This window comes from Schistocerca piceifrons, chromosome 3 (genome assembly GCF_021461385.2).
Source record: "Schistocerca piceifrons isolate TAMUIC-IGC-003096 chromosome 3, iqSchPice1.1, whole genome shotgun sequence".
Classification (NCBI taxonomy): domain Eukaryota; kingdom Metazoa; phylum Arthropoda; class Insecta; order Orthoptera; family Acrididae; genus Schistocerca; species Schistocerca piceifrons.
In genome coordinates, this window is record NC_060140.1 from 394,509,711 (window position 1) to 394,798,068 (window position 288,358).

The following is a 288,358-nucleotide window of genomic DNA, read 5'->3' on the forward strand; positions in this document are numbered from 1 at the left end:
TTTTGGTTTCCCCACTAGTGCCATCTTTGCCTGTCTTCCATCTGGCATATGGGCTACATGGCTGACCCATTGTATTCTTTTGCTCTTTATCTTCTGTAGGATAGCAGGTTGTCGCATCAGAAGATAGATTTCCTCGTTTCTCCTCCTCCTCCATTCTCCATTATCTAAAACTGGTCCCCATATCTTCCTCATTACTCTTCTTTCAAATATTAATAGTTTTTCCCTTTCTCGCTTAGTCATGCTCCATGTTTCTGAATCATACATTACTGCTGGGCATATCACTGTGTTGTGAATTTTCATCTTCGGGTTGACTGAGATCAATTTAGAGCCAAGCGTCTCTCTGAGGGTATGCATGCATTTCGTTCCCATTGCTGTTCTTTCCTTGTTGTCCATTTTTATGTTGTTGTCCATGGTAAACCACGATCCCAAGTATTTGAACTGGTCTACTGTCTTGAACCTCTTGCCATCTATCTCAAGAAATTCTATCTGCTCTTGTCTTCTTCCTAAGTGCATGAACTCTGTTTTGTCTCAATTCACTTTGAGCTCTACCTTCTGTGCATAATTGTCCATTTGCTGGCACATTTCTTTCAATTCGTGCTTTGATTCACTTAATAGTACTATGTCATCTGTATATGCGAGACAATTGAAGTTACTGTTTATCTCTACTCCAGCCCACTCCTGTTGCTTACAGTCTTTTATTACTTTCTCTAACATGACATTGAACAGAACACAAGAGAGAGCATCCCCTTGTCTGAGTGCTGTCCCAATCTCGAATGTTTCTGATGTGGCTCCTCGGAAACGTACTGCTGCCTTTGACCCTTCCATACAAACTTGAACCATTCTCACTAGCTTCTTAGGGATTCTGAAGTCCCGCATTGCATTGTATTGTATAGGCTATTCCTGTGGGTGCTGTCATATGGACGTTGAAAATCAACAAACAGGCTGCAGCTATATTTATCGTACTCCCAATGTTTTTCAAACAATTGTCTTAGTGTGAATATGTGATCTATTGTTGATTGGTTTGGTCGAAAGCCAACTTGGTACTCCTGTATGTTGTTCTCTATGAATGGTTGCAATTTTCTGAGGATAATGATGGACAGCACCTTATATGTTACATTCAACAAGCTGATTCCTCTGTAGTTACCGCATTCCATTTTGCTTCCCCTCTTGTATATTGGGCATATGATAGCCAATTTCCATTCTTCTGGCAGTGTCTCCTTCTCCCATATCAACTGGATCAGTTTATATATCTCTAAGTGTAAGCTCTCACCTCCCTCCTTCATTAATTCTGATGTTATTGTGTCCTCCCCTGGGGCTTTGTTGTTTCTGAGTCCTTTGATTGCGATTTTCACATCTTCTTCACTAACTTCCCATTCTTCTTCATCTTTCCTCTCCTCCGTAGTGTTTGCAGGTAATATCTCATCTTGGTCTGGGCGATTCAACAGTTCTGAGAAATATTCTTTCCATCTTTCTAAAATTCTTTCCTTGTCATTTATCAAGTTGCCATTCTTATCTCTAATGAAAAAAGTTGGACTCTGAAATCCACGTTTCCAATTTTTTATGTATTGGAAGAATTGCCTTGAGTTCTTGTTTTGGCTCTCTGCCTCAACTTGTTCTAGCAAACTGGTTAGATATATTCTCTTTTCTGCTCTTAGGATTCGCTTTGTCTCTCTTCTGATGTTGATTAAATGTTCCCTTTTCTGCTCATTCTCCCTGTCAGCTAGCCACTTCTGTCTTACCTTCCTCCTCTTTTCTGTAGCCTTCTGGCATGTCTCATTGAACCATTTCCTCTTCTTTATTATCTTCTTTCTTCCCAATATATCCTCCACTACACTTAGTACCATGGACGTTATTTCTTTCCACCTTTCCTCCACGTTCTCTCTTGGTTCAAGGGTCTCTAGGACCTCAAAACGGTTTTTGATTTCTATAGAATATTGTTCTTTAATCGCATTTTCTCATAGTTTCTCATCATTCAAAGCAGGTTCTAGTGTCATCTTCTTCTTATGGACATAGGTGAAAATGAGTTTAAGCTTGTACACAATGAGGAAGTGGTCTGACACACAGTCAACTTCTCTATACGACCTGACGTCCATGACTCTATGGCTATAGTGCTGGTCCACTAAGATGTGATGTATCTGGTTGGTGGTTCTACCATCTGGTGAACGCCATGTTCTCTTATGTATTCTCTTGTGTTTGAAGTAAGTCGAACTTACTCTCAAGTTCTTTGAGATAGCTAAGTTGATCATCCTCAGAGATGCCTCGGATGTGGATGGATACAGGGCTATAAATACAAAATCAAATAGGTGTAATGCAGGAGTAGGTTTAATAATGAATAAAAAGATAGGAGTGCAGGTAAGCTACTACAAACAGCATAGTGAATGCATTATTATGGACAAGATAGACATGAATCCCATGCGTACCACAGTAGTACAAGTTTATATGCCAACTAGCCCCGCAGATGATGAAGATATTGATGAAATGCATGATGAGATAAAAGAAATTATTGAGATGGTGAAGGGAGATGAAAATTTAATAGTCATGGATGACTGGAATTCGATAGTAGGAAAAGGAAGAGAAGGAAACGTAGTAGGTGAATATGGAATGGGAGTAAGGAATGAAAGAGGAAGCCATCTGGTAGAATTTTGCACAGAGCATAACTTAATCACAGCTAACACTTGGTTCAAGAATCATAAAAGAAGGTTGTATACATGGAAGAGGCCTGGAGATACTAGAAGGTTTCAGATAGATTATATAATGACAAGACAGAGATTTAGGAACCAGGTTTTAAATTGTAAGACATTTCTATGGGCAGATATGGACTCTGATCACAATCTATTGGTTATGAAATATGGATTAAAACTGAAAAAACTGCAAAAAGGTGAGAATTTAAGGAGATGGGACCTGGATAAACTGAAAGAACCAGAGGTTGTGCAGAGTTTCAGGGAGAGCATAATGGAACAATTGACAGGAATGGGGGAAAGAAGTACAGTAGAAGAAGAATGGGTAGCTCTGAGGGATGAAGTACTGAAGGCAGCAGAGGACCAAGTAGGTAAAAAGATGAGGGTTGGTAGAAATCCTTGGGTAACAGAAGAAAAATTGAATTTAATTGATGAAAGGAGAAAACATAAAAATGCAGTAAATGAAGCAGGCAAAAAGGAATACAAACGTCTCAAAAATGATATAGACGGTAAGTGCAAAATGGCTAAGCAGGGATGGCTAGAGCACAAATGTAAGGATGTAGAGGCATATATCACGAGGGGTAAGATAGATACTGCCTACAGGAAAATTAAAGCGACCTTTTGAGCAAAGAGAACCACTTATATGAATATCAAGAGCTCAGATGGAAACCCAGTTCTAAGCAAAGAAGGAAAAGCAGAAAGGTGGAAGGAGTATATAAAGGGTCTATAGAAGGGCAATGTACGTGAGGACAATGTTATGGAAATGGAAGAGCATGTAGATGTAAATGAAATGGGAGATAGGATACTGCTTGAAGAGTTTGACAGAGCACTGAAAGATCTAAGTGGAAACAAGGCCCCGGGACAACATTCCATTAGAACTACTGACAGCCTTGGGAGAGCCAGCCCTAACAAAACTCTACCATCTGGTGAGCAAGATGTACAAGACAGGTGGAATACCCTCAGACTTCAAGAAGAATATAATAATTCCAATCCCAAAGAAAGTAGGTGTTGACAGATGTGAAAATTACCAAACTATCAGTTTAATAAGTCACGGCTGCAAAATACTAACATGAATTCTTTACAGATGAATGGAAAAACTGGTAGAATCCAACCTCAGGGATGATCAGTTTGGATTCTGTAGAAATGTTGGAACACATGAGGCAATACTGATCCTATGACTTGTCTTAGAAGCTAGATTAAGGAAACGCAAACCTATGTTTCTAGATTTTATAGACTTAGAAAAAGTTTTTGACAATTTTGACTGGAATACTCTCTTTCAAATTATGAAGCTGGCAAGGGTCAAATACAGGGAGCAAAAGGCTATTTACAAATTGTACAGAAACCAGATGGCAGTTATAAGAGTCGAGGGGCATGAAAGGGAAGCAGTGGTTGGGAAGGGAGTGAGACAGGGTTTTAACCTATCCCCAATGTTATTCAATCTGTATATTTGCCATGATCTATGAAAAACTCTGATTGTTCTAGTGTGAAGTTCAATATGTAACAATGATAGTAACTGTTAGAACCATATAAACAGAGGCGATTTGTACACCACCATACTTCAGTGTTAGGCCAAAGTTTGCATCAACAGCATGTAGTCAGACTCCGTCACAATGTAAACTGTTTTATAACTGGAAGATGTGAGTTCTACAATGTAAAACACATTTGCTGCTGAACATCTAGCATGCAAAATAAAAACCTTTGGAGAGAAGAACTACTAAAACTTATTTTGACTATTTCATAACATCTATGTAATGATGCAGTAACATCAGAATGAGCGTGTGGCAGCATCAAAAAGCAGCTCCTAGTATTACACAAAATATGTATAAAATTGATGGAGAGTTATTTGAATGCTGGTAATGTGTTGCAAAAGGTGGTATAAAATAATCAGATAGTGACTGAACAGTATTTTCCTTGTGTTAAACTATGACACACATCCCAAACTTCACATAAACATTTTTGCCATGTTTTATTACACTACTTAAAACTTAACCTCCCAAAATACTACCCTAAATCCAGACTTCTATGCTCAATAGATGAACTAGTAGCAATGCAAAAAGGGAGAATGACATCTAAACAAATGTTCTGACACCTACATGAATACTGTGATAGATGACGACATAGTATCACAACCATAAGCATGATATCTAACAGTACTGTAGTGGTTTTGATTGTACTTTGTGTAATCTACTTCTCTTTTAAACAAAAATAAGTGCACCACTCAGATTTATCTGTGCACCAGATAGCATTGATTGGTTTGTAAATAAAGCTCTGTTACAGTGTAAAGTGAAGTGTCGGCACATCTGTCGGGAACAATAGAGCAGAGTGGACTGTGACAAAACATCGGCCAATTGCATGCTAATTGACCCCTCTCCAGGACAACAACATGACAGCAGTGGTCTCTATCCAAAGAGGACATAAGCACCGCCCCCGACTGGTCATGGCCCAGTCAAAGAAAAGCATCAAGGCTAAGGACCTGAATAGAAGCGTCAAAGCTCCTTACTTGCTTGTACATTCTATGTAGCTCAATCTTGGAATTGTTATACTGAAGAATCTTGTTTGTTTCATATGTCGCCCTTTGCTCATGACACATCTGTATTTCTCAAAGACAAGTATTGTCATTTATTTTTTGTTGTAACACTCATTAATATGATTTGGTTGAATCGTCTAGTGATCTGAGGAAGCAGGTTGCCTAGACACTCCATCTTTAATGACAAGGCAGGATTCAACATCTGATGATGAGTTATAAGAAGAACCCAGTGCCTGGTGGCCATAGATTTTCTTTTGTGGTTGTTGGTGCCTTAATTCTACTTCTTTTTTTTCTCCTCCCCTTCTTCGTTGCAGGGGTATGTTTACTTGCTGTAATATTGCCTCTTATAGTGTTTTTGCTAATCAGTGTTTTCAGGTGGGCATTGCAAAAATTTTCCTTGCTTGTGTGCTTATTTTTATTGCTTGTCTTGTCTGTTTATTGCATTTGCATAGTCCAAAATGAGCAACCCACCTCTCCCACCCCCTGCTCAGGCGCCTCAGCTGCAAGCGATAAATGCAATGCAGTTAATACAGGTGTTTCAGTTCCAGACCAAGTAAATTGCTTTGCTGCTAAACACAGTACAGCAGCTCCTGATAACTCAAGCGACCAATATGTGCAAAATACAACTACTTTAGCTCTGAATGCTATACCGCTATATCGCCACTTTAACAAAAAACCTAAGGAGTGGCTCGAGAAGCTGCAACAGTTTTCAGCACACGTCATTGCTCACAGCATACCAGGTACTATGAAACTACACTACTTTTTGTCAACAGTAGGAAGTGTGGTGTTTCACCTCATTCAGAAATTGTTCCTTAACACCACTCCGAGTGAACTTTTCTATGATTCGGTTGTAGATTCACAAACTAACTATTATGACCAACAAGTGAATGTGGTGACAGTTAGGTATAAATTCTTTAATTGCAAAAATACATCAGAACAAACTTATTGTGAGTGGGTAACATATTTGCAGGGTATGACAAGGAAATGCAAACTTATATTCATATGTTATGTTGCGTGATGTGATCATGTACAATGTAACTGATGTCAGACTTAGAGAACAGATTTCGAAACAGTCAGATCCATCATTTCAGTATGTAGGTAGTGCAAATACTATATCAGTACGAGTCAGGTGTCGTGTCAGTCAATGAATCTGAGCGGCCACCAATTTGTCGGGTCGAGTCTCCCCTTGCTTACGACCGGCCCAGTTGGCAGCAACAGCATGCACGTGCCACACTGCGTAAACAGTTCCCTATGCAGGCGAACAGAATTAAGTCATGCCTTTGGTGCTATTCATGGCACAAATGCCAAGACTTCCCATCCAGACAAGCACAGTGTTATGCTCATGGTAAGAAAGGTCACGTAAAATCCGTATGTTCGCAATGGAAAAAACTTCAGTATTCTGCCCACTCACAAAAATCTAGGCACAATGCTCATGTAATCAATGCAGTGTATTCAAAGACTGCTGCAGTTATTAGAAAAACTAACAATCAAATGGTTTCTTCAGTGCTACACCAGTCCAACAAACTTTTTGTTCATTTGCATGTTAGTGGAAAATGTGTGAAATTTCAGTTGGACATGGGTGCCTCTATTACATTGCTGAATCATAACACATATGAACTATTAGGCTCCCCATGCCTGTCTAAAATTAGCATGCATCTGATGTCTTATAATGGACAAGACATTCCCATTCTCAGAAAATGTACTTTGCCTGCCATGTATCGCTTGCATAAGGAAACTGTGAGTTTCACTGTGTTGCAATATGTGAGCATGAGAACGTATTTTGACACGATCCATTTGATTTATTTGGCTTTAAAATTCAGGACAATATGTTGTCAGTGACTGCATTTAGTGCAAAAGACAGTGTAGCTAGCTTGCTGAAAGAATTCCCTGACCTTTTTTCTGAAGGTTTAGGTAAGGCTAACAATTTTGTTGGACATATTACTATGAAAGACAATTCTCAGCTGAAATTTTTCTGCGCCGTAACTGTTCCAATTGCATTAAGGGACAAAGTCGCTGCTGAACTTAAAGAACTGCAAGATAGCAGAGCTATTGCACCCATACAAGCTAATCAATGGGCAAGTCCACTGGTTTTGCTTCCCAAACTTTCAAGTCGTGTTCGCCTCTGTATTGACTTTAAGTCTACAGTCAACCCACAAACTGTGATTGATACTTATCAATTGCTGTGCCCAGAGAATCTCGTAGAAGATTAGACACTGGTCATTATTTTTCAAAAATTGATTTGCCTGATGCATATCTTCAAATACCACTAGATGAAGAATCTCAAAAAGTGTGTGTTGTGAACACTCATTTGGGCTTGTTTAAATATTTGCATTTGCTTTCTGGCAGTGCTTCCACACCCACCATTTTCTAGCAGTATTTGAAACAGCTGACTGCTTAAGTACCAAACTGTTCAAACTATTTGAACATGCACCTGAAGAACACATTGACAAATTTGCATGCTTTGTTTTGTGTGTTATCTGATGTGGGACTAAAGCATAGACTGTGATTTTATTTAACCTGAGTTGTAATATCTTGGTCACGGCATAAACAGTCAAGGTGTACATCCTCTTCAGTCGCATTTGTTAGCTGTATGTGACCTGCCAGTTTCTTGCAATGTCACCACATTGCAGTCAGTCTTAGAGAAAATGAACTATTATATTCAGTTCATGCTGAATGCTGCACAAATCACAGCTCCATTGCATCGCTTCCATTGCCAGAATATTCCTTTTGTTTGGACAGATGGGTGCCAAGAAGCTTTTCAAAAACTTAAAGATGCATTGTTCAGTGATCATTTTGATCCTGACAAACCAGTTGTGATCCAAATTGACTCTTCCTCTTACGAAATTGGTGCAGTGCTTTTGCACAGATTTGGTGATAAAGACAGGCCTATTGCTTTCATATCAAAAGTGTTTTCCAAAACTCAGTCTAACTAATCACATATAGAGAAAGAGGCATTGGCTATAGTGTATGGTGTCGCCAAATTCCACCATTAGTAATGGATCACAAGTGATTGCAGTCCTTGTTTCATCTGATGAAGCCAGTTCCTGTATGAACTGCCCAAAAGTTGCAAAGATGGGCTTTGTTGTTGTCTCAATACCAGTATGAGATTATTTATCATCCAACAGCTCAACATGGTAATAGGGATGCCCTTTCACATCTTCTGATTGGCCCTGACACAGACTTTGACATTTCTCCTGCGTCTTGTTATAACATCGATGTTCACAATTCTCAATTGCTTCAATCCTTTCGTCTGAACCATAGAAAATTGCACAGGCCATGGAAGCTGGTTCAGATTTGAACATTTTGGCCTCACTCACTGCAGAGCATAAAGAACTCTGTAGTTGACAGATTCTTTGCATGTCGGCATAGCCTCGCTATACAGTACACTGTGATTTTTGTTCAAAATGACAGTTCACGTCAAATGAATTTGAAACATGCAGTGGCATATAGCATCTAACTAGTGCACCATTCCATCCATGGTCAATCGGCAAAGCAGAACGTTTTGTCAAAACATTCAAGCAGCAGATGACAAAACTTCACACCAGACACACCAGGGATCAAGCATTGCAACTGTTTCTCAACACCTATCGTTTGTGTCCATGAAATGGACCATTACCAGCAGAATTGGTTCATAGCCACTGACATCAGACACTGCTCCACCGGCTCCATCCTCCTCAGCATACAGCTCCAATGAAAGGCTGCAAGAATCGCTTCATGCTGCATGTTATTGTGTTTTACAGGGTTTGTAGTGGCAGCGGATGGTGGGTGTGACACAAGGTCCTTTGTAAACTTGGCGCATGCATATATCTCATTTCAGACCCCAATGGAATGTAGCATCAACATCACATCCAAATTCACCACTGTCAAGTGTACAATGATCCTTCTGTATATCTTCTCCCAGATTCATGGATCCCCAGGACAGTGCAGCCACAGCAGCCACCAGAGGATGTCATCACAACACTGCAGGATGACCCCATGGAGATGGACCCTTTGCCTCCTCCGCCTCTGCTCGTCCTACCACACTGCAGCAGCCGAGGCCTTCTACATCATGTCATGGGCCTCAGAAGGAGGATGCGTACCCTTCTGGTCATTTACTGCAGGACGCTTACACTAGAGCGCAGGCCAGATGGCAGGGTATGACTGGAAGCTTGATGTCCCCTGCAGCCACAGCTTCCAGTCCATCACAGCATTCACACTCCTGCCTCTCCACCCGTTGTCACACTCCCTACACAACGATAGTCTGTTGCTTTGGGAGGAAGGAATGTTACAGCATAAAGTCAGTGTTGGCACACTAGTTGGCAATGATGGAGTGAATTGGGCTGTGTCAAGACGTCGGCCAATTTCACGCTGATCGACCCCTCTTGAGAACAACAATGTGACAGCAGCGTCCTCTATGTGAAGAGGGCATAAGTGCCTTGCCCAACTGATCGCAGTCCAGTCCAAGAAAATCATCAAGACTAGCAACCTGAAAAGAAGCATCAAAACTCATTACTTGCTTGTACATTCTATGTAACTCAATCGTGGAATTGTTAGACTGAAGAAACTTGTTTATTTTGTATATTGCTCTTTGCTCGCAACACATCATTATTTTTCAAAGTTAAGTATTGTCATTTATTTTTGTAATAAAACTCATTAATACAATTTGCTTGAATTGTTGTATAGCTATCCGAGAAAGCAGGTTTCAAAAAAAAATGTGTGAAATCTTTTGGGACTTAACTGCTAAGGTCATCAGTCCCTAAAAAGCAGGTTTCCTAGACACCCTATCTTCAACAACTAGGCAGGATTCAACAAACTCAGACATAGTGAGGGAATTATGTGTAAACTAATAGATGAACTATAAGTATATCAATAACCATGTTAGTGTATAAGAAATAACATCTGCAAAGACTTATGTTATCGTTTTGCTACATCAACCATTGAGACTCATGTAAACTAGCTGTATGAGGGTAATGGTAGAATAACTTAAGTTGTATAATGTGTAACTACTGGTAAAGTTTATTAAGGGTACTCTAAACTGAAAACTGAAGACAAATTTTCCAAAGGAAATGGGAGATGTTACATCCAAGGATAGTATCCCCAATGAACACTAAAAATTCATCCAAGCTCTACCTTGGCAGCTCCTAGAATGTGAAATGCCTATGTCAATGACCAGTAGACTTCCAATTGAAGGGAAATGCTGAGTGAGTTGCGGCAAACACAGACCCCTAAAGGTGGGATGAGCAAGTGCCCAGGCCTGCAGGTGAAGCATAATGACATCATGGAAGCTCAGAGATACCATCATACTTGTGGCAAAGCATGATTTTATAAGGAAGGCTAGGTACAATCCAACTTAAGTATGCAGGTGCTGAGGCAGCAGAAAAGAGCCTCTGAAAGGTAACTAGGAAAACTGACAGCGAGCAAAAATGACACCTGATTCCATATCCATTCCCACCACCTCAGAGTGCATGGAAAGTGCCAACATAAAAACCTCACTCTTCTTAAAAAATGTTTGATCGATTAGTGCTGATTGCTGACTGCCCAGTGCCCCTTGTGTCCGTTGCAGCCATCCAGTGGTAGGGGAGGCTGTGCAGGTCAACCTCCTGTCATCAGTCATCTATGGAACCATAAGTCCGTCTGGAAGGGTGCTGCTGCTGTCAGCTCCACTGCCAACTTTTGAGGCCACACTACTGCGATCCAGTGGCCACCATCACCCTGCAGGTCTGCTGGAAGCTTGACCTGCATGACACTGTCCATCATCTGATTTTGTGTGTGTGTATGCTGCTGCTTCTCATCCTGTTCTTGTGGCAGACACCAATGGTGCTGGCTCCTGTTTTCTAAATGAGGGCCGAGATCCAAGCCCTGTGAGTCAGCCAATATTGGGGTGAGACTCCTGATTGCAAAGTTTTGTCATTATGGGAGCACTTAGGAGACTGATATGCAGAGCTGGAGACCGCCAGATTCTGCGGTAGACGGCCACTGATGATGTAGCAGCTGCCACTCAACACTTTGCTGTGCTGGCAATACTGTGAGACGAGCCACTGAAGAAGTGATATTCTGCCGGCCCAGCTGCGGTGCAGCACTTTGGAAGACAATCCTGTATTACTGCCTAATAGGTGTGCTATTGTCAATGTTTTCTTGGCACTGTTGAGTGTAACTAGGTTCTCACCACCACATTCTGCCCCATTCTCTTCTGATGACTGTAAGAGTCTGGTACCAGACTCCTATCATATGTAGAAGAACCCAGAGGGAACAATAAGACTGGAATACCAAGAACAAAATGCTTAGCTTAAAAAGGATGTGACAGAGGGATGTAGTCTTTCACCCCTATTGTTCAGTCTATCATCAAAGAAGCAATGATGATAATAAAAAAAAGGTTCAAGTGCAGGATTAAAATTCAGGGTGAACTATATCAATGATAAGATTTGCTGGTGACATTGCTATCCTCAGTGAAAGTGAAGGAGAATTATGGAATCTGTTGAATGGAATGAACGGTCTAATGGGTACAGAATATGAATTGAGAGTAAATTGAAAAAAAGATGAAAGTCATGAGAAGCAGCAGAAATGACAACAGCGAGAAACTTACTGAATTGGGGATCATGAGTTAGATGAAGTCAAGCAATAGTGCTCTCTAGGCAGCAAAATAATACATAATGGACAGAGTAAGAACATAAAAAGCAGATGAGCAATGGCAAAAATGGTATTCCTGGCCAAGATAAGTCTACTGGTATCAAACATAGGCCTTAATTTGAGGAAGAAATTTCTGAGAATGTATGTCTGGACCACAACATGTACTGTGGGAAAACTGGAACAGAAGAAAATTGAAGCATTTGAGATGTCGTGTTACAGAAGAATATTGAAAATTAGATAGACTGGTAAGATAAGGAATGAGGAGGTGCTCCACAGAATCATCAAGGAAAGGAATATATATGGAAAACACTGAAAAGAAGAAGAGACAGGATGATAGGTCATATGTTAAGACATCAGAGAGTGACTTCCATGGTACTAAAGGGAGCCATAGAAGGCAAAAACTATGGGTGGAGACAGAGATTGGAATACATCCAACAAATAATTGAGGATGCAGGTTGCCAACAGCTCACAGGATTCTACAATTACTCTACAGTAAAAATTGGTACTTTTGCTCTTTTACAAATTCTTTTAAATAAATCTGTGCCCACCACAGTTACAGCAGAGTTTGTGTTTAACATTATTATAACAGGTAAATTGGCTATTCACACATTAATTGTTGACTGCAAAACAGTTGATTAGTCAGTACTATGGTTACTAATATGAGCATACCTCCTGCCTAATGTCTGTGCTGCCATTGTAAGGTAACATATTTAAATTTCCTTCACAGCCCTACTCCACTCCACAACCGATATCTTTGGGCTCTATGTGGTCATATCTAGTTTTCTTGTCTGGTGCTAGGAGAACAATTGTTATCATCGATGACTGCTGTGGGTACCGGTGGTTGATTTCTCCAGTCCTGATTATTTAGCCTTTCCTACTGGCTATTGTGCCAGTAGCTGTCACTGTTTCTTGACACCTAACCACAGTTATACCTAGTTTTTTGTTGCTTTTGCTCATTCTGATTGTTACCATAACCACTGCCTCATTGCTCATACTGAGCTGTCAGTTGATGCACATGTCAGTCCACATGATAACTGTCTGACATGTTGTATCTGCAACTATTGCTATTGCCAACAACTGTCAGCCAACTTTTTGTTTGACTTGTCCTTGCTTGAGCACCTTCACATACCAGATAAACTGAGTCAAGGACCTAGATAAATTCCTTCAGGTTCAACTCAGTATGTGGATCAACTTTTCTTGCACACCAATAGGCAACTTTGCCTTTAAGGTTCACAAAATGTTATGATGTCTCTTTGGCTCATTCCAGTATTGTGTATTATTAATACATTTCTCAAATTACTGTCTCTCAATCTCATGCCAAAAACTGAAAGTTTCCAGATTAAACACTTCTTTCCTGAGGTATTCTTGAATACTGTTTGACCAATATTTGGCCAGAAATGATCTTTCAAACTCTTCATACATATGATAGTACATTGTTGCATTGGTAGCACAGAGTGAAGCATCTTTGTCTATATATCTAGTACAAAACCTATTTTTGATCATCATTCCACAAGAATGGCAACACACCACAGGATGTCTGAATAAATACAGAGGAATGTAACTCTTGTTATGTGGCAAAAAGGTCTGAAACTGAATTTGGTGCAGCCCCCACTGCTTACTGTGTTTTTGGCAACAATTAAGGGGCCAGCTCATAGTACTCCTGCTGCTCCCAGTCCAACAATGGATCAGACTCTTGCGTCTTTTCGAGTTCCTGTACTGCTGACGGTGTCATTCACAACCTCTCTAACCTTGGCTGATTCTTTACTTACTAGGTTGATTCATTTACTAATGGCTTCATTCAGTTGTGAGAAATCTTTCCCCATTTGTTCTTTTATTTTGCACAGCTTATTTTTCACTGTTTTTGCCAAACCATCTCATTCCTTTGAGGTATGATTAATCACAGCCTGAACTTTACTATCTGTTTGCTTGGCAATTTGTTCATCCTTTACAGCTATCCAAATTGTAAATTAACCTGCAAATTGCTCTTTGCAGTTCAAAATGTTCATTTAAAGTCTCTTTCTAGCTCAAGAAATGAGACACTAGCAGCTCATTCTCACAACTGGTGAACAGTTTCAGATAGGAACTTTCGAGTGGTTTTTTTCTTTCATACCTTGTCAGTTAATTTGAGTATAGCATCAGGTAAGCCATCCTCAGCTTTTCTTGACTTGGTAAACTCATTAGAAATCTAATCCTGTCTTTTGAAAGTTTGTTTAACTCGTTGGCTTGCATTTCAGAAATTTCCTTTGCTAATGCAGCATGGGTTTTGGAAATTTCCTACTCTGTCAGCATAGATTCCTCTTTTTCCTACATAACACCTGTTTGGTTAAGTGTCACAGGCATTGTCACTGCTAAAATTTCCATTTTTCAGAATAATTCCATTAATTGGTCTTTTTTCTGATTGTGTTGAGCAATAAGTTCAGGAAATTGCTTAGGGCAGCTGATGTAGGTGGCCTGTCAGGAGGGAGATAGAGGTTATAGATTGTGATGGCAGAGTCCAATTGTACTAATGTGGTCTGAAGTGGGATCCATGTACTAACAATGGACTAAAGTGCAGATGTCACCGGAAGCCCTCGAAGGTTTGAACTATTTCCCACAGAAAGCACAAAACCCATGAAGGGTTGGTGAGTGAGCATCAGTAAAATGAGATTCCTGGAAAATGACATGAGCTGCCAAGGAAAAGGCAATAAGGGATTGGGACTCAGGAAGGTGGTGATAGTATCCATTACAGTTTCATTGAATAATTGCAGAGTGAGTATCCAAATGGGTGGCAAACATGCTGGAACCAATCATGCTGCCAGATTACCATCTGTCACCAATGATGCTGGAGTGATATCCATAAATATGATATCAGACTCAGTTTGTGAGGGAGGAGATGACACTTCTGGGGCCACTAGGATGGGGAGGGGGAGAATGAGATTGTCCTGGGACTTCTTCTTCTTCTTCTTCTTCTTCTTATTAGTATTATTGTTTCTTTCTTTTCTCAGACGTTATGTCTGGTCAAAAATGGAAAGTGACGTGGACCTTGATCAAGCGTGACTTCCTTTTAACTGTACGATGTACGTTATATTGCATTTAGGAACTTTCGGGTAATTGAACATGTATCAATAATTACGGATTTCTGTAGTTGTATATATAAGTTTGGATGTAGCTGTATTGCATTGATGTACTGGTGGATATTGTGTGGTATGACTCTTGTAGTTGATAGTATAATTGGTATTATGTCAACTTTATCCTGATGCCACATGTCCTTGACTTCCTCAGCCAGTTGGATGTATTTTTCAATTTTTTCTCCGGTTTTCTTTTGTATATTTGTTGTATTGGGTATGGATATTTCGATTAGTTGTGTTAATTTCTTCTTTTTATTGGTGAGTATGATGTCAGGTTTGTTATGTGGTGGTGTTTTATCTGTTATAATGGTTCTGTTCCAGTATAATTTGTATTCATCATTCTCCAGTACATTTTGTGGTGCATAATTGTTTGTGGGAATGTGTTGTTTTATTAGTTTATGTTGTATGGCAAGTTGTTGATGTATTATTTTTGCTACATTGTCATGTCTTCTGGGGTATTCTGTATTTGCTAGTATTGTACATCCACTTGTGATGTGATCTACTGTTTCTATTTGTTGTTTGCAAAGTCTGCATTTATCTGTTGTGGTATTGGGATCTTTAATAATATGCTTGGTGTAATATCTGGTATTTATTGTTTGATCCTGTATAGCAATCATGAATCCTTCCGTCTCACTGTATATATTGCCTTTTCTTAGCCATGTGTTGGATGCGTCTTGATCGATGTGTGGCTGTGTTAGATGATATGGGTGCTTGCCATGTAGTGTTTTCTTTTTCCAATTTACTTTCTCCGTATCTGTTGATGTTATGTGATCTAAAGGGTTGTAGAAGTGGTTATGAAATTGCAGTGGTGTAGCCGACGTATTTATATGAGTGATTGCTTTGTGTATTTTGCTAGTTTCTGCTCGTTCTAGAAAGAATTCCCTTAAATTGTCTACCTGTCCATAATGTAGGTTTTTTATGTCGATAAATCCGCTTCCTCCTTCCTTTCTGCTTAATGTGAATCTTTCTGTTGCTGAATGTATGTAATGTATTCTATATTTGTGGCATTGTGATCATGTAAGTGTATTGAGTGCTTCTAGGTCTGTGTTACTCCATTTCACTACTCCAAATGAGTAGATCAATATTGGTATAGCGTAAGTATTTATAGCTTTTGTCTTGTTTCTTGCTGTCAATTCTGTTTTCAGTATTTTTGTTAGTCTTTGTCTATATTTTTCTTTTAGTTCTTCTTTAATATTTGTATTATCTATTCCTATTTTTTGTCTGTATCCTAGATATTTATAGGCATCTGTTTTTTCCATCACTTCTATGCAGTCGCCGTGGTTATCCAATATGTAATCATCTTGTTTAGTGTGTTTTCCCTTGACTATGCTATTTTTCTTACATTTGTCTGTTCCAAAAGCCATATTTATATCATTGCTGAATACTTCTGTTATCATTAGTAATTGGTTGAGTTGATTCGTTGCTGCCAGTAGTTTTAAATCATCCATGTATAGCAAATGTGTGATTTTGTGTGGGTATGTTCCAGTAATATTGTATCCATAATTTGTATTATTTAGCATGTTGGATAGTGGGTTCAGAGCAAGGCAGAACCAGAAAGGACTTAATGAGTCTCCTTGGTATATTCCACGCTTAATCGGTATTGGCTGTGATGTGATATTATTTGAATTTGTTTGGATATTAAGTGTGGTTTTCCAATTTTTCATTACTATGTTTAGGAACTGTATCAATTTAGGATCTACTTTATATATTTCCAATATTTGTAGTAACCATGAGTGGGGTACACTATCAAAAGCTTTTTGGTAATCAATGTATGCGTAGTGTAGCGACCTTCATTTAGTTTTAGCTTGATATGTCACCTCTGCATCTATTATCAGTTGCTCTTTACATCCTCGTGCTCCTTTGCAACAGCCTTTTTGTTCTTCATTTATAATTTTGTTCTGTGTTGTATTTGTCATTAATTTTTGTGTAATGACTGAAGTTAATATTTTGTATATTGTTGGTAGGCATGTTATGGGGGCGATATATAGCTGGGTTTGCTGTGTCTGCTTGATCTTTAGGTTTCAGATAAGTTATTCCATGTGTAAGTGTATCAGGGAATGTGTATGGGTCTGCAATGTAACTGTTAAATAATGTAGGTTTCTTTCCATTAGTCCCTATACCAGTTCCAAACTGAACAATCCATTGCCCTCACCCACCTAATCCTTCACCTACACATCAACTCAGCCAATGAACACACCCGTCAACTCCTATCCTTAATAAAAGTCCTCAATCTTTCCTCTCCCGCATCCACGCCAGCTGTTCAAAGCATCCTCCCACAGGCCAACCGCAAATTAGAACAGCATGCCACTCTCCACCTCAAAAAATTATCCAATCTCCTGGTTTCCCACCTCCGGAAAGGCAACTCACTCACCCTTCACAAGCTTTCCAGCAAACCTCAACCTCCTCTCACTGCACACAAACCCAGTCTCTCCCATCTACTCAATCTCCCACTTCCAGCTCCACTCCCTCAAAAACCTCAAAATTCCAATCTACGCAATCTGGAACCACAACACCCCAATTCAGTAGTTAACCTTTCCTCCAAACCTCTCTCCCAAACCGAAACCTCTATCCTATCCAAAGGCCTCACCTTCAGCCCCACTCCCAGATTCAACCAAACAGCCCTCGTCAAAGATTTACTGTCCTACACTCATACTCTCTGCTGGAAATATCACTTTGCCATGAAGAAAAATGATCCTAATCCTACTCCTAATGATCCAACTCCCCAAGACACTATCCAAATTGAACCCTGCCTGGAACAGTTCCATCCTCCGTCACAGCAGGACCCACCTCCTCTTCCTCAAAATCACCCTCTCCAAACCTTCCAGGAATTTCTAACTTCCAGCCTTGCTTCTCAATCCTTCTTAAAAAACCTTAATCCTACTCCGAACATCACCACTGCTGAAGCCCAAGCTATCCGTGATCTGAAGGCTGACCGATCCATCGTCATTCTTCCGGCGGACAAGGGTTCCACGACCGTGGTACTTGATCGTCGGGAGTATGTGGCTGAGGGACTGCGTCAGCTTTCAGACAACACCACATACAAAGTTTGCCAAGGTAATCCCATTCCTGATGTCCAGGCGGAGCTTCAAGCAATCCTCAGAACCTTAGGCCCCCTACAAAACCTTTCACCTGACTCCATCAACCTCCTGACCCCAAGGACACCCCGCACCCCTACCTTCTACATCTACATTGATACTCCGCAAGCCACCCAACGGTGTGTGGCGGAGGGCACTTTACGTGCCACTGTCATTACCTCCCTTTCCTGTTCCAGTCGCGTATTGTTCGCGGGAAGAACGACTGTCTGAAAGCCTCCGTGCGTGCTCTAATCTCTCTAATTTTACATTCGTGATCTCCTCGGGAGGTATAAGTAGGGGGAAGCAATATATTCGATACCTCATCCAGAAACGCACCCTCTCGAAACCTGGCGAGCAAGCTACACCGCGATGCAGAGCGCCTCTCTTGCAGAGTCTGCCACGTGAGTTTATTAAACATCTCCGTAACCCTATCACGGTTACCAAATAACCCTGTGACGAAACGCGCCGCTCTTCTTTGGATCTTCTCTATCTCCTCCGTCAGACCGTTCTGGTACGGATCCCACACTGATGAGCAATACTCAAGTATAGGTCGAACGAATGTTTTGTAAGCCACCTCCTTTGTTGATGGACTACATTTTCTAAGCACTCTCCCAATGAGTCTCAACCTGGTACCCGCCTTACCAACAATTAATTTTATATGATCATTCCACTTCAAATCGTTCCGCACGGATACTCCCAGATATTTTACAGAAGTAACTGCTACCAGTGTTTGTTCCGCTATCATATAATCATACAATAAAGGATCCTTCTTTCTATGTATTCGCAATACATTACATTTGTCTATGTTAAGGGTCAGTTGCCACTCCCTGCACCAAGTGCCTATCCGCTGCAGATCTTCCTGCATCTCGCTACAATTTTCTAATGCTGCAACTTCTCTGTATACTACAGCATCATCCGCGAAAAGCTGCATGGAACTTCCGACACTATCTACTAAGTCATTTATATATATTGTGAAAAGCAATAGTCCCATAACACTCCCCTGTGGCATGCCAGAGGTTACTTTAACGTCTGTAGACGTCTCTCCATTGATGACAACATGCTGTGTTCTGTTTGCTAAAAACTCTTCAATCCAGCCACACAGCTGGTCTGATACTCCGTAGGCTCTTACTTTGTTTATCAGGCGACAGTGCGGAACTGTATTGAATGCCTTCCGGAAGTCAAGAAAAATAGCATCTACCTTCTTCCTAAAATTCACAAACCCAATCATCCCGGCCGTCCCATTGTAGCTGGTTACCAAGCCCCCACACAACGTATCTCTGCCTACGTAGATCAACACCTTCAACCCATTACATGCAGTCTCCCATCCTTCATCAAAGACACCAACCACTTTCTCGAACGCCTGGAATCCTTACCCAATCTATTACCCCTGGAAACCATCCTTGTAACCATTGATGCCACTTCCTTTTACACAAATATTCCGCACGTCCATGGCCTCGCTGCGATGGAGCACTTCCTTTCACGCCAACACCTGCCACCCTACCTAAAACCTCTTTCCTCATTACCTTAGCCAGCTTCATCCTGACCCACAACTTCTTCACTTTTGAAGGCCAGACATACCAACAATTAAAGGGAACAGCCATGGGTACCAGGATGGCCCCCTCGTACGCCAACCTATTCATGGGTCGCTTAGAGGAAGCCTTCTTGGTTACCCAGGCCTGCCAGCCCAAAGTTTGGTACAGATTTATTGATGACATCTTCATGATCTGGACTCACAGTGAAGAAGAACTCCAGAATTTCCTCTCCAACCTCAACTCCTTTGGTTCCATCAGATTCACCTGGTCCTACTCCAAATCCCATGACACTTTCCTTGATGTTGACCTCCATCTGTCCAATGGCCAGCTTCACACATCCGTCCACATCAAACCCACCAACAAGCAACAGTACCTCCATTATGACAGCTGCCACCCATTCCACATCAAACGGTCCCTTCCCTATAGCCTAGGTCTTCGTGGCAAATGAATCTGCTCCAGTCCGGAATCCCTGAACCATTACACCAACAACCTGAAAACAGCTTTCACATCCCGCAACTACCCTCCCGACCTGGTACAGAAGCAAATAACCAGAGCCACTTCCTCATCCCCTCAAACCCATAACCTCCCACAGAAGAACCACAAAAGTGCCCCACTTGTGACAGGATACTTTCCAGGACTGGATCAGACTCTGAATGTGGCTCTCCAGCAGGGATATGACTTCCTTAAATCCTGCCCTGAAATGAGATCCATCCTTCATGAAATCCTCCCCACTTCACCAAGAGCGTCTTTCCGCCGTCCACCTAACCTTCGTAACCTCTTAGTTCATCCCTCTGGAATCCCCAAACCACCTTCCTTATCCTCTGGCTCCTACCCTTGTAACTGCCCCCGGTGTAAAACCTGTCCAATGCACCCTCCCACCACCACCTACTCCAGTCCTGTAACCCGGAAGGTGTACACGATCAAAGGCAGAGCCTCGTGTGAAAGTACCCACATGTTTTACCAACTGACCTGCCTACACTGTGAAGCTTTCTATGTGGGAATGACCAGCAACAAACTGTCCATTCGCATGAATGGACACAGGCAGACAGTGTTTATTGGTAATGAGGATCACCCTGTGGCTAAACATGCCTTGGTGCACGGCCAGCACATCTTGGCACAGTGTTACACCGTCCGGGTTATCTGGATACTTCCCACTAACACCAACCTGTCAGAACTCTGGAGATGGGAACTTGCCCTTCAGTATATCCTCTCTTCTCGTTATCTGCCAGGCCTCAACCTCCGCTAATTTCAAGTTGCCGCCGCTCATACCTCACCTGTCTTTCAACAACATCTTTGCCTCTTTACTTCCGCCTCGACTGACATCTCTGCCCAAACTCTTTGCCTTTACAAATGTCTGCTTGTGTCTGTGTATGTGCGGATGGATATGTGTGTGTGTGCGAGTGTATACCTGTCCTTTTTTCCCCCTAAGGTAAGTCTTTCCCCTCCCGGGATTGGAATGACTCCTTACCCTCTCCCTTAAAACCCACATCCTTTCGTCTTTCCCTCTCCTTCCCTCTTTCCTGACGAAGCAACCATTGGTTGTGAAAGCTAGAATTTTGTGTGTATGTATGTGTTTGTTTGTGTTTCTATCGACCTGCCAGCACTTTCGTATGGTGAGTCACATCATCCTTGTTTTTAAATATATTTTTCCCGCGTGGAATGTTTCCCTATTATATTCATGTTAAATAATTTAGTTAGATGTGAATGTGTTGAGGTGAACTTCTTTAGCCAGAAATTTGCTATTTTATCTTTTCCAGGGGCTTTCCAATTGTGAGTAGAATTAATTGCTTGGATGACTTCATGTTGCAAAATTATCACTTCAAACATTTGTGGTATCTTGTATATGTCTGTTTCTACTTGTATCCACTGTGCGTGCCTGTTATGTTGTACCGGGTTTGACCATATGTTGCTCCAGAAGTGTTCCATGTCTGTTATGTTTGGTGGATTGTCTATTTTAATGTGTGTGTTATCTATTGTCTGGTAAAATTTCTTTTGGTTTGTGTTGAATGTTTGGTTTTGTTTCCTTCTATTTTCACTTTTTTTGTATCTTCTAAGTCGTTTGGCCAATGCTTGTAATTTCTGCTTCTTTTCATCTAATTGCTCTATCGCTTCTTGTTGTGAGATTTTACCTAACCTTTTTCATTTTTTTTCTGACATTTCATTTCTTATAAATTGTGTTAGCTGTCCGATGTCTTTTCTCAGTTTTTCTATTCTGATCTGTAGCCTGTGTTGCTATGCTGGTTTTGTGGGTTTCTTCTGTGTGTTGGTTGGTTCTGATCTCTGCCTGGTGTGTATATTTATTGTAGTGAGTGCTCCTATATAAACCAGTAGTTGTAACTCTTCCATAGTTGTGTTTTCATTTATTTTGTTGTGTATGATTGTGTTGATAGTTTTTATTGTTGTTTCGACTTGTGGGTTATTTGGCGGTCTATGCAAGAATGGTCTAATGTCTGTATTTGTGTTGTTGTTTTCTAATTCTGACTGGGGTATCCTGTTATTTTTGATTATTACACGGATCTGATCAGCTAGTCATTGTTCTGTTAAAAATTTTAATTCTGGGTATCTGGTAATAAATGTTGTGTATACTTGTGATCTGTATCCAGTTGAGTTGGTTCCTAGGTTTGTTGCTTGGTAATAACAGAACATGAGGTGTCGATTAATTTCATCTGACCATCTCATCCTCTGTCTTTGTTTTCCTTCTAGGGTGGTTGCAGGAAGCATATCCTGCAAAACACCTCTATTTGGATTTAAATCATTTTCTGTGTGGCTAGCAGTGTCGTTACCATTGTGGCCGGGCCTAGGGTTCAAGCATCATCCCCGACCATGACGGGGGGGTTAGCCCTGTTAGTGGTTTGTTCTTTTCATCGTCTTTTACGACTGGCAGAACATAGCGGAGGCCTATTCTTTTCCTGGGCCTCCACGGGGTTTATTATTATTATTATTATTATTATTATTATTATTCTGTTTCATAGGTCAAGAGGGCAGGGCATAGAGGGAGAGCAGGCTTCTGCATGATCTGGAACTGAAAGAGAGCGGGCGACCTTGGGTGCGTGTCCCACAGCTGAGTTGTGATAACAGGCTTCCACCCTGAGAGACTCTGGGGGGAGGGGTCCCCAGAGGGAGTCCTGTCACTGGTAGGTGCTGATGAAGGGGGGCACTCCTTTGGCTGGGGAAGGGGAGCGGCTCCAGGAGGAAACCACATGGGATATGAGAGGAGAGGGGGACAGGACGGGTAAGGAGGTGGGAGGAGGGGGAAAGGCTGTAACAGAGGTAAAATCAGAAGTCATCAAAACAGGGTGGAGTGAGTCATTCCAGGGATTTATAGTCTTGTATTTTCTTTTCTATCTTGTAACGGGGCAATCTGGTGAGCATGGAGAGTGATGGTCGTGACAATTTACACACACTGGTAGCAGAACATGGGTTCCCTCATGGAGTGTCCACCATACATCAGGGAAATATGCGCCACACTGATAAAACACAACCTTTATCTTCTCTGGGAGGGTATCTCACTTGAAAGACAGAAGAAAGGTGGTGGTTTCAGTGGATTTGTCCTTAAGACCTTCCTGCATACGCCAAACAAAATGAATGCTCCATCATTCCAGATTAGCCCAGAGTTTCTCATCAGTTTGAAGGACGAAAAATTACTCTCTGAACCATATTCAGAGATTAGTGAGGTGTAGCAGACACTGGGACATGGCAAAGTGATCACAAGCACAATGAGCTGCAGATTGGGCAGCATAAGAAGATTTGACCAACAGGGAACCCGACTGCATCTTACTGAGACTCTCCACTTTGCCAAACTTGTCTTCAATATTTTCCACAAAAAACAGTGGCTTTGTGGTGGTGAATGTTTCCCCATCCATCTAGTACAGACCAGGCAGTGGAGAAAGTGTTTTACTCTGAGCTGGTGAGCCTGATCCTCCTTCCAGGGTGTAGCCAGAGAAGGGAAGGCCACAGGGTCATAAGAATCAGTCAATGACCTGTTACCACTTGAAGAGATGGCTGTAGGAGAATAGCCAGATTTTTGGAGCTTGATATGCTTCATGAACAAAACATCCACCCTGATACCACCCACTCCAATTAGGGACTCTCCTTGTTGGCGCCACCTAGGCACAGGCTTCTGGCATGGCAGCCATTGCTGGGAGTTTTGATGCCCCAGAATAACAAGCAATCATTTCTAGGTGTACTTGGTGAGAAGGCAACAGCTCAGGTATCAGAAGTGTGATCTTTATATCGTCTGGGAGCGCAGCCAGGTGAGTACATAATGGTCCCACCACACGGACTGGCTATGTGTGCTTGTCACATTGTGGGGTGGAGGGGTGGGGGCAGGAAGGGGGGGGGGGGGTGAGGAATCTATGTCGTAGACACTAGGGAGGGAGTTCTTCCCCAGAAGGCTTACACTAAAGACAAAAAATTTAGAAGTATAGGTCAAACTTCAAAGGTGACCAAAAATGCCAGAGAGAATTGAAGAGAAAAGGCAAGAGAAACAAGCCAGCAAGGAATATAGGAAACCAGATGTATAGACACGTGAACATAACTAAGAACGCCAAGATAGGGGGCATTGGTAAGGAGTGAGGATGGGGATGGAGAGCCATGGGGGAAGAAATGTGGCCCAGGGAGGAAGAATGGGATGCAACAGCTCGGGGCCTCTTCGGCACCATGCACAAACTTGCAAAAGAACCATGAGCCCCTTGGTGGGCCCAGCTGATGATATTTGTTTGCTTTAATCTGTATCTTTGATTATAACTCTTAAGACTGCAGATCCTGTTTTTGCGTTACCATCAACTGAACAAACAACATCCAAACCACTTCTAGAATACGCAGAACAGAAATGATGATAATGTGAAAAGTTAGTTCACTACCTAGAATACTAAGTATAATGTTCAGACTTCTCACCAATGAAGTAAGATTTATTGGTTTTCAGACAATCTATCACTATATCCAAGTACCAATTCATCATTACAAGATGGTTGTCTCAACCTGTTTTAATAATACATCCTTTCTTCAGTTGTAACAAGACCTAAGTAAAAACTGTATTGGTTCTTTCAAAGAAGCAGCCAAGGAGTAATTGAGGTGCAGCAGAAATAAAAATATGCTTATTTAGTGCCTCTGACTTGTGCCATCTACACAATAACTATATTGATTTGAATACAGTGATTTATTACTTTTAAAAGAAATTACATGGTTTTTCATCAGGGTTAAGGAATGATTATATGCTAGTATGTAACATTACATACCCCCCCCCCTCCCCCCTCGTACACTGAGCGACACGGCGCAGCAGTTAGCATGCTGGACTCACATTCAGGAGAGTGACGATTCAAACCCACGTTCACGCATCCTGATTAATGTTTTCCATAATTTCCCTATATTGCTTCAAGCAAATGCTGTAATTATTCCTAATGACCTCTGTATTTGGTCTCTTTCCCAAATCACCAACCAACCACCCCCCATCTCCCACCACCACCACGAAATACCGACGTATAAAATTTTTCTGCCAGAGTCTGCATGTTACAGACTGACATGGAAAAACCAAAAATAAACTAAACAGGAAACAAATTTTCATCCCATTTAACAGAAATCTCTGTCCGCTCCTTTGTGTCCGCCCTTGCCTCCTGTATGTGATGTACTACAAAGAAAACTGCAAGTCACATCGATGCATTCAGTTTTAACCTTGGTTTTTACCAGCAGATGATGATGATGATGATGATGATGTCTTCTTCACCCATTCTTCTGCAACACTACTCTCTGTCCAAACTACATTTTTGACTGCACTGACTTGTTTTGATAGTTCTGCAGCTGTGCACTACATCATCATAACCACCAGTCTTCCTTCCACCATCCTGGCCACTTCCTGTCCTACCTACTTTTTATTTCACTTTTTCTGCGAAGATGGTCAGGTTGTCCAGAATACAGATTGTAATTCACTTTATTTAATTATCTGTAGAGAAAACAGATATTTACTAATGGAGGGTTTTATTTTCTGTAGATGCCAAGAGAAACATTTGTACAGCTAGTCAAATTACTGCATGATTAGATGGTCAAAACTGTTGGTTATAGTCATCTCAGGAAAGGTTGGCTGGTTCATTTAGCTTCTCTGTGAATGTTTCTGATATTAAAGAATCACTAACAGCATAATGTCTTAATTTATTAATACATATAGATTTACACATACAATTCAAATATAAATAAAATATACATTTACTGATAATATGTACAAAGTTGCATTTGGTATAAAACAAGATAAAATGTTTATCACTCTTTTTGATAAATAGGAAAAAATCACATTTTCTGCAGTAACAAGTAACTGCATACTTAAAATCTTTTTAAAACTGTATTGTGCATTTTCAGATTTGTTAATACTGCAAAATATCATAAGCTCAGTCACCATACCAGAAACTGAACACACTATAGTGAGCAGTTTGAGGAGAATTTAATACCACCACACAGATAAAGTGTTATTTTTCAGGTTCTTGTGTTTTCACAAATAATAATTGGGATGAAGGCCATGAAGCTTAAGTTCTTGCTGCCAAAATTAATATTAATCAATAAACGTTACATCATCACTGTTACTTTCAACAAAGAGCTTCACAAAAATTGTTGTTTATCACAAAATAATGGCACTAATAAATATATACATTGATTCCTACCTAATTCTTAGAATTTTACATGTAGCTTTAAAGAAGTGCAACATTTTAAAAATGACAGCTCTGAAACAGTAAATAAATTATATATAAATATATTTTTCTGTAATTGAAAAGTAAGTAGTAAGTGCAGCTCTAGATTTCGTCTGGTACGTAAGGTTGTCTTCTTCCTTAATTGCTACCAAATTGGTCAAATTCTTTGCTTTTCAAGCGAAAATTTATAAAGCAAAAAATGTAGTTTCATGAAAGTAACATTCCTTGCCCTAGCGATCAGCTTTTCTGTATAGAGTTATAAATATTCTGATGGTCAGAGTCATTATTTTAAAATCTTCCCACATTATTTTTAACTCTCAGAGTCTACAAACAGTGTATAAAAGGCTGCCTGCAACAGCATTTCTTACAAAAGTAATTACTTAGGATGATTAAACAGACAATGAATAAGCACTCTTTATCACAAGTGGAATTCAGCAGTCTTTGAGCTAAAAATTCAAAATAAAAGAAATTGTAGTGTAAGACTTGACACAATAATTGTTTGAGTTCATGTGTCACGCTTTCAGCACTATTAGCTATATAATGCTTCTGAATAAGAAGTGCACACATACACACGCACACATGCACATGTACACATGCAGTCTTGTTCTGCTGCAGCTGTATTTCACTGCTGCAAAGCTGACATACTTTCTTTCTAGTAGTCATGTTATTCACCATACACTATTACTATAGTACAAAAAGGTGAGCTCTGTGGTAAATAATTGTTTGTAATAAAAAATTTAAAATTTTTCTACTGCAGTTGTCTCTTCAACTTCTTGTCTTTTGTCTTCAGTAGCTTCTCCACCAAGTACTCTCTGCACTTCTTCCAAAGACTTTCCCTTGGTTTCTGGTACTATGAAGAAAACAAAGACTGTACCAAGGGTAGAAATGGCAGCAAAGATAAAGAAGGTGACATCAGAACCAAATGCATCTTTCATGTCAGAAAAGAATTTTGTGACAATAAATGCAAGAAACCAATTCAGCAGACATGCAACTGAACTTGCAACACCTTTAATAGTTGGGGCAAAAAGCTCACTCATCATCATCCATGGGATGGGACCAAACCCAAGTGAAAATACAACAATGAAAAGACACATGGAAACGAGTGGGAGCCATCCTATCTGGTCAGCTTGCTTCTGATCTTGCAAGAGAAAAAATATACCGAGCAATAATGAGCACAACGCCATAACACTGTCTGAGACAAGCAACAGAATTCGCCTGCCTAGCTTGTCCACGACTAGAGAAGAGACAAATGTTGCTGCTACTTGCATAACTCCCACAATGACTGTTGATACTGCAGGTTCGATATCGCTCCCAGCGCTCTGTAAAGAGAAATTTGTACAATGTTAATTCAATATATTTGGATACTATAGCTTTTTAACAGTTTAATACAGGAAAATTATTGTATTGCTGTTCACAAATGTTTCCTTTTTCCTCTATTATGTAGAGCAAGCAAGAGAACAAAAAAATAATAAAGTACAGTTACAAATTTTTGTTTTGTTCTTGGATATTCTGCTGAGTAACATCATTCGGGTTTTGCAATAATTTTGGCATCTTTAAGTGGTTCTGATGGTAATCATAAGAAGCCCGAAAAGCAGTTCAAGATGATCATACATGAAGGAAACATAAGATCAGAAGATTATAATTTTTTCCATTTCTCTTTGTGTTTTGTTCAATGCATGGTTTAATCTGAAGGCATACTTACTAACAAAGTGTGTATCATATGGTGGTGGTACAGTTTTTGTATATTTCATGTTGTACAATAGAGTAAGCAACTAAAACACTAAATTTAATCTTAAAAAGAATATGAGGCATGAGAATTTTTGGAGTGACGGTGCTTTTGCCAATCTTCGAAGCACTTTGGGGACTCACTTTTCATTATGATGTTCAGCTCCTTCAGTGATTCCGTTTTTACCTCATCAATGATAGCAAAACAATGTCAGTGAGTTTCTTTTAGAACTTGGGAATATAAAGAAGTTGCCAGGGCCATATCCAGTGAATACATGGCTGAGGCAATATAATGGTTTTGTTTATTGTAAAAAAAAGGACACACAAACAGGAGCATTATCACGATGAAATTTCTACAAGTGGTTTTGCCACAATTCTGGTCATCATCTTCTGACTGCTTCATGCAAACAGCACATAACTTCCAGGTAGTATTCCTTGGTGATCACACAACCATAAGACAGGAACTCATGATGCACTATTCCACTGTAATCAAAGAAAACAGTCAGAAGAACCTTCACATGTGGTCAAGCTTGTCAAGTTTCTTTTCGGTCTTTGTTCTTCAGGCAGGTCCTATTGGGACCACTGGGCCTTGGTTTCAATCTCACATGCCTGTGCCAAAGTTTCATCATCTGTTATAACCTTCTCTAGAAGTCCTGGATCATTTTCAACTTCATTCAGCAAGTCCTGGGTGATGTCTGTGTGTCGTCATTTTTGGTTGAAATTCAACAATTTTGAAGCAAATTTTGCTGCTACATGTTTCATGCCCAAACCATCCAAAAAAATTGCATATCATAAAAAAAACCAAAAGATATGTTGACATCATCAGCAGCCCCTCTGATGGTGATTTGGTGATTTACCAGGACCATTATCTTTACTTCATCCACAGATTTGTCAGCAATTGGTGTGCTAGAGCATCCAGAGCGGTCATCTTCAGTGTGTTCTCAACCCTCTTTGAAACATTTATACCACTTGTAAACTCTTGAGTTACTCATAGCAGATTTGCCAAAAGTTACAGTCAACAATTCAAATGTGATGCTGTACTTGATTCTGTTTTTCAAGCAGAATTTGATGCAAGTTCTTCGGTCCATCTTTTTTGAAAGTAAAGTTTTCTGAGCACTCATAAACACACATCTTTTCATTTGTCAACAATAAATTAAATATTGAAAACAGTGAAAATGCAAATATACATCAGGAACATGTACACAAACAAGATGATTTTTTTTTTGTTTGGAAAATCAGATGTATAGACCTACAAAAGCGAAAAATTCCTGTTACTTTTTGACCATCCCTTGTGTAATGTTGTAAGCTGCTCGTATTGGCAATATGTTGAGAATTCTGAAGTGAAATGAAAGTTCAAAAGGAACAGGTAAAAATACTAAGGCTGGAAGTGAGCACACCTCTTCTGGGCAGGAGACAGGATGACTTGTTGAATGGAATGCACATAATACAAAACACAGAATAGAGATTACAAATCCATTACACTAAAACAAAAAATGATAGGGAGTAATAGGAAGCAAAACAACTATTTGCTAAACTTAAATTTGGTGCAGATAGAACTGTAGGCATAGTGAAAGAACTATCCAGCGTAACAGACAAAATCATACAGGATGACAAAAGAAGGGAAATTTCAGAAGTATATTGCTACACAGGAAGATTTTGTTTGTTTTTTTTTTTGTTCGCTGCTGGGATCAAACAATAACACAGATTTTAAGAAGAAATTTCCAGAAATGTGTATGTGTGTATCACAGCATTATATGGAAGTCAAACAGACTTTTCAGGAAACCAGTGAATGATGTGGAAGCATTTGAAATGTAATGCTATAGGTGGATGTCAAGAATTAAATGGGAAGGTACAGTAGAAAATGAAGAGGAGAGACCGATACATTTAGTTTTTCCATTTATAAACAGAAATAACACATGAAAGTAACAAAATTTGTTTTCAAAGACACAGCTATTTTTCATACTTCCAATTTAATTCAAAATTATAATTGCATTTGAAATTGTTAATGCCACACTACAATTTATTCTGAGTAATAACTTGACAATATTTGTAGCAGAATTAATTATTTGTGTGTTAATTCCTTTGTGTGTAAGAGATCAATACTTCATAAAATCACTGTACTGTGACTTCTTGTATATTTGTTTTTGTAGATCTGTGTAACTGTTTGGCACAAATAAGTAACATTTTTATGGATCACAGTGTTCATGGCATGTGTTAGAGGGAAATCACGTTTCAGATTTTGAACTGCAAAGTTACTGAGACATGGCATTATGATTGTTCTTATTGAGGTCTAATGTTCAATAAATGATGCAAAGAAAGTTATCTGCATCCTCTATATTATTTGTACACACATATTTCAAAATTACAACCTGCTATATCTCATAAGAAGCCAAATCGACTCATTAGACTAACAGCCAAACAACAATTCACTGATCGCAAAGCTAAATAGAAACTATGAGCTTGGTTGATTCTACCTGCACTTGCTCATGTTAATATGCATTTCTTATGCAAACATAGGCAAAGGTAGGATTTTGAAAAGTATGCAAATTTCTTTATTTATACTATTATTGTAGTAAACAGAGCAAGAAGGGCAGTTAGAACTGAGGGCTCTTGTCCATGATGGAAACAGACACACATGTACTAAAATTATATACATGTTGCAGGAACAAAATTAATTATATGGAAACTAGAAAAACATGATTGTAACCAGGATAGATATTGGACAATAAGAGAAACTGGCAGCAGCAGACTGACACATAAAATTTAAGTAAAAACAACTTTTTTTTGTTCTTGTATTTTTGTGTGAAAAACAGGTTTTACAAATGACTATACTCAAGCCAAAGGTCAAATCAGAACCTAACAATCAAGGAGCGGGAGCAAATAATTTAAATCAGTGTAACAAGAGTATTCACAATTGAAAAGAATGATATTAGTGCTTGGTCAATCTTTAAAAGTAATGGAACAATCAGTTATGGTTATTAGACAGTTGAACAGCCTACATTAAAAAATTAATAAAGGTTAAAGCCAATGAAACAAGCAATTGTGGTTAAAAGTGAAAAAAAAAATTACACTTTAAAATATAGTGACACAAAAATCTCAAACATGAATCAGTAAATACATTACATAGTGAAGTTCATAAACTTGTGAATGAAACTGGAATTTTAGCACCAAAAGTCTTATTGGCAGAATTCAGAAAACTGAAATTAGCATTCAAGATAATTTAGTAAACTGACAAACTTTAAATGACAATGTTGTGGAAGGAGGGATGCTGGAAGTACAGTAGACAATCCTGTTGTACAGACAAATTGTTTTCCTATTGTAAATAATGAATAATTTACCTACATCTAAAGTAAGTGGAGTTTCAACATGAGACACTGAAGACCATGTGGAATCCATCACTTGCAAATGATTCATATGCAAAGAAGTATCTGAAATTTTCAACAATATGGCACTTCGGAAAAATTATTGCAACTTTGTAGTTGACTACAGTTTAATAGGTGGTTGATTTACCAAAATGAATTCTGTAGTCAGTTTAGAAACAGTAGCTTACATGTTTGTGGTAATGCTGAAAGTACTGATAAGCACCCAACTTTGATGCAAAATTTTGTAATTTTAACTTGCAGACTGTAATAACTAATCAAAATTATGTAAAAATATTTTAAGGCAACAGCTGTAACAATGCTAAAGATACAAGTAATTTGCACAGAATACCTAATTTTGTCAAAAATTATCACAGTTTTGGGCTGAAAATGAGAGAAAAAGAGTAACAGTATGCAGTAAAAGTAGAGCTATGTTAATTTGTGCAAAAATGTCTTGTGCTCTTTATGTGAAGGCAAATTTAAAGAAAAGATTGAGAGTGGAATACAAAATTAAACTACCTTTATTTTCAGTGTGGACCCTGAATTTTTGTTTATGATGTAGGCAATGCACTTTACTTTGTATTGCAGAGCAATGTTTGACGACGGCAAAGAGTAGATGTTTGTATCAGGAAATATATTGACAATTTATTATATAATCACTGTGTTTCCGGTGGCTAAGAGAAAAGCATCTAATGATTTTTGAGATAAAACATATCTCTGGTTAACAGTAATGATAGAAATAGTAGAAGAGTTAAGATGTGAAAAATATTTGTAATGTCAGGATGTTGCTGACTACAAATTTGTGCCACCATAGAGGTGAAACAAGTGTGACCATTAAAAATAATTTCATTATTATTTATTTATTGTTTCTTCTTCTTTTTCTTCTTCATTATTTATTTATTTATTAAACAATAACTTGACAATCACAAAGCTAAGTAGAAATTGTCAACTTGGTTTATTCTACCTACACCTGCTCATTCTAATAAGCATTTATTATGTAAACCTAGGCAAAGTTAGGAATTTGGAAAGTCTGCAGACTGGTTGGTTTGGGTAAGGAGACCAGACAGCGTGGTCATCGGTCTCATTGGATTAGGGAAGGATGGGGAAGGAAGTCGGCCATGCCCTTTCAGAGGAACCATCCCGGCATTTGCCTGGAGCGATTTAGGGAAATCACGGAAAACCTAAATCAGGATGGCCGGACGCGGGATTGAACTGTCGCCCTCCCGAAAGTCTGCAGATTTCTTTAATTCTGTTATCATCTTAGATACAAGAACAAAGAGGAAGGTTAGGGAACTCCAACTAACAATAGCTGTTCAAAAAAGATTTCTGTGACAATGTCTTACTGCAAATGTTCACCAGCCAATTTCTTTTATTTTTTTTATTTTTTTTTATTTTAGCTATTATGGTCTATTGCTTGATGTTGCACAGAGAAAGCTGCTTCACTGACAAACTCTTAATTTGTAATACAGTTTCTATAAATGTACCTATTAACATTTTAGTGCTTTTGATTGAACCACAGTTCAAATATTGAGACTGTCTAATGAGATATCCTAAATTTCTCATGGAGAAACCTAATTATACTTTTCCTGAGGTTAATGTTCAATACACAATCACAGCTACAGAGCCTCCAATGTACGCAGGTACTTATCATCAGGAAAATTGGCTTAAGTAAAACTTTAATTTCAAGTCATGATCAGGCTTGGTATACGACATCCTTCTAAAAGCTGCTAGTGTAGTCTTCTCCATCTTGTTCCCATGAAAATTTGAAATCTGCATATCTGTAAGGATTACTGAGCTTTGAAAGCTTTACAGTGCCAGACTGATTTCCATTAACTTTTTTATATGATTTCAACTGCCAACTCTCCAGCAGAAAGGTATTATCCAAAATAGACTTTATTCAAGCTTATCACCACATTCCTGCGGCACCAGATGATCCACAAAACTCAGGTGTGATTATAACATTAGGACTTTTCAAATTTTTGAAATGGTTTGTTTTGTTTTAGGGCACAAAAACAACTAGGATCATATGCACCCATGTCAGAACTGCAGAACTCGAAGACAAAGAGAAGAGTTAAAAACGATGACACATTAATCTCTATCAATGGACAAGAAGACAACAAAAATGAGGGATGGGGAGGAAGGTCTATAAAATATGCCATAAAAAATGGAGGTAAAAGATTAAATGTCCTTCACCACATTGATACAATGGATAAAAACAAAAATGCACTCGACAGCCCTCGTGTTGTTTGGTAAAACAGCCAATAACTCAGATCGTAAACACAAATGAAAACTTAAATATAAAAAAAAGGAATTCCATCAGGAAATGGCAGACTGTCAAAGGTTGAGGTCAATGAGCACAAAGTGGTGGGAGAACACTGCTTAACTAATGACAATGGCTAAAACGACAGTGCCTGATACCCAACTTAGCTAAAATGATCTCCTCATGGTGAGATGGCCAAGAGGAGGTCACTTGACTATGTGTCAGAGAGAACAGACCACTAGAGATGATGAAACAGCTAGGCAGTGCAGAAGGATAGATCCAAATGGGAATAGGTGTGCGAGGAGTCTGAAAGGAACACGGATGCTCCTGTGTTAAGGCAGAAGAGGTTAAGTTGATTAAGAAGGTCAGCCAATAGATCACCTCTCAAAAAGATTCTGGGAGAACCCCAAAGGGGATGGTGCACATTAAAATCACTGATCAGTAGAAAGGGTTGAGGTAGCTGCCGAATAAGCTGGAGGAAGTCTATCCTATTGACATTGAATGATGAAGGGATGTAAACGATACAAACGGAAAAGGTCAAGTGAGGAAGGAAAACAGCTTGAAGACGGGTAGTCAGGAAGAGGGGCTGACTATGAATGTCATTCCGTATGAGCAGCATGAGTCTCCCATGAGATGTAATGCCGATCTCAGGGGAGTGGAGGGGGGGGGGGGGGGGGGGGGAAATCAAAATAGACTGGGAAGAAAAGTGGAAGGCTAAAGCACTCATGAGGATGCAATTTTGTTTCCTGAAGGCACAGAACAAGTGGATGATGCTATTCTTTGTTGATCAAATGCCACAAATGTTCCATTGGAGGAGAGTCATGATGAGGGAAAAATGAAGGGGTGTCACCTCGGTGGCTGCCGAGTGCCAGTCTGTGAAGACTCGCTGCTACAGGGAACGGAGGCAGGAGGATCCTGCTCCACAAGTCCTTCAGAAGCACCAGCTTTCTTCTGCTGTCAGCCTGTGGATTCCAGTGCAGAAAAACAGTTGGCGCAGCACACCAGCGACATGGAGGCTGGCTGGGTGAGGGTGTCACATGACGACACCATTGAAGAGAATCTTTGAGTTAGCAAAGGAGAAGACATTTGCCTTTGGTTGACTTCTTCAAGCCTTTCCAGTTGGCAGAGGTAGACAGTGGTGTTGGTTGGCTGGAGGGACATAGGAAATCTTCACAGGAGTATTCCTTCTGTCCTTTCTGACCTGCTGATTGCATAGGTGGTAACTTCGCCCTGTGGGACGAGAGTTTGATGGCTTGTTGCACAGCTAGACAAGGAGATGTTGATACTACAATGAGTGATTTCACAGCCTCAGAGCTGAATTTTAGGTTGAATGTCTGTGTGGCCATGTCCTTCATGGAGCAAGGTGTAGGAAGAACAGTACTGTAAGTGTCAGATGGTAATACACAGGGTTTGCGGCTAGCCAGTAACTTGTGAGTGACCAGGTAAGATACTTCTTCCTTTACCCAGATCTCCTGGACAGCCCACCCATTGAGATACATGGGACAATCTGAAGAGGAGGTGGCATGGTCACCATTACAGTTACAGTGAGGAGGAGGAGGCGGCAGACAATCGCCCTCATGCGCATCCCTACCACAGGTTACACATTTGGTAAGATGTTGACAAGACATTTAAGTCTGGTTGAAATGATGGCAACGGTAGCAGCACATCGGATTCGGAATGTACAGTCAGACTGTGATAACTTCATAGCCTGCTTTGTTCTTGGATTTAAGCACCACTATATTAAAGGTGAGAAAAAGAGTGTGTGTGGGCACTAAGGAGGTATCTGCCTTTTACATCACCCATTGGGCACCAATGGCAACCTGATCAGAGAGGTATGTTTGGATTTTGGCCTCAGTCAGACTGTCAAGCAGCCCAGTGTAAATAACACTGTGGGAAGAATTCAGAGTTCTATGGGGGCTCAACCCAACCAGGATAGCTGTGGAGCAGTGAAACAGCAAGCAGTTGTTGTGCTTGGAAATCAGAAGTAGTCTCCAAAACCAAAGTGCCATTGCATAAACAACAGAAGGATTTCACAGGGCTGGCAATTCCATCAACATCTTTCTGAATTAGAAAGAGATTTACCATTGCAAAGGACTGACCAACTTCAGTACTTGAAACCATGAGAAACTGTGATGCAGCTGGGAGGGTCTTTGAATCAGGAGCGTCATTCCGTTTACGTCTGGTAGATGTAGAGTGCAAAGGTGATGATTGGCTCATTGTGAGAAAATTGCCAGCATCTCTGATGGCGTGCTCCTTCCAAGTGGGGGCCCCCTTCACAAGGGGGCACATCCATCTTAGCTGATTGTTCACACCTCAGGTCGCACCTCCCAAACACCTGACAGAGGGCACTTGGCAATTTGGGAAGGTAGCAGCTCAGGCAGTCACCCCTCCCTAGGCCTGGTGTGCATGAGAGGGTACATGTGAACCCTACCTGTCATCCCAGGGCTGGGAATTACATGTTACCCAGTACCATTATGCATCAGACACATGGGCCAGCCTTCAGGAGAGCACAGGGAGGAAGAAGAAAAGAGGAGCCTCAAACACTGAAGCAGAGGAAGGGTAGGAGAAGGTGAACAAAGAAATGAAAAAGGAATGAAAAACAGTGTTGAGACACTTTGTCTGTAAGCTATGGACAATGCAGAACATTCCCAACAAACCTCAGACATGTTCCCCAAGGGAAGGGAAAAAGAATGGCAAGAGGACAGACATGTATCATGGAAGGTAAAAGAAGCTGAAAAGGATGGGGCCCCATGGTAGCCAAACATGAACCCGTCAAAGAGCGGCCGAGCCCCCTGGGGGATTGGGGGGGGGGGGGGGGGGGTCCATGCCATGCACTATATGACTTGGCTCATCCTGTCATCAAAGGCACAATGGACTGATTCAACAGCACTTCATTCGACCTTCACTGAAACAAGAAATAAAGCTGAGTGGAGAAAAAAACACACATTTTTTGTCGACAAGTGTATGTTTCAAAACAACCAGCACTTACGGACCTTTCAGCAAAGTTGACAGTCATGTTCCACATATTTATATTGATCTTGAGGTGCCATTACCTTGCTATCCAGGCTCCATTTACCTCTTAACAATGATTGACAGACCTACACATTGACCGGTGGCAGTATCACTAACGGACATCTCTGCAGAAAGTGTTCCCAGCACTCTGTTATCGTCATGGATGGCATGTTTTGGATTATACCCACTGATATGTGATGACAGTTTCTTTGCCTGTTGTTCACTCATGTCACAAAGTCTCAAGATACGAGCTACTGCTTATCATCTGGCATCAAAAGACAAAGTTGAACAGTGACACTGCAATGTCAAGGCAGCATTATGAGCCTGACTCTCAGATGACTGGCTGACAACTTACCAACAATTTTAATGAGTCTCTGTGCTTTTGTGACTCCAGAATATAAAATCACTGTTTATAACAAATCAGCACTACAGGGATATCTGTTGAGTGGTAGATTGTGATTCAATCCATTTTTCAACTACTTTTTATAAATGAAAACCCGAAATTCAGTACCGGAACCTTCGAGATAAAGTGTGCTACATAAGGATATTTATTCAATTTTTTTATTTTTCATATTTCCTGTAATATTTTGGACATCCATTTTCATTTTTGACTTTTAAAAATTTTAATTATCCCATAAATTTTAGTTGTTTTGATTGACTGAAACTGGCATGTTATTTCACATTGTGAAATATTTAATTATGGAAAATCCATCATAACATTTCACACACCATAAAAATAAAAACTCTTACAATTTTTCACAAACACCAAGAAACATCATAATGTTAATACTGTAAGCATGCATCTTTGATGCTCTGCACCAACAAGAGGCCAGTCATAAAAAGTCAAGTGCTGAACTTGAGTCTTGTAATATGGAGTGAAGTATTATTTTGTGGAAACCATGTCTAACAAAAACTATCAACTTTTATATGAGTATTTCTACAATGATTAAATGAAATGGAATATTACCAATTACAAAGTCAGTGGCTATTTTAAAGTGAAGTACGGGAAAAAGATACCATTTGTTGCAGACATTGAGTTTGACTAAAAATGATAATGCTTTACTATCAACAAATTAATATCTTCACAAAAACATTTAAAACCTGGTCCCCCCTGAAGAATGATGCCCCAGAATATAATGGACAATGAGCTAAGCTGTGAACATCTTCAAATTACCCAGATGAGGTTTATTACTGTGTTCTTGTTTATGAAACAACCAACACTGTAATATTTATTCTACAGTGCCATTTCCCATCATATACTGATATAAATTTACATGTATGGCAGTACAGACAAAGAAATGTTAATGCTAAAATTAAACCATTTCAATAATTGCTGTTTGATTGGACTGTGGGAACAGGACTGTTAGATACTGCAGAAATTCTTTGAGCCTACACCAATGGAGTGTGGGACATTCCAATTTAATTTTCAACCTGAAGCAGCACATGCAGTCACATAAAACAATAAATGTTCACTATCACCCTACAACATTTGTCTTCATCCATTTTGAACTTATGACTTTTCACATTTGTTCATAAGACATTATACACAGAGAGGAAACTTCCCTAACTATCTGGTAGGTTCATGCTCTGAAAAACACTTTGATGTTGAAACACTTCATGGTCAGAAGACTGTCTCGATCAATAGACTCAAGCCTTCCTGCTGAAGAATATGGAGCATGGACCACTCATGTCAGCTTCACACAATCAACCAACCAACTCCAGCCATAAAACCTTTGGAGTGTCATCAACCAATCTAATGAATTCATATTCTCGCCATACAGAGCATTTCCAAAAAAGTACTTTAATGTTATCACTGAGGAGAGGTTAGTACATGGTTATAACTGGTGTAATGAAATATAAACTCTGTTAAAAGTATCGGTACGCATAGGATTAGACAGTCTTTTGTTTCTGTTTACTATTTCCACTGTAACATCATTTTAAAATATATGTACAATTGAGCATCATAGTTTTGTGTTGTTGTTCTGTAGTTCTGTATTAAAAAAAGAGGAGATAAAGTTATTTTAACTAGAACTGCAATTTGTACTGAATTTTACCTAGAAATAAATGTCAATTGCTGTCTACAAAAACAGAAAAGGTAAAAAAGTTTTTCCTAGCATATTGGATATACCAGGCCTACAGAGGTGAAAAGATTAGCAACAAAACAACAAGTCATGGAGAACAAGATTGAGCCACTGAAAGAATTACAAAAAAGAAATTTGAATGTCTCATGCATGTAACAGATAGGTTAATATTTGTACCTTGACAGCTTCAACCTAATCATTCATTTTATGACATGCCAAAAACCCCAAAAGCATCAATGTGCAAATTTCAGCTCAGTGTGATCTCAACAACAATGTCAGTATAACTTATGTTCCCATATGGAACTGAAACATACACAGCGCTTAGTTTCATTGCTGATGTGTAACCTGTTATTGCATTGACTTTAAATAATGGATATGACTCCTTGGATCACTTTTGAAAAATTATATTCATAATTTGGTTTCCCACTGCTTCTTTAAGTACTTTTAATATGCACATGTAATTCATTAAAAAGAATTCAAACATAAATGTAACGCACCTTAAAAATGTCGGAGGTGTAAAATATCACAGCATTTACTCCACTGAGTTGTTGGAAAATCATGAGGCCAAAAGCAACAAGAACTCCTTTTCGTGCAGCTGGTGTATTGAAGGCCTTCCACAAAGAGACCTTTTCCTTTGCTGAACTCTCTACAGATTCTCTCATTTCAGCCAGCTCAGGTTCGACATCATAGTGTGGGCCTCTGAACCACTGCAGTGCTTTACGTGCCTCATCACCACGTCCTTGCTTCAGGCGATACAATGGAGTCTCAGGCATGAAGATAAAAGCTGCTGCAAATAGGATGGGCATGACACCACATGCAATGGATATCCAAAACAGCTCCACACCTAGTCCCAACAAATACACAAACAGTATTCCCACAGTAAGCATAAGTTGGTAATAGCCTCCTAGTGTTCCCCGAATTTCCTTTTGCGCAATCTCACTTGTGTAGACAGGTGCTGTTAAACTGAATGCACCTCCCATTCCTCCTGTCAGCAAGCGTCCTACACACAGCCAAACAACCTGTGAAACAAATAAAGATAATAATCAATTTAAAAGATCCTGTCAAGTCAGTAACTGGAACAAAGGAAATGTTTCAGTAAAATTATGAAAGGAATAAAACAGATTACTGCTGATTGAAAGAAACATAACTAGCAGATTTAACAGCAACAACATATACTACATATTTTTATTGTTTATGAATGAAATGGTAATTAATATAACACTAAAAAAACAGACTGTTGCACTGAACTCTTTACAATTTCTAGTATAGTCAGATGAAAGGAAAGAACCTTGTTATTACATTGGGCTGCACAACAGCACCCTTGCAAAAGTTGCCAGAGACAAATGTAGTTGAAACTTTAAAACTGAAAAACTGCACAAGATAAAACTTTGCTTAAATTTGCAATCACGCTCTTCTATTTGCACTAGCAATCATTAACTCAAACACTTATAATTTAAAACCAGAAACATAGGTCCAGTCCTAAAACCTGCTAAAAAGTTAACAGGGAAAAGGCTTAAATAGGATATGAGGGCAAGAAGGGGGCTGGGGTGAGGGGGCACATGCAGCCAGCCATCCTGATGACATATTACAATCTCTTTCCTAATAATGCAGGAACAAAATCAGTGATATCACAAATCCTTAAAAGTCTTCTCAAACTTGTCTTCAGTTGCGAAAGAGAAGGCAGATAAACTAGAGGAAGGTTAGCTTTATGCTTGTTAGGATTTACACAAACACTGTTAAAATGCAGTATATATAAATCTTTACACCATAGGCTTGACACACTAATGTGTCCTCTTGCTGAAGAAAGAATCTATGTAGCATAGGACAAACTCCAAGCAGGAGGTATGTTAACAAGACTCTGTTTTACCTCTGTGGCTGGAAAGAGCTATGCTACAGCTGGGTGGCTGGCTTAATCAACCATAGCATGTTATCCTACACTTCCAACCACTCTTCCTCCCATCAATGCATGACCCTGTGCCTCAAAATCAAAGGCTATGCATACAAGGCAACCTGCCACTGTACACGCCATGCTCTGTTCAATGACATTGTCCCCATACATGACAAATATGTTTCTGGCTGCCTCTGCTGCTGTTACCTCTCTGCAGAATTCAAACAAAAGAATATATCATAAATATCCTGATTTCTCCACTTGGCACTCCATTTTTTAGCATACACAGCTCCCCTCGCCATCTCAAAATGACCATATGTAAATTCAGACAGCAACCATGAACTACAAATAAGACATGATAATTGATAAATAAACCCTCAGCAAGTGGAATACCAACACGAAAAACAAAAACACTACTCATTATGCACCAGCATAATGCAAACTCTCTAATCCATATGTCTAGGGCTCCAGATAAAAATTACAATAAAAAGAAAAAAGATGATGTGCTTTCTACTCAGCCATAACCTGCATCTAGCTATGGACAAATTCCCAGTTACTGCTAATGAGGCAGCCACAGCTACAGGGCAAAAAACTCTTGTCGTGTACTGTCATCAACACCACAAATGTGGCCATGGTAATGCCAGAAATGACTGTTTCACCATGCAGGATACTTCTTTCTTTGTGCCATCATCTCAATGTAATGCAGGGGTCATATTATTAGCTACAGATGAAGAGGAATGTAATTCTGTCCTCTCTCCAAGCCCACTTTCCTCAGCAGCTTCATACATCACACTGGATGACACAAGGATGTGACAGCTAGGCTTGTTGCCATGTTTACTGGCTCATAGTCAATGCTGTAGAAGACTGTGTGGTTTCAGCCTGTCACGCTTGCACTCATAACCCGTCAGCCCTGACAGAACACTTCTCCCCAGCTTAAACCCGAATGCCCAAGGGAGAGACTATGTTTATTTTGCAGGTCCACTCCAAGGTGCCATGGGGTTACTACTGGATGATGCTCCCTCTAGCTTTCCATTCATGGTACAAATACCAACCAACTCATGACAGCCACAAGCCAACCTCTGGAAACTTTTTTCACTGTAGAAGGTCCTCCTCCTTTATTGTGTTGGACTACCATCCCCAGTTGGTACCACTGCAATTAAGCAGTTCTGTCTCTGTAACAGCATAGAACATCTAATTACCATCCCTTCATTCTGAGTGGAATGGATGATCAGGAACTTCAAAACACAAACACAGAAGGTCATAGTATCAACGGCCCCACTAGCTTCCTCACTTCTCACTGATCTGTCCACCTCAACGGGTGTGACATGGCCAAAGTTTTTAATGGGTGCAGATCCCAAACATTATTTGACTTTATGTGCCTGATAAGCAAACACAGATTCCAAGCCTGCATTCATCCTATTACTGTGTGGGCTGCAAATCAGAACTTGCACCTCACATAGATCCCGAGGTGCCATGACCAGCAACAGAGGGCACCAAATTTTTGAACTCATATCCACGCAAGAGTGACTGGTTCATCATGGGAATCAGATTTTGCTATGATATACATCGCAGGATGCACCCACAGACCAATTAGTCAGTCAGTCAGGGACAGAGGTAGGCAGGACACCCACTTGAGAACAAATGCCAATCCTGAACCTACCAATTCCCTTCCACTAGCAGCTGTATGATCTGAGACCACACTAGAATCTTCAACAGGTGTTTGAAGTGATCACAAACCAAAAATGGGTGCCAATAGAGAGAGAACACTTACATCCTCCTCTATCTTTCTGAACACAATCTCCATCAGACGTTAGCCCAAATAGCACCTTGCAATCAACAGACCAGCCAGGCCCTTCCATTGTGCAGATGCTGCTACTGCCTGGTCCTACCTCTAACAATACTACACAGAAAGCAATGGATGGCAATATCAGTGTTCATTCATCATCACTGTGCTTGCACTCCCATTGCCACAGCCATTTTCAGCCCTAAATACCAACTAAAGGAGGAGGGGATTTAGTATTGTATCATGCTTATATCAATTTGGACTTGGAAGCAGACACATTAGTAGTGTCTGAATCATCATCTTACAGTCCAGTCCACACAACGCACCAGAAGAGAATATGGTGTCTCTGAACACTAGCAAGCCAGCGTTAGAGGTGTTATGGCCTCCGACCAGTTGCTGTAAATTGCTCTTAGTAACATGATGTCTTGGTAGCTGTTATTCAACCTTGCCATTACTCGGTTTATGCTTGTGGTGTCTGCTCTGGCAAAATGCTGGATTGTTATTGGACTTCAGCTGGTCTGCTGACTCACTCTGGCACTCTCCTTGCCTGCTTGCCTATCGACTTCTATAGCTTCATTGCTGCACACTCTAGTGACACTACAGTTGGCAACAGTAGACTATGCTTCCATTTCAGTTATTGAATGCAAGTAATTCTCTTTTTCTTTATCAGCCAACGAAGTTGGAAGACTTTGTATTTTCTATGGCTTTCTCTACTGCAAAATAGATGGTATACCTGTAGTCTAGCTGGACCAGATGAATGCTTTGTAGAATTATTGTTGATAGGACCAGTCCTGCAGACTCTATCTTTCAACTGACAATGAAACATTTTCAAATGTTTAAGGCTAAACATGATCATACTTTAAGGTTTTACAAACATGGTAGCCATGACAGCCTTTGATCATATGCGAGGCCCGTGGGCTCGACTGACAAACTGAAATGGATAATGATGTCATTAAAATGTAGTGCTGTTACATTAAGACTGGGACAGACATGATTAAAAATACAGTATTGCAGTGCTTTGGTTGTTCTCAAATAAGATGCAAAGTTCCTTTGGACACGCTTTGCATCATTCTTCGCAATATTGCATTTATCCATCAACACCTGGCAAGCAACTTTCAAGTAAACTGTCTCCCCTGTATGGCAATATACATATTGATGACATGAAAGTTTGGGTCTGGCCGTTAGTCATGCTTGGATAGCCAAATGCTAAGGCGACCACTCGCGATAAGCTGGAAATCCAGGTTTGAGTCTCAGTCAGGCATAAATTTTCATTTTCAACATTCCATTATACAGCTCATAGTTATCCATATTTGTAACTGCAAGTACATTTAATGATTAAAAAACAGTATACCCTGTTTTATTGTCTGAAATGTGAAAACTGTCTTTTGTGCCTGATACTTCAGTCTCTGAAGTATCATCGGAAGTGATGAATTATGGACTGAAGAGGAGGACCATTAAATAATAAAATCTCATTCACTTGCATAAAACTGCTTGAAAATGTGTCTTGTGTCTGCCAATGAAATAACTACTCTGCAAGAAATGATTTTAGTGAAATTGGCAATCTTTTACAAAAAGCACAGTAAGCATTTTCAGTGTCAAAGTACATCTCTACGAGGGATTGTCTGCGTAAGAAAGCTTCTGGTTCAGTCACCACCAGGTTATTTAGTGTACAATGATACATCTGAACACACAGTAAGTAGTTAATGAGGTTCTTCTTCTGTAACAGGTACTCTATGTGGCAGTTTACCATCTACTTCCGTACACAAAAAATTATAGTAACACTACAGTAACTGCTTAGGAAAATACTGTCTTTCCTGGTTTAGGAAGGGAACAATAATAGCTTCCATTCATTAAAAGAAACAAAAAAGTAGCAATCCAAATAAAACTGATCCCCCAGGAAATAGATCTGGCAGAAATGGTCACACACTCAAATAATTTGTCACTGAATTCAGTGATTAGTTCTTCACTATGGCAGCAAACATTGCACCCACAAATAAACAACAAAATACATATGCATTTGAATTACTGGTGCAGACACTGCATGCATTTCCAATATACATCAGTTAAAAAAAATACAGCCACTATAGAGATTACATAATTCATCACATTACTAAAAAGTAGTAATTATACTGACTGTGAAGGGGTTTTTGTAAAGAATATTAAAACTTTGTACTGTAATGATATGACTACCCTTAAGCTATCTTTGTAAACAATAAATGACTCAGCATATACTTTCTAATAACCTTAAACAGGCTGTGGCAATACCCATCTCTAAACTGGAGATAAGCAAACCACCTCTCATAATAACCACATTTCACTCTTTCCAGTCATTCCAAAAGCTTTTGAGAAAGTGACCTATGATATATAACTGAGTCATTTATCTGAATTAAACTTGTTAACTCCCTCTCAGCTGGGATTTTGCTGAGTATTCTTCACAGAGAAAGCAGCACAAGGCCTCAAAATTGGAGTCCTGGCACAAATAAACAAAAATTATCCTATTCATATAGATCTACTTTGTGACCTTATCAAAGCCTTTGATTTGCATGAGGATCACAAAATTCTAGAAAACTAAAGTTAATGACATTCCTCTTGCATGGTTGGAATCTTACTTCCATAAAAAAGCAGAGGGCTCAGTAACAGACTGTAAATTGTGCATGAAAATAACCTCAGAACAATGCAACATAACATCTAGTGCCACAGAGCTCAGTTTTAGACCCACTTTTGTTTCTAACTTGTATAAATGATCTTCCAATGAATTCAAAAACTGAAATGTTTGCTAATGACACAGGCACTCTAATAAAGGGTCCAAATTCAACACTAGCAAACACAGGTCAGATGATAGCTGAGCATAACTGTTGAATGAAGAAGACATCTTCATTACAGACTTAAGAGATGTCCAAAACCCAGCTGACAAACAAAAGCTAAACGAAGTGAAAATGCATATTAAGGAGAGCAGTGAGAAAAGTGCTCAATGAATTTGAAAATAAAATTTTGCCAATCAGTCTGACTAAAAACTCTAAGAGGTTTTTGTCTTACATAAAATCAGCAAGTGGAACAAAATCATCTATTCAATCACTGAGTGATGATGCTGGCATGAAAACAGAAGATGACAGAGAGAAGACCAAAATACTAATTTTTGGTCCTTTGAAATTGTTTCATGCCAGAAGATCTTAATACAGTTCCTCCATTCAATCACCATATGGCAAATGGCGGATATTGAGATATGTTGTCATGAAATAGAAAAGCAACTACAATTGCTTGGTAGTGGAAAAGCAGCCAAATGATATACCTGTAAGATTCTACAGAAGTTATGCAAAAAACTTGCTCCCTTTCTAGTAGAAGTTTACCATAGATCACTGGAGCAAGGAAAGGTATCTAGTGAGTCAAAAAAAGTGCAGGTCATTCCTATTATCAAGAAGGGTCATAGGACAGATGCACATAATTATGGGCCTATATCACTGATGTCAGTCAGTTGTAGAATTATGGAATTTGTTTTATGCTCATTTTGGAGAACAAAAATCACCTCATTAAGAAACCAACATGGATTCTGCAAACAGAGATCTTGCAAAACTCACCTTGCTCTGACGAGAGATTCACAATGTTGTAGACATCAGTTGATGCCCTGTTCCATTAATTCAGGAAGGCATTTGGAAAGTCCTGTGCTGCCATATGAACTTACTGAGTGCTGGACGAGAGTAATGATTGGATTCAATGTTTCCTCACAGATAAAACTCAACATGTTGCTATTAACAGGAGAAAAATTGAAAGGTGTAAAAAGTAATTCAGAAACAGTTCAAGGAAATGTGTCACAGTCACTACTGTTCACAATACATGTAAATGATCCAGCAGATAACGTTGGAAGCTGCACAAGGCTATTCACAGATTATGTAGTTGTGTATAAGAAGGTAGCAATGCCAGAAAACTAGCACTTAGCATGAAGACCTGCAGACAATTGATGAATGGTGCAGAGAATGGTAGTTGACCCTGAAATAAATAAATGTAACATATTGCACATACATAGGTGAAGAAATAGGTACTGTACAATTGCGTTATTGATTACAAATTGTTGAGACTGGTAACTATCATGAAACACACAGAAGTAGCCATCTGGAGCAACATTACTTGGAATAATCACATGAAACAAACAGTAAGTAAATCAGACGCCCTACTGAGTTTCATATAAAAAATCCCCAGGAACTGTAATTCATCCATGAATGATCTGACTTACAAAACACTTGTGCCATTTAAGACTTTCCTGTTGTAATAACTGCTCCATTAGTTCATGGGTATCATGTCAGATAGTGTTGTGGAAGCTGCACAATATTTTGACGAGACAACTGCTCATCATCCTGAGGTGCTTACGTGTTTCTGCAATGGCTTGCCAATATATATTCTTACTCACAAGAACAGTGCAGGTGCCAAGGATTGAGACTATAATGTCATTGTAGATGAATCATAGAGCATGGCAACATCCAGTGCCCCCTGCCATACAAATGGGCCTCAGGCTTCTCATTTGCGACGCAGGAAAAGCACGGCTGCAAGTAGTGGCCTAGAGCAATCACGTGCATGCAGAGTGCTGGCACCCAGTTTAAGTGTGCAGACTATGTTTCTCTGTCTGTGTTGACTCAGATTCATTTGTCTGCAGCTGATGATGCCTCAGTATTGCCAGTGCTGGTTCCCATGCCTTGCCGAGTTGAAATCCCATATCCCTATTGATCAGGTCATTACTTACATAAATTTTGAGTGCTTCTTTAATGATGGTGCCCTGGAATGTGGAAGCAAATGAAAGGATCTTTGTCTCTCCACAGTTCATGCTGTGTCCCATGTCAAGACAGTGTTCAGCCACAGAAGACTTTTCTGGCTGGCCCAGTTTGGTCTGATGCCTATATTCAGCACATTTATCCTTAATAGTGCGACGCATCTTGCCAGTGTATGATTTCCCATGCTGGCATGGGATTTTATATATATATCCCTGGTCCTGTTAGACCTAGGCTCTCTCTAACAGAACCCAATATAGTCTGCACTCGTGCTGGAGAGTGGAAGACATTTTATTTGATGTTTTTTGAAGAGCCTGCCAATCTTAAAGGACATGCCACCAACATACACTAGAAAAACCATCCTCGTGGAGTTCTCTGTTTCTTCTGGCTGTTCTTGAGGTTTAGAGGGTGTAGATTTATGTGATTTACAGGTCTGTTTATCAGTGTACCCATTTTGTACAAACAGAGTGTGAAGAGGGCTAATGGTGGTGATGATTGGTTTGTGGGGCTCTCAACTGCGTGGCATGGGATACACCCATACACCCATACAAAGTCCCAATTTTGTCACAGTCCAGTTTTTTTAAATAGTTCAATCTAGCCACTATCATGAATGATGATGAGAAAGATGAAATGATGAGGACAACACAAACACCCAGTTCCTGGGAAGAGAAAATCACCAATCCGGCCAGTAATTGAACCCGGGACCACGTGGTCCAGAGACAGCAATGCTAGCCACTAGGCCACGAGCTGCAGATGCGAAGAGGGCTAAGCCCTGCTGATAAACTCCCTGCATCAGAGATAATTCTGGCCCTATGAACGAGAGTCCACAACGCGGCTCTGCATTGAGATGGGTGATGGCAGCTTGAAGCTCATAGATATGGGTCAGTGTGAGTCAGTTTGTGAAACACACTGCAACCCAAGGAATCATCATCTTTTTTGTGGACCAAGACATCAAGAAACTGGAGGTCTCCATTTTTCTCCACTTCCATGATGAAGCAAATGCTGGGATGGAGGGTGTCAAGGTGTTCCAGAAATGCAGCAAGCTTTGGTGCTCTGTGTGACCAAACTACAAAAGTGTTGTCCACTTATCTCCATAATATTTAGGTTTCAACACCACTGAATGAAGTACTTTTTCCTTGAAGTCTCCCATAAAAAGATTAGCTACAATGGGAGACAAAGGGCTACCCATAGCAACACTGTCAGTCTGGTAAAAACAGTTTTCTTTAAATAAAAGGTATGCCAAAATAAGCAAATGTTTGATTAGAAGTATGATGTCCTCCTCCAACTTAGTTCCTATAAGTTGTAATGAGTCCACCAAAGGTACTCATGTGAACAAAGAGACCACATCAAAACTCACTAATATCTCAGCTGGTTCAAGGCGCAAAGTCTTCAGTCATTGTATAAAATCTTCTGAGTTTCCCACGGCATAGGAACCAGTACTGGCTGTACTAAGGCATTGTCAGCTGCAGATGAACAAAACTGAGTCAACACATACAGAGAAACAGTCCGCACACTTAAATTGGGTGCCAACACTCTGCCCACATGCTCTCTGGGCTGCTATTTGCGGCCGTGCCTTTCCCGCACCACGAATGAGAGACTCAATCCTTGGTTCCTGTGCTTTTCTTGCGAGCCAGTGTATATATTGGTGAGCCATTGCAGCAACACATCAGTAAGCACCTGAGGATGATGAGCAGTTGTCTAGTCGAAATATTGTGTAGCGTTCACAATAAAACACTTGTTTGAATAATTCTTGAGCACTGCTCATTAGTCTGGAACCCTTACCAGGTTCAGTTAATAGAAAAAGTAGACAAGATTCAAGGAAGAGTGGAATATTTAATCACAAGATTGTTTAGTTGGCATAAGAGCATTATGGAGATGCTCAACAAACTCAAGGGCATACATCCCAGCTACCATAAAACAAGAAATTGGGAAATCCTAACAATTCAAAATAAAATTAAAAAAAATTTCCAAGTTAGTAACTCTTTCTACAAATTACCTTAACATCTAAATGCAGAGTGAAAATTTCTATTAGTTACATGGTATGTGGTGTGTTTGTTATAATGCTGTATGACAAGTAATAATTTAATAAACAGGACTCAAAATTTACATTTGTTACAAAATTTTCTCTGAAAAATATCACTGTAATCAAGTAAATATTTAGCTAATAATAGCAGATAAATAACATCTATAATTAGTTTTTTTCACATTCCATGGATCACTTGCATGATAGCATGATACATTGTAATGATGTGGAATGAGTCATTGTATATTGTAACTTTTTTTTTTTTTTTTTTTTTTTTTTTTTTTTTTTTTTTTTTGCATGGAGACACCAACTGGTGTCTTTTGCAAATGTCATAGCATTTTTTTTTCAAGTTTAGTACAGTCATATATACATATGTGATTACATATACATGATACAAATGTACCATTGTATACAATAATTTATTTTAGTTTAATATTAATATTCACTTAAAGAATTTGAACACTTGTCAATCAAGAAATATTTCAGTTTCACTTTGAATAAGCTCCCTTTGTGGCACCTTATAGAGCTCGGTAATCTGTTGTACCATATTTGACCACTAATGTATGCTCATGCAAGTGATCCATGGAATGTGAAAGTAACTGATTATAGATGTCATTTTACATTCACATTACAAATTAATTTGTAAATATGGCTACAGTCTGAAAATAACTTTTTATTTTTTAAATATGCAAATGTGAGTTAGTAATTCCAACTCATCATCTTTCACATATTCCAATAATAGAAATTCTTCTTTGGAATAGAAAGGGTTGTGAAGGAGAAACTTTTTCAATTTGTTTTCAAACTTTACTCTGCTGTCTGACATTTTACACCAGTGGGTAAGTGATCAGACAATTTAGTTGTGGCATTGTACACCCCTTTTTGTTCTAAAGCCAACCTTAATGTCAAGTAATGAATGTCATTATATAACAAAATGGGGAAGGCAGAGTTTTACTCAATGCAACAGCTTCAGTTGGCGTAACTGTAATCTCCACTGAGCAGTATAGTGAAAGTTTATTGTTAACAGACCTACAGTATACAGCTTCAGTTTCTATGATGTGTTTGTCTCATGTTAGTGTATACCTTGACTCATTCCACATCCTCAAAGGTTTGCCTCCTGGATGGAATCTATGGAACATGATGTGTGAGTGGGTGGGTGGGTGGGTTGGGGAGAGGTGGGGGTGGGGTGGGGGGGTGAGACGGTGAATGAATGAACAAATGAAAAAAAAAAATGCAGAAACACTTACTGTATCTCCCCACACAATGCATGCCCATCCAGCAACAAATGGAGGAACAAGACAAAGCATAGTAAGTTTTCTTCCCACCAGATCGAGGAGGTAACCAATTGGTAAGACCATTGCAAAAGCTCCAAGTGGCATACAAGCACCAATCCATGAAAGTTCATTAGCAGTGTAACAATGTCCACTATTTGTAGCACAGTCAAGTTCTGCATTGGCTGGGCTGGTCCAGGCAAGGGTAGTACCAGCTGCCATTGCTCCAAGAGTCACTGAAACATAAAAAAAACTTATTGTCACTTGGGTGTAATTGGTTATGTTCTCTTACTCACAAACCCCATGCAAACTGTTTATCTGCACAACTTGATAAAGATAAAATTTAAAAAATAGTGTCTGTCAAAGCGAAAAGCGTGCAGGATAGGTGAGCACATTCATGTATTCATTACTCTGTTGAATCTGAATTTGATGCAAAATACTGTACATTTACTGGTGTTCCATTATACAGGGTGGTCCATTGATAGTGACTGGGCCAGATACCTCATGAAATAAGCATCAAACGAAAAAACTACAAAGAACAAAACTCGTCTGGCCTGAAGGGGGAAACCAGATGGCGCTATGGTTGGCCCGATAGATGGCGCTGCCATAGGTCAAACAGATATCAACTATGTTTTTTAAATAGGAACACCCATTTTTTTATTAGATATTCGTTTAGTACGTAAAGAAATATGAATGTTTTAGTTGGACCACTTTTTTTGCATTGTGATAGATGGCGCTGTAATAGTCACAAATGTATAAGTACGTGGTATCATGCAACATTCCGCCAATGCAGACGGTATTTGCTTTGTGATACATCACCTGTTTTAAAATAGACTGTTTACCAATTATGGAAAAGGTTGATATCGTGTTGATGTATGGCTATTGTGATCAAAATGCCCAACGGGCGTGTGCTAGGTATGCTGCTCAGTATCCTGGATGACATCAACCAAGCGTCTGGACCATTCGCCAGATAGTTACATTATTTAAGGAAACAGGAAATGTTCAGCCACATGTGAAACATCAACCAAGACCTGCAACAAATGATGATGCTCAAGTAGGTGTTTTAGCTGCTGTCACGGCTAATCCACACACCAGTAGCACACAAATTGCGCGAGAATCGGGAATCCCAAAAACGTTGGTGTTGAGAATGCTACATCAACACTGACTGCACCCATACCATATTTCTATGCATGGTGATGAATCTGAATGTCGTGTACAGTTCTGCCACTGGGCACAAGAGGAATTACAGGATGATGACTGATTTTTTGCACGCATTCTATTAGCGATGAAGTGTCATTCACCAACAATGGTAAGGTAAAATGGCATAATATGCACTATCGAGCAATGGAAAATCCACGGTGGCTGTGACAAGTAGAACATCAGTGACCTTGGCGGGTTAATGAATGGTGCGGCATTATGGGAGGAAGGATAATTGGCCCCAATTTTATCGATGGCAATCTAAATAATGCAATGTATGCTGATTTCCTATGTATTGTTCTACCGATGTTACTACAAGATGTTTCACTGTATGACAGAATGGCGATGTACTTCCAACATGATGGATGTCCGGCACATAGCTTGCGTGTGGTTGAAGCGGTATTGAATAGCATATTTCATGACAGGTGGATTGGTCATCAAAGCACCGTACCATGGCCCGCACGTTCACCGGATCTGACATCCCCAGATTTCTTTCTGTGGGGAAAGTTGAAGGATGTTTGCTATCGTGATCCACAGACAACGCCTGACAACATGTGTCAGCGCATTGTCAATGCATGTGCGAACATTACGGAAGGCCAACTACTCACTGTTGAGAGGAATATCGTTACACATATTGCCAAATGCATTGAAGTTGATGGACATCATTTTGGGCATTTATTGCATTAATGTGGTATTTACAGGTAATCACACTGTAACAGCATGTGTTCTCAGAAATGATAAGTTCACAAAAGGTACATGTATCACATTGGAACAACCGAAATAAAATGTTCAAACGTACTTTCGTTCTGTATATTTTAATTTAAAAAACCTACCTGTTACCAACTGTTCATCTAAAATTGTGAGCCATATGTTTGTGACTATTACAGCGCTACCTATCACAAAGCGTAAAAATGGTCCAATTAAAACATTCATATTTCTTTACATAATACACAAATACATAATAAAAAAATGAGGGTTCCTATTCAAAAAAACGCAGTTGATATCTGTTTGACCTATGGCAGCATCATCTAGTGGGCCAACCATAGTGCCGTCTGGTTTCCCCCTTCAAGCTAGACAAGTTTCGTTCTTTGTAGTTTTTTCGTTTGACGCTTATTTCGTGAGATATTTGGTCCCGTCACGATCAATGGACTACCCTGTAGATATAAAAGAGCAAACAAGATAGGTTTCATGGACAGGACAAGGATTTCAGGTGCAGCATCAGGAGGCTGGGAAGAGAGAGAGAGAGAGAGAGAGAGAGAGAGAGAGAGAGAGAGAGAGAGAGAGGAGGGGGTGGGAGCAAGCATTCGGCCATTCAGCAGAGTAGGAGAGGAGGAGCAGAGAAAGGGAAAAGACTGGTGAGTGTGATAGGACAGGGGGTGCAAACTGTTGAGTGGATGGTGTGGGCACACTGTGTTACTGTAGGCAGAGGCCAGGGCGATTTCAGGAGCAGAGAATGTGTTGTAAAGATAACTCCCATCTGTGCAGTTCAGAAAAGCTGGTGGTGGAGGCAGATGGCTCAGGTTGTGAAGCAGCTATTGAAATCAATCGTGTTATGTTCAGGTGCACATTGTGCCACAGAGTGGTCCACTTTGTTCTTGGTCACAGTTTGGCAGTGGACATTCATGCTGGTGGGCAGTTAGTAGTCTTTTTTTGTCATCTGTCTTCTGACTGGTTTGATGTAGCTGCCACAAATTCCTCCCCTGTGCCAACCTCTTCATCTCAGAGTAGTGCTTGCGACCAACTTCCTCAATTATTTGCTGGATGTATTCATATCTCTGTCTTCCTTTACGGTTCTTTCCGTCTACAGTTCCCTTTAGTACCATGGAAGCCATTCCCCTCATGTCTTCACAGATGTCCTATCATCCTGTTCCTTCTCCTTATGTTTTCTCCATATTCCTTTCCTCTCTGATTCTGTGCAGAACCTTCTCATTCCTTATCAGTTCAACTAATTTTCAACATTTGTCTGTAGCACCATATCTCAAATGCTTCAATTCTCTTCTGTTCTGGTTTTCCCGCAGTCCATGTCTCATCACCATTAAGCACTGTACAGATGTATGTTCTCAGAATAGTCATACCAATATGAAAAGCCATTCAATGATTGCAGCACAGTTGGTACATGTCACAGCTGCTTTCACAGGTGGCACAGTCTCTGACAGAGTAGGATAGTGAGTGATGTGTTGGTGGATTGGGCAGGTCTTACACGTGGGTCTTTCATGGTGATATTCATATCACCACCCTATGGCATAGGGATGGACTAGGATATTGTGGAGGTTGGGCGGGTGACAACACCAGTGCAAGAGGGTTGGGAAGGATCTTTGGTAGGGTGTCCCTCATTTGAGGGCATCAAGATAGACAACCAAACCCCTGGTGAAGGATATGTTTCAGTTGTTTCAGTCCGAGGTGGTACTGGGCCATGAAACGGGTGTACGCTCATTGCTAGTTGTTGAGGGTGGGTGGAGGATCCCAACACATCGCTGCTTGTGGCCCATCCCTATACACCAGTATCCCTCTGCCCATAGTCTTGCAGCAGTTGAATACCACCTCTTCCACGTCCTTCACACTCCAAACTCACTACCTCATTTCTCATACACCGTAATAACCTCATCCTAACACAAAATTACCTCTCCTTCAAAGGGTAACAAATCCATAGGACAGCCAGGGCCACCCTCAGGTAACCTTCCTGAGCCGACGTGATCATAGAGCATCTAGAGGAATCCTTCCCAGCCTCCGGAAACCCCAAACCCCTGCTCTTTTTTAGGTTCACTGAAATATTTCCTGTCCCGTGTCCCCACACACTGCCAATGCTCCCACCATTTTCAAGAACCAGCTACAAATGAGCACCCTCTTCGTCACTCAATAACATCTCAGACTGGAACAGCTGAATCTCATCCATTGACAGGGCTTTGATTATCTATCATCATGAGCTAAAATGAGGGACATCCATCCCGCTCAGGATCCTTTCCACCTGTCCTACAGTGGTGTTCCATCCCTCACCCAACCTCCACAATATCCCAGTCCATCCCCATGAAACTCCCAATCCCAGCCCCTCACCACTTGGATCATATCCCTATGGAAAAACCAGGGGCAAGACCTTCCCAACTCACCCACCAACCATTTGCTATTCTAGTCCTGTCACAGGCTTATCCCATCCCATCAGAGATCAGGCCACCTATGCCAAACTGTGGCCAAAAGCAAAGTGGACCTCCCAGGCCACAACATGCAGCTGAACGTAACATGACTGATTTCAATGGCTGCTTCACAACCTGGGCCATCTCCCCCCACTATTGGCGTTGCTGAACTGTGCATACAGACGTTATCCTTACAACCCATCCTCTGCTCCCAAAATCATCCCAGTTTCAACCTACAGTAACCTAATGCCCTCCCTCTCCTATCACATCCTCCTGATTTGTCCCCCCTCATTGTGTGCCACACTCTGCCATCACACCCATGGGTATTTTCCACTTCTTCTGTTGTTCTCCTTCTTCATTACCCCCTCCCCCCCCCCTTCTGTACCACAGCCTCCTGACACTGCAGCTGGCAGCCTTGTCCTGCCACCATCAGTCCCTGGATGCTCTGCCAGACAGCACTCACCCCCCCCCCCCCTCCCCTCCTACTCATACCATACCCTACTATCGCCCCCCTTCCTCACTCCACTATAGATTGCTGCTTCCATTTGATGGCTTGGCCAAAAACTCAACATGTAACAGTCTCTTGTGCCTTTCTGCAACACAACATGTCATATTTATGTTGAGTTGCAGTCTGTAGTTGGACATTTACCCACTCATCTACATCTAAATCCATACTCTGGAAACCACTTGTGAAGTTTATAATAGAGAGTTACTTCCTACTTTCTTCACATTCCATTTGCACATGAAGTGCAGGATGAATAATTGTTTAAATGGCTATGAGTGCTGTGAATTAGTCTAATATTGTTTTTGTGGTTTCTAAGAAAGTGACAGAGACACATGCAGTATATTCCTAGACTCCTATTACTAGTTCTTCAAATTCTGTTGGTGGGATCTTGTGGAATACTTCATATCTATCTTGAAGCGTCTGTCAATTCAGGTTTTTCAGAATTTCTAGGATTCTCTCCTATGTATGAACCAAACATATGACCCTTTTTGCCGCCCTCCTTTGTAATTATTCAATCATTCAATTACCACCCCCCCCCCCCCCCCCAACCAGATAATAATATTTTATATGAATCACATGCACTTTAGCAATATTCAAGGACACAAATGTTTTATAAGCAGTAACTGTTGTAGACAAACTGCATTTTCCCAGTATCCTATCAATGAACCAATGTCTGCTCCTATCAATGAACCAATGTCTGCCACCTGCTTTACCTACAGGTATAAATCAGCTAATTCCAGTTTTGACTCACAGATACTAGTCACATTTCTGAGTTTTGTGAAGCGTACAGAACTTTACACTTCTGAATATTCCCAACAAATCAACAACTCGGGCTATCTGCCCGAAAATTTGTGCAGCTTTTTCCAGGCAGTAGTTCATTATGGATAAAATCCTCATTTGTAAAAAGTTTGAGGTTAATATCAGTATTATCTGCCACATCAGTAAATTATGTTACAACCAGTAAAGGTTCCAAAACACTTGTCTGAGGCATGCTTGATGTTACTTCTACAATGGTATACGAGTCTTCTCCCACAACATCATGCTGTGTCCTTCCTAAAATGAAATATTCACTCCAGTCACAAATTCCATTTGATACCAAATATGATTGATCATTCTTTCCTTAGGAAGTGTTGCTGTGGTACAGAGGCAAATGGTTTTCGAAAAAAAAAGAAAAAAAAGAGTACTGCATCTACCTGACTGATTTAATTGTTTTGTTGCTGGTAATAAAAATGTTTCAATTGCACTGTGTTGTAGACAGTCAATACAAGACACAAATATTTTTCATGTAGACTTTGCATCCTTACTGTATTTACTTTGGTGGTTAGATACCAACAACCCCCCCCCCCCCCCCATCTAACAAAGTGAGAAGTTGTGAATCTCTGCCCATTTGAAACAATTTGTGTGTCATCCTGCCACCTCATACAAATTATCTGAACATCTAGATTCAGTGTCTGAAAATTTCTGTTAGTTATATAGCAAGTAGCAGTAATTGTTATAAAAATGTATGACAAGTTACCATAAACAAAACTCACATGTCACTCCGTATTATCCTAGTCTTGAATGTGTTACCCAGCTACTTTGACAGAGCTCTGACTTCCTAATATCATTACCTGAAATGAGGTCAATTCTGCCCAAAATTTTGCCCACCACACCTAGAATATTTACCAAGGAATCACCAAACAGCTGTGTGTTTTGAGAAGTTATTTTATTTTGACAACTAGTTTTGACATTTCAATATGCCATCTTCAGGCCCCATATGCACTTCATGTACAGACATTCAGTTGTATTAATATTGGCATACTGGAGCCATCAGTATCTCAGTACTGTGAATTCATTACTCAAGTGCTTCCTTTGAAGACCTGTCAACAACTGCAAATATTGTTGTCAATGAAGTGCACATGGGGCCTGAAGATGGCATATTGAATGCTAAAATTGGTTGTCAAAATAAAATAACTCCTCAAAATGTATGGCTGTTTGGTGATTCCTTGGCCAATATTTGACCAGCTGCTGTCCTGCATTCACAATAGGTCAAGAGAGTTCTAGAATAGCTGTTTGTCACCTTCCCAATCTCCACAACATCCTCGTCAGATCCTACACTACTTCTGCACCCATTTCCCCATCCCATGGCTCCTACCTCTGTGAAAATCCCTGTTGTAAGATCTGCCCTATACCAGACCCATAACTGGCAAAACATATACTGTCAAAGGGAGAGTCTCCTGTGAAACAATACATGTCATGTACCAGCTGTTATGTAAATACTGTTTGACCTTTTATGTCAGCATGACTTCTAACATGTTATCAGTTGGACGACTGGGCATAAGCAGAGGGTATATACCAGCAACACACAATATTCTGTTGCAGAGCACACGCTGCACCATGACTGTTGTGAGCACACCACACCTGCCATCTCGATTTTTCCCTCAGATACCTATTTCTCAGGCTGCAGGTGGGAACAGGTGCTACAATGTGTTCTCAATTCTTGCTAACCACTAGGCCTTAATTTCCATTAATTTCTTCTGCCTGAGAATTTGTTCACAGTAACTATTCATTTCTTCACTCCCTTTTAGTTTTATAGATCTTTCTTTTTCTCCAGTCCCCATCTCCAACACATAAAATGCACTTAGATGTCCACAATTATTAAATCTTGCACAATGTTTTGTAAGTAATCTCTGTCTTACACATTAACCTATTTTCCAGCTTTAAGCTCTCAGGCTTTCAAATTTTGTCTGGTGCAGTCCACAACAATCACTTTCCTTCTATAACTGTTTGGTAAATCTACCCTGACCTGAGTTTTTGGTGACTTTTCTGGACTCTCCCCATTTCCTCAACCTCATAAGCCCTTTTCCTACACCCTTCTTCTTTCCCCTTCAACCCTTTTGCCAGAAGAAGGAGCTACTGACTGAAAGCTTACAGACTTAAATACTTTTATATGTGTGTTCTCCTGCTGCTGCTTGGCTAGTAGGTTTTTTTTTTATTTATCCAATTACATTTTACGTTCAAAAATTGATTACTTTCATTCATAAATAGTATTCAGTATCTATAAACTGAAAAAAATATTTTCTTTGAAAAACATCATTGCAGCAAGTGTATTTTAAGCTATGAACAGTAGCTAAAAAGTATAATTGAGGAGGCAACATTTTCTCTAATTAGTAGTTTTCTTACTACATTAATCAACTAAACTGAGATAGCACAAACATAAACAGCATTAATCAGTACAGTGTTAATTTATTGTTAATAAGGTATACAGATTATATTTCTATGATGCTTCTGTGTTATGATAATATATACCTTGAGCCAGATTCATGGAGCATGACAAATGTTTTTTTGGGATCTATGCCTGATAGTATGGGAGAAAGTCATTCTGTATGAGCTATGGGGATTCTGTATGATGGGGATTCCATCTCATTCTGATGCCGTGGTAAAAATTACCAATGTTTCTCAATGCCACTGAGACTAATGTCACGATCCTGTTATGTTATTTATTTGCACACTGACAGTTGACAGCTGAATGTGTTTCATTCAGTATCTCGTTGTCTACAAGTCTCATAAAAGTCACCATGCCTGTATTTCAGGTACCTTCACTAAGCAACAAGAAATTTTAATGTTAAATGAACATCATCAAATGACACTGAAAAATTGGCAAGAATCTTAGTAATTCTCACAAAGTGGCAGAAATCTACTGATAGCAAGGCTCAAGAATGTCTAATCACCATCACCATCAGAAAATTTCAGGTTATTTATGAAGACTGTTAGCAAATTTTAATCACCTAAATATGTTCATTTATTAACAAACTTGTTGTGGCATTGTACACATACCCAAAATATAGCAGTGTGATTTTTATCATCATTTACAGCATTCAGCTGTGGAGGCATAAAAGATCAAGGCTCTTTCTTTATCTACAGCTGTATCCTTTGTTTTATACTCTCTGTATAGCAGTCACTGTCTGTTTAGAAGGTTTTCTTAACAGTGACGTCAGATACATAGGGTTCCTTCCATCACAAACTCTTTTACTAGCTACCAAACTTACCTATCCAGTGATTAGTCAGCTATTCTAAACTCAAGTCACAGTTTCTCTGCCTGCTACTGCAGAGCTATAGGTTTCAAATCCTATGATGCTGCTGCCTCTTTATCTAGTTTACTGAACATCCAGACCTTTCTACTTGTGTTAAACCTGTTACAAATTTATTCATTACTTCTGCTGCCTTTGGAATAAACGGTGTAACAAAATGTGATTACATGATGAATCATGATGGAAATGATATCAAGTGTAGTATTATAATATTTTTTTTATATTTTGATAGTTGATAACAGTAACTTCACACAGAGAATATGATCTCAAACAGCAAGAAGCAATGTTTTTTTTTTAGATTAATATATATCTAACAGTTGTATTATTTCCTCTAAATACACTCCTGGAAATGGAAAAAAGAACACATTGACACCGGTGTGTCAGACCCCCCATACTTGCTCCGGACACTGCGAGAGGGCTGTACAAGCAATGATCACATGCACGGCACAGCGGACACACCAGGAACCGCGGTGTTGGCCGTCGAATGGCGCTAGCTGCGCAGCATTGTGCACCGCCGCCATCAGTGTCAGCCAGTTTGCCGTGGCATACGGAGCTCCATCGCAGTCTTTAACACTGGTAGCATGCCGCGACAGCGTGGACGTGAACCGTATGTGCAGTTGACGGACTTTGAGCGAGGGCGTATAGTGGGCATGCGGGAGGCCGGGTGGACGTACCGCCGAATTGCTCAACACGTGGGGCGTGAGGTCTCCACAGTACATCGATGTTGTCGCCAGTGGTCGGCGGAAGGTGCACGTGCCCGTCGACCTGGGACCGGACTGCAGCGACGCACGGATGCACGCCAAGACCATAGGATCCTACACAGTGCCATAGGGGACCGCACCGCCACTTCCCAGCAAATTAGGGACACTGTTGCTCCTGGGGTATCGGCGAGGACCATTCGCAACCGTCTCCATGAAGCTGGGCTACGGTCCCGCACACCGTTAGGCCGTCTTCCGCTCACGCCCCAACATCGTGCAGCCCGCCTCCAGTGGCGTCGCGACAGGCGTGAATGGAGGGACGAATGGAGACGTGTCGTCTTCAGCGATGAGAGTCGCTTCTGCCTTGGTGCCAATGATGGTCGTATGCGTGTTTGGTGTCGTGCAGGTGAGCGCCACAATCAGGACTGCATACGACCGAGGCACACAGGGCCAACACCCGGCATCATGGTGTGGGGAGCGATCTCCTACACTGGCCGTACACCACTGGTGATCGTCGAGGGGACACTGAATAGTGCACGGTACATCCAAACCGTCATCGAACCCATCGTTCTACCATTCCTAGACCGGCAAGGGAACTTGCTGTTCCAACAGGACAATGCACGTCCGCATGTATCCCGTGCCACCCAACGTGCTCTAGAAGGTGTAAGTCAACTACCCTGGCCAGCAAGATCTCCGGATCTGTCCCCCATTGAGCATGTTTGGGACTGGATGAAGCGTCGTCTCACGCGGTCTGCACGTCCAGCACGAACGCTGGTCCAACTGAGGCGCCAGGTGGAAATGGCATGGCAAGCCGTTCCACAGGACTACATCCAGCATCTCTACGATCGTCTCCATGGGAGAATAGCAGCCTGCATTGCTGCGAAAGGTGGATATACACTGTACTAGTGCCGACATTGTGCATGCTCTGTTGCCTGTGTCTATGTGCCTGTGGTTCTGTCAGTGTGATCATGTGATGTATCTGACCCCAGGAATGTGTCAATAAAGTTTCCCCTTCCTGGGACAATGAATTCACGGTATTCTTATTTCAATTTCCAGGAGTGTATAATTGATATGAATTAACAGACATGAACTGTTATGAATCAGTATGTAGCTCCTGGCTTCAATACAATCAAATAATTAGAAATGTTGATTATTTTTACCAAATATGGCAGCTATATACTGTGGTAATTTCTTGGCAGGTGCAGAAGAAGTGCTCCCTCCCACAGACACCAATGTCTGTGTACTGACTCCCATCCTTGTGTCATCCATCCTGCGTATACTTGCGTTGGTACTGTTGGGCGGAAACTGCAAACAAAAGAGAAAAGGATGTTTAATACGTTCAAAAGTCCTGTTACATTATACTTAATACTTTCTATAAAACTTTGTGAACAGGACAATAACTGCATGGATGCTGTAATTTTGTCACAGATAATGAGAAGCAGTACCATCACTTTCTTTCAGCTATACACAAAATAATTCTCCTTTTTCTCCTCGCTCTTTGTATATTTGGGAATTATTACCACTGTAATAAGCACAAAATGACAAATGTTATGGTATTAAGCAATTAGATGACTGCTAAACAAAATGCAGAAAGTCATCCTAAGCTGAACAAGTAATACAAAGAAGGATGCCACATCATCTAGATGTAGAGAAATGACAATGGGAGTCCCACAGAGTTTGATCATTGGTGCACTACTGTTCTTGCTTTGAGTTACTGATCTGCCACTTTATTAAACAGGCGGCAGAACTAGTCAGGTTTAAAGATGATACCAGGATTGTTGTGAAACCAGTCAAAGAAGCATCAACAGAGGATACGGTCAGTTACATTTTTGTGAAAGTTACTGGATGGTTGTACACTAATTGGTTACCTGTAAGCTTTGAAAAAATGCAGTTCATCAAGTTTTGGACTGTCCAAAATATCCCATCTCCATTTAATCTAGTATATCAACAAGACAGAATAAACAAGGTAGAAAATTGTAAGTTCTTAGGTGTGAATATTGATGAAAATTGAAATTCGAAAAATCATCTACTAAAACATTTCCACGTCTACTTACATACTCCGCTAGCCACCAAGCGGTGTGTGGCGGAGGGCACAATTCGCGGCAAAGTCATATTCCCCCCCCCCCCCCTTTCACTCGCGGTTTGCGCGGGGGTAAAAACGACTGTCTAAATGCCTCAGTACGAGCTCTTATTTCCCGTATCTTTTGGTTCATAAGAATAAATGCCAACTTTAGGGATGAAGAAGTCAGTAAGTTAATGTATTTTGCACATTTTTATTCACAGAGATCTTATGGGATAATATACTGGAGTAACTCCACACTTAAGACAAAAAAATATTCATCATGCAGAAGAAAGTAATTAGAACTATATGAGTAGTTCACAGACATATAGCCCATCTTGCAGGAATCTCTTTGAGCAGCTGTGAATATTCACTACAGCCTCACAGCACATTTATTAACGTATGAAAGTTGCCATCAACAAGCCAATTACGTTTGAGAGGAACAGAGATATTCACAAGTACAAAACCACCCATTTGAGGGATTTAACTTTGGCACAGAGTTAGGTGAAATATGCAGCTATAAAAGCTTCGATAAACTACTAATGGAAACGAAAGTCTGATAGTGAGAGTGTTTTAAAATATAGATTAAAGATGTTTCTTCATGACAACTCCTTCTATACCACAGAGCAATTCTTGAATGGAGATAATTAGTCACTTATAAATAATAAAAAAAACTTAACGGTCAGCATCTATCCAAGTAATTGGGGACTAGTGTAGCAGGGGATACAACCCGTCGGCTTTGGACATTGACGTCACAAGTCGCCAATCAAGAAGCGATTCTTCTTAGTGTTGTAGCTCCCTTCAGTGGCTGATAAGTGTTTTTTGGCTTTTTTAAAAAAAAATCTCACGAGATAGAATAAACAGATCCACTTTATTAAGCAATCAGTAAAAAAACGAAACAAACATAACAGCAAAAGCGAAAATGGTAAACTGCTATCTGGCGACTTGTGACGGCATTGTCCAAAGCCGACGGGTTGTATCCCCTGCTACACTAGACCCAGTAATTGTTATTTTTTGCTGTAAGTTGTAAACAAGTGTTGTATATTTGTTGTGTTGACGAATTCCACATCACAACGTTTATCATTAATTTGATCTATGGAACAGGAAAGTGACTAAAGTACCATCTCCTTCTGTTTTCTTATTTTATCCTTTCCACTTCTGTTACACATAGGGCCGGCCCGTGTGGCCGTGCGTTTCTAGGCGCTTCAGTCTGGAACCGCGTGACCGCTATGGTCGCAGGTTCGAATCCTGCCTCGGGCATGGATGTGTGTGATGTCCTTAGGTTAGTTAGGTTTAAGTAGTTCTAAGTTCTAGGGGACTGATGACCACAGATGTTAAGTCCCATAGTGCTCAGAGCCATTTGAACCATTTGTTATATATAATTTTAATAGCCCTCCATTGTTAATGAGATTATTCAGAAAGTATTGCAAAACAATTTCGGTTAACTTTTTTAGTTAAGTTTTTATTTAATAAAAAACTAGGGGACAAAACTTACAAACACTGTAATGACAGCATTGCTTCCTTTCTTGAAAAGCCTCTTTAGTTTCATCTTGTTTATTTGTCTTCAGTAGCCATTATATGTGTGCCGGCAGTGACAGCTGTGCGAACTCACATGGAACCATGTTTATTTGATAAATACCAGCTTGTAATCGGCGCGCCCTCTGATGTAAAGTACAGCAGCAAAGTTTGGTCAGATGTCTGAACAACAGGCAGCAACGTACAAACTGATCGACCGACAATCTGGACTCGTGTCGGCATCTCGACCGACCGACGGACTTTCCTTGTCGATATGTCGGGCGGACAGAATCACCCGGACTCCATCACCACTTGACCCAACAAATTGTGCCGTGCCAACTTCCCGAGAAAAGTTCGTCTTTTGTCGCTGTTTCTGGAGAAACTTAAACACTGTATACGTTTGTGGGACACGTCCATTATGGTTTCATGTGGCATCTAGAATAAACGTCCGTGGACATTCGATATTCCTGTTTTTGGATTTTATTTCCTACACTTATCGGAAATGAAATCTAAAAACCGAAATATCGACATTCAGTGGACGTTAATTCGTAAAATATACTTGCTTCATTGTTATATGAGTTAAAAGCTCCAGCCCATATCCAAGCCGTTAAATATCAGTTGTATTTATTAGATTACGTGCGACACCGCCATGTTTAGTCTTTCTTCTTCGAATTTGAAATGAGTTTCTAAAACTTATGGCCATCTTTCATGTTACATACATAAAAAAATTAACAACGTTTAAATTTGCTTTACCATGATGTATTTCATCAGTTCCTTCTCTAAATCCTCGCACAAACGAAAAAATGGCTGACATCGAAATAAGTGTCCAAGGAATAGAAAAGCAACTGGAATCACTCAATAGAGGAAAGTCCACTGGACCTGACGGGATACCAATTCGATTCTACACAGAGTACGCGAAAGAACTAGCCCCCCTTCTAACAGCCGTGTACCGCAAGTCTCTAGAGGAACGGAGGGTTCCAAATGATTGGAAAAGAGCACAGATAGTCCCAGTCTTCAAGAAGGGTCGTCGAGCAGATGCGGAAAACTATAGACCTATATCTCTTACGTCGATCTCTTGTAGAATTTTAGAACATGTTTTTTGCTCGCGTATCATGTCATTTCTGGAAACCCAGAATCTACTATGTAGGAATCAACATGGATTCCGGAAACAGCGATCGTGTGAGACCCAACTCGCCTTGTTTGTTCATGAGACCCAGAAAATATTAGATACAGGCTCCCAGGTAGATGCTATTTTTCTTGATTTCCGGAAGGCGTTCGATACAGTTCCGCACTGTCGCCTGATAAACAAAGTAAGAGCCTACGGAATATCAGACCAGCTGTGTGGCTGGATTGAAGAGTTTTTAGCAAACAGAACACAGCATGTTGTTATCAATGGAGAGACGTCTACAGACGTTAAAGTAACCTCTGGCGTGCCACAGGGGAGTGTTATGGGACCATTGCTTTTCACAATATATATAAATGACTTAGTAGATAGTGTCGGAAGTTCCATGCGGCTTTTCGCGGATGATGCTGTAGTATACAGAGAAGTTGCTGCATTAGAAAATTGTAGCGAAATACAGGAAGATCTGCAGCGGATAGGCACTTGGTGCAGGGAGTGGCAACTGACCCTTAACATAGACAAATGTAATGTATTTCGAATACATAGAAAGAAGGATCCTTTATTGTATGATTATATGATAGCGGAACAAACACTGGTAGCAGTTACTTCTGTAAAATATCTGGGAGTATGCGTACGGAACGATTTGAAGTGGAATGATCATATAAAACTAATTGTTGGTAAGGCGGGTACCAGGTTGAGATTCATTGGGAGAGTGCTTAGAAAATGTAGTCCATCAACAAAGGAGGTGGCTTACAAAACACTCGTTCGACCTATACTTGAGTATTGCTCATCAGTGTGGGATCCGTACCAGGTCGGGTTGACGGAGGAGATAGAGAAGATCCAAAGAAGAGCGGCGCGTTTCGTCACTGGGTTATTTGGTAACCGTGATAGCGTTACGGAGATGTTTAATAAACTCACGTGGCAGACTCTGCAAGAGAGGCGCTCTGCATCGCGGTGTAGCTTGCTCGCCAGGTTTCGAGAGGGTGCGTTTCTGGATGAGGTATCGAATATATTGCTTCCCCCTACTTATACTTCCCGAGGAGATCACGAATGTAAAATTAGAGAGATTAGAGCGCGCACGGAGGCTTTCAGACAGTCGTTCTTCCCGCGAACCATACGCGACTGGAACAGGAAAGGGAGGTAACGACAGTGGCACGTAAAGTGCCCTCCGCCACACACCGTTGGGTGGCTTGCGGAGTATCAATGTAGATGTAGATGTAGATGAAGTATAAATCACGTTCCAGGTTCAGCAAGCATTTTACTTAATAATTGTGGGGATACAACAGCATTGAATATGAGGCCCTCTTAACTTTTTCCAATGGCTAGAAATCGTCATGTAGCGAACAGCCTCTCATCGTAGCTTACAGTCACTCTCATAAATGTATTATTTTTCCTCAAGAATGGCTTGATGATCTTCCGCAACTCCAAACTGCCTGATTCATCCATTCTTAGAAAATTGCGAAAATCATGGCTCTCAGCTGCTTGAGGAACAGAACGTGGGTGAATTTTATTTCCTTGCATTAGCCAGTTCTTTGCCCACAGCTTTGTCTCGGCTTTATTGGTCTTGGTACCTCTACAACAAGACGAACCATTGTTTTAGTTTCTTTATGGAACCAAACATACCGTAAACTCAATTATCTTAAGATAAACAAATCGCAACAGCAGGACGGCGCTGTAATCGCGGCGTGCAGTCTGTCGGGATGTGCGCACACTGCCACGAAATTGGTCAGTCGGTCGGTCGGCCGATAAATTGGTGCATGTGTAGTGGCCTTAAATGTTACCACTTTGTAAACGAGACAGCCGAGCCATAAAATTAATCTAAATCTGTGTCTACATACATACCAAGAAAATTACTTTAAAGTGCATGAAAGATAGATGATGGGATTAATCGCCTGTCTGTTGACGTTCCCAAAGGTTGAAGAACAAAAGCGTCAGATCGCATCAAGGTGTGACCACTCGATGCCTTTACCCTGTTCAACTTCGCGCGTTCCCTAGTATTTACAAAAGTGCAACTGCCAATGCGCATTTGTGCATGCGTAATTAATTGTAAATGGAAGCAGTGTGTAGGAGTGCATTGCGTCCCATGTGCGCTAGGAATCTTTTGCATATTTAGCAGACGACTGCATCTTCGAGCTGACGTTTGTTTCGTTGTATTGTGCGCAATGGTTGTGCCTTAAAGCGAATTGTGTGCAGTAATGTCTGTTGACTGCAAAGAAAGCACGCTGAAATTTATAAATGATTTCACAGACTAAGAGAAGTCGTAGGGAATGTCGCTTCTACAGATTGTCTAAATAAAAATTTGAGATACGATGCCCTGAGCGCCATTAGATAAAAAGTCTCCGAACGTATCACTGTAAAGAATAAGTCTCAACGTAGGAAAACGGAGAAGAAGAATTAAACAAATTGATGAAAAGTGAATGGGGAACTGTGGACGAATGTTCGTGCTATGGCGACTTAATACACAAAAACTGAAGAACTTGACATCTGAGCATAAGGATGGGATAGGTAGAGCTCCTCAATAGACTACTAGAAACTGAACTGAAGGATACTGATGATCCAAAAAAATTAAAAAAAAAAAGAATCGAGCAGCACAACCGCTGTTAAAGTGGATTCTGGGTCCTACGATGCTACCGAATTTGTCGAGTAGAAAGATGTTAATCTATATACCATAGCCTCTTTGCATACAAGTTGTGTAAACAATTTTTTTATAAAATAAAATACAAATAACGTATTGGATGTCAATTAACTTTCGCAGAACGACTAAGAACCTCCCTTAAGTGTTTCTCAATTTTAGGAATAATCACTGAAATGCTTTGTTTTGAAATGTGACATTAATAGCTGCAACTGGTATATAAGTCGCCGGTTTCCAGCTGACGAAATGTTATTGTCAGCCTTATCGTTGCATTTTCCCAGACAGGACGTATCAAATTGTGCTGTGATCCCCTCATGGCATAGGTCTATGCGAACGGAACGTCACTGTCGCTTTGTATTCCCTTGTACCTCTGTTATTTACAGTTTTGCGCTTAGCCGCCTTGTGTTTTCTTTTTCCATCGCTTTTCACCACAATAAAAGAAGCACAAATTGCCTAACAAAGAAAGGGATGGACAGCAGACTGCTTGCTCATCTACATCTACAGCTTGATAAAAAATTCAACTGGGAGGAGCACACCACAGAACTGCTGAAGCGTCTTATCAAATCTCTATTTGCAAAGCGAATTGTGTCAGACATAGGGGATATAAAAATGAAAAAGCTGGCATACTATGCTTACTTTCATTCCTTAATGTCATATGGGATCAAGCCAAGCTACAGTATTCCAGGCACAAAAACGAGCAGTAAGAGTTATATGTGGTGTGAACTCAAGAACATCCTGCAGAAGCCTGCTTAAGGAACTAGGGATATTAACTACTGCTTCCCAATATATTTATTCTTTAATGAAATTTGTCATTAAAAATATATCACTTTTTCAAACCAACAGCTCAATTCATGGAATCAGTACTAGAAATAAGAATAATCTTCACAAGGATTTAAAGTCACTTACTCTTGTACAAAAAGGTGTGCATTATTCAGGAACACACATTTTCAATAACTTGCCAGCAGCCATAAAAAGCTTAATAACCAATGAAATTCAGTTTAAGAGAAACCTAAAGGATGTATTGGTCGCCAGGTCCTTCTACTCCATTGCTGAATTTCTCAGTAGAACCAACTGATTTGTGTGTGTAATATAACTTCTGCACAATTTCAGTGCAGTAATGTGTTCTTTGTAAATAAGTATTACAGTAGTTCTATTACATGTTTATTACCTTATAAATAAATAAAAACTTTTTTTATTTTAAATTCAGTGCATTAGTGTTTGTAAAATGATTCTTTCATATAGTGTTCATTAAAAAAAATGACGATCGTTCCACTTGGGACCTGTGGAAGGTACATTAGCTTATTTGTTTCAGTTGTAAATATTTGTCATGTATTATTGTTTTTCTGAGACGTTCTACATCCTGGAGGACCTCCTCCCTACGGATCAATTGGAATGCAAGTAAAGCTAATCTAATCTAATCTACATCATACTCCGCAAGCCACCTAATAGTGTGGGCCGGAGGGTACCTTCGGTACCACTATCTGATACCTGCAACCCTGCTCCACTCGCGAATAGTGCATGGGAAGAACGATTGTCGGTACACCTCTGTACTGGCTCTAATTTCTCGCATTTTATCCTCGTGGTCAATGCGCGAGATATTTGTGGGGGGAAGTAATATGTTGTCTGACTCCTCCTGAAAAGTGCTGTCCCGAAATTTCAGTAGTAAATCTCTCCGTGACGCACAACATCTCTATTGTAACGTCTGCCAGTGCAGTTTGTTTAGCACCTCCGTTACGCTCTCTCGTCAGCTAAACGATCCCGTGACGAAACGCGTCGCTCTTGCTTGGATTTTCTCTATCTCCTCTATTAGTCCTACCTGATAGGTATCCCAGACGGATGAACAATAGTCAAGAATCGGGCGAACAGTGATGCGCCGTGTGGATATGGGAACACACTTGCTTACATGCGTTCTTTCTACTAATGTTTGAGCATGTGCTTCTGTTCCCGTGCGTCAGCGACTGTGCACGAGGAAAGAGGCATCGTTTTGACAAGAGCACTGCATCTGCATGGCGAAACCGCGTGAGTAGCGCTCGCTGCCCATCACTCGCTTCGCTCGCGTCCACAGGAGCACGCGCCCAGCATTTTCCTCATTCGATATCACGAGGCGCGCACTCGGTGAGAGCAGGGCAGCAGGCGTGTGGCACTGCCACACAAGAAGCATGAACTCTATACAGCTTCAACACAGCATAGCGGCGCTGGTGAGCATGGCAAGTATTGGAGTGCATTTAGAATTAGAATTTCTTAGTGGCTGTTTATTTTATGTTTTTTCAATAGAGAAAGTGAATGCTGTATACGTGAGATTCGTCAAGTATCAGCACAGCGACTGAGTGTGATCGATTATAATGAGACGAAAAGTAGTAATCGAATATTGAATGGTACTGAAGGTAATTGATTTATAGGCCAAAAAATATTGTGATTTGCCTTCCAAAAGTGAGTGTAATTCTGAAAACTGTTTTAATCACTCAATTAGGCCTGTGACATGAACAATCCGAATTTGCCCCTATTTCTGAGAGGGGCTTCAGTCGCAATGAAATGAAAACCGCCGAAATGTTGGAATTTTCAGGTTTTTTAAAAATAATGTTCAAATTCCTTCAAAATTAAGCATTTAATCGAAAAAGCCAAAGTTATTTAAATGTAGGGCATTAAATTCTGCCAAAACTTTGCTATTTGATTAAATTTTCCTATACAAAAACTACTTGAGAAAACGATAATCCTTCACAATTTTCAAAAAATACACTTTTCATCACTGTGAAACATGCAGATTCTGAAAATCGACAAATAGCAGAAAAGTTGCGGAGCACTGAATTGTGTTTTCAAAAAATCAAAAGAACTGACAAAAAATAGAACTGGTAACTACGAGTAAATATCGCAATGACTCAGTTATCTGTAACGGTTAATGACCCTGTGCCGCATTTGCAGTGAATGGCTCCCCACAAAATCGCATTGAAATTCAAATGTGTTTTGGACAGAACAAATTAAAAAATAAATATGTTGATGAGCCTGACAAATGATTACAATTGTTTACTTTGTTTGAAATTAACAAAAAACTTCAATCCAGCTACACTACAAGTCCTTGTGAGTAACTTGAACAAATGAACTAATAGGACTCGTTACAGCTGATAATATTAATTGCAGTAACACAGAGAGGAAGACAGCGCACGGTGTAGTGGCAAACAGAGACAGATCCATACAGAGGTGATCTTGCGACCTTGGTAGAACTGGCAAATCAGTTCCCCCGCCCTCCCCCCTTCTCTACAAAACTACATATCTGCATATTTCTACATATGTTTAGCTACTCTTATAACTAAAAAAAATGGTTTAATTGATATGTATTTATATAAAATACTGCAGAAAACAAGTTAAATGAATCATTGTTGTAAATAAATCACTAGTAATACACACGTTCCAGAACAATCTAAGGAAAGTGGTATTGTATTGTTTATGGAGCTACTTCACATTGGTCTTAGTATGGTGTATAAAAAAGAACTGATGTAAGAATCCTACTACACAGTGTCATCGCATAATTTGGTGGAGACGAGGTGTACTAGAAAAAAAAAAAAAATTCACTACCAGGAATGGGGCCAGATTTATTTCATTATGCTAAGAAAAGAATTTGAAAATCACATCGATATGCCAGAGGAAAAATTTTCGAATGCAAAAAACCCATACAACTGCACTGCTTGATGAGTATCACATACCACTCTCAGAACGAAGTTCACGAGGTATAAATCCGCAGAGGTGGAAACGTAGACTTGATCACTTTTTTTGTCTGCACCAAAGTTAAATTTACCCAAAATGATCACACAGCAAGAGAACACATCTTAGAAAATTGACTCAAAAAGGAGCCAAGAAACTAATACAAAAGAGGATGGAAGAAAGAAAAGGCTGTCACCCGGGAACTGTTCTGAACCAACTTTATAAAGGAAGCTAAGAAGCTAACTCGTAGAAGAGGAAAGCGAAATAACCTTGGTGGAACTAGGTATGCAAAGAAACTTTGGAAGAACGAAAGAGAGCCTTTCAGAAAAGTAACAGCAAAATATCACCTGATACAAAATAGATGGCAACATTAGTGAGACAAATAAACACGACACTTATGCGAAAATGTTATTAAATTATTGAAAATAACTTTAGGGAAAACAACTCACGTGACTTTTACAGGACGTTCAGTGGGAAGATCCGTTGATACACACAGTGAAATGTATGTTTCAGAAAGCTGGACGGTAAACTCGCTCTGACAAATCACGAGAACTGTAGGGAAGAATTTCGATAATTCTCTGAGCTACACACGTGTCCAGCATCACCTTCAAGATTTACCATGGAGATCCCTGTACACATGCGCCCAGAATCTCAACGGACCACCAAAGATGAAGTCTGAAAACATATCCTTAGACTTAAAAACAACTGGGCACCTAGAAAGAGGGCATCGTTGGAGAGTTATTGAAGAACATATGGACAAATACACTCGAGGAACTTGAGGGAGCAAGTGAGCAAGATGAAAGAATCGATTGATGAATCATTATTGTCTTGGGAAGGCGATCACAGCCGGCAGGTTGGGGTAGGGAGTCTACTACCTCTCAGGCGTCGTCTGTAGTTCGACTTTCTTTGGGAATTGGGCGATGATGACGACGATGATGACGTTTGGTTTGTGGGGCGCTCATCGACGCAGTAGTCAGCGCCCCTACAAATCCCCAATTCCATTTTTCCCAATGACGATGAAACGACGAGGACAACACAGACACCCAGCCCCCAGGCAGAGAAAATCCCAGACCCAGCCAGGAATCGAAACCGCGACCCCGTGATTCAGAGGTAGCAATGCTAACCACTAGACCACGAGCTGCAGACGGGAAATGGACGAGACACCTCAACTTGCACAGGATGGCTGCTGCTTCGCAGCCCCTTGCTTCTAGCAAGAGAGACTGAGTTCTTGAACTGTGTTCCTTGATCATCCCTTTGATGTCTTGCAACTCCTTTTCTGTCATAGTGACTATTTGATGAGTCATCTGAGTGGCCACCTGTGAGATCGCCAGCTCAGTCTCCTCAGTTGTCTGCATCACTGCAGAGACTGAAATGGTGGCTGGCTGCTCAGTCTGTGCGGCTGCCTTGGCACGCATTGGCATGGTAGTTGTCTTCTCTTGACTTGTTCTAGTGCACTGTCACTGTGCTGCATTCTAAATACAGTCGCAGCAGATGGATGATGTACAGAATCTCAACAATCCCTCCAAATACACCGCAGTCAGTTAACTTCCTGGTGTTGTCAATGGCTCCTCAAGGTCAGCCCTTCCAAAACGCAGGTAATAATTATTGGATGCACCACTCACAATTTCCATCTCCATGACCTCTGTCTTACCATTCATGACCATCCCATCTAGCTAACTAATACAAGAAAATGTTTTGGGCTGACAATCACCTGACAACTAATGTGGAAACCTCACCTTCTAACCATCCAAAAGAAAGACTACAATATGCTAAAACTACTAAATGACCGTTTTTTAGTATTGCACCCCTCGACTGTCCTATAAACCCTTGATGCATCCCATCCTTTGTTATTCGAATGTTGCACGGATCTCGACCCCACCCAAGTTCAAGCAGTCCCTCCAGATCCTGGAACGACATGTACTCTGACTCCCTTTCTGCATCCGTTTACCTTCACCCACCTCTTTTCACTCACACTGAACACTTTTGAACACTCTACACCATCCACAAACTCGACTCCAATAATCCTAACGTTTCCCCTCTACTTTCCAATCCTCACATGCTGCCGCAACTTTACAACAAATCCCACTAACCCTTCACACCCCACTAACACTCCACCTACAGCCTCCACATACCCTCCCAAAGAAACTTCATCCATCTCCCCCTCGCAGAACATGAACTCTACTCCAACATTTACCCATCCTACCAGTTATAGGTCCAATCTTGTTTTAAATGTGCACTTATTGTGTTTCATTTTACCTTTTATTATTGCTGTTTTCGATTACTTCTGCAAGAAGTCGTCTGTCGTACATCAAAAACTTCCATTTTACTTTTCACCTTTAAAAAGTTTTGGATTCAATGTAAATAGCTCTGTCATCTGCTTCTTCTTTTTGTTGTCTCCTTTAATTTTTTGTTGTCAGTTGGCTGAAGAGTAGGTTGCCTGTACCTTGACAATCCATCCCCCTCCCCGTATGAGGCGTGTATGAATGAAATAACAGTAAAGAAAAGAAAAACATATCGTCCGGACTAAATGGTGCCACGTGACCTCGCTTATGCTATAGTAACCCACCCTAATGGCAATGGGGATGCCGCCTGTTGACGAAGCGAGCGCCTTGGATCGTAGCGACGGCTGTTGTAGTTCCAAGTGACAACAAACGGTTCTTTTTGTCATTCCTCGGAACAGTTTTTTATGGCTTACAATATCGTGACGCCTACAATTTTCACCTAATGGCAAAGAAGTGAGAGTGAGGACGACCCGTGGGAGGAATATCTATCCTACTGAAACCCTGGATGACCCCCACGAAAAAAATCATAAAACAGAAAATAGTATGCTAGTAGAAGCATCAAACATAAATATAATTGCAGCCCATTTCCAGCCGCACACAAATGCAGTAGAAATAATTGACGAAATAGTCACACTCATCAAACAATGCGACTGCGAACCCACTATTAATGCAGGCGATCTCAACTGCAGAATAGACACGGAGAACTATAAAACAAGACTAGTCATTGAAATCCTAGAAGAAGACGGTTTCACCCTACTGAACGATAGACAAATACCTACATATACATCTCATAATGGAAAAGCACCATTGATATCGCATTAACAAGAGGAGAAATAAAAGGAAGTATTCAACCAATATGGTATGACTCCATCACTCCTATATGAAAACACATTCCAATGAAGGTAAAAATAAATAACGTCACCTCACCACCAGCAAGAAAGACCCATCAAATCACACAAAGAAAAATCGATAAGGAAAAAATAACAGACCAACAAGAACAAATAACACAAATAGAAACTTTAGTAGAGAAAAGAGACTTTGAAAAAGTAACAAACAAAATAGAAGAACCCCTAAAAAATTAAGTGATACAAACAAAGCCAAAAAGAAGGACGTCAAAAAGTGGTTCGATGCTGAATACTATAGCAGAAGGAACACTATTCTATGAACGCTCCACAGATTAAGAAACCAGTAGGATGAGGAAACATGCAAATTATACGTAGAAGAGAGAAAAATCTACAAAAAAACTAACAGAAGAGAAAAAAGGATACATAGAAAGAGAGGCAAAAAGAGAAGCAGATGAAGCAGCGAAAGACCTATACATAGCAGTAAGACCAAGAAGACAGACCAAATATAGACTTGAAGGAATGGGAAGACCACTTCTCTAAGGTACTGAATAAACGAGGAATCCAAACATCCCCAGAGAAAGAGAAACAACATCAAACAAAGGAAAAAGACAATGTATGGGAACTTCTAAATGAAGAAGATGTAAACAAAGTAATAAAAGAACTGAAAAACAAGAAAGCAGCAGGACCATATATATATATATATATATATATATAAGATGCGAAGTTGGCTCTGTAACACATATGGATCAAACTATTCAACAAATGCCTGGAACTTGGAAGAATGCCGACTTAATGGAGACACTCGATAATAAAAGTTCCCAACGGACACAAACAAGTACAGAGGCATAGTCCTAGAAAATACTGAGTTCAACATATTTTCAAAGATAATCACACAAAAAATCAAAGCCTGCGTGGACAGTCACCTCCCAGAACCACGAATGGGCTTCCTATCTGGAAGATCAACACTCACAGCAATCAGGCTTCTTCTAAACAACATCGACGAAGTGCTACAAAAGAAACAAATGTTCTGCACAGTGTTCATAGACTTTGAACTACTGGAAAGAGATCTCATAGACCGAAAACTGGAAAACACAATGGGAGGAGATAGCGTATGGGCAAGAATAATCAAGTCAATCCTCGAATACAACTTAATCACAATATCAGACAACCCCTCTTTTTCGAACCTCATTTTGCAATCGAACGGAGTCTTACAGGGTGACCCAATGAGCCGTTTGCTGTACATTCTTGCCACTGAAGAAGTACTGCGAACTGGAGAAAATGAAGAAGATGTATACATATACGCATACACTGACGACATAGCCGAACGGTCAACAGATATACAGAAGCTGCAGAAAGTCTTTGAGAAAACAGGTAAATGGTGCAGTGAACACAAACTACACATAAACATAACAAAGACAGAAATGGTGATTTTCAGAAAAGGAGGCAAAACGCCAAAGAATGCGGAAATCAACATCAAAGGACAAAAAATAAAAATCTCATCAGACTTCAAATAGCCAGGAGTAACATTGCAACCAACAGCCAAATGCTTCACAAAACATACAACAGAACGTGCAGCCCAAGCAATAATAGCAATACAGGACATCATAAACATCCTCCTACTCAGTCTAGAAACGACCATGAAATTATTCAACTCAAAAATCTTGCCAATCCTGACCTAGGGGATGGAGGTTATATGGGACCACCTGACAGAAAAAAATCTAGAAACACTAGAAAAGGTGAAATCGACTTATCTAAAAAGAGCACTAGGTCTCTCAAAGACAACAAGATCTAGACTAGTGTACTTGCTAGCGAGAAAGACATTTCTAATTGAAGACATCACACTCCGATATATGATGCCACACACCAAGGCTTCCGGAAATCAACTGAAGACCATGAAGGATAAACGAGAAAAAGTGTGGTCGGAGTTCTATGGCACCGAAGCAATGACGAACCGCTCATGGACAGCACCAAACTTTGAACTGCGACATGTCGTAACAGGATTATCTATTCATGGCTTTCATGATCTAATTTGCAAAAACAAAACTTATCACGACCCAAACACAACATGTGTGTGTGAACTGTGTAATGAAGCCTGTGAACGATACCACATAGAACTGTGCAGCAAAAGAGTGAAATCTATAAATGAATAAGCAAAAATGTAAAATGTAAATGTAAAATGTAAGCTTTAAGCAAAGTAACTGTATGTGGCTATTTGGCTGCAATTTTATTAGACAAAATATCGTGACGCCTAGAGGCCAACGCTTCGGCCACCCGCCTAACTATCCTGTTATGCAGGTTGACTGCAAGCCCTGACACAGCAATCGAAAAGTATATACTGTAAAGGACCAAGAGTTTACTTTTTTTTTACATCTGTCCCGCTTTCGTTTGATACTTCTTATACTGGACTATAAGGTGAGCGAATGGTATAGATACTGTTATCAAACAAGGGTATAGTGTCCCAGACGAAAATAAAATAGAACCCATTGGCAGAGGCCTCGAAGAACATGACAACGAAATCAAACATCTTTCCCAAGAGACACCGTAGTTCGACTCTGCATTACGAAGATATTGTAGTAAGTTTGACAAACCATTGTAAGAAGCAGGATTTTCTGCATTGCTTTTCGTTGCATCGAGTTAGTGATATACTCGTACGTCGCGAAGAACTGTGTAGAACTCCACTCGAGACTAGAAGCAATTTATTAATCTGTGCTGAGACGATCGCATGCTGTTAGATTAAGAGATGGTCGAACCCCTCATTAAAAAAGAAATAGTTATCATGTTTAACATGACATACTCATTCTGTACGCCCCATAAGATAGGTATGAGGAGTGTGAACGAATCTTGAATGGATCACGATATCTCAGCTGAGTTTTTATGGTTCTTTGTTCAATTTATGATAATTTGTTACACTGTTCTGTTACGGTTGTAATTAGACCCACTGTTATTTCTTTGGTAGTACATTCACAAATACGAACATACCAATCTTGTATAACTAGTGATTAAGAGGAAGAGAAAAAAAGAACAACTTCGAAGTCATGTGCTTTTCAGTATAAACGTTTCTATTTTTCACCAATTAGAAATGAAATTAAATGACTCGCTTATAAGAGTGGCACGAGGATGTAATTTCAATGTTTCTACAGCGCAGAGTAAATTTTTGACAACCAAATGAAGTCAGTTAGTCCAAAGTAGGATAGTTAATAACAAACAGAATAGTTCAACAAATTATGATATCAAGTTGCAACATTAATTCTCATCTATGATGATACTACTAGAAAGCTCCCAACATTTCAATATGTCCTTGGAACAACGAAGAGGAGATTTATAAAAATCAAATGAAGCACTGCTTAAATGTTATGGAGGAAGGTTCGGGTTACACAGAGTTATGGATATAAGTGTACAGAAACAGAGGCATCAAACAAGGAACAAACGATTTAATTTGAACGTTGTAAAAACACAACATAGTAGACACTGAAATCAAAGGTGCATATGAAACCGGTTAACGCGCAGTTGCTGCGATATTATTCATTCATTGCGACACTTTAAATTTTTCGTTCGTCATTGTGAATGATAACTCATAAGTTGAAGTAATACGCGGCTAAAATGATCGGAGCCAGAATACTAAATAGCTAAATTACAGAAAAATGAAGGTTGGTCGATTGAAGAAAAGTTGATTGACTCAAGACTTCTGCGGACATGAAGCCGCAGATGTAATTTAATTCTTAATGTTGTTGTTGATGACGATGACTAAGTCTTAGGTTTTATGTAACAGAAAACAATTTCTGGAAATCTTCTGAGGCTGTTTCTGTGTACGTGTTAATCTCCAAGTCTCTTGTACTGCTTTCGATATGTGGCTTAATGTACTCGAAGCGAATGAGAAAAAAGGGGATGGGCGAGAGACAAGCATCTTTGAAGCTTAGTGACCAGATCTTTGACAAGATAAACATCGAGTGAGTAACACTTTGCAGCTCGTTTCTCGCTGAGCGGTAGTAGGCTTGCCCAAAGAGCCTACTTCGTAGGCAAAACGTGAAGCAGTGTCGTATGAAGGGCGGCATGGTTAATAAGAGTTAGAACTTGGTGCTTTTGCTCTAATACATAGGATGGCTTATACCCCCTCAGTCCAATAAGCTTCTAACCTTGATTAATGAAAAATAGAGAAAAGTTATGTTGTGGTTTTAATGTTCAGGTGTTCTACATGGTCTCCTACGCACTTGAGTATAACGCAATGAGGTCCATATAACCACGTGAATCTGTCAGCACAGACCTTCTTTGGGATTTGTTCAACTTGTGCATCACACTGGCTTGATTGTTGGTTATGTCATCAAAGCGGTGACCCTTCATGCGAATTTCTGCACTTTCTCACTTTCTGGTAGGTTCGTACTGATAATACCAAGTCTCGTAACCTTTCACGATTTTTTCCAGAAATGAATTGTACGCATTTTGCATTTCAATCGAGATGCAGCAGGGGTCCACTAATCGTTGTTTTTATTCGGGAATCAAGGTGTGCGAAAAAAACTTTACACACAATTATCTCTTCTTCAAAACATTCTGGAGAACGTCTTGAACTTTTGATTTAGAGACGTTGTTCCATTGTGATTTGTGACACAACGGCGTTAGCGCATTACGGCTGCACGTCCTCTACGTAACACTGCCTACTCGCAGCTGACTGGTCGAATGCACATCCGCTGTTCACAGTTGTTAGTTCAGGCTGCCACCGTAGCCAGTGCACTGACGCCGCTTATACCCCAGGAATAAAATCCGTCAGCGAACTTTTCGGACGGACGAGGTATTGATAATAGAGTGTATGAATTTAAGAATTACATGTTATATAACATTACGATGATGTTATCCAATTTTACTTTTTTAATAATTGAAAGGCTGGCGAGGATGGAGAATGAAATCACCCACGGAATTATGTATAAACTGTATCGGTATTCGCTTCATTTAATTCGGGAACCAAAAGGAAACATTCAGCATGATCGATCGATAATTTGAAAACCGCATGAGTTCATAATCTATGTCCTCCGCTACTTGTTTTGAGTTTCATTGTATACTAAAATTACTTCAAGCGAATGGCAGGCTGGGCCCTTAAATATTTGACGGATACTTCCTTACTCTAGATTTCTGCAACCCATTGTTTTGAACTCTGATGTTGGGGGAGGCGCTAAATTCTAATCTTTTAACTGAGTATGATCATGATGATTAGCACAATTCAGAAAAGCATCACTGAAGGAGCTCCCGACAAAGCATACACACGTATTAAATCTTCAACTTAAGGTGATTCTTGAAGTTCTCACGGCGTAATTAGTATTCCATTTGGTTTCGGGATTGGAGTCGGATGACGTCGACATCTTGCCGTGATTCTTTGGCAGACAACCATTCAACCATATTCAGATGAATATTTTTCACTGGAGTTTGTTGCCGCAAGCGTTTGAGCAATATCGCCGCACCATCGTATGAGCCATCAAGAGATCGGGAGTGTTTTGTGGAAAAAAACCCTCTCGTCTTATACACAATTCTGCAGACTTTATAAATAGACAAATGTTACTATGGCTTTTCACTGGGATCTATCTCTTGAATTCGTTGCTACTCATCAGCAGTAACACTAAAGCCGATATCACAGCGCTGTTCCAACAAGCCCTTCCTCCAACTCATTTTATATTCAACAGTGAATATTTTGATATTACGGTGTACTACCAGTTGTCCATTCACCTCTCTGGTAGTAAACTTTTACTTTATGAAAGACTTTGGGGAGTGCTCACGCGATTTGGCAGGACTTAAATTAAAAGTCTTCTGGCGATATGTAGATGACACTTTCGTAGTGTGGTCATACGGTGAAGAAAAGCTGTCATGATTGTTTCATCTAAATTTAATCCACAAGAATGTCCAGTTTACAATGGCAGCGGAGAAAAGGCGGATGTCTACCGTTTCTAGATGTCTTAGGCAGTCGGAAAGTGGATGGGTCGTTAGGGATTTCCATTTACCGAAAGCCCACTTATATTTACAGGCGTCTAGCTGCCACCACCCTTCACAGATTACACAGTCCTTCGAACGTTGGTAAACCGGACACAAGTTGTGTCTAAGAGAGACAGCTTTCCAAAGATGCTGGAACATCTATAATCTGTATTCAAAGATAATGGATATCGAAACTTCATCGCCGCTTAAAAATCTACGCAGCACCGAGACCCAAACGTGGCATTTGCCTTTCACGGTGCTGTCCAAGCACGACTGACGGCGACCAGCCCTCACAGCCTTATTTCCGCCAATATCTCATCTCTTATATTCTAAACTTCCACAGAAGAAAGGAAGTTTAGAACGTAGGAGATGAGGTATTGGCGAAAGTAAGGCTGCGAGGGCGGATCGTCGTCAGTCGTGCTTGGACAGCTCTGTCGATAGAGCAATTGCCCACGAAAGCAAAGGTTCCTAGTTCGAGTCCCTGCTTGGCACATCGTTTTAATTTACTAGGAGGTTTTTAAATCAAAGCACACTCTGTTGAAGAGTGAAAATTCATTCCTGAAATAACAGTCATCTTTCCCAACAGATTACCACAGCTTTAACGAGGAAGAAACGTGACCACTCACAGTATCAAGAGCAGAAAGAGCTGTTCAAGTCCAGGGGGTTACTCCTGCAAATCGGCAATATTATGCAGAAATTAGACAGACTCCTAAAGAAACATTACGTGAAAGTAATCTTCTGCCACCTACAAAGACCTGTGTTCTTTTCCGTTCGGTAAAGGATATTTCTCGATTGCGAAATTCTGGGCTCTACAGAATACCTTGCCAGTGTAGCAAACCGTACATTGGCCAGAACACATGCACAGTACGTGGAAGGTGCGTGGAACACGATTGTCACACTCGCCTGGCAAGCAGCCGAGCGCAGTATCTCCACAGGACATTCTACGGATTATTCTGCCACGGAAATCTGGGTCACGACGAGAACCTTCTGAGAAACAATTGTTAAGGCATGTGTGGAAATACACTTTGGTGAAGATGTTATTAATCGTGATGGCAGATTCAACTTGACAAAGGGTGGGATCCTTAGAAAGATAAACGAAACCGGACAAATGCGAGTAGGACTCACACTCGTGAGTTCCGTACAAACTTAATAATGTATACAAATAATTCATCCATTGGATTCAATGAGGGAGTTTGCGATAGTACGTTTATGACAAAAATGCCCATATTTTGATTTAATTGATTTAGAAGCTTAAATTTTTTACACCACCAAGGAAACGTAGGCCTTAGCAGTTGACATAAATTTCGACTTAATACCTCCTCCCGTCCCTAAGAAAAAGGAGTCTTACCAGACTGAGAGACAGACGAACTACAGAGTAATCCTGTAAGGGTTCCGTTTTTACCGCATGAGATACGAAACCATACCGCTAATAACACGTCTAGCGACATTTTTGTGCCACCTGAATTTTAACCCGGAGGCCACAATTCGACTCTGCATACAGTATGACCATTACACCTGAGGTTGCTCTCCTTATTCGTAGCGGCAAACCTTTGCGCATGCGCCTCCGCGCCTACTTTTGATATATGGTTACCCACGTGCACAAGCAAGCTTCAAAGTAAAACACTCACCTGAAGATGGCTTAATGGTTGTCAGCCAAAATATCACGGCAAGATGTCGACGTCATCCAGCTACAATTCGAAACCTCATGGAATAAATGCTTAATTTTGGTTACGAAAATAAATAACGGTTGACACTGAAAGTTGCTAGTCGAGTGCCAGGCCTCATAGACCACGATTAAAAACACTGCCGACATAGTAGAACTCTGCCAATATTAATCGCGTGGGAAGAAAAATATATTCAGCAACGACATAATCGCCAGTACAAGTGCAGGAAGCAAGAGCGACGAGAAGAGAAATCGGGAGAACGGCTAGGCACCTTTTTCATTACGGAAGTTTTATAACTGTGTCATTTTCCCCTCTGGCTTGCAGAGATGTCTCCGCTTCAGAAAGTGGCAGCGAAAGTTGAAGTTATTCGCAAGTAAAACTGCCCGTCATGCAAAAACAGCCCTCAAAGAGTCCGGAACCAACCACTCCGTTTCTGCACAATGTGTTTTCCAGTCTCTGTTGGTCTAGCGCTGTAGTGTCGAACGTTCTTACCAACTGCACAGTCCAGTCATATTAATGTGACCACCGCTTATATTCGACTTCGACGTGCAATAACCACTCTCATACGGCATGTGGCAGCACTAGCATTGGACAATATACGAGTACAAAGCGTTCGAGGAGACGCGGAAAAAAACTGCAGTCGTTGTCGTAATGCGAAAACAGAGCGATTTATCTGACGTCCAGAAGGGCATGAACATTGGCTTTTGGGCCAATTGTGGAAGCATTTCCGTTACGGCTAAGTTTATGAACTCTTCGCTTGCCGTCGTAGTTATACCGTGCACAGCAAAATGGCGCTATCCAAAACCGGAGCCGAGGCAAGTATAATGCTAATCGGGCCATTGATTAAAGGGGCTGCGGAGATGTGCACTGGAGGCTAGATGTGCATCTGTTGAGTAAGTAACCGCCCAGATGAACCAAGGGGCTACCATCAAACTACAGACCGATTTCACTTTCGCCAGCATTCTCAAAAATTTTAGAAAAAGTAATGTAGAGACAGCTTCTCAACAATCTGACCACAAATAACATATTATCAAGAACACAGTTTGGATTTCTGAAGGGTTCTGATATCGAGAAGGCTATTTACACCTACAGTGAAAATGTACTTAATTCATTAAATAACAAATTACAAGCGGCAGGTATTTTCTGTGATTTGTCAAAGGCATTTGATTGTGTGAACCACAACATTCTTTTAAATAAATTAGAATTCTATGGTGTCATGGGCAGTGCTGCAAAATGGCTCAAGTCATACCTTGCTAACAGGAAACAAAGGGTGTCAGTGCAAGGGACTAGTGAATTAAGTCATCAGTCATCATCAGAGTGGGAAGAAATTACATGTGGTGGCCCACAAGGATCCATTTTAGGGCCATTGCTTTTTCTTGTGTACATTAATGATCTCTCATCAATTACACTGCCAGAAGCAGAGTTTGTTTTGTTTGCAGATGACACAAGTATTGCAATAAATAGTATGTCGAGTGTAGTTCTAGAAAGATCCGCTAATGATATTTTCATGGATATTAGTAAATGGTTTAAAGCCAACTCACTGACATTAAACTTGGAAAAGACTCACTATATGCAATTCAGAACCTGTAAGAGGTTTCCACCCAGCATATGCATAAAGTATGAAGAAGAGCAGATAGAAGAGGTTGATAGTCTTAAATTCCTGGGATTACAACTTGATAATAAATTCAGTTGGGAGGAGAACACCACAGAATTGCAGAAACGCTTTAACAAACCTGTATTTGCAATTCGAGTGTTAGCAGACACAGACGACATAAGAATGAAAAATCTTGCATACTTTGCCTACTTTCATTCCATAATGTCATATGGTATAATATTTTGGGGTAACTCTTCAAGTCAAACAAAAGTTTTCAGAGTCCAAAAGCGTGTAATACGTATTATTTGTGGAGTAAATTCACGGACGTCCTGTAGAAACCTCTTCAAAGAACTGGGTATACTAACTACTGCCTCTCAGTATATTTACTCCTTGATGAACTTTGTCCTAAATAATATATCTCTCTTTCCAACAAACAGCTCAGTTCATACATACAATACCAGGAACAAAAATGATCTGTACAAGGACTTAAAAGCATTCACTTTAGTTCAAAAAGGGGTCGACTACTCAGGAACACTCATCTTCAATAATTTGCCAGCAAACATAAAAAATTTAGTTACAAATAAATATCAGTTTAAAAGAAGCCTGAAAGATCTACTAGTGGCCAACTCCTTTTACTCCATTGACGAATTTTTTAATAGAAACAAATGTTGTTGTTGTTGTGGTCTTCAGTCCTAAGACTGGTTTGATGCAGTTCTCCATGCTAATCTATCCTGTGCAAGCTCCTTCATCTCCCAGTACCTACTGCAACCAACATCCTTCTGAATCTGCTTAGTGTATTCATCTCTTGGCCTCCCTCTGCGATTTTTACCCTCCACGCTGCCCTCCAATGCTAAATTTGTGATCCCTTGATGCCTCAGGACATGTCCTACCAACCGATTCCTTCTTCTAGTCAAGTTGTGCCACAAACTTTTCTTCTCCCCAATCCTATTCAATACCTCCTCATTAGTTACGTGATCTACCCACCTAATCTTCAACATTCTTCTGTAGCACCACATTTCAAAAGCTTCTATTCTCTTCTTGTCCAAACTATTTATTGTCCATGTTTCACTTCCATACATGGCTACACTCCATACAAATACTTTCAGAAACGACTTCCTGACACATCTATACTCGATGTTAACAAATTTCTCTTCTTCAGAAACGCTTTCCTTGCCATTGCCAGTCTACATATTATATCCTCTCTACTTCGACCATCATCAGTTATTTTGCTCCCCAAATAGCAAAACTCCTTTAATACTTTAAGTGTCTCATTTCCTAATCTAATTCCCTCAGCATCACCCGACTTAATTCGACTACATTCCATTATCCTCGTTTTGCTTTTCTTCATGTTCATCTTATATCCTCCTCTCAAGACACTGTCCATTCCGTTCAATGCTCTTCCAAGTCCTTTGCTGTCTCTGACAGAATTACAATGCCATCGGCGAACCTCAAAGTTTTTATTTCTTCTCCCTGGATTTTAATACCTACTCCAAATTTTTCTTTTGTTTCCTTTACTGCTTGCTCAATATACAGATTGAATAACATCGGGGAGAGGCTACAACCCTGTCTCACTCCCTTCCCAACCACTGCTTCCTTTTCATGCCCCTCGATTCTTATAACTGCCATCTGGTTTCTGTACAAATTGTAAATAGCCTTTCGCTCCCTGTGTTTTACCCCTGCCACCTTTAGAATTTGAAAGAGAGTATTCCAGTCAACATTGTCAAAAGCTTTCTCTAAGTCTACAAATGCTAGAAACATAGGTTTGCCTTTCCTTAATATTCCTTCTAAGATAAGTCGTAAGGTCAGTATTGCCTCTCGTGTTCCAACATTTCTACGGAATCGAAACTGATCTTCCCCGGGGTCGGCTTCTACCAGTTTTTCCATTCGTCTGTAAATAATTCGCGTTAGTATTTTGCAGCTGTGACTTATTAAATTGGCAGTTCGGTAATTTTCTCATCTGTCAACACTTGCTTTCTTTGGGATTGGAATTATTATATTCTTCTTGAAGTCTGAGGGTATTTCTCCTGTCTCGTACATCTTGCTCACCAGATGGTAGAGTTTTGTCAGGACTGGCTCTCCCAAGGCTGTCAGTAGTTCTAGTGGAATGTTGTCTCCTCCCGGGGCCTTGTTTCGACTCAGGTCTTTCAGTGCTCTGTCAAACTCTTCACGCAGTATCGTATCTCCCATTTCATCTTCATCTACATCCTCTTCCATTTCCATAATATTGTCCTCAAGTACATCGCCCTCGTATAGACCCTCTATATACTCCTTCCACCTTTCTGCTTTCCCCTCTTTGCTTAGAACTGGGTTTCCATCTGAGCTCTTGATATTCATACAAGTGGCTCTCTTTTCTCCAAAGGTCTCGTTAATTTTCCTGTAGGCTGTATCTATCTTAGCCCTAGTGAAACAAGCCTCTACATCCTTACATTTGTCCTTTAGCCATTTTGCACTTCCTGTCGATCTCATTTTTGAGACGTTTGTATTCCTTTTTGCCTGTTTCAGTTACTGCATTTTTATATTTTCTCCTTTCATCAATTAAATTCAATATTTCTTCTGTTACCCAAGGATTTCTACTAGCCTTCGTCTTTGTACCTACTTGATCCTCTGCCGCCTTCACTACTTCATCCCTCAGAGCTACCCATTCGTCTTCGACTGTATTTCTTTCCGCCATTCCTGTCAATTGTTCCCTTATGCTCTCCTTGAAACTCTGTACAACCTCCGGTTCTTTCAGTTTATCCAGGTCCCATCTCCTTAAATTCCCACCTTTTTGTAGTTTCTTCAGTTTTAGTCTACTAGAAAAAAATGATGTATTGTATATACTCACACTATTAGTATTGTTATTTCAGCTTAAAAATGATGTATTGTATATACTCACACTATTAGAATTGTTATTTGAGCTTAAAAAAAAGTGACATCTTCCACATCTACGAGGATCTCCTCAGTACGGATCTATGGAACGAAAAACTAATCTAATCTAATCTACCAACAATGTCTCCTCGACGACAATTCAGCGATTGCTGTTTCGTATGGACCTCCGCAGCAGGTGCGTGGATGATGCACCTATGCTAACTGTTGTTCATTGGTGACTAGGACTGGAATGTTCACGCCAATACCGCAACTGGACCTACACTAAGTGGCGGCGTAAGGCTTTCTCAAATGAATCGCATTTTATACTCAATCGGACATATGGCCGTTGGTGTGTACGCTTTCAAACGTCTACAAAACAAAACAAAACAAAAACAAAACAGAAGACACTTTCCTTGTGTTATGGTTTGGGGAATGCTTTCGTTGCATTTTCATTCTGGAAGGCACAATGGATCATAACAAGGGACTTATCCTAGGCGACCAAGTCCACCCCTACATGCAGTTCGTTTTTCCTCGGCACGATGGCATGTGCCAGCAGGACAATGCAATGTGTCAATCAGCCAGCAGTGAACGTGGGTAGTTCGAAGAGCATCATGATGAGTCTCTCGTTCTCCCCTGACCACCAGACTTCCCAGATTTAAACCCAGTCGAGAATGTGCGGGACTATGTCGATCGGGCTATTTGCGCCAAGGATCCTCAACCGAGAAACCCCGAACAGCTGGCCATGGCAATGGAGTCAGCATGGCTCCACATTCTTCTCGGTACCTACCAGCACCTCACTGAACCTCTTGCTGCACGTCTCGCAACGGTCCACGTCGCGGAAGGTGGTTATTCGGGGTTTTCACGGGTGGTCACATTAATGTGACTGGACAATGTAACTAACGGCCACGTCATCCACGTGAATTGTCATTGAGAGCTGGTGCAGAAGATGGGAGGTGGACTCGGCAGTGATCATAAATTTCCTGTAGAGTTATGGGCGTTGTTATTTGATTTCATATTTATAGTTGATAAGGTTTCAAAAAATGGTTCAAATGGCTCTGAGCACTATGGGACTTAACATCTGAGGTCATCAGTCCCCTAGACTTAGAACTGTAGGGTAGCGCACGAAATGTGTTACCATTTTGTTTTTGAATATAAACTTTACTGTCGATACAATCTGGAAGGAACATATACTACAATGAAGAGCCGTCCGTGGAGATTTGTTGTAACTCAGCACATGCTCAATATGTCCTCCATTTCGTTTCCTAACTTCCTTCAAACGAACACTGAAGTTAGTGATCATCCTACGGCACATGTCTTCCGTAATTTCACTGCAAGCTTGAAGAATATGTCTTCTGAGCTCCATTAAATTCCACAGCTTCTTGCTACTGCCTTGCCCTTCAACACGCAGTGGTTCATGCAAGATGGAGCAAGGCCACATACTGCAAACACTGTTTTGGAGTTTTTACTCGAGCATTTAGACATGCGGATCATTTCACTCAGGTTTCCAGGTCGCATCAATGACGGACAAAATTGCCCCCCAATAGTCCATGCCTCAATCCATGTGACTTTTTGCTTTGCGGGTACCTAATGGAAAAAATTTTCCCGAAACGTCCACGTGATTTAATGGAGTTCAGAAGACTTATTCTTCAAGCTTGCAGTGAAATTACGGAAGACATGTGCCGTAGGGTAATCAGTAATTTCAGTGTTCGTTTGAAGGAAGTTAGGAAACGAGATGATGGATATATTGAGAATGTGCTGAGTTAGAACAAATCTCCATCGACGGCTCTTCATTGTGGTATATGTTCCTTTCAGATTGTATTGACAATAAAGTTTATATTCAAAAACAAAATGGTAACACATTTCGTGCGCCACCCTGTACTTAAACCTAACTAACCTAAGGACAACACACACATCCATGCCCTAGGCAAGATTCGAACCTGCGTCCGTAACAGCAGCGCGGTTCCGGACTGAAGCGCCTAGAATCGCTCGGCCATAACGTCCGGCGATAAGGTTTTTACAGCATGATGTGGTGGGGGCACAATCCCACACGAGAATCACACTAACGAGTAAATGGGACAAAATGGCATAAGCTAAACATATGTACGAATATAAACGCATCAGTAACTGACATATATAAATTTTAGGATGGAACATACAACTTACTTTCCATGGATTTATATTCTAAAAACGAGCAGAACAGTCGCAAATGCCACAAATGCAGTTTGAACACTGATATTATACATCAGAAAAATAGAAAACCCAGATACGAAGGGAGAGAGCACATTATAGATCAGGTTGGAAACAATAACAAAAATGGTTCAAATGGCTCTGAGTACTATGGGACTCAACTTCTGAGGTCATTAGTCCCCTAGAACTTAGAACTAGTTAAACCTAACTAACCTAAGGACATCAGAAACATCCATCCCCGATGCAGGATTCGAACCTGCGACCGTAGCGGTCTTGCGGTTCCAGACTGCAGCGCCTTTAACCGCACGGCCACTTCGGCCGGCGGAAACAATAACAACCACGATTTTGATACATGTCTACCGAAGCAACTGACTGTAGAGAAAATTAAACTGGTAATCAGGGACAGCAAAAATCCATGATTTTTGAAAATGAAACATCTGATGAGAATCTCATAAACAGTGAACAACAAAAAGCTAATACAAAAGGCATGCATCACTAAAGAAGAGAAAGAAAATGCCTTGTTCATAATGTGAGTGTGATAGACTTTTTTGGAGGAACTATTTGAGATATGTGAAAGCACTGACATGTTGTATAAGTCAAAGTTCTGGCTACTCGCAACAGCAGAATCGCATACACCTAGAAACGTTTCATGAAGGTGACGCTTGCGTAGACACTACATTTCAGAAAAAATAAAATTCTTTGAAGAGAACAGTGTAACTGAGCTACCCAGTGACACACAATATATAAACACTAACAAGCAAGCGCACGAACACACGCGCACGCAGACACACACGCATACACACACACACACACACACACACACACACACACACACACACACACAGACACACACACACACACGAGCCAGATAAAAAAAGTCACACACAATAACCATCACAGACTAGTTCTGGTTGTATCATTATGACCGCGTTACAAAGGACCACAGCAAGCAATGGAAACATGTGATTCGCCACTGCGGATAAAGGTGGAGAACTAGCCATCATCTGACAAGGTGATGCTGAGTAGTTTTTGGGGCTGCCACGGTCTGATGCTAAGACATAATGCTCGTAGGGGACAGTCCGTCACAAGGGCATAACACCGAAATCTCCTTAAGAGATTACTGGAGGCTGTTAAGAGTAAGCGTGACGGGAATCTGTCCAAAGTGGTTTTGTTCCAATAACTTAGCTCGTTCTGCACCACACACAGTCACACTTGCTGCTTCTCTGGGCCAGGAGGTTTTGCTTCACAACGACGACGACGATGGTGATGGTGATGGTGATAGTGATGATGATGTTGATGTTGATGATGATGATGATGAGGGGAGGAAGAGAAGGAGGACCGTTCTCAGACGATGGGTGCTCTTAGGACTTTAGTTCATAGGGCACGTACTACTGCTGACAAGCAACAGATTCCATGATGAGTTCTTACGCTTAAAAAGAAATTTTTGAAGCACATGGATACTCTCTACAACAGATACGCAAAGCGTTACGGACGAAATATAAGGTGGATTTCCGGAGATTTAAATTTAAATCCATGGTTTTTCTGGAAATCTGTCACCAAAGTAGGTCGGTCCCCACCAAGCATTATGTGGTCTTTCACTGTTCACGTCCTCCAAGGCTGGGATTTACAAGATCGTTTGCAAGAGTGAATCTCAGAGCCCAGTATATCAGATGTGACAAGCACTGCATCAATACTTACACCGCTATACAAAGTTGCAAGGCAGAAAGCCTAACGTCAACTTCATCATCCTGGGACTCGGGTGGTGAATGAGGGATTGGATATTGGTTTGGAAAAGTATGTAATTCACAAAGACAGCGATCTGTGCCTGATAAAAAAGTAATATGGCTGTTTCTTTGATAGAATTTCAAAGACATCGCTGCAGTGTGTCCCCTGCTGATGCATCGATACCTAAGCATGAATCGAACGTCTCACCACAGATTCAGTTCATACAAAATTCTTTGAAGCCGAACATCTGTGGCCGCTTGCGCAGTGGTGCCCGAGGGCTTAAAACGAATGACGAAAGATACTGTAGCTTCAGGTTCTCGGCTCAATCTTAAAATATGACCGAAATTCCAGTTGTAGACCCAAAGTTCCTGCAGCTTCTCGCCCGAAATCTAATATTCTTGCAATCTTGGTGTGGATCTACATCTACATCTAGACCCCGGAAGCCACCTTACGGTGTGCGGCGGAGGGTACTTTGCCTGTCAGAGTCACTGCCACATTTTCCTTTCCAGTCTCGCATGTTTTCCCGGGAAGGACAACTGCTGTTTAGTTTCCGTGTGAGCTCGAGTCTCTCCAAATATTTATTCATAGTCTTCTCGCGAGCTACACGTAGGAGGAAACAATATATTGATTGACTCTTCTAGGAATGTTCGCTCTCGGAACTGTAACGGTAGACCATAACGTCATGCAAAACATCTCTCTTGCAGTGTCTGTCACTTGAGTTGGCTGAAAATCTTTCGCGCCTGCTAAATAACCCTGTAACGAAAAAACCTGCTCTTCTTTGGATCTCTGCAAGTCCTATCTTGTACAGGTCCCCTCCTGACGAGCAATATTCAAATAAAGTCGACCGAGTGTTTTGTAAGCTACTTCTTTTGTTGATGGACTACATTTCCTGAGGATTCATCCAACGAATCTCAGTCTGGGATCCGCTTCACTCGCCATCTATTTTATGTGGTCGTTCCACGTCAAATCTTTCCGTACGCATCCTCCTAGAAAGGAATCTTCTGCAATTGAAAGACTTTTTCTGTCTATATATTCGCAATACAGTGCATTTGTTTATGATGACAGTCAATTGTCATTCTCTGCACCAAGCGTCGGTTCTCTGCAGGAATTCTTGCATTTCTTTACAATTTTCTACGTCGCAACTTCTTTGTATACAACAACATCATCTGCGAAAAGCCTTATGTAACTTTAGACGTCACCTAATATGCCACTTATATATACTGTTGAGAGTAATGGCCCTATAATACTTCCCTGGGGCACGCCAGAAGTTACTTTTACGACTGACGTCTTTCCTCCGTTTAGAATGACACGAAGTGTTCTATTTGCTAGAACCTCTTCAGTCCACTCACACAGTTGGTCTGATACTCCATACTATCGTATTCTGTTCATTAAGCAGCAGAGCGAAATTGCGTCGAACGCCTTTCGAAAGTCAAGGAACACTGCATCTACCTGTGCGGCTGTTTCTACTGCTTTGTGTGTCGCGTGGACGAAGAGAGCGACCTGTTTTCTGAAACCATGTTGGTTTCTACAAAGGAGATTTTCGGTCTACAGAAATGTTACAATACGTGAGCCTACAAGGATACTCATACGCTAGCATAGAACATGATTTAGTCCAATGTTCGTCTACACCTGGGGTGCCCAGCATTTTATTTACCTAGGCCACACTGAAAGAGGACGAGCATTGTTTTGGCCGCACGTAATGTGCTTAACACTAATAATAACAGCAAAAACAGAGTATTGACCAATGAGAGAATAGCATTTTCAGCGGAAATTTAATGTTGAAAATATTCAGTTTATCATAACTTGCCAAAAAGGGAATTTTGCGGATTTTCTTTTACCGATCGTGTGATAGATGCCCACGTCTTGGGTAGATAGCGGCGTAGTAGTAAGCCTGCTGAGACGGTTGTATAGCACATGATCTAGTCCAACGTTCGTCTACTTAGACAGCGATAACTGAGCTACAGCGCGTGACTTCAGGGCGTGGCCTCTGGGAAACGCGCCCGCTGACAGTTCTCAAAGGAGCGGCAGCCTCCTCCGCTCGGGGTCGGAGTTCAGACCCAGCTGGCGGCGAGACACAACGGCCTCTATATAGGTCGGCGTAGAAAGCTGCAGCGCGCCGCTCTTGCGACACATTCAACAAATTCCCCTCCGGCTGCACGTGTAGCGGGCCGAATCAGCGGCTTGCTCACGGCAAGCCAGCGCGTCGTGTGTGTGTGTGTGTGTGTGTGTGTGTGTGTGTGACATCCTGTGTGCTTTTGTGCGGAGGCGTCCGTGTCTACATCGTCTGTACGTTACACAAGTTGCACATAAACTATCCGATCAAAAGCATCTAGACTGCCCTATGTAATTCAGTATTGAACACCATACGTTCCTAGAGGCCGGTATATCGTAAGGAGTCGCAGAATTTGCTGAAAAAAAAAACCAAAGCAAAATACACTACAGGCCGTTAAAATTGCTACACCAATAAGAAATGCAGATGATAAACGGGTATCCATTGGACAAAAATATTATACTAGAACTGACATGTGATTACGTTTTCACGCAATTTGGGTACATAGATCCCGAGAAATCAGTGCCCAGAACAACCACCTCTGGCCGTAATAACGGACTTGATACGCCTGGGCATTGAGTCAAACAGAGCTTGGATGGCGTGTACAGGTACAGCTGCCCATGAAGCTTCAACACGATACCACAGTTCATTAAGAGTAGTGACTGGCATATTGTGACGAGCCAGTTGCTCGGCCACCATTGACCAGAAGTTTTCAGTTGGTGTGAGATCTGGAAAATGTGCTGGCCAGGGCAGCAGTCGAACATTTTCTGTATCCAGGAAGGCCCGTACAGGACCTGCAACATGCGGTCGTGCATTATCCTGCTGAAATGTAGGCTTTTGCAGGGATCGAATGAAGGGTAGAGCCAAGGGTCGTAACACATCTGAAATGTAACGTCCACAGTTCAAAGTGGCGTCAATGCGAACAAGAGGTGACCGAGACGTCTAACCAATGGCACCCCATACCATCACGCCGGGTGATACGGATGCGGCCATCATGATGCTGTAAACAGAACCTGGATTCATCCGAAAAAATGAGGTTTTGCCATTGGTGCACACAGGTTCGTCATTGAGTCCACCATCGCAGGCGCTCCTGTCTGCGATGCAGCGTAAAGGTTAACCGCAGCCATAGTCTCCGAGCTGATAGTTCATGCTGCTGCAAACGTCGTCGAACTGTTCGTGCAGATGGTTGTTCTCTTGCAAACGTCCCCATCTATAGCCTCAGAGATCGAGATGTGGCTGCACTATCGGTTACAGCCATGCGGATAAGATGACTGTCATCTCTACTGCTAGAGACACGAGGCTGTTGGGATCCAGCACGGCATTCCGTATCACCCTCCTGAACCCACCGATTCCATATTCTGCTTGTCATCGGATCTCGACCAACGCGAGCAACAGTGTCGCGATACGATAAACCGCTATCGCGATAGGCTACAATCCGACCTTTATCAAAGTCGTAAACGTGATGGTACGCATTTATCCTCCTTACACGAGGCATCACAACAACGTTTCACCAGGCAACGCCGATCAAGTGCTGTTTGTATATGAGAAATCGGTTGGAAACTTTCCTCATGTCAGCACGTTGTAGATGTCGCCACCGGCGCTAAACTTGTGTGAATGCTCTGAAAAGCTAATCATTTGCGTATCACAGCATCTTCTTCCTGTCGGTTAAATTTCGCGTCTGTTGCACGTCGTCTTCGTGGTGTAGCAATTTTAATGGCCAGTAGTGCAGATTCTAATACAAAAAAATAAAATTCACATTTACAATGATATAATACGCTTGCAAATAAGACTGTAACAGTACTTCACAATGCATTTAATTATTAACTTTTCAATACTAAATTAAAAACAAGTTTTATAATTATTAGTGCCTTTGTAACTATTAGGTCCAGCGTATCTGGCACCCCGACAGGTCGGCTGCAGGTCCTCCACGGGCATCCTTCTAACCAATACGCGGCCATCACTGGTACCGAGGCAGAAACGGCTTTCACAAGAAAATACAACAGATCTTCACCCTGCCCTCCAATCAGCTTTAGCTTGACACTACTGAAGACGCAAATGGCGGTGGTTGGGGGCAGTGAAAAGCAATCTAGAGAGCGTCTGATTCGGAGCTGTCCCTGAAGTAAGCGATTTGTAACAGTTGGCTGTATCAGTGTAGTGCCAACTGCTGCTCAAATTGTTGACGCAAATGCAGTGCGATGCGCCAGAGCCATACACTGAACGCGAAAGTCTTCCCTCTCGGTAGTGCCACGTGACCGTCCGGAGTCAGATATTGCGACCGTACATTCCCGTGACCACAGCTGCTGGTAATCAGAGGCAGTAGCTACATTCCTGCCAAGGCTTTCTGCAGTATCACAGAAAGAATATCCAGTTTCTCGTAGCCCTATTAAACGATCTCGTTCAAACTCAGTGAGGTGCTGATAGAGGCGTCTTCGTCGCCTTAAAAGGCATTCTTGACAAACGTCAACTCACCACGTCCAAGTCTCAAAGGTAGCTCACGATCGTTACAGGATGTATTTAAAGCAAACCTAATTTGCTTTCTCGTGGTGACGCTACTAGAGAACCATAGCACGCCTCAGTTCTCGTTTTGTCAATGTAGTGGCTCTTTGTTGCGAGATAGCAATAAATTTGCTAATTGTTGATGATTTTTAGGTTTGTAACTTTGGCTACAAATACGTTACATATATCGTGTGACGAAAGGGGGCGGTGGGAACTGAACATTATGACTGAAAATAGGATCGCGAATAGTGAAAGGTTGAAAAACGCTTTTGCAGTCAATGCTAAGGGACACTTGAGGTGGTGTACAGAGCGAACGTGTGGAGTGATGAATCACTTTTTAACCCTGTGGCAATCCGCTGGCCGGGTTTGGGTGAGACGAATGGCTGGAGAACGTTACCTACCATTATGTGTAATGCCAACAGTGAAATATGGACGACATTGTGGAATTCGTGGCGGATAGCATCAGACCAGTCAGAGGACTGATGAGCAAAAAAATGTCCGGACATTTTTGATCATATTATACTCATTCGTCTAGCAGATTCACTCAACGCGAAAGCCATGTACACAGTCTGTTTGTCTACGGAAGAGGGATAAATACAGTGTAATTTTTTCAGCTTTATCCGCCGTTCTGAGTAATCGACAAATTTTCGTCAGGCAGCAAGGCACACTGCAAATAATTGTGTAGGTCTATATTGTGTCGATAATCTTGCAGTAACTGAAGTTAGCGTCAGGTATGCAACATCAATATCAAGTATTTTTTGGTAAAGCCATTCCAGTACCTTGGTCACGTCATTCCGCGCAGCCGCATTTATACCAGAAAAAGCGTGTATTGTCGTTCCGCGGTATGCCGCCTATAAGTAAATGACTCTATCATAAAACTTGTTTTCATGGGCGGGGACGACAATTGCCGCTAATGTTAGGATGCCACAACAGACCATTTACACTGTTGGTTATCAAAAATGAAATACCGGGAAGGATGGTGAATGAAGAAATTTTACTTATTGTGAGTAAATAGTGTAGTAGGGAGAATACGTGATTTACAATTAATTTTTAGGTATTTTAATGATCTTCAGCATGTGGAATTTGGTACACGGAAAGCTTTGCCGTATGAGGGAACACTGTCACTGGCCGGCCTTCGCATCTAGGATATACAGCGTAGAGCCAAAGAAACTGGTACAGCTGCCTAATATCATGTAGAGCGCGCAGAAGTGCCACAACACGAAGTGGCATGGAGTCGTACAATGTCTGAAATAGTGCTGGAGGGAACTGACACCATCCTTCAGAGCTGTCCAGAAATCCGTAAGAATACGAGAGGGTGGAGATCTCTTCTCAACAGCACGCTCCAAACCATCCCAGATATGCTCAATAATGTTCATGTCTGGGGAGTTTGCTGGCGAGCGGAAGTTTTTAAACACACAAGAGGCCACTCTGTAACAGTTTTGGACGTGTGAGGTGTCGCATTGTCCTGCTGGAATTGCTCAAGTGCGCCGGAATGCACACTGGACATGATTGGATGCAGGTGATCAGACAGGACACTTACGTAAATGTCACCTATAAGAGTCGTATCTAGACGTATCAGGGGTCCCATGTCATTCGTGTCAGGGGTCCCATATCACTCGGACTGCTCACGTCCCTCAACAATACAGAGCCTACACCAGCTTGAACAGTCCCCTGTTCACATGCAGGGTCCATGGATTCATGAGGTTGTCTCCATATCCGCTAGATACAATTTGAAACGAGTTATGTCCGACCGGGAACATGTTCCAGTCGTCCTGTGAAATGTCGGTGCTGACGGGTCCAGGTGAGGCATGAAGCTTTATGTCGTGCTGTCATCAAGGGTACACGAGTGGGCCTTCAGGCCCGAAAGCCCATATCGATGATATTTCGTTTAATGGTTAGCACGTTGATACATGTTGGTGGCCCAGCATTGAAATCTGCAACAATTTGCGCAAGGGGTGGACTTCTGTCGCGTTGAACGATTCTCTTCAGTCGTCGTTGGTCCCGTTCTTGCAGGATCTTTTTTCGGCCACAGCGATATCGGAGATCTGATGCTTTTCCGGATTCGTGATATTCACGGTACACTTGTGAAATGGTCGAACGGGAAAATCCCCACTTCATCGCTATCTCGTAGATGCTGTATCCCATCGATCGTGCGCCGACTATAACATCACGTTCAGACTCACTTAAATCTTGATAACCTGCATTGTAGAGCAGTAACAGATCTAACAACTGCGCCAGACACTTCTTCCCTTGTATAGGCGTTGCCGACCGCAGCGACGTATTCTACCTGTTTAGGTATCTCTGTATTTGAATGTGCATATCTATGTCAGTTTGTTCAAATGTGTGTGAACTCTTATGGGACTTAACTGCTAAGGTCATCAGTCTCTAAGGTTACACACTACTTAACCTAAATTATCGTAAGGACAAACACACACACCCATGCCCGAGGGAGGACTCGAACCTCAGCCGGGATCAGCCGCACAGTCCATGACTGCAGCGCCTGAGACCGCTCGGCTAATACCGCGCGGCCATGTCAGTTTCTTTGGCGCCTCAGTGTAAAATACACAGCGTACGAAAAAATTTCTAGGTGAAAATTCAATATTAGTGAACGGGACATCTGTCTGTATTACGGCTGGTCACCTCTTAATAACTCCTACTGGTTGTGTAGGGTCAACTTTGTATTTCCAAATGGTAACCCGCTATTTTATGACCTATTCGGATTCTACCCCAACAAATATGTGCGGTTTACTCAAACCATTAGATGGCGCTGTAATCGCCATATATCAGAAGTCCATTTTTGTGAAATTAAGAACCGATGCATTTGATTACACATTTCATTTACAACGCAAATGTAAACCTTTGTGTTCTGACCGTTGATATTTATGTTCGAAATTTACTTTAGTGTTCCAAATTTGATCTTAAAGTACAATATGGTTAGCCGTTTCAGTGTCTGGTTAGAAACTACGTTTAGCGTGATTCGTGAACAACGGCTTGTATGTAATAGTTTTCTGTTCCTATGGAGATGCTTGATATCGGCGAGTCATCTCACCAGAACATAATGGCTACCTACTTAAAAGCGTGTTGCTCCACCTCTGGAAAGCAATTTAGGAGTGATTCTCAGTGCCATCAATTCGACAAGTACTTGACAGGTTCCCAGCGGATTGTGGCACCAGACGCATACGCACAAGTCATACACTCCCGTAATTCATGGGCAGTTGGTGTGTGAGCGCGGAGCGTCCCAATTGGGTTTCATCGGATTCAGATAAGCCGAATCTGACATCCAGTACTTCAACGCGAGTTCACTGTCGTGGTACTCAAACCATTGAAGGACGATTTCAGCCTTACGACACGCACAGTCGTCCTACTGGAAGATGCCATAGCTGTTGAGGAAGACATCAGGCATAAGGGATTACTGTTGGTTTACAATAATGTTCACGTAGTCCACAGCTGTGAAGGTGCCTTCGATTAGTACCGCAGATCCCCTGGAAGCCCAGGTGAATGTCCCCAAAACACACACATAAAAAAAAAGTTTTGCATCACCATGGTTCCCAGAACTCCTACAGATAGATGTTGACTGTAGATATTGTATCACAGATACAGCCCCTTTGACTGTTCAGAGATGTCACTAAACCTGGTCAAAGATGTAAACAACCATGCATGAGCAGCGCATATTAGACCTAAGGGTTCAAATGGTTCTGAGCACTATGGGACTCAACATCTTAGGTCATAAGTCCCCTAGAACTTAGAACTACTTAAACCTAACTAACCTAAGGACATCACATACACCCATGCCCGAGGCAGGATTCGAAGCTGCGACCGTAGCAGTCCCGCGGTTCCGGACTGCAGCGCCAGAACCGCACGGTCACCGCGGCCGGCAGACCTAAGGGGATCCGACAGCCGATCAGTTCCAGTGGTTCCAGCAGGAAAGAGGTACACGGCTCGTGTTGTCTGTAGCTCAACCATGCCTAGACGGTCAATACCGCGGTTCGATCGCGTCCGCATTGTTACTTTGTGTCAGGAAGGGCTCTCAACATGGGAGGCGTCTCGGAGTGAACCAAAGCGGTGTTGTTCGAACATGGAGGAGATGCAGAGAGACAGGAACTGTCGATGATATGCCTCGCTCAAGCCGCCCAAGGGCTATTACTGCACTGGATGACCGCTACCTACTGATTATGGTTCGGAGGAACCCTGACAATAACGCTTTTCGTGCAGCCACAGGACGTCGTGTTACGACTCAAACTGTGCGCAATAGGCTGCATGATGCGCAACTCCCGACGTCCATGGCGAGGTCCATCTTTGCAACCACGACACCATGCAGCGCGGTAGGATGGGCCGAACAACATGCCGAATGGACCGCTGAGGATTGGCATCACGTTCTCTTCATCGATGACTGTCGCATATGTCTTCAACCAGACAATCGTCTTAGATGTGTTTGGAGGCAACCGTGTCAGGCTGAACGCCTTAGACACACTGTCCAGCGAGTGCAGCAGGTGGAGGTTCCCTGCTGTTTTGGTGTGGCATTATGTGGGGCCGACGTACGCTGTTGGTGGTCATGGAAGCGCCGTAACGGCTGAACGATACGTGGATACCATCCTCCAACCGATAGTGCAACCACATCGGCAACATATTGTCGAGGCATTCGTCTTCATGGATGACAATTCGCGCCCCCATCGTGCACATCTTGTGAATGACTTCATTCAGGATAACGGCATCGCTCGACTAGAGTGGCCAGCATATTCTCCAGAAATGAACCCTATTGAACATGCGTGGGATAGATTAAAAGGGTTGTTTATGGACGACGTGACCCACCAACCACTCTGAGGGATTTACGCCGAATCACCGTCGAGGAGTGGGACAATCTGGACCAACAGTGCTTAGATGAACTTGTGGATAGTATACCACGACGAATACAGGCATACATCAATTCAAGAGGACGCGTTACGGGATATTAGAGGCACCAGTATGTACAGCAATCTGGTCCACCAGCTCTGAAGAATACTCTGTATGGTGGTACAACATGCAACGTGTAGTTTCCATAAGCAATAAAATGGAGGAAATGGTGTTTATGTTGATCTCTACTCCAATTTTCTGTAAAGGTTCCGGAACCCGCGGAGCCGAGGTAATGCTAAACTGTTTTTGACGTGTGTATAATACTGCTCCCACCGACCTGCGTCCGTGGCGCGCTGCATGTTTCGAGCAGCCGCTCCTCTGGATGGCAGCGTATCTGGACTCGACCATCGACGTGGTTTGACAATAAACAGGATTCATCCGGGCAGGTGGCACGATTACATTGATCCGCGGTGCAGTCTCGATGATCCCATGCCCACTGTAATCATAATTGACGATGTTGTTGGGTCAACTTGGGGACACGTACGGATCCTCTGCTGTGGGACAGCGTATTCAACACTTTGCGTTGAACAATGAGCTCCAAAACACTTGTGCCTGGGCCAGCACTGTACTCTGCCGTCAGATTTGTCACAGATCGCCGCCTATCCTGCTTTAGAGAGCGGGCAAGCCTCCGATCCCTATGTTCTGTGAAGAGGTATGGACGTCCAAATTCTTGTCGCCTACTCGTGGTTTCACCATCCTCCAACCAATTTCCACAGATGCTCACGGCAGCAGCACGCGAAAAGCCGACCAGCTTCGCCGTTTCCGAGATGCTCGCTCCCACACACACTGGGCCACAACAATCTGGCTGCTGTCAAAGTCGCTGAAGGCGGCGAAAATCCGCCTCTGCGCCACTTATCGTCGCTAGGATGATTCTGCATTCGAATCTGTTCCGCTCATATACTTCTCTTGCCGCGTCAAGTATCCTCAACGCCACCAGGCACCGTACAATTTCGCGGTGGGCAGTGGTAATTATGTTTTGGCACATTGAAACTTCCTCTTAGAAAAATTATGAATGACAGTGCTGGTAAACCTCTTACGTCATTTGATTTTCAAACAGCTGAGCAAAACTGAACGTACTCAGACATTTCTCTCTTTACTTATTCTGATCAACACTAAACTGACACACAATATTTTTTTAGCCCAACACAATCTGACTTTCAATAATCCCTACGAAAGAATGTCCCTGACTAACAATAACCTATACCTTAAATGAATAACTTACCTCACAAAAATCTTCGTTACTCAAACTACTGCAATACAGTGTGCGCCAATATTGCCTGCTAAATAAAAGATTCTAACTACTGAAGGCACTAACTACTGATAGGCATAGTTAGCAAATGAAAGATTTTGCTAGAGAACAAACAATGTATTTACCTTAATAGTGTTCAAAAGTCATAATATATATATATATATATATATCAGTTCATGACATCCGGTCTTGCAAATTTCGTTTTTCTGGCGGACACACGTCCAGGTAGTCCGCTCTCAAAACTCTTCTATCTCTCTCTCCCCACATCCACCACTACTGGCGGCTCACCTCGAACTGCGCAACGCTACGCGCTGTTCACATCAAACTGCCCAACACTACAATAGCAAATATTCCAACAATGCAAATCAGACACAGACTGCACACAGCACAGTCAGTGATTTTCATACTGAGCGCTACGTGGCATTACCAACATAAAAACCTAAACAGCCTACTTACAACCTCAGTGTGCAGCAGGTACACCGGTCACTATTACTTCATGGACATTTTACATTACTACAACGGTTGTGGCTTGTATTCCACACGTAGTCGCATAGCGGCCAACGCGAGAGTTACGGATGAATGGATGGAAACACATGATGGCGCGGTTCGAGGGCGGCCACCGAAATCAAACGTTCCTATGGTTTAGGGATTCACCACAATCAGACCCGCAGGGAACAGAAAACCACGTTACTATACAAGCAGCTTATTTGCCAGATGTCGATGTCTCGCCATGTTATTTACACTGTACAACTACATTTGCATTACTCAAGTGACGTTTGTACAAGAGTCTCAACCGCTAGAACACAAATGTTTACATTTACATCGTAAATGTAACGTAGAATCAAATGCGACGGTTCTTAATTGCGGAAACAGGCGCACTTGCTATTTCTCGATTACAGCGCCATCTACCACAAACGCGAAACAATGATTTGAGTAAACCGTAAGTATTTTTTGGCGAATAATCAAAATGATTAATGAAATGGGGATTCCCATTTGAAAATACCCACCGTCACAGAAGGTGTGGTTGAGAGGTGTGGTTGTAAGGTGACCAGATGTCCCCTTTACTGATATCAACTTTTCATCTAGAACTTTTTTCGTGCGATGCGTCCTTTTCGAGATATTTTGTCCTATCTTTAAATTCATAACTTCACTCATGTAGCTGATACAATTTTACAACGTTTCATTTTGAAAGAGACGCGTCAATTCGTTAACTGAAACGGGGGACGTTAACGGCTTCATTACTTTGAGCCGTTTCAGTCCGGTGTGCCTGATCGACCGTGAGCACAAATACGTGAAGTAACCGTTAGTGTGACGCAGCAGCGGCCGTGACTCGTTCCCACTGGCTTTAGAACGGCCGCCCTCAGCAGATGCCACGTTTGCTGGGTCACAGACCAGCTGTTGGGCTCTGTAGGTCAAGGTCGTGGAGCGCACCTGTTGCGGCACCTGATGGAGATGACTTGCACGCGAGGTGCATCGAACCTGCAGTCTTTTTGTACAGGCCGAGTGCCGCTACCGCTGCGCAGTCGCGTCGAGTCATCCTGCGGAGCAACCATCTGGAAGAGCGAGCGTAATGAGCGGTCAGTTAGTTGCCTGGAGCCACTCTTCAGAAACAGCCTCGCGCTTCTCGACAGCAGTTACCACTCGCATGCATCTAGGTGGAGGTCGAATGGATAATTTGATGTGCGTGGGTGGAGGCGGGAGATCGTGCACCGTACAGGGACATGTGCAGCACGGTGGCGCCGGATTAGGCCTTGTTTAGAGTGGTGCCGGTAACTTCGGCAGACGCAGTCGCCAGAGGCCGCCCGATATCATCGGCCAACAACTTGGTCACAGAGCGTCCGCTCTCCTTCGTCGGTTTTTGACGGAAACAAGGTTGGTTTAGTTTAAGTTAGGTTAGGATAGAATCTATTTTATTAGGGAGGTTAGAACGTATTTTAACCAGCTTCACCAGGATGGATGCTGTGACACCCGTGTGCGATTCGTACTGACTCTGAAAAGAAAGATTATAAACACTCTGCGTAACAAAACAGACGTATTTCAGTTATCCTACAATGATTGTCATTCAGCATACGTGTAGAAGACAGAAATTTTTTTAGAGCACGACACACTGAACACATCAAGCACTGTAAAGGGGAAACACATACACCACATTTGCAAAACATTTAATATATCAGAATCGCCAACCTACTGGCATAAAAACACCGGTAAGGTGTTCTGAAAATTCGTAGATAGCTAATGTTCACATAACACAACCTAAAAAAGATCAACTACAGTAACATTAAGCGTAAGATATGCCTCCCTTCTCACCACAAAATTATTTTTTGAGGTGATAATTTAGGCCTGTGCCTAAAATTTCAGATAAAGGTTTTTACCACTTCTGGTTTCAAATAAAAATACGATTTCAGTCCGTAGATTCCGAGCTGTACCCAGATTGTGATAATTTCCATTCTCTGGATGCCACAACTCCTTCTTTCTCGGACTTAAATTTTCAGGTTCCTACAGTACATATTTCGTGTGTGAGAACGTCGGCCGATTCAACTGAGGAAAACAAACAAATTTTAATTTCACCGTTTGTCCTACGAAGGCCATGCGTTTGGGCGATGAATCTGCTGCACAGTGACCGCATGCGTAGCGGCGTGGTGATCTGAAAAGATCGGCCGTCTTCGTCTGCTGTCTGTCGCCGACGGAATCCACAGACGTCGGTGCCACCGTGATAACAGTCTTAGAGACTTGTTGCATACGTCATCACTACCTGGTACCTTGTACGTGCAACTATAATCCGTCGTTTGCTTGAGATACAGTGAAAAAGCTATTAATGACGTCTCTCTTCTAAACGATTTACTATAAATCGTGAGAGATACTTCGAAAAATGTCGTAAAGTGGATGAGTTATTGATGTAAATCTGTAGGCTTCTGTGGCCGTTGTCATTCTCATTAAAATCCTCCCTGTGTGAACAAAAAATAATGAAATAAACCGACGTTTCCTCCGAGTTACAGCTGCCTTCCTTAGGGAGTGGGTGATCAATATATCGCTTCCCTATGTTTCACTAGATAACTCACGTCACGAGCGAAGTAGTTCACCTGCAGTAGCTATGACTCGAACAAGGGGCAGTCAAGTGAAAATGAGCCAGATGGAAAAATGAGTGAACTGTTTATTATTTATTTCGTCATGACTGTTAATACGTTTATCTCATTTGTGAAATAAGACAGTCAGTGTCTTCATAGAAAAATGTTTTCGGGCCCGCCCACATGTTGCCAATGTTGTTTCGACTACGCCGCAGAAGTTACGCTGGGAAGTCCTTACACATTCTCGATACAGTCCCGTGGTTTCCCCATGCGATTTCTGTATTTTTGGAACCCTGAAGCAAGACATTCGTGCCGTCGATTTGTTTCGGACGAATAGGTGCACGCCTAGATTCATTCATGTTTCCGTAGGTAATCACGAACTTTTTCCATAAAAGCATTGACCGTCTTGTCTCACAGTAGGATACGTATTAACAGTTATGGCGGTTATTTTAGAAATAATAAACAGTTTACTTACTTTTTTCGGTGCCTCTCGTTTTCATTTGACTGCCCTTTACAGAAACTCTTCACGTTGGCTGGATGTGGGAAATCGGCTACAGATTCTAGCACTTCGTTCAGATCACAATGTCTCCTGTTTATTAGTAAAACTTATAGATCAGACAACGCTCAAGCATAATAGAAAACTGTACCGTAACGTAGTTTATAGGGTATTGAATAAGATCTGACACAATTCACAACAGTGACTGGTAGTGGATCGCATTCTACACTCCATAAAGGGGTGAGTTCAGCAGGATGCATTATGAACAAAATTCACGTAATGTTTCCTGTACCGTCAGTTCACAAGGCGAACTGTTTACAACGTCCACGCTCTTGTCCCGGCGGTTGGCATTTATCCACACTCTGTCGCCGTCTTCGCTTCTGGTTGGTTCTACGCCGTACAGTCCGTACTTCTGTGCTGTGATCTCATAGAATCCTGAGTCAGAGAGTGCGCAACCTATTTACCCAGCAGGCAGAAAACTTTTGCTCTTCGCATTAATGGGTTCATTCATCGCTTCTTGGTAGGCAAGCTTATCTCGATCAATGTAAATAGAAAACTGTGAATGTTCTGTAGTATTTACTTGCTAACCAGTTTTAGGCTTACAAATCATGTCAGGTAATAACTGACTATTATCTTCAAAGATGATAACTTGTTAGTGAAGATCTTTGGACAAGACGTTACAACCGACTGTTGCGTTACAATTCGACGGTTAAAACTCGCGTTTTATAGTGTAGTCGACATAAATGAAAAAATTCAAAATCAATGCATTTACTAAGGGAAATGAAGCGGGAAAGAATGAGTGCAAAATGTGAGCAAGTTATTTTGTGGTTTAAATGCAAGCTATAATGAAATCGAAACTCGTAACTAAGGATTTACTCACTTGTAACAAAATGTGACTGATTTATAAAAATAAAAGAAATAATTACATATAACAGCAGTTAAGATGCAGGTATTGAAGCTATTTAGTAACACAGAATGCGCTGATAATCAGAGAAAAATGAGTCCCAGACAAAATGGATGGATAAATTAGGAAAGGAAATTTACGAGTTGTAGAGTATATGAAAGATTCGTAGAGTTTCTGGAGGGAATAGTACTAAGCTCAGTTGACAGTTAAAAATTAACTGAAACTTCCTGATAGATTAAAGCTGTGTGCCGGACCGAGACTCGAACTGGGGACCTTTGCCTTTCGCGAGCAAGTGCTCTACCATCTGAGCTACCCAAGCACGACTCACGCCCCGTCCTCACAGCTTTACTTCTGGCAGTACCTTGTCTCCTACCTTCCAAACTTTACAGAAGCTCTCCTGCGAACGCAGTCTTGATATGATGATGCGATTCATCGGCCACTATTATAGCCGCAAATTTGCATGATCAACCGAAGAACCTCTATTCATCACTTTTTCGTGATTTACGAAGTCGGATTACGATTACTTGAATGCCTTTATATGCACTCCAGCACTGGCAATCCAAACCTTTATTACTGATACACGGTCTAGCGCCATCCTATTAATGACTGTCCGCGAAAACCATCTACGCCGATTGTTTCAGCTTTTTAATTTAAAAGTTTCGTCGTTATAATAACAATATTCCCTCTCAAAACAGAGGAATTTTTTATTATCAAGAAAATCAGATACAGAGAGAAAATTTTTGTTGTACAGATAAGGACCAGCGTAGCAAGAAAACGGTGAGCACCTTTTGGTACGTGTCACCAAAGTACTGGTAGTGATTCGTGAAAACCTCTATCCTTCGAGCAAGGCTTTGTTACTGAAATTTGATTTGGGTTCTCGCATATAATGCTCTATAGTTTTCTTTAGCGACTGTCATATTGGTCTTAATCCTTTGTGCAGATCAGCATTACGAGTTATCAGAAAATTTCAAATTATTGTTAAGCCCGATTGTAAAAAGCAATAGTTTGCAAACTGAAACTCTTTTACTGTTTGGTACAACCATTGCTAGTTATGAAAAATTATATCATTTTTAAACTGAGTGTTTCCTTTTAAAGACCCATTCATGAAGAGTACTGTGTTAATTGTTTGTTCCCTTTTAAGCACTTACACGTTAATTTGTCACAATTGTTAATGGATCTAACTATAAAACTTATATTGTTCACAGGTAAACCCTGAAAGAGCCTTATGAGATCTCTCGGCGTGCGATCTTTAATTTATTTCTGTTGTTGTCACCTTGTGGCTATGTGGTTTTAATTTATACCCTGTGCATGTTTTGAAGTACTTAATCTGAGCTGAATGAAAGGACTGAGCGATGCCTGGCCTCAACCTGGGTCCTTATGTCAACATCTGATTATTAACCAGATGTATTTTTTCAGCTCTTTGAAGTGTAGTTAAATACTGTTAATCCTTTCATTGTTTACATAATTATCAAATGGGCATTTTATTAAACTATTTGTTGAATAACGGAAAATTGCAGTGAAACTTTTAAATTTTATTAATACTGCTTCTCTGACTGTTTATGGGATTTAAAACTTATATGTTCAAAATATAGGATGTTCCATTTTATCAGATGACCACACGCTCGAATTTGTGTTTGCAGGCCACCGAAGCCGCCCAGGCTGGTTGAGTCTCCTCTCCCTGTTGCTGCCGCACTGCGCGCCTTTTTGGCCAGTGTCATTCGAACATTGAAACAAACATCTCGAGTGTTAACAGTGAAGACTGCCAACGCAACACTGGCAAGACGGTATTATTCATTTCCACAACGAGTGTTTATTTACGATCTGTACGTGCGTACAGAGTCCGCTCGGATTGTCCGGAGACTGAACAGAAGTTTCCAATTGTTCGAATTCCGAGTTTGTGATGCAATTCACAAATTAGTGAGTAAATTTCTCGAAACGAGAAGTGCTCATGACAAGAAGCATAAACACCGACGTGCAGTGCTCACAGAAGCTCATCGCGATGACGTTGCATACCGCCTGGAAAATTTCCATAAAACATCTTTCACAGCAAATGCAAATTTTTTGCACCTGTGTACAAAGAGTTACTAGGGCTAAGGCGCTATAAAGTAACAGTAGTGCAGGAATTTTAACCTGGTGATCCCCCGCACAGTTTTTTCAAACAAGTGCATGATGGTGGAATGAATCCTTCCCTCATCCTGTTTTCATACGAGGCATGGTTCTGTTTACGCAGGTATGTTCATTTTCTTAATTACTGGAAGTGGAGCGCTGATAGACTTATTCTGCGCCATTAGGATTGAGGAACCCCCCCTCCCCCCCCCATGATAAGAAAATAGGAGTGTGCTACGCAGTAGTGGTGACAGAAAAATGGGCCTAATTTTTTAACGATACAGTTAACAGTGAAAGATATGTATAAAACATTATGCAGCAGTTTTTTAATGAATTGAGTGAAAAAGAACGAAGCTACACTTTTTTTATAGGATGCAGCAAGAGCTCATACGGCCAATGTTTGTTTGCACGTAATTAACGATGTGTTCCATGACAGAGTCATTCTCAACAAGATGTGGCCCACTCGAACTCTCGATTTATCCCCGCTGGATTCCTATTTGTGGGGAGCACGAAAGGATAAAGTGTACGTACAAAATCCGCACACGTTATAGGCATTCGAGAATAGTATCCGCGGGTCAATTAACTCAATTTCTCAAAGAGAATTTCATCGTGTGCTGAATAATTCCTTGATTACACGTCAGAAATGCATGGGAAAAAACGGCAGGCAGTTCCAGGGTCTCCTTGCATGACACGGGTGAGTACAACGTTTGTCTGCGTATATTTTAAATTTAGTCATGCGATAGTACAAGGGCGACAAGGCATCTGATTCGCCAGGCAACGGAGCGCTCACTACCCACCATCTACTGCGCCTGGCGTGCGGTCATCAGATAAATGAAACACCCCGTACTTTAAAATTTTCTTAACTGCTTAAGAGAATAACTTGAACCCTCATTCTTATTGTGAGTTTATCTTCTCAGAAATTCAATTGTTAATTATTTTCACTATGGTTTGAACGCTGCTGAGGTAAATAAATATTTAAAATTTCTTCTTCTATCTGGGCATGCTGCGTGGAGCACTTTACCACTCCCAGCTTCGTGCTACCTGCCATTTTACTGTTATTAAAGGAAGGGATAATGTTTTACTGGGGCAAGATCTTCCTGGACTGGCCAGTTGAGGGATCAACTTTAGGGTCCACGTCAGTCGTTCATACAGTGTATGTACACGATCTAAGAGTGCTATCAGATGGTAGTTCTTTGGGATTTCCGGGTCTTTCCCAGAGTTCAGTAGTGCTACTATCTTTGTCTATCTCTACATCTCTGAAATTTTTCAAGTCTTGAGAGAGTGGTTAGTAAGATCCACGATCCATTGTTTGGAATCAGAGTAAAAGTGATCTGTTTCACATAAGTACAATTGAGACTCGTATCTTTTGCGTACGAGTCTCTCAAAACAGCGTAGTGAAGCTGTTGATGAGCCCCCCCCCCCCTCTCTCTCTGGAGAGATCACGCGCAATGCACGTGGTCTGGGAGAACCGAGAACTTGTTCTGCGAGCAGGCCGATCAGCGCACGCAAACGCGCGGCGGTCAGCACCTTGCGGCGTCTTGACCTTCAGGGCGGCATGCAAATAGCGAGTCTCGCTGCGCAATGCGGCAATGCACGTGGAACAGACAACGAGGGTGCGTCTAGCTTCTTTGAGACGCAGGCACGGGTCGTTACAATTTTCAGTTCTGTTTCTTGCCTCCATCTCCCAGATTCGATTCAGTACTTCATCAGTTATCCGATCCATAAATCTAAGCTACGGCATTCTTTTGCAGCACCGCACTTCGAGAATTTCTTTCTCCTCTTGTCTCAAATATTTAGTCTACGTTTCACTTCCGTAAAGCCTACACTCAAGACATTTACCTGCAGAGCAAGTCTTCCTAACACTTAAATTTCATTCGATGTCAGGAAATTTCTCTTTTTCAAGTGATGGGTTATTTTGCTGTCCAGTTAACACCACTACCTTGAAGTGTCTCATTTCCTACTCTGATTCCCCCAGCATCGTATGACTTGATTCGGCTACATTCCTTTACGGTCCTATGACGTTTGCTGACGTTCATTTTATAACCTCTTTTTGAGACACTATCCATTCCGTCCAGCTCCCCTTCAGAGACATTTGCTATCTTTGTCAGAATTTCACTGTCATCGGCAAACCTCGCAGTTTTTATTTCCTTTCCCTGAACTTCAATAAAAATTCCACCACACGAATTTTACTCAAATGGTTCAAATGGCTCTGAACACTATGGGACTTAACATCTGTCACCAGTCCCCTAGAACTTAGAACTACTTAAACCTAATTAACCTAAGGACATCACACACATCCATGCCCGAGGCAGGATTCGAACCTGCGACCGTAGCGGTCGCACGGTTCCAGACTGAAGCGCCTAGAACCGCTCGGCCACACCGGCCGGCATGGGACTTAACATCTGAAGTCATCGGTCCCCTAGACTTAGAACTACTTAAACCTAACTAACCTAAGGACATCACACACATCCATGCCCGAGGCGAATTTTACTCAAATGAGAACATTGTGATCAGATTTTTCATCGCTCTTTGGTGGAATGCTTAGTATCCAGAAAATAGCCACATTTTCGTTGATGCCCTCCGAGATTTTTATTTCACATTAATATGTTCACCTCTAAATCTATCAATCATCTGACTCCAGTATACCACAAACTTAAGGATGGTTCGGTCACCGTCCTTTACTAAGGTTTGCTATATTTTATGAGTTTTGCTTTGGTTACTTATGAAGCAGCTCATCCAGCTACTTGTCTACAGGGTAAAGTAGCCTCTGAACCGATGTGGGTCCTCGCGTTTTTACTTAAGTGTTCCCTAGATGTCATTTTAGTGATAAATGTACCACATAATACCCACCCGGAGACTGGAGATACGGGCTGCACGGAAACCGAGAAATTTGGGCAAAAAAGGATGAAATTTTCGCCCATTATTCCTGGGAACTAACAGCTCAGCCGCGCGGGATTAGCCGAGCGGTCTGGGGCGCTGCAGTCATGGACTGTGTGGCTGGTCCCGGCGGAGGTTCGAGTCCACTCTCGGGCATGAGTGTGTGTGTTTGTCCTTAGTAGTGTGTAAGTTTAGGGACTGATGACCTTAGCAGTTAAGTCCCATAAGATTTCACACACATTTGAACATTTTTTTGAACTAACAGCTCAATAAGCCACGGCCTAACTCCACCCGAGAGGCCTCGCTAACAGGAAACCCTCCGTTCACCCGCAATAAAGGGCTGTGGCAACCTGTCCGGCGCGCAAGTGGCCAGCAACGTAAACATCCTGCTGCCGGAAGAGGAGCAGCACCAATGGTCGACACGACTCTTTGCGATACGGCCTCTTATATATGCATGTTGCACTGGTTCCAGCTGTTTTAACGCTGAAATCATTCAATCCCTTCTTTGATTATGCGTACGCTGTTCTAATATGAAAGATCGGACAAGTGCGAGCAGGACAGGTGCGCTGATGGTTCCGTACAACCTAAATTATGTACCGGTTGTTAGATAGCTTTTGCGTAGTTTTGATGAGTGAGTTTGCGAGTATCAAAATATGTGATATAAATAACTGTGTCTTTTGATTACACTGACTTAGAACCTTAATTTCTTTGCACCACCAACGGAAAGTGGATATTGCGATAAAGCTTGATACTGCATATGTTAATTGTTTTAGCATCTATAATTAAGAAAGCTCAAAATGATTTTTCTTCTTGGCTTCCTGCAGCCATATATTTCAATATATACCCGTTTCCGAGAAAAGGCCATCTTGACAGATGGACAGACAGATGCATAATAAAGTGATCGTACACTAATGGCCATTAAAATTGCTACACCAAGAAGAAATGTAGATGAGAAACGGGTATTCATTGGACAAATATATTATACTAGAACTGACATGTGATTACATTTTCACGCAATTTGGGTGCATAGATCCTGAGAAATCAGTACCCAGAACAACCACCTCTGGCCGTAATAACGGCCTTGATACCCCTGGGCATTGATCAAACAGAGCTTGGATGGAATGTACAGATAGAGCTGCCCATGCAGCTTCACCACGATATCACAGTTCATCAAGAGTAGCGACTGACGTATTGTGAGGCGCCAGTTGCTCGGCCACCCTTGACCAGACGTTTTCAATTGGTGAGAGATCTGGAGAATGTACTGGCTGGGGCTGCAGTCGAACATTTTCTGTATCCAGAAAGGCTATTACAGGACCTGCAACATGCGGTCGTGCATTATCATGCTGAAAAGTAGGGTTTCGTGGGGATCGAATAAAGGGTACAGCCTCGGGTCGTGACACATCTGAAATGTAACGTCCATTGTTCAAAGTGCCGTCAATGCGTGTAACCAATGGCACCCCATACCATCACGCCGGGTGATACTCCAGTATTGCAATGACGAATACACGCTTCCTATGTGCGTTCACTGCGATGTCACCAAACACGGATGCGACCATCATGATGCTGTAAACAGAACCTCGATTCATCCGAAAAATGACGTTTTGCCATTCGTGCACCTAGGTTTGTCGTTGAGTACACCATCGCAGACGCTCCTGTCTGTGATGCGGCGTCAAGGGTAACCGCAGCCATGGTCTCCGAGCTGATCGTCCATGCTGCTGCAAACGTCGTCGAACTGTTCGTGCAGATGGTTGTTGTCTTGGAAACGTCCCCATCTGCTGACTCAGGGATCGAGACGTGGCTGCACGATCCGTTACAGCCATGCGGATAAGATGCCTGTCATCTCGACTGCTATTGATACGAGGCCGTTGGGATCCAGCACTGCGTTCCGTATTACCCTCCTGAACCCACCGATTCCATGTTCTGCTAACAGTCATTGGATCTCGACCAAAGCGAGCAGCATTGTCGCGATACGATAAACGGTAATCGCGATAGGCTACAATCTGACATTTATCAAAGTCGGAAACGTGATGGTACGCATTTCTCCTCTTTACACGAGGCATCAAAACAACGTTTCACCAGCAACGCCGGTCAACTGCTGTTTGTGTATGAGAAATCGGTTGGAAACTTTCCTCATGTCAGCACGTTGTAGGTGTCGCCACCGGCGACAACCTTGTGTGAATGCTTTAAAAAGCTAATCATTTGCATATCACAGCATCTTATTCCTGTCGGTTAAATTTCGCGTCTGTAGCACGTCATCTTCGTGCTGTAGGAATTTTAATGCCCAGTAGTGTATAAGAGTTTCGCATTTACCGGTCGAGGTAGGGAACCCTAAAATTCATGTTATGCATTGTTACCTTAAAAATATTTTTTGTTGGTTATTACGTGAATTGTATTGTGACACGCACTCTGTCCTCTTAAACCAACTTCTACTTAACATACCATTCTATAATGCTGATACATCTTCCACTTCGCAATAATGACAATAATGTGTAGAATCATGAACATAAAGTAGGTTGTTTTCGTGTTTTCACGTCACATACAGAGGATGTGCGCTTGTAATGATAGGAGGGGAAGCAGAAGATGTGTAGAGTTTTAAGTTACAAATACAGGGTTGCCGGAAACAGTCTGAAAAGTTTGTAAGGATTTCACAGAGCAGGTTGAGCTGAGAAATAATTGTTAATAAAAAAAAATTGTATGCTGCTCCTTTTCCGAGTTAATTAGCACTGAAATCAGCCAATCAGGCAGTTGTGCGCACAAATTCAAGCGGCTCGAGAGGTACAATTAGAGTCAATTGTACATAGCACGGATGATGCCGCACTATACTGCTCAGCCTTTGGCTCTGGTTCGTCCCATGTCCCATGTCCAATCAATTACTGTATCGCTGTGTTGTTCGGTTTCAGGAACCAAACGAAGAACACGTTCGGCGACACCGTCTCTGCCGAACCCCTTTACCATTTCGCGGGCCGTGGGGGACATACTTCCCACTAAATATATTTCTTTACAGTGTTTAAGGGAATATGTGTTACCATGTCTGTATGCTCCTGGCATCAAGTGTCTGTCCGCTGCACCAGCTGTAGTTCCTGTTTGTTGTGAAATACAGCTTTCAATACTGTGGGAAGTATGTATTCCACCAAATAATGGTGTTTTGATGGTTCTTGGGAAGTATGGTTACCACCAAAGTAATTTCTGGAAGGGACTTGGGAAATACACTTACTACAAAATTAATCTGCCATTTATGGTTCTTGGGAAGAATTCTTACCACCGACTTAGGGGTATCACATAGCTTTTGGGAATACGTCCTGCCACATCTGTGCCTGACATCTTGTGTAGTACACTGCACCAGGCGTATGAAGCTGCTGCAGTTTCTGTTTGTCGTGGGATCAACTGTTCGGAAGACATTACTTCTCTTCTGCAATATACATTATTGTGACCTGTACCAGCTCATTCCTTTATTAAGTGATAAAGTTTCTAGGACTGTTTTCACATTGTGGTAAGTAAACTTTAATATCGATAACAAATATTTTTAAATAAAGTAAAAGAAAACATACGGGCCGGCCGCTGTGGCCGAGGGGTTCTAGGCGCTTCATTCCGGAACCACGTGGCTGTTACGGTCGCAGGTTCGAATCCTGCCTCGGCCATGGATGTGTGTGATGTCCTTAGGTTAGTTAGGTTTAAGTAGTTTTAAGTCTAGGGGACTGATGACCTCAGATGTTAAGTCCCATTGAAGCCATTTGAACCATTTTTGAAAACATACGTGTAATGGCAACACATAACAGTGCCGTGATGATATATGTAACACCACAGGTTTTGTTCCTAAATCACAAAAATAAAATTATCAAAAATTAAATTAGACAGTTGATCACAATTCTATAGGATAGGAAAAGAATTATCTTCACTGAGTTGCTGTCCGCCGCCGTAGCTGAGTGGTCAGCGTGACAGACTGTTAATCCTAAGGGCCCGGGTTCGATTCCCGGCTGGGTCGGAAATTTTCTCCGCTCAGGGACTGGGTGTTGTGTTGTCCTAATCATCATCATTTCATCCCCATCGACGCGCAGGTCGCCGAAGTGGCGTCAAATCGAAAGACCTGCACCAGGCGAACGGTCTACCCGACGGGAGGCCCTAGCCACACGACATTTCCATTTATTACTGAGTTGCTACAAAAAAAAAATGTGCCCACAAAAGGGTTTAATTTGTGCACGCAACGGTCTTATGGGCCATCCTTAGTGCTAATTAACTCGGAAACGGGTTCAACCTATCGAATTTTTTTTCTTAACGATAATTTTTCAGCACAATTTATGCTGTATCATCCTTACATGCATTTCAAACTGTTTCTGACCAACCTGTGTATGTGCATAATCGTAGCATTTTAATTAACATGACGGTGCATCTTACGTATATTACATGTGCCATATGCTGATCCATGGGTATGTACCACATTTTATTTTCTACTTATTTTGGAGTGTGCTTTGTAAGTATTTTCCATTGCATTTGCTGAAGAGTGGTCACAAGTAAAACTTTTCTGAGTGCGTCTGGCAGAAAATAAAATATGATCATTTACGGTTGTAAAAATTTTGGCACTACATGTCTCGTTAGAGTATCTCCAGCCTCTTAATCAGTACATTTCATAAGAATCGTCTGCACATCTACCTGCAGGGTATATTGCGAAGTTAGGATGTGGGTATTAATGGCCCTCTTCTCAACCTTTTCTGGGCACAAATTTCATTGGGCATTGTTTACAGGAGAGCAAATACCATTTGACCAACATTAGGGAATTATTTGGTTCTGTCCGGAGTGATTTGGGACTCAGGAAACTTGGTCTACACAATTCCGTGACAGTGTGGGATGTCTGTTCAGAGCAGCTGCGTGGAACCACCATCACACGACACTGCAACAGCAGAAAAAAATCGGCGATAGCGGAGTATTGTTTAAACGAAGAACGCAGGATGAATTCTGAAGAGACGTTGATAGTTGCCGGTACGTCGGGTTTTTGGGATAGTGTTTATGACTACAATGAAATTAGGTTGACAGACGATTGACTAACAGAGGCAGGAGTTTTCCGCTTAAGTGGACGTGAAAACCTGTATTATCCGCATCAAGGCACAACGTTCCTTGGTATGACCGGCCCGTGTCTTTGAGCACATTCTTTGTTTGAGATACACCGTGGTCGCCGGTGCGTATTACCGGAGACGCCATAAGCTTAATCTTGGGGGAAGCACTGGTAGTGAACGGCGCATGTGCCGTGTACGGTACGGGGCCCTGTATAGAACGACGATTTCCAGTCTTGGCATCAGTTCTCAGCAGGATTCAGCAGCAGCAAAACCTCTCCCGGAGATTGTTGAGAGATTGATCGCCGAAATATCGTGTAATGTTGTTTTTAGAGCCCAGCAGCAAACCCGAGGAGACTTCTAGGAATTACACTCCTGGAAATGGAAAAAAGAACACATTGGCACCGGTGTGTCAGACCCACCATACTTGCTCCGGACACTGCGAGAGGGCTGTACAAGCAATGATCACACGCACGGCACAGCGGACACACCAGGAACCGCGGTGTTGGCCGTCGAATGGCACTAGCTGCGCAGCATTTGTGCACCGCCGCCGTCAGTGTCAGCCAGTTTGCCGTGGCATACGGAGCTCCATCGCAGTCTTTAACACTGGTAGCATGCCGCGACAGCGTGGACGTGAACCGTATGTGCAGTTGACGGACTTTGAGCGAGGGCGTATAGTGGGCATGCGGGAGGCCGGGTGGACGTACCGCCGAATTGCTCAACACGTGGGGCGTGAGGTCTCCACAGTACATCGATGTTGTCGCCAGTGGTCGGTGGAAGGTGCACGTGCCCGTCGACCTGGGACCGGACCGCAGCGACGCACGGATGCACGCCAAGACCGTAGGATCCTACGCAGTGCCGTAGGGGACCGCACCGCCACTTCCCAGCAAATTAGGGACACTGTTGCTCCTGGGGTATCGGCGAGGACCATTCGCAACCGTCTCCATGAAGCTGGGCTACGGTCCCGCACACCGTTAGGCCGTCTTCCGCTCACGCCCCAACATCGTGCAGCCCGCCTCCAGTGGTGTCGCGACAGGCGTGAATGGAGGGACGAATGGAGACGTGTCGTCTTCAGCGATGAGAGTCGATTCTGCCTTGGTGCCAATGATGGTCGTATGCGTGTTTGGCGCCGTGCAGGTGAGCGCCACAATCAGGACTGCATACGACCGAGGCACACAGGGCCAACACCCGGCATCATGGTGTGGGGAGCGATCTCCTACACTGGCCGGACACCACTGGTGATCGTCGAGGGGACACTGAATAGTGCACGGTACATCCAAACCGTCATCGAACCCATCGTTCTACCATTCCTAGACCGGCAAGGGAACTTGCTGTTCCAACAGGACAATGCACGTCCGCATGTATCCCGTGCCACCCAACGTGCTCTAGAAGGTGTAAGTCAACTACCCTGGCCAGCAAGATCTCTGGATCTGTCCCCCATTGAGCATGTTTGGGACTGGATGAAGCGTCGTCTCACGCGGTCTGCACGTCCAGCACGAACGCTGGTCCAACTGAGGCGCCAGGTGGAAATGGCATGGCAAGCCGTTCCACAGGACTACATCCAGCATCTCTACGATCGTCTCCATGGGAGAATAGCAGCCTGCATTGCTGCGAAAGGTGGATATACACTGTACTAGTGCCGACATTGTGCATGCTCTGTTGCCTGTGTCTATGTGCCTGTGGTTCTGTCAGTGTGATCATGTGATGTATCTGACCCCAGGAATGTGTCAATAAAGTTTCCCCTTCCTGGGACAATGAATTCACGGTGTTCTTATTTCAATTTCCAGGAGTGTATTACGCCGGGAAAGCCTACGCAGTCGTATGAAGACTCCATTTTACCAAACTGATTCTGAAAAGTGACCATGCTAATCTATATCATCCCAATTTTTAATAAATGTACCGCCGAAGCCAGTCAATTTAACTGACCTACTGAGCCAAAGATGCGAACAGCTTACCTTCGTTAGCATAAACCCTGTAGCCACTTCATTTCATTCATATGCATATGATGTAAAAGTGGGAGACCGACAAGATGGACTTAATCACCCTCGTAAAATAAGCTAACTTTTTTTAAAATAATTAAAAGTCTTTCATTTTCCACGAGGTAACAGTCAACGAAAGTTTTATGTCTCCTTCATTCTCATTTAACGTCACTTGTTATTCTGCTTTAAGCAAGGCGGCACATGAATTACGTACTCTGCAGAAACTCTACGAAGCGATTATCTTTCATCTCGGGCGGGTATGACAAGAGTAATACATCCCGTAAGGAAAGATGTGACTTTTCTACATGTTCACTTGCAAAAGAGCAAGAATCAAATACCAAAGGTCAGGGACAGCTACGTAATAAATATTACAGCTGCTTCTAGCAGCATACTTATTCCGATTTTTTTACGCTAATTATAAACGACTAAAACGCTTTTGCGTCTATACCTAGCGCATCAAAACTCAATAATAATAGTATACAAAACGACACGGAGGAAGAGTAACAGTCACATGAACGTCATGGAACTAGCGCAGTAATACTACACGCCTGTAAATTCTTCAAAATAATTTCAGAGAGGCCATGCTAATCCTCATCTGATTGTGGATCGTCTTCTATAGTATGTTCTGTTTCATTGCCGTTGCTGTAGCAACATGCTTTTACAGCAGTAAGTCGTCAGATCCGGATTCCAGTTCAGGGAGTGGTCTTACTTCAGGAGAATGCGTGGCGCGAGAGACCGCTTTAGTCCGGCGTATTTCGTCTTCACTGACATGAGATCGCGCGAGTATTTCCGCAGCACATTGCTCGTCCGCCGCTTTCAGTGATGTGCATGTACTTTCTTCAGCAAATAGCGAAGAGTGTCGAATTTCACAAATCCTGGCAGTATTGGCTTTTGGGAGGTTCCTCAATATTACGATGCACGACGGATACCCATGAGGCCAGTAAAAGCCTTTGAGATGTCAAAAATGGGGTTAAAACTGGTGGACGAGGGAGCAGAATTAGAGGAGATGCCCGTTATTTGAGTAAAAGCCAATGAATCTATAATCATGGCATAGCCTACCTCGGGGAAGATAAGTTTGGATTCCAGAGAAATGTAGGAACACGCGAGGCAATACTGACCCTACGGTTTATCTTAGAAGAAAGATTAAAGAAAGGCAAACATACGTTTGTAGCATTTGTAGATTTAAACAAAGCCATTGACGATGTTAACTGGAATACTCTCTTCGAAATTCTTTAGGTAGCAGGGGTTAAAATACAAGCAGTGAAAGGGTACATACAATCTGTACAGAAAACAGGCGGCAGTTATAAGAATCGGGGGGCACGAAAGGGAATCAGTTATTGAAAAAGGAAGTGAGAAAAGGTTGTAGCTTATCCCTGATGTTATTCAAATTGAATTTAGTGTAGGAATTAAAGTTCAGGGAGAATAAATAAAAAATTTGAGGTTTGCCGATGACATTGTAATTCTGTCAGAGACAGCAGAGGACTTGGAACAGTCGTTGAACGGAATGGACAGCGTCTTGAGTGGGGGATATAAGATGAACGTCTGGAGTTTCTCTGAACTCTAAAAATGAAGGAGTGGGCCGTGAAACCTTTTGGAGGGTGAAGAGTTGGTTTCTGATGTCTTTCAAGGCGCAAAGTAAAGACATAATTTCTCGATAGTTGTTTGTTTTGTCAAGTCGTAATCCATAGCGATTTGCAAACGTGCAGTTCAGATACGGAGAATTACCGTGGAATCAGGGATAGAGATCCTTTTCCGTTCCAGAGATGAATTGTCAGATTCTCTTCAAGAACAGCGTACTGTTGTTTAGCGCAGATGAAAATCTTGCATTGTGGAAATAATGGCTAATTGGATGGAAGAAAGGAAGATTCGGGTTTAATGTTCCGTTGACGACAGGGTCATTAAGATGGAGCACAAACTCAGATTTGAGAGGGAAATCACTCTTTCCGTTTTTAAGGAACGTTACCACCATTTAACTTCAGCGATTTTGGGGAAACTGCGGAAAACAGAAATCCGGGTGACTGGACCGGGTTTTCAAATTGCAGCCTCCCGGGCGCAATGCTGATTAGAAGACACGGTAGTATATGATACTAGACCAGGCTTGTTAAAGCGGGAATAAGTATCCATAGAATCTGAAGAGTTAGCTTATGGTGACTCTTCGACTCTCTTACCAGAGACAAGGTTTCTGAAAGGTTTTGACACGTTTGCAAAGATGAAGCTTGTAGCCAAAGCTTGATCGCGAGGTCTTTTTTCCGGCCGAGTAATCAGACCAGGCGTCTATCTGAGAGCAATAGCACTACTACATGGCTCATCTCAGAGATGTTAGAGTTCTGAACATATACTCTTGTGTGTCAGGTACTAGCGAGGTTGGGGAGCCTTATCAAAACACTTCCAGTATATTAGTGCAGGGTGTTGATCTGGGTCAGCCATGTCTGATTCAACGATTGCGGTTCAGTTACATCACGTAGCGAAGTCGTGGACGTAGCGCATATTCTGGACCGTGTGGATGATCTTATGAGCACGAGATTTTTACGAAGAACAGTGAGTGTAGCGCTTATCAACACCTTTGCAATGCGATCGTTTTTCATCGTCACTGAGCATCCCTACCCACTGAAACACAGTGCACACAGTCAGTGCTAAGTATGGGGTCAAACTTCAGGAGGAGATTCCTGACAGCAAAAGGAACAAAAAATTTCACATCAACGTACAGGGTGTTTCAAAAATGATCGGTATATTTGAAACGGCAATAAAAACTAAACGAGCAGCGATAGAAATACACCGTTTGTTGCAATATGCTTGGGACAACAGTACATTTTCAGGCAGACAAACTTTCGAAATTACAGTAGTTACAATTTTCAACAACAGATGGCGCTGCGGTCTGGGAAACTCTATAGTACGAGATTTTCCACATATCCACCATGCGTAGCAATAATATGGCGTAGTCTCTGAATGAAATTACCCGAAACCTTTGACAACGTGTCTGGTGGAATGGCTTCACATGCAGATGAGATGTACTGCTTCAGCTGTTCAATTGTTTTTGGATTCTGGCGGTACACCTGGTCTTTCAAGTGTCCCCACAGAAAGAAGTCACAGGGGTTCATGTCTGGCGAATAGGGAGGCCAATCCACGCCGCTCCTGTATGTTTCGGATAGCCCAAAGCAATCGCACGATCATCGAAATATTCATTCAGGAAATTAAAGACGTCGGCCGTGCGATGTGGCCGGGCACCATCTTGCATAAACCACGAGGTGTTCGCAGTGTCGTCTAAGGCAGTTTGTACCGCCACAAATTCGCGAAGAATGTCCAGATAGCGTGATGCAGTAATCGTTTCGGATCTTAAAAATGGGCCAATGATTCCTTTGGAAGAAATGGCGGCCCAGACCAGTACTTTTTGAGGATGCAGGGACGATGGGACTGCAACATGGGGCTTTTCGGTTCCCCATATGCGCCAGTTCTGTTTATTGACGAAGCCGTCCAGGTAAAAATAAGCCTCGTCAGTAAACCAAATGCTGCCCACATGCATATCGCCGTCATCAATCCTGTGCACTATATCGTTAGCGAATGTCTCTCGTGCAGCAATGGTAGCGGCGCTGAGGGGTTGCCGCGTTTGAATTTTGTATGGATAGAGGTGTAAACTCTGGCGCATGAGACGATACGTGGACGTTGGCGTCATTTGGACCGCAGCTGCAACACGGCGAACGGAAACCCGAGGCTGCTGTTGGATCACCTGCTGCACTAGCTGCGCGTTGCCCTCTGTGGTTGCCGTACGCGGTCGCCCTACCTTTCCAGCACGTTCATCCGTCACGTTCCCAGTCCGTTGAAATTTTTCAAACAGATCCTTTATTGTATCGCTTTTCGGTCCTTTGGTTACATTAAACCTCCGTTGAAAACTTCGTCTTGTTGCAACAACACTGTGTTCTAGGCGGTGGAATTCCAACACCAGAAAAATCCTCTGTTCTAAGGAATAAACCATGTTGTCTACAGCACACTTGCACGTTGTGAACAGCACACGCTTACAGCAGAAAGACGACGTACAGAATGGCGCACCCACAGACTGCGTTGTCTTCTATATCTTTCACATCACTTGCAGCGCCATCTGTTGTTGAAAATTGTAACTACTGTAATTTCGAAAGTTTGTCCGCCTGAAAATGTACTGTTGTCCCAAGCATATTGCAACAAACGGTGTATTTCTATCGCTGCTCGTTTAGTTTTTATTGTCGTTTCAAATATACCGGTCATTTTTGAAACACCCTGTATGTCCGGAAATGGACGGTAACTTTGTAATAAAGTAATTAGCACTGGTACATTATATTACTCATTATTAATGTATTAATGTACTGTTTAATTAATACATATTTGCCGACGTAGATGTCTCTGATGAAAGATGTTATTCTCCGTGTTGCAGGTTGTGTGATCTCATATGTCGGAACACAATGGCCCATTAATCATTCCACGGGAAAGCCGAGATGCTTTTTCTTCTACGATCAAAAAACTGGAAACGATTGAATGGCTATACAGATTTATCGAGCCACTTCCCTGACAGACAAGTCGCAAAACATTTGCATTCATTTTTCGGCTTTTGTGTGGGTATGGGTCCTGTCAAGGAGATGAACAACTTGGAGGCCCGCGGGATGTTAGTACACCATTTCTGGAACAACAGGCCGCCTTGATCGCCTGATATAAACCACCTGATTTTTACTTGTAGGAACATCTGAGAAGTGTTTTGTACGCTATTCGGCTACAGACTGGAATATTCGAAAGACTGAGGCAGTCCATGATGTGACGTATGAATGCTTGCATTGCAGCCCATTGTGACCATTTTAAACATGGTAAAAATTAATACCATCTAATGTAATGTAACAGTATTAATTGCTCTACTGCAGACTCATCGCCGATATCCAGACGAAAGTACAAGTCACAGAAATGTCACAGAAAGATCGAACGGAGAACATACCGGATGAATGCAGGCCAATCAAAAAGAGCATTTTCTGCTTGGACACTAAAGCCCCTTCATGGCCCCATCAGACAGGAATGGTGCTGCCTTATAATGCGCGTTTTTAAGTGTGTGCCAACAGTATGAAGAGCAGTAAAGGCAAGCTTTTTAGTGTGGGGGCTATTTCCTCCGCCTACGATAGTGTGGACGGCAAGCTGCAATGAACCTGACTTGCATCATACCCGAGATTTTTATGTTTCCCTCGCTGCGGGAGTGTACTGCCCGGATAGCGCGTTAAATACAAGCGGCTCTGGGCGCAAGTTTTAAGTCCCATTGAGTGAATACGGCGAAAATATAAAGGTACGTAATTGATATCCCATCTAGTGTTAACAAAATAAAGTAAATATGTAATCAATCGAAATGTGTTTTGAGAACACCAGCGATTTAATAGGCATAGTCCTTAACTTGCAGTCCGCAGCTCGTGGTCGTGCGGTAGCGTTCTCGCTTCCCACGCCCGGGTTCCCGGGTTCGATTCCCGGCGGGGTCAGGGATTTTCTCTGCCTCGTGATGACTGGGTGTTGTGTGCTGTCCTTAGATTAGTTAGGTTTAAGTAGTTCTAAGTTCTAGGGGACTGTGACCGTAGATGTTAAGTCCCATAGTGCTCAGAGCCTTAACTTGCAACTTGTGATCCAGATCATCCATCCAGGTATAGGATAATCTACATTTGACCATGGAACATGTCGATTTCTCTCTCTCTCTCCCTCTCTCTCTCTCTCTCTCTCTCTCTCTCTCTCTCACACACACATACACACACACACACACACACACACATACACACACACATACACACACACATACACACACACAGAGAGAGAGAGAGAGAGAGAGAGAGAGAAGAGAGAGAGAGGAACATGGCAAAAGCTGAAACTTACAAATACTAATACATCTGCATCCACAAACATGCTTCGCAAGACACCGTATAGTGCGTGGCAGAGAGTGTCTTGTATCACTACCAGCCATTTCTTTTCATTTTCCACTCGCAAATGGAGCGAGTGAAAAAGGACTGTCTATTTGCTTCCACGCGATCTCTAATTTCTATTATCTTCGTGGTTCTCACACGTAATGTACATTGTTCGGCCGTCGGCTTTAGATCCCAGTTCTTTAAATGTTCTTAACGGTTTTTCGACAAAAACCATCGTCTTGCTGCCGGGGATACACATTTGAGTTCACGAAGCATCTCCATGATACACGCGTGTTGATCGAACCTGCCGGTAACAAATTTAGTAACCCCCCTCTGAAACGCTTCGACGTCTTCCTTAAACCGACATGGTGAGGATACCAAACACACAAGCAGTACTCAAGCGTGGATCGTACTAGTGTTCTATATGCAATCTCCTTTACAAATGAACCAAACTTTCCATTCGTCTTCCCTATTACTGTCCTTATGTGCTTGTTCCATTTCATATCACTTTGCAACGTTACGCCTAGAATGGATGTGACTGTGTCGAGCAACACATTACTAATGCTGTGTTCGAACATTTCAGGATTGCTTTTCCTATTCATCTGCGCTAACTTACAATTTTTCTACATTTCGAGCAAGCTGCGGTTCGCCACACCAACTACAAGTTTTGCCTAAGTCATCTTGTATCCCCCTACAGTCACTCAATTGCAACACCTTCCCACATGTCGCAGCATCATCAGCAAATAGCCGCAGATTGCTGCTCACACTGTCTGTGTAATCTTGCTGGTCCGTTCTCGTACCTTTTTTATACACAGGAGTAACCTGTGCCTTTTTCCAGTCGCCTCTGACTTCGCGCTGGGCGAGAGATTCGCCATAAATGCAAGTTGATAAGGGGCTAATGCTGTAGAGTACTCTCTGGAAAATTGAACTGGAATTCCATCTGGTCTTCGCGACTCATTTGTTTTTAGCTCTTTCAATTGCTTCTCTAGTCAGGGACACCTATTATTACGTCCTCGATATGGGAGTCTTTACGATGGTCAATTAATGGAACGTTTTTACGATCCTCCTACGTGAATGATTTCTTAAATGCGAAATATAAAACTTCGTCTTTTCTTTTGCTGTCTTCTATTGACAGACCAGACTGGTCAACGGGTGACTGGACAGAAGCCTTCGATCAGCTTAGCGATTTTCCGTAGGACCAGAATTTTCTCACGTTCTTGGCAAGATCTTTTACTCAAGTATGACGATGGTAGACGTTGTTTGCTTTCCCCACTGATCCTTTTACAGACGCACGAATTTCTGCTAACCTTAACCCGTCGTCATTCACGCGTTCTTATTTGAACCGAGAGTGCAACTGTCTTTACTTCCTCAGCAATTTCTGAATTTTGTTATTAAATCAGGCTAGGTCTTTGAAGTCCATAATCCACTTACTCCGCACTTTCCTCTCCAGAGGGCAATTTACGATCCATTTAAACTTTGCCCATAATTCTTCTACGTGCATCATCCGTGATACATTTCCCGGAGGGCAGTAAATTCAGGAACTTTGCTACGAATACGAGTCTTTTTACGCAGTCTGATTTCCCGCTCTGCAAATTGACTGGCGAACGTTCATCACATGACAGTTCCTAAGAGACGAGATTACTAATATCACTAATAAAAGCAACAAAAGTTCCCACCAGCTGCACTAATCATATAATGAAGCATCTATTGGGTGGAACAGGTCATTAGCTCTTCAGAATGGGTAACTTGACCGCGACAAAGCTCTTTCCATAGGCAAATTCACGTCTCCGCTATTGATCACCGCGAAAAATAATGGCATCCTAGATTAGGTACTCTATTTAGAAATATGCTCAATTTCCAATCTCATGAAGATTGTTGGGCATCATGTCCAACTGGCATGTCCTCCTTCTATAGTGACTTGCCCGTAAGAAGGCAAGTGATGCAGCGAATCGTAGTAACAGGCCCAGTGTAACAAGTGACGTAAGTAGCCAAAAGCGTTACTTTGCCGCCTCTGTCTGTGGCTTGCTTTGAATTTAATGTTAGTTTAGGTATGGTGAAGATGCAAGGGGAAGGCAAAAATGTGAAAACACCACAAGCATAACACTTTACTATGCCGAATACGATACAGTAAACCTGTTAGTTTTGAAATCAGTTTCTGTCGATTAGGAATGGATAAGGACAATATCTGTGTCGTTTTCACTCTTATACTATTCTTCCTGCAAAATTGTGACAAGCACAGGTAACGATAACGGAGGTTGATAGCGATCACGCACAATTCCCTCCAAATACGAGGGCTGGAACTTTAATAGTGGCAACTATTTATTCACAGCTCGTACAAAATAGATACGAGCTTCAAAGTTTTACTGACCTTCAAAGTAGTCACCAGCATTGTGTATAACCCGTTGCCAGCGATGTGGAGGTCGTAGGATACTCTTCGCAGTGCCAGTTGTGTTGACAGTTCGAACGGCGGGGTCTATTGCCCGATGAATTTGTAGCATTTCTGAAGCGAATGCCATGAAGTGTTTTTGCAACACAACATATGACCAGCTTAGAGACAGAAGTGATGACACTTCCTGCAGGACCTGACCATCATTTTGCAGAACAGCGGTCAAGAAAGCACAATGCAAGCTCTCACTGATTTGTTTGACTGATGGGGCTACTAAGTGTTATACCACCTACTGCACTCCACCGACTTAACCCCTCGTAAGTTCAACTCTCTTTCTAGACTGAAGGAAACACTTCACGGCATTCGCTTCAGAACTGCTACAAATTCGTCGGGCAATAGACCACGCCGCTCGAACTGTGAACACAACTGGCACTGCTAAGAGTATGCTACGACTTCCAAATCGCTGGCAACGGGTTATACACAATCCTGGTGACTACTCTGAAGGTCAGTAAAACTTTGAAGCAGGTATCTATTTTGTACGAGCTGTGAATAAATAGTGGCCACTATTGAAGTTCCAACCCTCGTAGATCACAAGGGCTCAAAAATAATGAGATGTGGTGACAGTGGTGGCCAGGGAATATGCAAAATTCACCATCGTACTCACCAAACAAGTCATGGACGATGTGAGCTGTGTGAACAGGGGCCCTGTCGTCTTGGTACACGCCATCACCATTTGAGAACAGACACCATGGGATGGACCTAATGACCCAAAATGGTCACTTAGTCTCTGGCAGTAATGCGACTATATAGAGTAACTATGAGACTCATGGAATCTAACTGTATGGCTGCCCAGATCATCACACTTGGAACGTAAACTCGACCAGAAGCTACGGTCGCAGGTTAGAATCCTGCCTCGGGCATGGATGTGTGTGATGTCCTTAGGTTAGTTAGGTTGAAGTAGTTCTAAGTCAAAGGAACTGATGACCTCAGATGTTAAGTTCCATAGTGCTCAGAGCCATTTGAGCCATTTTTTCGACCAGAAGTTAGAAATTATGTGAAACAAGACTCATCCGACAAAATGACTTTCTTCCATTATTCCATGGTCCAGGTTTTATGGCTTCAGCACCATGTTTTCCTGTTATAGGCATTTGCATCACTTAGGAGTCCCTGCTCTTGCTGGAATTCCCAGCTTATGGATTTCCCTTCGTGTTGCTTTGCTGTTGTCAGGTTTTGCGAGTGCAACATTCAGTTCAGCGGTAAATCATACAAACTTTCGTCCACGTTGTGATTTAGCGGATGCTGTTTCCCGTTTCCACTGTACGCGATATAAATATTCCATAAGGTGCCTCTTGAAACACCAAATAGTTGGGCTTACTTGCTTACGGAAAAACCCACCATACAAACACCAATAATTTTCCCACGTTCAAATTTATTTAGCTCCGACATAATGCACTCAGAACTACACAGAACACAATTCTAATGACGAATGACACTTATAATGTATTGAGAGCATTGCACAGGTGCGGGTCGTGTCAAATACGACAGTACCATCTTCAGGCTTTGCTAGCATTTGCATTTATGTTCAGGCATGCAACTCTAGCGTTGTTTCCATAGTTTTGTAGAACCTCTGTAAGTAGCGATTGTAGTGCTTGTTACGGGGGATATAAGGCATACACATCAATTACGTTAGCAAACGCTGTGACAGTTGTACGAACATATGAAGTTTGTTTTCTGTGGAGAGTGAGAAGCAGGAACTGTGGCCCAATGAAGCGCTTACCGCAGCGTTGCAAGTAGTGTGGTAGACGACGGCTGAGGCGTGTGATGTTCGACAGAGAGCACATTAGTGACTCGACGCCACAAAGTGTTTTCGACTTTTGCCTGCGCACAACGCATCACTCACCCACCTTTTCACTTACACGTCTTAGATTTACGTGCTCGCCTTTACCTTTTCGTACTTCGGCTGCCCATCTCAGTTTTAATATCCGCCTGTAGTATATCCCATTTCACAGCTTCTTCCGACCCCACCCAGTCCACTTTCTTCCATGGTCCGTGTGGCACTCCTACACGATGTTGTGCCCTATGCTACAGTTTGCTGAGTTGTAAGCTACCATCAGAAAGCACTGGCATACTCTTGTCGAGGAAGCTTTGTTTGAATTTGCCAATTTGCTTGTGCTGTTTTTTGATGCCATCTTCGCTTCGGAAATCTAATGTAATTTTGCATCTTAGAATTTTGATTTAATCATATACGTTATCAACTTCGAGAATACTTCTACTAGGTGTTGCCTGCTTGTTTGATATCTCATGTACTCACACTGTTGCTTTCCAAAGGCTGTTGTAGATTTCTTCGATGGCCGTTCAGAATTTACATCAACAAATAGTCGGTGACAGTTACTACAGGCCTACGTCAGAAACATGTCAACTTCGCCCTTGCAGAACTATGTACAACGACAATATTTATTTCGATTTTCATAGAGATCTCTCTTTTATTTCTAAATAGTAATTTACTAGTCTGTTGTGCTGTTGTGGAGGCCAACATACACAGTAAACAGAAAAGCGCACGAGGAAAAGTATGCACTCGAGCTACTGTCATTAAAGACGTATTCTTCCGCTCGTTAACGTCAGAGTCGCTAGTCACGTAGAGTATATATCACTAGAACGAAGGTGCACGTTAGTGCCTCGCAAGAGGCACAAAGTATCGCAAAGAAAGCGACAAGCGATATTTTTATATGCTTTTTCCAGATTTGTGCTAGTAGCTGTTTTCCTACAGTACAGCAGACTCTCCTGGGAGGTGAAAATCCTTAAAGAAACTTCAAAATATTTGCAAAGACATTCACGAAATAATCTCATGTAATGTGACTTATAGATAATGTCTGTTGTCCATCGTCGAGCTTCTTGTAAAAATTTAGGTATACAAACAACGGCTTCACACCACATTTACTGTTTTATGAAAATACTAGTAGTATTCATAAATATAACACTGGGAACAAAAAGTTGCCTCCTCTATCGACAAATTAACTGCATTCTTTCACAGAGAAGACTAAAGTATGCAGCAATTAAAATATTTGACCATCTCCAATGTGAATTGTGCTGCCAAACAACAAAAGTTTCAAAAACAAATTAAAATCATTTCAACGTGACTACGTTGTCTGCTCCATAGACGAATATTTGAGTGTAGTATGTATTTGATAGATTTACATTAATCAAATTTTATTTTACGTGAGGATCAAGAAAAAGAAAAATCAGTTACGAAAATGGTTAGTACGTGGCGATATTTTCACAGATAAAATGGATCTTACTTTAAACCTAATGACACGTTCTTCATTATGTCACGAGTATGAGTCACGGAAAATTTAAATTAATAAACTAAGCTGAAGCTTGTCAGGTAAAGAACTAAATCACTTCAGCTCGGTACTAGAGAATCGTCTACAGGTGGAGAATAAGAATGTGAGCTATTTGAAGTAATGATTTCACATCAAAGAGGTGTCATTCTCGGATCTCACAGATTATAAATTGTATACGACAATACCACGGATGCAGACGATCATAATGGCGTGGTATGTCATGTTAGGAGTTAGTGAGTCATAGCGATTTACGCTATTTCCCCATATTACGGAGACTTCTAATAGGACATTGCTGCTGCTGCATATCGGAGTTCACGCTTTCCTACAACATACCACACATCCTCACTGGAGGATGGAATGGTGTGGGTTAGAAAACCTTGTGGAACGCGCTGGGCGAAGTGTGTGCATAGTGTTTATTCTTACCTTATAGATGCGATAGGAGGAGTGTAAAACGTTTTCGATGTCCTCTGTGCTAGCGGTAGTCAAACTGGGCCCTACCGCCCACTATGGGCGTTTCAGCTTTTGTGGTGTGCGACAGGCAGATCGGTATTATAAATTTTTTATTAAATTATCATAAAATTTGGACAGAAAATATTTAGCATTTAATTATCATTATATGTTTTAACTTGCTATAACTTTGCTCTGTAAATTTTATAAGGTAAAGTTACTTCCATACTTTATAAATAACGGTTACTGTAAAACAGATGGGCGGTTAGAAAATTTTACTACTAACAGATATTCAAATGCAAGCGGTAGGTAAAAAAAGGTTTTTGCCCCCCATCTATGCTATCTGTTGTTCTCCCAACAAAGATCTTGGTTGTGTGATCATTGCGGTTACGGCTCCCCATATCTTCATGCCTGGACAAGCAGCTATTAGAGGACAGGCAACTTGGAGAAACAGAGAGAGGGGTTTTATTCTTTCTCCAGTATGTTGGTAAACAGCTCTATATGTGATACATAGCTATTGTAAGAGACACAAGGAGCAATGTATCACTTCGTGCTAGTCTAGTCAACTATGAACCTGTTGCCATTGCGAGAAAGTCACAAGGAAGGGTCATGCAAACTGCAGTCGAATATAATCTGGAAGAGAATGTGCCGTTGAGCTACCACACAGTACATTTAGGTGCCTGGAATTAACGCTCATTTTCAATGACCACAGGTTTCTGAGAATGACAGTGGTGCAAAAGCCCTACATTTATATCGTGATAAAACGAAAGAAAACGACCGATTAGTGTGCTACCAATGGCATTTTATACCAGTTCTTAATGGGAACTGCTTTTACAACGCGATAACTTCACGTCGATGTTGTAATCCGTCCATTGTGTAAATTTAAGCTCTTGGCGACATGTTTGACGCTGAATGGTGTTATTCTCGTGACAAGAAGTGGTGTGTGTAAGGTTAAAAGTCGAAACTCCGCTGCTAACTGCGTAAGAGAGAGAAGTAACAGCTGGCAGTTCCGTTACAGCATTTGACATTTCAGAGCTTGAATACAGCTCATAGTGAATAAGTTCTGAAGAGAAGTGTGTTATTCCGAACCGCACTTTAGGCACAAGTTCATCCGTACTGTTAAAATAATCGCTTAACTATTGGAGCTCGCATGAAAAGACTCTAACTCTTATTTTCTCTGCTGCCTGAAACGAAATTCTTGATTAAAGGTGTCGCTACAGTAACTGAAACGTCAGTTGCTAATCACTTTAAATCATGAAGCATCCACGCATACAGGAGAAAATTGTAGCACTCTAGAATAACACATGGCCTAAAAACATCAATCGAGAGACGGGGGTGGGCAATTTTCAGTGTCGCTTACGATAGTTTCTTCAATCGGACACCACAGCTGGGATCGCCGATGTGTGTTTCAGTTCGAGCACGTTTGACAGTGGCGCACTCGAATGTTACAGATATAAGAGGAATATTTTCCTTCGGCGGAAAGATTAACGTTTAAGAAGCCTAAAATGAAGTAAAATCGAACATTTTCTACAGGCAATTGTTACAGCTTCAATTTATTTGTTGAAACGCCAGACGAACACAATGCTGTTCTGTACACCAATTTATTCACGACCGGTTTCAGTCGTAAGACCATTTTCACAGTGCTGTACATATAAAGCCGAGAGAATTTCTTCAACAATCTCATCCCGATACAGAGGGCTAGAACGCAAGACAATGTTCAAGACGATGAGGTCATCTGTTAAGAAATCTGGAAGATGCTATGCAAGGAAAGAGGGAACTGTCCTTGGGTTTTCCAATCGATGCGTGAGAAGAATTCTGAGATGTGACCTTGGGGTACACGCGTCCAAGCAGCAAGAGAGGGAAATCAATAATGGCTTCTGGGTTTTTCTCAGCAATTTTGGCAACGCTCCACTAGTGTAACCAGTGCGTTGTTACTTAGTGAGGTGCAATTTAACTTCTGTAGCACCAGAAACAAACAGAACTGCCGACACTGGTGGTAGCTGACGCTTGTGAAACATTTTGACATTTCACTGTTTGATTAGGCGCTGTGCTAGGCGAAACTTGAGCGCAAGGTCTGTACTCATTCGAGAGTACGTTAGCAGTAATTCATGCTTCCGATCAGAATTGTGACATGCTGCAGAAAGTTTTGCAGCAGATCTGGATAAATCAGAGGAGAATGCGTGGTTCCAAAATGGTAGGGACCCAGCCGATGCAATTCGTTCAAATGGCTCTGAGCACTATGGGACTTAACATCTGAAGTCATCAGTCCCCTAGACTTAGAACTACTTAAACCTAACTAACCTAAGGACATCACACTCATCCATGCCCGAGGCAGGATTCGAACCTGCGACCGCAGCAGCAGCGCGATTCTAGACTGAAGCGCCCAGAACCGCGACCGGCGATGCAATTCGTCGTTCACTCTCGACTGTAGCACAAATGTTGCGGTTCGTGTATTCCTTTGGTATGGACCCCTCATTTTTTTCTGTGTAATACCTGAAGACGAGTTCTAAAAAGTAAGATTGATCGCCAGTCGACGACTGGTTGGTTCTCTGCATGAGCATGCTGTTCAAAGATAACGCCGCAGCAGTAGACCATATGGATTGACAACAACATGGCGGAAGAATCGTTCAACGAACGCCGCGCAAAGATGATATTATAGCAGACGACTTGTACGAAGTGGCTACCATGACGACAGTGTCCCAACCACACATGCTAGCGGGCGTTTGATATATACTATCGCCGATGGCAACGGCGTCCCTACCACAAAAGATAGAGGGCTTTACTCTATCCACAAATGATGTAAAACATGAATGGGACAACAGTTACCTGAATTTTAAATAATTGTAAATTTCTCGAGATTTAATTAGTTATAATTATTATTTATTGTTTATTATGTTTTATATTACAACTGGAACAAACTGTAAAATTTACGATTTCTTGCTTAAGAATGTAACTACCGTTAGTCACCGTAGAGGGCGTTACCGTCTGCCCACGTGTAGTTGGCCGTTATTTAAGCTCATGCAGAGAACCAACCATGCATAGTTACCAACCGTGCACAGACAGGGTAACGACTCCAGCGAGCGACCAAATGGGTATAAAATCTGTTTATTTATTAACTTCGACTAATTGCTTGTAGATTACGTACATGATTACTTACTAATATTATAACTATACAGTGTAAATTGCTTGAAGATGACCCCATCGCGGGTTGAAACCAGTTGGCGGCAAAATAAATAATGTGATTGTGACTGTCATTTTGAATAATTGATCATGTGTCTACAACCTGTACTCGTACACCCATTATGTATATTCCTGTACGGACAAGACATTTTTACTTGAAAATCGCTTGCCTGGTGTCGACAGATGAATACGATTTGCAGAGCCTGTGTTATGCATGCTTGTCTAAGGGAACATTGCATCGTGATTCGGAATAACACAAGCACTGTATTTAATAGTAAACAAATGGAACGTATTGCGAATACACAGACAGAAAGACTCTTTATTGTACGATTACACAGTTGCGGGACAATCACAAGAAAAAGTTACAACCGTAAAAAATCTAGGAGTATGTGATTTGAAATGAAACGGCCACATAAAATTAATCGCGAATAAGGCAGATGCTAGACCGAGATTTGTAGGCGGAAGCCGCAGGTAATGTAGTCCATGAATAAAGGAAGTAGCTTACGGATCACTCGTTCGATCAGTACTTGAATACTGCTCGTCAGTATGGGATCCATACCAGAGAGGAAATAGAAGATTCAAAGAAGAGCAGCGCGTTTCGTTACAGGTTCATCTAGCAAGCACGAAAGCGTCGCAAAGATGATCACCCAACTCCAGTGGCAGGCGCTGAAAGAGAGGCATTCTGCTTCACGGTGTGCTTTATTGTTAAAGTTCCGGGAGCTACGTTCATGCTTCCTCCTGCGTATATCTCGCTAAAAGGCCACGAAGATAACATAAGAGAGATTCGAGCCCAAACGGAGGCTTACGGGCAGTCGTTCTTTTCCGCGAACTGTCCGCTGATGGAACAGAAAAGGGAGAAGTGACACTCGTGCACGAAGTACACTCCGCCACACAAGATGGCTTGAGGACTATAGACTTAGATGTAGATATAGAAAACAAACAAAAAGATTAATTTCGTAACTTTATTTTTCCAGTTGTATCACAAATATTTCCCACTTCTTGCAATTAGTTTCTCTTCAGCCTGGTGTTCGATTTTCGACATGTTCTTAGTTGTGATAGAGCGCAGACATACAGGTGCTTCGCAATCTTTTGCTACTGTCCCAATGCCGCTGTATTCAGATAAGAATGTTATTCGAATCAGATACTGTTCAGCGATTTAAAAATTGCGATCAGTCTGTCGTTATCTCCCGTCAGTAGATCATTCTCTGAATTTATCTCACCCCTCGTGTCGTAATGCGTTCCTCGAGTTACTCGCAGATGTGACGCTTAAGAAATTAAGATAACGTGGGGACATGACAGAAAATATAAAAATCAACTGGGAAATTACGCACGTGTTTCAGAGAGTTATTTGAAGGTTACTGTAGAAACCTACTCAACGCTAATTTCACGTATTAAGGAAGTAATGCCTGGGAAGGTTTGACGTTGCACGGCATGGCGGACAGAAGCTATTTTATCGCTGGGACGAATGTTAATGTGCCTGTGACTTGTGTTACTGAACGTAATAGCAGAAACAGTTATACTTATAGTACCGTAAGACGTTGCATCACGCCTCTGGCACGAAGATGGTGAAATCAATCTTTCTCGAAACTGCACACAGTGCAGGTAATGGGAATCATTCTGCAGCAGAACTACATGATACAGGTAACAGACTTGAGAGCTATAAAAACCTGTTTCACACAGTGTCAGGCTAGTGAATCAGAGAACCACAAATACGTACATCAAGAAAGATTGAGGTGTGGTTTTAACTAAATTACTGCGGAAAATGTGGAAAATTTTCGAAGGTAGACAAGTTATTTTCAATATGTATAGCTAACAATTAAAAAAAAAGCTACACACTTCTTTTCTGTAGCATTGGAAATAGCCCCCTAACAGAATTTCAACGGCATAACACATGTGAAATTTTCTGGACGTCTCGTTCAACATTATATTTAATGTGGGCATGAGACTGTAAGTATGAATTGATCCCAAGAAACAATAAACAGACCGTTAATACCGTAACGTATCTTCCCATGCCGATATGGGTGAGCTGTCAGAGGAGAAGGCGAGGCATGTGTACTTACTCAAATCGGAAATTAATTATTCTTGCTTACATTATAGGGTGGCAGATAGAGGACAGAGGGCCCTGAGTCGTTGCGGGGTTTCCGAAAGGCGTTCCGAACTTTACGGGAATCGGGATATTCCATTTTCTCCGCAGCCTGAACAATATTGTTTTTTTTTTCCAGAGAACGTGTGACAGTGTGCCACTCCATAATGCTTTAACCGCTTGTGACGCAGCGTTGCTGGTGACGCCACTTATATAATCTTAGTGGGTCAACTGAACCTACTGATACCGGATGTTGATTTCTTACCGTAATATAATGATGATGTGTGACGTCATATGTGCGGAAAAATAAAGAAGACAGAACAGTAACATTTGCGTCTATATCAGTTTCTAGACTGTAGGTTGTGATGACAAACTGATCTATAGCTTAGCCCGAGTTCTATTTTAGGTTGAAAAGTGACTGGTTGTGAGTTGGCGGAGCGGTACCCTGTGCTTCACTTAATCTGTAATTAGTTAGCCAAATACACTGCCGGTAAAAATGCAGCACCCTCAAGGACTAGGTCATTTTACTGATACGTGGTTTGACAGGTAATTCATAACTGTGGAAGTGTATGATAATAAATGTAGACCAAATGAAACACAGGTGTAACAGTAGAGTGTTTCCAGCAGACACTCGCATCAATACGTATAGTACACCCCCCTCTCTCCCTGGCGGCTTCGTAGGTGCATATTCCCACCCGAAAATGATCGCAAAGGTGCCTAATGGCATCCTGCGATAGGTTGTTCCAAGCACATTGCGCCTTTCCTTGCGTTTCGGTAGTGTCTCTCGCAGGACGACTAAGCCCATGCTTCATCAAGTCCCATACGTATTGAATTGGTGAGAGATCTGGTGATGTTACTGACCAGTGCAGTTGTTGTACACCACAAAGGGCATGCTGCTTCACTGAAGCCGGATGTGAGGTGCAAAGCAAAAAGCACATTATCCTCGTGTCGAAGAAATTGCGGCAGCAGAGGTATATCAGTCTGTGCGCTGTAGCGGCCACTGCTTATTTTACCCTGCACAGATGTCAAATTTCGTGTCGTGTTTAACTGATAGCTTCCCTCACCATGAAAGCTGTGACGTGACCTGCAGCTCGTTAGCGATTGCACTCCGTAATAGGGAGCTTACGAGGTCAACACCCGATACGTATGCGTCTATTACTCGCATGCAGGCAGAACCTATTTTCATCACTGACGACAACAGAACGTCATTCCATTCTCTAGTCGATTCCTTCATGACATCAGAGTATCCATACTTGGTGGTGTCGTGGTATAAAGGCAGCCTGTCCAGAGCCACGCCATATCGTAATGTTCGTCGACCACCGCTGCTCGCATGTGTCGATCCAGACGTGAGCCTGAAGTAGGTGGACGTGCGGAACCTGATCTACGGGTGTGGGAACGTTCCACAGACTACTGATGAAAGCAGCAACACACCAACGATACACTGCACCCAACATGTGAAGCAATTCGTCGAAAAGTGCATCCAGTTTCTTTCGGGTCCACAGTGTCACCTCGTTCAAACGGATGAAGCTGTTCAATAGAAGTACGCACTTGTTGGTGAGTCGTGCTTGTAGTGTAGAATGAATATTACAAATTCTGTTCACCCCTAAGCACAGTTACTGCCAGCAGAGACAAAACAGAGAGTGCACAGACAGGCCCCCTGATCGTCATCTGATCGCCGACGATCGTGGCAAACGAGTCACTAACCCTAAAATCCCTCAGTATGCACATATACTGACGGGAAAAATGTGCGACACAAACGAAAGTTGGTAGGCGTGTTTCTATAAATGGGAAAGGTGATGTCTATTCAAACTTTGCGCCAGTCGCACAAAGGTCGTGTTAGTATCGCCATTTTGAGGATGCAAATCAAGTTTCCTTTAATTACATGCTGTAAGGGTCGTGAGAATTACACTCCTGGAAATTGAAATAAGAACACCGTGAATTCATTGTCCCAGGAAGGGGAAACTTTATTGACACATTCCTGAGGTCAGATACATCACATGATCACACTGACAGAACCACAGGCACATAGACACAGACAACAGAGCATGCACAATGTCGGCACTAGTACAGTGTATATCCACCTTTCACAGCAATGCAGGCTGCTATTCTCCCATGGAGACGATCGTAGAGATGCTGGATGTAGTCCTGTGGAACGGCTTGCCATGCCATTTCCACCTGGCGCCTCAGTTGGACCAGCGTTCGTGCTGGACGTGCAGACCGCGTGAGACGACGCTTCATCCAGTCCCAAACATGCTCAATGGGGGACAGATCCAGAGATCTTGCTGGCCAGGGTAGTTGACTTACACCTTCTAGAGCACGTTGGGTGGCACGGGATACATGCGGACGTGCATTGTCCTGTTGGAACAGCAAGTTCCCTTGCCGGCCTAGGAATGGTAGAACGATGGGTTCGATGACGGTTTGGATGTACCGTGCACTATTCAGTGTCCCCTCGACGATCACCAGTGGTGTACGGCCAGTGTAGGAGGTCGCTCCCCACACCATAATGCCGGGTGTTGGCCCTGTGTGCCTCTGTCGTATGCAGTCCTGATTGTGGCGCTCACCTGCACGGCGCCAAACACGCATACGACCATCATTGGCACCAAGGCAGAAGCGACTCTCATCGCTGAAGACGACACGTCTCCATTCGTCCCTCCATTCACGCCTGTCGCGACACCACTGGAGGCGGGCTGCACGATGTTGGGGCGTGAGCGGAAGACAGCCTAACGATGTGCGGGACCGTAGCCCAGCTTCATGGAGACGGTTGCGAATGGTCCTCGCCGATACCCCAGGAGCAACAGTGTCCCTAATTTGCTGGGAAGTGGCAGTGCGGTCCCCTACGGCACTGCGTAGGATCCTACGGTCTTGGCGTGCATCCGTGCGTCGCTGCGGTCCGGTCCCAGGTCGACGGGCACGTGCACCTTCCACCGACCACTGGCGACAACATCGATGTACTGTGGAGACCTCACGCCCCACGTGTTGAGCAATTCGGCGGTACGTCCACCCGGCCTCCCGCATGCCCACTATACGCCCTCGCTCAAAGTCCGTCAACTGCACATACGGTTCACGTCCACGCTGTCGCGGCATGCTACCAGTGTTAAAGACTGCGATGGAGCTCCGTATGCCACGGCAAACTGGCTGACACTGACGGCGGCGGTGCACAAATGCTGCGCAGCTAGCGCCATTCGACGGCCAACACCGCGGTTCCTGGTGTGTCCGCTGTGCCGTGCGTGTGATCATTGCTTGTACAGCCTTCTCGCAGTGTGGGTCTGACACACCGGTGTCAATGTGTTCTTTTTTCCATTTCCAGGAGTGTAGTTACCGTTGAGATTGGTTGTGGTGAGTTGATGTTAGTGAAGAATGCCTTTAAGGCGACAAAGACGGTATTATCACCACCTTACTGCGTATGAAGGAGCTCGTATAACAGGCCTACTAGGTGCTGGATGTTCCTTCTGCGATCTTGCAGAAAGCCTTGGCAAGAATGTAGCCACTGTAAATGACTGCTGGCAGCTGTGGTCATCAGAATTTCACCTCGAAAGAAGACCGGGTTCCTAACAGCCACGTGGCTCTACCGAGAGGGAAGACCATCGTTTTTGGCGAATGGATCTGCAACAGCAATTTGAGCAGTATTTTGCACCACAGTGACTCAACGAACTGTTACAGATCGATGAACCGATTACATCAAGGAGAGCCCTGAGGCAGACGCCCCGTAGCGTGCTCGCCACTGACCTCAAATCCCCACCATTTGCGACTTAAGTAGTGTCAAGCGAGAGCTCACTGGAGGGCAAGAGGGAGATCTGTTGTGTTTTCTGATGAAAACTGGTTCTGCCTCTCTGCCTTTGATGGCCGTGCGTTGGTTAGGAGAAGGCCAGCTGAGGGCCTGCAACCAAGCTATCTGCTTGATAGACAAACTGGACATACACCTGGAGTTATAGTCTGGGGAGTGATATGGGGTGTTTTCCAACAGGATAACGCTCAGCCTGTCGCGGTGGCCGAGCGGTTCTAGGCGCTTCAGTCCGGAACCGCGCGACTGCTACGGTCGCAGGTTCGAATCCTGCCTCGGGCATGGGTGTGTGTGATGTCCTTAGGTTAGTCAGGTTTAAGTAGTTCTAAGTTGTAATGGACTGATGACCTCCTATGTTAAGTCCCATAGTGCTCAGAGACATTTGATTTGATAACACTCGCCCACATACCGTTGTTCCAATCCAATATGCTTTACAGAGTGTCGATATGTTACTTTGGCCCGCTAGATCACCAGATATGTCAGCTTGGAACACACTTGCCGAATAATTGGCATCACACAGGGAAGCCGTACCGTACACTACATGCAGACAATTTCCACACACCCCCCACACAGTGAGATGATCTATGGCCGATCTCCCACTACTGTATAACGATCTTGATTGTTCCAGGAATGCAGCAGCAGCAGCAGCAGCAACTGGGACACATCGCCATCGCCTGTCATGGTAATGATGCATGATACGTATACTAACAAATCCAACCTTGCATGAACTATCGCAGCTAGTAAGCCACTACTGCTCTTACTACCTATCCCGCTGTCGCAGAGGTTTTTTCCCTATGCACGAGCCTTGACACTTTTTTCCCTCTGCTCTTCAAATTGCTACCCTCATTCGCGTTTCGTCCGCTATCACCTGATGGACCGTGCTAATGCGTAGTCTTACCCAGACGCACGGACAACATCACAGCCCAGTATCCTGAGATCCACCTATTAGATAACTAACATGTTGACGGAGGTGACAGTAGAACTTTTGGTTTGGTCACCACGTGGGTGCGGGCGTGGAGGGGCCCCATCTCTAAATTAAAATTAATTAGATGTGTCAGCAATGAAGCACTCATCGGACGATAATTTCAGCGTCATCCACAAACAGCATTAATCGTCTCTGTTTTGACCAGTCAAGAGCAACACAAGGCATGCGCATTTGCATGCTCGCATTCAACATTCTGACGGTTACACCGGTTATTAATGTACCAGCGCTTAATATTTGCAATGGGTTATCTCGTGCTTGCATTAACCTGTGAACTTGATATGCTGATCACTTAAATATGTTACCTAGACAAACGTATTCCCGAAATTTTATTACTCTACTTTTTTTTTTGATGCTGCAATTTTTGTTCCATCCCTGTATTAGACACAAGTATCACTGAGCACGCCCGTCCTGTTGGCCGTGCGGTCTAACGCACGGCTTTCCGGGTGGGAAGGAGCGCCTGGTCCCCGGCACGAATCCGCCCGGCGGATTTGTGTCGAGGTCCGGTGATCCGGGCAGTCTGTGGATGGTTTTTAGGCGGTTTTCCATCTGCCTCGGCTAATGCGGGCTGGTTCCCCTTATTCCGCCTCAGTTACACTATGTCGGCGATTGCTGCGCAAACAAATTCTCCACGTACGCGTACACCACCATTACTCTACCACACAAACATAGGGGTTACACTCGTCTGGTGTGAGACGTTCCGCGGGGGGGTCCACCGGGGGCCGAACCTCACAATAACCTTGGGTTCGGTGTGGGGCGGCGGAGGGGTGAAGTGGACTGCGGTAGTCGTCGTGGGGTTGTGGACCACTGCGGCTGCGGCGGGGACGGAGTCTCTCCGTCGTTTCTAGATCCCCGGTTAGCATACAATACATATGTTGTGGATTGGCAAGACAGCCAACCCACTATGAGAGGAAGACGAAAGGCACGCGTTTTAACTCACGCAGGCTGGCGTGAGGTCTGGAACAGGTCAAGGAAATGAGACTAACAAAAAAAGTACGTAGCTGCTGGAATACTTAACTTTAATCCATAATTGGTGAACATAGCTCTTGACGGTACATGTTTTACAGCATCAATAGTAACTGGTAATGGCGCCTTGCTAGGTCGTAGCAAATGACGTAGCTGAAGGCTATGCTAACTATCGTCTCGGCAAATGAGAGCATATTTTGTCAGTGAACCATCGTTAGCAGTTGTACAACTGGGCGAGTGCTAGGAAGTCTCTCTAGACCTGCCGTGTGGCGGCGCTCGGTCTGCCATCACTGATAGTGGCGACACACGGGTCCGACGTATACTAACGGACCGCGGCCGATTTAAAGGCTACCACCAGCAAGTGTGGTGTCTGGCGGTGACACCACAACATACAATACAATCACTGAGCACAGTTCTTTGTTGCTTTTATTCTGTCGGCAGTGTATGATGACGAATGTGGTGTTATTGCTTACAGTAGTGAACGAATGAGGTACCCTGTTGCGTTTTTGTAAGGAAATAAAAAAATAGAAAGAAAGTCCCATCGGTGAGGCCAGCACGTGACGTGGTAACAACAGGAAGCAGTTATTACGCAGTCTACGCAAGGTTTACGTAAACAGTTGTTACGCCGGCTGGTGACCGTGCGATAAGCGCGAGTGCCGTCGGAAGGTTAAGGCGGCGCTTAGCCCACGCTGCGAGGCCTCCCGGCCAGCGAGCCGTGACCGTCGGCGCGGCCGCTGTGGCGGGCTGTGGTCGCCATCGTAATGCGCGCCGCGCGCGGCCTGCCGGCGCTCGTGCCGCCGTTTGGCACCGGGAAAGGACGGCCACCGCGCCGTCTGCTGCGCTGCGCCGAGCCGTGCCGTACCCCTGCCGGTGGCCTTCCGGAGCGCGCGCACGCCCACTCTCTCGGCTGCCTCGCCGCGCTCACTGACGGACCGCGTGATACCTCTAACACCCGTCTGCCACGCCCCGCCGCGCTTTTGTAAGGCATTGTCTACTGACTACTCGAGGCAGATCCGGGTGGCAAGGATCGGCGACTCGGCAACAAGCGTCGGAAGGCGTGAAAGCGACTGAATGTGTTGAAGTTGGGTTGTTTGTGGGAAGAGACCAAACAGCGAGGTCATCGGTCTCGTCTAGGGAAAGACGGCGAAGGAAGTCGGCCGTGCCCTTTCAAAGGAACCATCCCGGCATTTGCCTCGAGCGATTTAAGGAAATCACGAAAAACCTAAGTCAGGATGGCCGGACGCGGGATTGAATCGTCGTTCTCCCGAATGAGCGACTGAATGACCTTAGTAGTTTAGTCCTTTTAAATACACTATGTAATCGAAAGTATCCGGACACTTGGCTCAAAATTATTTACAAGTTCTTGGCATCCTCCATCAGTACCGCTGAATGCAATATAGTGTTGGCCCACCATTAGCGCTGATGACAGCTTCTACTCTCGCAGGCATACGTTCAATCAGGTGCTTGAAGGTTTCTTCGGGAATGGCAGAACATTAGAACATTCTTCACGGAGTGCTGTAGTGAGGAGAGGTATCGATGTCGGTCGGTGAGGCCTGGCACGAAGTCGGCGTTCCAAAACATCCTAAAGGTGTTCTATAGGATTCAGGTCAGGACTCCCTGTGCGGGCCAGTCCATTACAGGGATGTTACTGTCGTGTAACCACTCCGCCACAGGCCGTGCATTATGAACAGGTACTCGATCGTGTTGAAAGATGCAATCGCCACCCACAAATTGCTCTTCAACAGTGGGAAGCAAGAAGCTTCTTAAAACATCAATGTAGGCCTACGCTGTGATAGTGCCACGCAAAGCAACAGGGGATGCAAGCCTCCTCCATGAAAAACACGACCACATCATAACACCACCACCTCCGAATTTTACTGTTGGCATTACATACGTTGCCAGATGACGTTACCGGGCATTCGCCGTACCCACTGCAGTATCATTACCACAGATACTAGTACAACGCCGCGCCAACACAAGGTTGGCAGCCCGTCGTCTGCCGAGCACAGCGCACTCTAGCGGGCTGTGCAGCTCGACGGAACTGGAGTGTGCCTCGTTCACTTCTTAGCTAGATTTCAACCTAGGCAGACTCACTTTCATAATCGGCCCTCAGCCAGTTCTGTAATGTTTGCATTGATTCTCTGAGAGGGGCGCACCAGGCTTAGTCCCTGAGAATATGTTGTATTAGTTCATGGTATTCCATGTTACGAGATTGTCAGTTCATAGCCGCAGCTGCAGTCCTACAAACTACTGAAGATAAATAATTTCATTGTACTATGTGTTTATTGAATAATAATCCTTCTCTCTAATAGTCTCCGTACCGGATATTATTGCAATCTGGACTCCTTCAGCTCCTATCAACTCGGCCTCCGACTTATTTGCATTTAGTAACGAGCTGAAAACACCCACGCGTTTTGTGCCTCTAAACAGTGAGACACAATACCTACACCATGCCATCGGATCGCCAAATTGTGTACCATGATTCGTCACTTCAGAGGACGTTTTTTCAATGTTCAATAGTCTAATGTGTACGCTCCTTACACCAAGCGAGGCGTCGTTTGGCATTTACCGGCGTGATGTGTGGCTTATGAGCAGCCGCTCGGCCATGAAATCCAAGTTTTCTCATCTCCCGCCTAACTTTCATAGTACTTGCAGTGGATCCTGATGCAGTTTGTAATTCCTGCGTGATGGGCTGGGCAGATGTCTGCCTATTACACATCACGACCCTCTTTAACGTCGGCGGTCTCTGTGCTGTACGTGTCCCTTCACATTTCCACTTCACTGCCACATCGCAAACAGTGGACCTAGGGATATTTAGGAGTGTGGGAATCTCGCGTACAGATGTGTGATACAAGTGACACCCAATCACCTGACCACGTTCGAAGTCCGTGAGTTCTGCAGAGCGCCCCATCTGCTCTCTGGCGATGTCTAATGATTACTGACGCCTCTGATATGGAGTATCTGGTACTAGGTGGCAGTACAATGCACCTAATATGAAAAATGTATGTTTTTGGGCGTGTACGGACACTTTGACCACATAGTGTAACAAACCAGCTAACCAACAAGTGTTAGACAACGGTGTCGTTTAGCACCAACACTTTTCTTGTCAACTGATCCTACCGATTCCGGATGTCAGCTTCGTCCATTAACGTAATAAAGAAATTGCACAATAGTCGACACAATCGTCTTGTGGGACCCAGCAACTGTTTATCTAATTAAGATAATTCTTATTTGGACTGCCACTGCTACTCTGATGTGTGGTTCTGAGTAGACAAGGCGGGTTGCTGACGCAACTACTTAGATATGAAGATGATCCAGTGTGATCGAAACATGTCATTTCATTAAAAATCTGCAACTACGACAGAATAATAATGTGAATTATCACATACTAATCTGTAACATAGTGCGAGATCTAGGTTAGGATGACAGGTTTGCTTGAAGTTGGTGAAGCAGTAGCGAACGCTCAGTTAATTCCCCAGTTATAGGTTACGCTGTAAAGCAACAGTTTGCTTTTAAGTTAACGAAGAGGTATTTGACGCTTCAGTTAACTCCTCTTTTCACTATTTGTCCTGCAAAATAACGCCGTAATTCTATCAGAGAAAGCAAAGGATAGGTATAGTCGTGAAACGGAATAAGAAGTGTCTTGAAAACAGGCTAAAAGATGAATATCAACAAAAGTAATAGAAGGATAATGAGATGTAGTCGTATTACACGGTACAGCCCCAACTAAGGGGCATAGAAGGACTTGCCTGTCCTCTGCCGCTAGAGGAACCACGAGGCAGCAATCGGCTGAATGAGTGTCGAAGTCTATGACAGGTACATTTTTAACGTGCTCAACAAAGGTGAGTGGGTGTCACTGAGAATGTTGTTGAACTTGGGAGTAGGAGGGGGGGGGTTTCTTAGACGGACCCTCTGCCATTTTATTCACGCACATTGAAAGGTGGTTACACTGAGTCACAGCGCCAGAGATTGCGCCAAAGATTATTATTCCGTCGCCTCCACTGGTGCAGTAGTAGTTGAGAGGATGTCGAGGGCTGCTGTTGTTCCGTTGGGGGAGAGAGTAGATGCTGTTCGGTTGGTGTAATGTATAGATGGAAGAAGTTGCAATTGTCACAGTGTATCTGAGAAAGGAAATGGGCTTTTGATTTATGATGCTGGTGTAATGGAAAATTTTCGTCAATCTATAATGAGGTAAAAAGGTATTACAGTTTTCTTTAATGACAATGCCTCTTGCTCACAGGTACAGTCAACAAAGCATCTGGCTCGTGTTCATTTATTAGACTTGTAGTTCTGGTTTCTATGTGCAATTATAGTATTTCTGGTTTTTCAACTAGTTCATGGTGTTTAAAATATTTTGTCGTATTGAGAAAGAACCGCGCCAGATACATGTACGTTGAGTCACACTACCACACACAGAACAGTTACACTTGTGCTTTGTTGTTTTGTAGCTTTTATAGTTGCAGGGGACTTAATTAATCTATTGTGTTAATGGAAATTCCTTGTCATTCTTTATTTTTATTTTATGCAGTCAGACTGCGTGCTAATACTAGTCAGGGCCAACCGGTTACGAGACTTTGTAACCAGTCACACAGCTACTAAAGTTATTGCATTTATTCATTAATAATTTTAATTAAGCTCCCATGCAACATGTCAATCTTGCATCCCTTCGTGATAACGCCGCAGGAGGCTGAAAAAGAATAAACACCCTTTGTCGCTTCGGGTCACGTTCAGATTTCGTCGAATGATTTTGAACGGTCCCTAGTAGTTTCACCCTCCATACCAGAACAAAAACCGCGGTCTCATTACACTCCAGAGGCGTCAGATTGCGTTCATTGGGGCTGCAGCCCCACTATGTCCTCAGTGTAGGACTGAATCGTCCAGAGGAGCTGTCAGACGCGTCGAACGTTGGCCTTGCAGCTCAGCACAGTGCGAACTGTGGTTTTCGACTGCGAAATCAACGCCCAAAGGGAAAGTGTGGCCCCACTGACGCCCTTTATGCCACTTAGTGAGGGCTCTCTGTGTCGATTCTGAGTGGTGGTGTGTCTGAAATGCTTTCCTCGGACACCCATAACAATACCGCGTCATGTCAACGCTGGCTGTCGCGGCTCTGAAGTCCATCGCGGCAATGAAGGGATGGAATGTGGGTAAGAGGAGGTGCCACCGCGTGAATGTCCACGACGGTGCTGGACAGAGTAGTTGTAAATTTCGTGCCCAGGTGACATCATTAACCCACCTTACAGCTCGCACGATCTTATGAGCTGTGGCCTTATTTGTCGCATGTGTCGACGACACCTTGCTGTTTGAAGCGTCACTGAGACCGAGGGTGACGTCACAGGGCGCCTCGCTTTTATACCCTTGCAGAAGAAGGTTGTAGGCGCTTTTGAACCTCGCAATTACGAGGTTTCGAAAAACTGATACTTCTTTGGACAGTGTTGAACTTTTGTATGTTTTATCAACAAGAAACATATAAAGAAGGATTAAAAATATATTTTTAATCGAATAAAATTTTACTACACAATTTATGGCTGAATGAGGTGCTAAAATAAAATAAATAATTGAAATCGTGAGGTACTTAACACGATTTCTAAACCATTTTATGAATAACTATATTTAAAAAAAGAACAAAGAATTGATCCTTGACCACACAAAAATCAGTACGTCAGATTTACAAAAAACCTATTTTAAGTAGAAGTAAATGTATCTGTTAGACAAATTTAGATAAAAACAGAAATGTATCAACCAAGCAAATTTTGCTTTGTGTAATTCAAATTCAGTACTTTCCGAAATAATCAGTTTCCAAAAGGAAAGGTTAAAAAAAATCTTATTAGCTAATTGGTTTGCGCCTAGACTTCATGCAAACGAAGCTAATTATAATGTCTTCGCAACTTGTCTTGAAATATCACTTTCAGCACTGAGCGAAACCAAAACGCACAGCCTCTCTTTTAACATGGAACTTCTAAGCCTGTGTTTGATCAAATTCAGTTTTGAATTCGACCTTTTTCACTGCTGTTTGAAGAGACAAACACGGTGTTTAGCGTGATCTCGATATTGGAAAAAGAAGCTGTCACATTTTATCAGACATGGACTTGATGAAAATAGGAATGGAACGTATCGGTCTTCAATGCAACCGAAATCATTGCAAACTGAAAAAAAGTCTATTAACCACTCTTTCAACAGTCTTGGCGGCTATGCTGACTAGTGTGCCACGCATCCGTCCGAGTGCCACTGGGAATTTGAGGTGACGGACCGAGAAGATTGAGAGGTGAATGTTGGCTTAATTCACATGACCTATTCACTAGAAAATTCAGGAAAATTCAGCCTAATAATCCCCTACGATATAGGCTAATTACCTGTACGTCGTTCACCATTATGAGGGAGTCTTCATTATAGTATTAAAACAAAGACTTTTTTTACTCAATACTCTTGTGGGGAAAAGGGGGGAGGGAGCTCTGGGGCACGGGATAGCCTAGTGTAAATAACTCCCCGAACAATGTACAGCACCGGAACCCAAGGTTGCTCTGCAACTAATATTGATCTGAAGATGTTCCGTAACCGAACAAAATCAGTTATTAAACAAGAGAAAGTGCAGCAGTAGGTTGTAATAAAGGATGTTACACAACTCACAAGTAGTGTAAGGTGGGATTCAACGAGTCGAGGTTTTTTCCCTTCAGACTTTGCACACCATTTGTTTTTCCGTTTTTTTTTACTGATAAGTGACACATATTCACACTCGATACAGATAACTGAAACGAATGTTTTCTTAATTAAGCACTTGTTGCTCGGTCATTATTATCAGTGCTTATGAAGTAATATTATCAAACTGAGACGTGGTCCAAGACTGCGTTGTATCGCAAGACGAGAGTGCTTTTCAGGTCGAATGTTTTTTTTTAATGAGAGCCCTTTTGCGTCGTAATTTCTAGGTTTTCTGTATACTTCATTTCATTTATTAAGCCACACATTACAGCATTTCCTATGAAATGCCCAATAGGTCGGCAGACTAGCTGAGGTAGATCTGAAAATGTGACGATATTTGCATTTTATTGTTGTGTTCTTCAGTTCAAAGAGTGGTTTGATAAAGCGCTAAATGCTTGTACGAGTGGAGTGGCCTGTACGTTTCAACAATACAGGAAGATCAATAGGTGCAAGGACATCGGAGAGCTAAAAGTAACAAGTGGTTCCTGAAGAGGGGCAGCAGCCTTTTCAGTAGTTGCACGGGGATCACTCTGGGTGGTTGACGGATCTGGTCTCGCGTGATGGTCTTGTGCCTCTGGTACTGTGTACAGCTGAGAGCAGTGCAAAACTACAGCCGCTTTATTTCCCGACGACTTGCAGTTTTATGATCACACATCGTCTTGGGTAAAATATTCGCAAGTAAAGTACTCTCCATTCGGATCGCCGGAGAGGGATTCTCTAGGAGGATGTTGTCAAGAGGGGGAAAAATGCACACCGGCATACAAATGCTCTTGCTGTTAAAGAAGGCTTGACATACACCGTGAGCTTCATGTAAAACATTTAATTATCGTTTTACGTGTAGATGATAGTTTACAGCAAAACGTCTTCAATAAATACTTGCAATGATGAAATGAAATAGAAATTCTGACAACGGCCGCAATTGGGCATTGAAATGAACTCAATGGCGACAAGCGAAAATTCCTGCCAGAGCGAGACTCGAACTCGGATTTCCCCATTAAGAGAGCGGTCGTCTTAACCGCTTCGGCTATCCGAGCACGCTTCCCATCTAACCCACATTCCCAACTTGTTGCAACACTACTCAGCTAGCGCCCCCCTGTCGACCATACCCATTGCTCGCATCCTCATGCTCATTATCAGAAAAGTTCGTGGGAAAGAGAGAGTGCATCCGCACGGAAATGATCTTAATGGCCGTCAAGCCGTATATGTTTATATATGTGTGGTATCCGTTCTTTCAGACACCAGACTTATATAAATGCTTACAAGTTGCGGAGCCCGTACATACAAAATTTTCAAATGCTCTTCCTATCTCGGGATCTCAAATTGAGTATACACTGGGACCCCCTACAAGGCAAACTGATTAGAGTGATTATTTTAGAACAAAATTTAGGAATTAAGTGAAACAAAACTCTGAAAGACAGAAAAACAGTGTTTTCACGTTTGGTTCCACAGTCCTTAGCAACTGTCCTTGAGGAGCCAGGTACCTCCAAACAGACCACTGTGCGTCACGTTTAAGTTCGAAAACGGCATACGAAACGCGAAAGTTTGTATTTAACTACAAATTACAAGGAAAATGAGATCCAGGTAGACCAAGGAAGATGACTAGACTGAAATCGGAACAGGCGAGTGACATACTGCTTGAAATCACGAAAAAGAAGCATACGAAACAAACGGTTCAAATGGCTCTGAGCAATATGGGACTTAACTTCTGAGGTCATCAGTCCCCTAGAACTTAGAACCTAACTAACCTAAGGACATCACACACATCTATGCCCGAGGCAGGATTCGCACTTGCGACCGTAGCGGTCACGCGGTTCCAGACTGTAGCGCCTAGAACCGCCTGGTCACACCGGCCGGCCATACGAAACATTCTTCCAGTGAAAGACACCGAGCCTTGTGAGCTTATCACCCAGTGACGGCTGTACTGAGATCAGACCAAAATAAATAAAAAACACAATATAATTGTTAGTAGGACACATGCTATGAGTTTTCTGTGCAAACAGGAGATTGGACGTCTTTTCGTGCATTCGCACTGAGTAAAGTGGATCCATAGCCCAGTCAGGCTTATCGGCTATGTGAATGCGAGGTGTCTGTTCCTCGGTGGAGAGTGGATCGGCCGTGAGGCATACAGAGATAGTCCGCCAAGGGACTGTAGACCCTTTGATATAAATTTCAACTAGCTTCCGCTACCCGTTCCTGAGAAAAATGATCTTAACAGAATGCCGTGTACAATGTCTAGTCAAAGTAATAGGACTACCTGTCCAAAGTCTGAATAACCACCTTTTACAGTGCAGACCGCTACGATACGTGCACTAAGAGTCAATGAACTTCTGAAAGGTACCGACAGGGCTGAGGAGCCAAGGTGACTCCAATGCCATGGCCAGCTCAGCTAGATTTCTCGGTTGAGGATCCATGGAGGGAAGAGCTTGACCGAGGTGGTCCCACAGATTCTCGACTGGGTTTAAATTCGGAAATTTGACAGCTTGGTGTCCTTCGAACCACGCACCACTGCGAGCTGTGTGACACGTTGCGTGATCCTGCTGGTAGATGCCATAGTGCCGAGGAAAACAAACTTCATGTTGAGGTGGACTTGGTCCGCAGGGACAGATAGAACACTTGTGTTGACCTATTGTGCATCCCAGAATGACGAGATTTCCCAGGAAATTGCACAAGAACATTTCCCAGACCATAGTGCATGCAGAGTGTTTACCTTCAGACGTTTCACGCTGTACATGCCAAATGATCTCTGTCTGATTGAGCATAAAACGTGGTTCATCTGAAAAATCCATCTATCTCCACTCAGTGGACATCTAGTTGCTGTATTGGCGCAAATTCCAACCTCTGCCCCGTATGAACAGCAGTCTGCATGAGTACATGAAACTAGCCGATTGCTGCGGAGACCCATACGCAGCAATGCTTCGCTGAACGCTCGTTGAGGAGACATTGTTGGTGCCTCCGTGCATCATCTGGGCGGTCAGCTGCTAAACAGCTCCACGTCTGTTCGCCCGTACAAATCTCCACAGCCTTGCTTCACACTGGTCATCTATGCCCAGTGGTGCATCATAGTTACCACGGGGCTGGTTTTGTAAAGCGCATTTTGCCATCCACTGTATACTTCAGGATGGCGGAACGCGAACAGTTTACAAACTTAGCCGTTTCGGAAGTTTTCCCACCGTTGGTCCGAAAGCCAATGATCGTGCCCTTTTGGACGTTACGCAGATTGCTCCGTTTCCATATTACAACAACGACTGTACTGTTTTCCGCGTCCCCAAGGCACGCTTTGTTTACCCTCCACTGCTAGTGTTGCCACCTACCGTCTGTGAGTGGTCATTACACCTTGCACCTGTTTATTTTGATTGCGTTGAGTCAGATGCTTACATTTTTTACGCTGGCAAGGCACAGTAGACATTTGTATATGACGTAATTTTCACCTTGATGCTCTACCAGTCCCTGTGAACAAGTGGTCTTAACAGACGGACGGCACAGTGATCCTATAAAGGTTCCGTTTTTACCGATTGAGGTAGTACGGAACTCTAAAAAAATCAGAGAATATTGTTGCACAAGTGAACAGAATCTCATAAGCTCTACGTAAAATTTCTGCTATACTTTGTCGGAAAGTAGGGTAACGTACGTCAGAAGGACGACCAATCAGACACATGTGATGTTTAGTGCCAGCGCATGTAGGCGTGGGAAGCTGTAGCTACACGCTTTTGCAACACGCCAGCGGGAAATCCGGCTTCAGTTCAGGTGTCGCACACGGCTTGACTTCACTACTATAGCCGAAGCGGTTGTTCTGTGCGGCCACCACCCATGCACTAGCGGAACGGAACGCCGCGTCTCGTTTGTTTGCGGCCGGAAGCTGCAGGCGGAATCAGCGACCGTCCGCGTGTGTGAGCCGATCGCCATAGTAGCAGGTGCCAACTTGACGGTCAGCTGCCTTGTCTAACTTTGTCTTTTAATAATATGTCAGTATAACACTCACAGAAATCTTGAATGTATACAGAACTCATGGAAGAAGGCCTGGAAGAGCTGTGCTTGCGGTCGATAGCGTGGTTATTAGAGAAAGAGCATTTGCTAGCTGCTGCTTTTATCTATTTGGACGACCCTCCTGACATCCATCTCAACCAATTTAGGAACACCACAGAAAACATAAATCAGGGAGGCCGGATGGGGATTTAAATTCGCTCCTCCCTAATTAGAGTCCAGTGCCTGAACCACTGCGTCAGTTCGCAAAGTCTATAAATAAGCACCCTCAGGTGACATCACGCTAATGTTTCTTTATTTCTTCATCCAGGGATCATCTCACAATAGCATTTGTCATAATAACACAATGAAAACAGATCGCTCAAAATATGCATACACACAGAATATACATGGTGCTTCTGAAAATTCCGTCGACTGGTCTCATAAAATAAGGGAAATAAGAGTTACAACCAAAATACCTTTACTGGCCCCTTCTGTCACCATTAGCTACAACACACTTCTGACACTGGTTGTAACACATTTTGTGGAATCGCTGCAAGCACCGTGGTCACGCATTGTTGTATATTTGCATCATTAAAGGTGCCACTAATACGATCGGAGACCAAGCTACGGTCAATGGCATGGTGTTCATCGTCTTCCCCGCCTCCCTTCGGTAGAAATTTATGACAAATTAAGCCCTCGGTGTCAAAAAAGGCCATAAACTTGGTCTTAAACTTGGATTTCGTCAGGCGACATTTTAGGAAGTGAGGAAGCCGACGAACGCTATGTCACAGACTGTCGCTTGCTCTCCGGATAGCATTGGTAGTAAACGGTCTCTTCTCGTCCAATGATTAGAATATCCCACAACGCGTGACCACTATGCTTCGAGCAGTTCCACAAAAAGGGTTTGGTGACAGTTTCCAGTAGCTTTTACAATCGGCGTCCATTTCACTCGGAAACTGGTTGAGATGGTCCTGCAATGACTCATAGCGACAATTCCCGTCGGTTTTCAAATCGTTGACATTGACTGTGCATTGCGCTCGTCTCCGGTCCTTATAGGTTAGGATCTTTTTACTATCACTGTTCAAAGGCCGCATTACGTGGCTGCGACTGGTGCACCATTCCTTGAAGACACGTCGGCCAGTCAGAACCGATACACCACTGCTGTGGTCATCAGTCCCCTAGAACTTAGAACTAATTAAACCTAACTAACCTAAGGACATCACACACAGCCATGCCCGAGGTAGGATTCGAACCTGCGACCTCAGCGGTCCCGCGGTTCCAGACTGAAGCGCCTAGAACCGCTCGGCCACTCCGGCTGGCTGTTCGACATGTTCCATGGGGTGTGTCATTCGTTTATTTACATACTTCGGGAGTTGCTTTGAGTCTGAGTAGGTTGAACTGCTCAGCAGATAATGATTGTACAACGGACCAGCCACATTAATGTGACCACTGCTTATGTTCGACGTCAACATGGAGTAACCACACATAGACGGCAGATGGCATCACTAACAGCGGAGGGTATACAAGACGTGTCGCAGGGAAGCGGGAAACAATGCAGTCGCTGTCGTAAAGCGGAAACAGAACGGTATTGTCATTGGCTTTCGGCCAAGGATGGAAGAATTCCGAAACGGCTAAGTCTGTAAACTGCTGCCGTGGTTAAAGTAAACCGTGATTGGCAAAATGGCGCTACCCAAAACGGGCAACGAGTCAACTTGGTGCACCATGGGCCACAGATGATAGAGGTGAAAGACGGTTGCGGAGATGAATTCGGACGAATAGTCGTGCAACTATTGACATCTGACCGCCCAGATGAACCACGAAGCTACCAACAGTGTCTTCTCAACTAACATTCATCGAACATTGCCGTGTATGGAGCAGGCGGCTGATGCATCCATGATAGATGTTTTCCATCGGAGACAAGGCTGGAATTTGCACGGCAGTATCGCAACTGGAAGTCCACTGAGTGGCAACAAGTGGCGTTTCCAGATGAATCAATTTTAAGCTTCATCGGACAGATGGCCATTGGCATACACGGCGTGAAACTCTGGAAGCAAATCCCAGCTTGTGTTACGGTTTGAGGAATGGCATTCTCTGGGCGATCTCTTCTTCCTGGAAGACACAGTGGATCAACACAAGCATGCTTCTGTCCTCAGGGCCCATGATCAGCCCTACATGCAGTTTGTTTTCTTCCTCGGCACGATGTCATCTACCATCAAGACAGTGCAACGTGTCACACAGCTCGCAGTGTACATGCGTGGTTCGCAGAGCACCAAGATGATTTTACCGTACTCCCTTGGCCACCAGACTCCACTGATTTAAAGCAATCGACAATCCGTTGGACAACCTAAGTCGAGATATTCGTACCATGGATCCTTAACCGAGAAATGTGGCGCAGCTGGCCGTGGTACTGGTGTCGGCATGGCTCCACATCCCTGTCGGTACCTTTCAGAACCTCAGCGACTCCCTTCCTCCACAACTCCCATCTGTGCAAAAGTTAGTTATTCAAGCTGGAATAGCTTTAGAGTCAGTGAAACACCTTTCTTCTTGGACTTTTCTTTGCTCAGCACATTCTACGGACTATGCGATTCAGTTTTTGACAGACTTTTTCAATTGCTCTGACTCTGAGCAGGCTGAACTGTTCAGGAAATAGCGATAATAATTACGTCAGCCTATATACAAATGCAAGTGCATTTTGCACAAAATTGTTGCTTGGTTATTATTGTCAGTTAATGTCTGCCAGACTGGACACTGAAAGGTCTTGTTTGCGAGATTTGGAGGATTATCGACAAAGGAAAAGCTTCTCGCTTTTGCTTACGGTGTGGGGCTTGGTAACAGTGGTTGTCGACATGGCTTTGTAACAGATAAGAGAACGTTCGATCTATGCGCAGTGCTAAAACGCCTTAGTGGCGTACGTTGCAATATGTACTCTGGGAATGAGAACTGAGGAAATCGGAATACAGCCTCGACAGCGTTGACTGAAGGCAATAGGAATAGTATTACTAATTATAAAATACCACGACGCATCCAATTTCTGAAGACCTGTTGCATTTCACAAGTATTCAGAAGTTTGGTGGGCTAGAGGCCTGCTACTTTATTTTTGATTCAATGGATCTAACCGAACAGTGTTTAGCTATTACGTATCGAGTTTTGGTGTTCAGTTTGCGTTTTTGGAATTGTGTAGATTGTGTATTTATTTTTGTAGTATGAATGAATCCTTCAGTTGCATTAAAGGTTCAAATGGTTCAAATGGCTCTGAGCACTATGGGACTTAACTTCTGAGGCCATCAGTCCCCTAGAACTTAGAACTTCTTAAACCTAACCAACCTAAGGACATCACACACATCCATGCCCGAGGCAGGATTCGAACCTCCGACCGTAGTGATCGCGCGGATCCGGACTGTAGCGCCTAGAACCGATCGGTCACTCCGGCCGGCTGCATTAAAGGTTCTGGTTTATTTTTTAGTGATTTGTCGCTACAGTGCATCTCCACACCCCTGAATACAAAACGCACAATTTTGTCAGATCTGTAAATGCGTTAAACCACACTATGTGTAATTATTCCCAAAAACCATCGGACATTAATTTCATTAAAATAAAACAACCACTTTCCATATGTACCATGTGATAAGAAAATGGTAAAATAAGTTTTTACGTAAGTGGTAAAAACAAAATGCGAAAGCTACGGCTTAGTGTCTACAATAAATCATATTTATAGAGTTTGCACTAAATTTCATTTTCGTTCCTCCTTCCTAGTAATGTAATTATTTTGTGAGACCAATGATTTTAGTACAGTATCTATAAATGTAGTGAATGATAGTCACTGATCCATAATTTTAGCTTTCACCACTTTGCTTATTTCGTGATAGAGATAGGAACTGAAATTGGTTTAGTTTAATCGATTAATGTGTGATTTGTTTTTAAAGCAATTATAGATTCTGCATTTATATATTGATGCGACAAAAATGTGTTTAATGTATTCACAGGCGTGAATATGGTGCATTGCAGCAAATAAAGCAAAACCTTTCAATACTGCTGAAGGATTCATTTATATTACAAAAAAATTTTAGTAAAATCTTGCCTCCTCCGATCTGTCCGAAGATGGACGTACGAAAATTATAAATGCTGTGGTTGAACCTTATGTAAGCATCCACTGAAAACTTCCTACGTTTGACTATGATTTGTGTTAATCGAAACGCGTAGCAATAATAACATTTTTCGCATAGCAACTGATGTTGGCACAATATCATTTTCGATAAGTATAAGTTCTAAGGCATCAAGTGCTGGGCCGGCCGCTGTGGCCGAGCAGTTTTAGGCGCTTCAGTCCGGAGTCGCGCGACCACTACGGTCGCTGGTTCGAATCCTGCCTCGGACATGGATGTGTGTGATGTCCTTATGTTAGTTAGGTTTAAGTAGTTCTAAGTTCTAGGGGACTGATGACCTCAGATGTTAAGTCCTATAGTGCTCAGAGCAATTTAAACTACGTGCTGGAAACACTTTTAAAAAATTATCTCTCTACATAGCGCGATTGTGCCAAGAGAGCTGATTAGGAGAGAGACTGCGGGGAAATTCCATGCTCAAGCGACGTAATCATTACAAAAATGCTTATTTGTTTCTTTCCCATTTTGTGCAGGCGAACAATATTTGCGGATTTCGTTGTGTTGATGTTATCACAGAGGGGAGTTTGATCCACTCCAACATGGTGAAGATATCCTGGGAGACTGCAGTGTTTGAACTTCATATTTACGTAATAGGGAAACACAATTAGAATAAATAATAATAGACTTGTGCCTTCAATGGATCTAACGAACACGCATCCAGTTGTAGACCGTCGTACAGATACATCGGGAAACAGAAGAGTGGTGTAATCGGAAAGTAGTCCAAGTTCCGTATCGACTGTCACTCCAAAACAGTCAGGCACGTTAATGTGTCCATTGCTTTAACCTTGCATAATGTTGCGTTCTGTTGTTGTAGGGGATGAGAGAGAAAGAGAGGGACAAACAAGGTGCCGAAACCACTTGAGGAGCAATCAGGCGGTTCGAGCGCACAGGGCGCCGCTAGGTGTCGGCAGGAAAGACACTGCGCTGCAGCTTCCATACCATCAGGCTGCGGAGCAGTTATCAGTGCTGCTGTCGACGACTGTCGATAACACTGGGTGTGTTGCTCGGCGTAAACAGCGGCGGCTCCTGCGGTGAGAGCGTATCGTTCGCCGGCCAGCAGCCGCGCGTAATTAACTCGCCGCCTGCCACAGGGAAAGCTCTCGTGTTTTCCCGGCTCCGCCCCTTTCTGCAGCACAACACAGAGATTACGGCCGATTCCGTCAACAGTGTCGGAACTGCAGCATCAGACTTCCACGCCCCGCTAGTTTCAGGGCACGTAAGTCGATGAATTACTGCACACTCCAAAATTAATTTGGACCAGTTTTTTTACACAGAGAGGTGTAGTACATCTCAAGCCCACTTTTCGTTAATAAGTATGCAAACTTGAGAAAAGCGAGTTTATGGCGTCATCTGTTATGAGTTATTACCACGACTTGTAGAGTCAGTGGCATCATACTAAAAGCGCCAATCCATCTACGGCAGCCGTTCACAGTCGATTGGGATTGCCCACATCCCTCACTGACGTAAGGTCGAGTGTCTGAAATTTAAGTGCAATTTATTTCACGTATATTTTGCACTAGAATGAAAAATAAAGAGAGTATTCTATGTTTCATCATATCTAATTTTTTGTATGATAGATAATATTTTATTCACATGATTATATGACGTATAATGTGCGAACTCGAAGTACATGCGAGAAATGACAGTTGCTTAAAATCGTTAGGACTTTGTTGAACAAAGAGGTGAGGAGAATGGTCCAAGTGAAGAAGAAGAATCTACCTACAGTACAGGAGAGGAAGAGGAAATGGCTCAAATGTCTCTGAGCACTATGGGACTTAACATATGAGGTCATCAGTTGGTTCAAATGGCTCTGAGCGCTATGGGACTTCACATCTGAGGTCATCAGTCCCCTAGAACTTAGAACTACTTAAACCTAACTAATCTAAGGACATCACACACATCCATGCCCGAGGCAGGATTCGAACCTGCGACAGTAGCAGTCTCGCGGTTCCGGACTGAAGCGCCTAGAACCGCACGGCCACAACGGCCGGCCCAAAGAGGATACAGATGATGATACTGAAATGGAGGACGCTTCTTTGAAAGAGCACTTCGTTATTACGAACATGTTTCTTCTATTTTCTAATCAAAACCGCATGAATATTATGTTTCAACAATAAAAACTTTGATTCATCAGGTTACCTTCCATCCGGAAAGCAGTTGCACTCAGCGACTGTTATATTGAGTTGTAAATTATAGACTGCAGCAATCAGTCGTACTTTTTAAATTTTATTATGTAGATCTAGATTTCGGCTAGAAAAAAAAGCTCTGAGCACTATGGGACTTAACTACTGAGGTCATCGGTCTCCTAGAACTTAGAACTACTTAAACCTAACTAACCTAAGGACATCACACACATCCATGCCCGAGGCAGGATTCGAACCTGCGACCGTAGCGGTCACGCGGTTCCAAACTGACGCGCTTAGAACCGCACGGCCACACCGGACGGCTTCGGCTAGAAGCTAGCCATTCTCAATGCACTATTATTTTCGCTCAAAGCATAGCATTCAATAAACTACGTGTGAAGCCCGATCAACAGGGACTTACGTGCTTTGAGCGAAAATAATAGTGCTTTGAGAATGGCTAGCTTCTAGCTGAAATCTAGTTCCGCATAATAAAATTTAAAAAGGACGACTGATTGCTGCAGTCTATAATATACAAGACAAAAACTTTGCTTATTTTGATAATGCCAGAATTTTCACTTTTTCGCGATAGTCAATCGTTTTTATTTTCCAGAATAATTATCATTTTTCATAGTTCAGTAATATACTATTTTTTTCTTGTAGTGCTATATCTTAAGCAACTCAGTTAAAGTTTGCCATTTATATGAAAAGACAAAAAATTATGATTTTCAAAAAGCAATGTTCTTCAATTTTTCCGATATTTGAATTGTTTGATCCTATGTTTTGGTTATTTGACTCATACAACTACAAAAAATAAGCTTTTGAGATGTCATAAAACTTTTCGAGAAAAAATATTCAATAGATTATTTATTATAAAAATTGTTGTCGCTGGGGTGCGATCCAACTCAGTGTGTCAAGCGTTTCACTTCACAGAAGTGTGTGAAGTAATGGTTAAGAAAGTTCCTGTTCCTTCATTCTAAAATTTTTTGTGGTTACGAAAATGTTATGAGAATCTAAGATCAACTGAGATGTGTTCGGATAAAAAGGACCTAAGGCAAGGTAACAGCTTTTCTCCTTTACTGTTCAACAGTAGAATGTCAACTCATGATCAGTAAGGTTTTCCTCAACTACGATAAGTGTGACTGCAATTAATAGCCAACCACCATTCGTTGAAATAGTGCGCTAAATATTTCAAATGTCATACTTTAGTATGTAATAATGACGCTTTTCGAGACCATTGGTGGACGTTAACACGAGAGAGTTACTGATAAGTTGGTTTCATCTGTAACGAAACATACAGAATGGCGTATAAAACTAAGAACGAAAGTAACTTTTCACATGATGTGCCACTGTCAGGCAACACAGCTCGATAAAATTTGGATCTTACGTAGGGAGAACCCCTACAATGTAGCACAGAAGATAACTGAAAAAAATAAGCGATGAGGCGAACAGAAATTACTCTTTTAGTCAAAGAGAATAATTACATCGTAGTCACAGCGATCTATGACGGTCCCCTGGGCATTAAAACAGGTGGCACTGCAGGCTAAGCAACGTGCTCCCATGCTGGCAACAAAGCTGGTAAGGGCGATCCATTCCTCCAGCAGCGCGGTTGAAAACTGCCGGATGGTCATTGCAATACTTCTCCCCAGTGCATTCCACATGTGCTCGATGGGATTTAAGTCGGAGGGAACGGCCAAATATTCTCTCGTTCCAAGAGGTTCTCCAACTGCCCTTTTTGACGCGGTCGCGTACTGTCGTCCATAAAAGTGATGTCAGGGCCGAATGCACCCCTGAAAAGACGCACAATGGAAAGGAGTACAGTGTCACATTGACGTTGACGTAGTGCACCGTATTCAAAAGTTTAGAGGTCGGTACGCCCTTGCAACATTATGTCTACCCACACAGTAACACCTAGATCACCAAAACGATCATGTTGGGCACTGTTACTGGCTGCATTAAGTTTTCTCACCTCTCATCCAATATTGTCGAAGATGATCGTTTGGGTGGTCCAGATGTCATGATGTGGGGAGGTGTACTCTTGCATTGGAGTGCTGACGCCCAAATCTAACGCGAAACGCTCAGAAACTGTACTTCTTCCCCGTATGGGTCTTCTCAGGATTTCATTCGGCACGTCCACATGCACCAAGTACCATCCGGCTGTTATCAACCAAGCTGGTCGAAGAATGGAACGTCGTACCACACGAAATCCTCGCCAATCTTGTGGTCAGCATCTGAGCACGTTGCAGAGCATGGATTCTCGTACGTTGTGATGTCACAGCCTGTTAAGAAGCATGTTCCGTCTTCTGTAATGTCCATGGACCATAATAAATCGCACTGACTTCAATATGATTTATGACGTTGAATAAAAGTATCTTTTCTGTTCGTCTAACTGCGTATTTCTTACAGTTAACTTCTGTACTGTAACAGTCCTTTCTATGTATGGTCCAAGTTTGATCGAGCTGTGTTACTTGGCAGCGACACATCAAGAGAGAGTTACTTCCGCCCTTAACTTTTGGACGCCACTGCATTTAGTGAACATAACCACAGAACATGAAAAAAACTGAAAATAAAGAAAGCTGCAAATATATTTCCGGGGAATTATCGCAGAAACTTCGCTTGTGAGAACAAAAATCTTTCGAACCACGAGATGTGTATGCTGATATTCAGTAAGGACGCTGATGACCGTGCAGCTGATCTCCCTAAATTCAACATTATCATAAAGTATGTCGAAAGATGCAATGAAATACATCGAAGTATTCAGAGTTGGGATTAAAATTCAGGGTGAAAGGATATCAGTGATAAAGTTCGCTGATGAAGTTGCTGTTCTCCTTGAAAGTGACGGAGAATTTCAGGACCTGCTGGGCTTGAAGCATAGATTGACAGTAAGCAAAAGAAAATCGAAATTACTGAAGACTAACAGACACAAGATTAACGACAAACTTAACATCAACGTGGCGGCCGAAGGAATTCTCCCAAGTTGGAAGTGGAAGAACGTATGACGGTCCATGATAAAGAAAGAAGCAGACCAACACCGGCAACGACAACCTCCCTCGCACAAACCTGTGGAGTACAACACCATACGGAAGTGAGACATGGACTATGAGAAAACTGGAAAAGAGGCGAACCGAAGAGTGCCACAGACTGATACTGAAAATTAAATGGAGTGCCAAGAAATGCGTGTATTTTCCGCCAAAAACTGTGAGAAGAAGAATATGCACAAAAGGCGAACGAAGAAACGGCAGGTTGGTAGTAGATACACTAAGACAGCAGTGAATAACTTCCACGGTACCACAGGGAACCACAGAGAATAAGAATTGGAGGGGAAGACAGATTTTGAATATATACAAACAAAAATTGAGGGTGTTTGGTAGAAGTTTTGTTTTGAGTGGAAAGAACTGCCACAAGAGTGGCGGTCGTGGTAGGCGACATCAAACAAGTCAGACGACCGACGGAAAAAAGTTACGTTACGTACGATCTCGACCTTAGATGAAATGAAATGAAATGTCGTGTGACGAGGGCCTCCCGTCGGGTAGACCGTTCGCCTGGTGCAAGTCTTTCGATTTGTCGCCACTTCGGCGACTTGCGCGTCGATGGGGATGAAATGATGATGATTAGGGCAACACAACACCCAGTCCCTGAGCGGAGAAAATCTCCGACCCAGCCGGGAATCGAACCCGGGCCTTTTGGATTGACAGTCTGTCTCGCTGACCACTCAGCTACCGAGGGCCGACGACCTTAGATTATACGACTGGGTAAAAAAATACCAGATTTTGAATTCATTTGTTTGCGCAGAAAGAGCAGTAATTATTCTAGAACAGAAATAATTGTTACACGATCTTAATCTCCATAAAATGGGTTTCGTTCATCACAACAGTTCGCTTATGACGCCGTTCCACGATACGTACATGGTATCATCAACACGGACACCTTTGATATCGTTACATCCAGTACAAGGGAAATCTCGGACATCGCTGTTACGGCTCTGTGACGCTGTTCGTAATAGCCTGATGTGAGAAACTGTCAACCCACCGGAGAAACTTTAATCACTTCGACTTTTAAAATGTAAATTCAGGGCATCGGAGCTGGAACACCTCCAATCCTGCTCTGTAGCGTTGCACCGGAGAGCAACGCTGGCATATCGCTGACGTCAGTAAAACATTACGGGCGCACTCAAATTGTTTTAGAGTTACGGCTGCAACTATCTTACAAGGCGTGACGCGACTTGCGACGTCAGCTGGCTAACTTCGTATAGGCCACTGTAAAAGTGTTTAGGAACTCGGCTCAATCGCAGAACTTGAAGTGCCCGATCGTATTTGTTGCTCATAACACGAAATAACATTCATAAGCTATCAGACAACAGCCACTACATATAAAAGTGTTCCTAGTTCTGCGGTTCAATTTTTAATTTGTATGTACTCGCTTCAGTGTTTTAGTTGGTGGGGTGTGTGTACTGTAAGACCTTCGGTACACACACCATCAGATTAGTTGACTTGTCGCTCTAGCGAAGCAGGCGAGTGTCAGCAATATGTCTCGTGGTCGTATTGTGGTGTGTTTATCTTCTGCCATTAGGTCAGACGATAGAAATGCCACTTGCACGCTTAGAGTAGTAGATTGACGGTGACCAACTTTAAACAGAACTTGATTAATTTTCATAATAACAATTTCATAATAACAATTTTCATAATAACAATCATAAACCTTACTTAACTTGATTCTGGATGCTATTTACAACTGATAATCTGAAATTCCTTTGGTCTTGGTACGTTAATCTTATTCTCACATATCTCTGATACTTGACAAAGTGTCTATACATTTCTCTTCATGGCTATGTACAGGAATATGATAATCTTATTAGGCGCAGTCTGAAACTTGACTACAGACTAATGTAGACTAAAGCAGACTGGTGCAGACAAATGCAGACTGACTAATCGGAGGTCTGTACACCCGTTATAATACCTCGAGCGTTCAGGTATCACTGTACGAGTGTGATCCGCGAGGAGAAAAGGTTCTACGTTAGCAGCAATCTCAATGGCTGCGTGACATGTTAATACGCGGATCGGCGGAAAAAGAATTTGGTCTGTCTCTATGGCAGCGCCATCTCGTAGTGCGGAGACGGACGAGTGCTGCTCCTGCGCTGTTGTGCTTAGCGGGGCGCGCTCTAGTGGGAAAGTTGTGTACGTACTGACTACGCGGAACTATGTACACAACAGTTGGTATTATTTCTCTGAGTCTGACAGCCTACTTGCAAGCACATCACACTCGAGGGCTGTTCGGAAAGTAAGTTCCGATCGGTCGCGAAATGGGAACGACAGTCAAAATCAAAAATATTTCATTTGCAACAGTTTGCTACACGTTCCAGCTACTTCTCTGCACAGTCACGGCTACGACTTAGACATCTGTCATTGCGTTACCAGCTTTCCAATACCTCATCATAGAAGGCAGCCTCCTGTGCCTTCCGCCACTTCTCCACGCCGGCCTGCAGTTCATTTTCTGTGCCAAAAATGTTGTGTTCACAGCCAGCGGTACATGTCAGCAGCGACGAACATCGTAGAGAGCCGAGTCTGGGCTGTATGGTGAGTGATCAAACACTTTCCATAGAGAAAAGTGCAGGGACGTCCTCATTGCCTCTACAGTGTGAGGCCGAGGACTGTCGTGAAGAAGGAAATGCATGATAGGTACGTTATGTGGGATTGCATGACATCATGCGAATCCTCACAGTGGGCACCCGTTCTTGACGGGAGACACTACTGTTCTAGGCGTCTTTACGTGCTCACTGAATGCTCACAAGGCTAGGGCCCCAGCGCACCGCTTTCCGATTTAGCGGTAAAACGTCCCAGTGGATAGCTCGTTCAATATGAAAACATGAAGAAGATTTACTGAATTGTGAATGTTGTTGTTGTGGTCTTCAGTCCAGAAAATGGTTTGATGGAGCTCTCCATGTTTCTCTATGCTGTGCAAGCTTCTTCATCTCCCAGTACCTTCTGCAACCGACATCCTTCTGAATCTGTTTAGCGTATTCATCTCTTGGTCTCCCTCTAAGATTTTTACCCTCCACGCTGCCCTCCAACACTAAATTTGTGATCCCTTGACGCCTCAAAATATGCCCTACCAACCGATCCCTTCCCCTAGTCAAGTTGTACCACAAATTTCTCTTCTCTCCAATTCTATTCAATACCTCCTCATTAGTTATGTGATCTACCGATCTAATCTTCAGCATTCTTCTGTAGCACCACATTTCGAAAGCTTCTATTCTCTTCTTGTCTAAACTATTTATCGTCCACGTTTCACTTCCATACATGGCTAAACTCCATACAAATACTTTCAGAAACGACTTCTTGAGACTTAAATCTATTCTCGATGTCAACAAATTTCTCTTCAGAAACGCTTTCCTTGCCATTGCCAGTCTACATTTTATATCCTCTCTACTTCGACCATCATCAGTTATTTTGCTCCCCAAATAGCAAAACTCCTTTACTACTTTAAGTGTCTAATCTAATTCCCTCAGCATCACACGACTTAATTCGACTACATTCCATTATCCTCGTTTTGCTTTTGTTGATGTTCACCTTATATCCTCCTTTCAAGGCAGTATCCATTCCGTTCAACTGGTCTTCCAAGTCCTTTGCTGTCTCTGACAGAATTACAATGTCATCGGCGAACCTCAGAGTTTTTATTTCTTCTGCGTGGATTTTAATTCCTACTCCGAATTTTTCTTTTGTTTCCTTTACTGCTTGCTCAATATACAGATTGCATAACATCGGGGATAAGCTACAACCCTGTCTCACTCCCTTCCTAACCACTGCTTCCCTTTCATGCCCCTCGGCTCTTATAACTGCCAATTGTTTCTGTACAAATTGTAAATAGCCTTTCGCTCCCAGTATTTTACCCCTGCCACCTTCAGAATTTGAAAGAGAGTATTCCAGTCAACATTGTCAAAACCTTTCTCTAAGTCTACAAATGCTAGAAACGTAGGTTTGCCTTTCCTTAATCTATTTTCTAAGATAAGTTGTAGGGTCAGTATTGCCTCACGTATTCCAACATTTCTACGGAAACCAAACTGATCTTCCCCGAGGTCGGCTTCTACCAGTTTTTCCATTCGTCTGTAAGGAATTCGACACAGTATTTTGCAGCCGTGGCTTATTAAACTGATAGTTAGGTAATTTTCACATCTTTCAACACCTGCGTTCTTTGGGATTGGAATTATTATGTTCTTCTTGAAGTCTGAGGGTATTTTGCCTGTCTCATACATCTTGCTCACTAGATGGTAGAGTTTTGTTAGGCCTGGCTCTCCCAAGGCCGTCACTAGTTCTAATGGAATGTTGTCTACTCCCGGGGCCTTGTTTCGACTTAGGTCTTTCAGTGCTCTGTCAAACTCTTCAAGCAGTATCATATCTCCTATTTCATCTTCATCTACACTCACTTCCATTTCTATAATATTGTCCTCAAGAGCATCGCCCTTGTATAGACCCTTTATATACTCCTTCCACCTTTCTGCTTTCCCTTCTTTGCTTAGAAATGGGTTTCCATCTGAGCTCTTGATATTCATGCAAGTGGTTCTCTTTTCTCGAAAGGTCTCTTTAATTTTCCTGTAGGCAGTATCTATCTTACCCCTGGTGATATGCACCTTTACATCCTTACATTTGTCCTCTAGCTATGCCTGGTTAGCCATTTTGCACTTCCTGTCGATCTCATTTTTGAGACGTTCGTATTCCTTTTTGTCTGCTTCAGCCCGGTCATTGACGTGCCTGTTCTTCTGTAGTCTTGGTAGTTGTCATACTATACATTGGTTATAGATATATGTCATGTGATATATTACTGTCGCAAGTAAATGTGATGAATAGTGAGAGCAGGCGAGATGCCGCATAGATCTTTCGCAGAAATGAAAGCAACAAATAAACTGTGTAAACTATGTTGCAACAAAGGAATTCAAGAGTCAAAGCTTCCAAAACGGAACGTAAAAGTAATAACATATGGTACTTGTTGAAACGTCCCCTTTGAAAAATTATACGAGACTGTGCTTAAACTGACACACAATATTTTTAGCGCAACGCAATCTGACTTTCAAAAATCCCTACAAAAGAATGGCCCTGACTAACATTAACCTATACCTTTCACAAATCACTTACCTCACCAAAAATCTTCGTTATTCGAACTACTGCAATACAACGAGCGCCACTACTGCCAGCTAAATAAAAGATTCAAACTACCGAAGGCACTAACTACTGATAGGCATAGTTAGCAAATGAAAGATTTTAATAGAGAACAAACAATGTATTTACCTTAATAATGTTGAAAACTCATAATATACAAAGCAGTTCATGACACCCAGTTTTAAAAATTTCACAACTCCGCCATCTCTCTCCCCACATCCACCACTGCTGGCGGCTCACATCCAACTGCGCAACGCTACGCGCTGTTCACATCCAGCTGCCGCTGCCCAACACTACAATGGTAGACAACAATGCAAACTAGCCACAGACTGCACACAGCACACCCAGTAATTTTCATACAGAGCGCTATGTAACGTTGCCAATAAGAAAACATAAACAGCCTACGTACATTGTGTAGAACAAATAGGAAGTACGTACGTCTGTAGGTCCCTGTCTTGTACCTCGCTGTTGCAAATAGACGGTACACCATGACACACACACACAAATTTGAATACAGCGAAGAGATACGTCAATGGCCTACGGGCAGTTCATAATTTTGCGAAAAAAAAAGGGGACACGAGGGAGATTTGAACATGGATCTCTCTGTTCGCAGTCCAACACCGTGAACACATAACCACGAAGCTGGGGCTATTCAAATTCGCTCGCTGTTGCACATCTTGAACCAGGACCGTTCACTGTATCTATTTTGCTTCATTTTTCACAGTTCAGTACACCACCTTTTTGTTTTCATGTTTGATCTGTGTTCAGTTTTTGACGGGCTTCCGCTGGGCCATCTTACCACTAAATCTGATGGTCGAGGGGGGGGGGGGCGATGGGGAGTTTCCCTTTTCAGAGCTGAAAAAAGGGGCGTAACGCAATTTACAGGCATGCTAGAGACATTGTCCAAAACATCTGTGCAAAGATTCAGAGCATTTTTACTGTCGTTTCCATTTCGCGACCTGTCGGACTTTACATCTCGACTAACCCTCATAAATTACACAAGATTTGATACGTAGGACATCTGCAACTGAGAGACATGAAAATTGATTTAGAGAGATCCGCTTTACTTGTACTAATATTTGTTTAAATCACGACCGGTGCGTGCTGGAGTGGCCAACCACTACTGTATAGAGGGCCACCTCCGACGTTGCCCTTCAGAGAGTAGTGGTTGTCCTTTCTGGCGTGCAATGATTGGAATTCTTGCACGACTGGCCCGACCGCATGTTATGTTTTACCAAATACTATAATTTATACACCTGACGACTGGATTTTAAAATCTCGAAACCGGTCATGGCTTAAATAAATATTAGTACAAATAAAGTGAACCTCATAATTTTCTACCTGGTGCTTTCTGCACGATCGTAACTGTACGACTAACTTGACTATGCCTGTCCGTACAATATTTTGCGTCCAGACTTCAAAACCTGCCTTGCTGCCCAGGGGAAAATAACAATGAATGCCCTGCTCTTGCCACATGTACTGGGAGGTACTAACCAACCTAAAACATACTACTCGTAATAGCTATAATTATTAGTCTGCAAATGAAGTAAATACTTACGTAATGTTGTTCAGTGCACTGTTCCCAGTCACCAATAAAAATATATGCACTTACACTCCCAATAACCTGCATATTCCAGAAATGGGAAAAGTGAATGTACTTCAGAATTCCAGTGTAAAAGATTTCCTCGCAGTACACTGCTTTTAATCTGTACAACTCACGGAGATAGCACTGTAGCTATTCTTTGCCAAAACGATTTTGGGCTCCGTCTCTGAGGACCTCGTCATTCAGGCTATTCTAAAACCTGGTCTTCTTTCTAAGGCTGAGCAATTCGTCGAAACAACTTAAAGCATGTAATGTAATACTCGTGTTCTTGCTGGTTTGATGCAGCTCTCCGTATACTCTCCTGCACAACACTCGTCGTATCTGTATCACTACTGCAACATTCATTTATGAACCTGCTTTCTGTATTCGAACCATCGTTTCCATCTGCAATTCGTATGCCATGGTTAGCCGTGCCACACGCTTCTTATCTTATTATTATTATTTCCGCACCTAACAATAGCTCCTGCCTCTAAAAGAGGATGCCTCGAGAGACATAAGCACATGTTGGGTGACCTTCTGGGCGCTTGCCTTTCTATGGAAAACAGCCAATAACAATTAAAATACCCCCATATTCCGCTGAAAGTAACATACTGCATGAATCGCGAAAGCCTTCAGACGAAACTATCAGTACCGCTCATTGTCATTTCATTGATTCTTCAGAATATGGTCATAACCCAACAAAAATTTTGTTATTTGTAGCAACAGATGTAAGCGATCGATGTTATTATCGATGTCTCCGCTCATTACACTCTCTAAATGAAATCATTACAGTTTTCATTAAATGACTGACAGACTCATAAGGAATTATTTATTAATAAGACACACTATAATATCTAAACTTAGAATCCTCTTCAACTGACAATGACATGCATGCAGTGACATATCGTTCCACGGAGGATACAGTAGAGTAAGAACGAAAAAAGGTGGAATTAAGTACAGAGGAATCTTTTATAGAATGAAGGAAGAAGAAGAGTATGATGGTAGGCATAACAAAATAGAAGCTGATGTGCGACGATTGAAATTTGCTTACCGACACTTGTTGCTGTCCTAGGACACAGAAGGGTGTGGAGTGTCACCGGTAACAGAAGATTACGTGCTTCTGCGCACGTAGGCGTTGCGTGGAATCTCCCAAATGCGAAGCTGTCGCCCGACAGCGGCCTGCGTGATGTTCTCGCCTTAGGTGAACCTGCAGTTGATTGAGGAAGTTTCGATCAGATACGTTGTAGGTGTTGGATACAGAGCTTAAACGAGATGCAACAGTCTTTTCCACTATCTCTGATATATTTTATAACAAGGACATGTTCTGTATATCAGCATGATGACGAACTCTGTGCAATTATGAACCTGTGCGTCAACAAACAAGACAAATTTCACTGCACTTGCACAAGGCGGTCCACTCATCGAGAAAACTAACGCGTGAACCATTATTTCTTTCAATGACCTCCTTATTGAGCTGTTTGCCTCTAAAACATTTTTATGTTTAATATATTTTATTATTTATAATTTTTTGAGTAAATTCAATTAAGTTAAAGAGAGATTCATATAATGAGGCATATACCAGTGTATTTATAATAGGATAGCAGATGAACGGAATGGTCAGTGTCTTGAAAGGAGGGTATAAGATGAACATCAACAAAAGCAAAACGAGGATCATGGAATGTAGTCGAATTAAATCGGGTGATGCTGAGGGAATTAGATTAGGAAATAAGACAGTTAAAGTAGTAAAGGAGGATATAAAATGTAGACTGGCAATGGAAAGGAAAGCGTTTCCGAAGAAGAGAAATTTCTTAACATCGAGTATAGATTTAAGCGTCAGGAAGTCGTTTCTGAAAGTATTTGTATGGACTGTAGTCACGTATGGAAGTGAAACATGGACGATAAATAGCTTGGACAAGAAGAGAATAGAAGCTTTCGAAATGTGGTGCTAGAGAAGAATGCTGAAGATTAGATGGGTAGATCACATAACTAATGAGGAGGTATTGAATAGAATTGGGGAGAAGAGGAGTTTGTGGCACAACTTGACTAGAAGGGATCGGTTGGTAGGACATATTCTGAGGCATCAAGGGATCACCAATTTAGTATTGGAGGGCAGCGTGGAGGGTAAAAATGGCAGAGGGAGACCAAGAGATGAGTACACTAAGCATATTCAGAAGGATGTAGGTACTGGGAGATGAAGCAGCTTGCACAGGATAGAGTAGCATGGAGAGCTGCATCAAACCAGTCTTAGGACTGAAGACCACAACAACAACAGCTAACAGATGACGATTGTAACAGTTTTTTTTTTTTTTTTTTTTTTTTTTGGTCATCAGTTTACTGACTGGTTTGATGCGGCCCGCCACGAATTCCTTTCCTGTACTAACCTCTTCATCTGAGAGTAGCACTTGCAACCTACGTCCTCAATTATTTGCTTGACGTATTCCAATCTCTGTCTTCCTCTACAGTTTTTGCCCTCTACAGCTCCCTCTAGTACCATGGAAGTCATTCCCTCATGTCTTAGCAGATGTCCTATCATCCTGTCCCTTCTCCTTATGAGTGTTTTCCACATATTCCTTTCCTCTCCGATTCTGCGTAGAACCTCCTCATTCCTTACCTTATCAGTCCACCTAATTTTCAACATTCGTCTATAGCACCACGTCTCAAATGCTTCGATTCTCTTCTGTTCCGGTTTTCCCACAGTCCATGTTTCACTACCATACAATGCTGTACTCCAGACGTACATCCTCAGAAATTTCTTCCTCAAATTAAGGCCGGTATTTGATATTAGTAGACTTCTCTTGGCCAGAAATGCCTTTTTTGCCATAGCGAGTCTGCTTTTGATGTCCTCCTTGCTCCTTCCGTCATTGGTTATTTTACTGCCTAGGTAGCAGAATTCCTTAACTTCATTGACTTCGTGACCATCAATCCTGATGTTAAGTTTCTCGCTGTTCTCATTTCTACTACTTCTCATTACCTTCGTCTTTCTCCGATTTACTCTCAAACCATACTGTGTACTCATTAGACTGTTCATTCCGTTCAGCAGATCATTTAATTCTTCTTCACTTTCACTCAGGACAGCAATGTCATCAGCGAATCGTATCATTGATATCCTTTCACCTTGTATTTTAATTCCACTCCTGAACCTTTCTTTTATTTCCATCATTGCTTCCTCGATGTACAGATTGAAGAGTAGGGGCGAAAGGCTACAGCCTTGTCTTACACCCTTCTTAATACGAGCACTTCGTTCTTGATCGTCCACTCTTATTATTCCCTCTTGGTTGTTGTACATATTGTATATGACCCGTCTCTCCCTATAGCTTACCCCTACTTTTTTCAGAATCTCCGAACAGCTTGCACCATTTTATATTGTCGAACGCTTTTTCCAGGTCTACAAATCCTATGAAAGTGTCTTGATTTTTCTTTAGCCTTGCTTCCATTATTAGCCGTAACGTCAGAATTGCCTCTCTCGTCCCTTTACTTTTCCTAAAGCCAAACTGATCGTCACCTAGCGCATTCTCAATTTTCTTTTCCATTCTTCTGCACATTATTCTTATAAGCAGCTTCGATGCATGAGCTGTTAAGCTGATTGTGCGATAATTCTCGCACTTGTCAGCTCTTGCCGTCTTCGGAATTGCGTGGATGATGCTTTTCCAAAAGTCATATGGTATATCGCCAGACTCATATATTCTACACACCAACGTGAATAGTCGTTTTGTTGCCACTTCCCCCAATGATTTTAGAAATTCTGATGGAATGTTATCTATCCCTTCTGCCTTATTTGACCGTAAGTTCTCCAAAGCTGTTTTAAATTACGATTCTAATACCGATACCCTATCTCTTCTAAATCGACTCCTGTTTCTTCTTCTATCACATCAGACAAATCTTCACCCTCACAGAGGCTTTCAATGTATTCTTACCACCTATCTGCTCTCTCCTCTGCATTTAACAGTGGAATTCCCGTTGCACTCTTAATGTTACCACCGTTGCTTTTAATGCAGTTACTAATTAAAAAAACTGTCATTATTGATAGTTTTTATTACCGATACTCTCACAATAAAACAAAATTTGGATTTGGAGTTTGTTTCCAATTGTCGCATATTAGCAGAACCGTCAACAAAACTATGTCTTCTAAACTGTAGATGAAGTAAGTTGCGTATCAGTACTCGAATGGATATTAAAAATGTATTTTTAATGTGGCACTGCGATATCATTGTTTGGTCAGGATCCTTGGGCACATCTGTATAGCTCCTCAACGCGTTCTATACGTGCTCGATGGGATTTAAGTTGGGGGAGTGGGAAGGTCAGTCCATTCGCCGGTTATTCTCTCTTTTCAAGAGCTGATCCACCTGCGCTCTTTGCCGGCCGGGTGGCCGTGCGGTTCTAGGCGCTACAGTCTGGAACCGCGTGACCGCTACGGTCGCAGTTTCGAATCCTGCCTCGGGCATGGATATGTGTGATGTCCTTAGGTTAGTTAGGTTTAAGTAGTTGTAAGTTCTAGGGGACTGATGACCTTAGAAGTTAAGTCCCATAGTGCTCAGAGCCATTTGAACCATTTTTGAACCTGCGCTCTTTGGTGCGGTGTCACATTGTAATTCTACGTGAAAATGAAGTCAGGATCGAATGCCACCTGAAAAGACGCAAAGGGGGAGCGGTACAGTGTCACAATAATGTCACATATGGCGACAGGTAGGAACACTCAGGTGGCCTACATTTTTGGGAAATTGGTCTCCTTCCATATGTGCGTCCGTTCAGGGTGTATTCGGCCCTGACTTCATTGTTATGGTTGACAGTGGGCGACCGCATCCTACAGAGCAGATGGAGATGCTCATGGAACGAGAGGATATTCGACGAACGGATTGGCCAGCCCGTTCCCCCAACTTAATCCCATCTGCACTTGTGGGACGCACTGGGAAGACGTACTGCTGCACGTCCACAATCCCACATCACCAACGAGAAACCGCGCTTGTGGGGAGACGGAACGCCTCATCAACCTTGTGGCCCTCATGAGAGGAGCTCGCAGAGATACACTACCGTCCGTGGTGTTCACTCATCATGTTAAGAACCTTGTCCCGCCTTTTGTAATGTCTAGGGTGTCATGATGAATCACAATGACTTCAATGCAATTATTACCTTTGAATAAAAAGTCATTTCTCTTCATCTTACTGCGTTTTTCTTTCACTTACCTTCTGTATTATGCTGTAGCAGTTCTTTTTATGCATGATCGGAGTTTCATCGAGTTTTGTAACTTAGCAGTGACACACCATGCGAAGGTTACTTTCGTTTTAAGTTTCGCACACCAGTGCACGGTTATTTTTCCGTGAGTGAGGCGTTTGCTGTCATGGAATTTGTGATGATATATCTTTCCTAGAAGTATACAGTACTGACGGGTACACCATAGACTATCACTCGTTTTGCTATAAAAACTTACAAGGCAACGACATATAACTTTATGAGCAAATCTAAACACGTTGTAGTGTACTGAAAGGTATGACGTCAGTCGTCAAGATCGATGTATATTGATGGCTGTATAAGAACATCCAAAGAGCTACATCCATAGTATCGTTTCCATTTACCGACCACCACTACATACCTTCCGCGCATCCAGTACATTCTGACTTTCACAGCAGAGGATATGGGTGGAAGGAAGACCTATGGAAGTTTATCGTTTACTGTTCCGAAAATGATGAAGTCATTATAGACGAAGCAAAAACAGATATTGATTAAGGGAGGAAACTGGTGGTGTTCTTTTCGGAGGAACAATCCAGGCATTGGCCGTAAGTGACTGAGGAAAATCGCGTAAAATTTATATTTGCGTTGCAGGTAAGGGGTTTCATTTCCACTATTTGTTGAAGGTAGGGGTCTCATAATGTTCTGTCCTTGCCGATCAGCGAATGGTCGCGAGCCTTTCGTGTATGCACATGTAATTGTGATTAATCTGACTTGATTGTATACCAGGTTACTCCGCTTCTACGTGAGAGTCAAGCGCTTGACGTGTGACTAACGTATTAAACTAACAAAAAGGTGCAGAGCGAATCTTTCACTGTGCGGCGGCGTGTGAGCAGTTTTTGAATCTTTCCGACAGACTAAAATCGTGTGCCAAGCTGGGACTGCGTTTCACGGCCAATGACTTCAGATCGCTCGATAACAGTGATAGGGTCCTGGTTAACGGGTCTGTAGGGACAGCCATAAGTCTAGTTCATTCTCTTACACATCGAACCATGTAACATTCTCATCTTTCTCTTACGGGAAACACCCATGACAGATATTTTTGTAATTTCTACACTGTTTTCCAACGGTTACTTAGATTTACAATAATCGGAGTTTCGTTTACAGATGTGGTACGCTGCAGAGTTCAGGGACTGCGCAGATTTAGCATAATGTTAGGAGGGCTTCATTCGCCGCACACTGATATTTGATTGCCTAATATGATTTTGTTCAAAAATATCTATAATACACCTTATGAGCACCTGTTAGTTTTCTTATCACATATACTACAGTTTGATTATTCTCCAAGTTGGGGTCAAAATAACTGTAGTTGTCAAATACGGTAGACAGTAGTTTCTGTATGCAGAAACACGTCGGATCGGATTTCCCGATTTAGGTATATTCTCCTACGTGATCCGCGTTTGGTGAGGTAAGTAAAAACACGAACAAAATTATGTAAAAGAGATATGAAGCGACAGACTAAAAGTCTAAACGTCTGAACCTAGAGCCCTTAACGTTTCTATCATGTCTGACAATGATTGGAGGATGTGAACACTAAAATCTTGCCCCTGGTTTAGAATACACATTGAAGTGTAGGCCCATAGGCCCTGCAAGAACGGATAGGGCAAGTGGAGGGCACTTGCCCCCCCCCCCCCCCCCCTCCCTTGGAATCTATGGTATTTTCACGTGTTACTAGAAATCATTGTCTCTGACTCTACTCATTCAAATGCAACGAGTAACACTATGATTTTAGTAAACATTGTTTTGCTATCAGGCAGTTTACGGAAGATTAGTTTTCTTCTCGTGACTGCTGGTTATCAGGCTATTTACGGACAACTCGTTTTCTTTTCGTGGTGCCGTATTCGGTGTCGTTTTGCAATCATGGGAATGTGAATCCTTACAGAACCTTGCCGAAATAGAATACCCACCCTTTCCCCTGCTTCTTCCTTGTAGACGTCTCAGTGAGCTACAGAAACGGACTGTTCTAACACCCAGCACAGTATAAATATGGTTGCATTATACCTATCCGACATCGGTACCCAATTCAAACAAGAACAGACTCTTGGCTCCTTCTTACTTAACTTCAACAGTGAGTTGGCATTTTACCCACCAAGGCATACTGAGAACTCATTAAATAGCGATTGTAGTGGTTTACGCGACATAAACGGAAGTCGTTAGGCGTTTTTCTATACTACTGGCCATTAAAATTGCTACACCAAGAAGAAATGTAGATGATAAACGGGTATTCAGTGGACAAATATATTATACTAGAACTGACATGTGAGTACATTTTCACGCAATTTGGGTGAATAGATCCTGAGAAACCAGTACCCAGAACAACCACCTCTGACCGTAATAACGGCCTTGATACGCCTGGGCATTGAGTCAAACAGAGCTTGGGTGGCTTGTACAGGTACAGCTGCCCATGCAGCTTCAACACGACACCACAGTTCATCAATAGTAGTGACTGGGGAATTGTGACGAGCCAGTTGCTCGGCCACCATTGACCAGACGTTTTCAATTGTTGAGAGATCTGGAGAATGTGCTGGCCAAGGCAGCAGTCGAACATTTTCTGTATCCACAAAGGCCCGTAGAGGACCTGCAATATGCGGTCGTGCATTATCCTGCTGAAATGTAGGGTTTCGCATGGATCGAATGGAAGGGAAGAACCAAGGGTCATAACACGTCTGAAATGTAACGTCCACTGTTCAAAGTGCCGTCAATGCGAACAAGAGGTGACCGAGACGTGTAAGCAATGGCACCCCATACCATCACGCCGGGTAATACGCCAATATGGCGATGACGAATACACGCTTCGAATATGCGTTTCCCGCGATGTCGCCAAAGACGGATGCGACTATCATGATGCTGTAAACAGAATATGGATTCATTCGAAGAAAAAATGACGTTTTGCCATTCGTGTACCCAGGTTCGTCGTTGAGTACACCATCGCAGGCGCTCATGTCTGTGATGCAGCGTCAAGGGTAACCGCAGCCATGGTCTCCGAGCTGATAGTCCATGCTGCAGCAAACGTCCTCGAACTGTTCGTGCAGATGGTTATTGTCTTGCAAACGTCTCCATCTGTTGACTCAGGGATCGAGACGTGGCTGCACGATCCGTTACAGCCATGCGGATAAGATGCCTGTCATCTCGACTGCTAGTGATACGAGGCCGTTGGGATCCAGCACGGCGTTCCGTATTACCTTCCTGAACCCACCGATTCCATATTCTGCTAAGAGTCATTGGATCTCGACCAACGCGAGCAGCAATGTCGCGATACGATAAACCGCAATCGCGATAGGCTTCAATCCGACCTTTATCAAAGTCGGAAACGTGATGATACGTATTTCTCCTCCTTACACGAGGCATCCCAACAACGTTTCACGAGGCAACGCCGGTCAACTGCTGTTTGTGTATGAGAAATCTTTTGGAAACTTTCCTCGTGTCAGCACGTTGTAGGTGTCGCCACCGGCGAAAACCTTGTGTGAATGCTCTGAAAAGGTAATCATTTGCATGTCACAGTATCTTCTTCATGTCGGTTAAATTTCGCGCTTGTAGCACGTCATCTTCGTGGTGTAGAAATTTTAATGGCCAGTAGTGTAGTTTACGCGTAGCCTGGGGGAGGGTATTAACACGTTGCGCGCCAGGTATAACATTGAGGGTTGCATTAAACGAAGACGGTAGGTGAAGCTGAATCACTGTGTACTTTAGGAGCAGAAGTCAGCTTGGGAAGTAGCCAAGACGGTTTCTGATAAGCAGTAGTGCCTCTAGTTTCACCTCGCACATCAAGAGAGGAATTAGAAGGCGGGTAATCCTCATAATTGCAGGAAGTCTTTGACGGAAGCCGCGCACCGCTGGTCACCGTGCCGCGTCCCTTATTCTACTCAGCCATGCGAGACCTTAATTGGTATGCTAGAACTCTGCGGCTGGTACGTCTCCTGCGCGTCGCTATCATAGGAATTCCTTTCTGTTGACGCTGGCCTCGGTCGGCAGATGACAGGGGTCGCACTTCCTCGGCAATCAGCAGCGGCCAACCCTTAGTCACGGCTGTCACAATCCTTGGTTGGCAAAGTCCTCCGCGTGCCAACGAGTACGGCAGACATGTAGCTATTCTGGCAATCTCTGCACTGCAGAACTCCCAGGATATCACAAAAAATTGGAATAATGACGTCATCAACTTATTACTGACGAAATGTGTAACAAAAATCACGAGACTTTAATCGAGATCCTCACTGGAGGCCGGCCGCTGTCGTCGAGCGGTTCTAGGCGCTTCAGTGCGGAACCACGAAGCTGCTACGGTCGCAGGTTCGAATCCTACCTCGGGCATGGATGTGTGTGATGCCCTTACGTTAGTTAGGTTTAAGTAGTTCTAAGTTCTAGAGGACTGATGACCTCAGATCCTAAGTCCAATAGTGCTTAGAGTCATTTGAACCATGGTATGGGGTGCCATTGGTTATACGTCTCGGTCACCTCTTGTTCGCATTGAAGGCACTTTGAACAGTGGACGTTACATTTCAGATGTGTTACGACCCGTCGCTCTACCCTTCATTCGATTCCTTCGAAACCCTACTTTTCAGCAGGATAATACTCGACCGCAGGTTGCAGGTCCTGTACGGGCCTTTCTGGATACAGAAAATGTTCGACTGCTGCCCTGGCCAGCCTGTACACGCCATCCAAGCTCTGTTTGACTCAATGCCCAGGCCTACCAAGGCCGTTATTACGGCCAGAGGTGGTTGCTCTGGGTACTGATTTCTCAGGATCTATGCACCCAAATTGCGTGAAAATGTAATCACATGTCAGTTCTAATATAATACATTTGTCCAATCAATACCCGTTTATCATCTGCATTTCATCTCGGTGTACCAGTTTTAATGGCCAGTAGTGTATTAGTCCAAAGAAAAAAAGTTAACGGGGCCTTCTTTTAGGAAATGTATTGTAGTTAAATTTTGTACTGGGATGCACCACAGTTTTAGATTTATCAATAAAAAGGTACAAAAGTGCCCTCACACTCAACACTCACTCCTCATCGGTCATGATTTCTAGTGTGTTGTTTGTGGCCCTCTCTCCTACCACTGCACAAAGGTTTCCAACTACACGAACTGTTCCCGATATTCGACCTTTTTCGGTCTCTATTGATTGAGCTGTTACGCCATAGTTGGCTACTGCGTTAACATTATTTATTTTAATGTACCCCTCAGGGTAATAAAAGGAAAGCTAGTTTTGTAAAAGTTACGCTGAACTAATTACGTTGACAGTTCGATCTACCTTAACCCTTACAGCCACAATAGTTTCGTAGTCAGAAGGACTGACGAATGCAACGATGTAATAGGCTCAAATGGCTCTAACGACTATGGGACTCAACATCTGAGGTCATCAGTCCCCTAGACTTAGAACTGTTTAAACCTAACTAACCTAAGGACACCACACACAACCATGCCCGAGGCAGGATTCGAACCTGCGACCGTAGCAGCTGCGCGGTCCCAGACTGTAGCGCCTAGAACCGCTCAGCCACCACTCCCGTCAACGACGTAATTGTTTATGCTCTTAAAATTTACTAAATTGTTAGGTAAAACTTACAAAAACGTCAGTTTTACAAACTGTAAGTGCCGTACTAAGCCGATAACTATTAAGTCCAGACAATGAAGACCAAACAGGTCGAATGTGGGGAAATAATTCGTGCAGTCGCAAATTTTTGTACAGTGGTAGGAGGGAGTGCCATGAACAACTACTTACCACAAATACTGACCGATTGGGGGGGGGGGGGAGCTAAGGGTGGGAGTAGCTTTGAAGGTCACTTCAAAAACTACGGCCATTACCGAAAACGTATCGCGGTACAAAATTTAACTACGAGTACATTGAATTTCCTACAAAAAAGGTGCTGTTAATTTTTTCTCTAGTAATAATTTTGGGCACAGCGAGCAACAGAATGTGGAAATCTCGCGCGTGGTTTTTGAAGGACAGATGTAAAATTGCAGGCTACATAAAATCTCATAGGTAGTGACAGCTGGCCGGCCGGAGTGGCCGTGCGGTTCTAGGCGCTACAGTCTGGAACCGAGCGACCGCTACGGTCGCAGGTTCGAATCCTGCCTCCGACATGGATGTGTGTGATGTCCTTAGGTTAGTTAGGTTTAATTAGTTCTAAGTTCTAGGCGACTATTGACCTCAGAAGTTAAGTCGCATAGTGCTCAGAGCCGTAGTGACAGCTGAAACGCCTTGTGAGCTTCACAGGTCACCCGGCACTGTAGGGTGGTTGTTACTGCGTGTGGTCAACATTACTTCTACATCTACATCTACATCCATACTCCGCAAGCCACCTGACGGAGTGTGGCGGAGGGTACCTTGAGTACCTCTATTGGTTCTCCCTTCTATTCCAGTCTCGTATTGTTCGTGGAAAGAAAGACTGTCGGTATGCTTCTATGTGGGCTCTAATCTCTCTGATTTTATCCTCATGGTCTCTTCGCGAGATATACGTAGGAGGGAGCAATATACTGCTTGACTCTTCGGTGAAGGTATGTTCTCGAAACTTCAACAAAAGTCCGTACCAAGCTACTGAGCGTCTCTCCTGCAGAGTCTTCCACTGCAGTTTATCTATCATCTCCGCAACGCTTTCGCGATTACTTAATGATCCTGTAACGAAGCGCGCTCCTCTCCGTTGGATCTTCTCTATCTCTTCTATCAACCCTATCTGGTACAGATCCCACACTGCTGAGCAGTATTCAAGCAGTGGGCGAACAAGCGTACTGTAACGTACTTAGTTTGTTTTCGGATTGCATTTCCTTAGGATTCTTCCAATGAATCTCAGTCTGGCATCTGCTTTACCAACGATCAACTTTATATGATCATTCCATTTTAAATCACTCCTAATGCGTACTCCCAGATAATTTATGGAATTAACTGCTTCCAGTTGCTGACCTGCTATTTTGTAGCTAAATGATAAGGGATCTATCTTTCTATGTATTCGTAGCACATTACACTTGTCCACATTGAGATTCAATTGCCATTCCCTGCACCATGCGTCAATTCGCTGCAGATCCTCCTGCATTTCAGTACAATTTTCCATAGTTACAACCTCTCGATATACCACAGCATCATCCGCAAAACGCCTCAGTGAACTTCCGATGTCATCCACAAGGTCATTTATGTATATTGTGAATAGCAACGGTCCTACGACACTCCCCTGCGGCACACCTGAAATCACTCTTACTTCGGAAGACTTCTTTCCATGAACTTCTTGCTGCTAATCGTCTTACGCTGACACTAAGGTTGTTCCCCTCCAATTGAGGTGTCCTCATCCTTCTAGGCCTCTCTCTGTCGCGAATAGTGGGCTTAAAGTCCCATACTCCCTAAGACGACGAACAGTTGCTTCATATGTCCTCTTGTTGGAGGACTGTCGTTCTGGAAATCTCTTCCGATACAGACATTGGTGCCACGGACCATCTGCCCATACGTACGGCAAATGGGCATCTGCCAACACCGCATTTCAGTACGCTTTCGTTGCATTGTACCAGAAACCAAGTCCGTGAGGAGCACTAAGCAGTTGATTCTACATGTTCGATGTCAGTAGAGCAACGAAGTGTCATATGTCAACATTACATTCATTCAGATAGAACAACAAACACTGACAGTGAGCCTAAGCATTACAAGCTTATTGTAGACAGTGAGCCTAAGCATTACAACTTACTGTAGCCTTACATTTTAACCAAACATATGGGTACTTTCAACAATGTAACAAAAAAAGAAAAAATGGCTCTGAGCACTATGGGACTTAACTGCTCAGGTCATTAGTCCCCAAGAACTTAGAACTACTTAAACCTAACTAACCTAAGGACATCACACACATCAATGCCCAAGGCAGGATTCGAACTTGCGATCGTAGCGGTCGCGCGGTTCCAGACTGTAGCGCCTAGAACCGCTTGGCCACACCGGCCAGCTTGTAACAAAATGCTGGTACACACTGTTTATGTATATTTCCCACGAGTAATGTAATTATGTAGAGAATTAGTACATGAACTCTAACAGGGAAATAAAGTGCTTCCAGACCCACGCCCATGTACCACATTTTATTCCCCTATGTATCTGAGGAATGTTTCCCAAACGTTGGGCCACATATTTTTTGCTACACTCTAAATACAATATACAGGATGTTTCAAAGTCTTTACATCAAACGTTTACGGGTGATGAATCACGTCATGGGGAACGACTTTTGTTAGAGACAAAACGTTCGCTGACGCTTGCCGGAGGCGCTACGTGTCCTTTTGTACTGGCTATGCCCCTGAGAGGCCGCATGCTGTAGGCACACTGCTGCGTACATATGCAATGTGTGTTTCCTACCAGTCATCTGCTCCGTGTGAAAGTGGCTGGGCTGAGAAAAATTAAAGTTCCTGATTTGCTTTTAAAATATCTTTCTCCACCTGAAGACACTCATTCTTACTGTTTTCTTGTTGAAAATCACTGCAAGTTTACTGAGAGAGAGGTAGCATGCAGTACGGCTGATCAGTACACCCTGCTTCTTCGGTGAAATCTCGTCGTCCCAGGGCAGGTGAATACTAAAGGAATCGCCAGAGATCATTTCGTCTGTAACAAAAGTTGTACCCCATGATGTGACGCATCACCCCTTGACCTTTGATGCGAAGACTCCGAATCACCCCGTATCGGCTGACACTTCTAGGGACGTAAGTTGTCAAAATTTCAACGCCTCTCTTGTTACATCCGCCACTGGAGTCAATGAGTTTCTTTATGACTGTTTCGCACTTACTAATAGAAACCGGGAAGAAAAGTGCTACTATTATTTGTATGTTCTCTATATTCACTGTCGATCCAGCCTGCTAAGGATTACAGCCTGAAAAGCAATACGTAATTATCGAACGAGAGTTTTGTGAGCTCCGTCTTGGGCACTACGCTTCCTGAGGGATCAATCTCTGTCTTGCCTCTGCCTTTACTACGATTTATGATAGCGCCCCACTATAAATCGTTCCGTACACATAATCGCAGATGTTTTATGGGTATGGTTGTTTCCAGCGATTTTTCCGCAATTATATAATAAACCAATAATGGAATTTTCTGCCTCTTCATGAGCAACATTCTACATTCGTTTATGCTGGGAGTCAACTGCCAAGCGTCCATGCTCTGCACATCTTGCGTTTCGCTACAATTTCTAGCGTTGCGACTTCTCCATGTGCAACAGCAACATTCGCGAACAGTCACTGAGCTTCGGATGTTACCTGTTAAATCATTTACGTTGTGAAACGTAATGGTCCAACAATGATCCCATAATTCTCCCTTGCCCTCAGCTGCTTTTACATCTCAAGATTTTTCACCAGATTGTGTAATTTCTCTAATAAGCGATGCTCGTAGAGCCTTGAACAAGTCGGTCGCATTCTTTTGAATGTTCTCCAGGGTCCCAAAATGACGTCTTTTTAAGACGTTTTTCGATATCGGGAAAAGAAAAAAGTCAAGAGGACTCAGATCAGGTGAATACCGGGCTGTGGAACAACAGTGTCTTCTGAGGTCAAAGTGGCCATTTGACATGGGGCGTTGTTATGATGAAGCATTCACTTGGCACAAATCTTTCTCCGTTCAAAATTTGATGTACAGTGGAAGTGTTTAAGTTCAATAGATCACCCATCCTCCCTGTTGTTAAATTTCGGTCTGCTCTCACAAAAGAAAGCACACATTCGACGTTTTCGTCGGTTTTCGAAGTTTAAGGTCCCACTGAGCGAGGTTCATCTACAACGTTTTCTCGGGCTTCCAAAATGCTTTGTGCCAGCGAAAAACTCGATAAGGAATGTTCTCCTTAGGCCAGTTTCAACTTTTCAAAGGTCGCACTTGCGGATTCCCTAAGATTAAAACAAACTTTATGGTATAAGTGTAAGGTCCCACTGAGCGAGGTTCATCTACAACGTGTTCTCGGCCTTCCAAAATGATTTGTGCCAGCAAAAAACTCGATAAGGAATGTTCTCCTTAGGCCAGTTTCAACTTTTCAAAGGTCGCTCTTGTGGATTCCCTAAGCTTAAAACAAACTTGATGGCATAACGTGCTCTAAATTCAGCTGTTCCACATTTGTAACACTCAACAAAAACATAACTTCACTGATAGCTCTCTCAAAAATCACGTGATAGCTGTACGGAGCTGAAACTCGGACTGAGCATCTGAAAGGGATGAACACAACGATTTCCACAAACAGAACAACACAGCGTTGCCAGATCGCTCACAATGTTGTCAATCTCACTACTTTTCTCACATACCTCGTATTTAATGAAGTTCACAGACAGATATTTTGCACACTCCTTTATTTCTCAGAGTCTGGATGTCAGGTGTCCTCTACCTTTAGAGACAGTACGTAATTTTTCAGCGGCGAAACAGTACACCGCACGCAAAACGTACTTTATTCTCAATAATGTGGAGTGCCAAGAACGCTTCAGCTATCACAGTATCTAGGTGCGTCTATACGGGATAACCTCGTTAATAGCAAATACCGTTTTCCATATTCATGTAGAGGTACACTGGATTGGTCACAGTTTTCAGGACATAATGATTTTATTAATCGAAAAGACGTAGTATCCTGTGTCTACAATATCACTGAGTCAACTAACGAATATACCTGTGTGTAACAATTTCTACGAAAATGAAATGTAATGATTGTACAGGTTCAGTGGCAGGTGAATCAGGTGGTACACGTCGGTTCATCGATAGAATAGAAATAACCGTAGTTTTCGTATGCGAAATATTTTTGTGACTTACAGTTTTCTGCGCTAAGTACTCTATCTTAAATAACCTTATCTTGGCGATAACTTAAACCATAACTTCACTGATGCATCCACTGCTATAACAAAGAACTAACGAATTATTCTTCAGATACCTTGTACGCTCAACTAATGAACCTCGCCATGTTAACACTCCGATAGACTGTTGCTAACTAGACAGGAAAATGCAGCAAGGTCACGCAAAAAGATACCGTCGGTTGATTGCTGACGACACCTCAGCTGGTCTTCACATACCAGCGGTGACAGCGACCACAGAACGCTTCAGCGGCTTTTAATGTGGCAAACTTGAAGCGTGCAGCGCACTTCTTGCACTTCAGTGTCACCTTATCAGTCTACTACCGACTACCGAGATATATCAGCGAAAAAACTACTGCTAAGAGATTGATTTTTTTATATGAATGATATTCCAAACGTTAACTAACTCTTTTTTTTTTTTTTAAAGCAACCACTTTTCTGCCTACTCCGAATTCATCTCCTGTGTCAACCACTGGATCTCAGAGTAACACTTGCAACCTACATCCTCAATTGTTTGCTAAGTGTATTCCAATCTCTGTTTTCCTCTACAGTTTTTAACTTCTGCGGCTCCCTCTAGCATAATTTCTGTTACTTCTCGTTACTTGTCTTTCTCCGATTTACTCTCAGTCCACATTCTGTGCTCACTAGACTGTCCATTCCGTTCAGCAGATCCTGTAATTCTTCTTCACTTTCACTGAGGATAGTAATGTCAAAAATGGTTCAAATGGCTCTGAGCACTATGGGACTTAACTTCTGAGGTCATCAGTCCCCTAGAACTGTGAACTACGTAAACCTAACTAACCTAAGGACATCACACACAACCATGCCCGAGGCAGGATTCGAACCCGCGACCGTAGCGGTCGAGTGGTTCCAGACTGTAGTGCCTAGAAGCGCTCGGCCACTACGGCCGGCGATAGTAATGTCATCAGCGAATCTTATCACTGATATCCTATCACCTTGAATTTTAATTCCACTCTAGGACCTTCCTTTTATGCCGTCATTGCTTCTTCGATGTATATCTACAGACATTATTTTGTAATTACTAGCGTCCGCAGTCCTTCAGTAGTTTAGAAATGATATTTACGGCCTGGTGTGTTATTAGATTTATTTATTCACAAGCGCGAATGTATCCAGTTATAGCATTCTCAAGTGACAACTCAGTATGAAGTACGGTAATGCATAATCAAGTTCAATGTCCTCGTGACAATCGTATTTATAAACAAGTGAGCTTACAAACTGTCCCAAACTTTTAGGGTTGTGGACTTCATTCGAAGACTGGCTTGATGCAACTCCCCATGCTACTGTATCCTCTGGAAGGCTCTTCATCTCCGAAGAACTAAAGAACTACTGCATCCTACATCCTTATGAAGAACCTGCTCACTGTATTCATTCTCCCCGCCCCCCTACCCCTGTTCCCACGCCACTCTAGTACTAAACTGATTGATGATGCTTTGATGTCTCAGAATGTGTCCTATGAACCGAGCTCTCATTTAATCAAGCTGTGCCACAAATTTCGTTTCTCCGCAGTTCTACTGATTACCTCCTCATTGGTTACATGAACTACTCATCTGATCTTTAGAATCATATTTCAAAAGCTTCTACTCTCTTCTTATCTGCACTGTTTTTCATTCATGAATCACTTCCACACAATGCTACACCCCAAAAACTACTTTCAGAAAATACTTTCCAACGCTTAAATCTACACTATGTGATCAAAAGTATCCGGACACCTGGCTGAAAATAACAAGTTGGTGGCACCCTCCATCAGTAATGGCGGAATTCAATATGATGTTGCTCCACCCTTGGCCTTTATAACAGTTTCCTCTCTCGCAGGCACGTTACGTCAGGTGCTGGAAGGTTTCTTGGGGAATGCTAGCACTTTCTTCACGGAGCCCTGCACTGAGAAGAGTTCGGTCGGTGAGGCCTGGCACGAAGTCGGTGTTCCAAAACATCTCAAAGGTGTTCTGTAGGATTTAGGTCAGGACTTTGTGCAAGCTAGTCCATTACAGGAATGTTATTGTCGCCACAGGCCGTGCATTATGAAAAGGTGCTCGATCGTGTAGAAAGATGCAGTCACCATCCCCGAATGGCTCTTCAACAGTGGGACGCAAGAAGGTGTTTAAAATATCAGTGTAGGTCTGTGTTGTGATAGTGCCACGCAAAACAACAAGGAGTGCAAGCACCCTCCATGAAAATCACGACCACATCATAACACAACTGCCTTCGAATTTTACTGTTGGCACGACACACGGTGGCAGATGACTTTAACCGGGAATTCGCCATACCCACACCCTCCTATCGGATTCGTCATTCCACACAACGTTTTTCCACTGTTCAATCGTCCAATATTTACGCTCCTTACACCAAGCGAGGCGTCGTTTGGCATTTACCGGCGTGATGTGTGGCTTATGAGCAGCCGCTCGACTATGAAATCCGCATTTTCTCATCTCCCGCTTAACTGTCATAGTACTTGCAGTAGATCCTGATGCAGTTTGGAATTCCTGTGTGATGGTCTGGATAGATGTCAGCCTATTACACATTACGACCCTCTTCAACTGTCGGCGGTCTCTGTCAGTCAACAGACGAACTCGACCTGTATGCTTTTGTGCTGTACGTGTCCCTTCACGATTGCACTTCACTATCATATCACAAACAGTGAACCTAGGTATGTTTAGGGTAGTGTGGAATTCTCTCTTACAAACGTATGACACCCAATCACCTGACCACGTTCGAAGTCCGTCAGTTCTGGTTTCAGGTTATCAGTAATCTCTCGCTACCTGTATTTTACCCCCGTTACCTTCAGAATTTTAATGCATGCTAGTCAAGATTCTTAAAATCTGTTTCTGAATCTACAGGAGCTATAAACAAAGGTGTGTGTTTTTTTAACCTATCTTCTGGTATAAGCCGTAGAGTCAGTATTACCTCGCATGTTGCTGCTTTTCTCCGGAAACGAAAGTGATCTTCCCAGAGATCAGTTTCTAACAGTTTCCCCTTTCTTCCGTAAAAAATTCGTGTCAATATTTTACAACCATAACCTATTAAACTGACAGTGCCGTAATATTTACACAAGTCAACAGTGCTTTCTTGGAACTGTAACTATTATGTCCTCCTTGAAGCCTGAAGGTGTTTCGCCTGTCTCATACACCTTGTACACCAGGTGGAATAGTTTCGTTATGGCTCGCTCTGCAAATGATGTCTGTAGTTTTGAGGGAATGTCATCTACTCCAGGGGAGTTTTCACTGCTCTCTCATATTCTTCTCGCAACATCGTATCTACCATTTTACAATCATCTACGTCCTCTTTCTACAGAATTGCTTTCATTTCCCTTATATGGCCCCTCCATATACTGCTTCCGCCTTTCAGCTTTCCTTTCTTGCTTAGTACTGGTTTCCACCTGACCTCTTGATATCCATACATCTGCTTCTCTTTCCTTCAAGAATAAAAAACTGAGTACTTTGAGACAAATGTTCGGAAATGATTCCCTAGTTTTTTCTTAACATAAGAAAGGTACACCCTATAGGAACAAAAAAAGTCCTCAACTGTTCAATGTGACGACAGCCAATCCCAGCGTATGTATTACTATGTTTTTGTTGTGGTCTTCAGTCCTGAGACTGGTTTGATGCAGCTCTCCATGCTACTCTATCCTATGCAAGCTTCTTCATCTCCTAGTACTTACTGCAACCTATATCCTTCTGAATCTGCTTAGTGTATTCATCTCTTGGTCTCCCTCTACGATTTTTACCATCCACGCTGCCCTCCAATGTTAAATTTGTGATCCCTTGATGCCTCAGAACATGTACTACCAACCGGTCCCTTCTTCTTGTCAAGTTGTGCCACAAACTCCTCTTTTCCCCAGTTCTATTCAATACTTCCTCTGTGATCTACCCATCTAATCTTCAGCATTCTTCTGTAGCACCACATTTCGAAAGCTTCAATTCCCTTCTTGTCCAAACTATTTATCGTCCATGTTTCACTTCCATACATGGCTACACTCCATGCAAATACTTTCCGAAACGACTTTCTGACACTTAAATCTATACTCGGTGTTAACAAATTTCTCTTCTTCAGAAACGCTTGGCGAGCTAAATATCGTTGCAGTCTGTCGAATATCTCTGTGGTGTGCTCTGTGCAACGAGACAGGCTGCCAGGACGTTACCAACCAGTTTCTCCTCTATTCTTATTTGGGTTTCATACACCAACGATCAACATATCTCTACAGTAAAAAGATTGGGGTGAGAGCCAGTCGTCAAGCTGGCCATGGGAAATCAACGACGCTGGTATCCCTTATTCACATCCCAACGAAGATTAATTTCGAAGTGAGGATGGTGCACCGTTCTATTAAAACGACATACTCTACCAATCAACGAAAGTTACAGCCCATGACAACTTTTGAGCACATTTAGAATAAACACAAGGTAATATGCGTCCTGAAATGGGCTTCATAAATTAGGTAGTATGAGTTGTGTATTTAAAGCCTACAAACAGATAGAGGATCATTGCCGACGATCAGGAACAAGCATGGAATATGGATTTCCATTGCTCAGGAATGGTTATTGTGGTGTGTAGTCATCGGAAACATCATCAACTTCACAAGTGCAGAACAGTAGGTGACACCACTGTGTGATACTAGAAGACTGAAAATAGCTATTTTTGTTGACTAATATTTTTGTGCTTATTTCAAAATCATTCTCAATATTTTTCTATCATGTACAGTTTTTTCACAATGGAATACCTATTTTATTTTTAGTTATTGTTGTTTTTTAAGCAAGAGTTACATAACAAATACTGAAAGAGGCCGTCACCACAGTGGCACAACCACCCACTTGGAGTCTCTCCATTCTATGCAGTAGCCTCCAGATGGCGCTCTCTAACAAGGGCCTCTTCCTGCTTCCGCACCTTTCCCTCCAGCGTCGAACTCGGCTGTTGAACCGACAGCAGCCAGTAGGGATCTTTGATAACAGGAGACTTTTGGGGTATCGCCTCAAACCAGTAGACACTGAAATTCTTCTCCTACAGGCACCAAACAGGATGTGTCCTATACACAGACAGAGTTCTGGGCAGGTAATCGGACACTTTAGAACCAGCTGTTAGAAAGTACACAACTGGCCATTAAAATTGCTACACCAAGAAAAAATGCAGATGATAAACGGGTATTCATTGGACAAATATATTATTCTAGAGCTGACATGTGACTAAATTTTCACGCAATTTGGGTGCATAGATCCTGAGAAATCAGTACCCAGAACAACCACCTATGGCCGTAATAACGGACTTGATACGCCTGGGCATTGAGTCAAACAGAGCTTGGATGGCGTGTACAGGTACAGCTGCCCTTTTCAGCTGCAACATGATACCACAGTTCCTCAAGAGTAGCGACTGGCCTATTGTGACGAGCCAGTTGCTCGGCCACCATTGACCAGACGTTTTCAATTGTTGAGAGATCTGGAGAATGTGCTGGCCAGGGCAGCAGTCGTACATTTTCTGTATCCAGAAAGGCCCGTACAGGACCTGCAACATGCGGTCGTGCATTATCCTGCTGAAATGTAGGGTTTCGCAGGCATTTAATGAAGGGTAAAGCCACAGGTCGTACCACATCTGAAATGTAACGTCCACTGTTCGAAGTGCCGTCAATGCGAACAAGAGGTGACCGAGACGTGTAATCAATGGCACCCCATACCATTACGCCAGGTGATACGCCAGTATGGCGATGTTGAATACACGCTTCCAATGTGCGTTCACCGCTATGTCGCCAAACACGGATGCGACCATCATGATGCTGTAAACAGAACCTGGATTCATCCGAAAAAATGACGTTTTGCCATTCGTGCACCTACGTTCGTCGTTGAGTACACCATCGCAAGCGCTCCTGTCTGTGATGCAGCGTCAAGGGTAACCGCAGCCATGGTCTCCGAGCTGATAGTCCATGCTGCTGCAAACGGCGTCGAACTGTTCGTGCAGATGGTTGTTCTCTTGCAAACGTCCCCATCTGTTGACTCAAGGATCGAGACGTGGCTGTACGATCCGTTACAGCCATGCGGATAAGATGCCTGTCATCTCGACTGCTAGTGATACGAGGGCGTTGGGATCCAGCACGGCGTTCCGTATTACCCTCCTGAACCCACCGATTCCATATTCTGTTAACAGTCATTGAATCTCGACCAACGCGAGCAGCAATGTCGTGATACGATAAACCGCAATCGCGATAGGCTACAATCTGACCTTTATCAAAGTCCGAAACGTGACGGTACGCATTTCTCCTCCTTACACGAGGCATCATAACAACGCAGGCAACGCCGGCAAACTGTTGTTTGTGTATGAGAAATCGGTTGGAAACTTTCCTCATGTTAGCACGTTGTGTGAGTGCTCTGAAAAGCTAATCATTTGCATATCACAACATCTTCTTCCTGTCGGTTAAATTTCTGGTCTGTAGCACGTCATCTTCGTGGTGTAGCAATTTTAATGGCCAGTAGTGTATATTGAGTTACTTCAGCAAGTTAAGTAAAGTACCCTGGAAACTACTTTCTGACTCAGCAGTCTCTATTGATGGAGAACTTGTATCGCTTGCAAGAGTGTCTGCAATATTGCATTTAGTTCTAATGACAAGATCAAGGACTGCAAAGAGACAGCCAAGTTATTTTAGATATCGCCGTATCTGGTTGAGGATATCATGCACCGTGCACAAAATAGTACCAAGGTACAATGCTCTAACATATTATTAATAGATGTAAGTTGTTATTCCTTATTGTGTGCCATTTCTTTGCTATAGTGCAGCTTATCGATTAAGTGTTTATTTGCAAATGTGCAAATCAGCCACCATTAAGTATCCAGCGTAAGGATACAGTTTTCTGCTACTGTAGTTTTTTGAGCTGAATTAACAGTAGCGTTCAGTTACTACATTCACAACAATTATATGAATTTTATTACAACAAGTTTGGCACACGAAAATGCACTCCCTTTTAGTTTGATAGCGTAACCGGGCAAATCAGAAGCAGTGGAGTATAAAGGTTTGGCCAAATTGTATAAATTTATGCCTTAGCGTTCTGCATGAAATGCTTGTAGGGGGAAAAAAAATACTGCTCCCACCACTACATATCACACTGGGGCTGACGAAGCAGTTTGTAAGGGCTCTCTGACTTTCCAAACAGAAAGAAGAGGGTGCATTTGTTACGATGGTACGTGCTTGTGCATGTCCTTCGGAACGCTCTGTCTCTCACATTCGTCACGAAAGATATTATTGACACTTTAGTGACGCTTGCCGTCACGGCAATAATTGCTCGTATGGCCCCCCAGCGTAAATGGGCGTTCAGTACCGAGGCAAGTGACGCGAAAGGCAACACGTGGTATTTATTGTTTGAGCAGCGCGCTGATCCTATCCTAGAGGGTTACAGTCACAAAAGGAAGGCGTCGTGAAGTCACCTACTATTCCGTTGCACTGCGGGTTTGCTCCAGGTTGTACTGCAGCTAGTTACGTTATTCAGATTTAAAACATAATGTAAATAAGTAAATGACAAAAGTAAAATGGTCACCGATCCGAAAGTAAAGGAAGGAAGGTTAGGGCTGACGTCCCATCGCGACGAGGACACTAGAAACGGATCCCAAGCTCGAGTTGAGGCAGAACGGGGAAGAGAATCGCCCATCTCTTTCAAAGGTACCTTTGAGTGACTTAGGGAAATCATGGAAAAAACTAAAACTGGGTATAAAAGCGTTGGCTTCTGTGGTCGGTGGCAATATCACTAAACGCATTCTGTGTATATTGCCGCATCTTCTTATAAATTACTTAAAATACTAAAATGTGCAGACGTTTCGGTTCAATTGCAACGGTCTTCCGCAGCGTAGAGACTGATTTGCTGGGGTGCGGGTGCATCTGACGGTGTCACTAGACCACCGACTTCACATTCATTGGATCTTATTGCCCGTAAAATGACACTGTTGTGTATAAGGAGAGAGGGAGGGGGTACGCGGCCGACTGTGTGTAGGTCGCTCGGCTTGCTTGCAATTGGCAGTCTGGCTGGTAATTTGCATAGTCGGACGGGAATTCAAACCACCGTCCTCTGGAATGAGAGTCCACTCCTGACGATACAGACGTGCGTTGCGCTGTCGACTAACCGTGAATCGGGCGAGTGTTGATAATATCGAGGTGACACCAAAGTCTACGCCTTACGCGGAAAGAATTTCCAATGCAGTTGGTCGTATTCTGCGGAAACATGTGAAATGTATTTTTAGTCCACCATGTAAGAATTGGGACTTTTTAGGTTCTGTAAACGATGATCTCGGTTTGCTTAAGGTGTGTGTCTCCAGTATTGCTTGCAGTTGTGGCGCGTCACATGTTTCTCAGAACGTCAGGGCTGTGGAGGATCGGATTACTGAACATAACCGTCACACAGGATTACAACAGCCGAGCAGATCTGCTGTTGCAGAACGTTGCCTTGGTAATTGAAATCCCATGGAATGTAACAACAAGAATGTTCTGATCACTTCCAGCTATTGGGAGAGTGTTATTACGGAAGCAGTTAAATTAGCTAATGACTTCATGAATACAGATGGAGGTTTTCACTAAAATTCTGCGTGATATCCTGCTCTCCCATCTAAACAACAGAAGGCTGAGATAATGCTACCTCGCGCGTTGGATATTAATATTTAATGTCGCTAGTTGTCTTGGGTTGTGTGTTGGCCATAGTATTTACGATATCTCTGAATCACTCACAGTGAATGGTGGAATGGCTCTAGAAAGCTATAGCCGATTCCTTCGCCCGTCCTTGCTGGACTAACTACTCACTTTATAATGATATCACACTCAGTGAGACAGGGAACTAAAATAAAAGAGCACGTCTCACTGTCAGGTGATTGAAATCACATACCATCATTTTTTTACTACTTAGAAGGGCCAGGGCGTTATCGTTTTTGCAGTGTACAGCTAACAATCAACAGGCGTCACATGAACGCAACCTCAGCGGCCGGCGCTACGTGACACGTTAAGCAGCAACATTCTCAGTTCGAGCGAGCGATGGCGTAAACACAGGCGAGTGGCGTGTATACAAACATCGCGACAGAACCATGCACGATCTGTTGTCAGACAGAGAACTGCACATCGTGTAACTGATATAGTGTACGTGAGGTGGTTTTGATTCCCTTTTTGAGCCGGTCGGTGCAGCCGAGCGGTTCGAGGCGCTTCAATCTGGAACCGCGCGACCGCTACTGTCGCAGGTTCGAATCCTGCCTCGGGGATGGATGTGTGTGATGTCCTTAGATTATTTAGGTTTAATTAGTTCTAGGGCTAGGCGACTGATGACCTCAGAAGTTAAGTCGCATAGTGCTCAGAACCATTTGAACCATTTTTGAAACAGGGCGTTTGGAACGTGAAAGAGGAAATTAATTTGCAAGGCGATAAATAATATAAAATTACTGTGTAAAATAATAAAATTGAAAAGTCGTACTGTTATTGCTGTAAAAAAAAAAGTAATGAACGTGTGGCATTGTTGGCCGGGAGGCCCCATCCGGGAAGTTCGGCCGCCGTGTTCAAGTGTTTTTGCCGTCGACACCACATTGGGCTACTTGTGTGCCGGTGATGAAGGTGAAATGATGATGACAACACAACATCCAGTCCACGAGCTGAGAAAATCTCCTACCTGGTCGGGAATTGAACCAGCGCCCGCTTCATGGTAAGCAAGGACATTACCACTCAGCTTAGCGGGCGGACTGCTGCAAAAATATTCATCGTTTACAGGCTGAAGCCGTGGAGCAGGGAGATTGGGGGGGGGGGGGGGGGCGAGGGGGGTACGGTTATGTCGAGTATGGTTTGAAGAATGGACTGTACGTTTCCGCCATGCAATTTAGAGTATTAGTATCAAGTTGATTGAAAGAAGAAACAAAAACGTAAACGAGCACATACGGCAAGTAAGTATCGCAATTACTTGTACTTTAATGTAACTGTTAACAGCTCTGAGCCGCCAGGAAAGTCGAAGGTGTTAAAACGCCGCTTCTGGGACGGGGAGGCGCAGGGGTCCCGGAGCGAATCCGCCCGGCTTATTAACGACGAGGGCCGATGTGCCGACCAGTCTGCGTGTGGTTTTTAGGTGGTTTCACACACGCGACTAGGCGAATACTAGGCCGGCGCCGAAGTCCCACGTCAGTTATACGAATCGTAAACATTTAGAAAAGTTTCTCTCACGTTGACATGAATAACACTACACGTAGACTATTAGGGTACACATATTTCGTCCTGCGTGGTGGTGACAGGGAGGGAATCCGGCCACCCCTTAAACTAACCATCCCAAATCTGTTAAAAACCATGTCGACCCTGCCACGATGCGGGACAGAGGGACACGAGAAAACAGGAACTGTTAATACCTGTGGGGTGTGATGCTGTAGCCGGTCGGTTCTAGGCGCTACGGTCTGGAACCGCGCGACCGCTACGCTCGCAGGTTCGAATCCTGCCTCGGGCATGGATGTGTGTGATATCCTTAGGTTAGTTAGGTTTAAGTAGTTCTAAGTTCTAGGGGACTGATGACCTCAGAAGTTAAGTCCCATAGTGCTCAGAGCCATTTGAACCATTTGTGACGCTGTTCTGGAGGTCATAATTCATAATACTGACATTAACATTATTTTCGAACTTTCAACATGATGGAGCAATTGCAGGCCAGCAACCTATGTTAACCACTATAACGGGAAAACAACGGAAAGTTGCAATTTTGATTTTTTTTTTACCTGATGACTAGTTTTGAGTCGGGGCCCATTTTCAAATCATCCAGATAGTCAAAATGGTGTTTCCCAAAATATGAGAATCTTATCAAGCTAACAAACAGTATAAATGCAACTGGGCACCTATCGGTATGCTCTGTAACGGCTCATTTATTACTGTAGCATGGTTCTTATACTTTGGGAAGTACCATTTTGACTATCTTGATGATCTGAAAATGGGTTACGAGCTGAAAATACTCATCAAATAAATAAAAGTAAAATTTGCAACTTTGGCTGTTTTTCCTTTGTATTAGTTAAATTTATTATTCATTTTATTTAGATGGTAGAGCGTTGAATGCTCAGTCACTAAAGACCTCATCGTCGACGGAACATTATGTCCTGTCCTACCCCCAGGACGATTATGTCCTTATAGACGAAACCTAAGCTCGAATTAGACAAAGATGGGGTCTGAAATTGGGAACTGGATCAGACGGGTCCTTATGTTTGATAGCTGGATAGCTGGTCAGGGAATGAATACGGGTTCATCAAGAATACTGCTTCACGGTCGTAAGGACCGCAGTATAGCGGTAGAAGCGCAAACGAAGATCAAGAAGTGATAGTCTGCAGCGGACAACACGAGTCGTAGCAGTTGTGAGATGGCTAGGTAGGGATTCCACAGCCCGTTTGTTTACAACGCATCGCGAAGTGCGCCTTGCGTTGTTCACGGGTAGGCCGCCCGCGCAACCCGGCCTCGCTTTCTCCCCAGGAATGGCAGCCAATTGCCGCCCCCTCACAGAAGCCTGCCTGATGGGCGCCTTCCCAGAAACGGACGCTGTTATTTTCACCCAGCGGAAGTGAAGACGTCAGTGGACCTCTCACCCGATCGCAGCTGCCTACTGGCAACAGCCTACTGTTAGCGCACAACGTAGCAACGCTTCCTCTGCCAGCAAACAGAAGTAACACCTCCCACGTCCGCTTACATGGTATGATATCAATACATTTTTGTTTTTGTTCTGTTGGTACATGTTAAGCAACAACGCAAGGCAAGTCTCGTCTTGAATCGTTAGACATTTCTTTTTTTTAAATATCATTGGTATTGGGTGTGTTTTACTTACGTGTATAAACAGGGATGTCATGCTGTAGCAGACTTGTTGCCGATGGAAGCTGGCGATAAATCACTGAATATTCCACACACAGGAAAAAATAACTAATGTAACGACACACAGGAAGGGATACGCTACAAGAATGCTCTTTGTAAGCCACATTTAGCAGTGTATTTATTCAGTGTGTGCATTTCTTGCTCTACAACTTCCAAATACTTAAAAACAACCTACTTCCTACCCCTCGTACCACAGTCGTCATCTGCAAAACCCTGATCGGGCCTATTTTCCTCTACGCCAATGTTTCTCGGATATCCAGCCAAAAAAATCTCTCTTATTCAGTGCAAATGCTTTCTAACCCCTAGTAACCGATATTGAACCTTCACATGCTACCGTACATATCCCGAAGCCACTCATCAGCCCTACACCTACGCACACGCACACGCACACACACACACACACACACACACACACATTCCATACTGTCCTCTCAACCACACTTCAGCTGTCTCCCACACAATTAAATCTAGACATTCAGTCATCATCAGCTCCCTTTCTCCCTGTTCTGTTCCACATCATGGCTTCCTCCGTTTCCATCTTCACATCAAGGCGCAGCCCACACCCCAGTCCACTATTTCATTGCTGTTTCCTCGTTTCCACATTTACAACTAACCGACCGCACGGAACCCTTAAACTTCTGTCTCATAAATATCCTTTTCGAGTGAAGGTTCTTCAGTTGTCTAGGACTCTACACAGCTTGTTCTCAAAACCTTCCCCATCTGGGGCATCTCTTCAATTTGGTTTTCCATAATTTTTTATTTAAAAACTCGCAAAAGGTTGAAAGCTACTTTTATACGCGTGTCCAATAAAAAATCACATTTTGAAGTAATTCTTAAACCCTCCACAAGTTTTTAAATGTATATTTTTTGGGTTAATATCTGAAAATTTGTGTTGCGAACAACGTATTCCCTCCCCATTTGAAGCGATGGGGATGAAACAACAATAAAAGAGAAAAAAATAAAATAGTTACCTGAATCACTGCGAAACTAAAATGGACTAAGTGCTACAGTGATAAACAACATGGCAGTTGTGAGTCACCGAGCAGTGCTAGCAGCTGAGCTGCATTCCAGCAATGTGCAATTATTTAGATAGTCACGAAGGCGGAAAAGTACTTATTAGACCAATTTGTTTTTCACCTAGAATGATCCATGCAAACCACCTAGCACAACACCACGTAACGAGATTCCAGTGTATAGGATAAGATAACACTGTATGACGAACGTACCATAATTACGACTCTTCCACATTTTTAGTTAATTAACTTGTGTAGGCTAGTTCTGAACAGAGCTGGTTACCGTAATTCAAGCAACACAACTTGAAGGTGCACATTATATCCCAGAAGTGGGCTGTCCCAATTATATTTCGGTATTTTATTTATAAATGACTTTTACTGTGGCTTTAATTGGGGAAAGTCACAAAACAATAATGAACAACACCATAACGCATCTCGATGAGTATGGTGACATAAGTTTTCTCACAAATCTCTTTCTGTGAGTGGAATTGTGGTACACCAGGTGAGTGTGAAGGGTAACGGGTGTGAGCAACAGTGTATTTAGTAACCATACAAAAAGGAAACACACCAAAGATGCACAGCAGGAACGGAAAATATGAGGTAAAAAGATATAAACGCAAGCTGATTATACAAATCCACGTTCACAATTAATGCAATTTCAGAAGTAGATCGAAACCAACAGAAGACACAAAGGTGTCGAAACATGTTTGGATAAATAGAAAATATAAACATATATCGTTTTGCAGATCGAGGACTTTAAAACCCCAAATTTAAAACAAAATTATCACCCTGTTTATGAAAGTTGTAACGGGAGGACGTGATATTAGCTAAGCAACGTGTCGAGTACGTATCTCTCATGATTTGGAAATTTCACCAGCAGTGTGAAATTTCACGAGAGTAATCAATGGACTCAGAGAACATCTCGGTAGTTTGTACTGACAGTTTTGGGAGTGTTATCGAGATACAATTTGCTATTTCTTTGGGGAATTTCAGTCTCGGATATACATTCAATTGTTGAGCTGAAATGGTGTGGTCATTTCATATGTCTGTCTTTGCCTTAATTGTAGTCACGTGACCCATTTTAGACACTTTGTGAAGCAGTTAAGTGGGTTGATGTAGTGACCATATTAATAAGCTGCTTCTAATCTGAACGATTTTTCCTGAACTACCCAATTATAGAGTTGGAGCACAGTATTTTGATAATTAAACTTATGTCCATTATCTGATTTTAATACAGCTACTACAGCTAACTTGTTCGATTATTGGGATGTATTGCAGCTATGTATAGTCTCCTTTAGACACTCGATCTCGACGACACACTTTATCCCGACATTTGAGCTATTAGGCCTTGCAGACCAGACGTATTCTGGCACAGTGTTACTATTGGTTATTAGGAAAGTAATTTGTCAGCATGATAAGAATATATATTCGTGGACAGTACCCTGAATGTTTATTCACAAATTCGCCACAAACACTTCACTAGCAATATCGGTAAGATCTGGCGTTCTCAACGATATAGATTCCATCGTGAGCCTCTTTTATTTCATAATCGCTTCGCTGTTTCCGCCTGATTTCTGCTTCACTGTTTCACGAATAGGGAAACAGCTTGACATTGTATCTGTAGTGTGTCACACTCTGAAAGTTACTGGCATTAGTTCGTTATTTCTACGTAAACGTATATATACACTCCTGGAAATGGAAAAAAGAACACATTGACACCGGTGTGTCAGACCCACCATACTTGCTCCGGACACTGCGAGAGGGCTGTACAAGCAATGATCACACGCACGGCACAGCGGACACACCAGGAACCGCGGTGTTGGCCGTCGAATGGCGCTAGCCGCGCAGCATTTGTGCACCACCGTCGTCAGTGTCAGCCAGTTTGAAGTGGCATACGGAGCTCCATCGCAGTCTTTAACACTGGTAGCATGCCGCGACAGCGTGGACGTGAACCGTATGTGCAGTTGACGGACTTTGAGCGAGGGCGTATAGTGGGCATGCGGGAGGCCGGGTGGACGTACCGCCGAATTGCTCAACACGTGGGGCGTGAGGTCTCCACAGTACATCGATGTTGTCGCCAGTGGTCGGCGGAAGGTGCACGTGCCCGTCGACCTGGGACCGGACCGCAGCGACGCACGGATGCACGCCAAGACCGTAGGATCCTACGCAGTGCCGTAGGGGACCGCACCGCCACTTCCCAGCAAATTAGGGACACTATTGCTCCTGGGGTATCGGCGAGGACCATTCGCAACCGTCTCCATGAAGCTGGGCTACGGTCCCGCACACCGTTAGGCCGTATTCCGCTCACGCCCCAACATCGTGCAGCCCGCCTCCAGTGGTGTCGCGACAGGCGTGAATGGAGGGACGAATGGAGATGTGTCGTCTTCAGCGATGAGAGTCGCTTCTGCCTTGGTGCCAATGATGGTCGTATGCGTGTTTGGCGCCGTGCAGATGAGCGCCACAATCAGGACTACATACGACCGAGGCACACAGGGCCAACACCCGGCATCATGGTGTGGGGAGCGATCTCCTACACTGGCCGTACACCACTGGTGATCGTCGAGGGGACACTGAATAGCGCACGGTACATCCAAACCGTCATCGAACCCATCGTTCTACCATTCCTAGACCGGCAAGGGAACTTGCTGTTCCAACAGGACAATGCACGTCCGCATGTATCCCGTGCCACCCAACGTGCTCTAGAAGGTGTAAGTCAACTACCCTGGCCAGCAAGATCTCCGGATCTGTCCCCCATTGAGCATGTTTGGGACTGGATGAAGCGTCGTCTCACGCGGTCTGCACGTCCAGCACGAACGCTGGTCCAACTGAGGCGCCAGGTGGAAATGGCATGGCACGCCGTTCCACAGGACTACATCCAGCATCTCTACAATCGTCTCCATGGGAGAATAGCAGCCTGCATTGCTGCGAAAGGTGGATATACACTGTACTAGTGCCGACATTGTGCATGCTCTGTTGCCTGTGTCTATGTGCCTGTGGTTCTGTCAGTGTGATCATGTGATGTATCTGACCCCAGGAATGTGTCAATAAAGTTTCCCCTTCCTGGGACAATGAATTCACGGTGTTCTTATTTCAATTTCCAGGAGTGTACAACTGTATACGTCGATATTGTCGAAAATAGCTTAAAAATTAGAACTGTGAGCTGTAATGCTTCCAAATCCCTATCATTACTGAAGCCAAACTCAGTTACGGAAACATACTAGAATCACACCGCATGTGACCATCTAAGTTAGTTATAACCACATGGATGTCAAACACCTGCCGTGTAGCAGCGAGTGCACTAGAATGAACATTTCTGGAAAATGAGAGGTGCGTGTTGATCGCAGCTTCAACTTCTTTCTCTTTGTCTCACAGCCAATGTTGTACCATATAAGCAATCTTCCAGCGTCACACAATCTCATTGAAGGCTTCAGTTTGCCATTACCCCTCTCCTTTTTTCGAACAAATTATTTTGTGTACCATTCGTATTTGCTTCGTATTTGCTTCTCTATTAGCAACAAATATCTCGTTTGTACAACTATCTTGGCAGAAAATCTAGTAGCAACTATAAGAGTCTTTACAGCACTCTGCGTGTGCCAACAACTAATATTTATTTTAGCCTGTTCTTTTTCCTTTCTATTCGGAAAGAACCTGACCAAAATCACGATAACACCATTTATGTCTCCAGTGGTTGATTCAAAATAGGCAGATGTCGAAGTGGAGTACTAAACTCCTATAGAGGACTGATCTATACATCCGTCCCTAATCGTCAATATGCCGACGTGTTGGTAAGCTCTTAAGAAAGAAATTCCGGTTTTTATGCTGCAGTACGCGAAATTTTCGAACATAAAACATAGTTTCACACTTAGCTGATCATGTGATGCGTTGTAAACCTTAAAATTGTGTGGCTTAGCGTTACTCGGACCGAAAAGATTTGGGAAGGAACTAGTGACAACCGAGGATGGCGACTGAAATCCTCCATCCTCCCAGTTTGATTTAGGTTTTCCATGGTTTCCCTAAATCGCTTCAGGCGAATTTCAGGGTGGTTCCTTTGGGAAGTACACGACCCATTTCCTTCCCCATATTCAATATGACCTTTTGCGTCGTCGGCTATGACGGAACGTAAATGTTCCTTTTTTTTTCCTTTAGCGGCAAGCGGATACTCCGAATCTGACCACGAGGTCCCATCTTAAGGACATTGCTTGCTAAAGGCGGATGTTTGGTGTGCTGGTTCGCTGTACAAGGTTCCTGTTTCATTTGGAACTCCACGACGACGATATATAAAACTTGAATCAAAAATTAAAGAAAAGCTCGACACAATAACATCTAACAAGCAAAAAAAAAATGTATGTATTGACATTTTAATATAAGTATTAACATTTTGATCCAAGCGTCGTCGCGTCGGGGGGACCGCTAAGTAAATTAGAACAGCATTCTTTCATTATTGCAGGGTATAAGCCTCTTCTGTTTGGCGTAATCTCTTCCAGCTGCGTGTCCCGCGTCCACACCTCAAAACAGCTAGTGAAGTTATAATTACTTACTATATAAATTATGAATACCAATTCGTCTTTAGTTAGCCTAACGTTGTTGAAGAACAGCTACGTGTTTATTTTATATCATATTTTTTTTACACAATTACGTGCGCACTTAGTTTCATGTATTAATCTATCGTACGAGGCATGTGTCCTACTGTGGTCTGACGATAGCTCACTGACTCACGCATCATTAAACCGCGAGCGCATGTCGCTCGGTGGGCGGTGCGCGGGACGTGACCCAAGTGTGGCGATCCGAAGGCGAAGTCGCGTGTGAGGGTAGGCGTCGTTGAAGTTTGTGTCTATACCGCAAATTTTTTGGAGTAAATTAATTAAGACTTATACTCAACGATTTTGATTACTATGTACGTTGCCTAGGTAGGCTACTTGTATTTAAATTTCATACTTTATCATTTTTAGATATATTCCGTTTTTATTTTATTTAGTTAGCGGTCTCCCGACGTGACGACGCTTGGATCAAGATATTGCTACTTTTATTTTTTTTTACTTTCTGGAGGTTTTTTTGTACTTTTTAAAATTTTACTATGAGTTTTATTTCATACTTTTTGAACTTTATATTTTAGTAGTAGATACAGTACGATCGACACTCTATCACCACAAATCACAAAAATACAGGGTGATTCAAAAGTAACTGTACATGCTTCGTGAGTATAATGTATGGATCAAAATAAGAGCAATATGTTAAAGGAAGTTTTGTCTGAAACTGCTTTATTTCCGAGATATGATTCATAATGTCATTTGTGGTAGGCATTACATGATGGGCCAGTGAGGCTTTCGGCTTGTCGTGTTCACCTGCATATCGACTGATGTTGCTTTGTACATCCCTCTACACTGATCCGTTGATCCTGGCAAGAAACTCCTTTGGTTACTTGGATTCGACGCAGCCCGCCATGCGGAATGAGATGAACGGAGCCTGCAATATTTCTAGAGCGCTAAGACGTGGAACATGTCACTGTCTTCGTCTACATGGACATCATTTTCAACATATCCTGGAGTAAATGTACAATATGTAGGTGAGTTGAATTTCGGGTCCCTTCGTGTAGTTGCTTTTTGAGAAGAATCAATTCTGTGTTGTTTGTGTTGCGCTTGTGATCTCTACTCTGTTGCATAACTCTGAAATAAAATAATTTCGGACAAAACATTATTTAACGTTTTAATATTATTTTGATGCATACATTACACCCACGAAGCGTGTACAGTTATTTCTGAATCATCCTGTACTTTCCGGGACGAAAAATGAAACTGAGACGCGAGGTCTTTATGACTTGCGTGATTTATGCGATTCTTTTTTAAAACCACACATATATTCATTGACTGTTTTAGTATATATTTAGCTAAATTGGGTAACATAACCAATAAACAGTGGTGATAACCGTAAATCAAGTCGGAAGAAAGTGAGCTGTCATTGCACTCTCTTGCAATAGGCAGCCTAAACTACTACGGAAATATCATTTGATTTAGTACTGAATTTTAGACCTCAAAAAGAACTACAAAAAGGTCTCCGTGAGAATATGTTTACCTATTTCATTTGAGTCACAGTCACCCTCTTCCTACTTTGTAGGTACTAAAAACAGCCGACTTCAAAAGAAAACAATTATAGTTGTTAGTCAACCGTAAAAGATAAAAATATGTACTCACGAACTTTTATTTACATGTTTCTGAGCTCTACAGTCAGGTACTATGTAGCTTGATGTGCCTTTTACATATTACAAAGCATATATCAAGAGAGTATTTTTATTTAATTTCGCTGAAGAAACTTAAACGGCCGAACAGACCTTCAAGGAACGTAGCTAAGAACCATCTCGATTAAACCTGATTTCAAATAAAAAAAATCTGCATTTAAATCGAACCTTTAGTTTGGGATCTACGATGCCACAGACAAATATACACGTTTAACATGTAAGGCCCTCTGCTTGCGTCGATGGTTAACATCGAATGGAGCATAATGACATAGCTTAGATATTCGGACAAATAATCCCGTTGGACGGACAACCCCTGATAAATTATCGTTTTCTCGGCGTTGGTGACACATTTTTGAGTTTGTACCCGAACTGTCTTTACCTCAGGGTCCAGCTGAAAGTTATCTAGGCACCACTTGTAAGACCATTATCTGAAGCGCCTGAAATAGATGATTAATTGTCGAAATATTTTGCAGAAGCATGGAAACTCCAACTCGTCTAGAAGTCGAAGCAAGCCATTACTCGTAAATTGTGCATACTGTCCCGTTATCACTATTCCCCCCCTCCCCCCCCCCCCCCCACAGCCCTCTTTATTAACAGCCTTGGTGCTTACGTACCTCCCAGAAACTTCTGGAGCGAACCCGTCCAGTGTCACAGCTTTCGGCATTCGTGATTTCGGCTTGCGTAACAGAGAAATGCAGACAAGGAGGTAGTGACCGTGAACGTCGTGATACGTACGGCACGTAACCAAAAGTGTCCGGATAAGCATTTGTGCTCATTAGCAGACGGTTACGTCAATTAGCGCGAAAAGACATGACTTTATGATGTGAAACGAGCACACTTCTTGTATTTAGTGAAGGTAATGTATCACAGTTCTTAAGTATTTTAAATAAATCGTATTTCAAAATCTCTAAAATCTGCTGATAAAATTTTATTAATAACAATTTTGAGCTTCTGGTTATCTTCAGGTATCATGGAGATATTCTTACTGTGATCTCACATAAAACAAGAGTCATTTTGCGTTGCTTCATGCAGTGACACAAGACAGCTTTTTTTTCTTTTTTTTTTTTTTTTTTGCATCACAGTAAGTAAGTTTTTATGGTACCTGAAGAAGCCCAGAAGATGGAAATTGGTAGTAAATAAATAATTATTATATCAGCAGCCCTTGACGGTTTTGAAACACTTACCATTCCTGGTAAGTGCTAGCTTGTTCCACGAGCCGTTCCGTTGTCAGTGTGTATAATGCACAAACCTGTACAGATACACAAAACTGGATCGAATTTCGTAATTACGTGTTACATACAGACTTTAACTTGTCGATGAGGAGACCTGCCACACACATTTAATTTTGCGTTTCAACTTTAAAACCGGTGTCGGATGGAAAAGCAAGCCTGCAGATAAGACGACAGTTGATGGCCGTTCAAGACCAGATAATTTTGCCATTGTGACACTGTTTCTCTTCATGTAATTTTTTCCACGATAAAACTGTAATCAGAAAATCCTCGTGAAGTGTCATGACAGACGGTATGCCCTTTACCCTGAATCTACTGTACAGATGATTAACTGTGTTTAAATAACGGTATCAAAGAGTCATGTAAGACAAAACATAATAGCAGACACGGATTTGTTATCCTGGTTTCTCCGTTGACATGCAGCTGTTAAAATACACTCCTGGAAATTGAAATAAGAACACCGTGAATTCATTGTCCCAGGAAGGGGAAACTTTATTGACACATTCCTGGGGTCAGATACATCACATGATCACACTGACAGAACCACAGGCACATAGACACAGGCAACAGAGCATGCACAATGTCGGCACTAGTACAGTGTATATCCACCTTTCGCAGCAATGCAGGCTGCTATTCTCCCATGGAGACGATCGTAGAGATGCTGGATGTAGTCCTGTGGAACGGCTTGCCATGCCATTTCCACCTGGCGCCTCAGTTGGACCAGCGTTCGTGCTGGACGTGCAGACCGCGTGAGACGACGCTTCATCCAGTCCCAAACATGCTCAATGGGGGACAGATCCGGAGATCTTGCTGGCCAGGGTAGTTGACTTACACCTTCTAGAGCACGTTGGGTGGCACGGGATACATGCGGACGTGCATTGTCCTGTTGGAACAGCAAGTTCCCTTGCCGGTCTAGGAATGGTAGAACGATGGGTTCGATGACGGTTTGGATGTACCGTGCACTATTCAGTGTCCCCTCGACGATCACCAGTGGTGTACGGCCAGTGTAGGAGATCGCACCCCACACCATGATGCCGGGTGTTGGCCCTGTGTGCCTCGGTCGTATGCAGTCCTGATTGTGGCGCTCACATGCACGGCGCCAAACACGCATACGACCATCATTGGCACCAAGGCAGAAGCGACTCTCATCGCTGAAGACGACACGTCTCCATTCGTCCCTCCATTCACGCCTGTCGCGACACCACTGGAGGCGGGCTGCACGATGTTGGGGCGTGAGCGGAAGACGGCCTAACGGTGTGCGGGACCGTAGCCCAGCTTCATGGAGACGGTTGCGAATGGTCCTCGCCGATACCCCAGGAGCAACAGTGTCCCTAATTTGCTGGGAAGTGGCGGTGCGGTCCCCTACGGCAATGCGTAGGATCCTACGGTCTTGGCGTGCATCCGTGCGTCGCTGCGGTCCGGTCCCAGGTCGACGGGCACGTGCACCTTCCGCCGACCACTGGCGACAACATCGATGTACTGTGGAGACCTCACGCCCCACGTGTTGAGCAATTCGGCGGTACGTCCACCCGGCCTCCCGCATGCCCACTATACGCCCTCGCTCAAAGTCCGTCAACTGCACATACGGTTCACGTCCACGCTGTCGCGGCATGCTACCAGTGTTAAAGACTGCGATGGAGCTCCGTATGCCACGGCAAACTGGCTGACACTGACGGCGGCGGTGCACAAATGCTGCGCAGCTAGCGCCATTCGACGGCCAACACCGCGGTTCCTGGTGTGTCCGCTGTGCCGTGCGTGTGATCATTGCTTGTACAGCCCTCTCGCAGTGTCCGGAGCAAGTATGGTGGGTCTGACACACCGGTGTCAATGTGTTCTTTTTTCCATTTCCAGGAGTGTATTTCAAAAGCATAGTCTGTCATCAACTTAAAGTATTCGTAAGATGTAACGAAAACATTCTCCACCACAAAATTCATCATTCAGGTAGTGACAGAGGTTACTTCTTTTTTTCTTTAAAAAAGAAAATAATGGTATTAGTTTGGTGACATATTATTTCAATCTGATGAGGGGTGTTATCTTGGGAAATGAATCTCTTCTCATCCCAATCCGCAGCGACTGTTGACAATAATCAACGTTACAACATATGACGGTACGCGTGAGTCAAACATCGTTAACAAATTACGCGGAGTACGTTTGCTTTTGGGCGTCTAAGTTCGATATCAATTACGGGTGTTTCTCGGGTTCGCAAACCCAGAAGTATAATTCACCTGTACAAGCACTAATTGATGCAGAAATGAAGGATACGTTTTAGTGAGTCCTACTGCTAAACAACAGCTGACAGTAACACAAAGCAGGCTTTCACGGCCGGTATTAAAATTCGTGATGATTTCAGTTATATGGGCATTACGCTGTGGTCTATGGTATATTTCTGTGCTTAACGTTTCGTCTATAATGGTGAAGCCTATAAAGGCCTTTAAAGTGCCTCTGAGGATGTCTTCACCATTAGAGACGAAACTCTAGTCACGCAAACACGCCTTAGGCCACGGTCTAATGTCCATATAACTAAAACCAACATGACTCGCTGATAGTATTATCGGTAGTCTCAACTGCTACTCCAGCATATACATCTTCTGTTACTTCCAGCTAGGCAACAACTGACTAAAGCGGACCGACTGTTAGTCGTCAATCTGGGACCACTAGGAAGCTGGAGTAAAAAAACATATACATATATAGCAAAAGAGATATAGAATGCTCAGAGATTAGTTATGCATTTCTGCACGATATTTTCTAGTCTGTGTGACAGTGCCAAAGAAATTTAGAATGAAATAGTGCAGGAAAACTCGTTCTGCATCACAGAAAGGCTCCTTCTTGAAACCGCATGACTTGACCGACGGAGACAATTCTAGAAACTTTCGTCCATATATATCTCTCGTAGATGTATCAAACATCTGTCCATTGGAATTTTAGAGAGACTAACACTTAGTTTCGTGAAAATAATGAATTCTTATTCAAATATTGGTCTGTTCTTCAGTCCCCCTCCCCCCACAGTGAAGAGACACATTTGGTGGTACCTTCCTGATTCAAAGGAAAGTAAATTAGAGCTCAGTGATCCATCGACATAAGGGTTAGTATACACATTCCAGTCACATTAATGTGACCACCGGCTATGTTCGATGTCAAGGTACGATAACTGCGATATCCACTCACAGACGGAAGGTGGGAGCACTAGCAGAGGAGGGTATATGGAGGGAGTCAGGGGAGCACGGAAAATCACGTAATGCCGAAACAGAGCGATTTATCCGGTGGAAGCATTTCCAAAACGGCTAAGTTTGTAAACTGTTCGCATCCAACTATGGTTAAAGCATACCGTTCATAGCAACAAGGCGCTAAACGAAACCAGTGCGGAGAGAACTGTGGCCTACACTGGATAAAATGACTTCATAAATCAGCGAATATATTACTTCAACAGATTCACTCATTTTTTTATATAGCGATATAGGCTGAAATGTATTTCAAATACATTTTAACAAAAGAATAAGAGCGGCAAATAGCTTACTATCTCAACCAATAAATATCATTTAACTTAAAATGGGCGTCTTATTATTTATTAATATCCATTGGATGTATATTAATGTACGAGTACCACAATCTAAATATGACAAACTGCCTATTGTCTTCTGTCTCGAGTTCTTCGGCCGACGTTCATCTAATGATTTTACTGACGTTTCGCTAGCACGAGTGGCTGGAATTATCAAAGCTTCACCCTCCATTGCTAGTGGTGATCAGAGGGTAAAGCTTTTGCAATGCCAGCCACCCGTGCTGGCGAAACGTCAATAAAATCATTAGGTGAACGTCGGCCTAGGAACCCGACACAGGAGCCAATAGCCAGTTTGTCAACAAGTGGCCACGAAAGACTTAACAATTTTGTAAATCTAAATATGCCTGGTATGCCTACCAACACTTAAATTGCTGACCCCAGACAAAAACTTCGAAATCGCCGCACATGTGGATCAAATCGTATTATTTTCCCGGGCACACACATTCTGTAGACACGTGTTTACCCTGGACTCCAAAACAGTTACCAAAAACTATTTTAGGCAACATCAAATTTTACCAATTTGTCGGTGGAGGAGCCCAACTCTCCTTATGATAAGCCATATTCCATTCACCCCCCCCCTCCACCCCCACCCCCATCCCGCCAGCCCTTGACCGACTTCTAGAATCGCCCCCTGCGGAAATGTAATGTGTACCGCCGAATAGACGTGCAACTGTTCAACAACTGACCAAGGCTAGCAACAATGTATCCTCAACGACCGTTCAGTGAACGTTGCTGCGTATGGACCTTCGCAGCGGACGCCTGTTTCGTGCACCCATTATGACTACTGTTCACCGACGACGATACTGCAACTGGACGTCCACCGATTGGCGGCATTTGACGTTTTCAGGTGAAGCACGTTTTATACTCCATCGGACTGAAAACAAACACCCCGTAACAATCGTCAGAAGGGTCCACGCTGGAGAGAGGGGATTGGATTGGATTGTTTGGGGGAAGAGACCAAACAGCGAGGTCATCGTTATCATTGGATTAGGGAAGGACGGGGAAGGACCCCATAACAATCGTCAGAAGGGTCCATGATGGAGGGAGGGGACTGGATTGGATTTTTTGGGGGAAGAGACCAAACAGCGAGGTCATCGTTCTCATCAGATTAGGGAAGGATGGGGAAGGACCCCATAACAATCGTCAGAAGGGTCCATGCTGGAGGGAGGGGATTGGATTGGATTGTTTGGGGGAAGAGACCCAACAGCGAGGTTATCGTTCTCATCGGATTAGGCAAGGATGGGGAAGTACCCCATAACAATCGGCAGAAGGATTCATGCTGGAGAGAGGGGATTGGATTGGATTGTTTGGGGGAAGAGACCAAACAGCGAGGTCATTGTTCTCATCGGATTAGGGAAGGACGGGGAAGGACCCCGTAACAATCATCAGATGGGTCCATGCTGGAGGGAGGGGATTGGATTGGATTGTTTGGGGGAAGAGACCCAACAGCGAGGTCATCGTTCTCATCGGATTAGGAAAGGACGTCGGCTGTGGCCTTTCAAAGGAACCATCCCAGCATTTGCCTGGAGTGATTTAGTGAAATCACGGAAAACCTAAATTAAGCCATACGCGGGATTGAACCGTCGTCCTCCCAAATGCGAGTCCAGTGTGGGAGGGAGGGGCATTATGGTCTTGGGAATCTCTTCTTGGCATTCCCTGGGTGATACCGTCATCGCGAAAGGCAGAATGGATCAACAGAAGTACGCATCTATCTTTGTGCACCATATCCATCCCTACATGCAGTTTCTTCATCCTCGGAACGATGTCATTTTCAGCAGGACAATGTAATGTGTCACACAACTCGCAGTATACTTGCGTGGTTCGATAAGTACCATGATGAGTTTGCCGTACGCCTCTGGGAACCAAATTTCCAAGATTTAAACACAATCCCGTGCGGTGGCACGGCTCTTTCTGTTCCTTTACGACGGACCTGCACCTACCTGTGAACATTGTCTCAGCAGATCATCAGCAGGAAAGCCGAGTGAAACCTACTGTACCTCGACGTAAACGAGGCTGCAATTTAAGTCACTAATCTACGTTTCGGGAGAAAGTTTTCACACAAATGAAAGGCTGGAAATTTTGTCCTCAATTAATATATTCTGAAACTTAGGTGAACAAGTATCACTGCCAAGCCCGTGCTAATCTTAACACAGCACTCATAATCCCTTTCACTCACGTTAGCAAGTTTATGGTGTTGCATTTCCCGAAAACTTAATAGCTACAAAAATACTGATTGTTTTTGATTGATGATACTCGCCAAATATTTAGTCTGTCGGTACCAAATGCAGTCACAGTTTTTTAGCCACCGACCTGCTCAATACGCCACGGGGAATATATGTCTTTTCTCGTCACAAAATTCACTCAAAAATTCCGAAATTTCTTCACACACATCAGAATAATTATGCCGTCACTTTACAACACTTTTGATGTATGAAACACTGCTAGATCGGGCAACTTATCGTTTCCGTCGGAACTACTACTACCCACGTCCGAACTGTTTCATGGCTAGGCTCCGACCCTTCTCTAGAATACTCTGTCTTCTTTTCCAGCAGAGAAAGGCGCGCGAAGAATATTGCTTTACCATTGGTCAGTTTACTCAACAGCCAATAGCAAAACAACATTCTCCCGCGTCAGTCCGCCATTTTCATCAATAACCAATCGCAAAATAGTAAACCTAACAATTGCACTTTTTACCGACGTAATTATCTAGTGTGCTGAAGTTTTGCTTATGCATAAAGTTATGTACTATTGTTATTTACACCTGAATTAACTTTCCCTTTACCATAAACTTACTTTACAAACCTATTCTACAAAAATCCCCTTTATCCATATCCATACTTCTTCGAAATGTTCTCACACTAAATCCTACTACACAACTCGTTAAAAAATTATCTTCATATTAACCTTAAACCACACTCACACATCATTCATATTGCTCAACACATTTATAACATTTTACATACACAAAAAGACATAATAACACTCTATGAAAATACTAGAATAGTTTATGAAAAACATTCTATTACTTTAGTGCACTCTAATGGGCACAATCGAAACTAAAATCACAGTCCCCCTAGCCAATATTGTCCTCTATCGGCTGACACATACACTACGTGCGCGTCCAGTCTCGCGTCACCATCTGTCACTCTCCAGCTCTGAGACACATCTCCCACTTAACCGCCTCCAAGGCAGGATCGTTATACGGCGCTACGCCTCATTGTGGTACCATGTCGATCGGGCTGTTCGCAACATGGTTCCTCAACGGAGAAATCTGTCGCACCTGGCCACGGCGCTGGAGTCCACATACCTGTCGGTACTTTCCAGAACAGCACTGACTCTCTTCCCGCAAGTCTCGCAGTGGTCTGCGGTAGAAAAAGTGGTCATTCAGGTTATTGATGGGTGGTCATATTAATGTGACAGAACAGTGCAATAAATCTGTGCCGCTTATTAGAGGAACCATCTGGGCATTCGCATTAAATGGTTTGGGGAAGCAACCGGAAACCATGCTGAAAGAGCACAGTGATTGAACCACTGACACCTTCTGCTTTAACCAATGTGACATTTCGCTGTTAAATCGATACCGTTGCTTATGAGTAATGTGACGGTGCTTCTGTAGTTGACGTGCGTTATTATTATGAATGACACGTATCTTTAATTTCGTGACGTGTCATGAATCTTGCTGCTATTTTCACACATATGATAGTTTTTTGTGGGGTTTAGGGCGCTCAACTACTGAGGTCATTAGCGCCCAGTCACAAATGTAAGTGCACATATAATCTGGTAAAACGCAAGGGTGGGGGGGGGGGGGGGGGAGGAACACCAGCAAGTTCTTACAAAGACGCAGATAAAATAATTAAAAGAGATGTCTTTGGACAAGTCCGTCAAAGTAATAAAACGAAGAACACGAGCAGCTGCTCGAGCGTCATCAGCTAAAATTTCCTGTAAAGTAGATGGCAGTGACAGGACAACACGAGATTGATTAAAACGGGGACACGACAATAAAACATGGCGCACCGTCAATGCATGACCACAAGGGCACTGCGGGGCGGGGTCACCGGATAGCAGGTAGCGGTGGCTAAACCGGCAATGCCCAATCCGCAACCTGGCCAAAAGGACCTCCTCTCACTGGGATGGTCGGGAGGAGGTTGTCCAAGCTGTTGGGAACGGTTTTATGGCCCGGAGCTTATTTTCTTGAAGTGACGAGCAAGTATCCCACTATAATGACACAAACCTCTTACAAACAACCCCACTAATGTCAGACGATGGGACACAAAGGGAGGCTGGCCGAGGCAGGAGGACTGCAGCCTTGACCGCAGCATCAGCAGCCTCATCCCAGGCACTCCTACATGTCCTGGAACCCACATAAAGCTAACAGGAGAGCCATCATCAGCAAAAGAATGGAGGGATTGCTGGATCCGTTGCACCAAGGGATGGACCGGATATGGAGCTCCAAGGCTCTGAAGCGCACTGGGTGTTGTGTTGTCCTGATCATCATCATTTCATCCCCATCGAGGCGCAGGTCGCCCAAGTGGTGTTAAATCGAAAGACTTGCCCAGGCGAGCGGTCTACCCGACGGGAGGCCCTCGTCACACGCCATTATTATATAGTAGATCAATACATCGCCGTTATCGTGGAATGTTCCATCAGATGTAGGTGATTGTCTCTTTCAATGCCAGTCCCTCATGCGGATAAGCTAGTAGAATAGTACAGCGGATTGCATTTGTTCAACTCCAGACTGAAAATATCGTATACTCTTGAGTCTTTAAAGAAAGATGTATTTACATCGCGCTGTTGAAAACCGATAGAAATAAGAGCAAAACATCGAGCCAGGTGCCGCAATGTTGCGAGCACTGAACACGAGTTCGATACCCCGTCCGGAGTTCCTCAGGTTTACCGTGGTTCCTCTAATTCATTTGATGCTGTTGTTGGGCGGGATACTTCAAATAAAGTCACACCACAGGCAGTCTCTAGATGAAGGGGTGCTTCATATCCATCAGCGGTAGGTTAAACACAAACCTCCGCTCCAAGAACAGAAAGGGCTGACGTGTATTTTTCTCTATTATATTTCAACCGCATCCCATTAGTCTCCCGGATAATGTACAGCTACTATGGTACATTCAAATCATCGCTTAGCAGAAGGGAACAATTCAAATCCTTGCATTTGTATAGTACAAATGACACGGTAGCATAAAAAATTGCAAGAAATGATTTCCTTTCCTTGTGACAATAAAGATGAAGAAAGGAAATCAATTGATTATGAGGGTCATTTGTCTGTTTTAACGGAGAACGATCTTTTATGCATAAAAGACCTGAAAAATTAATTGAATTCATTGAAGTCTGCATTCCGCTCCCCTGTTCTCCAGACATACATTTCTTTCCTCCATGTCATGTTGCCTGAAATTCAAGAACAAATTTTCACTCTGAAGCAGAGTTTGCGCTGATATGAAACTTCGTGGCAGATCAAAACAGTGAGTCGGGCGGGAACTAAAACCTACCGACTCAGCTATCCACCAACAACTCACGAGTCCACCATAACAGCTTTACTTCTGCCTGTAACTTACCTCCTATCTTATAAATTTCACAGTAGTTCTCTCGCGTATCTTGCGGGACTAGCACTTCTGGAAGAAAGGATACTAAGGACACATGGATTAGCCACAGATGGGAGATTATTTTCAGAATAGTTTTTACTTTTGTAGCGGATTGACAGCTAAACTAGTTTCGAAGGCAAGAGATGAGCTACTGGCGGAAGAAAAGCTATGAGGGAAGGTTCACAGTTCAGTCAATAGAGCATTTGACTGCGAAAGGCAAAGTTACCAGGTTCGAACCCCAGTCTGGCAGCAGTTTCGAATTTTCACTGATAGTGTTCAGTGGTAACTGCTGTGGTACGGGAAGCTGTATAACAATTTCTCCCCCTGAATACAAACGCTGTATGTGTAACGAACTTTGACACCTGCCGCCGCCCTTCAAATGTGACTTCTCAAGAGTCTCCTGATAAAAAAAAAAAAACAAAAAAAAAACGATAAAACTTTGACTCTTATCGGCGCCCGACAGAAGAAGCGATGGTAATTGCTCCGTCAGAGCCGACAAGGAATGATAATGAAGCCAATTGTGTTGACTGATAAGAGACGCCGCGGGCGATTTGTGGAGTGGACTGGGATCTAATTTGCCGCTCAGCAGTGCGATGCAAAAAATCTCAGTGAAGTGGCTAGTCCAGAGCAGTCTCTGGACCACTTTAAGCCGTTTGAGAATGAAGACCAAGCGTGTTCACAGTGGCTTGAGTAACATCAAATGCTGCCGTGTTTACTATCTTTCTCTGTATTTTACTATCTGGATAATAATCGACGGAAGCAGAATTAGTGACGAAATTCGTTGTACAGTGGAAGGCAGACGAATATTAAATAAATTTACAGTACGTGTTAAATCTGGACCTGCCAGCATCGACAGCTAAAACTTGAACCAAGTAAAATGCTATTAACACTGAGTGGTATAATAATTGGCAGCATTTAGTATCATATAATGTATGTCGACACAGTTCGTTAGACTGGGATGCAAAAATGATTGAAATGCATGCCCATGTACACGTGGAATTAGCGTACTCGGAGCCTGAGCTGAAGGGGAGGGGGCGGGGAAAGAGCTCGTTCGTTTCGCGTTGGAAATAATTATGAGATTTCATACCGATGGCCCCAGGTTCAAATGGTTCAAATGGCTCTGAGCACTATGGGACTCAACTGCTGAGGTCATTAGTCCCCTAGAACTTAGAACTAGTTAAACCTAACTAACCTAAGGACATCACAAACATCCATGCCCGAGGCAGGATTCGAACCTGCGACCGTAGCGGTCTTGCGGTTCCAGACTGCAGCGCCTTTAACCGCACGGCCACTTCGGCCGGCTGGCCCCAGGTAAATTTGCTTCTAGTTGGTATCTATTACAGGTTCTTTCTTCAAACTGATACTGAACTAACGTACTGATGAATCGCCACTGACGCATGCTATTTGATTTATTTGACTAGTATCACCAATTAGACGCGAGTACCCTCATATATCCAACACCGCATGACGTCATCGTCAACACACACAGTTAAAGCTAATAAGGAGATTCACCGATAATTATTCTTCGCAGATGACATTCGACAATGGAACATGGCCACACACCGTCGGCTGGCGTCTGTTCATAGATGTGGATACAAATGCAGATGTAGACGCACTAGTGGACGCCACCATGGCAATAACATGTAAGAAAACTTGCGTGTGACGTGAGAAACCAGTCAAATAAATCGAGAATACTGCTACTACTCTGGACTAGCTTTGAACTCGATTTAGTCAAGGGAACCTGATGAAGAGCCTTAGCTTCGGAATATGTAGCATATATGCTATTTAATCAGAATTATCCGGACACCAATATGTAATACGGAATGAACCACTAGACGTCAGGGCAGTAAAAAAGAAGTAGGGGAGTACTGTGTAGTTATCAGAGAAGCAGTAACAGCAGAATTGGTCGCCTGAAAGAGGTCAGTAGCTTCTACTATTTAATAGTCATTGGATGTCATCTGAGTAACAAACCAGAGACATTTCAGCTCTTCCCAAGCTGCCGAAGTCGATTGTTGCGATGTGATTGTGGGGTGCAAAATCGAAGGAACAACGACAGCTAAACCAATACTAGGCGCATCTCGTGTACTGACGAGAACAAACCATCGAGCGTTGTGGAGACTCGTTGTAAAAAAGAAATCGCATGACATCAGCAAAAGGAATCACTCATGAGTTCCAAAGTGCTACCAACAGTCCAACCAGCGCGATGACAGTGCGGAGGTTGTTAAAAAGAATGGGATACAACTGTCCTCGAGCAGATTCTAATAAGCCACACGTTTCTGTGATCAACGATATGTGGCGTTCGAAGTGGAGCAACGAGCTACGTCGTTGGACAGTGGACGGCTGGAAACGAGTTATAGGAGTGATTGATCACGCTTTGTCCTGTGATAGTCAGATGCGTTTGGAGATTGCCTGAAGAACGTCACCTGCCGACAGCGAAGTACGGAGGAGGTGGTGTTACTGTAGGGGCGTGTTTTTCGTGGTTATAGTATGATCCCATTATTTAATTTAAGAAAACGCTAAATGGGACAGGATATGAACACATTTTAGAGCAGCGTGTACTACGTACAGTAGAGGAACAGTTCAGAGACGACGAATTTTTATGTAGAAAGAAGTACAACCTCCAACCTCTGTGGCAGCAGAATTCGAATGAACTCCAGTTAATATGCACCGTTCAGTGGTATAACACGGTTCGTTTAGTTAACTTTGAACAAGCCGAGACCACAGATTAATAGAAAGTATTCGGCGACAGCACGAGAAGAGAGTGGCGTTGGATTTTAACCACTACAAATTCGGTTATTGTGGCTGTTGAGAACATCATAATAGTGAAATGTTCTCTTACACGTCAACAATAGAAACTGTACGAAGTTTATCACTGTGATACTGTACTGCATATTCAGTTTATAGAACTGAACACTGGCTTCGAAATCATTTGCACCAGTTGCTTGCAAACGTTCTTTACTGTAGGTATGCAACTACTGTTTAGTATCGTCGCTGTGATATCGAGATGAATTTACAGCGTTGGGCCGCGATGGGCGTCTAAAGTTGTGTTTGGTTTCAAGGCCGTACTGCGGGCAGAGTGGACTTGGCGTCAGCTGGCAAGTCCCTCTGGTGGCGTAATCTGGGAAGAAAGTGGACAGACTTTCCTCGTTCAGTTCTGTTGAAGTATGCCAAGCTTGCCGGTCGTCGTCATCACTATTCGCACACACACACACACACACACACACACACACACACACACTCGCGTGCTGATGGCTATATCTCTCTGTTTCCTATTGCGGTTTTGATCATACACTGTTGACCATTCTTGGCTTTCGTGTTTTGGATTCCTCTCGGTTTGTCCTTTCGGATTTCTGTGCTGTTTCCGCTGTCGATCACTATGTCCTTTCGGCCACTTGCCATGTGCTCAGAAACTACTGAGTGACACTCCCCGAACTGGGTAGTGAGTTACTAAATACTGCTACATCAGTGCTTTCCATGTTGGCCTCCTTTCTTTGAAGCGTGCATTTTACTGGCAAATTGTCGAGTGCTTTTTGGTGTAATATCTCCTCAAATTATAATGAATAAGTAATTGTTTACGAAAATCTTGGCCAGTTATCCGTGGCTGGAACAACCCAGTTCCTCGTACGTGTCTTCCCAAGACTATAAATTCGTTCCAGTTAGAATGACACCTGTTTGGAATTTCTTTCTGTACTTGTAGACAGTTTCCCGGGCAATCCGTACGTTAAATAACTTTAGCGTTTCCTTAAAGAGTCGTGAGACAGTGATAAAATTCACCATGGAAACGTTACAGGAGACTGAATGCTTGACGAAATGATCAGGGTACCTGCTGATAGCAACACTGTCGCTTGCCCAAATATATTTCGTCATGAATGGCGGCGGAATAAGTTGGAGAATAACACGTCTGATTGCTTGTTTTTGAAGGTACCACTACTAATGCCGATTTGGCTGGTACTGTTTGCTGTCAGATAAATGGTTCAAATGGCTCTGAGCACTATGGGACTTAACATCTGTGGTCATCAGTCCCCTAGAACTTAGAACTACTTAAACCTAACTAACCTAAGGACATCACACACATCCATGCCCGAGGCAGGATTCGAACCTGCGACCGTAGCGGTCACGCGGTTCCAGACTGAAGCGCCTAGAAGCGCACGGCCACACCGGCCGGCTGCTGTCAGATAAAATTACTTTAGAAACACGTACCTTACCCAGTCAAGACCTCTCATCGCCTAAAGTATTCATTTTCAAATAATATTCAGTTTTACTGTCTGTGTAATTGAGACCCTAAAGGCTTAGGCCGACCTGCATATTTAGTACACAGTAATTATGCCATAGCTCTTATTTGAAATACACCAGACGACCATTCGTCTTCTGTCAGTATCATCCCATTAAGAGAGCCGAGCTGGGTTGTTTTATTCAATTTGCATTTCAGTTGTATAACTGTTGATTCTTTCGAATAGAAAACTTTAAAAAAATAATTTCCTCTTTTCCCCCCAAAGGTGTAACACACTTCTGGTGAGAGTTAAACCGGAAATCAAAGGCACAAGATATCATGATAATGGAAAACAGGAACTCATCGTAGAGTTCGGTGAGCCTGATACACTTACATAAAAATTGTCTGTTTAGATGGAACTTTATTTCTTTAAACGGATAACCAGTTTCAGCATAATGCCATCATCAGATCAAAAAGTTAACAAATCGATATATCGTGTTACGTTAGATTGTAAATGACTGTACCGACTAGACGGCCGACTGCCATCATCAGACCAAAAATTACGCCAAATAGTACCTCAGATAGTATATGACGTAATACGATGTATTGATTTTTTGAGTTTTTGATCTGATGACGACAGCCTGCCGAAACGCGTTATTTGAAGAAAGAAAGTGAGAACTAGGCAATTTTAGTATAAGAAGACGATAAAAGTCTTTGATCCACTGTGTACAGACTACTGGACATTGGGAATTACAGAGTATGCTGAATTATACACTTCGCTGCTTGTAGTGTTCTTGCTATTCGGTTTGAGATTTTACTTATGGTGAGTATATAGTAGGAAGAAAAGATGATCAAATTTGTATGTAGTTGGAGATGTACAATGTGTGAAAGTTAGTACACAGAGCTGGCACCTTTAGTGTCAACAGTGTCTCTAACCCAACTAGGTGTCGCGTCAGACTGAGCTTAGACGGTATATATACATCACTCCTTACTGCTTCAGCTCTCAGTCTTAGTGGCTGGCGAGTGGAGGCGTGCCAGTGTCTCATGACCAGTTCAATGGGTGAAGGTCCTCGTGAATGTTCTGGGCGGGTAGCAGTCGAACATCTTCTGTATCGAGATAGGTCAACACAGGAAACGTTCGGTTCTTAATTAAGTTGGTTTTTTATGTTGCTGGAAGATAAGGTCACTGTGACCTCTAAGGTAAGCTACAGCCACCAATCTTAACACATTAGAAATGTAACTGTTACTGATCAAATTGCCGGCTTTGCGAACAAGAACGCCAGAATCTGGTCCTTATCATAGTGATGAAGGTGGTGTTCTTCTCGGGGCCTCGGGCCTCCACACAGGGAACTTGTCTGGAAATTCGAAGCGGTGCTGATCCTGTGACCATTGTTGGCTTTGGGCGCGGTGCCACTGTCGGCAAGCGTCTACTGCTTGGTGAAGGGACGCCTCAACAATCTCCGTCTTGTTAACATCAGTGGTGTTGCAGACGTCAGAGCTCTGTTTGTGTGGATTCTTGTTTTTTTTCTGCACAGAAGCCCATTTCTTGACTCAAGGTGCCTGACATGGTTGCACGATCCTGCATGGCCGAGCGAGCAGTTTGTCTGTCCTCTCAGACCCTAATCGCGTGGTGCCTATATGATCCTGTGTGGTGGTGAGTATGCTCATCTTGAACCTATCGATTCTACATTCATATAACGGTTGGGGAATACAGCAGAGTTGAGGAACAATAAAACCGCAGCCTCAATAGGCAGAGGTCCTGACGCTGTCGATTTCTGACAAATACCGATAGACATTTCTCCTTGTCTTACAGGCATCAACAAAAGTTTTGCATCACCCCTTTATTTCGAAATTCAAGGCACAAGAAAGGTAAATTGACTGTGAGCGTGTATATATATCCATCTGCAACGTGTCCAGATCGCCAAATAGTAAAAGGCTAATACGAGTAAAAACACTGCGTAACGAAAAATCGTCTGTTTCCCACGGGGGTTTTTTCACAGCAGTCCTGAACAACGTCAATACGTGGTGAAACGTCCCCTTGCAAGGATGCAGGCTTGAATCCGTCGTGACACACCATCGATGAGATAGTCAAACCATCCCTGATCCAAATGCTCCCACTCTTCAGTCTCGATTCTGCTAAGCCGTACAGAATACGTGGCAATCCGAAAACAGCTTATGTCAATCGATTATACATACGTTCGATTGAGTTCATGTCCGGAGAAGGTCCAGGGAACAGGCATACCACCCCGTCTGGTGACCCTAGCACGTTGAATCAACGTGTCCACGAGCACAGTACAATGAGCAAGCGAGTTATCGTCCACCAAGATGACATTTTCACCACAATGTTTGCCATACGGTCCCACTATAGGTTGCAGAAACTTGTCCCTGTACAGCACATCAGTGTGCTACCCTCAACAACCCCGAGAGATGTGTGATGACCCCGTGTAACGCCAACCAAGAACATCACCCCGCCACCACCTTGTTGCATGTGTGGAACAATGACTGAGGCGTTAGACGTTATCGAGTAATCTCCAAACACGCTGACAAGTTTTTCAGAATACAAATAGACCCTAACTTCGTCCTTAAACAATGCGCGAGGCCAACCCTGGAGCGTCTATTCTATACGATTTCTTGTTCATTTTAACGGAGTCCAATGTGTTGTGCACAATGTGATGTTCACCATCGTCCTCGGGAATGGGGATACATGACGTCCTGTAGACTCTTCAAACACCGAATCCAGTTCTGGAGCACTCAACCCACGGTTCTATTGACTCAACATTCGTAGATATCGATCATCCTTTGCACCTGTCGAATGTGGACAGCCTGTGCGGTGCGAGTTTTCAAAACCACCTGTCTCTTGGAACCGATTCCATGTCCGCACTACATCACTTTGATTCTGGTGCACACATCGAGCAAATTCCCTGGTTGACATGCGTTCTGCGCGTAAAGTGTTTATTCGTACCCCATAATTGGTCGCGACTCTCCTTCGTGGCATGACGGACGTTCACTCTCCTGTTCCACAGACATCTCTAAAGCGCCCCTACAGTTGCTTTACTTTCAACTGAAACGCTGCAATCCATTCGAGTGCGGCGTTCTGCCTGTATGTACGAGGGTTGGAACTTAAATAGTGGCAACTATTTATTCACAACCGATACAAAGGAGTTACATGTTTGCACCTGTTACTGTCCTTCAGAGTAGTCACCATAGTTGTGTAGAATCCGTTGCCAGCGATGTGGAAGGCGTAGTATACCGTTAGCAGAGCTTGTTCTGTTGATAGTGCGAATGGAGCGGTCTACTGCCTGTCGAATCTCAGGAACAGTTCTGAAGCGAATGCCACGATGTGGTTCCTTCATCTTCGGAATTCTCTGACCAAAATCACAATGATTTAAGTCCGGGGAGTATGGTGGATGGTACAATACTTCCCAGGCCCGTCGACCGAACAGAACAGCCACAGCTTGCGCTGTATGAGCGCGCGCTTTTTCCTGAAAAATGGTGGGTGGGTTGGGCAGAAAGGGTCGCCGCATCTTCCGCAAAGCTGGTCGCAGGAGATGCTCCAAAAACGGACATCAATATTGTGCACTGATGGTGGCATTCGCTTCAGAACTGTTCCAGAGATTCGACAGGCAATAGACCACTCCATTCGCACCACCAACAGAACAGGCTCTGCTAACGGTATACTACGCCTTCCACATTGCTGGCAACGGGTTCTACACAACGCTGGTGACTATTTCGAAGGACAGTAACAGGTGCAAACATGTATCTCTTTTGTATGGGTTGTGAATAAATAGTTGCCACTATTTAAGTTCGAACCCTCGTATGTAGCAATCATGTTAGCCGTGTGTGTGTGTTTACAAACGCCAGGGATGACCTTCCCATTGGTACAGGAATAGTCACAATAGCAACACCACCGCACGACGTATCGGGGTGATACAAAACTTCTGTTGATGTGTGTATGAGGCATAACATGATCTTCTCACAAGTAGCCAACAGTCAATTGTTGATACTGAATAAGAAACCCACTGCGTAATCTTTGCTTATACAAATAATCTGGATGGCGTTACCCTTACCTACATTGTGTGGTTACGCTAAAGTGCTAATCATTTGAATAACCAAGTATGTTGACAGTTGTTTGTAGCATGCCACCCACATGTTGTTGCAACTTCAATGGCCAGCAGTGTGAAAAAATACATAAATGTTATTCAGATTATACTCATGTCTACTATATTAAGACGCGTATTATTTTGGAGTCATATATAAGTGAAGCAAGCGTACGCAATCCGAAACAGTAGGCTGCATGAACTGTCCCCGCCTCTCAAAAATAAACGCGCACGCAGCGAGCGCTAAATCTGAATTCGCTGGCATTGAAGACGCACGCACAAGTTACGTAAATCGGAGGCGGCCACTTTCAGGGTTTCGCGCAGTCGGGAAGCAGATGGCCGTAGTCTCGGGTCGTGATTGGTCTGCAAGCAGCCGCCAATGCATGCTCGTCTGTCGGGCGGGGAATTACCTCTTTGCTGAGCAACGTCTCTGCTGCTACTCACAAACCTAACAGGCTATGTTTCCAAATATTACCAATAAGTTCCAGCGAGATACCTAGTGGTCGAAAATGTAACAGCCATACCTCGTTTTCTTTGTCAAGGTTGCTCGCCCACCAGCAGATCACGAGACCAGTATTCAGCTGCTATGCCATTGAATGTTTTGTCAAAGTCTCCATAAAATATTAAGAAACCTCTGAAAACGCCCTCATCAAAACAAAGGCACAAACGATTCCTGCTTTAAACAACACTTACGTCCTCGTTGTCGACGAGTAATAATAATAATGATTCTACACTGTGTAACCACTAAGGCGATATGAAAACAATAGAAATTCATAATGGTTATTGTCAATTTGCAGTCTGAAACAAACACCTCCCGAATATGTCTCGTGTTTGAAAACAATTCATTTTTAATTCTGCACGAGCTGATGGAATGAACTAGATTACAAAACACAATACACATATATAGACCAAAGATAGCTTGCAAAAATGAAAGGAAGACTACAAACCTGATAGGTCCTCTGTACTGTTCAAATTCCATCAACTTCCATATAATCTGTCTTTTCAATTAGTAAAGCTCTATAATTTTTATTGGAGGCTACATTAAAAGTGGAGAGTGATAAAAAGGGTGGCAACGTGGCACTGAACTTTTTTTATCTTCTCAATCCCCATGGTCGTGAATACAAGATTTTTTTGTGTTTTCTATGTCGAATTTTGGCGATACCTTAGACGTTACTCTACACTTGCTTGTCAGTTCAGAATGCGCAACATTTCGGTTACACTTTGCTACGAGTTAACCATATGACCATGCTAACTTTTTATTCTAGAGTGAGTTTTATAACCAGTATGTCCATTAGACAGATTACAGTTTTTTAGTATCCTACTTTCATTATCAACGAGAGAATCTATGTGATTTTTTTTCACTGCACCGATTAACACTATAGATCGTAACAGTATTTTATTTTCCGACTAGTATTGGCTGGATGAAACCATGTACTGAATTTTGATTTTGTAATTTATGTATGGCCAATCGCATTAGCATCGCTGGTGCTCCGTCACTTGCTACCGACATGTCGAGGCGTGCGTGACGCTAATGCAGTTAGTCTCGTTTTTTGTATATATAAATCAAATAATTGCATATCTAAAGATGACTTGACACAGGTGAAACAGGTCATAAGACACATGTGGTACTGCGACCTAGCTGCCTCCCAAATTAACTGAAAAACAATTTAAAGACTGATTGTTGATGTTCCAGTTCAGTGATCCTACTAAATGAGCATTACATTTTAGGTCAACGTATTTAACAATACACTATTTTTATGATGCGACTGTCGCCAAATGCGACACACTAATTGAATTTCGATAAAAGTCTTCTGGATTGTTCATTGTGGTTTTACATGAGCCAGTATTTCGGCGCAGTTGATAATTATACTCTATAACATCTCCAGAGACGAAGTCCTAGTCTTGACGGATACGTTCACATTTTAGCATGACACCATCACACACCCAGACGGATTTTACTGAAACTGACCGCAACCACGGACTCTTATTCTCGCACTAATTGTGTATTACATCGCTAATACGCCCCGAATCAAATACAGTGAAGTGCAATGACTGGATTGTTGATGATGAAATCAGTGAAGATGAAGTGACGTGAAATTATATCAGCGAGAACCGGTAAGAATTTCTGGACCTGTGATGTAATGAACGTATTGTGTCTAATGAAAATTAGTATCAATGTGAGTTTGAGTCAGATATGGAGGTGCTCAGGTAGCCAAATGATTAAGAAGGTTTCTCGCAGAAAGCATGAATACAGGTTCGACAGCAGGCCTGACACAGGTTTTCAGTTTTCGCGATATGTTCTTTACGACGCTAATAGTCTTTTACTATCACCTTTCTCGGCCTGTATGTTAAGCGTATCAAATTTGATGATACATTGTCACTGAATGGAACGGCACGAATTAGTGACCTGGCAGACAAAGTTAAGACTGAAAAATGGTTCAAATGGCTCTGAGCACTATGGGACTTAACTGCCGAGGTCATCAGTCCCCTAGAACTTAGAACTACTTAAACCTAAATAACCTAAGGACATCAAACACATCGATGCCCGAGGCAGGATTCGAACCTGCGTCCGTAGCTGTCGCGCGGTTCCAGACTGTAGCGCCTACAGCCGCCCGGACACCACGGCCTACGTTAAGACTGAATCTCGGATATTTGGCTGATGATGCAGTTAACTATGATGATCTACTCTCTGAAAAATGCTGCATAGAAATTCAGTGTCACTGTGATAAGATTTCAAAGTGAACAAATATTGGCGTTTTCGTTTTAAATATTCAGAAATGTAAAACTGTGCACTTCACAAAACGCAAAAACCAAGTATTCCACGATTACGGTGTCAATCGGAATCAGTCAACTCATACAACTACCCGGGTGCAAAAACTAGAATGTATCTGAAACGGACGTATCGCATATGTTCAGTCGTTTGTCAAGTACGCGCGATTCATTGGTGAGATACTGGCGAACGGCAGTCACTACGCTAAAGGGAGTGCTCACAAAATACCCACGCGAACCATCCTAGAATAAAGCTCAAGTGTGTGGGATGCTTATTAAGAATACATACCAAACAGGATTAATATTGGTCGCATACAAAGAAGGACTGAATTAATTTCCGTACATCCATCTCCTGGTGGATACTCGAACAATAGCTGATATCGTACCTTATATGCAGTAACTACAACTTCATCACATGTATTTGCTGGTTTTACTTATTATGGAACCGATTTTGGTGTTACCGTACACCGTTTCCTGCGTCTTCTGGCCACTCTACGATTCTGCGTGAAAAGGTTATCATCAACAATCAATCGCAATACAGACGATAAGAAGTTTTCTGGACGCCAATATCTTTCTGCACCTCTTACATAAAGCATTGTGATGATTCCCGACATCAACGTGATCACCCAGAATCACAGAGGGGCCTGAAGCTGGCGTACTGTATCGCCGAAACAGGTTAAATATAACAGCATATAAAGGTGATGTCGTTTTTAGGCGGTTTTCCACATCCCCTTAGGTGAATACCTGTCTGGTCCCCACGTCCACCTCAGTTACACAGTTCGCAGACATCTGAACACTTTCGCACTATTCCATGGATTACACTCGTCGCAGACAGCTGGGGTACACTAATTCCTTCCCGGGGAGTACGGGGTGGCGGCAGGAAGGGCATCTGGCCACCCCTTCAACTAACATTGCCACATCCGATCAACCATGCCGAACCTGCGTCTCCGCGGGAAAACCGGCACAAAAAAAAAGGTAATGGTATCGTCGTTACTACATATCGTGTTGGTGCATAAGTTCGTAAAGTTTATGTTTTGCATGTTGGTATTCCGGTTGCTATGGGTTTATTTGTAAATGGTAATTTTTTTTAGTTCACTGTTGCTATGTGAGTTTATGTATTGTCGTTTTGTCGTTTAGGGATAGTGAGTGGATCTGTAGAGGCTAAAAAATTGAGTGCCAAGTGGAGAAATTGCAACATTCCAACATATTCTTCTGTTTGAGTTCGGTAGAGGGGTGAATGCAGTGGAGGCACCCTGGAACATTTGCACCGTGTACGAGGATAATGCCATTGGACAGAGCACGGACAAGACATTGGTTTTCTCGTCTTAAGGAGGATTGTTTCGACATTAGTGAGTCATCACGCTCGGGAAGACCTTCAGGGTTTGACGAAGATCCTGTAAACGCATTAATCCAAAACGATCCACGTCAATGTACCAGAGAACTGGTAAATTGATGAACTGTGGTCAGTCCACGATCGTGCGACATTTGTATACACCGGGAAATGTTCAAAAATTGGGTGTGCTCTAAACCGAAACCACAGAAATGAGCGGTTGTCCATATGCGCATTTCTACTTGTTTGTCATCAATTGGCTCGTGAACAACACCTATCATTCTTATCCCGTATCGTTACTGGTGACGAGAAGTGGCGTCTTTACTGACATAAGGAAAAGAATGGAATGCTTGAGCCCAAACAAAGCAGCAAATCAAAGTACTAAAACCTGCCCCCATCCACGAAAGGTAACGTCATGCAACTGGTGGAACAGTGACGGTGTGTTGTACTACGAACTGATTATCCGAGGTATAACTATCACTGCCGGTATTTATTGTCAACAACTGAGACGTGTTACAGATGAAATCCAAGAAAACGATCAGGAAGACTCCTTGAAGTGACGCTACATCACGATACCGCTGGCCTGCATTCTGCTAGACTGACAAAAAACGCTACACAGAAGTTGGGTTGGGAAGTCATTGGGCACCAATGCTATTCACCTGATCCTGTGCCCTCAGATTTTCACCTTTTCCTCTCTCAATCGAACAGCCTTCAAGGAACGTTCTTTGCGGATAAAAATGCTCTCCAAACATGGCTCGACGAGTTCTTCGTCTCAAAACTAGGTGTTTTCTACTGCCGCAGAATCGCATAGTGGCCAGCAGACTGAGTACGGTAACACCGAAGTCAGGTGTGAAGAAGGATATATTATTGATGACTGAAATCTGTGTTATGTGGATATGTTGTGTTTATGAAACATATGGAAAAACACTACGTTATGCACCTACGTAGTACAAGAAGCAGAATTAATGGTCACAGGTTTATTTAGTCCACGGGTAGCACCACTGAGATGCTGAAAAGACTGAACTCCCAGACGCTTTAAAATTGACGCCAACTATTCCGTGAAGGCCTACTTTCGTTTCAAGAAACAGTACTGAGCGAGGAGTTTAGGAACATACTACAAATCCCTGCTTATTGATCTGGTAGAGTCTGCGAAGGCAACGTTAGGCCAATCACAGAACACACAGACGCTTATCATTCTTCCAGCGCTCCATATGCAAGTGGAATGGTAAGAAACTTTAGTACCTGACACAATGGGAAGTACAGTCTGCTATGCAGATCATAGTATACATTGTAGATGTAGAAAGAACACAGCAACACAACTTACTACGAACACCCGAAGGGCCTTAGTACCTGAAAATGCAGCCGAATCTCGCTAATTAACGCGCGGAATGTAATAGGAAAAGGAATGGGAAACGATAGGTACACTGTAAGCTAAACGATGTCTCGAACAGAAGTCGCACTCTGTCGTCGCACTGTTTGCTTCGCCGGCGACAACGCAATGTGCCCGGCACTTCGCTGTTCTTCTGCGCGGCGCCGACGGAAGACAGTGGTCAGGAGAGCAGCAGCGGCTGGCACTCACCCTAGGGCAGTGGGGCGGCGCACCGTATGTCGGGGATATGGGCGGCGGCGGCGGCGGCGGCGTTCTCGGGGTCGGCGGCGGTCAGCGAAACTACCTGCTGCTGCGGAACCGGCTGTGCGCAGAACTGGATGGCCGAGCTGCACTGTGTCCACGAGAGCGAGGCGCGCGGCCGCTATAGCCGCCCCCTCCCTCCCTCGCCCCTCCAGCGCTCCCAAGCCACGCGACGTCCGCAGCGGTCACGTGACCCGCACCTCGCCGCGCGGCGGCCCGATACCCGCGAACAGACGGGCACCGCGCCGCGCAGCCGGCGGCTGTCAAATCAAGCGCCACGCTGTCCCACTCCGTGTCACCATGACCGGTTTGCTAAAAAAAAAGAAAGAAAAAAAAACTTTAATCGAAGTTTTGCGGTTGTGGACCGGACCTTATTGAATATACACCACTGTCCATTAAAATTGCTACACCACGAAGATGACGTGCTACAGACGCGAAATTTACCGACAGGAAGAAGATGCTGTGATATCCAAATGATTAGCTTTTCTGAGCATTCACACAAGGTTGGCTCCGGTGGCGACACCTACAACGTGTTGACATGAGGAAAGTTTCCAACCGATTTCTCATACACAAACAGCAGTTGACCGGCGTTGCTTAGTGAAAAGTTGTTGTGATGCCTCTTGTAAGGAGGAGAAATGCGTACCATCACGTTTCCGACTTCGATAAAGTTCGGATTGTAGCCTATAGCGATTGCGGTTTATCGTATCGCGACATTGCTGCTCGCGTTGGTCGAGATGAAATGACCGTTATCAGAATATGGAATCGGTGGGTTCAAGAGGGTAATACGGAACGCCGTGCTGGATCCCAGCGCCCTCGTATCACTAGCAGTCGAGATGACAGGCATCTCATCCGCATGGCTGGAACGGATCGTGCAGCCACGTCTCGATCCCTCCGTCAACAGATGGGGACGTTTGCAAGACAACAACCATCTACTCGAACAGTTCGACGACGTTTGCAGCAGCATGGACTATCAGCTGCATCACAAACAGGAGCGCCTGTGATGGTGTACTCAACGACGAACCTGGGTGCACGAATGGCAAAACGTCATTTTTTCGGATGAATCCAGGTTCTGTTTACAGCATCGTGATGGTCGCATCCGTGTTTGGCGACATCGTGGTGAAAGCACATTGGAAGCGTGTATTCATCATCGCCATAATGGCGTATCACCCGGCGTGTTGGTATGGGGTGCCATACACGTCTCGGTCACCTCTTGTTCGCGTTGACGGCACTTTGAACAGTCGACGTTACATTTCAGATGTGTTACAACCCGTGGCTCTACCCCTCATTTGACCTCTGCGAAACCCTACATTTCAGCAGGATAATGCACGACCGCATGTTGCAGGTCCTGTACGGGCCTTTCTGGATACAGAAAATGTTCGACTGCTGCCCTGGCCAGCACATTCTCCAGATCTCTCACCAATTGAAAACGTCTGGTCAATGGTGGCCGAGCAACTGTCTCGTCACAATAAGCCAGTCACTACTCTTGATGAACTGTGGTATCGTGTTGAAGCTGCATAGGCAGCTGTCCCTGTACACTTCATCCAAGCTCTGTTTGACTCAATGCCCAGGCGTATCAAGGCCGTTACTATGGCCAGAGGTGGTTGTTCTGGGTACTGATTTCTCGGGATCTATGCACCCAAATTGCGTGAAAATGTAATCACATGTCAGTTCTAGTATAATATATTTGTCCAATGAATACCCGTTTATCATCTGCATTTCTTCTTGGTTTAGCAATTTTAATGGCCAGCAGTGTACACGGAAAATGAATAATAACGCCTTCAGCCACAAATTTTCTCATTTCATTAAATTGCACGATGCATTTCGGACACTATGGATCAATCGCAGATGCATATCGTTTTAATACACTTTTCGCCTATAATCTTGAGCGAGGATGCGAAGTATATGTTCCTGTTTCTGACAATGTTACATTATCAAAACTACAAAAAAAAAAAGGGAAAGAAATCCGAAATTTTTTAAATTGCTCGACAGTGTTTACATAAAACAATTAACATAGGATGACTAGCTAACAACCATTTTCAGATATTGCGTATAGCAAATGTGGGTTGATCACGAACTGGATATATCAGTAGTATTCATCAGGCTGCGACGTCTGTTAGTGTAGAAAGCAACGTGAACAAGTAAAATGTTTTCGGACAGAAACAACAAGACTGACAAGAAATCCCTTGAGTGCGAGGTCGCAAAAGGTCAATACTGGCAACCGTAATACAGGCTGCTAATGACAACGGGGGACGGGACTGGAGGAATTCAACGGTGAGCACAGCATGAGGCTACGGGGCGTAGCTGAACTGCTTAGCCGGTGAGTAACTCACAACAATGTTACAGTGCTAGTGGTGTCGATACAAAGAAGAAATATGGGAATGATAAACAGCAAAAAATGCATTATGTCTGCAACAACAGTTGCAGGAGTTCACATTTCGTCAGAAAGGAACCCAAGAAATTTCACATAGAAAGAGAAATAAATGTCAGATGAAATATTAACGTTTCTGCAAGATCAGTCAGTGGAATGTGTGGTGTCGTATACCCTCGACTGTGCGGACAATGTACATGAGGAATACAATGATGAAGATACGTGCTTAAAAGTCAAAGTAATAGTGAAACAGGTGTCAAGCCCTGTCGGACAGAGAGCCACAAATCCCTTCTCCTGTGAAAACGTAGTAAAGGACAATCGTTATCCAAGGAGAGGGTACTAGACATAATTACGTACATGGTAGATCATCCACAGCAAACCAAAGAAAAAAATCATGAACAGTATTCGAACAAGTTCTCAGAAATATGACCGTGCAGAGCATAATAAAAACTACGGATATTCAAGGGAGGTTCAAATGGCTCTAAGCACTATGGGGCTTAACATCTGAGGTCGTCAGTTATTCAAGGGAGGACAAGGCGCACTTGTTACAAAAGCCAATGTTTGCCAGTGCACATGCAACTGCGCGCGACATAGATTACAGTGATTTCAAGGGAAGCACGGGTGCTTACACAACTGCAAACAGTGCTACAGAATAGGAAGACGTAAGATAACGACATTTCAAACAAAGCGCCAACTTGACGATGCGTAGCAAACTGCGGAATCGGCACGAAAATTCAGTAAGGAATTTGTTTTCAACTTTAATCAGTCGGGATTTGAAGAAGAAACGCACCTGAAAGGAACGCTGGAAAATAGACGTACCGGGAAAGCTGTATCAAGATCAACTAACATCAATGCCTTGACGCATTCGTGTACAATTATGCCGACTGTTAAGCTGGGACGGAGCGAGGTGGCGCAGTGGTTAGACACTGGACTCGCATTCGGGAGGACGACGGTTCAATCCCGCGTCCGGCCATCCTGATTCAGGTTTTCCGTGATTTCCCTAAATCGCTCCAGGGAAATGCCGCGATGGTTCCTTTGAAAGGGCATGGCCGACTTCCTTCCGCGTCCTTCCCTAATCCGATGAGACCGATGACCTCGCTGTCTGGTCTCCTTCCCCAAAACAACCAACCAACCTGTTAATCTGGATGGTAAATTGGCTGGAAAGTTATTTATTGTGTTACGAGAACTCAGAGATTCTTTCTCGTGCACGTGATATATTTACGTCACAGAAAGCGAGAGTGTGAAAATGGGCGTAAGAGAACTACAGCATTGGTTTTGGCCAATAGCCAGTAGCTGGTCAAAATAACTTAATTTCTGGTCTGCGTATAAAAGTCATACTCCTTTAGAGCAAACTATCATTCCGGAAAATTGTGTGACATTGCAATTCATACCACCTGGAACCACTGGAGAAATTCAGACTTTGAATGTTTGTTTTTTACGTGCCTATAAAACATATTATCGCACTATCTGCAGCACTACAGACTGTTTCACATTCGGTTGCATACCATTACATCCCATCAGCTCTCATCACTCCATTACACCAGTATGCATTCTTTAAGACGAGATACCTAACTGAACGTTCTGCTCGATTTGTAACTCCCAAGGAGCTTACCTTCAGTCTTGATGGTGCAGCCTTTGTGATCACTGTGACGCGATATTTTTCATTCGGTGTTCATGGAACAAGTTATTGGTTTGTTTTCAATATTTCTTGAATGTCGACGATACGTCCCAAAGAAGACTGATCTCTGACCTCCCGCACACTCATTTTCTGTCACTCTCCTGATGCACACGGTGAGTCATTAACATCTAACATTTTTTCTGTCGTACTTGTTAACACAACACTTACAAATGAGCCTTACTATAGATTGAATTTGCTACCTTGCAGTCAAGGAGTTAGTTGTGAGCCAGACTGCACACCATATTCTTGCAGGACGCAGATTGAACAAACCAGCTGTTAATTTGTGACTGTATGAAAGGCAACCATCATGTTGAACCTTCTTCAAATTTTTTGCCGTTGCATGAAAACCTTGTTTCGATGAACTTGTTCAGTCTCGTTGTTGCTGTCAAAAAAAAAATCGTTATTTATGTTGCTTTCTACACGAACACTGTCACAATATGATGATTACTACTGGTATATCCAGTGATCAACCGACATTCTGTACATGCATGATTTGAATATGGTTGTTACTTACAATCGAAACTAGCTAATCGTCTTATTTTAATTTTTTTATGTAAATGCGATCTAGGCATTAAAATATTTTGTAAAAAAATTTAAATGTTAATAAATTACCTAAAGACAGCTTTCTCAGTTCAGGACAGAAATGTAAATTTAAATTTCGAAATTCACGTCTCAAGTAACGGAAAATATGATGAGTAACAATAAAAGAACTCACCGGAAGATCCAGAAAGAATATTTTTTAACGAGTAAATGTTTGTAAACGTTGATGTATCCATTCCGTAATAGCACATCTCATTATCATTGTGCACACTTGTTCGTACATTTCAAAACACTTCAGAGATAAAGTTTATTGTTTAATCTGATTTGAGCAAAGATAAAGTTAATTATTTAGTGTCAGATATCAGAGTTTTAAAATAAATTGTTATAGGCAAGGTACTAAATTTAAAATAATTACTAAAATAGCTATGGCTATCGAAATCTGGCTGTTCAGTTAACATGAAATCAGCCTTTCTAATTTTATGGAGCTACATTTACAGTTCCTGTAACAGATCTAGGTTCTTACCAGTAGCTTTATTGTATAGTACTACAAAACTGTTTTCCGCCCCGTGAATTATATATTTAGTTCCAGCGTAGATTGTGTTCATGTTGTGGACTAGTATGTGCTCCAGCTTACTGTTGCTAGAGAATGCAACTGTGATTATTTTTTTTTTTAGACAGGGCAGCGATATTTTTGTGAAATGGGGTCTAGGTAAGGGATACTAGCAAATATTTTGTTTTCTTCCTTAGTATGGCAAACTTTTGAAGTGGTTATGTCTGAAGGCATTCACGTGTTCGTGGAAACGTATTTTGAGACTCCTGCCTGTTTTCCCCTAAGTGTAGGCAGGACAATTGGGACACGGTACTTTATATGCTGCACTGTTATCTTATTTTTGGCAATATGTTTTTATGTTGTGGACTAGTAAGTATTCCAACTGACTGTTGCTAGAGAGTGCAACTCTGATTTTTAAAAATCTTTTTTATTTAATTTTTTTTATTTTTTATTTTTTTAAGATACGATAGCAATACTTTTGTGAAATCGGGTCTAGTTAGGGGATACTAGCAAAAATTTTGTCTTCTTTCTTAGTGTGGCAAGTTTATGTCTAATTTTTGTGTATTTCTGTGTCTAAATTAGCTATTGTTTTGGTTGTGGTTCAAATGGTTCAAATGGCTCTGAGCACTATGGGACTTAATTTCTTAGGTCATCAGTCCCCTAGAACCTAGAACTACTTAAACCTAACTAACCTAAGGACATCACACACATCCATGCCCGATGCAGGATTCGAACCTGCGGCCGTAGCGGTCGCGCGGTTCCAGACTGTAGCGCCTAGGACCGCTCGGCCACCCCCGGCCGGCATTTGATTGTGTAGGCAGTGTTAATGGCAACACTTTTTATTGTGTCCAATTCTGTCTTAAGGCTGTATTATTCTAAATGAAGTGAGTGTGCTCCGTGTAGCAAGGCACTAAATGCTGCATGTTTATGTGTGGTGGGATGTCGAGTTGTCTGTTGTTTTGTCTGCGTTCTGCTTCTGTTGGACAGTAATTTATTAAAGTTACTACCACCTCTCAGAGTTGCCACTCATCCAGAGATAGGTATTTTCCAAAATTCCACAACGGGTAGACGTGAGTGACGCGGGCCTGTATGTTTGACGATCGTTCTTGGAAACAGGAATTACTTTCGCTTTTTCCTACTAGCTTGGTACCCTTCTGTTGTTCCAGTGACAACCGATAAACTACTGCTAGAAGTAGAGCAAGTTCTTTCGCTTAATCTCTGCAGTCATTGAGATATTTCAAACGGTCCAGGTATCTCACTCTGACGTCTGTCAGAATGGGTTGAGGAGCAGTTCACGGATTGCAGTGTGATCGTCCAAGACACCCTGTCTTAGTCCAGGTGAGCATATTGGGGCACCATCGACCGAGATGCCCGCAACCTAGCGCCCATATCCAACCAGTCAAGGATTAGAGTGGCTGCCGAACGCTTTCGGTGTCTGGGATACTCAGCTAAATCTTAAATCTCATGCTAAATGACGCATCATACATTACTGAGTATATATCTATAACTGATCTGCTTATGAGCATGTATTTTTCTTCGCGTAAGCATTGTATATCAGCTACAATTTTTAACTGCTTGGGAACGGGTGTTGAATGCCTTGAACATCGTAGTTAAGTTGTAACGAATACTGCTCTTTACAATTAATTTCAAGGCCAAGATGGTATCAATATCAGTAACGGCCGCTACCTTCGAAAGATATAATGAAACAAATTGTGCGTCCAAATACAGGACTCATCGAAGAAAAGGAAACAGTCCAGAAACGTATCAGAAACAAATACTGGCTGACATTTATTGGTTTATTTTATTTGTTTACATTTACTGGATCCGTGACAACGTACATTCTATGAGCCACGTCAAATTCGTATCACAAGCACTGAAAAGTATACATATGTCTAATAATTAGCATTGTGATTGTGTACATCAATATTTTAAGTCCAAATCATTTTAATTACAATTATGATTAGATCATTTATGTTATATGTACATACAGGGTGATTTTGCTAAATATGGACAAGCTGAATGACATGATCCCTGAGAGGAAAACGAGCAAAAAAGGTCTTTAGGACGTACGGTCAGATATGTGTTTCAAGTGAAATACTCCCAGTTGAAGGTGGACATAAACGATTTCTGACAATGTAGTTCGAGTACACTCATGAGAACACATCGAAAGTGTTAATTTTCTGTCTGTACTAATGTTTTAGTGGTATGGTGGCAGTGAACCATAAGCTCCGATGTAGCCTCAACAAGTAGTCGGCGTAGATGTTTTCGAGCTGCCTCCTCACGGAAATGCGGGTGTGAGCTGGAGCTCCATTAGTGCAGTAGCCCCATTACCGCTCGTGCCACCGAAGTTACGACTTCCGCTGATGGGGCAGAGTCACCCACAGGAAGTCAGATACCCCTCGCCTGTGAGACGATGTGGAAGGATGACGTAGCACGAGACGGTCACCAATAACCCCCGCCCACACATTGAGGCTACACTAGTGTTGATGGTTTGCTGTCACCACACTACTAGAATACTAGTACAAGAAGAACATTTGCAATTTCCTGGTGTATTCTCACACGTGCTTTGAGTCTTTTAAACTTAAACTGTCAAAGATCTCCACCCTCAAGAGGATGTACCTCCCTTGCAGCACATATCCGGCCGTACGTCCATATGACCTTTTTTGCTCCTTATCTTTTTAGGGATAGTTTCCTGCATGTGTTTAGCAAAATCAACCTGTATGTGTCTGTGTGGCTTGAGAGTTACCCCCTCTGTCTTTATTTAAGAACATATTTTGTGCGTTATGTAAGCTACATCTCATTTTACAAGTGGTATTACATTGCAGTTTGTCTTGCACTGCAATGCACATGTAATCATTCGCGGTATAGTGACAGTTTTCAATCAAAACTATTTTGAAAGATTTTTCGAAAATATTTTTGTTGTTTATCTTTCTAAAGTTTGAAGGGAGATTTTCTAGGGTTTTTGGTTCACAATAGGATGGCTTTGATTCGAATTTCGTAGTATCGTGCATGGGTTCGGGCCGGCCGCTGTGGTCGAGCGGTTCTAGGCGCTTCAGTCCGGAACCACACGGCTACTACGGTCGCAGGTTCGAATTCTGCCTCGGGCATGGATGTGTGTGCTGTCCTTAGGTTAGTTAGGTTTAAGTAGTTCTAAGTCTAGGGGACTGATGACCTCAGATGTTAAGTCCCATAGTGCTTAGAGCCATTTGAACCATTTTTGCATGGGCTCATGGGTGACAGAATTTAAGTTTTCTTGTTTCATGGTTGTGTTGTGCCTAAGTAACGAAAACTTTTTTGAATTTTGTCCAGCATAAGAGCTCATATAGATATATGCTTAGAAGTGTTCGTATGTTAAATGCTCTAAATGCTGATCTACAAGATTCTCTCCATATATGGTCCGCTATCATTCTTATTGCTCTTTTCTACGGTTTCAAATTCTATTACTGTTTGTTTTGAAGGTGCCACCCCCCCCCCCCCCACAAATTTTTTCCACATCTTCATGGTCTTGCAGTGGCGTTCTCGCTTCCCGCGCACGGGGTCCCGGGTTCGATTCCCTGCCTCGAGATGACTGGGTGTTGTTGTATCGTCTTCATCATCATCATTCATCCCTATTACGGTCGGAGAAAGGCAATGGCAAACCACCTCCGCTAGAACCTTGCCTAGTCGGCGGTGCGGGTCTCCCGCATCGTTCCCTAGGCTCCTCGGAGTATGGGACCTCTTCTTCATCATGTAGAATGAATTAGAGCATAGTACGTCATTTGCATATTATTTCTTTGTTTTATGTAGCTGAGCTTATTCAGGAAATATTGATTTGAACTGAGTTTTCCACTTACAATATCTACTTGCTTAGCCGGCCGGAGTGGCCGAGCGGTTCTGGGCGCTACAGTCTGGAACCGCGCGACCGCTACGGTCGCAGGTTCGAATCCTGCCTCGGGCATGGATGTGTGTGATGTCTTTAGGTTAGTTAGGTTTAAGTAGTTCTAAGTTGTAGGGGACTTATAACCACAGCACTTGAGTCCCATAGTGCTCAGAGCCATTTGAACCATTTCTACTTGCTTATTGCAATTTACATATTCATCGGTTATTATTCCAACGAATTTAGTGTGTTTGGAGATTTCTTCTATGCGCTAATCTTTGTAACTGTTAATAAATTATCTTCAGTGTGCTCCTTTATTTAGCCTGAAATATAAGTAAAGTGTTTTAGTACTGTAATTTTATTCTGCAAATTTACGAGGTTGTGCTGGAATAGTAATGCCTACGAATTTTTTATGTGAAAACTCTTGAAGCTTATTAAATAAATCGAACGTTATTAACATTCTACATCTCTGTTCTTCGTGTCTTCATATTTCTTTCTCTACTTAGTGGCCCTGGTTGCGAACACATTTCTCACAACGAAAGACCAGTTTGTTGATACCTTTTGTGCAGATTGTTTGACTTGGTTGATGGAGTTACAAACTCACCTCTGCTTGCACTGCTTCGTTTCTACGAAAGTGAAGTCCTCAAAGGTGTTCTTCAACTTTAGGAAGGAGAGGGGGCCAAGTCGAGACTGTATGGAGGGACTGTGAACCCAAGCCGTCGGACTGTCGCAGATGTCGCAACACTCGCGTGTGCCCTGGTGTTGTCATGTTGAAGGAAAGCGTTCCCCACGCATGGACGCATTCTTCGAATTGGAAACTCGCTTATAGCACGCTGTTTCTGAGGCACCGACACATTTGCATTACACACGGCCATATTACACGCTGCGATTCGGAGCTCTCTATCGGCAGAGTGCTGCAAGTATACAGATATGAAGAATAAAGATGTAGAATGTTAATAAAGTTTATTTTATTTAAAAGGTTTTAAGAGTTTTCAACTAAAGATTCGTAGGCATTACTTTTGAACACATCCTTGTAATACCACGAATGTAATGTACGTTTTCCTTATTCCTGGATTCCAGTGTGACCTCTATGCAGAGGCAATAAATCAGCTAAAAAGCTAGGAATGCTCGTCATCGGAGTTCGCTGGTTTTCTTGTCAACACTTGATTTTTTCCTACTCTGATTACATGTACTTCTGCGACACAATGGAAATTTTGCTATCAGCAATGGCAGCTGAGATCACTCGCAAAGAGATATCTTGCTTTTAAGCTTCAGACGTCTGATAATTCTCTCTGGGCAGCAGCGTAGCTCTTCGACATAGGCACAATATCAGAGATGGAACCGAGTTTCACGTGTCACGTAAGTTCGTAGTCGACGACTCTTCCTAAACACGAACGGAATATCCTTTTCTCGTTTCAATTAAAAATTTATTGCGGTGCTCCAAGGAGTAAAACGGATTGACTACGATCCTTGACGCACAGTAGTCATAGTATAGTGCGACTGTACGGATAAAAATAGAGAAGATGACACTTGTGGCTTTTTGTTGATTCCACAAAATAACTGCTCAGTAAAATTTTCAGTATATGTGCTGAAAAGCTAATCAATAAGGCTTTGGAAAATCAAAAGGTCTTGTAGTAGTGCGAGGAGGAAGAATAAAAACCATCAAGTTCGATGATAACAGAGTATGACTGTGCTAGCAGAGATGGAGGAAGAGCTCCAGGTAATGATGGAGAATATTGTTAAGTGTGGAAAAAGAGTCTGAATTGAAACTGAACACTGGCAAGATCAAAGTGATGAGAATCGGAAAACAAGACAAGACGATTAATACACTGAAGTGCCAAAGAAACTGGTACAGGCATGCGTATTCAAATACAGAGATATGTAAACAGGCAGAATATGGCGCTGCGGTTGTCAACGCCCATTTAAGACAACAAGTGTATGGCGCAGTTGTTAGATCGGCTACTGCTGCTAGAGTGACAGGTTATCAAGATTTAAGTGAGTTTGAACGTAGTATTATAGTCGGCACACGAGGGATCGGACACAGCACCTCCGAGGTCGCGATTTTCCCTTACGACAATTTTACGACTGTGCCGTGACTTTCAAGAATCCGGTGAAACATCAAATCTCCAACATCGTTGCGGCCGGAAAAAGATCTTGCAAGAACGGGACCAATGTCTACTGAAGAGAATCGTTCAACGTGACAGAAGGGCAACCCTCCCGCAAACTGCTGCTGATTTCAATGCTGGGACATCACGAAGTGTCAGCGTGCGAACCATTCAACGAAACATCTTCGATACGGGCTTGTGGAGCCGAAGGCCCACTCGTATACCCTTGATGACCGCACGACACAAAGCTTGACGTCTCGCCTGGGCCCGTCAACACCGACACTGGACTGTTGATGTCTGGAAACATGTTGCCTGGTCTGACGAGTCTCGTTTGAAATTGTGTCGTGCGGATGGGCGTGTGCGGGGATGGAGACAACCTCATGAATGCATGGACCCTGCATGTCAGTAGGGAACTGTTCAAGCCACTGGAGGCTCTGAAATGGTGTGGAGCGTGTGCAGTTAGAGTGATATGGGGCCGCTGATACGCGTAGAAAAATGGTTCAAATGGCTCTGAGCACTATGGGACTTAACTTCTGAGGTAATCAGTCCCCTAGAACTTAGAACTACTTAAACCTAACTAACCTAAGGACATCACACATATCCACGCCCGAGGCAGGATTCGAACCTGCGACCGTAGCGGTCGCGCGGTTCCAGACTGTAGCGCCTAGAACCGCTCGGCCACCCCGGCCGGCGATACGCGTAGAAACGACTCTGTCAGGTGACATGGACGTAAGTGTCCTGTCTGATCACTTGCATCTATTTATGTATTGTGCATTCCGACGGACTTGGGCAATTCCAGCAGGACAAAGCGACACCCCACACGTCCAGAATTGCTACAGAGTGGCCCCAGGAACACTCTTCTGAGTTTAAACACTTCCGCTGGCCACCAAACTCCCCAGACATGAATATTATTGAGCTTATCTGGATTGCCTTTCAACCAGCAGTTCAGAAGAGATCTCCACCTCCTCGCAATCTTACGGATTCATGGTGTCAATTCCCTCCAGCACTACTTCGGACATTAGTCGAGTCAACGCCACGTCGTGTTGCGGCACTTCTGCGTGCTCGCGGGGGTCCTAGACGATATTAGGCAGGTGTACCAATTTCTTTGGCTCTTCAGTGTATATCACTAGATGGAATGGTATTAGAAAAAGTTCATTCATTCCAGTACTTGGCAAGCTTGATTCTTCCAGCGGGAACTGTGCAGGGGATGTGAGACGCACAATCCCCACAGGAAAGAGAGCTTTCGGCAGAGTGAAGTGCAAGAAGCATCCCTATTACACTTAGGAAGAGGTTCGCTAAATATTTTGTGTGGAGTGTGGTGTCGTATGGTTCTGAAACATTGACAGTCAGACAGAAAGAACAAAAATATTTAGGAAGTTTTGAAATATCGTTACGAGAAGAAAGGAGAACGTGATATGGGTGGACAGGATGAGAAATATGGAGGTACTGAGCAGGGTAGGAGACGAGAGGAACTTTATGATGATACAAAACAGGGAAATCTCTCGAATGGGACACGTGTTAGGTAGGAATTGTCTACTGTAGAGAAACATGGAGAGAAAAGTAGAAGGAAAAAGAGGATGAGAAAGAAGCTGGTTTGTAATGCTAACAGATGTGAAGAAAGGGCGAAGTTAGAAGCAAATAAAAGAGAATGGCTGGGAAAGAGAGGTACGGAGGACATCCAATTGATATCTATCTGAGGACAGGTATAATGAAAGAAGAAGAAACTTCTAGCTTGTTATCCCGTACGTTCATCTACGTGAATAATAAATTGTAAGTCAGGTGAACACTCTTTATAAGGCCTTCAAATGCGTGGTTTGGTTTTTAAGTGCTGTCTAGCATTTGTTGCATTAGACCGGAAAAAATCTAATCACAAAGTTCAAATCAATGTAGGCAGGAGAGTGCGGTGAAAATTAATTTTAACTACTCACAGTGCCTTAAAGTTTTAATAAAACTGAATTCATTCAATTTACTGTAAGTTTCATGACAGGTTTATAGTTGTTTGTTATGATATTGTACAAATGAATGTTTGAGCGTGGGCTTAGACGAAACGGAACAGTACCTCCGGAAAAATCTTGGAGAATGATCAAAGTTCGTTTAGCACAAGTTGAAAGTTAACATACCACAACTACAAACTAACTAAAATCCTAGTGCAGACGACTGACAAAAATATCCGCATTATAATTTCAGAGCTCCGACTAGTTCACCTAACGTGCATTATTTGACTCTGTATGTCCATCTTTTCAGAGATGGTTGCGGGACTCTGCTGTTCGATAGAGAATGTCAAATGAAACACCTTTCAGGTGTCCAGTTTCCAAAGTTGTTTTATTTGGCTACCAGTTTTAACGTTTTACTACCCCATCTTCAGGCCTCTGACGGACGTTTAGGAAGATGTAGGAAGATTCTGCCTCGATTCTGATCAAAACAGGGGCCAGCAATACTCGTATTAGTAGATATTCCGCTTGCTATATGATCACTTCAAGCATCATCTATACCAAGCATAATATCTACTAATACCAGAATTCTGGCCCCTGTTTTGACCAGAATCGAGGTAGAATCTTCCTACATCTTCCTAAACGTCGGTCAGAGGCCTGAAGATGGCGTAGTAAAACGCTAAAACTGGTAGCCAAATAAAATAAGTTTGGAAACTAAACGACCGAAAGGTGTTTAATTTCACATCCTGAAATATTTCAAGTCCACAATTTGAAAATATCTCAAAGTATTCGCTATCGACACACGCGAATGTCACAAGTCCACGATTCATCATTTAGAATAATTTCGGCTCACTCGAAACACGACCGTCTGCTGCACGTACTTACTGTCTTCTTTCAATCACAACCACTGAACGAGTGCCCACCAAAGAGAGCCCCGTGCGAGATGGCTGCCCCTATTTAAGCCCTTGTTATGAGTAGAACGCAAGCATTTGCGACTTCCGCAACATACTTAAAAACTGATTTGATCCATTATAAATGGTTTTTGAAAGCCTGCGACTGTAGATATAATAGGTTTGTTTATAAATAAATAAATCTTCTGCTACCAGTCACGATTTTCTTTATTTTACTATTTGCACGACGCGTTTCGAGAAATAATTCCCATTTTCAAGTGCGTTTTTTATGATGTGTGTTAAGCCATTTCTTTTGATGTTGTCAGTGTGTGTGAGTCTGCTTCGTTTTGTTGACTTTTACTGTAATACATAAGAAACGCGATTTTTTAGTTGGGTATCAATATTTTCTGTGAGGTTAGTGGCTAAGGTGTGTGACTCTCTACATAAATGGACCATTAGAAAATCGTAAGTACAAATTGTTCTCAAACCTTAGCCACTAACCTCACAGAAAATATTGATACCCAACTAAAAAATCGCGTTTCTTATGTATTACAGTAAAAGTCAACAAAACGAAGCAGACTCACACACACTGACAACATCAAAAGAAATAGCTTAACACACATCATAAAAACGCACTTGAAAATGGGAATTATTTCTCGAAACGCGTCGTGCAAATAGTAAAATAAAGAAAATCGTGACTGGTAGCAGAAGATTTATTTATTTATAAACAAACCTATTATACTTAAAAACTACAAATTTAATGAGATATACATGTATCTTACATCAATGATATATACATGTATCTTACATCAATTAAACACATAAATTGCCTCAGCTATGTATTGCTGTTCTTTGTTTTTCTCTAAGCTATATTGTTTGTTCACAAATAATGATTTTCTCCAGAGAAACATTATTTTACATTGTGTAGATATTAATAGTATATAAAAAATTAAAACTAAGTACCTCCTTTCATTCCTGTCTGTGTGTACCTAGTAATACTGCCTGCCATTCATCATGTGAAAGTTCACATTTTTAAGTGCTGAATGCACATTTCAGGCTGTAATTTAAAATAAATAATGTTTATAAAAAATCCAATATGCTGGTGCGATAGTGCTCAGAGAGATCTATACATAGACACTTTATATGTAAAAATCACTCGAGGTGCTGTCGAGATATAAATTTGCACGAAAAAATTTAACATGAGGTAAATTCCTCTTCGGATCAAGGGCGCATTTTCATCCACGCCGTTGCCTTATTTATGTCTTTTCATCCATGTTACTGGCTTTTCTGTCATAGTCAGGTTCAGTTTTCGTTGGATTTGATCTTATGTGGTATATCTATTCTGGACACTCAATTCAGCGACAGCGTTTACCAAAACATGTACCTCTCCATCGGGTGGACGCCCGATTTTCCCGACCACAAAGACAAAGAATGGTTTCACCTACTAGCCGATATCTTGCATTCTTGGTGATTCTCATACCACGAGTTCCCCCCAATCACTGAGGTTGCCGCCTTCTATTGATGACAAAGTGATACTTGTGCAGCTACTCAGATCTGCCCATCTCGGCTCCCACACAACCTCAGTCGTGAACACACTCGCGTCAGCTCTACTGCATCACAACTGAGCACACGCTCACAGACACATCTGTTTTTTAAAATTTCTGGTCACAATTATATGGATTTAGCCTCTCAACATTCATCGTCCTAAAAAAAGCTGCACCGGAAAGCTGGGACAGTAAATTTTCGACATCTCTACCTCTGCCAGTAAGCATGGTGCCACCCCAGAAGGGGTTATGGGCGTTAAAATCTCCCGAAAGTAGGAAAGGTTTAGTGAATTGATGAAACAGTGCAGCTAATTCGTTCAGGGGTACTGCACCATCTGAAGAAAGATATAGGTTGCAGACAGTTATTTCCTGCGTCATTCTCATCCTGACAGCCACAGCTTAAAGAGGAATGTGAAGGGGCACAGGTGCACTGCATACTGAGTTCAGGAATAGGCACAAACTCCACCTGACACTCTATTATACTCGCTACGATTTGTGATGTCCCCTATAGTCGCAGAGGGCAGGTGTCCACATTGTCGGGAAGCAGGTTTCCGGGAGGGCAATGCAGAAAGCAGATGTAAAGCTTAAGAGTTGCCATAACACAGCCAGGTGGTGGAAAAAAACGCCGCAATTCTACTGGTGAATGACATTATCGTGAGTCAGGGAAGGCATGAAACGCTGAACGAGGCAATTTACGCCTCAGGATCACTTGCAGCCACCGATTGAGTACATATGCGATCAATATCCATTGGGTCTGTGGGCCCAGGGAGAACAAAATCCTCAGCGGAAGCCAGAATCTCCACTTCATCCTCAAATGCAGAGCTGGTAGGTAGCTGTGGTATGGCTGCCACAGCAGTTTCCGGGTTATTGGGGGCCTTCTACTTTTTAGGTTTCTCTCGCTGCTCCTTAGGTTTTTACGGCTGGGAGGGCCTCACTAATTCAGTCTCAGGGACTGAGGAGGACCGTGAAATCTTACGACCAGCAGTTGACCGATCCACTGCAAACTGCATTGGTACGCTGGTCACCATGAGCTATGGTTTTGGTGTGCACTCGTGCATAGTGAGTTGGGCCATGATGTCAAGCCCATTGATTGATACAAGAGAGCTCCAAACAGCTGTATCAGCCAGTATGATATTGATATCATTAGAATATCACCTGAGCGTGTACGAGTACTGTGCTTAGTGACACGTTCGAAAGCAATTTGCCCAGCTAGACGAGTTCGAGAGGGCCCGAATCATGGGGCTGTAGAAGGCTGGTCCTGTCATTGTACTGTGCACCACACCGTTCGCTGGACACCACCACTGCCTGTTATTCGCGGCTGTGGACACCGCAAGGCAAACGTGCACAGGCAGGGTATAGACGTCCCACAAGAAGAGAGCGCCGATTAATTGTCCGACACCAACGAACGGATCCAACAGCTATGGTAGCGGGCGTTAAGCAGGCTGGTCTACCTTCTCTGCAACATCCCGTTAGTGCTAGTACCATTGGCAGGCGGTTGCACGACGCAGGACTTACGGCCCGCCGACAGTTTCGGCACCTGCCACTCAGACCTCTGCAGCTTCGCACCCGACAAGTCTGGAGTCGGCAGCGACGCGCGTGGGGCCCTGCAGACTGGCAGCGGCTCATCGTGCGGACGAGTCTCGTTTGTCTTTCAGGCGACAACCACCGGGTCCATGCCTGGAGGATCAGTGGAGAGCGCCATGAAGACGGTTTGTGGTATCCTATCGCACAACCCACCAACCTGGTGTGGTGATGTGGGGAGCAATATCCTGTGGGGAAATTCTAATATGTTTTCATTTTGTGTGTCTCAGTTGCATGAATGTACAACTTATTGTTGCTGACGGACAAAATAAAAATTGAAACTTCCTGGCAGATTAAAACTGTGTGCCGGACGGAGACTCGGACTCGGGACCTTTGCCTTTCGCGGGCAAGTGCTCTACCATCTTTTTTTTATCTCATTTTGTTCCATATTGTTCGTTGAATTTGTTCGTGGCGACGTCCGATGACACTCGTTCAGGTTGTTCGATGATCCGTTTACTCAGTTTTTTATTACAGAGGGTAGCTAAACCCTCTGACCGAACACGCTGAGCTACCGTGCCGGCTTTAGTACCTCGTCTCCTACCTTCCAAACTTTACAGAAGTTCTCCTGCGAACCTAGCAGAACTAGCACTCCTGAAAGAAATGATATTGTGGAGACATGGCTTAGCCACAGCCTAGGGGATGTTTCCAGAATTCTGTTTCCGCAATATCCCTTCTTTCAGGAGTGCTAGTTCTGCAAGGTTCGCAGGAGAGCTTCTGCAAAGTTTCGAAGCTAGGAGACGAGGTACTGGCAGTAGTAAACCTGTGAGGACGGGGCGTAAGTCGTGCTTGCCCGCGAAAGGCAAAGTTCCCGAGTTCGAGTCTCGGTCTGGCACACAGTTTTAATGTGCCAGGAAGTTTCATATCAGCGCACACTCCGCTGCAGAGTGAATCCTCATTCTGAAAATAAAAATTATTAAATTTTCTTCAGTACTATAGAACTGCGTACCTACCATCCCCGAAGCAGCAGGCCTCGAATCAGCAAAAATCCTACAGTGCCTGTTCACCAGTTTCTAAGCTGGTTTTATGACAGTATCACTGGAATGTGATAATACTAATCATTTGTGATCACCGGCGGCCATTTAATATTACATTTCAGAAATTATTCTCGTTTAAGCTGTATGATAGTACAAGAAAACTAATAAATACCAAGCAAAATGGTAAAAGTGTTTCGAAACGTACCATACTCGTACACAGGGAAGCCATCGTAGAAGGAACCTAATCACGCATGCGTAATGAAGAGATATAAAATAGGACACGGCGTCTCCAAAGGTCCCATCCCAACATTGACCTTATGCGATTTATTAAATCAATGGCGGAATCTACACTGAAGAGCCAAAACTTTATGGTCAGCTGGTTAACAACGTGTTGTTCCGCCTTTCAAATACAACGCATCAGCGATTCTGCTTAGCATGGATTCCATAAGTCCTTGGGAGGTTTGCGGAACCATGCGGCACCAGATGTCTACGTTCAGGTAACGCAGTTCCCGTAAATTACTGGCCAGTGATTTCTGGAAGCGGAGATGATGCAAAATAGCGTAACAAATGTGTTGCATCGGGTTCAGACTAGGAGAATTTATTGGCCAAGACATTAACGATCCTCAAACCACTCTAACACGATTCTTGCCCTGTGTCACACATGTCCTTCTGGAGTATGCAATGGTCGTTGGGGAAGACAACAAGTAAGAAGGAATGCAGGTGTTCACGTATTAATACTACGGATACCGTGCAGCCCAGGAGAAAGTCTTCCAAAACATAACATTGCTTCCCAGCGGCCCGTGTCCATGGAGCAGTGCGTGTTTCAGACAGCCGCTCGCCTGGACAATGGCGTATCCAAACATGACCATCGACCTGGTGTAACAAAATGTGATTCATCCGACCACGCGAAACGTTTCGACTGAGCTACCGACTAATCTCGACAATCCTTACTGACAATTTCGTTGAGTCAATATGGGAAAACGTGGGTGTCATCTGCTGCGGAGTCCCATGTTCAAAAATGTGCGCTGGATAGCATGCTCCGGAACACTTGTGCCTGCATCTGTATTGCACTCTGTCGTCATATGTGGTGTCTAACTTGCTTTCCTGAGCGGGAAAGACTCTGATCCTCATGTTCTGTGGTGTAGGTCCAACGCTTTGTCACCTATTCCTGATTTTCCTGCCTTTCAACTGCTTTCCGTAGATACTGACTACTGTAGCACACCAACAGCCGAGCAGCTTCGCCGTTTCCGAAATGCTCGTTCTGAGGCGTTGGTCCATATCAATCGTTTATCAAGATCGCTTCTGTCAGTGGATCTCGCGGCCTATACCGTCCCTATTCGTATTTACCCCGCTTATAAATCTTCTTTGATGCGTCACGTGCCCGCATCGCCATTAGGCTCCATTCAGCCACGCGGTTGGCAGTGGTCACTATGCTTTGGCTCAACAGTGTAAGTAAATCAAGTTAACAGGACCTGAACTTGAAACCTACTCCACTCTAACACGAGGTCAGTGCTTCAGTAGTTCAGTAACTCACTCGCTGTAAACTCAACGATCAACAAGTGGATCGACAACGGATATCGGTTGGTTCTAGGCCGCTTCACGGCAAGGTCTGGCAGCTAAAGCTCGTATTTTAGGGAACCTCCAAGATATATGAAGCTTCGGTGTAAGTTTCTCAGTTTCGGCGAGAGTAAGTATCTTAGGAGCACGACGCTGTTTGAAACCTGTACGTCTGCGCAAGGAGATGTGAAACCTTTTAAAAATATTTATTTAGTGGTACTATAGCCTTCTGTATTTTGTTATTATTTTTCTGACTGATTTGTTGTGGCCACTTAGTATTTCCTATGTAGTGCGAATCTCATTTCAAGAGCTGCATACGAGGAGTAGCTATTAAACAAGGGGACTTCTGCTGCATAAAGTTTTATTTCTAAAACATGCATATTTATTGTCACTTTCAATATACTCGCCTGCTATCCCTACAACACTCCATGAGAATTTTTCATTGACGCAAACGGTGCTGGGAGTTTTCCTCTGTGAGCTCCTTGATGATGCGTACCGCTTTTCCTTTCACTGCTTCAACGGTCTGAAATCTTGGTCCTCTTAACGCAGTAGGTAAGTGCCGTGCCGATAGGCCAAGCAAATAAGGTATGTACTCTGACATTCGGATGCTGTACTTTGCTAAAAACCTCTTAAAAGACAACGCTGTACGGGCCAGTGCGATATCTTGTGGTAGAACCCATGATTTGTTCTTCCACAATGCAGGGCGCCTTTTTTTCTTATTTTCTATGGAGTTGAGCAAGAACCTCAAGGCAGTAATAGTCTGACCTTCAGGAACCCCGTGAAGAAAGGTAATTCCTCGAATATCGAAATAAACAGTCGTCATCGCTTTCAATCTTTATTTGCTCATTCCAGCCTTTTTCGCTCGGTGAAGTTGGGCCCTTCCATTGCATGGATTGGCGCTCAGTTTCTGGATAATAAGCGAAAATCGGAATTTAACAGAGCATTGGAAAACTTAAGAACAAATAAGGCACGATGAATAGATAAGATTACACCTGAATTTCTAAAATCACCGGGAGAAGTGGCAACAAAACGACTATTCACCTTGGTGTGTAGAATGTTTGAGTCTGGAGATATACCATCCGAATTACCGAAAAATATCATCCACACAATTCCAAAGACTGCAAGAGATGACGGAAGTGCAAGAATTATCGCACAAGCAGCTTACAGTTCATGCAGCCGAGCAGCTGACAAGAATAATATACAGAAGGACAGGAAAGAAAATTGAGGATGTGTTAGATGAATTGTAGTTTGGCTTTAGGAAAGATAAAGGCACCAGAGATGCCATTCTGTCGTTGCGGTTGATAATGAATCCAAGACTAAAGAAAAATCAAGACACATTCACAGGATCTGTCGAACTGGAAAAAGCAATCAACAATGTCACATGGTTGAGGAAAATGAGGGTAAGTTATAGGGAGAGACGGATAATACATAGACCGGCCGGTGTGGCTGAGCGGTTCTAGCTGCTTATGTCTGGAACCGCGCGGCCGCTACGGTCGCAGGTTCGAATCCTGCTTCGGGCATGGATGTGTGTGATGTCCTTAGGTTAGTTAGGTTTAAGTAGTTCTAAGTTCTAGGGGACTGATGAACTCAGATGTTAAGTCCCATGGTGCTCAGAGCCACTTGAATCATTTTGTTTTGAACGGATAATACATAATATGTGCAGCAGCCACGAGGGAAAAATAAGAGTAGAAGACCAAGAACGAAGTGCTCGGCTTGAAAATAATGTAGGGCGCGGATGTAGTATTTCGCCCCTCTGATCAATCTGTACACCAAAGAAGCAATAATGGAAATATAAGAAAGGTTCAAGAGTGGAATTAAAATTCAATGTGAAACAATATTTGTGATAAGATTTGCTGATGACATTGCTATCCTGAGTGAAAGTAAAGAAGAATTACATGATCTGCTAAATGGAATGAACCATCTGATGAATACAGTATGTGGATTGAGAGTAAATCGCAGAAAGACGAACGTCATGAAAAGAATCAGAAATGAGAACAGCGAGAAACTTCACATCAGGCTTGATGGTCATGATGTAGATGAAGTTAAGGAATTCTGTTATCTAGGTAGCAAAAGAACCCATGACGGACCGAGCAAGGAGGACGTCAAAAGCAGACTAGTACTATTGCTCGTTCCTGGCCAAGAGAAGTCTACTAGTATCAAATATAAGCTCTAATTTGAGGAAGAAATTTCTGAGAATGTACGTTTGCAGCACAGCATTGTATGATAGCGAAGCATGGACTGTGAGGAAACAGGAACAGATGAGAATTCATGCAATTGAAATGCTACAGACGAATGTGAAAATTTGGTGGAGTGATAGGAAAAGGAATGAGGAGGTTCTTGGCAGAATAGGGGAGGAAAGGAATGTATGAAAAACGCTGACGATAAGAAGGGACAGGATGATAGGACTTCAAAGGTACTAGAGGGAGCTGCAGCGAGTAAAAACTGTAGCGCAAGACAGCTATTGGAACACAAGCAGCAAATAACTGAGGAAACAGGCTGCAAGTGCTACTGTGAGCTGAAGAGGCAAGCTGAGGAGAGGAATTCATGGAGGTTAGCATAGAGAGAAATTCGTTGCGGGCCGCATCAAAACAAGCGGAAGTCTGATGACAAACACAAATCGCCTGCCGGAGTAGCCGTGCGGTTCTAGGCGCTACAGTCTGGAGCCGAGCGACCGCTACGATCGCAGATTCGAATCCTGCCTCGGGCATGGATGTGTGTGATGTCCTTAGGTTAATTAGGTTTAATTAGTTCTAAGTTCTAGGCGACTGATGACCTCAGAAGTTAAGTCGCATAGTACTCAGAGCCATTTGAACGAAACATAAATAAATTAAAAAAATAAAAAAACCGTCATACCTCATCACTCTTTCCAAGAACTTGGGATCATTTTCAGTGGTACTCTTAGCGTCAGCTCAAACATTTTCACGAGCTTCTTTTTTGTTCCAATGTTTTTTCATGTTAATTGGATACGTAAAATTTGTCTGACACATTCTTTGTCAATTCCTACAGTATCACCAATCGGTTGAATACTCGACCGATGGTCAAATCGAAGTAGATTACCTACTTTTTCGACGTTTCCAACCGTTTTTTGATATTGAAGGGCGTCCTGGACATAGTCATCTTCAGCGTCTTCTCAGCCATCTTGGAAACGCTCGAACCACTAAAAAACTTGCATACACGGTAGACAGTCTTCGCCGCATACTTCTTTTTGTAAAATATAGGTTTCAGCAACAGTTTTTCCAAGTTTAGTGTGAAGCTTCACGACAATTAGTAGATCTCTTATTACTCTTACCATTTTCCTGGGACTACAAAATAACAGCCCTTAGAGAAACGAAGGCCACAGCCACAATTATTCGTCTTCGAACATCAGAGACGCCGCGTTCGATTGAGAAGGCTTCACGCTTCGCAGCTATTGGTCGTTCACTTTTGGCGCATGGCTACTTACTGGGTGACAGCATAAGTCCCGTTATTTTACAGAAACACCTTGTATATTACTAATGTCCTCAATTATTTGTCACATATATGGCGCCGGCCGCAGTGGCCGAGAGGTTCTAGGCGTTTCAGTCCGGAACCGCGCGACCACTACGGTCGCAGGTTCGAATCCTGCCTCGGGCATGGATGTGTGTGATGTCTTTAGGGTAGTTAGGTTTAAGTAGTTCTAAGTTCTAGGGGACTGACGACCTCAGATGTTAAGTGCCATAGTGCTCAGAGCCATTTGAACTTATATGCCAATATCTGTCTTCCCCGAGAATTTTCTCTCTTCGAGTCTCGTCAGTGGCGATGACGTTATTCCCTTGACCTAGTCCTACCGAGTGGGGTGGTGCAGGGGTTAGCACCTGGTCTCGCATCTGGGAGGACGGCGGTTCAAATCCCTGCCTGGACATCCAGATTTAGGTTTTCCGTGACTTCCCAAAATAACTCCAGGCAGATACCGCGATGATTCCTTTAAGAAGGGCATTGCCGATTTCGTTCCACATCCTTTGGCAATTTAAGCTTTTGCTCCGTCTCTATTGGCCGTAGCCGCACAGTAGAGGCGACCTTAAGCTCTTATATTCCCCCCCCCCCCCCGTCCCCTCCTTGGCCTAGTTATTATTTTTCACGTATTCCTCTTCACGCCCTCTCTAAGGAAAATATCCTCGTATATTATCTGTTCACTTAATTTTCAGCCACAGCATACTGCGCATGTCGTCAATATCAAACCTCAATAATCACATGAAATCGGTCTGACATTGTAGTTTACATTTTGTCCTAAGGCCGAAACTTGAATATTACACTTACATTTGTTCTGTTTATATATATTTCTTTATCAGTAACAGCAATGGAGCTGAACTGTTCTTGCTGCGGATGAAAATCGATATCATCGAAGGACAAGAAGTTTTTTTTAATAGATGATAATTAATTGAAACCCTCAGCTGCCGACAGGTGTTGTTGATATACCTCCATGGGGACAGATGAAAATGTTTGCCCCGACCGGGACTCGAACCCGGGATCTCCTGCTTACAAGGCAGACGCTCTGTGAGCGGATGGGCAAATGTCTATTAGGTACATTACGTATTTAGATGGTGGACAGTTGGGATTGTTGGGTCTCACGGGAAGTGTGCAAGGGATAAGTGCCTGCAGCCGCCCTGTTCATCTGTGTCCTCACTGGCTCAGATAGATTTCGGTCAGAGGGTTAGCTGCCCTCTGTAATAAAAAAACTGAGTTAATGGATCAACAACGAACTGAAGCGAGTGTCTTGCGACGTCCGCCCCGAGCAGATACAACGAAAAAAAAACGAACAAAATGAGAATAATAAAAAAAAAGATGAATGGAGCGAATACCATATACGCAGGAGATCCCGGGTTTGAGTCCCAGTCGGGGCAAACATTTTCATCTGTCCCCATCGAGTTATATCAACAACACCTGTCGGCAGCTGAGGGTTTCAATTAATTATCATTTATTCTAGAGAAGCTGAACGGTCATCAATGGTTTCTACTCTTTCGAGAGCAGTTACTATCTTCATATATTTTTAATAGATAATTATTACAAATTTCTAATTATACACTGCCCGACAAAATAAAAATGAAGCACCCTCAAGAAATGGGCAGCTGTCACTGTAACTTCGAGCACGTACACTCCATCGGCGATTGTGAAAATGATTCGAGTTGTAGTTCATTGTGAGAGTTAGGAAGACCACCAGAGTGTAATAACGTTGATAGTGTTCAGTGTTGTTACCAGGCCTGGTAAAATATAAGGGGCGTGAATACATATTGCCGGCCGGTGTGGCCGTGCGGTTCTAGGCGCGTCAGTCTGGAACCGCGAGACCACTACGGTCGCAGGTTCGAATCCTGCCTCGGGCATGGATGTGTGTGATGTCCTTAGGTTAGTTAGGTTTAAGTAGTTCTGAGTTCTAGGGGACTAATGACGTCAGCTGTTAAGTCCCATAGTCCTTGGAGCCATTTGAACCATTTTTTTTTTGTGAATACATATTGAATGGTCACTGTCAAGGACACCGAGGTGCCTCTTACTCGTGTAAGGTACCTGCTGACAGTTTGAAAGGGTTCTCATTGTGGGTCTCCATTTGGCCGGCGGTCGAATCGTGCAGTACTGAAGTTTGTGGGGCATTTGGATTGGCCCAGTGTTGTACTGTATTGTACGGCCAACTCATTATCAAGATTCCTGTCGATTACGTCTGACCACCACAAGGGAGGTTCCTCGTATTGTGCACCAAGCACATCATAACACCTCCACTTCTTTGCCTGCCGTCCGAGAACAAGTAGCTGACTCAGTGCAACGTTCCGTGTCATCCCGTACCGTTGGTGACACCTTGACGTCAGCTTGACTTTGGAACTGCTGTCCAATGCGTGGGCTGCCGATCACAGCACAACACTAACGGCTGTGTTGGGAGTCGTGGACTGCTGATGAATGGTGTCGCATTTTCGGCGATGAATCCTTGTTCTGCACTACTCCGAATGGCCAGCGTCGCCAAGTATGGCGGTGACCTGGGAGAAGTCTCATTCTTCCAAAGTTTTGGTTGCTCCTGGCATCATGGTGTGACAAGCTCCCACGTACGACTTCCGGTCACGGATGATGGTGATTGAGGGAACACTGACGGAGCAGCGAACATCCTGCGTCCTCATGTGTTACTTCTCATGCGACTGCTTTGTGGAGCTATTTATAAAACAAGACAATGATTTTCCACTCATGACACCTGTCTCCATGAGCTCTCTGCGTCATGATGAGGTACTCCTCTCTAAGTGGTCCTCAGGGTTCATATATAGTTTGTCACTTACCTCATTTCTGCCGCGGCTTAATACTTTCGGCTTCCACGGTTTCCTCTGAATATACATCTGTACTCGGTAGCCAGTACCTTCTGTTTATCACGTCTAAATATCCGTCAGTTTCAAGCAATATGGCAATGCCATCAGAGAATGTTATTTACATCCTTTCACTCTGAATTTTAATCCTACTTCTGAATCTTTCTTTTATTTTGTGTTCGAACTTCACATTGGAGAGCATTTAAAAACTAAAACTAAACTCCGCCCGAACTGTTAATGAAGGCCCAACGGTACCGACCGGCCACCATGTCATCCTCAGCCCACAGGCCTCACTGGATGCGGATATGGAGGGGCATGTGGTCAGTACATCGCTCTCCCGGCCGTACCTTAGTTTACGCGACCGGAGCCGCTACTTTTCAATCAAGTAGCTCCTCAGTTTTCTTCACATGGGCTGAGTACACCCCGCTTGCCAACAGTGCTCGGCCAAGCACTCTGAAACTGTTCAGTCTTACCTCTATTACCAAGCGCACCTCCAGAACTGCGCCTTTATTTTTTTTTTTTTTTTTACCTTACCTCAAGCGATACTAATCGCCAACGAATAGGCCCTCAGTTTACTTTTCCATTCTTTTGTATACTATTCTTGTCATCAACAGGATCTGTTAAGCTTATTATGTGAAAATTCTCGCATTTATCTACCCTTGCTATCTTCGGAATTATGTGGATGATATTCTTCCGACAGTATGTTGATAATTTACCAGTCTCATATAAAAACAAGGTTGAGTAAAAATATCGAGCAATAAAAAATATTTGACAACAAAAACATTTAACCAATATTGCCTGTTTCAGATGACATCGACCATCTTAGGTCAAGGTCAACTTCTGAACGTCACATGTAATTTTCGTAATTAGTTTAACTGAACATAACATTGAAGAATACCTTTGTCAATGAGGAAATTGTATTTTAAAAATTTACATTATGTGTCACAAGAAAATGATCCTTTTTCCGCAGTGATAGCTCTCGTAAATATTGACTTTTGTAAGATAGAAGGGTGGTTTTCAATATTTCAGAAGCCTTTCACTGGGCATCCTAGATCTGCGAAGGTTGATGGTTGTGCTGTTCATATAACACTACTATACCTAAGAGGAACAGTAATCTGCTATTATAATCAGACGGAGAAACATTGCATCAGCAAAATATAATTATTGTAGAGTAACGAAATTTTGGGAATGCGTTTGTCTAGGTAACATATTTAAACGATTACCATTGCAGGATCAGAAGTTAATGTAAGTGCGAGATAATATATAATAAATTTGAAATTCTGATACATTAAGAACTGGTGTAACAACCAGAAAGTTGAATGCAAGCATGCAAACGTGCCTGCATTGTGTTGTGCAGCTCGTGGCTGTCAGTTTGTGGGATGGAGTTCAATGCCTGTTGCACTTGGTCGATCAATACAGGAACGGTTAATGCTGTTTGTGGATGGCGCTGAAGTGTTCTCCAACGATGTCGCATATGTGCGCTATTGGTGACAGTTCTCATGATCGATTGCACCAAGGCAACATGTCGACACCCCTTAGAGCGGATTGGCTTACAATAGCGCTACGTAGGATAGCGTTATCCTCTTGCAAAACACACCCTCTAATGCTGTTCATGAATGGCAGCACAACAGGTCGAATCACCTGTTTGACGTACAATTTTTCAGTCAAGATGCGTGGGGTAACCACGAGAGTGCTCCTGCTTGTCATGCGAAATCGCAATCGCACCCCAGACAATAACTCCAGGAGTAGGTCCAGTGTGTGTAGCACGCAGGCAGGTGGGTTGTAGGCCCTCAACTAGCGCCTTTCTAACCAACACTTCGCCAGTGCTGGCACCGAAGCAGAACCAGTTTCGTCATAAAACGCAAGAGACCTCCATCCTGACCTCCAATGAGCTCTCGGTTGACACCAGCGAAGTCACAAATGTCAATGGTTGGGGAAAGTGGAATGCAGTGCGTTTGGCTCGGAGTTGTGCATGATGTAACCGAATTTTAACAGTTCGTTGTGTCACTCTTGTGCTCAGATTGCAGCTGCATCTACATCTACAACTACGTGATTACTCCGCTATTCACAATAAAGTGCCTGGCAGAGGGTTCAATGAACCACCTTCAAGCTGTCTCTCTACCGTTCCACTCCCGAACGGCACTCGGAAAAAACGAGCACTTAAATTTTTCTGTGCGAGCCCTGATCTCTCTTATTTTATTGGGATGATCATTTCTCTCTATGTCGGTGGGTGCCAACAGAATGTTTTCGCAATCAGAGGAGAAAACTGGCGACTGAAATTTCATGAGAAGATCGCGTCGCAACGAAAAACGCCTTTGTTTTAATGATTGCCACTCCAATTCACGTATCATGTCTGTGACACTATCTCCCCTATTTCGCGATAATACAAAACGAGCTGTCCGTCTTTGTACTTTTTCGATGTCATTCGTCAGTCCCACCTGATGCGGATCCCACACCGCACAGCAATACTCCAGAATAAGGCGGACAAACGTGGTGTAAGCAGTCTCATTAGTAGACCTTTGCACCTTCTAAGTGTTCTGCCAATGAATCGCAGTCTTTTCGTTTGCTCCACCCACAATATTATCTATGTGATCGTTCCAATATAGATTATTTGTAAGTGCAATCCCTAAGTATTTATTTGAATTTACAGCCTTCAGATTTGTGTGACTTATCGCGTAATCGAAATTTAGCTGATTTCTTTTAGTACACATGTGAATAACTTCACACTTTTCCTCACTCAGGGTCAATTGCCACTATTCGCACCACACACATATCTTATCTAAATCATTTTCCAAGTCGTTTTGATCATCTGATGACTTTACCAGATGGCAAATGACAGCATCATCTGCAAACAATCTAAGACGGCTACTCAGATTGTCTCCTATGTCGTTAATATAGATCAGGAACAATAGAGGGCCTATAACGCTTCCTTGGGGAACGCCGGATATTACTTCTGTTTTACTCGATGATTTTCCGTCTATTAGTACCAACTGTGACCTTTCTGACAGGAAATCACGAATCCAGTCGCACAACTAAGGCGATACTCCGTAGGCACGCAGTTTGGTTAGAAGACGCTTGTGACGGTGTCGAAAGCCTTCTGGAAATCTAAAAATATGGAATCAATTTGACATCCCCTGTCGATAGCACTTATTACTTCATGAGTATAAAGAGCTAGTTGTGTTTCACAAGAACGAAATTTTCTGAAACCGTGCTGACTATGTGTCAATAAATCGTTTTCAAAAATGGTTCAAATGGCTCTGAGCACTATGGGACTCAACTCCAGAGGTCATTAGTCCCCTAGAACTTAGAACTAGTTAAACCTAACTAACCTAAGGACATCACACACATCCATGCCCGAGGCAGGATTCGAACCTGCGACCGTAGCGGTCTCGCGGTTCTAGACTGCAGCGCCTAGAACCGCACGGCCACTTCGGCCGGCAATAAATCGTTTTCTTCGAGGTACTTCATAATGCTCGAATACAGTATATGTTCTAAAACCCTACTACAAATCGACGTTAGTGATATAGGCCTGTAATTCAGCGGATTAGTCCTACTTCCCTTTTTGGGTATTGGTGTTACTTGAGTAATTTTCCAGTCTTTAGGTACGGATCTTTCTGTGAGCGAGTGGTTGTATATAATTGCTAAATATGGAGCTACTTTATCAGCATACTCTAAGAGGAACCTGACTGGTATACAATCTGGACTGTAGGCCTTGCCTCTATTAAGTGATTGAAGCTGCTTCGTTACCCCGAGGATATCTACTTCTATGTTTGTCATTTTGGCAGTTATTCTTGACTGGAATTCAGGAATATTTACTTCGTCTTCTTTTGTGAAGGAGTTTCTGGAAACCATGTTTAATAACTCTGCTTTAGTGGCACTGTCATTAGTGACTTCACCTTTGTTATCGCGCAGTGAAGGTATTGATTGCGTCTTGCCACTGGTGTGCTTTATGTATGACCAAAATCTATTTGGGTTTTCTGCCAGATTTCGAGACAGAATTTCGGTGTGGAAATTATTAAAAGCATCTCGCATTGAAGTACGCGCCATATTTAGAACTTCTGTAAAACTTTGACAATCTTGGGGATATTGTGTTCTTTTAAATTTGGCATGCTTTTTTCGCTGCTTCTGCAACAGCGATCTGACCCGTTTTGTGTTCCATGGGGAATCAGTACCATTACTTATTAATTTATGTGGTATATATCTCTTAATTGCTGTCGATGCTATCTCTTTGAAAACATTCCTCAACTTTTCTACACTTACATGATCATATCGGAAGCAGTGAAGACTGTCTCTTAAAAAGGCGTTAAGATCATTTTATCAGCTTTTTTAAATAGATATACTTTGCGTTTCTTTTCGATGGTTGTAGGTGTTACGGAATTCGGCCTAGCAGCACCTGCCTTGTGGACGCTAATCCATGTATTCGTCACAAAACTCACTATTTGTCCAGGATTATTTGTTGCTAAACCCTCAAGTATGCTTTCGCAACCATTTACGCTTCGAGTGGGCTCATGAACTAATTGTTCAAAATAATTTTCTGAGAAAGCATTCAGTACAAATTCGGATGACGTTTTATGCCTGCCGCCGGCTTTAAACGTATAATTTTTCCAGCATGTCAATGGTAGATTAAAGTCACCACCGACTATAATTGTATGAGCGGGGTACTTATTTGAAATGAGACTCGAGTTTTCTTTGAACTGTTCAGCAGCTATATCTTCTGAGTCGGGGGGTCGGTAAAACGATCCAATTAATAGTTTAGTCCGATTGTCAGGTATAACCTCTGCCCATACAATTTCACACGAACTATCTACTTCAATTTCGCTACAAGGCAAACTACTTCTGACAGCAATAATTACTCCACCACCAACTGTATTTAATCTATCCTTTCTGAACACTGTTAGATCGTTTGAAAAAATTTCGTCTGAACGTATTTCCTGCTTTAGGCCAGCTCTCTGTACCTACAAGTATTTGAGCTTCAGTGTTTTCTATTAGGGCTTGGAGTTCTGGTTCTTTCCCAACACAGCTACAACAATTTACAACTACAATACCAATCGTTTCTATAACTACCTTACTCTGTTTTACCTGCCCACTTTTAGACGGACGTCCCTTCTGTGGTTCTCTTATACCCTCTAACCTAAAAGTCCGCCCAGTCCCTTCCACACAGTCCCCGTTACCCGTGTAGCCGCCTCCTGTGTGTAGCGGACTCCTTACCTATTAAGCAGAACCCAGAAACCCACCACCTGATGGGGCAAGTCAAGGAATCTGCAGCCTACACGGTCACAGCCTCTGATTCAGACCCTCCACTCAGCTCTGCACCAAAGGACCACAGTCGGTTCAATCGGCGATGCTGCAGATGGTGAGCTCTGCCTTAATCTCGGAAGCAAGACTGGCAGTCTTTACCATTTCCGCTAGCCGCCCGAAACCAGACAGAATCTGCTCCAATCCAAAGCGACACACGTCACTGGTACCAACATGAGCCACCACCTGCAGTTGGCTGCACCCTGTACTCTTCATGGCATCTGGAAGCACCCTTTCCACATCCGGAATTACTTCCCCCAGAATGCACATGGAGTACACACTGCCTTCCTTCCCCTCCTTGGCAGCCATGTTCCTAAGGGGCCCCATTACACGCCTAACATTGGAGCTCCCAACTACCAGCAAACCCACCCTCTGTGAATTCCCAGACCTTGTTCCTCTGGAACAGGGTGGAGGACTGCATCCGGCTCAAAGACATCGTCAGCCACAGATAACGCCCAAAACCTGTTCGTGAAATGAACTGGGGAAGGCCTACTATCGGCCCCTCAGAAAGTTTTTCGCTGCCTGCCAGACTTTGGAATGATCTCCCACTCAGCCACGTGTGAGGGGTCAGCCTCAGTGTAGGCAGTACCTGGGGCAGCTACAACATTGGACATATTGGAGGACACATGGGGTGTGCTCGACGTCCCTCGCATACCCGTGTCCGATCCAACACAGCGATGCTCCTTGGCAGCAGCCTCAAGCTGTGTGATGGAAGCCAAAGCAGCCTGGAGCTGTGAGCGAAGGGTCGCCAACTCAGCTCACGTCTGTACACAACAATCACAGTTCGTATCCATTACTGCAGTCGCTCCTGTTTAAAGCTCATAAAAATATGTAACAAGCAAACAGTGTACTAGCCTTATTAGCAGCAGGAACTAGTGGTGCTGCTCTCACTGATGGTCTAACCGACACTGAGCTGTTATAACCAAATAAACAAAAGCCTGTATGATGCAGATGCAGCACAATGCAACAGATCCATGCCCCATACAAGATGGTCCTCATTATCAGTAGTGCCATGTGTCGATCCAGAGTCTGGTCTTTATGCGACTGTACATTCCCATGACCACTGCAGTATTGGGACAAAGCGTTTTCTAGCGCAAAGCACCGTTATCCAATATGGCGGCGATGACATCATCAACTAATGTCAGCTGATGATGTCATCCAGGATGGCGTCCGGTTACGCCAGTCGATAACATCATCCAAGATGGCAGCTATGGCATCAGCTGATGGTGCAAGTACCATTATCCAAGATGGAGGAACGTTCAAATTTCATCAAGACAAAGTAAGACACCTCTACTAACCTAATAAAATGGCAGGAAGATAGGACACTTGGGCTGACTCTACTAACCTAAGAAAATGGTGGGAAAGAAGGGGCAGTTGGGGTACCTCCACTAATCCGACCGACACCTCTTCCTAGGGCTGTGGCTGAGCGGTTCTAGGTGCTTCAGTTCAGATCCGCACTGCTGCTATGGTCGTGAGTTCGAATCCTGCCTCAAGCACGGATCTCTATGATGTCCTTTGGTTAAGTTAGGTTTAAGTAGTTCTATGTCTTGGGGACTGATGACCTCAGATGTTAAGTCTCATAGTGCTTAGAGCCATTTGAACCTAGGGACTGGCTGAGAAAGGAGTCAACCTGTGCTGGACATAAGTCTTTATTTTGCATGCACTATTTATTTAAACAATTTGGGGCACTACCACCATCCAGTGTGGTCGCCATGGGGTTCTGAGTCCAACTGACCTAGTACACAGTACTGACACCAGAGGGTGCTGTCGTCCATTTTGTGATGTAACCCTAGATGGCAGTCTGGGGTGGGGGAAAATGGCGGGAAAAGGACTCTGCTTGTGCTGGACATAAGTCTTTATTTTGCAGGCAGAGTCTCCACCATGAGATCTAGATTCCAATTGACCTAGTACACAGTACTTCCACCAGAGGGTGCTTCATCCCTCCTGTGATGTAACCCAAGATGGCAGTTTGAAGGGGGAAATGACTCAGCTTGCGCTGGGCTGCTGGAGAGAGTAAAGAAGGTGTGTACTTCATTTATTTTGGAACAATTTATTTAGGGACCAATTTGAGGTAGTATATTTTTCAAGTATATTTATCACTCTGATACAAAACAGTCGCCCTAATGTGTTAGGGATCACACCACACAGCCTACAGACCTGCAAACTACCCCTAAAATAATGCACTACAGACACGCGAAGAACTCTTAAATTTCCAAAATAATTTCAGTACTGACATGCAATCTCCTAAATAATGCAGTACACTGATGTGCAGACACGAAATCAACTCATAAACCATCCAAATAACGCATATCAGATCTGTTAGCAAAATAATGCAACAGGGACGCAATCAATGTGTGCAAGCACCGCATGCCACCCCATGTCGACTGGACCACATAAGTTGCTACTGGCAACCCCCCACGAAATGACATGACCGTCAGCTGCAAAGCCACGCACAGGTGCCCTTAAGCTTGAGGCGGCGGCATCCCTTTCATACCTGACACCTAAGAAATCCTTCTCGAAATATTTGATCACCTAGGCACCTTTGCTGATGCGACCAGACAGGAGGAAAGACCAATTTACAGAGCGCAGACACTCCAAGAGAGTGCACGTATCGACACTACTGCGTGATTGACGTCAGCGTGGCCCATCACTCTCACACCTTGCTGCCTACAGCGACCGGGTGAAAGTCGGATTTCTTTCTGGGTATACAATTAGAGTTCTTGAAGTGTACTCCATCCCCCTGTCACATATTGGGTGTAAAATCGAGACTTCAGCTTAATAACTAAGTTAGCGATAGGTGCTTGTGAGGTATTGTAATCCCCATGTATACAGTTGCTTGACAGATGTAGTGTTCACAGAGTTAGTGGAAGAATGACTTGTAATTTTCACATGTTTGGGCTCTGCTGGTATGCGTTTATCTGTTTCCTTGTGAGAGGTATCCCCCATTACTAATGATCATTTTGTATGGGGTTGATGCAGGCCTAATATAATTTCTGAACCATGATCGGATGTGAACAGTGTATAAGCTCCCTTCTCGTTGGAGATTATATGGGTTAATTAATGACTATTATGTTACATTCCTCTTGTTTTAGTTGACTGTGTATTCGAGACTTCGTTCATTGTTAAATGCAATGGTGTGGAACTAACTGATGGAGATGCATTAAGAACTGGTAAAATTTAATTTATTTCCTTTATCACACTGCACAAACATAAACACACTATTATTCAAATTGTGTGCCACTACTATTAAACATAGAGATAAATTCTTCGCTACGCAACCGCCTTTGGCTCATGCAGCCTACACCTTCCACAGCCTCTCAACAACTGCCTCTGCTTGCGACTCTCTCTGCGCCACTGGGCATTGTCGCTCTCCAAAGAACAACCACTTACAGATACTACACACCAGTACCCTCACAAGTGGACGCTATATATCTCCAGAAAGCTATATTGTGATCGCATCATGCAGATGTTTCAAGGAAGTAGTTTTTTCATCTTACATTTCAATGACATAGTTTATCGTAGAGAAACCGGGAAGAAGGATGCATGTCATTCACTTGAAATATATTTCTTACATTGGAATATTATTGGAATATATTGGTTACTACATCGACATGATAATCAGTGATGTATTTCTGGGTTGGAGAATTGTTTCGCACTGTAATATTCAAGCTGCTGTCTTCAGTGGGAGAGCAGTGTATCTGAGTAAGAGTCTTCCTGTATTTGACGATCTGTATGTCACGTTGCAGTATTTAATTGTTGGTGCAATATGCTGATCTGTACAAAATACAATCATAATGCTCTATTCATTCACAAGACATCCATTGTGCCAGGATGTGGGATCGTCTGCAAACTGATTCAAACAAGATGTAGGCCAGGTATGTATGGAAAGTTCTGAGAAAGCATGTGTTCAAAGACAATTTGAAGCTGACCATCCATCTCTGGTGGTGATGCCGTCACTCATCCACCACTGTGCCATTAGATCATCTCAAAACCTGTAGCTGTAGAATACCAAAAATTATGTCCATTTTTTCTCTTCTTTAAGACTGTTTCGAATTCTGTTTGCGTGATTGTTGTGATTTCTCCCCGTCTGTACTTAGACAGTGCACTCTTTCCAAACATCAAGAATGCTTTTATGGTTAATGGTATTTTCCCAAGCGTGCACAGGTTTTATTGGTGAGAATGTTTATCATTTCTGAAACATATATTCATAGCAGGACAAACATTTTGCACAATGCATCAGCCACACTGGGTATGTGTGTACAGCTAGACACAACTCGCATGTTCCATTAGGAACAGTGCATAGGAACAATGCACCCTGTGCTAGTCTGTGACGTCCGTATCTGCAGGTATTGCGTCACCAATGGTAAACACATGTGCTGCCCAGAGGCATCTCGCATATGGGACTGGCGTGAGTATGCCTTGGAGTTCTGTGATGTCAATATAACACTTGAAGGACTGTAAATGTACATGCAAAAATAGACCCAACTGTCACCCAATCGCTGTAGGCAGCAGCAGTGTGAGAACGATCACTCACCCTAGCTTGAGTCCAGTGGTGGTGTCAACACCCATGTACCCTCAGAGCGTATGTGCTATGGAAATAGGCCTTTGCTCCCATCCGGTGATGTCAGCAATGGTGGCTACGTGATCACGTATTTTGAGAGAAATTTCTCAGCTGTCAAGTATGAAAGGGATGCTCTGCCTCATGCTTCAGGGCACCTGTGCTAGCTTGGCAGCTGACAGCCATGCTACTTCGTGGGGGGCTGCCAGTAGCCACCTGTGTGATCCAGTGGACAGGGGGTGGCAGGTGGTGCTTATGTACACTGATTGTGTGCCTGTTGCATTATTTTGCTAGCAGATCTGTAGGCTGTCCTATGCGTATTTGGACAGTTTACGAGTTGATTTCGTGTCTGCACATTGGTGAACTACATTATTTAGGAGGAGATTGAATGCCTGTACTGAAATTATTTCGGTAATTTAGGAGTTGTCTGTGTGTCTGTAGTGCGTTATTTAGGAGTAGTTTACAAGTCTGTAGCTTGTGTAGTGTGAGCCCAAGTACATTAGTGAACTGTTTTGTATCAGTGTGATAAATATACGTCTCAAATTGGTCCCTAAATACATTGTTGCTAAATAAATAAAGTACACTCCTTCCTTATTCTTCCAGCATCCCAGAGCAGGCTGAGTCATTTTCTCCTCCAGACAGCCATCTTGAGTTACATCACAGTAGAGGTGAAGCACTCCCTGGTGGAAGTACTGTGTACTAGGTCAGTTGGACTCTAGATCTTGTGTTGGAGACACTGCCTGCAAAATAAAGACTTATGTCCAGCACAGGCAGAGTACTTTTCCCAACATTTTCCCCCATCCCACACCACCATCTTGGATTTCATCACAGAGCGGATGACAGCACCCTCTGGTGGCGGTACTGTGAACTAGACCAGTTGGACTCCAGACCTCATGTTGAACACACTGTTTCCCGTTTTTTCCCCCACTCCAGACCGCCATCTTGGATTATGTTACAGAATGGATGACAGTGCACTCTGGTGGCAGTACTGTGTATTAGGTCCGTTGGACTCAGGATCCCATAGCGACCACACTGGATGGTGGTAGTGCCTCAAATTGTTTTAATAAATAGTGCATGCAAAATAAAGACTTATGTCCAGCACAGGTCAAGTCCTCTCCCAGCCAATCCCTAGGAAGAGATGGTGGTCAGATGACTTAGATTAGTGGAAGTACGCCACCACTTTCTTAGGTTAGTAGAGACAGCCCAAATGACCTGTCTTTCCATCATTTTCTTAGGTTAGTAGAGGCGTGTTGCATTTGCCTGATGGAATTTGAACTTCCCGCCGGGGCGGGAGGGGGGGGGGAGCATGGCACTTCCACGCCATCTTGGATAACAGTACTTGTGTCATCAGCTGACGTCATGGCCGCCATCTTGGACGACGTCTTCAACTGACGTCACTGGTCGCTACTTTGGATGACGTAATCAGCTGACTTCAGTTGATGACGTCATCGCCACCGTCTTGGATAACAGTTCTTTGCGCCATAAACCGTTTTGGCCCAATAGTCACCGCTGCCGGCCATCATGTACAGTGGCTACATTCCTGCCAAATCTTCCTGCAGTATCGCAGAAGAAACATCTAGCTTCTCATAGTGCTGTTACACGACCTTGTTCGAAGTCAGTGAGGTGTTGGTAGTGACGCCTTTGGCGCCTTAAAGGCATTCTTCACCAACATCAACCCACCACGTCCAACCTCAAAGGGAAATAACGTCCATGACCGTTACAGTGCATTTAAATCTTATTTGCATCTTCGTCTTTCAGAAAAAGAACACGCATACCCAGTTGGCATTAGTTTGTGCATCAAAAATTTGCAGGATGAACCCAGACTCTAACGATAACCCATGGTCTCTGGTGACTCGTTACAGAGTAATGACGTTATTATGGTTTATTCGGTTTTTATTGCAATCATCTATGGGTCTATAAAATCATCTGTGTGTCCTCTACGTGTCTATAAAAATCACGACGGTAAAACAATCACAAAACTGAGAAGCGCAGAAGAGTTCTACAGTCCTTAGATGCAAAAGTACTGCGGTATGGTTGCCGCCGCAACGGTAACGACGGTAGAGTGGCGTAGTGCCGCTGTTCCATCACATGGAGTGAAGCTGTACACGAGGTGCATATCTACCCCCTCATCGTCTCATAACACTGCCGGAGGAACAAAACCAAAGGCTGAACCGTGCAGTAATGGAGGTAAGCAAGATATTGCGTGTTGGTTGTGTGTGTCTACTGCATGTAATGTTTTCCAACTGTAGCGACTGCTACACACTGACACCGCAGTGTACGCATGCGATAGTGACTCGCGTACAGTTCGCGCGCGAGTGCGAAATCAAGACAGAAGAATGCCGTCCTTACGCCGAGCGTTTTCGCCGCTAGGGACGCGGTGATTCGCCTGCAGGGACGCGCCACATTTGCTCTTAGAATAGCAAAGCAACTATCGATTTTTACTCTTTGTTTTTTGTAGAGGTTCTGTGACTCTTGTGTTGTAGTAACGCTTGTACATAACAGCGTATGTGGAGAGTTAATAAATGCCTTTGATTCTACGGAAGTTCAAGTGCGGGACTTTTTCACATAGTTATACCTCTCGTCAGTGGTGACCCAGACGTGATTTTTGCCCTATGGAAGCAAACATCGATGGAACCGTCACGATATCACGCCTGGCAGTGGGCAGTGCGCCTCCCACCATGTTGGTCCCACAATCCCGTATTGTGGTTTTCTCAGGTGGAGGCAAGCTTTTCCTACGCCGGAATAACCGCCGATAACACAAAATTTTCTTTGGTCGCAAGCCAGATCGACCAGCGATAAGCTACGAAGGTCCAAGACATAACAACAGCTCCTCTGGAGGAAATCGCCTATGAAAGATCAAAAGCAGAGTTCATACGCCCTATAGCGTCGCATTTGCCAGGTATTGACACAAGAAGAAATGGGCAACAGGATACCCTCACAATACCTTCGCCATCTTCGCAACGAAGTGGACATCTTCATCGTTCCTGACAACCTCCTGCGCACAGAGCAACCGTCTGCCGGCCCAGGTAAAAGCCATCATTGCTACGCAGTCGGACATGTCACCGGACGCGGTCGCAGAACTCGCTGACCGCATTCAAGATGCCATCACACCGTACTTGCAGGTCAGTACAGTAACTGTTCCTTCCAATGTTACGTTCCATAACCCCTACTGTGTCGCGTGCCGATTACGATGCCCTGGCCGCCAAGGTGGATCTCTTAAGTGCATAGATGACAGATGGGATGGGCCACCGACTGCGACAACACCTCTCGGCTCCTATTTATAACGGATCGGACCTCAGGAAGAAAATACCTAATTGATTCTGGACCTGATCTCGGTATTTTGCCGAGGAAACCACTCCGCTGCTGCAGACCACGCATGGCAGTCAACATGGCAGCTGCTAACGATACAGAGATCCCAACTTACGGTACACGGCGTGAAGATGTAAATCTAGGCTGGCATAGACAATTTACATGGAATTTCACAGTAGCGGATGTGGCTGAGGCGATAATAGGCGCTGACTTCTTAGCATAATTCAAACTTATGCCTCATGTATCTAACGCCTGCCTTGTGAACAGCCTTACTGGTCTGACAACCGTCGGATATCACCGCGATACTAGAACAAGTACCATCAAGCGTGTGCAAGTAGCAGATGAAGAGTACCGCGCGGATTTTCCGACCCCAACTAGACCACCGGGAGCGCCACAACAGGTGTAGCAGACACTGTCCACCACATCAAAACTACTGATGGGCCATCTGTGTCATGTCGCCCACGCAGGTTAGCGCCCGGACGCCTCGCAATAGCAAAGGCAGAGTTTGATCTTACGTTGAAGGAGGGAATTATTTGTCCATCATCCAGTCCGTGGGCATCAGAATTACACCTAGTACCTAAAAAAAAGTTGGAGCCTAGCGTGCATGTGGCGATTATCGAGCTCTGAATGCCAGGACTAGTCCCGACCGTTACCCGGTACTATTATGACGTGTCTACAATCACGCTCTTCATGGCTCAACAATATTTAGCGTCATTGATTGTGCGAACGCCTACACGCAGGTACCGGTCGCGCCAGAGCACGTTCCCAAGACAGCTACAATTACACCTTTCAGGTTGTTCGAGTTGAAGTTTATGACATTCGGGTTGCGGAACGCTGCACTTGCCTGGCACCGGTTTATAGATTCAATCTTGCACGTGCTACCTGGACGACGTGTTGGTCTATTCGGAAACCAGAGAACAGCACAACAGTCACTTACTTGAGGTTTTTAAACGGCTGGAGAAGTTCGGCGCACTTTTAAGCACTGCGAAATGCGTCTTTATCCAGCCTGAAGTTGAATTTCTTAGCCACCGCATATCGTACCCTGATTCTGCAACACTAGCAGTAAAAGTAGAGGCCATCTTACAACTGCCAAACCCCACCACCGTAAAGGAGCTACGCAGATACCTCAGGATGCTGAATTTTTACCAGGGTAACTTACCGAGTACCGCCCAGCAACAAGAGCCGTTACATGCAGTATTATCAGGCGCAAAGTTACGAGGTAACGCTCCCGTGCAATGGAATGAGAGTACGGACGTGGCGTTCAAAGCGACGAAAGACAGCCTTGCTCAGGCCGCCCCACTCCCTCACCCAAAACTTGACGCTTCGCTCGCCTTAGTGGTTGACGCCAGCCGGTTTGCAGTCTGTTCGGCTATACAACAATGGGTAGTCGGTGCATGGCAGCCGCTGGCATATTTTTCACAGCAGCGATGGAGCGCGTATTATAGGGAGCTGTTGGCCGTCTAACAATCGATCAAGCACTTCAGACCACAGGTCGAGGAACGGGATTTCGCAGTTTATACCGATCACAAACCGTTGGTATACGCAATCAATAACAACAGTGAATAGCGCTCACCGCGCCAGTACTCCCAACTCGAGTTTATAAGCCAATTCGCTACGGACTTGCGGCACATTTCCGGATTGACCAACGTGGTGGCCGACTGCCTACCCAGAGTATCTGTTGTTTCACAACCATTGAACATGACAGACTTAGCAGTCACTCAGCAAGAAGACCCTGAACTACAGGCAATACTACGTGACGACGAAACTTCGCTAAAATTGTAACGGGTCGACACTCCGGACGAAACTAGCAAGGTCTACTACGACGTACTGCACGGCAGATCACGACCAAATGTACCGACCGCATTCCGCCGAACAGTGTTCGATAACCTCCATAACCAGTGTCACCTTGGAGTGCGCGCGACGGTTAAGCTGGTGTCAAAGAGGTTTGTGTGGCCGGGCATCGGCAGAGAAAAAAATGGCCCTGAGCACTAAGGGACTCAACATCTTAGGTCATCAGTCCCCTAGAACTTAGAACTACTTAAACCTAACTAACCTAAGGACATCACACACATCCATGCCCGAGGCAGGATTCGAACCTGCGACCGTAACGGCCGCGCGGTTCCAGACTGTAGCGCGTAGAACCGCATGGCCACACCGGCCGGCCATCGGCAGAGATTGTCGTCAGTGGAGTAGAGTTCGCCCGCGCTGCCAGGTATGCAAAGTTGCCCGCCGCGTGCACGCTCCAATAGGGGAGTTCCCGAACGTCAGCGCGCGTTTTGATCACGTTCACCTAGACGTAGTAGGACCACTGACTCTCTCAGACGAAATTGAAAACTGAAATTTGTGGTAAGGTCTCATGGGACCAAACTGCTGAGGTCGTAGGTCCCTAAGCTTACGCACTACTTAATCTAACTTAAACTAACTTACGCTAAGGGCAACACACACACCCATGCCCGAGGGGTCCCTCAGACGGCCGTTGCTATCTAACGACAATGATCGACAGATACTCGCGTTGGCCGGAAGCAGTACCTACTGACGACATTTCGGCAGAAACGCTAGCAGCAGCTTTCAGGTCAACATGGCTCGCCAGATTCGGTTGCCGTCTCTATATAACAACCGACAGGGGGAGGCAGTTCGAGTCTGAATTGTTCACACAGCTAGCCAAGTTCTGCGGATACTCGCACCATTAAAGAACTGCCTACCACCCGGCTATGCTCGAAAGATGGCACCGCACTCTGGAGGCAGAACTGATGTGCCACGGGACCACACGGACTTCAGCACTGCCTATTTTCCTACACTCGTACTCATAAATTAAGGATAATTGCAGAATGTGGTGCCGCACAATGTGGCAGTACACAAAACTGACGCTAATAGCGTAGGCACATAGGGAACACACACGACACCGTAAGTCCACGGTATTGATGATAAGTTGAGAAAACCGTTCCGAAACACATGTGCTACAAAACGCCACTGTTTCCTGCGCATGTACCCCGACATCAATATGGGATATGAACACCATGCACACGTACACAGGCCGCACAACGGGGTTGGCATACTCGAGCAGCTGCTGGGGTATGGCCTCCCATTCTTGCACCAGAGCTTGTCGGAGCTCCTGAAGTGTCCTAGGGGTTTGAAGACGTGCAGCGATACGTCGACCGAGAGCATCCCAGACGTGCTCGATGGGGTTTAGGTCTGGAGAGCAGGCAGGCCACTCCATTCACCTGATATCTTCTGTTTCAGGGTACTCCTCCACGATGGCAGCTCGGTGGGGTCGTGCGTTATGGTCCATCAGGAGGAAGGTGGGACCCACTGCACCCCTGAAAAAGCGGACATACTGGTGCAAAATGACGGCTCCATACACCTGACCTGTTACAGTTCCTCAGTCAAAGATGTGCAGGGGTGTACGTGCACCAATTATAGCCCCACCCCACAGCATCAAAACAACGACCTCCATACAGGTCCCTTTCAAGGACATTAAGAGGTTGCTATCTGGTTCCTGGTTCACTCCAGATGAAAACCAGGCTATAATCACTGGTCAGATTCAGACTATACCTGGACTCGTCCGTGAACATAACCGCAGATCACTGTTCCAATGACCATGTACTGTGTTCTTGACACCAGGTTTTACGGGCTCTCCTGTGACCAGGGGTCAGTGGAATGCACCTTGCAGGTCTCCGGCCGAATAAACTGTGCCTGTTCAATCGATTGTAGACTGTGTGTCCGGAGACAACTGTTCCAGTGGGTGCAGTACATCTACATCTACATCTATACTCCGCGAGCCACCTTACGGTGTGTGGCGGAGGGTACTTATTGTACCACTATCTGATCCCCCCTTCCCTGTTCCATTCACGAATTGTGCGTGGGAAGAACGACTGCTTGTAAGTCTCCGTATTTGCTCTAATTTCTCGGATCTTTTCGTTGTGATCATTACGCGAGATATATGTGGGCGGTAGTAATATGTTGCCCATCTCTTCCCGGAATGTGCTCTCTCGTAATTTCGATAATAAACCTCTCCGTATTGCGTAACGCCTTTCTTGAAGTGTCCGCCACTGGAGCTTGTTCAGCATCTCCGTAACGCTCTCGCGCTGACTAAATGTCCCCATGACGAATCGCGCTGCTTTTCGCTGGATCATGTCTATCTCTTCTATTAATCCAACCTGGTAAGGGTCCCATACTGATGAGCAATACTCAAGAATCGGACGAACAAGCGTTTTGTAAGCTACTTCTTTCGTCGATGAGTCACATTTTCTTAGAATTCTTCCTATGAATCTCAACCTGGCGCTTTTCCCACTATTTGTTCTATGTGATCATTCCACTTCAGATCGCTCCGGATAGTAACTCCTAAGTATTTTACGGTCGTTACCGCTTCCAATGATTTACCACCTATGGCATAATCGTACTGGAATGGATTTCTGCCCCTATGTATGCGCATTATATTACATTTATCTACGTTTAGGGAAAGCTGCCAGCTGTCGCACCATGCATTAATCCTCTGCAGGTCCTCCTGGAGTACGTACGAGTCTTCTGATGTTGCTACTTTCTTGTAGACAACCGTGTCATCTGCAAATAGCCTCACGGAGCTACCGATGTTGTCAACTAAGTCATTTATGTATATTGTAAACAATAAAGGTCCTATCACGCTTCCCTGCGGTACTCCCGAAATTACCTCTACATCTGCAGATTTTGAACCGTTAAGAATGACATGTTGTGTTCTTTCTTCTAGGAAATCCTGAATCCAATCACAAACCTGGTCCGATATTCCGTAAGCTCGTATTTTTTTCACTAAACGTAAGTGCGGAACCGTATCAAATGCCTTCCTGAAGTCCAGGAATACGGCATCAATCTGCTCGCCAGTGTCTACGGCACTGTGAATTTCTTGGGCAAATAGGGCGAGCTGAGTTTCCCGAGCAAGGCTACCTGCTGTACTCCGTGGGCGTCTGCGGGCACTGATGGTGAGATATTGGTCTTATTGTGGTGTTGTACACTGTGGACATCCTGTACTGTAGCGTCTGGACACGTTTAATGTCTGCTGGAATCGCAACCATAATCTTTCGATTACACTTCGTGGCACACGGAGGGCCCGTGCTACGACTTGTTGTGTTTGACCAGCCTCCAGTCGCCCTAGTATTCTACCCCTCATAACGTCATCCATATGTGTTCTTTGAGCCATTTTCACCACACAGTCACCATTAGCGCGTCTGAAAACGTCTACACACTTACTCGGGCTCCGTACTCTGGCATGCACCTACACACCTCTACTGCCAGCGCCACCGTGCGATGACCACAGGTCAAACGCACCGCATGGTAATACCCCGAGGTGATTTAAACCCGCAAACCGCCCACCTGAGCGTTGTTTCACCATGTGTCAGCATTATTCTTAATTTATGAGCATGAGTGTACTTGGTCTGAGGACTGCATTCAAATTAGACATTGAGGCTTCACCAGCAGAGCTTGTATACGGAGAGTCACTGCGTCTGCCGGGTGAATTCGTTGACGCCACAAAGATATGCGACGTGAATGATCAACCGCAATTCCTACGTACTTTACGTGAGACTGTGGACCGCATGAAACGGGTTAAAGTCACTACACACGGACAGCACACGATGTTCGTGCAAAAGGATCTGGACAGGTGCACGCACGTTATGCTTCGCAGGGACGCCGTCAAACCGCCACTGCAACCACCCTACACTGGACCACACCGTTCTCATTAATGGCAATCAAGCTACAGTTTCAATGAATAGAGTTAAGCCGGCCTACATATTCAAAGAGGCGCCGACTACACTGCCAAAGATTTCGAGAGAGGAAAAGGAAGGGACTACAATCGAGCTTCCCATTCCACCACCACTTCAACCACATCAAGACGAAGCAAAATGCGCGACTCGCTCAGCAAGACAAGTTCGTTTTCCTGCCAGGTACAGAGAAGACTTGCCACGATCCGCTCTCTCCAAGAGTCTCCTGTAGCGACTTCTAGACACTGACACCGCAGTCTGCTCGTGCGATAGTCACTCTCCTCGAGTCCGTGCACGAGTGCGAAATGAAAACAGAAGAATGCCGTCTTTACGCCTAGCATTTTCGCCGCTAGGGACGCGCCACATTTGCTCTTAGAATAGCAGAGCAACTACCGAATTTTCCTCTTTGTTTTTTGTAGAGATTTTTTAACTCTTGTGTTGTAGTAACGCTTGTACACAACTGCGAATGTGGGGAGTTAACAAATCTGTTTGAAGTTCCATCTCGTCTTTGATTGTACGGAAGTTCAAGTGAGGGATTTTCTCACATAGTTATAACTCTCGTCACAACCATCCTTGTGTATTTATCTTTCATCTTTCGTTTATGTTTTGGTATCTATAGGCAGTTTGAATGTTACGTGTTTTTAAAGTTAACAGAGTAAAATTATGGGAAATTTTAGAAATGAAAGGTATACACCAGCATCTAATACGTGCAATTCAAAGTATGCGTAGACACAACAAAATCAGACTACAAAGAGAAGTCTGTTTGCGAGAAACATCCGTCAAGGAGTAAGAACAGGCTGTCCTTTCCCACGGATATTATTTAATATACATACGTAGAGGATGTCATAAAAACATGGTAGAATAAAGTAGTGCACTATTATAAGCTTAATAATAAAGATATAAAGACACTCCTCTTTGCAGATGATCAAATAATCTTAGCAGACCCAGAAGATAAATTAAAGAAGGCAATATGGTTCTTGCAGGAAATGGCAAAGGATTATAATGTGACAATATCTGAAACTAAGATAATGGCATTACATAGCAAGAAGCATTTAAGAGCAAAAACAATAATTGATGATAAGCCCCTAGAAGAAATAAATCCTTGTAAATAAGTGCGATGTGAGATCTCACATATCACACACAATGATCAAGAATATAAACTGCAAACATTCCAGCAGTTAGTAGATGTTGCAATGGGTTCAAATGGCTCTACGCACAATGGAACTTAACATCTGAGGTCATCAGTCCCCTAGACATATAACTGCTTAGACCTTACTAATCTAAGGACATCACACACATCCATGCCCGAGGCAGGATTCGAACCTGCGACCGCAGCAGCAGCGCGGTTCCGCACTGAAGCGCCTAGAACCGCTCGGCCACAGCGGCCGGCAGATATTACAAATCGCGTTCTCCTCAAAAAAAAGAGAGAAAAGAGACAGTACTAAAATTTTATAACGTGATGACAGTACCAGTTCTAATGTATGTGTCAGAGATTGGAGTCTGACCGCCAGTCAAAGGAGGAGCAGTGAGGCAGCAGAGCTGATACTCCTAAGACCTCTAGCTGGTTACAAACTCTTAGATTGGATAAAAAATAGTGAAATAAGGAATGAACTGGGTGTCTATTTCAGAAAATGGAGTAGAACGTAAGAATGCCTAAACCAAATCTGGCTTTGGTGACTATGTTACGTAGGTGCGAATGTTACTGTGTGTGGCCGGGCCTGCCCTGGGAAATGGGGTAATATTTTGAGTGCAGCAAATCGTAAATTACAGATTTTTTTACCCCACAATAACAGAATGCCGAGAGACAGTAATAGAGTAACATACGTGGAAACGTTATATAATGCAATTACGATATACATAAAAGAAGAATGTATTACAGGTCACTGAAGATGTTTCACAAATAAAAGGGAGTAAAACGCGTATTACACAAAACACTCAACCTTTCATTTAGTTTCAGAGATTAATAAAATAGAATTTATGAGTTTGTAGTTGCGATTAGTGTAAGTCAGTGGGGTGGTTCGCCGTTGTACAGGGTGGTCCATTGATCGTGACCGGGCCAAATATCTCACGAAATAAGCACCAAACAAAAAAACTACAACGAACTCAACTTGTCTAGCTTGAAGGGGGAAACCAGATGGCGCTATGGTTGGCCCACTATATGGCGCTGCCATAGGTCAAACGGATATCAACTGCGATTTTTTAAAATTAGGAACACCATTTTTTATTACCTATTCGTGTAGTAAGAAAAGAAATATGAATGTTTTAGTTGCACTACTCTTTTCGCTTTGTAATAGATGGCGCTGTAATAGTCACAAACATATGACTCACAATTTTAGACGAACAGTTAGTAACAGGTAGGTTTTTTAAATTAAAATACAGAACGTAGGTACGCTTGAACATTTTATTTCGGTTGTTTTAATGTGATGCATGTACCTTTGTGAACTTATCATTTCTGAGAACGCATGCGTTACAGCGTGATTACCTGTAAATACCACAGTAATGCAATAAATGCTCAAAATGATGTCCGTCAACCTCAATGCGTTTGGCAATACGTGTAACGACATTCCTCTCAACAGCGAGTAGTTCGCCTTCCGTAATGTTCGCACATGTATAGACAATGCGCTGACGCATGTTGTCAGGTGTTGGCAGTGGATCACGATAGCAAATATCCTTCAACTTTCCCCACAGAAAGAAATCCGGGGACGTCAGATCCGGTGAACGTGCGGGCCATGGTATGGCGCTTCGACGACCAATCCACCTGTCATGAAATATGCTATTCAAAACCGCTTCAACCGCACGCTAGCTATGTGCCGGACATCCACCATGTTGGAGGTACATCGCCATTCTGTCATGCAGTGAAACATCTTGTAGTAACATCTGTAGAACATTACGTAGGAAATCAGCATACATTGCACCATTTAGATTGCCATCGATAAAATGGGGGCCAATTATATCCTTCCTCCCATAATGCCGCACCAGACATTAACCCGCCAAGGTCGCTGATGTTCCGCTTGTCGCAGCCATCGTGGATTCTCCGTTGCCAATAGTGCATGTCATGCCGGTTTACGTTACCGCTGTTGGTGAATGACGCTTCGTCGCTAAATGGAACACGTGCAAAAAATCTGTCATCGTCCCGTAATTTCCCTTGTGCCCAGTGGCAGAACTGAACACGACGTTCAAAGTCGTCGCCATGTAATTACTGGTGCATAGAAATACGGTACGGGTGCAACCAATGTTGATGTAGCATTCTCGACACCGACGTTTTTGAGATTCCCGATTCTCCCGCAATTTGTCTGCTACTGATGTGCGGATTAGCCGCGACAGCATCTAAAACACCTGTTTGGGCATCATCATTTGTTGCAGGTCATGGTTAACGTTTCACATGTGGCTGAACACTTCCTGTTTCCTTAAATAACGTAACTATCTGGCGATCGGTCCGGACACTTGGATGATGTCGTCCAGGATACCGAGCAGCATACATAGCACACGCCCGTTGGGCATTTTGATCACAATAACTATACATCAACACGATATCGACCTTTTCCGCAATTGGTAAAAGGTCCATTTTAATACTGGTACTGTATCACGAAGCAAGTACCGTCCGCGCTGGAGGAATGTTACGTGATACCACGTACTTATACGTTTGTGACTATTACAGCGCCATCTATCACAAAGCGAAAAAAGTAGTCCAACTAAAACATTCATATTTCATTATGTACTACACGAATATGTAATAAAAAATGGGGGTTCCTATTTTTAAAAAACGCAGTTGATGTCCGTTTGACCTATGGCAGCGCCATCTAGCAGGCCAACCATAGCGCCATCTGGTTTCCCCCTTCAAGCTAGACGAGTTTCGTTCTTTGTAGTTTTTTCGTTTGATGCTTATTTCGTGAAATATTTGGCCCTGTCACTATCAATGGACCACCCTGTAGTGAAAAACTCCTGCGTTGAAGCGGCACGTGTCGGAAGATGAAAAAGTAAACAAACATGTACACAAAAGGGAAAGTACGTGGTGCGTCATTCATAAGAGACTTAATGTAAAAAGAAATGTGATGCTTTTTATGCATATCCGATGTCCTCATGTAACTATTACACAAAGTTTCCTACTTTGGAGCAGGTTTCCCCTAGTGTCAATTCTTCGTCACTTAGTAGCAAAAAATATTGGCAAAAGGAATGAAATACACTCATGTTCAGAAAAAAAACAGAACACCTTCAACGACTAACGACTAGAGATAGGACATGTATATTAGTATGTTCCGCAGAAATGATTAACATTTGAACCTGTGAGTTCAAGGTCAATATCGATATCACTATACGCAACAACACCTACCGGTAAAATCAGCCCGTGGCTCGCGTTATCGCGATAAATCGAAGGTAATGGATCAGTGTGATTTGAGCAGGCGTGCAGGATGCTCCACAGACGTATGCAGTGAGTTTGAAAGAGGGCGCTTTATTGACATGAGAGAATGTGATTCATCCATCCGGGAAATTGCTGCTCGTGCGGGACGAAGTGTTTCGGCATAGTAACGGATGTGTGTGCAGCATGATTCCCGGAAGGCCATAGAACACGACGAGATGGGTCATGTCACACCACCCAGCGTCCACCCCCCCCCCCCCCCCCCCCCTCACAGAAGATCGACACCTCATCCGAATGCCATTGCAGATGCCATTGCAGGACAGATCTGAGTCCTCCGCGGATATAGTGGAACAGTGTAACACATCATACACTAAAAGAGTGGCATCCTGTCGTCGTTTATTACGGCATGGGTTTGACGAATGTGCAGAAACATGCTAGATGGCAATGTTGTACGGAACGACGCCACTGGGGGGAGGAATGTCATACGAATCCAGGTACTGTTTGTTTGAAAATTATGACTGCAGACAGGAGGAGCGGCACACAGTGACTGTATCGCCACAAGACATACAGCGCCAACTCGAGGCCTTATCGTGTGGGGTGCTATTGAGCACAACCAGAAATCACAGTTGGTGCGTGTCCAGGGCACTATGATCAGTGTGACCTACGTGATTGATATCCTGCGACCCGTAGGTATACCCTTTCTGCACAACACACCAGACGTCATTTTTCAGGAAGATAATGCACGATCACATGTTGGTGCACGAACACGTGCTTCTGGTGTCACAGGATGTCAGCTTTTTACCCTGTCCGGTCAGATCACCAGACTTGTCATCAACCGAAAATGTGTGGAATATGGTGAAGTGGCGCGTGTAGTGCTGCCAACCACCACAGATGAACTTTGGAATCACGTGACTGCAGCATGGATGGCTATACGAGAGGACCCCATTCGGGCGTTACAAGCGTCGATGCCATCACGCATGGAACAAGTTATAAGGGCCCATGGTGGGCCAAAAAATGGTTCAAATGGCTCTGAGCACTATGTGTCTTAACATCTCAGGTCATCAGTCCCCTGGGCTGAGATCTACTTAAACCTAACTAACCGGCTGGCCGCGGTGACCGAGCGGTTCTAGGCACTCCAGTCCGGAACCGCGATGCTGCTACGGTCGCAGGTTCGAATCCTGCTTTGGACATGGATGTGTGTGATGTCCTTAGATTTAAGTAGTTCTAAATCTCGGGCACAGATGACCTCAGATGTTGAGTTCAAAAATGGTTCAAATGGCTCTGAGCACTATGGGACTTAACTTCTGTGGTATCAGTCCCCTAGAACTTAGAACTAGTTAAACCTAACTAACTTAAAGACATCACACACATCCATGACCGAGGCAGGATTCGAACCTGCGACCGTAGCGGTCGCGCGGTTCCAGATTGCAGCGCCTAGAACCGCTCGTCCTCTCCGGCCGGCAGATGTTGAGTCCCATAGTGCTCAGAGCCTAACTAACCTCAGGACATCACACACATCCATGCCCGAGGTAGGTTTCGAACCTGCGATCATAGCAGCAGCGTGGTTACTGACTGAAGCGCTTAGAACAGCTCGGCCACAGCGGCCGGCCATGGTGGACCCTGTGCCTACTAGGGAACAGGACATATGCTGACCTGAGGTCACTGGAGTGCCAATCATTTCTATGGAACATACTAATGTGCATATCCTGTGGAATATGAACGCCTTATCTCTAGTCATTCAGGGTGTTCTGTTTTTTTTTTTTTTTTTTTTTTTCTGAACGTAAGTGTACTTCAATGCAGATTTGTTCTCGCCTTCGCTTTGCCTTACAGACTCATGGAGAAATCAATGGTATTTTCCTTTAGCTTCGACGTCATTTCCTAGCACCGCAACGCAATGATGCAACACGTATTCGTGTTTATGTTGCGCAGCAATTCACTCTGTCTCCGCCGGCCGCGGTGGTCTAGCGGTTCTAGGCGCGCAGTCCGGCACCGCGCGACTGCTACGGTCGCAGGTTCGAACCCTGCCTCGGGCATGGATGTGTGTGATGTCCTTAGGTTAGTTCGGTTTAAGTAGTTCTAAGTTCTAGGGGACTGATGACCACAGATGTTAAGTCCCATAGTGCTCAGAGCCATTTTGAACTCTGTCTCCCTCGCCTGGCCCGTAAGACAACACTTCGCATCACAGCAGACATCTTACTTGCCGTTCCTGTCTGATACAGGCAAATAGTTGACAGATACGGACATAAATTATTGGAGAGAACGGAAAAGTACCTTGCTTTGCAGGCAGTGTCGTCTGTTACATCAGCGAAACACCCGTCTCTCTAAACGGTAATGACGAAGCTCATTTCTCAAGTTGATCGCCGCGTTCTTTCGCCACCTTCTCACAGAACTCTGCAGGAAACAGCGGACTTCCTCTCTCTCACGCTCCCATACTGTAAGTACATCTGTTTTTTCATACTAAATTGCCTTTTCTTGAGGTCTGGCAACGTTAGGTTGATGTCCGCTTGAACACTGATTGTGGTGTCTAAAACATTCTGTTATACCTCGTATTATAGACAAACTAGGCGAAGAATGAACTCTTCGCGTTACTGGTTCACGCTATAGACTGGTCAGGAACTCATGTCCGGGCATTTTTCATCCGCGGTTTTAATATAAAAGGAATATGTGACGGATTTCCTCTAGTGTTTTAGAAATATTTTATCACTATGTTACTGATACTCACATAATAACCCGAGCAGATTTTATTCGTGAAATTCCAACAGAAAACGTATCTCCTTAAATGCGAGTAGGATATGTATTTTTTCCTAACACCCTCAGGCACAACCAATAAAACAGAATCATATTACAGCTATATATAGACGTCGCTTAAGAAATTAAAAACCCAATACATCATGGAGCACCAATGAGTAAGTGTAACAGAGTCGATTAACCTATCCTATGAAATTAATTACAGTTCAAACCTACGTTAATTCCGATAGAAAAGTGTTTCCTATTATGTAAGGACGATGAGTTCATCGACAAGACGAGCAACTTGAACTACATACGTGACCAAATCATTACCATAAATAGTTTTGGGTTTCGTGAAGGGCATTATTTGCTTAATACTAAACTAGAGATTACTGCTTTCGGAAAAGTTTTAAAAACAGATGAAGTCGTAATAGAAGGGCTACTCGTAAATTGACCTCTGTCAGGCTATTTAAAAAATATATGCTTTTTCTATTTGTACACTCTGTACTTAAATGCTATCATTACTTCTCTACATTGTCGCCACCCAAATTCAAACGTATGACGTACCGTGACAGCAGCTTGTTTATGCCTTTATCAACGAATGACACCGCTGGGTGCATCAGTCAGCTGTTGACACCATTCTTGAGGTCACCGGCACCAAGTGCTGAGTAGTCAGCTAGGGCTTCATCTTGGGCAGGAGACGAAAGCTGCGTGGTGCCAACTTCGGACTATAGGGAGGATGCTGAAAAATCTCCCACCAAAAAGCCTGAGTTTTTGCTCCGATACGTAGAATGAGGTCGCTCATAGCCGTGTAGGAGAATGATTCCTTCGTTAATAAGCTCGCGCCGTTTGTCTTCGATTGAGCTTCGGAATTTCGTAAGATGGAATGACACAATGTTCTCATGCGTTACTCTTATGCTATCTGTTGGTGCTCCACTGTTCAGATGCTGACGTACTGTAGCCATGTCTCGTCCCCAGTCATGATAACACTCAGAAATTTCTACCCCCTTCTTCATGATAGTACTGAAGAAATGTCAACGTCGACCGCACTCCTTCAGTTTTGTGGACACCACTCCGGTGTTTTAGTATCCACTGTGAACTTGTTGTAACTTAACCTTTACGTGGCAGTGTTGAAGAGGGCCTGTTCTTGATATCCGAGGCATATCTTCAGAAGGTTCATATGTTGTGAACCGATGTCTCACATGCACAATTTCTTCTACATGTTGCTTAGGTTCATCAGTCACATCTGAATGTCTTCCTCGACCACTTGCATGATTTATATATTTTGGAAAAGCCTAGAACTTTCTGCACCATTACCTCACAACACCGTCACATATAGCCCCATCTTTATATATGCGATACTAGAGGTGAAATAGACGATGAATATCGGCAGCATTGACTCCTTCTGCTCGCAGGAAGCGAATGACAGCATTTACCTTTCAACTGGCGGGGGACGCGCTAACACCGTCCATTTCAATCGCTTCACGCTTTCACACAGACGAACACAAGAGAGATCTGACTGACGCAGCGTGACCTTCGAAGTCTGCTTTTTCACCCATACAAGCGCGATGAAGCTACAAGCGTTAGTTTACTTTCGATAGCCAATCGGAATGTAACTTATAAATAGCCATCTGAGTTTCAAAAAATGGTTCAAATGGCTCTGAGCACTATGGGACTCAACGTCTGAGGTCATCAGTCGCCTAGTCTTAGAACTACTTAAACCTAACTAACCTAAGGACATCACAAACATGCATGCCCGAGGCAGGATTCGAACCTGCGACCGTAGCAGCAGCGCAGTTCCAGACTGAAGTGCCTAGAACCGCTCGGCCACAGGTGTCGGCCCATCTGAGTTTCTCAGATAAAGAGATAATAACTACATTTGGCGCCATTTTTAGGGTTTTATATCTCGGTTGGTAAAAACGGAACCCTTATAGGATCTCATTGTTGCCCGTTCGTCTGTCTGTCTGTTTGTCCGACTGTTAAGACCCCTTTTTCTTAGGAAGGAATAGAGGTACCGAGTTGAAATTTGTGACGTACTAACGCCTACAGTCCCTTGGCGCTGTAAATAAGCTTCTCAGTCAATGCAATCAAAAGATATGGTCATATATGTCACAAACTCACGTGCCTGTCACAAACTCACGCACCAAAATCTGCCTTGATTACTTCAATCGTCCGAAGCCTAGTTTACACGACGACATTGGTATGCACCACTTGCTGCGTGGAATGAGTTGCACGCAAATGGTTTCATATTTGACTGTCGACACAGCGAAACCAGTATACACTTGAGTTTCGTCGTTTTGTGGGTTCCTGAGTCGTGTCTGAAATGAAAGCTTTGGCAGCTACACGTCGCACGAGTTGTGAAGGAGTTAAAGCTTGTTGCGGGGAATCGCTGCGTAAGAAGAAAATAAGAAACGTGTTTCGATTCGTGACTGGATGAAGAAAAGACGTCAGCTCGGTTGCTCAGCATTCGGGCTGAAATAATTTCTAATGGAAGAACCAAGAAGTTCTTTTAATTATCTTAGAATGTCACCAGAACCGTTCGCGTTTCTTCTAAATAGAGTTAATCATGCGATAAGGAATAAAGATACTGTAATGCATGCAGCACTTAGCCAGAACTGAAATTACATATCACATTGCCTGCATTACAATCTATAACACTCGGCATGGTATAATTTGCGAATTTAGTTGGTGATGACACTTTTTCATTAACATCAATAATTATTAACATTAACAGTAACAATTATTAACATTAACATCAGTAATTATTCGAACAGACCGCATTAAGAAGAGAATGGTTTGAAAACTACTCTCTTGAAGATAGATCTGTACAGTGGCAATATTTCAAAATTCAAGCATATGTGAATGGGGAGCACTGCTGCGACGTTTTAAATAGATGAATACTGAATAAAGAATGCAGCTTCTTGAATTTGTATAGCCTTCCCTCCTGTCAACAATATTGCTTAAAAAAAAGAGTCGGCCAAGTCGAACGATGGGATTTTAGTCTTATAGACGAGAGCATTTCCACAGCTAGAATTACATTTGCTTGTATTTTTCTTAATTCAGTTGTATATGTGCTTACAATTCAATAAATTTTGCCCTGCAGCTCAGATATTGTCAAACTTTCTGTGTTCTGATCGCACTTGAAGGTCTCAGGAGCAGTAATATATTGCTTATTTTTGAAATCAGCATCACTGAAATCCCACAAACACCTATGCAAAGCATAGATATCCAAAAAGCGAACATTATTCTCCGTTCCTCAGTGTATATTTCAGTTTGTCTACACTCTACGAACACACATAGCCTCAAAACTCATGCAACTAGTGTCGCCAAAGTAGGAACACGCCGAAAGTGTTTAGTTTCACCGACGAGTTGAACAAACGCGCGGCGCGCATGCGCAGTGGCCGGTAGCGCAGATGCCTGCAACCTAGAATCGTCGTGTGGACTAGGCTTAGTGCGACAAGATCATGACGGATCTATAGGAAAAGACCATTGAAACTAGCATTTCGAAACGACTTTGCTAGGCCAAAAGCACTTGAAGCCGAACGCTTTTTAGAGGAAGAGGCCTAGATCCCGAATGCCGACGTCATCGGCATCCACTTTTCGACCGTAAGTAGTACGTTCTATGTGAAACTCATTAACGAGGCTAAATGTGACAAGATTCTTCGAGAGATGAACCAAGGACTCCGCTTCCGCCAAGCATATAGAAATATTGGAAATTTCGAGGTTGACCACGCTGGGCTGAGGCTGTGGACTGCACCCTTGTTTGAATTACCCTTAGAACTCCCTACGGCAGATGTCGCGGCGGCGCTCAGCCCCTGCGGCACGGTACAAGAACACGTGGCAGAAAAGTGGACGCAATTTAAGACATACCCAGTCCTCAACGGAGTACGCCAAGGGTGTATTAAACTTCGACAACATGTATCAACATACCTCCAGGCAGGACGGCCAGCCGAAAACGTGTTCCGGATGCGTCGGATCACACAACTTCCACTGCAGGACGCGGTACCTGCACCGAGTCAGACGATTCTCCCAGCGACTTAAGTGGCGACACTCACGACTTCAACAGACGAAACAGACCGACGTTGTTGTACCGGAACGAAACTGCTGTGGACCATCGATTGGTCGATTAGTCAGTCTGGCCAGTGGCAGTGGCACGACTTAAAAAAAAAATCGATATCGCTGAACACAGCAGGCACCGCCAACGCCAGAATGGCAATCGATTCACTTGTCGTGCCAACCGAAGACTTTGTGCCGACGAAGCATGAGTCAATGCCACACGCACGGAAACATAGTTCACTGAAACGTCGAAAGCGACTCCACAGGATCATGTAAGAACACGGCAGCTCCCACTCGCCAGAGGAAAAAGAACAGATACCGCAGGATACCACCCTGTAGAACGGACAGCAGGATGGGCAGCGTCCGTCTCTCAATCCTCTGCGGCAAATGGTGATCAGCCGAAAGGTTCCAGCGCAGGTTGCTTGGACGCTCGGTAACTCACCTTCGAGACACGAACTGCCACAACGTGGGCCAACAGAAGACCGCAGCCTGTTACCTTCGTGTCACACACGACGTGACTGAAACTCGGACCGTCCTTTGTCCGGATGACTATTATTTTCCTCCCGTAAAATATCATGTCGTTACATTGTTCAAAGGAATAGCAATCGACTATATCTTCTGAGAAAGCGAGGAAGAGCTTCGATTACTGGTGGTACCTGCAAAGTACTCACAACGCCCTCGAATGCACATCCAGGTACCGCACGCTTTTTGCAAATTATTTACGCAGCGTTTTCACTCAGTCTGGTGTTCTGTGCAGTATCGAATTAAAGACAGAATGTCCTGAATTGTAAGCAGTGAGAAAGAAAAGAGATTGGCTTATTCGTGGAAAGCTGCATTCACTGACGCATTAGCAAAGCACAAGAGTTTGTTATAAATATTTTTGGATGGTGTTGTTGGAGATAGGAAACACCAAACAGAGTGAACAAGAAATATCCAGTTGCATCATTTCTAGAGGAAAGATTCTTTTGGCTGAGCTGTACAAGCAGTCTACAAACGTTATTCTTGTTTTCTTTTGAACAACATTGTTTTGTAACGTTATGTTTTATAGGACTTTACTTTGTAGACATTTAATAATTATAATCATGTTAAAAGAAGATTATAGAACCCTGGATCCTACCGCCTGGGGAGAGTTTTCGGGAATAATTAGAAGTAACGCCTGAAGAGGAATAATTCTTTTTTATGGCAGTGTAACAGTGGCGGTGCCAAGTAGGGGTACCTTTAATATGGTTTAGTTTTTTTTTAGTTTAAACTTTTAAAAAAGCGGTAACGTTCGTGCCGGAAAAGCGAGAAGTCGAGGGACCGAATCTCAGTCAAAGTACGGATTAGTCAGTCTTCGTTCTAAGCTAGCTTTCTCCTCTCAACGATTGGAGGTGTTGCCAGAAACAAAACGTCGTCCCGATTCCACTTTAAATTGTTGGTAACATTTCCCCTATTGTATAACTTGGGTAGTTTAGGGACACGAAATTCGTCCAAGAAAGACTTTCAGCAGGACAGTGTGCCACAGGAAATTATTATTATTATTGTTATTAATATCTATACACGTGATTAACCCTTTCGTGCGCCGTGGGAAACATGCTTCCCACTACAATGAACTCGCTCCTAGCCCCGTGGGATTCACAGTTCCCACCTCTGTCCGGTGCTACCACCCAGTGAACAGTATAGGGTACTACTTCCAATCGGAAGTTCCCGCCGTTTTTGCTGTACCTTCGCGCAGAGGCATTGTATAGCTGAGTGTTGCTCTGTAGAGGAGCCTTTCAGTGCTGTTTGCCTGACATTTTGTGATTTTTTTCCTCAAAGCTATAGCATTTACCCAAATTTATGAAGGAAAACATAAAATTGGAACGAGGAGAATTCCAGTTTGAAACAAAAGGAGCCATTTCTGCAGTAAAACGGATGTATAACCGTCCAGTCACTTTCCTGTCCTCAATTCATGACGCATGAGGAACAGCCACAGTGAAAAGGAAAAACAAGGATGGTACTAGTACGGAGATGTTTTGTCCTGAAGTTGTGGCAGAATACAACAAAATAATGGATGGTGTCGATAAGTTTTATCAATTACGAGAAAGGTATGCTATTGGCAGACGTTCTATAAAATGGTGGCACAGAATACTTTATTTCCCGGTGGACGTTGCTGCAGTGAACAGTTTTATCCTGTGGAGAATAAGTAAAAGAGAAAGTGGACAGCATGATCAGCTCACATAAAGGATCCATCTAGCCAGACAATTGATCGCTGGCTTCTCATCCCAAAAAAGGCGTGGACAAAAACCTGTCCTTCTGGCAAAAAGGGGTAAAGTACCTGACGATTTTCGTCATGTGGCTGTAGGGGAGCATCAACCTATTTTAGGAGAAAGCTACTGGACGTGCCGTCATTGTAGTACCAAAGCTGCGGAAAAGACCACTCGCTATGTTTGTACATATTGTCAAATACCACTTTGCATAGACCCATGTTTCAGAAAATTTCGTGGCAAGTAGTTGTGAACAATTATTGTAACAAGAGAAGTAAATTTATCAAATAAATATGACATATACTGAAAAAGTTGTTTTAGTCATTTAACTCCAAGGAAGGGCAGTGGAAGAATACTTCCCACCGTGTTGTGTGACCTCACTTTCACAGTTGGAACAAATTTGATATTCTGTATGATAAATATACCTATCTGTTAACTACTATCTGCTCTCCATTCATTAAAAAACTGCTCAATAATTTTGCCCACGAAAGGGTTAAGTTCGAGCATAGCCCCCAGAGCACAAGTATTACTCGCCTCTGTCGGGTTTTCGACGTAGTTAGTCAATTAAAATATACGCTATGGTGTAGTAACAAACACCACGTAAGTCACACACAAAATTCCAGAGCACTCTTACCTCGAAATAAATTTTTACTTTTCACATTTATTGCACTTAGCAGGACTTTAATAATTATACATTAGATTTTTATTTCCATTATCAGATCTAATCGAATACCTTCAAGGCAGCACACGAAATTTGTAGTTTCAGAATATGGCAGCCACCATAATCCATGTCTGTAAGTGGGATTACCAGTCACGAATCAGTGGTGGCAGCACCTGCAGTCTCCAGGTAACGAGCATACGTTAAGGGTGGATCAGCCAGGTGGCTGTTTGAAATGTTCGTAATACAAGTGTCTCCAGCAGAAATGCCCATGACAGAATGTTGTGGATCAGTTCCGTCCGTGTGATAGAAAGGCTTCCAGCAGCGCTGACAGTAGACGCGCATTACTGCTGTAAGCACTGGCCCATAACATTCTGTTACGGGCACTTACGCGGAGACCCTTGATTTACGGACACTTCAGAACTCCACCCGCATGACCCGTCGTCAGCGGCAGTACCCAGCTTGGACTCTGGTGATGCAGTGGCTCACCAGCGATCACGTGGAAATATTTTGGGTACAAAGAACTGACAAGGTTAATCGGTTAGCAATGATCGTAACACCGAATCCGCATGACATGATTAAGTTAAACTGGGACAGTAAACACAATGCGTTAAGAGCAACGCTGGAAGAAAACACAAAACGGTCACTAAATTGTTTGCAAAGACCGCTGTTTATCAGTACTCATATCCTCAGCAAGACGTCCCACACGACAGCTGTGTAACCAGTTCCTTCTGACATCGCACATAAACTTTTGTCAGCCGTATACTGGTATGTGCAGAGAGGCAACACATTCCAAGTCTCAGTTCCGGGACTGAAGTAGTGAACTGGTATTTTGTGATGCCAGTGTGGTCGCTCTGAAACAGTTTAGAAGTTGGTTTTATACAAAATGCGAATGGACTTCCTTGACAACTAAACTGCCGTCAGCGACTTTGACTCAGTTTAGGTGTCAAGGGTATCCGTTCGCAATGTATATTCTACTTCTAAACTGCTTCAGAGCGACCACACTGGCATGACAAATCACCTCACCAGTTCGCTACTTTAGCCCCAAAAGGCCACAGGGCGCCAGTAACGTGGGACACATTAATGCCCAATTGGCATACGTTCGTAAACGTTATACGGAATTCAATTATCTACTACAAGCCCGTTACAGTATGCTACTTCCAAACTACACATTTCACTGAATAAAGGACAAATACCGAAGAAAAACTATGTAAGAGAAATTTGATCCATACTGTGACCACTGCCAAATGGCAGATACCCTATCACATATTTTAGACACTCTAGAATATACTTTTGTTTGCAGAGACAGCACTAACATATGGAACTGGACGCGAAAAAAGCTAGTAGTCAACAGGTCGTCGGAACACACAGTTTCTATCCAGACTAGGGTTTATTATTCCCCAGCACGAAACACAACAGCGCTGTCTGGCTGCTTGGAAATTTTGCGAAGTGTGTAATTAGAAAAAAAAAAACTGTAACATCAGAAGGTTTTATGATTTATATGGCAACAGAAGACCTAAAGTTAAAGAAATTTCGTAAATACGGTGTCTTAGAAACTTCGTTCTTTATACTTCGGCATAAGAATGTGAATAAGCTGCAATGACTTAGTTTGGCAGAAACATGTTAAGCGTATACTCAGAATTTTACCATCACCTGGCCTCTGCAGAAGTATACACTATGTGATCAAAAGTATTCCCCCCCCCCCCCCCCAAAACATACGATTTTCATATAAGGTGCATTGTGATGACACCTACTGCCAGGCACTCAGTACCTCAGCGACCTCAGTAGTCATTAGACATCGTGTGAGAGCAGAATGGGGCACTCCGCGGAACTCACGATCTTCGAACGTGGTCAGGTGATTGGGTGTCACTTGTGTCATACGTCTGTACACGATATTTCCATACTCCTAAACATCCCTAGGTCCACTGTTTCCGATGTGATAGTGAAGTGGAAACGTAAAGGGACACGTACAGCACAAAAGCGCACAGGCCGATCTCGTGTTTTGACTGACAGGGACCGCCGACAGTTGAAGAGGGTCGTAAAGTGTAATAGGCAGACATCTATCCAGACCATCGCACACGAATTCCAAACAGCGTCAGGATCCACTGCAAGTACTATGTCACTTAGGCGGGAGGTGAGAAAACTTGGATTCCATGGTCGAACGGCTACTCATAAGCGACACGTCACGCCGGTAAATGCCAAACGACGCCTCGCTTGGTGTAAAAAGCGTAAACATTGGACGATTCAACAGTGGAAAAACGTTATGTGGAGTGACGAATCACGGTAAACAATGTGGCGATCCGATGGGAGGGTGTGGGTATGACGAATGGCCGGCGAACGTCATCTGCCACCGTGTGTAGTGCCAAATTCGGAGGAGGTGGTGTTATGATGTGGTCGTGTTTCACATGGAAGGGGCTAGCTCCCCTTCTTGTGTTGCTGACACTACCACAGCACAGTCCTACACTGATGTTTTAAGCACTTTGCCAGCCGCTGTGGCCGAGCGGTTCTAGGCCCTTCAGTCCAGAGCCGCGTGCAGCTGCTACGGTCGCAGGTTCGAATCCTGCATCGGACATGGATGTGTGTGATCTCTTTAGGTTAGTTAGGTTTAAGTAGTTCTAAGTTTAGGGGACTGATGACCTCAGATGTTAAGTCCCATAGTGCTCAGAACCATTTGAACCATTTTAAGCACTTTCTTGCTTCCCACTGTAGTGGGAATAATGCACGGTCTGTGACGGAGTGGTTACACGACAATGATATCCCTATAATGGACTGGCCTGCATAGAGTCCTGACCTGAATCCTATAGCACACCTTTGGGATGTTTTGGAACGCCAACTTCGTGCCAGGCCTCACCGACCGACATCGGTATCTCTCCTCAGTACAGCACTCCGTGAAGGATTGGCTGCCATTCCCTAAGGGCCTTCCAGCACCTGATTGAATGTATGCCTGCGACAGTGGAAGATGTAATCAAGGCTAAGGGTGGGCCAACACCATATTGAATTCCAGCATTACCGATGGAGGGCGCTACGAATTTTTAAGTCATTTCAGGCAGGTGTCCGGATACTTTTGATCACATAATGTTGGAAGAGACTTCTGACGAAACAACACAAAATTCTATTCTTACTAGCTTCCTTAGAAAGAAATCAATTACATTCAAGAA

At 43.2% G+C, this 288,358-nt stretch overlaps 1 protein-coding gene across 1 annotated transcript; it reads right to left on the bottom strand.

Moving 5' to 3' along the window:
* Positions 1-25,648: 25,648 nt before the first annotated feature.
* On the bottom strand, positions 25,649-226,481 carry LOC124789521 (facilitated trehalose transporter Tret1). Its single transcript, XM_047256910.1, has 6 exons — positions 226,369-226,481; positions 168,001-168,156; positions 61,113-61,257; positions 50,331-50,590; positions 39,133-39,654; positions 25,649-27,517 (listed from the first exon to the last, which is right to left on the bottom strand). The coding sequence occupies exons 3-6, from the start codon at positions 61,219-61,221 to the stop codon at positions 26,936-26,938; spliced, it is 1,473 nt and encodes a 490-aa protein (XP_047112866.1). The 5' UTR covers positions 61,222-61,257; positions 168,001-168,156; positions 226,369-226,481; the 3' UTR covers positions 25,649-26,935.
* Between the last annotated feature and the right edge of the window lie 61,877 nt (positions 226,482-288,358).

What these genes read in the sequence shown, in the direction of transcription:
- LOC124789521 (XM_047256910.1), bottom strand. Translation starts at nt 61,221, where the DNA reads ATGGATGACACAAGGATGGGAGTCAGTACACAGACATTGGTGTCTGTG. An exon ending in GTATATAGCTGCCATATTTG is followed by an intron (nt 50,591 to 61,112) that starts GTAAAAATAATC and finishes TTTATGTTTCAG; the next exon opens with TGACTCTTGGAGCAATGGCA. An exon ending in GCATTGTGTGGGGAGATACA is followed by an intron (nt 39,655 to 50,330) that starts GTAAGTGTTTCT and finishes TTTGTTTCACAG; the next exon opens with GTTGTTTGGCTGTGTGTAGG.